This window comes from Bufo bufo, chromosome 1 (genome assembly GCF_905171765.1).
Source record: "Bufo bufo chromosome 1, aBufBuf1.1, whole genome shotgun sequence".
Lineage (NCBI taxonomy): Eukaryota > Metazoa > Chordata > Amphibia > Anura > Bufonidae > Bufo > Bufo bufo.
Genome location: NC_053389.1, coordinates 187,294,848 through 187,583,205, shown reverse-complemented (window position 1 = coordinate 187,583,205; position 288,358 = coordinate 187,294,848). Strand labels below are relative to the sequence as shown.

The 288,358-nt window shown below is 43.9% G+C and overlaps 2 protein-coding genes across 5 annotated transcripts; one reads left to right on the top strand and one right to left on the bottom strand.

Annotated features, from left to right (window-relative positions):
- The first annotated feature begins 54,883 nt into the window (after positions 1–54,883).
- Positions 54,884–185,205, top strand: PPFIA3 (PTPRF interacting protein alpha 3). 4 transcript variants are annotated; one of them, XM_040433485.1, is made up of 29 exons: positions 54,884–55,158; positions 79,439–80,020; positions 102,530–102,631; positions 112,809–112,973; positions 118,458–118,532; positions 118,620–118,691; positions 119,374–119,595; positions 119,733–119,879; positions 121,810–121,944; positions 124,667–124,750; positions 125,341–125,472; positions 128,683–128,745; positions 133,301–133,380; positions 136,271–136,418; positions 141,396–141,616; positions 141,692–141,914; positions 143,448–143,605; positions 147,371–147,528; positions 150,554–150,647; positions 154,680–154,761; positions 155,382–155,582; positions 155,677–155,739; positions 157,783–157,958; positions 159,147–159,244; positions 161,747–161,922; positions 163,723–163,791; positions 170,034–170,205; positions 171,149–171,219; positions 182,782–185,205. In XM_040433485.1, the coding sequence occupies exons 2-28, from the start codon at positions 79,787–79,789 to the stop codon at positions 171,202–171,204; spliced, it is 3,606 nt and encodes a 1,201-aa protein (XP_040289419.1). In that variant the 5' UTR covers positions 54,884–55,158; positions 79,439–79,786; the 3' UTR covers positions 171,205–171,219; positions 182,782–185,205. The 4 variants fall into 4 exon arrangements, with proteins under 4 accessions (XP_040289419.1, XP_040289429.1, XP_040289415.1 ...); XM_040433495.1 differs by having other exon boundaries at positions 54,884–55,438; positions 141,417–141,616; XM_040433481.1 differs by having other exon boundaries at positions 54,884–55,438.
- A 23,349-nt stretch (positions 185,206–208,554) lies between these two features.
- On the bottom strand, positions 208,555–214,216 carry LOC121002136 (G1/S-specific cyclin-D1-like). Its single transcript, XM_040433469.1, has 5 exons — positions 214,009–214,216; positions 210,929–211,144; positions 209,844–210,003; positions 209,589–209,737; positions 208,555–208,704 (listed from the first exon to the last, which is right to left on the bottom strand). The coding sequence occupies exons 1-5, from the start codon at positions 214,204–214,206 to the stop codon at positions 208,555–208,557; spliced, it is 873 nt and encodes a 290-aa protein (XP_040289403.1). The 5' UTR covers positions 214,207–214,216.
- Positions 214,217–288,358: the final 74,142 nt, after the last annotated feature.

The window sequence follows — 288,358 nt, the reverse complement described above, 5'->3', positions numbered from 1 at the left end:
ATTCCTTTCCTTCTGCGCCCTGCCGTGTGCCTGTACAGCTGTTTACGACCACATATGGGGTGTTTCTGTAAACTACAGAATCAGGGCCATAAATAATGAGTTTTGTTTGGCTGTTAACCCTTGCTTTGTAACTGGAAAAAAAATATTAAAATGGAAAATCTGCCAAAAATTTGAAATTTTGAAATTGTGTCTCTATTTTCCATTAAATCTTGTGCAACACCTAAAGGGTTAACAACGTTTGTAAAATCAGTTTTGAATACCTTGAAGGGTGTAGTTTCTTAGATGGGGTCACTTTTATGGAGTTTCTACTCTAGGGGTGCATCAGGGGGGCTTCAAATGGGACATGGTGTCAAAAAAACAGTCCAGCAAAATCAGCCTTCCAAAAACCAAACGGCGCACCTTTCACTCTACGCCCTACTGTGTGCCCGTACAGTAGTTTACGGCCACATATGGGGTGTTTCTGTAAACAGCAGAGTCAGGGCAATAAAGATACAGTCTTGTTTGGCTGTTAACCCTTGCTTTGTTAGTGGAAAAAATGGGTTAAAATTGAAAATTAGGCAAAAAAATGAAATTCTCAAATTTCATCCCCATTTGCCAATAACTCTTGTGCAACACCTAAAGGGTTAACGACGTATTTAAAATCATTTTTGAATACCTTGAGGGGTGTAGTTTCTTAGATGGGGTCACTTTTAGGGAGTTTCTCCTCTAGGGGTGCATCAGGGGGCTTCAAATGGGACATGGTGTCAAAAACCAGTCCATAAAAATCAGCCTTCCAAAAACCATACGGCGCACCTTTCACTCTACGCCCCGCTGTGTGGCCGTACAGTAGTTTACGGCCACATATTGGGTGTTTCTGTAAACGGCAGAGTCAGGGCAATAAAGATACAATCTTGTTTGGCTGTTAACCCTTGCTTTGTTAGTGGAAAAAATGGGTTAAAATGAAAAATTAGACAAAAAAATTAAATTCTCAAATTTCCTCCCCATTTGCCAATAACTCTTGTGCAACACCTAAAGGGTTAATAATGTATGCAAAATCAGTTTTGAATACCTTGAGGGGTGTAGTTTCTTAGATGGGGTCATTTTTGGGTGGTTTCTATTATGTAAGCCTCGCAAATCGACTTCAGACCTGAACTGGTCCCTAAAAATTTAGTTTTTGTAAATTTCTGAAAAATTTCAAGATTTGCTTCTAAACTTCTAAGCCTTATAACATCCCCAAAAAATAAAATATCATTCCCAAAACAATTCACACATGAAGTAGACATATGGGGAATGTAAAGTCATCACAATTTTTTGGGGTATTACTATGTATTACAGAAGTAGAGAAACTGAAACTTTGAAATTTGCAAATTTTTCAAAATTTTTGGTAAATTAAGTATTTTTTTTGTGCAAAAAAAATAATTTTTTTGACTTCATTTTACCAGTGTCATGAAGTACAATATGTGACGAAAAAACAATCTCAGAATGGCCTGGATAAGTCAAAGCGTTTTAAAGTTATTAGCACTTAAAGTGACACTGGTCAGATTTCCAAAAAATGGCCTGGTCCTTAAGGTGAAAATGAGCCCGGTCCTTAAGGGGTTAAAGAGGACCTGTCACCGCTCCTAACATGCCTGTTTTTTAATGGCTTCATGCATTCCGCATGTAATAACAATTCTGAAGCATCCATTCTTATGGTTCTATGTTGTGCTGTTCCTTTATTATTTCTACTAGAAGTTATGAATGAATTGCAGTCTGCAGTAAGGGTACAGAGGGTGGTAACCAGTTGGGGGCATGTACCTGCACAGGTTGAAAATAGCAGCGCTGATTGGATAGAGTGAGACAAACCCCCACCTGGTTACCAACCCTGATTAATATTCAGTGTTTACTGTCACATTACCTGCAAGAGATTGCAGGCAAGGACAGCAATGATATGCATATTGTAAGGTGCTACACAGCCATTAACAATGAAGAAGGAATATACCGTGTGGTCTTATTAAATGAAAAGCAGCTGCGGGCTAATTGGCCATGCGGTTCTTCACCGCAGTATGGCTGCAACCTGCCCAAAGCATGGCTGCTCCGCTTGGCCATACCGTAAGGCAAAGTGGTCTGGGTATACCTGTTTTATAGCGATTTGTTATGAATTCATTTGTAACAAATCACATTTCTTGGCTAACTTCGGAAAAGATGCCAAATTGAAATTTTAAAAACTTTGCTCATCTCAAACTTGGATCATAAGAAGAAATAATTCTGTCAAAAGTTGAAGACTATAAAAGAACTAAATTTTTTGCAATTGTGAAAGTCCACATGGGTCATATCTTCAACAAGGACAGGAAATTTGTGAAATACTTTAAATCAGGGAGACACAACCTGTGGCTCTCCAGCTGTTGCAAAACTACCCACCATGCCCTGCTGTAGGCTGATAGCTGTAGGCTGTCCAAGCATGCTGGGAGTTGTAGTTTTGCAATAGCTGGAGGGCCGCAGGTTGGGCATCCCTGCCTTAAAGGGTTTCTACCACCAGAAATACTGTTATGTAGCTGACTGACATTAGTGAAGCGCTAATGTCCGCACTACATAACAGTATGTTTCCAACATTAGTCCCTGCAGCCGTTTTTGTAAAAAGATGCACTTTTATTATATACTAATGAGCCTCTAGGTGCTATGTGGGCGTAAAATCCACTCACCCATTATCCCGCCCAGGTCCCCCCGCTCCTCTTGATTGATGCCACGGTCCACCGCATCGTTGACGAAATCCCTGCGCCGTTCACTTCTGTCTTCGGCGCAGGCGCAGTGAGTGAAGGCCGCTCTCCTGATGCCGGCTTCCTCACTGTAATGTAGTCGGCGCAGGCGCAGTGAGGAATCCGGAGCCAGGAGCGCATCATTCACTCACTGCGCCTGCGCTGAAGACAGAAGTGAACGGCGCAGGCGCGGGATTTCGTCAATGATGCGGTGGACCGTGGCATCAATCAAGAGGAGCGGGGCGGGCAAAACAGGGGACCTGGGCGGGATAATGGGTGAGTGGACGGAGCCTCTAGGTGCTGATTTTACGCCCACATAGCACCTAGAGGCTCATTAGCATATAATAAAAGTGCATTTTTTACAAAAACGGCTGCATCGCTAATGTCAGTCAGCTACATAACAGTATTTCTGGTGGTAGAAAGTGATGATATCTACTACTGGGCCCTATGGGTCATGTTGTTGATGTTAGAATCTGAGCCCTCCTCAGCATTTTCTGCTCCTATAATAGGCCAATCCAGTATTATTGGTTGTCTTTATCTATAGTTAGGAAATTACATTTTTGTTATCCATATTATGGCTAATATTTTTACTCCTTTATTTCATGTTCAGGCTTCATTTTATCAAGCGTCCTTGAAAGCAGCAATGACTAGGCTTATGAAAGGGGATACGAAACAAGAACTGAAGATTAGTTCATATTGTCTTTTTTGTTGCTGTGGAAATGTTATTTTTTACAGTATGCGTGATCAACATTATAGCTATATGCAGTGCACCAGAGGACCACTGAAAGGATTAATAACATTTGGGTTATTCAGCTATTTACCATCTTGCAGTTTGCTATTCCATATTCAGCTTTGAAAAGATTCTATATCTATTCTGGAGAGCGTGAACTTAATGCTACCAGTCTCTCTGTTTATGAACTGCTAAACTACCTCAGTGAAGAACACTGGAACTGTTTCTCCGACACTGGCCTGATTTTATTGCCTTGCACCAACATTGCACTGCTGCCATTATCCGGCCCTGCACCTAGCCACTTACCTTGCACCCTGCAACCATTCAGAATCAAGGGCTCCCCAACAACCACCAGATAGGGTCCCCAAAAGGCCTGAGGGAAAGTTTGCACCATTCATTCACTGCTTCATGGCTCCAGGGAGTGCCAGAGTGAGGTCAACCACTGTAAACCACTACTACTTCTGTCTGTGATACCGCTACCACTCCTATCCCCCTCTCTGCTCTCCCGTGCAAGCTGCCTGCTGCATATACAGAGACAGTAGTGTCAAAACTGGGTTATTACCAAAACTCTGCTTCAGGCCTTCAAGGTTTAGGCTTCAGGCTAAGCTAAAAGGTTGCCAATTCCTAGACCAGGTCGCCTTGATATGTTCATTATTTCCTATCATGCAAAGTTCTACAGCCAGGTTACATGTGCCTCTTAAACAGGGACATAGCATACTGCTACTCTATCTGCAATTTGTTATATGGTTTTATTGTTCATAGGGACATATTGCAGCTGGTACCAGGAGTGCTTCCAACCATAGATAGATTGGGGAATGGTCCTTCCTCCATTGTCTATTTTCATATATGTTACACTTTTTATTCTGATATAATTTTCCTTTTATATGGCAGTGTCTTTCCTTTTAACAATATTTTTTTCATATTCTTGTCCCTTGTCTGCCATGCGTATGGGATGTCCATGTTGGTCGCAGTAGTGGTGAACAAATGTGAAAATAGTTGCCAGGGCACTCTACTGGGCAGTTCTAAGTTGATAAAAGGGCACTAATATAACCATTCAGGGGTCTTGCCATAAGAGAGATCCTCTGCAACATACCTGTCAGATCTGAGGCCCAAGGTATTGCTAGTGTGAGAACAGTCAGCAAAAGAGAGATAACATGTCAGGCAGGGTTGAGAAGGAGACCACAGGAGATTGTGACGGTTCAACGGAGATAGAGAGGTGTCAACAACACTCATATTGGTAAAAAATGATCTGTATGTAGCAGCTATCTGTATATAGGACCATTGTGCCACTCTGACCAGAGATGAGCTGTTTTGAAGCTGTTAACCCTTTTGTGGCTAACCAGGCCTATCTTGCAACGTTTAATTATGTGTGTCCTCCTATGGAGCAATTCTGCCAATGAGAGTTCAGGTGCACAGAATTTGTGCCTTAGTGTGGACTTCCTGGGGGAAAACCCTGATGTGGTGTAGAGTGCCACCACATCTGGCTACTACCTTACAATACCCTGCACAATGGGCGCATGTCACATCTCTGAGTACCACAGATTAGTAAAGGTACCGCAATCTTTTAGCCCCATCTAGAAACATTGGTGGTAGAAACAAAATCTATTTGTACATTTAGCAGTTTCATAAACATTATCTACAGCCACTTTGCAAGAACTTTTTTCCACATTTCTTTTTCATAAGGATTTTTGTATTGCAGTTCCCTGCTGCTTTCCTGTTCTGGTGAAGCCAGTCACATTTTAAGCTCTAGGGGCATGCTTGGGCAACAATCTACGCAGCCAATGGGGTGAAGAAATTGAAAAGTTTTGGCCATTAGAAACCATTGGTCATTGACTGTTTTGACTTGGAGGGTTGGGGAACGACACAGGAACTTTCCCTTTTGGTGTGGACTACATCAAACACAATTTACAGTCTGTTGATGGGGCGAAGAAAACCACAGACAATTTGTATGGAATACCCTATGGCTAATTTCACATCAGCAGATTCCCATTTCTATACCCACGGTGCTTTAATAGCAGAGGTATACAAACCGGATTCCAAAAATGAATGCAATGATGTGGAGGTGCCAACTTCTAATATTTTATTCAGAATAGAACATAAATCACGGAACAAAAGTTTAAACTGAGAAAATGTACCATTTTAAGGGAAAAATATGTTGAATCAGAATTTCATGGTGTCAACAAATCCCCAAAAAGTTGGGACAAGGCCATTTTCACCACTGTGTGGCATCTCCCCTTCTTCTTACAACACTCAACAGACGTCTGGGGACCGAGGAGACCAGTTTCTCAAGTTTAGAAATAGGAATGCTCTCCCATTCTTGTCTAATACAGGCCTCTAACTGTTCAATCATCTTGGGCCTTCTTTGTTGCACCTTCCTCTTTATGATGCGCCAAATGTTCTCTATAGGTGAAAGATCTGGACTGCAGACTGGCCATTTCAGTACCCGGATCCTTCTCCTACGCAGCCATGATGTTGTGATTGATGCAGAATGTGGTCTGGCATTATCTTGTTGAAAAATGCAGGGTGTTCCCTGAAAGAGATGACGTCTGGATGGGAGCATATGTTGTTCTAGAACCTGAATATATTTTTCTGCATTGATGGTGCCTTTCCAGACATGCAAGCTGCCCATGCCACACGCACTCATGCAACCCCATACCATCAGAGATGCAGGCTTCTGAACTGAGCGTTGATAACAACTTGGGTTGTCCTTGTCCTCTTTGGTCCGGATGACATGGCGTCCCAGATTTCCAAAAAGAACTTCGAATCGTGACTCGTCTGACCACAGAACAGTCTTCCATTTTGCCACACTCCATTTTAAATGATCCCTGGCCCAGTGAAAACGCTTGGGATCTTGCTTAGAAATGGCTTCTTCTTTGCACTGTAGAGTTTCAGCTGGCAACGGCGGATGGCACGGAGGATTGTGTTCACTGACAATGGTTTCTGGAAGTATTCCTGAGCCCATTCTGTGATTTCCTTTACAGTAGCATTCCTGTTTGTGGTGCAGTGTCGTTTAAAGGCCCGGAGATCACGGGCATCCAGTATGGTTTTACGGCCTTGACCCTTACGCACAGAGATTGTTCCAGATTCTCTGAATCTTCGGATGATGTTATGCAAAGTTGATGATGATAGATGCAAAGTCTTTGCAATTTTTCACTGGGTAACACCTTTCTGATATTGCTCCACTATCTTTCTGCGCAACATTGTGGGAATTGGTGATCCTCTACCCATCTTGGCTTCTGAGAGACACTGCCACTCTGAGAAGTTCTTTTTATACCCAATCATGTTGCCAATTGACCTAATTAGTGTTAATTGGTCTTCCAGCTCTTCATTATGCTCAAATTTACTTTTTCCAGCCTCCTATTGATGATACTTGTCCCAACTTTTTTGGGATTTGTTGACACCGTGAAATTTTGAATCAACGTATTTTTCCTTTAAAATGATACATTTAAAGATCAAACGTTTAGTTTGATCTGTCATCTACGTTCTATTACAAATAAAATATTGACATTTGCCATCTCCACATCATTGCATTTAGTTTTTATTCACAATTTGTTTAGTGTCCCAACTTTTTTGGAATTCGGTTTGTACATTAAAAGGTATCACTCATATGTGTACTAATACTGAAAACTGGTCTATCTATCCAATGATAAAATCCAAAGCTGATCTAATCAATGTATGTGCCATTAATCATACCCATGCTGTTAGATGGTTGCATCTTATTGCACTATTGGCTGTAATTCAGCTTTTTATTGATTATTTTATTGAGTTAGTAGTTCTATATTTATTACTTCAAGGCTCTGGAGTCTAGAGTGCATTCTAGAAAGAATCTGTATCTTCCACTCAAGCAGAGGAGACATGTCTTGGGTTAAATATGTTTCCTTTCCAATCAATTAGTTCTGTTGTTTCTGCAAACACATGAACTACAGAGGAAATGTTACACTAATTGGAGACATAAACTGAGCTTCCTGTGACAAGGCAGACCCTCAAATGTTAAAAATAGACATGTCATGCTATAAAAAGTACAGAGCAGAAATATCACTTCTATCTTTAGACACCACTGAAGGTTGGATTGTCAACTAGATAGGACAATGGTCCACAGGCTCTACCAAATGTAAGCAGTGGAGGCCAACGAGGAGTCCAGCATGGGCTCAGGACGATGAGGGCCAGTACAGCTAGAGTCAGTTGTCATCACAACTCATTAACAATAGGTTAAGATTTTGATGAACCATCAATTAAAATTGTAAAACATGTCAACGTTTTCTAATTCAAAGGATTTCAACCAATGCAATGGTATATCTATTGTAGAGGTCGACATTTCAACTGAAATGGAGCCCTTGGAGAGACTCAGTTTGGGACTAACCTTTTCAAAAGAATTATGGGGCACATTTATTAAGACTGACGTTTTAGACATCGGTCTTAATAAACCCCTAAACTGGTGGTGGATCCGCCGGAGTTATGAAGAGGCACATGCCTCTTCATAACTTTGGCAGATCCTCCGCCAGTTCTAAATATAAGACAGTTTCCGAGCTGTCTTACATTTAGACCTTTTTCTGTGCCTGAAACAGGCGTAGAAAATGATAAATTAAATGGGCCTCCCGGCCTGTCCCCTTCCCCTCCCACACCAAGTCCACTTTTTTAGACCTAGTGTGAACGGAGAGAAGTCACAGATTTCAGCTTAATAAACCCCCTATATCATTAGCAAACAGTGGGGTGGGAATCACCCATGACATAGAGGAGGTGTAAGGTGTGGAAAGGGTTCCCCCTTCTCAAGTATGGATTCATTTCAGGCTGCAGCTTTAAAATATTATGTTTGCCTGCTGCTATAGGAAAGAATGTTACTTGGGCAGTTTTTGTTATATTTGATGATATTTTGTAATATTCTTGCATTGTGTTGTATGCAGGTAGGACCTGTGGTCACATGTCCATTCTGTGCAGGTCCTCAAGTCAGCGACATACAAGATACCATCATGTTCATGGGTCTAATAGTCTTCAGCTACATCGATAATTTTGGCTCTGGGCACTCTTGTTTGGATGGGACCTATGAATTTAGGGCTTTCCATAAGAACCACTATACTACACATAAAGAGTGGAGATGTTGTACCTAAGTGTCACATGGGTGGAGACCCTAAGCCATTAGAAGGAAGTGTCCTTGGTCTAGGGAGTTGGCTGACAAAAGAAGATTTTCTGCTTTCCTGGCTATGGTAGTGTAAGGAGCATGACTTCATCCAGGAGTAAGATGCTGTCTAAATGCTGAGTGCTGTGGCTGTATCTGGTACTACAAGGAGTATGCAATAACGGTTTCCAAATAACTGATGGTAGGTGGAGAGCATAGTCTCCAGGTAATAAAGACTGTCAGAGATCTGAGGAGGTACTGTGCCATAGAGAAAGTCACCATTCCCCTCAAGATCCATGAGAGAGGGGAAAACACTTCCACAGCCAATCACTGTAAATAGTTGTTTGCAAGAGACTATAATAACTAAGAATTGTGCCCCAAATGGAACCAGCAAATGTATTGCGCCCAGTGAATAAATCCCAGCGAATTGAGTTGTTGTGCTTCTGTCTTATTTCCTGCTCCACCCCTCCTGTTGGCATGTACCACACCCTGGTACAGTACATTACAGGGGTACAGTACTAGGCACAGTTTACTTTTTTAGCTATGTATACCATTGGTGCCATAGACAGTATGCTTTTGTAATTGTGAGGGATGACTTTATGTTTCAAATATTCTATTAAGAAAACTGAGCTAATAAGGGGAGGGTGGGCTTTTCAAGGACATGCCATGTCCATGGATTATATAAACAGCTCATTAATTTCACCAAGAACTGTGTAATTATTATTTTCCCCTGTGGTGGCGCTGTTGGGGTAATCTAACACTTACTGCTAGGTTTTACTGCATCTAATATTTGAGGGTTCTAGCAGCCAGACTGGATGGTTCAAAGCCCCTTTAAAACTGTATCACCATTTTATGAGGAATTTGGCTAGTATATTGTGCCAAGTATCTCCAAGAACTTTTCAGAGTTATTTGGGGATTTTATAATATAATTTGCTTCTGTCTGCAGGTAACGCCACACAGTCTCGATATGACATGTTGAGATGACCGTTCTGTGGAGCTCTTCTTGTTATCAATGTAAATAGGAGGGAACTACTTTAATGCAACAGAAAGCTAAAATAGCATTTATGAAAACTTCCAGCATTTTACTTTGATGGACCATCCCTAGGATATTTCTTCTACCCTTTTTGCCTTGCTGAACAATAGAGGTCTCAGGGGACAGACCCCAGTGATCATACATTAATGGCCTACCCTCATAATGAGCCAACAATATACAATTCTTTAATAAAAACTCCTTAAAAGAAGTTGCATCTTGGACCATCTTTAAAGAGTGTATTATGGAATAAATGGCAATGTCATAGTATAATGTATTGGATATGGAAGATTGTTCTGATAAGCACTTGCGGGTCTGTGAGCAACTTTAAAGGGATTTTCCAGGTTTCTGATATTGATGACCCTTCCTCAGGATGTGTCATTAATATCTAGTCGGTGAAGGTCCAACACTCTGCGCCCCCACTGTTCAGCTGTTCCCTGAAGCCTCCTGCATTGGTATTAGAACTGTGAATGAAGATGGAACCAAAGCTCCATTGAAAGTGTAGTGGCCTTACTGGGTTCCTGCAGCTCAGATCTCATTAAAGTGAATGCTTGTTCCAGCACTAGAGGCTTCAGTAAACAGCCGATTGGTGGCGGTGTGGGGCGTTGGATCTTCACCAATTGTAGATTATTGACATATCCTGAGGATAGGTCATGAATATATAAAATCCCTTTAAGGCACTGCAGGCACAAACACAGAAAATTAAAAAATTACCCATTGTCTCTACAAGAATATGTCAATACATTCCTGTGCTAAAGGGAGCCATTTCACCCAGGTTAAAGTGAGAATTTGGTTTTAGGTTACAGCCACACATTCAAGTTTTTTATGCATTTTTTTATGCCAAAATCAGGTGCGGATCATAAAACAAGAGAAAGAAGGACACATATGACTTCTACTCTTTTTTTTAATCTACGTGTGATCTGGCTTCAAAAACTGCAATAAGAAACCTGCATGTGCGGCCATACCCTTACTGTAAAAATCGAATGCCTTTTATGAAGTCATTGCACTACCCTTTATACATTCACCGTGGTAACTCAAGGAACGGTCTAAGGGTACGCTAGGACTTCTGACAGTGCCCTAAGATACACACAGCCAACACTTCATCTCCGTTATTACAGTTTTACAGTTCTGTTGTTGTGGCTTCAGAGGGGAACGTGGAGTACAGGGGCTTTTCTGTAGGCAATTTGGTGTTATGATGATAATTTTTTACAGTTTATAACAGTTTTTTTCTTTATGTTAAGTGAGGGTGGAACCAAACAGAACCGTTATTTGTCCCCATATACAGGTGAAACTCAAAAAATTGGACTATCGTGCAAAGTTAATTTATTTCTGTAATCCAACTTAAAAGGTGAAACTAACATATGAGATAGACTCATTACATGCAAAGCGAGATATTTCAAGCCTTTATTTGTTATAATTTGGATGATTATGGCTTACAGCTTATGAAGCCCCAAAGTCACAATTTTGAGGTTCCCTTTGCTCAGGGGATATGTATTAATTAGCTGACTAGAGTGTGGCACTTTGAGCCTAGAAAATTTAACCTTTTCACAAAATTCTAATTTTAAGCTGCATTAATGCAATTCCTTTTAATTTGCATTACTGAAATAAATGGACTTTTGCACGATATTCAAATTTTTCGAGCTTCACCTGTATATGTATTAGGACGGAGCAAAACAGAACGCCTCTTAAAGGCTTCTGTTTTGCATTCCATCCTAAAATTCCTTTATATTCTGTTATAATGGAACCTATAATTCCACAACATGAATGCCAAACCCGCCCTAATACACAAGGTGGGCTGAACCTATAATCCCATAACGCAAATGCGAACCTGCCCTAATACACAAGGCGGGCTCTAATGCGAACCCGCCGCAATACACAAGGCGGGCTCTAATATAAATATAGGAACCAGACAAACACTTTCTGGATCAATATGTTAATAGTTATAATGTTAATCTATACCTCAGATCAAAATGAGGGACATTTAACAGACAGAGGGACAGAGGAACTTGGGTCAAAAATGGGGACTGTCCCTCCAAAAGAAGGCCACTTGGGAGCTCTTCCCTAGCCTTAGGCCGCAAGCTCATTTCAGGAGGAGAGTCAAGCATTAACACCTGCCATAGCAGGGAGGGACGCCCCCTTTCTCAACCATGTGTAGTGCATTGACGTTCGGTGAAGGTTTACCTCTGGGTGTGTTGTTACTCAGTGTCATACTGTTACACTGAATTTTGTGAAAAAGAGGAGAAGTCAAAAAGAGAGCAAGATGGAGAAAGCAGAGATATCAAGCAGGGACTATGCTATAAAGCCTGAGTGACTTTGTGACACAACGACTAAAGTGCAAAATTGGCTTTTGTAACTCTTAGCTACTATCTGGACTAGAAGAATACGAATATATTAACTATAAAGGATATAAAATTGCCTATAAAAGGAATAAAACACAGGACATAGTGATACATAAAGAAGTGCTCTCAGCACTGATTTGTCTTTAGCTGGCCCAGTTGGCATATAAAAATTAGGAGCAGTAAATAAAACTTGCAGATATTGGTTCATGTTTCTATCTGTCTGAACAGGAGCCACAATCCATAGCCAAATGCATTTACAGTCTGTGGGTGTTTATCTCAATGCAATCATTTTGATGATTCTCTATGTAGGAGGTTTCCTGTGGTCAGAAGCTTATGACAAATAAGGGCGGATTATACAGTGGTAACCTAATCTTTAAAGTGATTTAATTGCATTGCATTTTAGTCTTAAAGAGTTTTATAGCACATGCAGAAGGTAATAGATGCCTTTCTAGTAAAGGGGCCAGGACAGCACAGTGAAGCAAGACAAGTGTGAGCAGACAAGAAAGAAGGAAAAGTCTATTCATATAACACAATACTGGTCTGGCATTTTTGCTTCTGGATTATTTTGCCTGGATTCGTGCAATGATGGGAACTAGAGCAGTTCAGACATGATCAGTGGTGCAATGTTGTATTGTGTAGCAGGGCAGGTAATGCAGGTATTTCACCTTATCTCTTAATGATGCAGACTGTGATATGTCCCATAATATTCAAACTTGTTCAGGCAAGAAAAGATAGTAGACATCTTAAAAGGGCTTTCCAGTTTTATATAAATAAAGATTAATGTGAATTTCCACCTTTTACCACATCATTTTAAGGTCTAGCTGCTTCTGTGCTGCTTTGAAGATACATTTTTCAGGTACAGAGCTCCAAAGCCCACAATTGGACATTAGCCATCACTAGAAGAAGAGTAGAGGCTTACGAAAATAATTAATAGAGACATCATCAATGCATCATAAATGTTATAGCAGCGGCCCATGCTCACTGCTTTCTGGTTCTCTGGTAGTCTGGTCCCATTGCCTCCCCTTTTCTGCTGCCGGCACGTCTGACCGCCAGAGCTACACTGATCACCTCTTTTGCTTGCTGCAGACTGCTCCTTGCCAGCACTTCCTCTCTCAGCCTGTAGAGTGCTCTTAAAGGACTAGCGTGGGCACCATGATCCGTTGTCAATGACTTGTCACACTGGGGTACTTAAGGCACCTCCTGCTGGGAGAAGGTACCTTAGCAATGGGTTCTATTTCATTAATGTCCATTAGAGTCCTGCAGAGGTTTGCTGTTTCTACATTCATCTGCCCATGTACAACTTTGCTTCTTTCATCTCCATTCTGACCTTGAGCAACCTGGCCTGACCATGGACTGTGTATCGGATTGCACAAACTCTGCCTGCCTAACGTTGGCATGTCACCGACTACAATTTTGGCTGTGCAGTGAACTTGTTTGGGGAGGCCCCAACGCTATGCTGTCTCCCCTAGATATCATTGAGGTGTCACCATGTGTTGCTGCTCTCCGAAAGGGATGGTTAGGTTGAATGGGAAATAAGTCCAGAGAGTCAGGGTTTGCAGTAAACCAGAGTGCTTCTTTACTGGAGAAACTCAGGCGCAAAACAATACAGATGAGGCATAGGGCTGGCTTCTCCAATTCCTCTCTGGCAGAAGAAGGGTTTGATGCTTGCTCTCTCAGAAAGCCGGTACTCTGGCCAAAGACTGGTGGCCCAGGTTCTGTGGCAGAGTATTCCCGTCTCAGCATTCTTCTGGTCACTCATGCAGTCTGGCAGAGTCTCCTCTTCTAAGCACTGTTCCCTAACTGCAGAACACTAGGGGCTCTGACTGCTCTCCTTATATACCATTTCTAGCTGAACTAGAACCTTCTAGTGCGAGGGGTGGAGTGGGGAAACTCAATGATTCCCAATGGCAATGTCACAACAGTTTTTCCAGACACAAACAAGTTTCCATACATAACAACAGGGCTAAACCAGACATTCAAAAGGTCTGTCTGTCTGGTTTTAGTGGTAAACAAGTCTGGCTTTTACCGGGCCACTTTTCACCTTAAATCCCAGGCAGATTTTTGCAAATCTGACAAGTCACTTTATGTGGTAATAACTTTGAAACGCTTTTACTTATCCAAGCCATTCTGAGACTGTTTTCTCATAACACATTGTACTTCATGACAGTGGTAAATTTGAGTCGATATATTTCACCTTTATTTATAAAATAATCAAAAATGTACCTAAAATTTTGGAAAATTCTCAATTTTCTAAATTTCTATTTCTCAAATTTTAAGGCAGATAGTAATACCTCATAAAATAGTTATCATTCAACATTCCCCATATGTCTGCTATATGTTGGCATAATTTAGTAAATGTTATTTTATTAAGGAGGCTTAGAAGTTTAGAAGCTATTTTTCAAATTTTCAAACAAAATTTCCCAAACCATTTTTTTAAGCACCAATTCAGTTATAAAGTGATTTTGAGGGGCTTACGTAATGTAAATCACCCATAAATGACCCCATTTTAGAAACTACACCCCTCAAATTACTCAAAACTGATGTTACAAACTTTGTTAACCCTTGAGGTGTTCCACAAGAATTAAAGGAAAATGGAGGTGAAATTTCCAAATTTCACTTTTTTGGTAGATTTTTTATGTTAATCAATTTTTTCTTGCAACACACCAAGGGTTAACAGCATATATATTACTCTGATTCTGCAGTCTACAGAAATACCCCATATGTGGCCGTAAACTGCTCTATGGGCACAAAGCAGTGGTCAGAAGAAAAGAAGCGCCATATGGATTTTGGAGACAGATTTTGCTAGAATGGTTTTTAGGCACCATTTTGTATTTGAAGAGACCCTGAGGTACCCCTACAGTGGAAATCCTCAAAAAGTGATCCAATTTTGGAAACTGCACCCCTTAAAGAATATATTAAGGGGGGTACTGAGCACTTTGACCCCCTAAGCGTTTGACCCCCATTGACCCCCATGGGTAAAAATGAAAAGTTTTGTTTCTTCCAATAAAATGTTGCTTTAGCCCCAAATTTTTCATTTTCATAAAGGGTAACAGGAGAAAAAGCACCCCATAATTTGTTACCCATTTTCTCCTGAATACGGCAACACCCCATATGTGGTGGTAAACTGCTGTGGGGGCACATGGCAGGACTCAGAACGGAAGGAGCGCCATATGGCTTTTGCAGCGCAGATTTTGATGGATAGGTTTATGGGTGCCATTGGTTTTTATTTTTTAAGTGATTGTCTTATGTGGGGGCTAATTTTTTGCGGGATGAGATGACGGTTTGATTGGTACCATTTTGGGGTACATAAGACTCTTTGATCACTTGGTATTACACTTTTTGTGAGGCAAGGTTACCAGAAAATGGCTTTTTTGACACTGTTTTTATTTTTATGGCGTTCACCTGACTGGGTGAATCATGTAATATTTTTATAGAGCTGGATACCGACGTGGCGATACCTAATATGTGTACTTTTCTTTTTTTTTACTTGAAACTTTTAATTTTTTGTAAAACTTTATTTTTTTAACTTCTTTTTTAACTTTATTTTTTGTCCCACTCTGGGACTTCAACTTTTGGGGGTCTGATCCCCTTTACAATGCATTTCAATACTTCTGTATTGTAATGCATTGACTGTAAGTATATTACTCACTGTAATCCACTTGCAGCTTCCTGCCTGTGAGATCCAGGGGGCTGGATCTTACAGGCTCTCATGGAAGGCAGCCACGATGCATAAGGAAGCCATCGGACTGCCTTCCCTGCCATCGTGTCCCCGTCACAGCAGCGCGGGGACCCGAAGGCCCCCCCCGCACCCGGCTGGATACCACACGTGCCGCGGTCAGCACTGACCATGGCAGTGTAAGGATTAATGCACCGGCATCTGTGTTTAAGGCTGTCAGTGAGTGCCGGACCCCTGCAGCTGATCAGGCGGGCGCAGCTTCTGCACCTGCCCAGAGCGTCGTAGCTGTACGGCGCTAGGATTTCTGTCCCAGTTTCCAGCGCCGCACATGGTATCCTACGGGTTAAACCCTATGGCAGCTGTGGAAAATTACCAGCTTCTCATTCAAAGTCCCAAAAATCTCTCAGTTTTCATTAACCCTTTTTACAGTGGTGTGCAAACACAGTGAAAATGAACAGGACATATATCATAACACACATATAAAATACAATTACACAATATTAAACAGTATAAGTTAACCATTTCAAGTGAAATAAAGTAAGAAGTTCATTAAGTAGCATCAGCCAGCAGGATTCTCTATACAGCTCTGGGCTATAAACCATGTTGTAACTCAGGACCAGTGCAAGATAAAATGCATAATCAGAAAATGAACAGTAATGAATGTCTGATGTTACTCCGCAGCCTGAGATAAAGCCGTGCATGCAGTCATGGAGCAGAGAAAAACACAATGCATGGAAGAAATGTCCAGCACTCGGCGTCTCACCTTAAAAATTCATAGTTTACTGAAATCTATTAAAAACAATTCCATGAAAAAATTAGAAAAGTAGTCTTTAACGAGGGTTGGAGGGAAACTCAGTTCCGATTAATGCACAAAGCAATATACGGCTTTCGCTTCTCCGCTCAGTCTCAAAAGCAGGACAGATTGACATGCTGCCCAAAATGTCACTTAGATGGATCAGATATGGTACACGGGATCTGGTCTTGTCCCAAGACAGTGAGATTCTGGGAATCCGTGAAACAACAAATTAAAAATTACTTGCAAGTGAATATTCCTATTATTCCTGAGTTTATTTTGTTTCATGCTCTCCCAGAACATAGACACGTACAGCCAATTATACATGTCATTGTCCTAGCAGCTAAGAGATGTATATTAAACAACTGGCTTCGACCACAAATGCCTACTATGAACGAAGTGCTTCAGCATGTCAAAAAATGCTTTGATATGGAGAGAATAGAGGCGAACTCCCTCAGAGGAAAACGCATCGAGGTCTTTTTCAAAAGATGGGAAAGTTTTATGCTGGTTGTCTACTCCAATTTGGAGCTGAAGGAATTAATGTCACCTTATGTGTCCTCTGAATGGTAAATAAAACGCAGGGTAGCGGGAACCCTGGGGAGGTTGCTAGCTGATTAAAAAAAAAATATATATATATAATGCTTAATGTAATCCGGTATGCTGGGGGGAACCATTCTAGGTGGGCGGGTAGGGAGGGGGGGGGGGGGGGGGGACAAGGTGTTTGATTTGTCTCAGGGTTTTAGACGTCACAATTTGAATGTACTGAGCATTTTATTGGTATGAAAATAATTCCTATTGCTTTACAATTACATGCACATTTATATTTATGTCTATCTGCCCTCAGATGTAATGTACCTCATGTATTAACACCTGTCAAATTGCCATATTATTGTGACATGTTGTTGTTGTTACTGGAAAGAAAATTATAAAATCTAATAAAAATTATATTTAAAAAAAAAAAAAAACAATTCCATGTACCCAATACCACATAAGGTCTATGCGTTTCAAACCGGAGGGTTCTTATTCATAACCTGAATACGAAAATCCTATACTGTATACATGATAATTGCGTATAGAAAAAGGTCTAGCCCTCAAATATAGCAAAAAATCCTTAGAAAAAAAACCTAGGCTGAATACATTAAAGCAGAATACATTTAAAACATAGCTTTTACTCCTAATAATTAAAAGGATAGTGCTCAAATAAACGGTGAGAAAATGTGTATCAAAAACATGACACAAAAGGACGTATTAAAAATACAATTGGACAAAAGCTATAAATAAATGGAAAGGTCTTACCAACTTTCTTTGTATGTTTTAAGTCGACAGTATGTCCGTCACTTGATATGATATGAATAAGCACATAACTTTGCAAAACGTGTAAGTGAATCTTGAAAAACGGAAATTACTAGTAGTGATGTAAGATCACATTAGTTGAGATTGTACTCAGATCAATGTCTATTTTCAACCGTCCTTAATAATCAAATGACGGGGTCCGTATAATTGCTGTAATTCTTCCGAGTACATAAAACTACATAGCCCCTAAGTAAATGCCCTAGACATTGTTTGGGATAGGGGCTAAAACGTCCCTACCTAGCAATACGGAGCACCCGCCCCAATAGGGACGACCCCGTCTGGAACCTTTCCCTTATAGGGGCCCAGTCCCTAAACATATCCCTCAATCTCATTTCCCATCATGACATGTTTCGTCCCTCTCCGGGACTCATCAGGGGATGGGTATACAAATAGAGGGTAAACGGTTTGAAGATCAGAGGCGTCCAGATAAATAGATTGTTCCTCAGCTAACAGGCATGAAGAATGACAGTGGTCGATGCCTGTGTGGGATGGGGGAAGTTTCACCCAGCCCACGTCTCACCGCCATCTATTGCTAGGTAGGGACGGTTTAGCCCCTATCCCAACCAATGTCTAGGGCATTTACTAAGGGGCTATGTAGTTTTATGTCCCCGGAAGAATTACAGCAATTATACGGACGCCGTCATTTGATTATCTAGGACGGTTGAAAGGTAGACATTGATCTGAGTACAATCTCAACTAATGTGATCTTACATCACTGCTAGTAATTTTCGTTTTTCAAGATTCGCTTACACGTTTTGCACAGTTATGTGCTTATTCATATCCTATCAAGTGACGGACATACTGTCGACTTAAAACATACAAAGGACCAAACAAAACAAACTAGAAGTGACGACAGAACGATAAATCAATATGAAACAACTGTATATGAAGCCAAGATAAATAATACGTAAATGAAATGAGCAGAACAACAAAACAAAGGGAGTGCTGGATTCGGCACATAACTGACACGGACTGAGCTGAACAGACTCCATTGACTACGGTGGAGTCCATTCAGTTTCCGTTCAGGATTCAGTTTTTTTTTTAGCATGCCACAGGGGAGGAGAACAGAGGAGGAGAGGAGTGGTAGTAGCCAGAAGGGTGGTCATAGTATTACTCACTCCCCTGGGCCGTGCAGTGATTGGAAAGGCATATCCGTTGTTCTCTTTGGGGTACACCCTGGTTCTGGGGCTCCTGCCTGATGTAGGTTGAGGTGCCCTTGGTGTAGTTTTGAGGTGCAAGCTGCGGATGTTGGTGCAATGTAGCAGTGCAGGGAATAATGAAGCCAGGTTAACAGCAAAGAATTCTTTGCTGAAGGATTAAGTTGAAGCACATTAGTTACAGTTCTCAGCTTGCAATGGACAGGCAGGTGTTGCATAAATGCACAGTGCTTTCAGGTGACACGGATGCACAGGTAGCTAAAAAGCCAAAGTGCCTGTTTAGAGCAATCTCCCTTAGACTGCACTTGTCTAGATGACTTGTATCCAGGTATGGGGTGTAATTATTCTCTTTAAGCAATGCAACCACAAGGCAGACCCTAAACATCAGACTAAGCTCTGCACCTTTTTTGAACAGGTTGCAAGTTCATAATGTCCATGGCGGGGTGTGGATATTTTACTTATATATGTCTAGTCAACAGAAGAAAACTCCTTAACACATAGAGATTTAATAGTTCATGTACAACAGCAATTCTCTAAAGAATTTGGGAGAAATTTATCAAATCTGGTGAAAAGGAAAACTGGCTTAGTGGTCCATAGCAACCAATCAGATTCCACCTTTCATTTTTCAGAGCTCCTTTGGAAAATAAAAGATGGAATCTGATTGGATGCTATAAACAACTAAAGCCGGTTTTCCTTTGCACTCATTTTGATAAATCTCCCCCTTTGGCTCCACCATCCCTCTTTTCATCTGGCTCGTTCTTTGGCCTAGCTATGGCTGGTTCCATTTCCAGGCTGGCTCCATATTCAGCTGCTCCTTACATGTGCACACTCCTCTCACTTACTCCGAGCTCGTCTGAACTACTCTCAGAACTGGTCTAACCTCTCTTCTCCATTAAGACAGGGTGACACCATGCCCATCTAGTAGTGACTAAGAATATGACCTATTAACACTTTGCGCATAAGACAGGCAATATACAGATCAAGTGAAAATGCACTTTTTAATTCTTCCTTTGCAGTTTTGCAGAGTACCGGTACTCTGCAGTGAGATGCTGCACATGCAGGACATTTTTGTCCAGTCTTTTTGACAGAATCTGGGATGGAGGCCCAAATGGAGCGTCCAATGGAGATGTGTACAAGTCCTTATAAAGCTGGAGGTAGATAACTCAAGATCCACCACTGAAAATAGGTGATATGGGACAGTTCACTTCCTTTCTTCCTACCTGCAGAGTGGTTTCTGCACAGCTCACAGAGCATGCCCATAATATTCTGCATTATAATGTTTTACATAGTAACATAGTTTATAAGGCTGAAAAAAAAAACATCTGTCCATCCAGTTCAGCCTGTTATCCTGCAAGCTGACGTTGCAGGATGTTTTAAATGCCACTTGCGTAAAAATTTTGCTCAAATGGAATTTTTCCGCTAACTTCGACAATTTCCATATTGCTTTGTGTGGGCAGCCACCATATTTATTATCATGTATGCCAGTTTCCAGGCATAAATGATGACTGAATGATGGCACTGTTTAGGGGAGGGGGATCTGTGGATGGCACTGTTTAGGGGGGGATCTGTGGATGGAACTGTTTAGGGGGGATCTGTGGATGGCACTGTTTAGGGGGGAGATCTGTGGATGGCACTGTTTAGGGGGGAGATCTGTGGATGGCACTGTTTAGGGGAGGGGGGATCTGTGGATGGCACTGTAGGCGGATCTGTGGATGGCACTGCCATCCACAGATCCCCCTACAGTGCCATCCACAGATCTCCCTCCCCGACGCTCACAGCAGTATATTTATAAACTAATCAGTAACTACTTTAACTTTAATCATTGCTCATTGCTGAGCTCTTTACTTGGATTATAATTTATTTGGATATGGGATATCTTACTTTGTCTTAGCTCCGGTAATAGCAGGCAGTGCAGGGGGCGGCGCTCACTCACTGACGTCGCGGCGCTCACTCAATGTCTTTTTTTTTCAAAACTATAGCTCTTTATTCTTTAACCCCTTCGAAGACCGTGGAATTTTCCTTTTTTTGCATTTTTGATTTTCACTCTGTATTTCTGGAGCCATAATTTTTTTATTTTTTTTATTAAATAGCTGGGGGTTTGTTTTTTGTGGAACAAGTTGTACTTTCTAATGGTACTATTTAATATTGCATACAATGTAGTGCGAAGCTGGAAAAAAAATTCGAATGGGATGGAATTGGAAAAAAACACAATTCCAACACAGTTTTATGTTTTGTTTTTTTACAGCAGTAAAACTGACCCATGCCCAGTACGATTACAATACCACATTTATTTAGTTTTCCTTGTGTTTTAATACTGAAAAAAATAAAAACTTCTTTTTTTATTTTTATCACCATATTCTGATCCATATAACCTTTTTATAGTTATGTCTACAGAGCAGTTTGTTCCGCTATAAATGAGCCCCCAATCTGTAGGTTGTATTGTTATCCATTTGGAGTCTGTATGACTTCTTATGACTTGACTTTTTATAAATTTTTTCTAGGGAAGTAAAGCAATGCCGTTCGCAGTATGGGATAAATATTTTCATATTTTAATAGTACTGGCATTTTGGGATGTGGTGATTCCTATGATGTTTATTTTTTTTAAAACTTTTTTAAAGTCTTTTTTTTAAGCTCCCAAGGTCCTAACAACATGCACCCGTCAGAGTGCCATTTCTATTTAATAATGGGATGGACATTGCTAAATGGAAAAGTCAGCATATTTCAATGCTGCTACCTGCTTGCCTACTTTGGAATATACATGTGAAAGGCCTGGTAGCAGACTCAGGTCTTTTACAACAAATGAATGGCTCCCCAGATCGCCTCGTGGGGGAGCAGTTCCAGGCCTGCTCTCAGATATCGTGGACACATTTCATCACAGCATTTTTGGGCTTAAATGTCTGCAATTTGCGTTAAAACAGCTGAAACCTGGTGGCTATGGTGCCAGCTGCACTCATGAGTGAGTTTAATTTTTAAAGACCTGACTTCTGCTGTACATGTACGGCAGAGGTCAGTAAAGGGTTAAATATACAAAGTGATGCCAAAATAAATTATTAAAATAGATCTCCTGTATCGGTCATTTTGACTTATAATATGTATAGTTTTTCATCAACAGGGAGACTATGGTGACAGTTTCAGTTGGCATTGCTTTTTTCATTCATTTTTCTCTTTTTTTGTATTTTTTTTCTTTTCTTTTTCTTTTCCTCTGGAGGACATTTAAAAAACAGCTTCATGGGGGCATTTTTACACATGTTCAGCTTTTTACTGCAAATGGGTTAAAATGTACTTTTGTGTGGTATATGCATTCACTGTTTTAATTGTATGCAAGCTCTTAATAAGCCGTATTCACATCCACTACTAGATGGGGCTGGTGTCTCCCTTTCTATATAGAGAGGAGGGGTGTAGACCATATCGGACTAATCCAGACCAGTCCGGTGTCAGAGAAGAGTGGATAGAGCATACTGTATCTCCATTGAGAAAGCTGAAAGAGAAGCCAGCTCTGGATTAGGTACCAACCAGAGTAAGGTCCAAAAAGAACTTTGCATACTTAGAAAGCTGGTCAGATGTAAAATAGGAGGTGAACAGAGAAGTTCTTTGGAGAACTGCTGTCTGAAAAGGACCACTGAGTCTCCATTACCACATGTTGAGGAGTTTTAAGGGAATTCGTCATGTTGCACATGGTGTCTGAGCTGAAGGCAGTATGTTATACAGCAGGAGATGCTGAGTAGATTGATATATAGTTTTATGGGAAAAGATTCAGTATAATGGTACTTTCACACTAGCGTTTTTCTTTTCCGGCATAGAGTTCCGTCCTAGGGGCTCTATACCATAAAAGAACTGATCAGTTTTATCCTAATGCATTCTGAATGGAGAGTAAGGGCTCTTTCACACCTGCGTTATTGTCTTCCGGCATAGAGTTCCGTCGTCGGGGCTCTATGCCGGAAGAATCCTGATCAGGATTATCCTAATGCATTCTGAATGGAGAGTAATCCGTTCAGGATGCATCAGGATGTCTTCAGTTCCGGTACGGAACGTTTGTTGGCCGGAGAAAATACCGCAGCATGCTGCGCTTTTTGCTCCGGCCAAAAATCCGGAACACTTGCCGCAAGGCCGGATCCGGAATTAATGCCCATTGGAAGGCATTGATCCGGATCCGGCCTTAAGCTAAACGTCGTTTCGGCGCATTGCCGGAGCCGACATTTAGCTTTTTCAGAGTGGTTACCATGGCTGCCGGGACGCTAAAGTCCTGACAGCCATGGTAAGTGTAGCGGGGAGCGGGGGAGCAGTGTACTTACCGTCCGTGCGGCTCCCCGGGCGCTCCAGAGTGACGTCAGGGCGCCCCAAGCGCATGGATCATGTGATCACATGGATCACGTCATCCATGCGCATGGGGCGCTCTGACGTCATTCTGGAGCGCCCGGGGAGCCGCACGGACTGTAAGTATACCGCTCCCCCGCTCCCCGCTCCTACTATGGCAACCAGGACTTTAATAGCGTCCTGGGTGCCATAGTAACACTGAAAGCATTTGGAAGACGGTTCCGTCTTCAAATGCTTTCAGTACACTTGCGTTTTTCCGGATCCGGAGTGTAATTCCGGCAAGTGGAGTACACGCCGGATCCGGACAACGCAAGTGTGAAAGAGGCCTAATCCGTTCAGGATGTCTTCAGTTCAGTCGTTTTGACTGATCAGGCAAAAGATAAAACCGTAGCATGCTACGGTTTTATCTCCGGCAAAGAAAACTGAAGACTTGCCTGAATGCAGGATCCGGCTTTTTTCCCCATAGGAATGTATTAGTGCCATTCAAAATACCGGAATGCCGGATCCGTCCTTCCGGTCTGCACATGTGCAGACCGGTAAAAATGTGAATAAAAATACAAGACGGATACGTTTGTCCGCATGACAAGCGGAGAGACGGATCCGTTCTTGCAATGCATTTGTGAGACGGATCCGCATCCAGATTCGTCTCACAAATGCTTTCAGTCACATCAAAATCGGCGGATCCGGCGGGCAGTTCCGACGACGGAACTGCCCGCCGGATCACACTGCCGCAAGTGTGAAAGTAGCCTAACTTGTAATTTATACTTTTAAATTCCTGCTTATTCTGGGCTTTGAAGTCAAGGAGCCGGTCCTATCAGTGATTGACAGTCTTCCCTCTATTGCTGTGTATACACAGATATCTGTCAGTCACTGATAGGACCGAATCCTTGACTTCAAAGCCCAGAATGAACAGCATCTTAAATTAGCCACTTCCAGACTGGGCCATTTACCCCCTTCCTGACCAGGCCTAATTTTACAAATCTGACATGTGTCACTTTATATGGTAATAGCTTTGGAACACTTTTATTTATCCAAGCCATTCTGAGATTGTTTTCTCGTGACACATTGTACTTCATAAGTCAATGGTGTGTAATTTGAGTAAATATATTTCACCTTTTTTTATGAAAAAAATCCCAAATTTACCAAAAATTTTTAAAATTAGCCATTTTCAAAATCTCTATTTCTCTGCTTTTAAAACAGAAAGTGATACCTCATTAAATATTTATTACTTAACCACCTCCCGTCCACCCATAGACTAAAAACGTCCGGGAGGTGGTTCTATATCTCCGAATGGACGTTCCTGAACGTCCATTCAGAGACTGCAGCTGCACGCTAATCGTGCAGCTGCAGATCGGGTTGCCCACTGTCAGTAAAAGCAGGGCAACCCTTAGAGAAGGCAGGGAGAGTGCCTTCTAGATCGCTGTATACACAGCGCTCACCGAGCACTGTGTATACAGTGCAAGGAAGTGCTATGCGCTTCCTGTTCCGGCCTGGCGGTCATGTGACAGCCGGAGCCAGGTGAGTGCAGGAGCTGTGAGGTCTTCTACAGACCTCGATCAGCCCTGCACTGAGGCTGTACAGCACAGTATAGTGCTGTACAGCCTCTCTGGGGGAGTATTTCTTCTGTAACTGGGGCTACTATGTCAGCGCCAGTTACAGGAGAAATCAACAGTGAAAAATAAATAAATATGTTAAGTTAAATGTCCCCCAGAAGTCTTGTATGACCTTATGGGGGACGAAAAGTGTAAAATAAAAATAAAAAAATAAAGTGTAAAAAAATAAAAATAAAAAAAATCCCCAAGTAAGGAATAAAAAAATGTTAAAAATTGAAAAAAATTAATAAAATAGACATATTTGGTATTGCCGCGTCCGTGACGGTCGGCTCTATAAATATATCACATGATCGATCCAGTCCGATAAACACCATAAAATTTTTTTTATTTTTGTCACCTTACATCACAAAAAGTGCAACACCAAGTGATCAAAAAGGTGTATGTCCCACAAAATGGTACCAATCTGTCACCGCATCCCGCAAAAAATGAGCCTGTACATAAGAAAATCGCTCAAAAAAAATACATCATTAACGTCATTTTATTTTTTAGGACGTTAGAACGCTTAGAATTCTTTAAAGAAAATTTTCAAAACCCCCTTTTTAAGAACCAGTTCAGGTCTGAAGTCCCTTTGTGGGGCTTACATAGTGGAAACCCCCCATAAATGACCCCATTGTAGAAACTACACCCCTCAAGTAACTCAAAACTGATTTTACAAACTTTTTTTTAACCCTTTAGGTGTGCCACAAGAATTAAAGGAAAAGAGATAACATTTCTAAATTTCACTTTTTTGGCAGATTTTCCATTTTAATCCATTTTTTTCTTTAGCACATCAAGGGTTAACAGACAAACAAAACTCAATATTTATTACGCTGATTCTGTGGTTTACAGAAACACCCCACATGTGGTCGTAAACTGATGTAAGGGCACAAGGCAGGGCGCAGAAGAAAAGGAGCGCCATATGGTTTTTGGAAGGCAGATTTTGCTCAACTGGTTTTACAATAGAAACTCCCAAAAAGTGACCCCATTTTGGAAACTAGGGGATAAGGTGCCAGTTTTATTGGTACTATTTTGGGGTACATATGATTTTTAATTGCTCTATATTACTGTTTTGTGAGGCAAGGTAACCAAAAAATGACACTGTTTTGACACTGTTTTTATTTTTTACGACATTCATCTGACAGGGTAGATAATGTGCTATTTTTATAGAGCAGGTTGTTACAGATGCAATGATATCAAATATGTCTACTTTCTTTGTTTGTTTCAGTTTTACATAATAAAGTATTTAAAAAAAAAGACAATTTTTGTGTCTCCGTTTTCTGAACGCCATTTTTTTTATTTTGCTGCCGATCGTCTTGTGCAGGGGTTTGTTTTTTGCAGGAAGAGTTGACGTTTTTATTGGTACCATTTTTGGGTACATATGATTTTTTGATCCTTCATTATTACACATTATGGGGCAAGGTTCTTATTTATTTATTTTTACAGAGTTCACCTGAGGTCATGTGACATTTTTATAGAGAAGATCGTTACGGACGTGGCATTACCTATTATGTATACTTTTTCTTATTTATTTTAGTTTTACACAATAATAGCATTTTTAAAACAAAAAAAATTATGTTTTAGTGTCTCCATAGTCTGAGAGCCATAGCTTTTTTATTTCTTAACCGATTGTCTTAGTTAGGATCTCATTTTTTGAGGGATGAGGTGACAGTTTGATTGCTACTATTTTGGGGGGCATATGCCTTTTTGATCGATTGGTGTTGCACTTTATGTCATGTTAGGTGACAAAAAAATGGCTTTTTTTGGCATAGTTTTTATTTAACATTTTTTACGGTGTTCACCTGAGGGGTTAGGTCATGTTATACATTTATAGAGCAGGTTGTTATGGATGCGGCAATACCTAATATGTCTACTTTTCTTTATTATTTCACTTTAACACAATAATAGCAGTTTTGAAGCAAAAAAAAATCATATTTTAGTGTCTCCATTGTCTGAGAGTCATATTTATTTTATTTTTTGACCGATTGTCTTAGCAAGGGTCTAATTTTTTGTGGGATGAGGTGACGGTTTGATTGGTAATATTTTTGGGGGGCATATGTCTTTTTGATCAATTGGTGTTGCAATTTTTGTGATGTAAGGTGACAAAAAATTGCTTTTTTGGCACTGTTTCTATTTTTTTTTTTTTACGGTGTTCACCTGAGGGGTTAGGTCATGTGATATTTTTATAGAGCAGGTTATTATTGTTATGGACGCGGCGATACCTAACATGTATACTTTTTTTTTTTATTTCACTTGAACACAATAATAGCATTTGTGAAGCAAAAAAATGATGTTTTAATGTCTCCATGTTCTGAGAGCTATAGTTTTTTTTTGAGCGATTTTCTTATGTAGGGTCTAATTTTTTGTGGGATGAGGTGACAGTTTTATTGGTACCATTTTGTGTCCCCCATAAGGTCATACAAGACTTCTGGGGGACATTTAACTTATTTTTTTCCCACTATTGATTTCTCCTGTAACTGGGGCTTACATAGTAGCCCCAGTTACAGGGGAAATACACCCCCCCAGAGAGGCTGTACAGCAGAATACTGCGCTGTACAGCCTCAGTGCAGGGCTGATAGAGGTCTATGGAAGACCCAACAGCTCCTGCACTCACCCGGCCCCGGCGATTACATGACCACCGGGCTGGGACAGGAAGCGCATAGCGCTTCCTGATCTGTATACACAGCACTCGTTGAGCGCTGTGTATACAGCGATCTGGAAGGCAGGGACACCTGGGCACTGTCCCTGCCTTCTCTCTGGGGTACCCTGCTGTCACTGACAGCGGGCCCGCCGCTTTGCAGCTGCACGATTAGTGTGCAGCTGCCATCTCTGAATGGACATTCTAAAACGTCCTTCCAGAGATAAACAACCACCCACAGGACGTTTATAGTCTATGGGTGGTCATGAAGTGGTTCATGAAATATAAGTTTTACTGAATCTTTTCCCACAACACTACATATCAATCTGCTCAGCAAATCCTGTTTTATAACATGTGGCTTGCACATTCATTCAAACTTTCATAGCGACAGGTTTCCTTTTAAAGATTGTGCCTAGATACATTTGAGGAATAGATTGATCAACTGCATAAGAGAAACTATCCACCTCCCATAGAAGAAATTGTGGAAGTGTACATTGTAAGTACAGCAACCTGTCCAAAAAAGATGCAGACATAGTCTGACATTACGGTCAGCCCTGAGGTTGCATTGCTGAAGGAGAAGTGTTACAGTGCTCCAGACTAAATAAAATACCTAGTAGCCATTGGCTCTTGAACTGAAAAATTTAGGAGCCAAATAAAATTTTTAGTCGCCAAATCGAAACCGAATCCAAATTTTGGTATCGTGACAACGCTACGCCGATCAGATTGGCGTAGGGTTGTTTCGATACCAAAATTTTGATTCGCTTTCGTCACCATAAAAAATTATTGCGATACTCAATACCACGCAGAAAAAAAAACACACCAAAAAAAGCCGCGTGCATTCCGCATTTTATGAAACGTTCGGCCCATAATAGAACAGCCCTATCCTATTTTTTGGGGTGACAAGGTGACTAAAAAATGGCGATTCGCATGGTTTTTATTTATTTATTTCTGTTACGGCGCTCACCGCATAGGAGATATTTTTTAATAATTTAATAGTTTGGACTTTTCGGATGCAGCGCTATGTAATATGTTTATTTATTTATTGTTTATATATATTTTATATGTAAAATTGGGAAAGGGGGGATTTAAACTTAATATTTTAGTGTTTGTGTTTTTATTTTATTTTTAATTACTATTATCCCCCTTAGGGGCTAGAACCCTTGTCCTAATCACCCTCATAGAGCTCTATCAGGGTGAATAGGACTTCACACTGTCCCTGCTGCCCTGGGCTTTGTGCACACGGCAGATGGAGCTTACTATAGCAGCCAGGGCTTCAGGAGCGTCCTGGCTGCCATGGTAACCGATTGGAGCCTCGTAATTACACTGCTGGGGCTCCGATCGGAACTGCCACTGAACCACCAATGATTTTAATACTGAGGCGTTGGGGGGGTGCACTGCATCATCAATGTTTATTATACTGCGGTGTTTGGGGGGGCGCACTGCGCCACCAATGTTTATTATATTGGGGTGTTGCGGGGGGGCGCACTGTGCCACCAATGAAGATAACTGACCTGTTAATACAAATACAGGAGGCGGGTGTCGGAATCAAATAGCCGGCACCTGACCTCTATGACAGGGAGCTGCGATACGCTGCAGTTAACCCCTCAGGTGCCGCACCTGAGGGGTTAACTGCAGCGGATCGTAGCTCCCTGTCATAGAGGTCGGATGCCAGTGTTTGATTCCGGCACCCGCCTCCTGTATTTGTATTAACAGGTCAGTTATCTTCATTGGTGGCACAGTGGCCACAGCCCCTCCTCCTCCTGTCTCACTTCTTATTGGCGGCGGCAGCAGCACAGGGGGGAAGGAGAGACTCCTTCTCCACTGCACTGCTGAGCAGAATATTGGCGCCGGGACAGAGAACTATCATCTCCTGTGCCCCACCGCTGTATTCAACTGCAGAGCTAAAAAGTCTTGTAGCCATTTGTAAATTCTAAGTCGCATTGGCGACCATTTTGGTCGCCATGTGGAGCCCTGTGTTACACATCATGCCTGGATGTTTGTGAAAGATTCAGCTAGAGAAGTGCAGTGCAAGGTGTATTGCTTTAAACTAATAACTACCTTTGCAAATATGTAAGAACTGTGGAAAGTGCATTTGTGTAACATCTGTCAGTCAGTGGATACGGAGAACTGTTGTGATCACTGATCTCATTAAACTTAAATCTTCAGTAAAGAACTGTTCTACTGCAAAACTGCCTCCTCCGCAGCTTCTCAGGACCCTGCCTCGCACCTCACAATTCATCACCATCAAGGGCACCCTGAACTACCATCAAGCAGGAGAACCCCAAAACCAGGGTGTGTCCCGAAGGAAAGAAAGGTGCGTCCTTGCCATCATGGCCCAGGGAAGCATCAGATTGAGTTCCAACTACAACCACCATTCTTGCTACTAGCACTCCTATCCTCTGCTGCTGGGTCGCTTCACATGCCTAGCTGATCTGGGTTTCTTAAGACACCTGGCGATCACATTATTGCTGACTCCAGCTGCGTCCTCTGTTCACTCTTTAGCGTTCATTGTTATGACCGTTATGGACCTGATTTATCAAGACAGGTGTGTGCTACATTGGTCTTGATGGGCCCTGCCCCACCGGAGGAGGCATTTAATTTATAACGAGGAGCAGTCCTAGTCATAAATTAAATACCTTCTCCAGCAGTCCATGCATCAGACCAAAATCTACATTAGCTCATAGCTGGCGTACATTTCAATCATAATTTATGCCAGCTTCTGGCGTAGATGATGGTAAATGTGCCATGGCTGATGGCCCTTCCTACACTCTGCCTTCGCCATACTCCTTTTTCTAAAACTGGTGCTTGCGACTACTGTGCTTAAAATTTATATAGTTTAATTCGTTGAACCATTCATATATTCTATATTTGGTCATATGCTCCCATCTAGTGGTCGTTTTTGGTATTGCATTTGTTTTTCTGTTCATGATATGTCATTCATTTCATTGCTCCACCCCTTCTTCTGTGTACCTCACTTCCTGTGTCTCCATACTGCTTAAGGCATTGAACAGGTACACATGTATTCTCATGTAAGCTTACAAAAGCATCATCTTTTGACCGCACAATACCAGAATCCATCTGTTCTGCTGTACTCTGTTATCTGGCTTACAGAATAAAGCAACTTACACGGATAAACTCGGTGTTGGTGAGTTCAAGCTATCTGATAAGGATTGTCCGCAGTGATTATATCTGCTTATACAGGCCAGGCATAGAGGTTTCACTAGGGATAAATCGCTATTACAACAATCTGAGTCAGAATAGTCAAAAGATGCATAGAATTCCTACAGACTGCTGTGTATATGTGTGTGCCTAGTCTGCAATCAAGCTCAGTGCCATCCGCCATCTTGTGAAAGCACATGGTCGCACAAGCTTACTGCACTTCAAGTGAATGTTGAAAACTGTTTCTCTACATTGCACTGTTACCTCACCTGTCTAAGCTGCTGTTTGTCTTCTTAAAGAGACAGTACAATTTTTTCGCAAAACCGTAAAAAATGTCTAGACAAGGCTCTGAACACTCTTTTATGGCTGAACCAATGCAGATACATCATGCCTCTGAACCCGCAGACGTACAGGGAGCAGATTCTGCAGATATTACCAAACAGAGTGTAAGACCCAAAACGTACAATAAAACCAACACAGAAACTAAGAGAAAACTATGAAGCCACTAGAGATGAGTTCTCCAGTAATCTGTCAGACCTCTGGGAAAGAACCTCACACCGCATGTCAGTTTTTTTACACACTAATGATCAACCAGCTGAAATAAGAGACTCTATAAATCACCTATTTGTTGTGTATGTACGCTACCAGCAGCTGTCTGCAAAATACTCAGCCTTCTTGCAGGACTCTAATATAGAGGATTCTTCAGCAGAACTGACCAGGACTGATGCACTAAACCAACAAAGGGATTTCGCAGTGCAACATGCTAAGCTTAAGGCAGAATTCCGCATTACTCAACTCTAGGAGACCAGATCTCACAGATCTACCACAACCAAGTGCACTGCACTTTCTTCCAGATCCTCTCTTCCTCCAGAAGATCAACATTAAGCGACAAGTTAATAGAGGCCCATGCTAATGCCGAATCAAAAAATGTGCAAAGCTCCTTTACCAGAAAGCAAGCAGAGATGGAAGCTCAAAGGGCAGCTCAACAAGCAGAGATGGCAGCTCAACAAGCAGAGATGGCAGCTCGTCAAGCCAAGATGGAAGCTCAGAGCAAAGCTCTCCAAGCAGACGCAGATTCACAAATAAAGATTCTGCAAATGGAAGGGGAGGAAGCAGCTTCCCTAGCAAGGCTGACAGTCCTTGAACAAGCAATGGGACAAAGTACTAATTCAGACTGCCTTATCCAAGTAGAACTGGAAGCTTCAGCTGAACGCACCAGTGAATACTTTCTAAGGAATAACATCTACAAAGATACAGAGTCATCTCCTGTACCTCCTACTAACAACACTGTTCTGACTCCCAACGCAAAGACCTCTCAGCTCTATATGTCTGAGCCTCTTCAATTCTACAATGCAAGTACATCTATGCAGCAAACCGGATCAACTCATGTCAACAACAAGGTGACTTCCAGTGATAAGCCGCAGCTCAAACCAAAGCCAGCACAAGCCTTAGAGACTACACCACAGTTAAACACTCGTGCAACATTGTTTTACCCTGGTAAACCTCACCCTACATCACCAGAGAACTTTCACACACAAGGGGTTCCACAAGTTACTTTGACACCAAGGAGTGAGAGACCAGACATTAATGACTTTGCCAGATACATGATATCACAGAGTTATATAGCTACCTATTAAAAAATAACTTTTAATCATTAATAATAAAAGAGCATCATTCCAATTATTTCTATGATATTGGTTAGTATGCCAGATTTAATTACAGGCAGACCTATCCTGAACATTAAGGTGAAGGAGGTTCAATTGATATAAGAGAAGGTAGAGCCTCAGCACTTACGTTTTGATGATATATGCAAGTGTGGAGGGTTCAATATCCTGGAGGATATGTGATGACTAACCCTTTACTTACCCCTAACATGACCCTAATGCTTTCTCAAGTTCCTCAGGTAGGTTGCTGGTAAGTAGGACAAGAGGGATTGTCCTGTTGATGGTGAATTCCGATATGGAATGTCCAAAAAGAAGTGTCCCGACGCGTTTCCCCAAGTACAAAAGCTTGGTTCGTCAGGGGACTATGTTGATAATCCGTAGCCGAAGGATGGTGGCTATACGTTCTGGCGGTAACAGAGGCTGATGATACGCAACCTCTACTGCCTTCTGGCAGAGTTTAAATAGCAGGCCTTTTGGCGCCATCTGTATAGTAACGCCCCCCATCGGTGGGTGTGTTGGTGTGCCGGTATCCTTATTGGTGCATGAGCGCTGTCCCTCACGCAGTATAACACACCTCTAGCCGGCCTCGCTATCCTCTGTCTCTCCGATGCTCTGCGTCATGTCCGGTCACATGATCGGGAGCCCTAGTCGTCACATGGTCATGGTTTCCTGTCTGTGGAACGCATATGCGTGCCATTGATTTTTTTCTCATGACACGCACAGCCCACCACTGATCCTCCTTCTTCACACAGACGCTTGGGTATCGGAATATTATTATCTTATCTTAACTATAAGTAGAGACTCTGCAACTAGAGGCCAGTACAGAGAATTGTATTGGAATCACAATATTTACTCGATAATTTGGAAATTGATAATTAGTAGTAAGATGTCTTTAGACTATTTGAGCCTATTCTGGCTCTGATAATAGCTGGATTCATAGTCATATCTAATTTATTAGTGGATCCTATGTCTATGGTACAGAGAACATAGAGGCATAACTGAAAAGAAAGGGGGGGGGGAAATTGATTTAGATAAAGCATGTGTATGAGATTTGTTCATTCAATCCCAAGGGATGGGTGGTTTTAAGTCTATAGATCCACTGGGCTTCCTTTCTTAAGATTCTGTTGTCCCAATCTCCACCCCTAGGTGATTGCCTTACCACCTCCACCACTTGAAATTTCAAGGTTTTTGCATCCCCATTATGGTATTCATTTACATGACGTGCTATTGGTTTTTCACGTTTATTCCTGATATCCCCCAGATGTTCACATACTCTTCTTCTAAATTCGCGCTTGGTTTTTGCCAGATACATGGTACACCGTGAGCTCATTAACACCAGCCTTTCAAAGTTTTTACGACTGTCCAGAGAGCTACAGGGCCTGGAGATCAACCTTCAAGGCTACTGTTGCCGATCTCAACCTTACTGCTAAGGAAGAACTTTATTTGCTCATAAAGTGGCTGGGACCAGAATCTGCAGGCCGTGTTAAAAGACTCAGAACAGTACATGTTGACCACCCAGATGCAGGTCTTGTTGCTACATGGGCAAGACTTGAGCAAGCCTATGGTAGCTCTGAAGCCATAGAAAGCGCTCTATTCAAGAGACTACAAAACTTCCCAAAAGTAGGGAACAAAGACTATCGCAAGCTCCAAGATCTAAGTGACCTCCTCATGGAGCTAGAGTTGGCAAAGACTGACCCACGTCTACCTGGACTAAGCTTCCTGGACACCGCTCATGGTGTCAACCCAGTGGTGTCTAAACTGCCATACGGCCTACAAGAGAAATGGGTGCAACAGGGCTCAAGATACAAAATAGACTATAATGTATCCTTTCCTCCATTCTCATACTTCTGCAGGTTCATTAGTGATCAAGCCTGGATCAGAAATGATCCCAGCTTCAGCCTCAGTGAACCCAACCTGCCTGCTTCATCCTCACCATCATCAAGGTATGATAATACAGCAGCTAAACGTAGAGACTTAAATAGAGCTATATCTGTTAAAAGGACAGACATCTCACCCTCCACAACCTCACCTACTGATCAGGGCATTGTGGATGACAGAGATAAAGACCCTAATCGTCAGTGTCCTATTCATAAGAAGCCTCAGCCTCTTAATAAATGTCGTGGGCTTAGGGCAAAGACTTTACAAGAGCGCAGGGAGATTCTCCATAAACTTGGCAGTGCTGTGCTTCTTTTAGCCATTTTGCTAAAGACTGTAAAGTTGTCATCAAGTGCACAGAATGCGGTAGCGACAGACATGTTACAGCTATGCATCCTACTCCACTTCCAGACAACCCACAGCAGCTTCATACATCCACTCCCGTCTCAAATCATGGCGGGGAGCAACAAGGTCATGCTCTAACCAAGGATAATGTCTCTTCTTCATGTACAGAAGTCTGTGGAGAAGGTAAGGACCACAAATGCTCTGCCAAGATATGCCTAGTCAAGATATACCCAAGGGATCATCTTGAAAAAGCTGCTAGGATGTATGCCATAATAGATGAGCAGAGCAACAGATCCCTGGTTAAGCCTAAATTCTTTGAGATATTTGGCATAGAGGGTCACGCAACACCGTATACTCTCAGAACCTGTTCTGGTCGTGTAGAGACCTTTGGCAGAAGGGTTGATGGATTCATGGTCTCTCATATCAACGAGGGAGAGGGCATACCCCTACCAACGTTAGTCGAGTGCGACCAGATACCAGACGAAAGGGAAGAGATTCCCACTCCAGAAGCTGCGTATCAACATCCACATTTAAGGCACCTTGTTGATGAGATTCCTGCAATGGACAAGAGGGCTGAAATCTTAGTCCTGTTAGGAAGGGACTACAGAATAACTACATTTAGGCTACTTTCACACTAGCGTTTTAGTTTTCCACTATTATTTCCGTCATAGGAGCTCAATACCGGAAAAAAACGCTTCTGTTTTGTCCCCATTCATTGTCAATGGGGACAAAACTGAACAGAACAGAACGGAATGCTCCGTTCCGTTTAGTTGTGTTCCCATACCAGAGAGCAAACCGCAACATGTTGTAGTTTGCTTTCCGTCCTGGGATGCGGAGCAAGACGGAACCGGCATGACCCCCAATGCAAGTCAAGGGGGACGGATCCATTTTCTCTGCCACAATCTGCCACAATAGAAAACGTTACAGATAATACAAGCGGATCCGTTCATAACGGATGTAGACGGTTATATTATCAGTAACGGAAGCATTTTTTATGAACCCTGCCGAGTCCAGCAAAAACGCTAGTGTGAAAGTAGCCTTAGTCGCAATGTTGTTTAGAACATCAAAAAATCTGGTTTTAATGCCCTGGCATTCGCTGACAGCTGAGGATCAGACCTGCTGCTAAAACTGAATGTATACAAACAACATCTCTTAGCAACCATCCGTTAAAAATGCATCACATCCGCACTTGCTTGCGGATGCGATTTTCACACAGCTCCATTCACTTCAATGCGGCCAGCGTTGCGTGGAAATCGCAGAATATAGAACATGCTGCGATTTTCACGCAAGTAATGCGTGAAAACCAACGCACATGTACACAGCCCCATTTAAATGAATAGGTCCGGATTCCGTGCGGGCGCAATGGGTTCGCATCATGCATTGCACCCGCGTGGAATACTCACTCGTCTGCAAGGGGCCTTATGTCTGTGGAGGCTCCAATCCTGGTTTTGGCTCACAACCACTGATGGAGATCACTGACCAAACACTGACGTGTGAATGAGGCCTAAGTATCTGCCCAGTTCATAAGCACTGCTGCTATTCAGTTGTCTCACAGCTCAGTCCTCGGAAGAATTTTAAGTGTGGTCATTAGCAGTTTTCTGTTGTCACGGAAACCAAGCAAATGTCCTGAAAACCGATTGCATGCAAATGATGTAAATAAGTCTTAAAAGACGACTACTGTTCCAAGAAATCAAATACTGAATGTTTCCCGCTGCTTGTCAAAAATATAATTCTAAATAAAAGTACAGGATTGTAAATGGGGCCAAGCAAACCCGGAAACCTAGAAATTTTTATAATAACAAGCACAAGGGGTGAGGGGAGGAAGACTTGTCCATACCAGCCAATCAGATTGCTAATTTCATTTGCAAAAGAGCCTCTGAAAAATGAGAGCTGTGCTCTGATTGGTTGCTGTGAACAACTGCATCGCTTTTCCTTTCTACAACTGAAAAGCCTTCACCCTATGGGACACAGCTAGGAATGCTGTGTGTCTGTTGTACATTTAGAATATAGAAAACTGTTTTACATGGTGAACAAACATTTGAAGAGTGTATACAGAATTCAATAAAAACATGGCTACTTTCTTCCAAAAACAGCACCACACCTGTCCACAGGTGGTATGTGGTATTACAGCTCAGGACCATTTACTTCAAATTTCCTATTCTGCACATCCCCTTTGGGGCTCGTTCACACAAACGTGAGCTCTGCCCGTTGCAGTATTGCGGACCGCATTTGCGGATCCGCAATACACAGGCACCATTCCGTGTGCATTACGCATGTGCATTACGGATGCGGATCCATTCACTTCAATGGGTCCGCAAATCTGAAGATGCGGAACGGAACACTACGGAGTGCGATCCCCATGCAGCTGCCCCACGGACGGTGCCCGTGCATTTGCGGTCCACAGCACGGGTACGGGCTTCACACGTTCGTGTGAACGAGCCCTTAATGTGTAATTATGCTATTCCCTGGGGTGGGAATAAGATTACTCAGTTTTTTTTAAAATAACCAGTTTTTAAAATGTACCTTTTTCCTCTTCTGACCCAAATATTTTAGGAGCTTACACACAGTTGGTGGAAAAATCATGACTAGGGATGAGCGAATTTAATATTTTGAAGTTCGGGTTCGGGTATAATCTGAACTGTGTTATGGATTCCTTTACCACGGACCATAACGCAATTCCATGACGGTATGCATAACGGAATGCCTTTAGAGGCATTCCGTTATTCATGGTGTCATATGAGCATAGTTCTTATCTAAAACTTAACTAAAATAAAGACCAAACCCAAATATGGTGCAAAATGTCTGCGGTCCTTTATTAAGGGTTAAAATTCATAATAAACCAAATTTTATAAATAATTAATCAATTCATAAATTAATCAAACACCATTAAAACGTCAGTAAAACCACAAATGTCCCCCCAGCGAAGCTGGGTGACTAACCTACCAGACATGCGGGTATTAACCCGCATGTCCCTGCCTTAAAACCGCGGCTTTATCAATCATGTCTTGCACATCAGAATTGAAAATGTCCAAACCAATATCGGACAAATGCACTAAATCGTCCCGATATAGGCCCCGAATAAAAACTTCCAATTCAGTGTTTCTAAATGACCAACCATTGAGGCTTGGAAGATATTTCTCTATGCTTCTGTTTACTCTTTTCCTAACCTTGTCTATGAAACTAAATTGATCCCTCTTCCAAACCATACGAGGAATGATTTCTGAAAAAAATCAACGTAACTTCGGGCAACAAGGATTTAATAGCTTTCAAATCTAATCTCATTTGGTCAATCAGCTCTAGCGTCTTAATTTTTCCTAAATCATTCCCCCCAGCATGAATAATTAAAACATCAGGCCGGGGTAACGACCGAAGCTCTCCTCTCAAAATTGGAAGGATTTGTTTCCATCTAAGGCCCCCAAAACCTAACCAAATAATTGTAGTAAATAATGAACCAATCCCCACATTTAGAGAATAATTACGCTCTGCAGCCCTTCTTTCAGCCCAAAAGACAAAAGAATAACCCAGAATCCAAACGATCAACTGGCTTGAACCTAAAAAAGATTGATATCAATTATAAAACTAAATTAGGCCGAACGTAACTTTTATATCGATTTGATTGCCAACGCCCAATTTTCTTAATTATGGCCTCATTCAACCCCAGATTGGCTGTGACAGTAGCCGCCCCAATACGAAATGAATGAGATGAGTACTGATCTGCTGGCAAATCTAAGCATGCTAAACATTTCTTCAGTATTGCATTAAATTGGTATATTGTCATTGCTGACCCATCTTCATGAATCAGGAAGGACACACCCACTTTTGGTCTAACTTCCAAAAATTCTTTCACTGTCCTAACTAGGCACAAAACTGATTCCGCAAACGCTGCTAACTTAACCCATGACCCTTTTGCCAACTGATCTGTTTTAGATTTCCTAATAAAAATGAATACTGCCTTATTGATCAACTTAACGTCCTCAAACCTCAAAGGTGGAATTGACCTCTTATTGGCTGCTACCAATTCACCTATGCGAAGAGCTCCGAAAAAGGCAAAAACGAAAGCCACTTTAAATAACATTGCTTCATATACTGTAAATGTTGAAAATTTTAAAACTGACACTATGCTGCCCAACAGCTCAAACGTAATTGGCCATCTCTTATCACCCTGGCTAAGCGATCTTCTAACGTCCTTCAGAAATTGTTTTACTACGAACTGATTCGAAAAAGATTGATAACTTGCTAATTTAAAAAAGAAGGAAACACCTGAAACAGTTTTAGTCAACACCGAATAACCCAACCCTAACTCTAACAGCGAACACAAGAACTGAAAAAACAAATTTAAATCAAACAAAAGACAAGAAACATTCCTAACTATACAAAATTGATACCACCTCTTCCATGCTAATGAATATCCATCCCATGTTCGAGGAGCAACAGACTTCTGAATGAACCAGCTGATTACTCCCGGATGAGATTCTAAACCTGTTCCGGACATGGAATTCCCACTTTCTCCGCTTGAGGCACTAAGGAAAAGAATCTTTCCCACTGAGCGCGGGAAAGAGAATCAGCTATATCATTGTCCTTACTGGCAATGTACTTCGCTTTAATCCAAACATTCAAACCTAAACAACAATGCACTAAATAACGTAATTATCAAACTACTATTTCACTATGCGATGACAAACAATTAACAGCGAAAAGAACTCCTTTATTGTCCGAAAAAAATCAGCACTCTCTTATTCTTAAAAACCTCACCCCAAATTATCAACAAAACCACTACAGGGAATAATTCTAAAAGAACCAAGTTTTTGTTCAACCCTTGCTCCTTCCACCAATCTGGCCATGGCTTTGCTGACCATTGACCGTTTAAAAAAGCTCCATAACCCGATGCACCTGAAGCATCTGTATGTAAGCCCAGGGCAACAGCTTCTACAAAATCTTCCTGCCAAGCACTGCGGCCATTAAAATGTAATAAAAATTCCTCCCTTACTGCTAAGTCATCTTTTAAACTCTTTGTTATTCTAACATGCGCGTAAGGAGACTTCAATCCTTTCGTCGCCATGTATAACCTTCTAAAAAAACCTCGGCCAACTGGTATAATTCTTGATGCAAATGCTAATAAACCCAACAAACTTTGTATATCCTTTAACTGGGAGCTATCCCTGTCTTCTCCACTTTGTCAATAGGAAGTCTAAATTACATGTTAACAGAATCAATCATAACACCTAAAAACTCAATCTCTTGACAAGGCCAAACTGTTTTCTCCCAAGCTAACGGAACACCGAAATACTGACAAACCTTAATAAAACCATCTAACAAACGTGAACAATTAACAAGTGAACCTATAAACAAAAAATCGTCCAAATAATGTAAAATACTACCTAAACCTTACTCTTCAGTAACAACCCAATTTAAAAAAGAGGAAAATGTTTCAAAATAGAAGCAAGACCAAGACAAACCCATTGGCATACATTTATCGAAAAAAAAACTGATCATTAAAATGAAAACCTAAAGAATTAAAACCGTCTGGGTATACTGGTAACAAGCGAAAAGACGCCTTAATGTCAGCTTTTGCCATAAAACACCCTTTACCTGCTGAACGCAATAAAGAAACGGCATCATCAAACGATGCATTTGAAACTGATGCCGTTTCCGTATCCAATGAGTCATTAAGTGAATCATTTAAAAGGTACGACAAATGATGTATCAATCTGAATTCGGTAGGATTCTTCTTAGGCACTAGGCCTAAAGGAGATATCCTAAAGTCAGCAAAAGGTGGAGCATCAAAAGGGCCTGCAATTCTACCCTCGCTTAATTCCTTGGCAATTTTTTCCTCAACTATAACCAAATGTTTTCTGACTGACGGTAAATTATCAAATATCTTACAGCCTTTACCTGTAAATCTAGGGACATAAAAGCCTTCCGCAAAACCTTTAGAATTATTTCCGCCATCTGACGATCTGGAACAATTCTAGCCAAGGTAACATTCTTTCCCATTTCACTGGGAAAATTCCCTACTACTCTGACTTTGGACAGGTGACTGATTTGTTTTTTTTAAAACATCGAAAATTTGGATGTGCTCCTGCACAAAAGGAACATTCATGACGATATTTACAATTACCATTTGCAAGCTGATTCCTTATACGCAAAACAAATCCTTCTCTTTATGTTTGTGCCAGACGCCGGTGAAAAATTTGGCTTAGCCTGAAAACTCGCTCGTTGTGGCAACATCAAGTTAAGCCAAAGGCCAACATCCTTAGATCCCCATTTCATATTAGCATGTACTGCCAATTTCTGGCGGTAAGTCTCATCATATAAAAACCATGCGAGGCCTCCGAAATTACGATAAGCCTCTAGGATGGAATCCATATGTTGAAACAAACCAACGCAAAGTTGCGGATGTTTTGCGCATAAAACTGAGGAGTAGATACAGAAGGCCTGCAGCCAGTTATTGAAAGACCTTGGTGCAGACCTTCTCCTATCCTCCTCTTTGTCATCTACTTTTTTATCATTCTTGAAAGATTCTTTGGCAGAAGGGAGAAGAGACAAAATATCTACATATTCACTTCTCCAAATTTTCGCTTTAACTGATTGAGATAAATGAAACCCCAAAGGAGAACCATCACAAGTAGAGTTGAGCGAACACCTGGATGTTCGGGTTCGAGAAGTTCGGCCGAACTTCCCGGAAATGTTCGGGTTCGGGATCCGAACCTGACCCGAACTTCGTCCCGAACCCGAACCCCATTGAAGTCAATGGGGACCCGAACTTTTCGGCACTAAAAAGGCTGTAAAACAGCCCAGGAAAGGGCTAGAGGGCTGCAAAAGGTAGCAAAATGTAGTTAAATCCCCTGCAAACAAATGTGGATAGGGAAATGAATAAAAATAAAATAAATAAAAATTAACCAATATCAATTGGAGAGAGGTCCCATAGCAGAGAATCAGGCTTCATGTCAGCAGAGAATCAGTCTTCATGTCATAGCAGAGAATCAGGCTTCACGTCACCCACCACTGGAACAGTCCATTGTCACATATTTAGGCCCAGGCACCCAGGCAGAGGAGAGAGGTCCCATAGCAGAGAATCTGGCTTCATGTCAGCAGAGAATCAGTCTTCATGTCATAGCAGAGAATCAGGCTTCACGTCACCCACCACTGGAACAGGCCACTGTCAGATATTTTTAGGCCCCGGCACCCAGACAGAGGAGAGAGGTCCCATAACATAGAATCTGGCTTCATGTCAGCAGAGAATCAGTCTTCATGTCATAGCAGAGAATCATGCTTCACGTCACCCAACATTGGAACAGTCCATTGTCATATAATTTAGGCCCCGGCACCCAGACAGAGGAGAGAGGTCCATAACAGAGATTCAGGCTTCATGTCAGCAACTCAGCAGAGAATCAGTCTTCATGTCATAGCAGAGAATCAGGCTTCATGTCATAGCAGAGAATCAGGCTTCACGTCACCCACCACTGGAACAGTCCATTGTCAGATATTTAGGCCAAGGCACCCAGGCAGAGGAGAGAGGTCCCATAGCAGAGAATCTGGCTTCATGTCAGCAGAGAATCAGTCTTCATGACATAGCAGAGAATCATGCTTCACGTCACCCACCACTGGAACAGTCCATTGTCAGATATTTAGGCCCCGGTGCCCAGGCAGAGGAGAGAGGTCCCATAACAGAGATTCAGGCTTCATGTCAGCGACTCAGCAGAGAATCAGTCTTCATGTCATAGCAGAGAATCAGGCTTCATGTCACCCACCACTGGAACAGGCCACTGTCAGATATTTTTAGGCCCCGGCACCCAGACAGAGGAGAAGTTCATTTAACTTTGAGTTGCCCCGCAATATAATGGTAAAATGAAAATAAAAATAGGATTGAATGAGGAAGTGCCCTGGAGTACAATAATATATGGTTAAGGGGAGGTAGTTAATGTCTAATCTGCACAAGGGATGGACAGGTCCTGTGGGATCCATGCCTGGTTCATTTTTATGAACGTCAGCTTGTCCACATTGGCTGTAGACATTCAGCTGCGTTTGTCTGTAATGACGCCCCCTGCCGTGCTGAATACACGTTCAGACAAAACGCTGGCCGCCGGGCAGGCCAGCACCTCCAAGGCATAAAAGGCTAGCTCTGGCCACGTGGACAATTTGGAGACCCAGAAGTTGAATGGGGCCGAACCATCAGTCAGTACGTGGAGGGGTGTGCACACGTACTGTTCCACCATGTTAGTGAAATGTTGCCTCCTGCTAACACGTTCCGTATCAGGTGGTGGTGCAGTTAGCTGTGGCGTGGTGACAAAATTTTTCCACATCTCTGCCATGCTAACCCTGCCCTCAGAGGAGCTGGCCGTGACACAGCTGCGTTGGCGACCTCTTGCTCCTCCTCTGCCTTCGCCTTGGGCTTCCACTTGTTCCCCTGTGACATTTGGGAATGCTCTCAGTAGCTCGTCTACCAACATGCGCTTGTACTTGCGCATCTTCCTATCACACTCCAGTGCAGGAAGTAAGGTGGGCACATTGTCTTTGTACCGTGGATCCAGCAGGGTGGCAACCCAGTAGTCCGCACACGTTAAAATGTGGGCAACTCTGCTGTCGTTGCGCAGCCACTGCAGCATGTAGTCGCTCATGTGTGCCAGGCTGCCCAGAGGTAAGGAAAAGCTGTCCTCTGTGGGAGGCGTATCGCCATCGTCCTGCGTTTCCCCCCAGCCACGCACCAGTGATGGGCCCGAGCTGCGTTGGGTGCCACCCCGCTGTGAACATGCTTCATCCTCATCCTACTCCACCTCCTCCTCATCCTCGTCCTCCAGTAATGGGCCCTGTCTGGCCACATTTGTACCTGGCCTCTGCTGTTGCAAAAAACCTCCCTCTGAGTCACTTCGAAGAGACTGGCCTGAAAGTGCTAAAAATGACCCCTCTTCCTCCTCCTCCTCCTGGGCCACCTCCTCTTCCATCCTCGCCCTAAGTGTTTTCTCAAGGAGACATAGAAGTGTTATTGTAACGCTGATAACGGCGTCATCGCCACTGGCCATGTTGGTGGAGTACTCGAAACAGCGCAACAGGGCACACAGGTCTCGCATGGAGGCCCAGTCATTGGTGGTGAAGTGGGGCTGTTCCGCAGTGCGACTGACCCGTGCGTGCTGCAGCTGAAACTCCACTATGGCCTGCTGCTGCTCGCACAGTCTGTCCAGCATATGCAAGGTGGAGTTTCACCTGGTGGGCACGTCGCATATGAGGCGGTGAGCGGGAAGGCCGAAGTTACGCTGTAGCGCAGACAGGCGAGCAGCGGCAGGATGTGAACGCCGAGAGCGCGAACAGACGGCCCGCACTTTATGCAGCAGCTCTGACATGTCGGGGTAGTTGTGAATGAACTTCTGCACCAGCAAATTCAGCACATGCGCCAGGCAAGGGATGTGCGTCAAACCGGCTAGTCCCAGAGCTGCAACGAGATTTCGCCCATTATCGCACACCACCAGGCCGGGCTTGAGGCTCACCGGCAGCAACCACTCGTCTGTCTGTTGTTCTATACCCCGCCACAACTCCTGTGCGGTGTGGGGCCTGTCCCCCAAACATATAAGTTTCAGAATGGCCTGCTGACGTTTACCCCGGGCTGTGCTGAAGTTGGTGGTGAAGGTGTGTGGCTGACTGGATGAGCAGGTGGAAGAAGAGGAGGAGGAAGCCGAGTAGGAGGAGGAGGCGACAGGAGGCAAAGAATGTTGCCCTGCGATCCTTGGCGGCGGAAGGACGTGCGCCAAACAGCTCTTCGCCTGGGGCCCAGCCGCCACTACATTTACCCAGTGTGCAGTTAGGGAGATATAGCGTCGCTGGCCGTGCTTACTGGTCCACGTATCTGTGGTTAGGTGGACCTTGCCACAGATGGCGTTGCGCAGTGCACACTTGATTTTATCGGATACTTGGTTGTGCAGGGAAGGCACGGCTCTCTTGGAGAAGTAGTGCCAGCTGGGAACAACATACTGTGGGACAGCAAGCGACATGAGCTGTTTGCAGCTGTCTGTGTCCACCAGCCTAAATGACAGCATTTGATAGGCCAGTAGTTTAGAAATGCTGGCATTCAGGGCCAGGGATCGAGGGTGGCTAGGTGGGAATTTACGCTTTCTCTCAAATGTTTGTGAGATGGAGAGCTGAACGCTGCCGTGTGACATGGTTGAGATGCTTGGTGACGGAGGTGGTGGTGGTGTTGGTGGTACATCCTCTGTTTGCTGGGCGGCAGGTGCCAACATTCCTCCAGAGGCTGAGGAAGAGGCCGAGGCGGCAGCAGCAGAAGAGGTAGCAGGGGGAGCCTGAGTGAGTTCCTTGTTTTTAAGGTGTTTACTCCACTGCAGTTCATGCTTTGCATGCAGGTGCCTGGTCATGCAGGTTGTGCTAAGGTTCAGAACGTTAATGCCTCGCTTCAGGCTCTGACGGCACAGCGTGCAAACCACTCGGGTCTTGTCGTCAGCACATTGTTTGAAGAACTGCCACGCCAGGGAACTCCTTGAAGCTGCCTTTGGCCAGTAGCAGACGGACTCTCTTGACGGCGGGTGTTCTGCTTTTGCCCACTGCTCCCTCTTTTGCTACGCTGTTGGCTCGGTCTCACCACTGCCTCTTCCTCCGAATTCTGAAAGTCAGTGGCACGACCTTCATTCCATGTGGGGTCTAGGATCTCATCATCCCCTGCATCGTCTTCCACCCAGTCTTCCTCCCTGACCTCCTGTTCAGTCTGCACACTGCAGAAAGACGCAGCAGTTGGCACCTGTGTTTCGTCATCATCATCAGAGACGTGCTGAGGTGGTATTCCCATGTCCTCATCATTAGGAAACATAAGTGGTTGTGCGTTAGTGCATTCTATCTCTTCCATCCCTGGGGAAGGGCTAGGTGGATGCCCTTGGGAAACCCTGCCAGCAGAGTTTTCAAACAGCATAAAAGACTGCTGCATAACTTGAGGCTCAGACAGTTTCCCTGATATGCATGGGGGTGATGTGACAGACTGATGGGCTTGGTTTTCATGCGCCATCTGTGCGCTTTCTGCAGAAGACTGGGTGGGAGATAATGTGAACGTGCTAGATCCACTGTCGGCCACCCAATTGACTAATGCCTGTACCTGCTCAGGCCTTACCATCCTTAGAACGGCATTGGGCCCCACGAAATATTGCTGTAAATTCTGCTGGCTACTGGGACCTGAGGTAGTTGGTTCACTTGGACGTGTGGCTGTGGCAGAACGGCCACGTCCTCTCCCAGCACCAGAGGGTCCACTAACACCACCACGACCATGTCCGCGTCCCTTACTAGATGTTTTCCTCATTGTTACCGTTCACCACAATAAGAAAAAAATTATTTGGCCCAATGTATTGAATTCAAATTCAGGCCTTTTTTTACAGGCACCTAACACTATCTGGCTATCTATTTAGGTACCGTATTACACTAATACAGGCACAACAGTAAGGACAGATTTAGCTGAATATAAATTGTAGGCCTAGTATTTAGGCGCTGGGTGACAGGTATACGTTTACGGACGGAATTATTTCAACTTGGAAATGCACGGTAGCGTGTGTAGTTATTGAGGATGACACTATCCGCACCTTCAATCTAATATACCCTTTTATGGATCAATTTAAACTTGGCCTGATACAGCAGAAAAAATATATTTAGGGGATTGCTAAGTTGGGAATTGTATTCAACCCAGAACAAAAACTGTGCTTTGGCGGACACTAAATAAATTGACCAGCCTCAGCAATAAACACAGATTGAGCTGAATATAAATGTGAGGCCTATTATTTAGGCGCTGGGTGACAGGTATACGTTTACAGACAGAATTAGACTTCGATATGCACAGTAGAGTGTGTGTGAAGTTATTGAGAATGACCCTATCAGCACCTTGAATCTAATATACCCTTTTAGGGATAGATTTAAATAACCACACTATTGATGGTTAAATGGACTTGGCAGCTTGCCCCTGATGTAGGATATAGCCAAAAAATAACCACACTATTGATGGTTAAATGGACTTGGTGGCAGCTTGCCCCTGATGTAGGATATAGCCAAAAAATAACCACACTATTGATGGTTAAATGGACTTGGTGGCAGCTTGCCCCTGATGTAGGATATAGCCAAAAAATAACCACAATATTGATGGTTAAATGGACTTGGTGACAGCTTGCCCCTGATGTAGGATATAGCAAAAAATAACCACACTATTGATGGTTAAATGGACTTGGTGGCAGCTTGTGCTGGCGCACCACAAGCCACAAAATGGCAGCCGATCACCCCAGAAAAAAGTGACTGAAAAACGCTCTGGGCAGCCTAAAAACAGTGAGCAATTGAATAGCAGCAGTTCAATGATCCACAGCTGTAGATCGATCACTGTCTTAAGTGTTTTGGAGGAGTCAATCACTGCCTAATCTCGCCCTAACGTCGCAGCTGCAACCTCTCCCTACACTTGTAACAGCAGAGTGACGTGCAGCGCTACGTGACCCAAGCTTATATAGAGGCTGGGTCACATGCTGCACTGGCCAATCACAGCAATGCCAATAGTAGGCATGGCTGTGACGGCCTCTTGGGGCAAGTAGTATGACGCTTGTTGATTGGCTGCTTTGCAGCCTTTCAAAAAGCGCCAAGAAAGCGCCGAACACCGAACCCGAACCCGGACTTTTACGAAAATGTTCGGGTTCGGGTCCGTGTCACGGACACCCCAAAATTCGGTACGAACCCGAACTTTCGGGTTCGCTCATCCCTAATCACAAGTCATAGCCTCCTTCAGGCAAGTTTCAGATACCCCAATCCTCAAATCTCATTCTGGCCATTATCAGCCACTGCAGCAGCAGGTGATTCACACCACGCTGCTGCAGGCTGATTAACCTGTGATGGCACAGAAGCTGAAGCCCATTGAGTGAATAGCTTAGCAAGGCTAAGCAGCAGGTTATTATCATTAGTCCTTATGTTGGTAGGCAAAGCAAAGCTCTGCCCACATGTCCTCTCACCTGGATCCTGAGCTGAGTCCAATTCGCTGAGTTGGAGGCCGGCTGCGGCGCTCGACTCAATACCCCAGACTGCGATGCAGACCGTCTGGGGGAGGAGCGCCTGCTGCCACCTCGTCCACCTGTAGTTTTTGAAGGAGAGTAAGATCTTCTCGGCTTCTTTGCTCTCCTGGACACCCGGCTCGGTTCTTTAGTGCTCCGGGCTGCGCCTACTGCTCCTCCAGATGCCAGTGTCGCACTCCCGATGACGTCAGTAGAAAGAGCCACGTCACGTGACCCCGCCTCTTCATCTTCAGCTGACGGGCTGTCAGCCAAACAGCGCCGAAGGCACGCCTCTCCACCTCTTGCCTTGGCGCGCAGGATCAGTTTCCTCAGCAGCTCCTCCATAGCAGGTAAGCGGTCTTCTTCCTCCCCTTCAGCCGGCGCCAATCTTCTCCAACTGTAGAACCGGACCTTCAGATCTTCTTCTTGGCTGGAGCCCAGTCCTTTCTGCTCCGGTCTTCAAACTTCGTTCGCCGCCGCCGCTCACTTCAGCGCTGACCAGCGCTACAGCCGCCGCTCCTCCTTCTGCCCAGTAATGCCGGCGAAGGTAATAAGCTCTTTTGCAGCTACGCCGGCAATAGACTGGGGCTTCAGACGACGTCTTCTCCTCTTCACAGGTTCGGCGACTGACAGCTCTGAACCCACATGACAGCTTCTATAAATATTCCAAATTCCCGCCACAGAGAACAGCTGGCCAATCATGGGAGGGGCAGAAAACAGGTACCCCAGATACAGGTAAGCAACCATCATCCAATCAGAATCCGTAAATAAATTTACCTCAGGTTAGCTGAAAAATAAATGGCAGAAAGAAAGCACATAGCAGGGAAAAAAGGACAGAACCTAATATAATAAAAGAGAGCACGTAAAATACAGTTACACCCATCATGCTCAATGACACAATAGTGGGACTCCGGCATCCGCCTCTGTGCCCACTGTCATTCCGTCATAATAGAAGTCTATGGGCTGCAAAACGGATTAGTCCAGTTTCCGTTATGCAGAAGAGGACTCCAGCATAACGGAAACCGGACGGATCCTTTATGCAGGCCATAGACTTCCGTGGTAACGGAATCCATGATGCAATTCAGATTATACCACAACCCGAACTCGAAGGTCAAAATATGAAATTCGCTCATCCCTAATCATGACGTGTTTTGGGTAGAAAGTCATGGCAAAAACTGGGACATGACTACAACATGTGAAAAAAATATTAAACTGTTTGTAGCAGCATAGTTTCATGAAAATAGGTGGCTGAAAAGAAACCTTGGACTGCCTAAGGGTATGTTCACACTGCGGACTTTCCACGTGGATTTCGGCACAGATTTTGTGTCAAAGTCTGAAGGAAAACCATGTGCATACCACCTCTAATGGAAATACTGCATTTTTCTGCATGTGACATCTGTATCATGGAAAAAAAATAAGTATCATGTCAATTCTTGCCACGGTTACTGTATGGAAATTGGGGCGGGTGACAACTAACAGATTAGCCACGAGGAATGGAGCTACATCCGTGTGCAGATCTGTGGAGTGTACAACTGCAAATCGGTGGTAAAAATCCAATGGTCCGCCTCAGATTTTTATCACCGATTCCACTGCAGATTTTTCTACGGAAACTCACTCGAAGAGCTCATGCACACGAACGTATTTTGTTTCCGATTCCGTTACGATTTTTTTTACAGGTCCGTATGCGGAACCATTCACTTCAATGGGGCCATAAAAATCGGAAATTACTCTGTGTGCATTCCGTCTCCGTATGTCCGCTCCACAGAAAAAATACATGTTCTGTTAGTGTCCGTGTTGCGGACAAGAAAAAGAATTGTTACAATGGATCCGCCCAAAAAACTGATGCAATATGGATGTCATGCAGATGTCATGCTTTTTATTTTGCGGGTCCATGTTTTCCGGACCGCAAAATATGTACGGTTGTGTGCATGAGCCCTAATAAGCGTGAAAAATACCTTTACACTCCCTGATAGGCAGATGCAATTGCACCCTTGGGTTAGGTTTATTAAGATATCTAACCAAATCATTAAAGGGGTTGTCTCATCTGAGACGGTGGCATATCACAAGGATATCTGGCTCAGAAGGTGATATCCAGCATTCCAGGGCATATTGCAGGAGTCTTGAAAAACAAGGTTCAACACTGGAAATATTGAGTCTTTGCATACACTTGATGGATTTGTTGCTAAAAGTTAAAAAAGTATGAAATGCCTATACTTTACTTCAGTATACTATAGCAACATCTGACAAGAAGATCTAAAAACTCAGCAAACTTTGTGAAAGACAAAATTGGTGTCAGTCTCAAAACTTTTGGCCATGACTGTATACTCTTCAACATTACAAAGGAAAAATTGTGGAACCATGGAAATCAAAGGATCAGTAGACATGTTAAAGAGGACCTGTCACCTTTCCTGATATGTCACTTCTAGTAACTACTTGCATTCCCCATGTAATAAGAGTTCTGGAGCATCTATTCTTATGACGCTATGTAGTGCCATTCCTGTATTATTCCTGCTAGAAGTGTACAAATAATTTGCCAGCAGTCTGCAGTAAAGGTACTGCTGGGTGTTACCAGTAGAAGATATGTCTGACTCTGTCTAATCGTGCTGCTTGTGTCAGATTGTGCAGAAATGCGCCTCCTACTGGTAACACCCAGCTGTACCTTTACTGCAAGCTGCTGCCAATTCATTCATACGGTAACTTCTAGTAGAAATAATAAAGAAATAGCACATCATAGAGCCATAAGAATAGATTCTCCAGAATTGTTATCACATAGGGAATGTAAGTAGTTACCACAACAGACATGTCTGGAGAGGTGTCAGGTCCTCTTAATGATATGTAAATGATAAAAAATAGAAATGATACAAAACAACAATTTATTCAGTATCAAGTTTGATGAGTGAATTTCTTAAAAGTCAGATTCGGCTGATTCGACGAAATTTACAAAAAAAATTCGCTTTGTGATGAATTACTTCTGCATTTTTTGTAAGTAGCGAATGCAATGACAGGGAGCTGCGATAGCGCCGCCCCCGTCATTGTACCCCTCAGATACCGCGTTCATACATGATTGCGGCATCTGAGTGTAAAATTAACAATATAAAAAAAATTTCAATCAAACTTACCGTCTCCATTTGCTCGCGACGGGCCGGCCGTCGCAATCTTGCTTGAAGATCTCGGCCGAAATCCTGTGCGGCGCAAGATTCTGTCACCACGCCGGCTGGCGTGGTGACCTATGACGTCATCACGCCGGCCGGTGTGATGATGTAATCTCGCGCCAAACGGGATTTCGGCCGAGATCTTCAAACAAGATGGTAACTGGCGGCCCTTCGAGAGCAAATGGAGGAGGTAAGTTTGAATTTTTTTGTTTTTTATACTATTTCAGGTTAAATCGATTCGCTGACACGATGCACGAGGAAATTCGCCTTCTAGGCGAATCTAATTTATCCTGAAATTCGGATCAAATTCTGCTTCGTGGGATACGATTCGTCCATCTTTAGTTATTAATGGTTGCCTGAAAATATTCTGCCATGCTGAATGCACCTGGTCACTAGGGATGAGCGAATCGACTTCGGATGAAACATCTGAAGTCGATTCGCATAAAACTTCGTTCTAATACTGTACGGAGCAGGAGCTCCCTACAGTATTAGAATGTATTGGCTCCGAGGAGCCGAAGTTATTGCTTCCCGAAGCAATAACTTCAGAAATTAATTTGTACTGTAAAAAAACATTTCCCAAACTCTCTCTACCCTAACACTGTAAGAATGTCACCTTAGAGCCCCTCAGAATGTAATGATCCACTCAGTTCCCTGACACAGTATAATGCCCATTTAGTACCCCTGACATAGTACAATGCCCCCTTAGTGACTCTCCACAAAGTGTGATGCCCCTTTAATGCCCCACAGGCAGTATGATGCCCCACAGAATAGAATGCTCCCACACAGTTAAATGCTCCCATAAGTGAAGTCCACTTAAAGGGGTTGTCTGGGTTCAGTGACATCACCAGCACTGATGGGCGGGCTTTAGCACTACTCTAGGCGTTTTACAGGCTAGGGCAGCACTAAAGCCCGCCCATTAGTGCCGGTGACGTCACTGGACTAACTGCTGGGCGGAAACCTCCACCTAGCTTACCTATGGAGAGCCCAGTGCGTCATCGGATCACCAAAAGAAGCCTTTGCACAGCGATATTTAGCACAGGGCAAAAGACAGCATATCAGGGAGGCTGCCTGGGTGAAAATGGAGATATGTCCGGGTTCAACAACACAAAGTGATGTCCCTTTACACCCCCCCCCCCCCCCCAAACTCTATGATGTCCCTTTAATTGCTCCAACAGTGATGTCCTCTTTAATGCCCCCCCTACAGTATGAAGCCCCCTTAAGTGCCCCCATATAGAGTGATGCCCCCACACAGTATTCAGGCTCCCTTATGGCATCCAAATCGAATACTCATGAATCCCATTTCCACAACAAATGGTGCACAGGTCTGCTCTGGTCTCCGGCTTGGTGCATAAGGCGCGATGACATCACTGCATCGCACTCCCCTGCGCCAGTGATGGAGCAGGGGGCTGATGGCGCCCACTGGGTCCAGGATGGTTGGAAGGCATGGCACTCATTTCTATATCTGTGCTACTTGCTAAGCATGGGCTGTGTATGTTTAGGTTGTTGCACATGCAGGTGACACTGCTAGGTTCTCATGCCACTGGAGACTAATGTAGGGCCCCCCAGAGCTTATAGCTTGGGGGACTCATGGGTACCCAGTCACTGGGGCTTGGTGTGGTTTTAATGTTGTGGCTACTTGGTGGGTTGTATGTTCCCCCCCCCCCCCACCCCCTCATGTTTGTGTTTTGTGTTCACAAGTCTTACCTGAGGTGAATCCAGTTCCAGCCGGTCTCGGTTCTTCTGCCCTTTGATGGTTCCAGATGTTCCAGCTGTCCATTGGTCCAGATGTTTTGAGGCGGGAGAATTCTTATCAGCTGATTGGCTGGATCCTCTGGCGGCGGGAAACCTAGGGATTTATAAGAAGGGACATCACCATTAGTAACTATCAGTTGAAGAAGGTCAGGACCAGCGCCCCACCCTCCCTCCCTTGTTCGTCGTGTTGCCTTTATTTTGGGGGTTTAGTCACCCATCTAATGCTGGGTGGACTTTTGGCCAGGATTTATTGGTTATTGATGAGATTAATATTATCTATTTATGGTTATTTATTCTTGATGGATTATTTAAATAAATATGTATTGGTGCAATTTATTGGTAACCCCAAAATAAAGCAACACGGCCTTGTTTATCCAAATATGTGTTTGGGTGTCTTCTTATTTATTTAGAGTATTATGTGACTTGTGTCTCCATGGTACCTCTCTGCCACCAGCGGTGGAAGAGGCCATGAGTGAAAGATGTCCGCCAGTCCTTAATCCTAGAACGTAGACTTTACAAAGAGGGAAGCCCTGATAAATGAAATCTCCTCCTGTAGATGATTCATAATGGAGCAATTAGAAATACATTTTAATGACATTTTTAGAAAAATTTATAAAGTAACATTCTAAAATCTTACGTATTAGGCTACTTTCACACGTTAGGTGCGGATCCGTCTGGTATCTGCACAGACGGATCCGCACCTATAAATGAAAACGCTTGTATCCGTTCAGTGCGGATCCGTCTGCATTATTCTGTCCAAAAAAATCTAAGTCTAAGTGTAAGTCAAACGGATCCGTCCTGACTTACTTCAATGGACGGATCCGTTTACAATTGCACCATATTTGTGTCAATGTAAATCCGTTTGGGGCCGCTTGTGAGAGCCTTGAAACGGATCTCACAGGCGGACCCAGAAACGGCAGTGTGAAAGTAGCCTAAGACGTATACATTTGGGGAAAGAGAAAAAAATTGAAGAAAATAAGGCTACTTTCACACTTGCGTCAGAGTGATCCAGCAAGCAGTTTAGTCTCCAGAACTGCCTGCCGGATCCGTCTGCCAGCTGATGTCATTTGTAAGATGGATCAGGATCCTGATCCGTCTTACAAATGCATTGAAATGCCGGATGCCGGTGTCATCCGGAAAAACAGATCCGCCATTTTTTTTTCATTTTTTTTTTTCGGTCTGCGCAGAATAACGGATCCGGCATTCCGGTATTTTGAATGCCGGATCCGGCACTAATACATTCCTATGGAAAAAAATGCCAGATCCGGCATTCAGGCAAGTGTTCAGTTTTTTTGGCCGGAGATAAAACCGTAGCATGCTGCGCAGGGGCGTAGCTAATGGCTCATGGGCCCTGGTGCAAGAGTTCAGCTTGGGGCCCCCTTCCCTCAGTGCTTTGTGGCCAAGGGCAGGAAGCGCCTAGCTTTCGTGCTGCAATTGAAACGGCACCCCTGCCCCCATGCCAAATTCTTGATTTAACCCCCTTCCCTTGAGCCAGAGGTGTAACTTGACCAGCATGGACTTTCTATAATACTGGTGTCTTCTTATGCACCACAAGGGTCTTCGGGCCCCCTCAGGCTCCTGGGCCCGGTAGCGACTGCTACCTCTGCACCCCCTATAGCTACGCCCCTGATGCTGCAGTATTATCTCCGTCCTGAAAAGTCAAAACGACTGAACGGAAGACATCCTGATGCATCCTGAACGGATTTCTCTCCATTCAGAATGCATGGGGATGAAACTGATCAGTTCTTTTCCTGTATTGAGCCCCTAGGACGGAACTCAGTGCCGGAAAAAGAATAACGCTAGTGTGAAAGTACCCTTAGTGTTCACAATGATTTTCAGTCACGGAAAATTTCTGCAACTAAATCTGCGGCGTGTGAAAGCACCCTTATGAAGTTTCCTTGGTGACCATCGAAAACTGCTGGGCCTGACGAAGATCATGAGGTGCTTTGAAGCAGGATTATTGAAAATGATATTATGATGAGAAAAAAATGGAAATAACAAACTATTGGCATTTTATTTTTCAATTTATTATTAGTAGAAATAACACTAAATCTACATTTTATACAAATGAATAGGAGCACGGCACGGCAGGACTGAAAATGAGCCAATATCCATGGGACATACAGGTATTGCAGACATAGGTTCCGTTTACATTTAGCCTACTAAGTCATGAAAACTTGAGGTGCCTTCCCTGCCTTCGCAGTGCCCACCTGCTAATCCCCCCGTCTGCCTGGCATCACCCCCCACCCACTGATACACCTTCCCTTTAAGCAACCTCACCACGCTCGGGATGACATCATCCCTTAAATTTCATCCCGCCTCTCCTGGCCTCTGATTGGCTCATCGGCACTCCCTACACACCTCTCTAGCGATTGGTCATTGAAACCCCGTAGCCACGCCTTTATAGGTGTTTGAGGCAGCGTCTGGTCTCTCTAGAGGCGGTGATTGGCTGCGTCAGATGTCTATCAACTCTCAGAGGGCGGGGCCTGGGTGGCAGGGAGGCGCTGCTGCTGGGCTGGTGTTAGGGGTGATTTTCTGTGCACCCCGTTGTTGGAGCGATGTGGGAGGAGCGGGGTGTCAGCTGGAAGGGATGATGGAGCTGGAAGACACCGGCTTTCCTTCCCTTGTCGCCGGCTAGCAGAGCTGCTGCAGCGGGGCACCTGCATCTCCGCTCCACAGTCTGCAGCGGAGAGGAAGACAGGAGCCCATCATTGATGTACCCGGGGAGGAGACAGCTCGGTCTAGGGGGGCATCCAAGACACAGGTGGGGCACTGTGGCATCGCCAGCCTCAGGGGCAAGGGGGTGATGAGCTGTAATATAAGGGGCTGGGGGAGATACACTGCAATACAGGGTTCTAGGCTGACACATTGTAACGAAGAGGATGTCATCAGAGCTTTACCATGTAATGCAGGGGAGAAAGGGTGTAGTATTGGGTTCAGTCATATAGAAGGGTAATGGGGGGTCCAGGGGGTCTCTAAGGAAGAAATCCATAACCACAGGCATCGCCAGAGACCACGAGAGAGGCCCACCCGGTGGAGAACAGGTAAGTTAAGGGTGGTGGGTGGGTGATTGACAGCACCTGACTTGCACCTGTGCCCTGGAGCGGGTACCACTCTGGGTGACATCTCTCTGTCTAATGCCTGATTTGCAGAATAAGAAGCGTCTGCCCTAACAAGCCGCCATGATGTTGTTAACCCCATCTTTGCTGGCAGCTCCTTTAAATGCTTAGAGCTCCCCCTCCCCCTAATATCATTTTTATGTATTGGCATCTTTAAGGGAATTCGTCTGGTCCGATCTCATTCAGAAGCTTTGACATCATCCCCTGCCCCATCCCGCACCTGCCCTCCTTTTTGGATCAGCCCACCCATTTGCAGTTTGCCTGTCTCCATTCCCTTGAGTGGTTTGCAGGCCCTTCCAGCAGTGAAGGGATTAATGGAGCATTATCAGCTGCCCTCTCCCATTTCTGCATATCTTGCCTCGCTACTGCCTGATCCCATCCTTCTCTGCCTTCCCTGACAACCAGTGTTGCAGCCCTCCCCCATTTATGCCATTGTATCCCATCCTTTTTTATGTCTGCATCATCCTCTTCCTCCCAGTTGCCTTTCCAATCATGACTGGTCTTGTAATGGCATTGTGCCATTTCTTGGCTTGTGATGCTTCTTCGATCTTCTATAATATTCATACACTCTATATATCTATATATATATATATATATATATATATATATACACACACACACAGTACCTTATCTGCTACAATGTGTCCCCACAGCCACATGTTTCTTCCAATGCCATCTCTTCTTCTACAATTTGCTAGCCATTTTCGTATCATGGGAGTTTCGCCATGTGCACAATCCTTGTAATATCTCCATATTGGTTTCCTGTGATTTATATAGCGCCAACCTATTCTGCAGCAATGTCCATAGGTTCTAATCACCGAGGGGCTTCCATAAGGCTCACTATTCATTTTCATTGAATTAGTTTATATATATATATTTTATATTTTGGAGGGGGAACTGAAGAACCTCCTCCCCAAACATGGTCACCTCCATGCAGACATTGCCCTGCTCAGATTTGAACTCAGGACCACCCTATACCCTATATCAGTGATGGCTAACCTCCGGCACTCCAGCTGTGGTGAAACTACAACTCCCAGCATGCTCCAATCATTACTATGGAGTTCTGAGAACAGCCAACCAAGTGTACATCTTGGGAGTTGTAGTTTTGCCACAGCTGGAGTGCCGGAGGTTAGCCATCGCAGCCTTATATCATATGCCAGTCAGATGCGCTCTATTCGTAGTTACTCCCATGAAATGAGACCATTTTGCCCTGTAACCTGCACCTAATATTTTGGTATGCCCGAATCCTGCCCGGAACCAGGGAATAGACATATGGCTTGATCCTATACTGTAGTGAATGCATAAGGCCCAGTTGGTTCCCTATTGCATCAGTAGGCGATACCCGAGAACCCCCTCATCCCTAAGACTGCCTGTTCCTCCCCATCATGTAAGCAGAAATCCATGGCTGCCATTTATTTAGCGTGGATCACGCTCTGATTTAATTCTGCTCTTCTTCCACGGATGCTGGGATTACCTACAATGACCCTGTGTTCTTCTCTCCTGCCGCGAGCACTTGTATTTTATGTAACATTACTACGCAGCAGATTAGTGCTTCAGTGCTGTCCTTACCCGCATTTACTATGTCCACGGGATAGAGGATCTGATCTGGATGAACCCAGACACCCACAGAGGCAAGCTGTGAAGACCAGGCCACATCTAATGTGACTGGAATCAGTCATCTGTCTCTGAAAAAGTTGGGTATTGCTGTCATGGAGGTTTGTCACCCGACTGGATGACCAGTCATGATAGGTAGGCTTACTGGACTGCAAGCTGGGCGACTACCCCTTGTGGGGAGGTGTAATGCTGCCCAAATGACTGGCCAGACTGGCAACCCCTGTGGGAGCTGTCATGGCCGCCATAACAGAAATGGCCTAATCTGTTTGTGGGCAGAAGTTGTCATTAAAAATGATATTTTAGGGAATTACACTTTAAGCAACCCTTTTATATATAAGGTGAATGCACCAGTACAGTGACTTCCACTGCTTTTTGGGGGACACATGTCATTCAGAGTGACGAAGTGAGTCTTTAGAACAAAATAACTCCAATAACATTACTGTATATTGTGCTGCTCTGTTAGGAATGAGGGCTGTCTCTATACTTCTAGGCTGGAAACAATCCCAGGTATGGCAGTGCCTCTATAAAGCACCACAGTGCCCCTATAACAGTCTGACCGCAGCAGTGCCACCATAACAAAGCCAATCACAGTGCCCCTATGACAGTCTGACTGCAGCAGTGACACCATAACAAAGCCGATCACAGTGCCCCTAGAACAGAGAGACACTGTAGCAGTGCCACCATAACAAAGCTATTCACAGTGCCCCTATAACAGAAAGACACTGTAGCAGTGCTACCATAACAAAGCCGATCACAGTGCCCCTATAACAGAGAGACACTGTAGCAGTGCCACCATAACAAAGCCGATCACAGTGCCCCTATAACAGTCTGACTGCAGCAGTGACACCATAACAAAGCCGATCACAGTGCCCCTATAACAGTCAGTTCAGTAAAATGACAGACTTTATCACGGAAATCTGACCGACTCCATTAGAGTCAGTGGGGTCTGTTGGGCACCATTGGCGTCCTTCATGACGAGGTTCTGTCTTTGGCTTGCATTTGGTTTTCCTGTCCCTTTTGTGGAATAGAAGAATGGAATTCCTGACGGAAATATGAACCAAGCCTTAGACTTCAACAGTGCCCCTTTAGGGTCCAGTCATATTGCCCAGCAAGCCCATGCCTCTGTAAGCACACAGGCTTTAGTGCCCCTATAACGGAACCAGTCTGCAGCAGGGGTCTTTTAACAGGGTTAAGCATCATATACACAACCGTATCCATTTTGTGGTCCGCAAATCGCAGATCCGCACAATACAAATGTGGTCCATGTGTCATCTGCGTTTTTTGTTTTTTTTGCAGACCTATTGATTTAAATGGGTCCGTGGTCCGCATTTTGCAGACAATCTATCTTGTTGCCGAACGGACATACGGATGCGGAAAGCACACGGACGATCCATGTGCTTTCTCCATCCGTATGTCCGCTCAACAAAAAGATAGAACTTGTCCTTTACCTGGCCGCGGACCATGGACCCATTGAAGTTAATGGTTGCAACACGGACGTTATCTGCTATTTGCGGATCTGCAAAATGCCTACGGTTGTGTGTATGAGACCTTAAACTGTCCGTAAAACAGATCCAGACTGCAACATTGCCCACATAACTGATCCATGTAGAATGACCCCAAACAAGACCCAGCCACCCTGCCGAGCCCCATAACAGTGCCAGCAGGAGTCAGTGAATGTGGGAGACCCGGGTGCACAGGTGACTAGTAGTGTGCCCACAGACCCTTGGCAGAGGCAGTCCTTCTCTAGGAAAGCTGCTTCTTGATACTCTATTGCACATGGTTTTTACCATCTATAGCTAAAATTATACACCAAGCAACTAAAATCTTCAAAGTAAGTCCAGCTTCTACATTTCTGAATGTTTAAAGGGGTCCTCCGGAAATACCAGGGCACATAAGACCTGCTGTAATGTTCAGTAAGAATTTGGTGCGGAAATGCTGATCGTGTCCTGCAGCTGCAGAACTGGATTACTTGCTGGTTTTCTTCACATTAAGAAACTGCTCCTACAAACTCTTCACCTGTGGACAATTCCCCAAATATTCCGTAAATTTGTAAGTGCCGCCCTTTAGGACACATTGTCGGGTTGATTAACAATGTGGGCGGATGATTCTCCATTTCTGGTCCGTCTGTAAAACGGTGATTGGAGCAAAACAGTTTCTACTACAGGCTGACAAAAATGGAAGACTTGCACTTATGTAGAGAATCCCTTAAAGGGGTTGTCTCACTTCAGCAAATAGCATTTATCCAGTAGAGAAAGTTAAAGGGGTTGTCTGCTTTGATTTATCCTGAGCGTAGGTCATCAATAGCAGATCGGTGGGGGGCCGACTCCTGGCACCCTTGCCGATCAGTGCTCGTACGAGCGGTGCCTTCTCTTCTCTGTTTACCTGCTCGCCATCGCAACTGCACCGGTGAGCAGTTATATCTCAACCCTCCCATTCACTTCTACGGGATAGCTCCTTCCAGCCCCCCCCGTCGATCGGATATTGATGACCTATCCTGAGGATAGGTCATCAATCTAAAAAAAAGCAGACGGCCCCTTTAATACAAGGCACTTACTAATGTATTGTGATTATCTATATTGCTTCCTTTGTTGGCTGGATTCATTTTATGCACTGCTCGTATACAGTGGTTACGGCCACCCTCCAATCCATCAGTGGTGGCCGTGCTTGCAAATTATATGTAGAAGTGCCGGCCTCTCTGGTTCTCGGGACCGAGAAAGTGCGCATAGGCACGCTCCCATCGCGCCCACCTCGTATCTGCGCTGCACTGGTGGCCGTAATCCCTGGATGCGAGCAGTGTATAACGTGATGGAAAAATGAATCCAGCCAGCAAAGGAAGCAATATGGAGAATCACAATACATTAGTAAGTGGCTTGTATTAACTTTCTCTACGTGATAAATGCCATTTTCCGAAGGGAGACAACCCCTTTAATGAGTCGGGTAATTGGGATAGATAAGAATCATGTAAATTAGGTGACATGAATGCTGGCCGCATGGCGTCCATGATGGACATTACGTAGATGCGATGGAAGGGGCGGATAGATGCTGTGATCTCGCGTTGAACAGCAGAACTGATGCATTTGGCTGCACGTTAGAAGATAATGTAACCATTCTGGCTGGGATATTTTTCCCTGCATGCTTGCAAATCTGCCACTGGCTGCAGAAGGGTTAACGAGCTGGCGTAAGGATGTACCTTGGCTGCTTAGCCCTTCTTTATAGTGGTGTGCACTGCCACCATTCCCTTTACACCTCCCCAACCCCCAATGGAAACCCCCAGTGCACAGCTCCTTCCTTCCCTGGGCTATGGCTGGAAAAGGGGGGGGGGGGATGGGAAAGAAAAGCGCTAGCCATACATCACACTTGAGATGTGAGCAGCAGAATGTGGTGGGGTCACCGATGGAAGCGCTGCCTGCATTGCTTTCTTTAGGTTTCCTCCACCCCCCCCCCCCCTTCCCCGTCCCTATGATGTTGGGATGAATCCATATGCTGAATCTGCTTGTGGGGGTCAGTTTTTAACCCTTTACCTGCTTTCCAACATGGCTGCTCTCCATAGGAATGGTGGTATCCCTGTAAGATGAAAGGTGGCGTGATGTCATCATGGTTATGGGGCTTCTATAAGACGGCGGTGACATCGTGCACACCGGGCGCATCACTAGTTGTAATGGGGGATCTGTATGTAATTGCATTTCTTTGATGGTAAGTGAGCATTTATTGGGAGAAGCAAATGACTCCTGGTTTTATGGCAGGAATTACAAGCTTGATGGGTGTTTTTATAGAAGGGTTTGTGGATGCGGTTATCGGAGAGCAGATGGCTCCACATCCACATTGTAATATTCCCCGCGTTTTATCTTGTGCTAATAAACTTCACCTGGATGCATTCAAAAGAGAGTCTTTAAAAATCATCTCTCTCTGGAAAAAGTGGGTGACAACTGAGAGGGTCACCGTTCTGCTTCTCATAGGGTTGTCACCCTTCTTTCTGGGAGGTCTGAATACAAACCCCAAAGGTGCCTATAGGAGCAGCTTCAGGGAAGACATTGCTTGCCACCAAGCAAATATAACGAAAAAAAGGAGGCGATCAGAGTTCTCTTTTAGGCTGCTCAATGCACACGGCAGTAGTTGTTTTTGCGGTCCATAAATTGCAAAACATGGATACCGGCTGCGTGCATTCCGCATTTTGCGAAACGGAACGTCCTGCCCTCCATAGAACTGTCCAATCCTTGACCATAAAATGGACGTGTTCTATTTTTTTGCAGGGCTGCGGAACGGACAAACGTATAGCACACGCGTGCTCTCCGCATCTTTTGCGGCCCCGTTGTAGTGAATGGGTGTGCATCCGACCGGCAAAAAATGCGGAACGGATGCGGACAAAAAAACACGGTCATGTGCCTGAGGCCTTAGTGAGAAATGTCCTTTAATGTTGCAACCGCATTTATTGTTCCAGATTTGTACTCCTTTTGGATTTTTAAATAGTCTTTCAAAAAAGTTTGCTTGTGGAAGTGGTAGAAGGGGGAATTTGCCATGCAAATGCTTTCCCATCAGGACAACCAACTTTATTTAATAGGGCTGTCAGGGATTTTTGTATAAATGGCCTATCTTCAGATGGGTCATCAATATCAGATTTATGGAGATCTGACTCCCGGCACCCCCGCCATTCAGCTGTTTGAAGCCAGTGATGTCACTTCATCAGTCACATGATCACATGGCCTAGGGGCAGCTCAGTCCCATTCAAGTGAATGGGACTAGGTTGCAGTACCAAGCACAGCCACTATACAATGTATGGCGGTGTGCTGTGAGGAGGCCGCGGCGGGCAGGAAGTCTGACCACCATCAAACAGATATTGATGGCCTATCATGAGGTTAGGAAATCAATATTGTACTCCTGGAAAACCACTTTAATAGCTCCCCCCTATGCTGTGGCCTGGCTGCCAGTGCCTACACATTTCCCTTGCAGCTATGCTACTCTATGATGTTCATCTGCCCTGGCATTGCGTATGGATAGGGATTGTCTTGATGGGACACCCATTGGGAAGAGAATACTTGAGAGTTTGGTGGAGCTGATTCAGCCATGCATGGTGATGGCATTGGTCTGATGGCTTGGCTATAGAGCATGCTGCATTGTGACCCCTCTGGCACATGAGAGGGTATGGTGGCAATAGTGTATCAAGAATCTTTCATTATTAGCAGGGCCCCCACCCACAGATCGTTTACACAGTATCCTGCTGCTGGAACCCCAACTATAGCTTACTGGGGAACCCGGAAGCAAGTGATCAATTCCCCTGCAGACGCATTACACAATTCTCAATGACCTCAATGGGCTGTCTGTGTAATGCACAAATGTAGAGACGCTCTAGCTGATAGACGGGGGAGATGCATCTTTACTCATTCACAATTCCTTAATGGAGCACTTGAGATCAACATTCAGCTGAGATCAGCTACAAAAAGCTTTTCTGGTGGACCCAACCCATCCATTCATTACATGGACAGTGCATTGCTATCAATGGGTACATTGTAATACTTCTTTTTCCCTGTGGTGGCGCTGCAGGAGAAATGAACATTGGCTGCCTCAATTCCCCACAGATTGCAACTGACTGCTGGCGACCGCAACCTTTCATTGTTTTTTTTTGTTTTTTTCTGGGGGCCCTTGTACTGAAGACCAAGCTCTCTTGGTAAATGTTGTGAACCAAGTAATGGGTCTATAGATTTATTTCTAGACCTGGAAATGCGACACTACTTTTGCATTGTGGCTTAACCAATCTATGTTACTAGTAAATGTAGAACATTGTAGGGAATCTGTTACTTTGGGATTGTTAAAGGGGTATTCCCATCTAGGACATTGATGGCATATAGCTAGGATATGCTATCAATGTCAAACATGTGCAGGTCCTACCCTCTCTGATCTCCAGAAGGGTCATCCAAGGTGAAGGAGAGCACACCGTACATTAGCAGCTTGCTCACTATTCACAGCTAGGAGACTTTTTTCCAAAATAGTTAAGGGCACGTGCTTGGCTATTTTCGTAAGTGCCATAGCACTTGGAGTGTGGTCGCAATCTGCTCTCCTTACACTTCAGGGGCCCTGTTCTGATCGGGGTGGGTTGGACCCGCAATATCTATATGCCATTAATGTTTCAGATGGGAATACCCCTACATTGAATCTAGAACCTTGCCCTTCTCACCAATAGGATTGTGCCATTATCTTCTTAAATCTTGAAAATTGACACCATAATCAGATATAGTCTGGGTAATCTCGAATGTAGTATGAGCTTTAACCACCACAGGTCAACTTTTCTTTGTGGTGTTGGACTGGGCTTGGGATTTTTCAGATTTCTTTTCGTTTGGTTCTTATATATGGCATGTTACCTCGGGTCACTACTGGGCCAGACCAACTCTGGCCCCTTTTAATGGGATTTCTAAGGAATGAGAACAGAACCTTCATACAACGCTGAGGGATGTAGACGTTCTGGACTTACAAGGCTCTATAAGGCTGGGTTCACACGAGCGTGTCCGGATTAGTTCCGGATGCGTCCCGGTGTGTTGCGGCAAACCCGCGCGAGTAGGAATGCAATTGCAGTCAGTTTTGACTGCGATTGCGTTCCGATGTTCAGTTTTTATCGTGCGTGTGCAATGTGTTTTGCACGCGCGTGATAAAAAACCGACTGTGGTACCCAGACCCGAACTTCTTCACAGAAGTTCAGGTTTGGGTTCGGTGTTGTGTAGATGTTATTATTTTCCCTTATAACATGGTTATAAGGGAAAATAATAGCATTCTGAAAACAGAATGCATAGTAGGTGATCAGTTGAGGGTTAAAAAAAATAAAAAAAATTAACTCACCTTCTCCGTTTGTTCGCGTAAGTCCCGGTCTCTTCTTTACTTCTCAAAAGATGAACTATGGGCTAAAGGACCTTTGGTGACGTCAGATCACATGCTCCAATCACATGGTCCATCACCGCGGTGATGGAGCATGTGATCTTACGTCATCAAAGGTCCTTTAGCCCATAGTTCATCTTTTTAAAGAACTAAAGACCGGGAGAACTACGCGAACAAGAGGACAAGGTGAGTTAATTTTTTTTATTTTTTAACCCTCAATTGACCTTCTACTAAGCATTCTGTATTCAGAATGCTATTATTTTCCCTTATAACCATGTTATAAGGGAAAATAATACAGTGTATAGACAGTCACCTAGCAACCGTGCGTGAAAATCGCACCGCATCCGCACTTGCTTGCGGATGCATGCGATTTTCACGCAACCCCATTCACTTCTATGGGGCCTGCGTTGCGTGAAAAACGCAGAATATAGAGCATGCTGCGATTTTCACGCAACGCATAAGTGATGCGTGAAAATCATCGCTCATCTGAACAGCCCCATTGAAATGAATGGGTCCAGATTCAGTGCGGGTGCAATGCGTTCACCTACCGCATTGCACCCGCGCGATAAAAACTGAACATCGGAACGCAATCGCAGTCAAAACTGACTGCAATTGCATTCCTACTCGCGCGGGTTTGCCGCAACACACCGGGACGCATCCGGAACTAATCCGGACACGCTCGTGTGAACCCAGCCTAATACTCACTAGCTGGATCACCAAAAGGAGAGCCAGTACCTCCCAAGGGCTTACATGAGCAAGACAAGAGTATATAGACTGATTTGGATATTGAACAGATAGGGGGATTTTCCATCTATTCAGTTCACTAATACTGCTTCTAGTCTGGAGGTTGTTTTAAGATTTATTTTATGAAGCATATGACTATAATCTGCTTTTCATATCAATATTCCATGCATCAATTTGTCATGCTGCTTACTTTAGATGGAGACTTTGAGAATATTGATTGCAAAGTTCCCCTGTAATCAGAAATATCAACCAATGGTTCCTTTTTGATCATAATTAAAGGACTCTGACTAGTCCTGATGGTTCAAGCCCTTTAAAGGGGGCTGTCCTTGTGGCAGGCATACATGACGATCAGGGAATCTGAGGCCTGACCTCCGAAATCCCAGGATCCTTAAAAAAGCACTTGCAATTTATATTATCACTGTGTTTAGGGGCAATAGGAGTTGTACCTCTGTTGGATTTCCAAATGTTGGCTTGTATGAGTACCCCAACTAGTGTGCGCCATTGACATTCCTGCTCTCAGCTATACACGTTTTGTGTCCCTTCGATAATATGTCTAAGGCTACTTTCACACTAGCGTTTTGGCTTTCCGTGTGTGAGATCCGTTCAGGGCTCTCACAAGCGGTCCAAAACGGATCAGTTTTGCCCTAATGCATTCTGAATGGAAAAGGATCCGCTCAGAATTCATCAGTTTGCCTCCATTCATTTACCATTCCGCTCTGGAGGCGGACACCAAAACGCTGTAAGTCAATGGGGATGGATCCGTTTTCTCTGACACAATAGAAAACGGATCCGTCCCCTATTGACTTTCAATGGTGTTCAAGACGGATCCGTCATGGCTATAGAAGACATAATGCAACCGGCTCCGTTCATGGCTGATGCATGCGGTTGTATTATTGTAACGGAAGCGTTTTTGCAGATCCATGACAGATCCGCAAAAAACGCTAGTGTGAAAGTAGCCTTAGTCAGAATATAATGATTCAGCATTTAAAAGGAATCTGTCACGCCAATATTGGACTAATATCTACAATATTACATGCATGGTACTGCAGATAAGGAGTCCAGATGAATATTTTTATTTTATTTTCCTACTGCCCCGCATTACCCCCACTGTCAGCACTCAAAGCTGTGCTGAAATACCCAGTCCGAACTGCTGTGCCATGCTGACATAATGGAGAGGACTGTGCATGCACAGCAGTTCTGACAATGTATTTCAATGCAGCTCTGACTGCTGACAGCGGAGTAATGGGGGGTGGGCTAGTAGGAAAATAAAAGTGATCTGAAATCGTTATCTGCAGTACTACTCATGGATTACCGTAGATAATGGTCCAAAATCGGGGTGACAGATTCCCTTTAAATAAAACAGACCCCATGTATATTAGGGAGAAGATAGCCCTAAAATGATGCTGACAGCCTGTAATTTCACAAAAATGTCCTAGACAATTAATTTAATGTAAGTATTGGACCTACTTGATATCACTATGAGCAGCATCGACAGACGGGTCATCTGTCCAAGATTTTCTGCAGCACCTGCACCATTTTCTGCATTGCATCGTGGGCCGGTTTGTCTACTAATCAAATCACATCAGCCTCAGAAGCGGGCGCCTTCCTCCAATCTAGGCCAAGCAGCCTTTGACAAGATGACTATTGAATTGTCTAATCGTGACACGTTGAATTGTAATTCACGGTATTTGGTTGTTCCCCCCTCTTTTGCAATGTACGCTGCAGTGCATTACATCACAACCTCGTCCGACGGTCCGTATGGAAGACTTGGCCTACCCCCGTGGGCTTCATCTTCTCGTTTGATAGATGCCGTTCCTAAATGATTCCATTGTATTTTTCACTTCTGCTTTAAAGCAGGTGGGAAATGTAAGGCACAGATGAGGGAAGAGGCAAGACAGGGCTGAGAGCTGGCAGCTCTTTCCGAGGGCGTATGAAATACTGCCCTGATTCCCTCTATGTGTGGTAAGAAAAGAACTTTGAGCATCTCTAATTAACAATTACAGTAATTAGAACGGCTGCATTGGTGAGGAGGTAATTATATTGGAGAAGGCTGTGCCATTCCCTTGTAAATAAACGCCTGCAAAAAGCCGATCTGTTCCATTTGTATTCTGATATCACCGATATAGTCACACTTTTTTTTTTGTCATTAGGGGTTAGTGTCAATTAATAAAGCCAAGGACTGAGAATGTAATAAAATAGATGCCCATTACATTTTCCATTCAGTCGTGCAAAACGACATTTTCTTAGGCCGAGTTCACACGAACGTGTGTGACCCGTGCCCGTGCTGCGGCCCTCAAATTGCGGGCCGCAATGCACGATCGCCAGCCGTAGGTCAGCCACATCGGATCGCGGACCCATTCACTTTGATGTGTCCGCGATCCGCCCGTTCCGCAAAAAGATAGGACATGTTCTATCTTTTTGCGGAACGGAAGTACGGGACGCAACCCCACGGAAGCACTCCATAGTGCTTCCGAGGGGTCCCGTTCCGTGAGGCCGTTCCGCAATTCCGGATTTGCGGACCCATTGAAGTGAATGGGTCCGCATCCGTGATGCGGAATGCACACGGAACTGTGGCCGTGTATTGTGGGCCGCAATACGGCCACGGATCACACACGTTCGTGTGAACTAGGCCTTACACGGAGGGAAGGTCTCCTTTAAGAAAATACAATGGTCCTTTGCTCTGGAGCCGGTGTACAACTTTACTCTCCCTTCCCATCTTTGGTAGAAGAGAGAATGCGTGTATCTTACGCTGGTCTTCCCATTCCTGTAATGTCCTTAAGGGTCCATTCACACGTCCGTTGTTTCTTTCCTGATCTGTTCCGTTTTTTTGTGGAACAGATCTGGACCAGATCTGGACCCATTCATTTTCAATGGGTCCTGAAAAAAAATCAGACATTGAGCTGTCCGATTTTTTTCAGGACCCATTGAAAATGAATGGGTCCAGATCTAGTCCAGATCTGTTCCGCAAAAAACGGAACAGATCAGGAAAGAAACAACGGACGTGTGAATGGACCCTTAGGAAGGTGTGAGGAACAACTGGAATTGGAGCCCTCAATGTGTTGCATGGCAAGGGCCTGTACAGTATGTTTTCTTGTTGTTGGTATGAAAGGCATCTTGGCCTCTAAATCATCTGTAGGCCATAGGTATTCTCTGACCTATTAGACAGGTACTTGATGTAAACTGTAGTGAAGGTAATTTTCTTACTAATGAATGTATTTGTTAGGTATAACCTCCCTGCTGATCCTCAGCTGTGTCATGTGACCAACACTCTGATCTCCAACTGACACAGGACAGGAAGCCAGATACTCTATCTATTTCTATGTCAGTCTCATAGGAATGAATAGAGAAGTAACTGACTTCCTGTCCTGTGTCAGTTGGAGATCAGAGTGTTGGTCACATGACACAGCTGAGGATCAGAAGAGATCAAAATTTACATCATGTACCTCTATAACAGTTCAGAGAGTAAACATTTTTGTGGGGGTGCTTCTTTAACCAAAACTCATAAGCATTACACAGGATTGCTGGCAGCCAAGCTTTTGTCATTGCAGAAGAAGTAAATCATAGATAATTTTTACATGAAGAGAAGGCCTGGGGCTTTCTCACAACATCACCTTCCCTTCTTATCTCTGGTAGCGTACAGGGTTCACTGTGGACTTATCTACCAGTCCCTTTTGATGTCTGTGGAGAACGGGAACATTGCACAGGTTGTGACTACCCATTAGAAAATTTTGGGTACCAAACTGCTCTCTCCAGGGTCTCTTTAGCCTTCTCAGGCTAGGCCCCCATAGTATGTATGCTATTGTTGGTATTATTGTCAGGCTGTGCTGTTCGGCACTGGAAGAAGTTACTTGCCCATGGCCGTTGATTGGGTGCACCTAATAAAGTTGAGGGGGGTATCGGTGTGGAACAACAAAGTTATTACTGTGGCCGACACCACAAAAGTGTGAAGTGTAGTTGTGACATGTTTACTGGATTCAGGTAGTGTATCTGTGGTGGAAAATACAACGAGATGCTAAAAAAAATCCCTGCCTAAGGGTTTATGCACACGAACGTAAGGGCTCGATGCCCGTGCTGCGGACCGCTATCTGCACAGGCATCAGCTGTGTGAATCCCATATTGCAGTGCGGATCCATTGACTTGAATGGGTCCGCGATCTGCAGGATACGGCAAAAGATAGGACATGTCCTATCTTTTGCGGTGCAGAGGCATGGCCGCGAAAGCCCACAGAAGAACTTCAGAGTCCTATCTTTTGCCCTATCTTGTGGATCGCTGATCCATTCAAGTCAATGGGTCCGCATCCGCTGCACAGAGTGCACATGGCCCGTATATTGCGCATCTGCCTCTTGCGGTCCATAATACAGGCACGGAACCCTTACGTTCGTGTACATGAGGCCTTAATGAGAGACTATAATAGACTGAGGCAGCGAAAGAACCGAATATCTTTGTGTACATTTTTACATGAGTCGCAAACATAATGAGACGTGGAACATGGCACACGCCCTGTGTTATTGCCTTATCTGTACCTTGTCTCACATATTAGAAGAACTCTACAAATGTGTCTCCGCAGGGACGTGTAGGTGTGGCACGTTAACCCCTTAATGACCGTCCATTTTGCACCTTCGTGACCAGACTGATTTTAGCAAATCTAACATGTCACTTTATGTGGTAATAACTTTAGAACACTTTTACTTATCCAAGCCATTCAGAGATTGTTTTCTCGTGACACAATGTACTTCATGTTAATGGTAAATTTGAGTCAATATGTTTCACCTTTATTTACCAAAAAATCCCAAATTTACCGAAAATTTTAAAAAATTTATAATTTCAAAATTTTTATGTCTCTGCTTTTAAGGCCTCATGCACACGACAGTGTTTTTTCACTGTCAGTGATTTGGCTTCAGTGGTCCGTGTCCGATTTTGCTTCAGTTGTGTTTCCTTGTGTCTCCTTTTTTTTTTTTTGTCTGACAGGGGAAAAAAAAGGAAGGTTAATGAAAAGTGTAATTTTATTGCACCAAGGTCTTGTAGAAAAAAAACGGACGCGGACACGGATGACATACCAGTTGTTCATCCTTTTTTTTGACGGACCCATTGACTTGAATGGGTCCGTCCTCCGTTTTCCACTGACAAGAATAGGACAGGTTATATTTTTTTGACGGACTGGAATCACGGACGTGGAGAAAAAGATCCCACACTATTTTACCTGCCACATTGAGGGAAGGGAGGCATTCAGGAGGGCAAAACTGGGTATCTTTGCTATCATACACTCTAAGTTTATAGGTGTAGCCAGATCCGCTCTCGCATAGCTTATACATTTTTAGCCCTGATCGTGCCCTCTTCCTTGGAAAATATTGGTTAAATTGAACCTTCAACCAAAAGAATAGAACGAGGCGGCACTGCCTAAACTTTAGGCTTTTAAATACATAGGCAATCCTGTGATACGTGCAACACATCCATGTGGTGCTCTGCCCATAGTAAGTTCTCAGTAAATCTCAAATGTAGTGTATAGAAGTAAGTCGGCACTCACCATTAGTCGTAAAAAAAATCCTTTATTCGTCTAAACAGACATATACAAGTGTGGCAGGGGCGGACAAACTTCCATGCGGTCAAAGGCGACGGCCGTGGTTTGCGCTTCCTCTGGCCATTGACGTCAATGGCCAGAGGAAGCGCAATCGTGCGAAATGGCCGTCGCCTTTGACTGCATGAAGTTTGTCCGCCCCTGCCACACATGTACATGTCTGTTTAGACGAACAAAGGATTTTTTTACGATTATTTGTGAAATTGAAGCCTGCCTTTAAAAAGGACAAGTGACTCGTCTACGGCAATATTTTTTTCTGGGGTGTAGGCCTCTTTAAGGGGCCTAATTTTATAAAGCCTGTCATGGCTGGGGTCATCATGTGGGGGGCACTGTGTGTTGTGATCGAAATGAAGAAATCGCAGGATTCTCTCAAATCGCTGTCTTGTCATTACTTCCCTGTACATGGGGGTATCATACAACACATCAGATGACCAATAAGATGTCATAGTAACATAGTAACATAGTACATAAGGCCGAAAAAAGACATTTGTCCATCCAGTTCGGCCTGTCATCCTACAAGTTGATCCAGAGGAAGGCAAAAAAAAAACCCTGTGAGGTAGAAGCCAATTTTCCTCACTTTAGGGGAATAAAAAATTCCTTCCCGACTCCAATCAGGCAATCAGAATAACTCCCTGGATCAACGACCCCTCTCTAGTAGCTATAGCCTGTAATATTATTACACTCCAGAAATACTTCCAGGCCCCTCTTGAATTCCTTTATTGTACTCACCATCACCACCTCCTCAGGCAGAGAGTTCCATAGTCTCACTGCTCTTACCGTAAAGAACCCTTTTCTATGTTTGTGTACAAACCTTCTTTCCTCCAAACGCAGAGGATGTCCCCTCGTCACAGTCACAGTCCTGGGGATAAATAGATGATGGGATAGATCTCTGTACTGCCCCCTGATATATTTATACATAGTAATTAGATCTCCCCTCAGTCGTCTTTTTTCTAGTGTTTTTTTTTTTATGAGACCCATATTTTGAAGGTGGCCCCAAAATTTTTAAATGACCACTACAACAACAGGGCACCATACGCCATTCTTGGCGTAATATGAGGTGGAATGACTAGCGACGAATTGAGCAGCGTATAAATTGGTCTGCTCAACCATCAAATTTAGCAGTTCTTCTGATAAGAATATTTTTAAAAGTTCCACCCCCCTAAACCCAATAACACCCTGATTTGGAGTGCTGCCTTATTTTTTTTGGAAATATATATAATTTTGTATATTTTTATTTTTAAATTTCAAAGCTCTTACCCTAGCACTACTATTTCTATCTAACTGCCAGTACACAGGCTTACTAACTATGGCTAATCACCAATAATTTTATACATATTATTTTTGTGTATTTTTCTTCTTTTTTTTTTTCAAACGCCTAAACTATTTCTAGCTAACTGCAAGTACTCTGGCGAACTAACTAAAGTAAAATTATCTAATTATGGTATATAATTATATATTTTTTTTTTTTTTACAAATGCCTAACTCTAACACTAACCTCAACTATTTCAAGCTACCTGGCTAGCTATAGTACACGAATGGTCCATGTGCTAAGCACTGGGCTGTGGGCCGGGGGAGACTGATGTGTTCAGCAGAGCAGTGTTTTCTTGGCTGATGTATGGACGCCAGCTAGGGCCCCCGCGCAAGACGCAGATTTATTGGCTTGGCGTGGATGCTTTTGTTAAGAGAACAATATAACGAAAGGAACGTGTGTTTGTTGTCTCTAGTGCGCCTGATCAGCCGCTGGAGATAATGATGTTGTCCTGTAAATAAACATGCATGAGGATCATAGTAACTTTATCTGGCATTGATCACTGAGCAAGGCTGGATAAAGTTCGCTCCAGTGGTTAATAGGATACATGTGTTTGTTAGCTGGCTATGTTATTCTAAATGATGGTGTCTTGTCTTCCTATGTCATCACTTCCTGTATGTCATCACTTCCTGTATGTCATCACTTCCTGTATGTCATCACTTCCTGTATGTCATCACTTCCTGTATGTCATCACTTCCTGCATCCTTGTTATGGACCAGCCCCTTTTACACCTTTTGTGAGTAAATAAAAGTGAACAGACTGAGCAGGGGGAGGGGCAGTTGCTCAGCAGTACTTAACATGAAAACACCTTTGACTGCGGTTGAGATTTTTACCTTTCCTTACACAAAGACATTGGAGAGCAGATTTCTAATTTTAATATTTCTACAACAGATAATATTTCTACAACACAGCGATCGGGAAACAGGGACCGCTGTGATTGGTCCCCTAACGGGTGCGCGGACAGCTCTGCTGTCTGTGAGACCCGTTAAGATGCCAGTGTCTGCGGTGACACTTTCATTTTATGACGTACTGTGCACGTCATGATGCGGTAACTAACACCACATCATGGCGTACATAATATGTCATTCATCACTAAGGGGTTAAATGAAATAATTTTGAATGCATGCCAGTCCTTTCTATTGGTTGAAAATTTATTGGACAGACTTCGCATTTTGCCACCTAATGGCCATTAACTGATGGCTAATTTGTGAAGAAAGGGGATCTTCAGGATTAGAAAAATAGATAAAATTTGGCTGCTTTCTTCCAAAAACAGTGCCAGGTTTCTATGTGTGTCATATTGCATTAAAGAGGTTATCCAACCCCTAAAATGCCTCCCCTACTGCCCACCCCCCAGCACATACAATGTACTTACCTTGCTCCCCGGCACCCGCTGCACCTCCCCGTCGTGTGGATGAAAGCATCCGGAGGGGGGGGCAGGCAATAGCAGACCGCAACGGGAACGAGCCTCCCTAGCATCGCGGGTGATGCAAAGGAGGCTCGTTCCCGTCACAATCTGCTGTTGGCTGCTCCCCCCGTCACCGGATGTTTATATGCAGCTGCATAACTCCCCTATGCATCAAAGTCAAAGTTGGCCTTTAGCAACGGCATCGCATCATATGCCCATTATCTCCCGCTTGAGCTGACAAGCCTGGAAATTGTAATGAGCCCTACTTTCTCAGTATGCCCTGGCATCTGTTTTTGTTTGCTTGGTGTTGATATCTCCAATAGATGTCTCCCAGTACTGGATCTCTGCAACTTCCAGAGAAAACTGGTGGTTCTGCCCAAGCTATTTCTGAACTCCATGGTGTCTGGGATACTTTGCACCATGTTAACTTCCAGGGTCAGACTGTGGTTCCTTGTGCCCACTAGAAGAAATTATTCTCGAGTCCCAACCCCCATGTCATCAATTAAGTCTAATAGGTTTTGATTCATAGAAATAGACCCTAGGGGTAAGTTATTGACTCCAAAGGCAGCTCCAAATGCTTTTTTTTCCTGGACCTTTGAGGCCCATTATGGTATCAGAGCCTGGGCCACCGGAGGATCCTCTGGTGGGCCAGTCTGATGCTGATCGTGACATTCCATGGAAACTTGTCATAATGCTTGACCTTTTTCCAATTTTTACCACAGCATGGTGAAGTGTCTCCCCCCCCCCCCCCCCCCCCCCCTTCCCTAAACTGAACTGGGTGATGGACAAATTGACCATGTATGGTGGACAAACCTGTTATCAGACATCTTTGGGCTTCCTAAATGGCAGATTCCAGCTTCAGACAGGAATCTAAGGTATGGGAACTTGGAACATGTCCACTGGATAGACATGGTTTATGTCTGTGAGATTGGTTTGCGGGTTGTCCACTTCTCCTTCCTTCCCGTACAGTCCTTACAGATTGGACGCCCACCAGACATCATGTGCTGCTGGTTTGTGCACTGTGAAGAGACTTGAATAATTTCCATTCAATTCTTAATCTTTTTTCCTGTGGGATATATCTACTGATAAACATACAGGACATCCCAAAACCATCACTGAGTACATGAAAAGGAAACCAGTGGAGATATCAGCCATAGCTTACCCAGCATGATGGTCGGAGAACATTTCCACTACAATAAGAGAAACATATCTAGAAATATACATATTGAGGGGAGTCTCATCCTCTGTTCTGTCTGTGTTCTTACAGAAATTCCGCTGCGGATTTGCTATTGATTTTATCCTATGCATTGCAAAGGGTGAAACCCGCGGTAGATATCCATTGATATGCTGTGGATTTAAAATTCATGCTGCAGGTCAAATTGCGCTGCAGAATTATTATTTTTTAAGCTCATTCATTTTGATGGTACTGGAAAATGCTGATTTGCCCAGTGTGTGCCCATACCAAAAGATCATATGAGTGCAGGACAATAGTTCTGCGGGCAGCCCGACGTGCACAGCATCATTGTAATCTATGATGCTGTGCGCTCCCGTGCGCATGATCAATGGCGCTCCGGGACATATGGCCCGCTCACGGACCGTATGTCTCGGAGGGCATGCGGTCATGTGCACGGGCCCTTAGAACAAGGATAGGAACCAGAAGCAGTGTTATTGGTCCATCCCCTACAGGGCGGTGGTGCAGTGCATGGGACTGCAATCTGTGGGGTCCTCTTAGGACATAGGCTCTTCATATTACTGTAGGTGATTGTAGAGAGGGATTCCCTGATGCCATATACATGAACATAAAGATGGGAGGATTTATTGTCCCGCCTAGTACACAGTATATAATACTTATCACCACTTTTACGTTGTGTTACTGCAGTGTAGCATTGCAGTAATATCTTTATGAGGCAAATAACTGAATGTGTGAAAGGACTCGCTCCATGACCACCGTTATTCACCTGTCTACCACTAAATGGCTGATAACAGGGAATAATAGAATGCATTTAGTTCAGTGGTCCCCTACCTGTGGCTCTCCACCTTTTTGAAAACCTACAACTCCCAGCAGGCATGGTATAGAGTACCGCGCTGTTCTGTCCAGCAAAATAGATGGAAGCGAAGGGAAAGCGGGTCAAATGGATTTCAAAGCCGTATCTGTATTAAAGGGGTTGTGTCACTTCAGGAAATGGCATTTATCATGTAGAGAAAGTTAATACAAGCCACTTACTAATATATTGTAATTGTCCATATTGCTTCCTTTGCTTGCTGGATTTATTTTTCCATCACATTATACACTGCTTGTTTCCATGGTTACGACCACCTTGCAATCCAGCAGCGGTGGCCGTGCTTGCACAGTACAGGGAGTGCAGAATTATTAGGCAAGTTGTATTTTTGAGGATTAATTTTATTATTGAACAACAACCATGTTCTCAATGAACCCAAAAAACTCATTAATATCAAAGCTGAATATTTTTGGAAGTAGTTTTTAGTTTGTTTTTAGTTTTAGCTATTTTAGAGGGATATCTGTGTGTGCAGGTGACTATTACTGTGCATAATTATTAGGCAACTTAACAAAAAACAAATATATACCCATTTCAATTATTTATTTTTACCAGTGAAACCAATATAACATCTCAACATTCACAAATATACATTTCTGACATTCAAAAACAAAACAAAAACAAATCAGTGACCAATATAGCCACCTTTCTTTGCAAGGACACTCAAAAGCCTGCCATCCATGGATTCTGTCAGTGTTTTGATCTGTTCACCATCAACATTGCGTGCAGCAGCAACCACAGCCTCCCAGACACTGTTCAGAGAGGTGTACTGTTTTCCCTCCTTGTAAATCTCACATTTGATGATGGACCACAGGTTCTCAATGGGGTTCAGATCAGGTGAACAAGGAGGTCATGTCATTAGATTTTCTTCTTTTATACCCTTTCTTGCCAGCCACGCTGTGGAGTACTTGGACGCGTGTGATGGAGCATTGTCCTGCATGAAAATCATGTTTTTCTTGAAGGATGCAGACTTCTTCCTGTACCACTGCTTGAAGAAGGTGTCTTCCAGAAACTGGCAGTAGGACTGGGAGTTGAGCTTGACTCCATCCTCAACCCGAAAAGGCCCCACAAGCTCATCTTTGATGATACCAGCCCAAACCAGTACTCCACCTCCACCTTGCTGGCGTCTGAGTCGGACTGGAGCTCTCTGCCCTTTACCAATCCAGCCACGGGCCCATCCATCTGGCCCATCAAGACTCACTCTCATTTCATCAGTCCATAAAACCTTAGAAAAATCAGTCTTGAGATATTTCTTGGCCCAGTCTTGACGTTTCAGCTTGTGTGTCTTGTTCAGTGGTGGTCGTCTTTCAGCCTTTCTTACCTTGGCCATGTCTCTGAGTATTGCACACCTTGTGCTTTTGGGCACTCCAGTGATGTTGCAGCTCTGAAATATGGCCAAACTGGTGGCAAGTGGCATCTTGGCAGCTGCACGCTTGACTTTTCTCAGTTCATGGGCAGTTATTTTGCGCCTTGGTTTTTCCACACGCTTCTTGCGACCCTGTTGACTATTTTGAATGAAACGCTTGATTGTTCGATGATCACGCTTCAGAAGCTTTGCAATTTTAAGAGTGCTGCATCCCTCTGCAAGATATCTCACTATTTTTGACTTTTCTGAGCCTGTCAAGTCCTTCTTTTGACCCATTTTGCCAAAGGAAAGGAAGTTGCCTAATAATTATGCACACCTAATATAGGGTGTTGATGTCATTAGACCACACCCCTTCTCATTACAGAGATGCACATCACCTAATATGCTTAATTGGTAGTAGGCTTTCGAGCCTATACAGCTTGGAGTAAGACAACATGCATAAAGAGGATGATGTGGTCAAAATACTCATTTGCCTAATAATTCTGCACGCAGTGTATAGGAAAAGCACCAGCCTATGTGTGCTCCCGCGGTCTTGGCCACCAGAGAGCCGTGCACTTTTTCATGTAGTGTGCAAGCACGACCACCACTGATGGATTGCAGGGTGGTCATAACCACCGAGCAGTGTATAATGTGATGGACAAATGAATTCAGCCAGCAAAGGAGGCAATATGGATAATCGCAATACATTAGTAAGTGGCTTGTGTTTACTTTATCTACATGATAAATGCCATTTGCTGAAGTGAGACAACCCCTTTAAATCTTTTAGATATTGATGACCTATCCTCTGATGGGGGTCGGACATTTGGGACCTCCAGGAATCAGCTGTTTTTGTCTGCCATTAGAAGGAGCCGGAAGCAGAAGTGAATGGAAGCTGAGATGCAGTGCACTGGCATGGCCAGAACACAATGGATGGAGCCTTCCGTTTCCAGCTCCGTCCACTGTTTAGTTTGGTGAAAACAGTTGATCGTGGCGGTCTCAGACCCCCACCAATCTGATATTGATTACTTATCCTTTAGATTCCATTTGCCTAATTAAATCAAATGGATACATCACGGTATACATTTGAATACCGTTTTAGTTGTTCAAACATGTCTGCCCCCGACGGAAAGCCCAGCCGAGTGTTAAACGTGGCGTGAACGCCGTTGGAGAAAGGTACATCTTGTTGTGAGGGAGGATGGGAGTGTGGAAACCTTTGGGGATACCTTCTGCACTACTACAGGGCTTTGTCTTTTATCAAACTGGTAAAGCTTTAGCACAGTTTGACCTCGGACTGGCATTACAGATGTACACTGTGCAGTCTGATGGCTTCTCCTTATTGTGCGTTCTCTTTCTTGACTGCTTTCTAGTTGTGCTACTTAAACTTTTCAAACCAGCACCTGGATATAAATACTTTTGTAATCCTATGTAATTGAGTAATAAAAAGGTTTCAGTATAGCGCCACCTGCTGTTTGTTCTTTTCCGCATTTTTTGTTCATGCTTTCTGGCTTGGCAAATAGATCGAGACCCCACCATCAGTGGTATTCATATACCATGTGATAGAGGGAGCAAAGCTGAGCTCTGAGGTCTGCGATATATAGGTTCATATGATTCGGAGCAAGGTTTCGAAGTTTCTGACAGTATTTTTCTCATCCCATCAATAGGACTGTTCTTGTCTGCAATATGGTCCAGAATAGAACATGTTCTATAATTTGTGGATCCCTAAAAAATACAGATGTTATGTACAGTACTATAGAAATGAATGGGTCAGTGTGCCATCCAGAAAAGTCTCGGCATAGACGTTCAGTAATACTTCTCCATGATGTCATTTTAATATAAAGGGCAAAAGTTTATTTTATTAGACATTCAGAATAATCGGTAAATAATTAGTATTCTGCGGAGCTCGCCCTGTCGTTCTGCTTTTACTGCCAATACGAAATTCGTGTTGTTTTTGTATTCTGACCCACTGAGTAAGACTCCAAGGGAGTGTTGTGAAAGCCTCGCATCTCCTCGCCTTAAACAGAGAGAAGAAACTTGGGGTGAGGCAAGGTGGAACCCTCCCGTCAGCCGGCTACGCAGAATCAGGGTGGGGTTCTAATTGCAGCAATTCCCAGGCCTCACTATCACTCTGGTGATGAAACACAAGCAGCCAAATAACAAGAGCCTCAAAAGTCACATTTTTCCCAAGCAAGAAAGAATTGGCTGCGAGAATTATGCAGTATGCGCCTTCCAACTATTTTTCAACACATTATGACAGGCCTTTTTTTTACATTTCTTTTAACACTTCACGTTATGTACCACTCTTCAAAAGCCATTTCATTATCACATTAGCACCAAAAAAATGGCCAGTCCTAGGAATAATTGCTAAGGTAAGGCTGTGTGATCCTGTACTGTGCAGCACACAAAGTCTCTGTGGATCCATAGGACAGACCTGTTCGCACTGCGTGTACTTTCCTAGAAGCAATGCTTCTACGTAATATGACATTTATATTTCTAGGCATATGAGTCCTTGAGGAGAACTTCAATGGCTCTCCAACTTAAAGGGTATATTGTTGGTCTATAACAGGCTATGGGTGCCATATTTATGACCCGTAAGTGATCAGATCTGTAAGGTCATAAAATGGTCTGACCTGTCGTTGGGCTGATCTCCCCTCCAAAAAACTAAAAAGTTAGGGTTTTCACAGAGGGGGCATGCATTGCTGCCACAGTGTTGCAGCTGTAATGTGTCCATCTGATGTTGACCAAAAATTATAACTTCTCAAGTCCTCAAGCACTGCATCCCATGATGTACCTAAATGATGCCATTCTGAAGATGACCTACTGGTCTCATCGTTGTTCAAAACTTGTGCACCGCCTAAAAGCAACATGTCCGTTTTCTGTCTCATGAGTTACTATGTGTTTTCTACACATTTCAGTATATTACACGAGAGTTGAGTTGATAAATTTTGTTTTCGGCACCTTGCAGTACACCATGTTTATGTTTGTGCAGGTTTCTAACATGTCTGTCTTTTATTCTAGGTGGTGTCACATACTTGCGTGGACGTTCTTAATGGTTGGTGACTGCTTTGAAGAAAGTCCTGACTTCTTGACCTGCTCCATACATTTCCATGTAGTGACTTGATTGGGAAACCTCTTCCTGGCTGTGATAAAGATGCTTCAAGCTGGACATTACACGTAGTCTTCATGCATATGGTTACCCTCCCATTTTCATTTTTGATGTAAACTCGTGGATCCACTCCTGTGCAGTCTCTTTGCCCCCCCCCCCCCCCCCCCCAGCTGTTTGCCTTGGTTGGATTTGTCAGCATTTATAGCCCTCCCTGGTGCCTTCTTTTCCTGGTGTATATTTTGTGACATAAAGCTGCCAAGATGATGTGCGAAGTGATGCCCACCATTAACGAGGACAACCGTCGGGGTTCAACCTACAGCTCCGACGATGCCAACTTTGAGCAGCTTATGGTAAACATGTTAAATGAGAGGGAGAGGTTGCTTGAGACTCTGCGAGAGACTCAGGAGAGCCTGGCCACTGCACAGCTACGTCTGAGAGAATTGGGTCATGAGAAGGAATCTCTTCAAAGGCAGCTTAACATCGCCCTTCCACAGGTGAGAGCAGAAGGATCTCAGATCACGTCCCAAGGTCTTCTGTTGCATGAGTACAGCCTTTCAATATTCTTTCTAGTGTTGCTTGTCATTTTGGGTACTTTTTTCTTCATCTGTAGAAGAGACGTACAGCTATGGTCCTTGAGATCTGGATTCAGGTCTGAATGGAAACCTATTCTAGTACGTAAACTGTAATAAAAGTACAGAAAAATTGTAGAGAACAAGATGACAAGATGTTTTTTAGGTTGTGCAGAGGTTGTCCAGTATTAGAAAAACATGGCTGTCTTTTTCCAGAATCACTACCACACGTGTCTGTAGGTTCTGTATGGTATTTCAGCTCGTCCCATTCACTTCAGTGGAGCTGAGCTACAATAGCAGACACAACCCATGGGCAGGTGTGGCACTGTCTTTGGAAGAAAGCAGCCTTGATTTTCTAATCCTGTACAACCCAGATTATTTAAAGAGGTATTTCCAATTCAGACATTTATGGATTGATAGATGTGTGCTCCACCTCTGAGACATGTGTACAACAAGAGTTCCCTGACCTTATCATGGAGTTGTAACTGTTTACATGATATTTTAATGGATGTCTAATAATTGAGAAAGAAGATTTTATATCCAGATGCCAGAATCCTTCAGTCTTTGTTTCTTTGACCCGTGTCTGGTTGGGAATAGCCCTTGAAGGGTGCGGCTACACGGTGATACTGGTTGCGTGACAGCTGTCGCGGCGATCCCATAGGAATGCAGGTTTTGGATTTTCAGAGTTGCAGCAAACATGCAACTCCCGATAAGATCCCATTAATTTCTATGGGATCACCACTACACTGCGATGCCCCTTTGAACCTGGCTGCAACAGCTTTTGCGCGACCAGTGTCTCCATGTAGTCATAGCCTAAAGGGGGTAGTCAATCCTTTACTACAGTGATGCTCAACCTGCGGCCCTCCAGCTTTTGTAAAACTACAACTCCCACCATGCCCTTCTGTAGGCTGATAGCTGTAGGCTGTCTGGGAATGATGGGAGTTGTAGTTTTGCAACAGCTGGAGGGCCACAGGTTGAGCATGCCTGCTTTACTAAGTAATGGTTTATCCACCCCAGCGGAAGTCGGCACCAGAACTACACAACTCCATCAACCTTGTAGTGGAGGGAGCTCATCACTACAGCGCTGCTGCTATTGTTGGGCCTGCTGCTCCCATTATGCCTAGTGTCAGACCCCTTTTGATCAGCTAGTGATCAACTAAAGTAAAGGCTGGACAACCCCTTTAAGTACAAGTTCACCTTTGCATTTTACTTTGTAGTTTATACATGAAAGATTGGGTAAATTTGTAAATCCATTACTTATCTGGTATTGATCCTGAATGCAAATCACATCAGAATACTCTGCAGACACTGAACAAGCAGGGGCTCTAGATTATAATAATAATATTTATTTATTTATTCATATAGCATCACCATATTCCGCAGCGCTTTACAAACTCAGATTGTTCATGTACAAAACAAAAGACATCACAACACAACTGGCTAATATACAACTGAAACACTAGGAGGAATTGGGAGTGACCCAAAAGGTAGTTGATTGTGATATGTAGTAGTCAAGCCATTATTGTACTGAAAGCAGTGGTGTAGGCCGATCTGCTTCGGGTGTGGGGCTGTTAGAAGATTGAGTTCAGGCCTGAGGAGTTGGTGGGGGCGGGTTACTCGGGGAACAATTATTTTAGGAAGTTTGATAATCCTGCCTAAAAAGATGTGTTTTTAATGCATATTTGAAGGTAGGGAAGTTGGGAAGTTGATATTCCGGGGCAGGGCATTCCAGAGAGTAGGTGCAGCCCGAGAGAAGTCTTGAAGATGGAAGTTGGAGGTACGAATTATGGAGGTTTGTAATCTTAGGTCGCTAACAGAACGGAGAGCACGAATAGGGTGGTAGAAGGAAATGAGGGAGGAGATGTATGGAGGTGCAGCCCTGGGGAGAGCTCTATATGAATTGATCACAGGGGTTAGATGACTTGTATATGCTATATAGACTGAGGATCGATGCATGTCTATGTGTATACAGTGTACATTTTGGTTTGTATTGTGTGCATATAGATGGAGAGATCAGCCAAAGCTTCATGCGAACAGGGGTATTTTACCCTCATTACATATTTATATGACAAGTGTGCTATGTAAACTGATGGATAGAGAGAAGCGAGCGTGTGGCAGGATGCCTGGCAGCTGAGAGTGCAGTTTATGTATTGATCCACATCAGTGATTCGGGATGTAGGCTGGATTTTCAAAGAAATATGATAGCGTGCTGTCTCTGGTGAAGAGACTTTAGCAGTCCTAAATTCTCGCAGATTGCATCTTTCCATCTGTGATCGTCAAACCGATCTGACCTTTTTGTTTTTCCCTCTTTCTGCTTTTTGTAAAGTGATCAGGGGTGTAGCTGTTGGGGGGTAGGAGGGCTAGATTACTAAGGTCCTTGTATCCGAACACCCCCACCACCCCTCTGATGCCTAGGAAGATAGGGCATTATAGTATACTCCACTACATGTATGTATAGTCTATACAGTGTGAAACCATTGAATATGACATTGAGGGGTGGGCACAAGTTTTGCAACAGGGGCCAGGAGCCTCTACATAAACAGCTTTTATGAACCGTTTTTGTAAAAGGATCCAGCAGTATCCAGCAGTTACCTACCTGCACAGGATCAGTTCATCTATATCTTCCTGGGTTTTCGAATAGTCATCTGGCCTCCTCTGAAATGTATAATCCCAGATCAAGGTCTCTGGGCAAAACTACCTGAAGAAAAACCGTCAGAACGTGCCCTTATAATACCACCATACTCTGCCTAAATAACAGCGCTATACAGTGCCCTGATAACAATGCTCCGGTCTAAGATTTTCAAGCAAAACATCAGGGCCAGGTAACTAGCCGCTGCTGTGAATTCGGGTGGAGGAGTAGGAAGCCAGCGCTATGGTGAGGACTGATGTAGGAGGTATGAATTCAGGGGCTGTGTTGACTATTTGGATTATCAAATACTATTAAAAGAAATGTCACAGTATGTACAAGAAGAAATGCTGCTGATGTGTATTAATATGCTCTATTATCTCTTGTGTTGGATTATAGTGATTTCCTCATCTGCATGGAAATCCAACAAACCGGTCCAAAAGTCTGTGCTATTTAATTTTTTTAATCTTTGTATTGGCTGAAGCTTGAAATATAAAGATAACATTTGATAGACATTGAGATACATAAAAAAGAGGGAGTTTAGGAGCCTACTGCATATAGTTCTACATGTCATTTATATATACATCAGTATATTTTCTTTTTTAAGCCATTTTACCAGTTAAAGAACCAGAAAGTGTGCATCCAACATATTTCAGTTGGAAAAGATGGATCAGAAAGATATGACAAGTGGATACCACCATTTCACTATCAGATGCAAATAGGATTACAGATTATGTCAAATTGATATTATGGATTTTCGTCTCCATCGAAGAATAAACTAATGATCTCTGTTATGTTGTAGAACTAGAACTTAAAGGGGTTTTCCGAGACTTTAATACTGATGACCTATCCTCTGCACAGGTCATCAGTATTTGATCGGTGGCGATCCAACACCCAGGACCCCCACCGTTCAGCTGTTTGAGAAGGCTCGCAGTAGTGCCACGGGCTTCTCTCCGCTTTCATCGGTCACGTGGCCTAAGTGCAGCGCAGCCCCATTCAAGTGAATGGGGCTGAGCTGCAATACCATACTATGTATGCGGGGCTCACAGGAGCGTCGGTGCCTTCTCAAACAGCTGATCGGTGAGGGTCCCAGGTGTCAGACCCCCACCGATCAGATACTGATTACCTATCACAGGATAGGTCATCAGTATTAAAATCTCAGAAACCCCTTTTAAAGCATACTCACACTTTTGTTCTCCCATGCGATCTGACGTGATGCTTCTACACGCTGGGTGCTAATATTGCAGTGACAACCATTCTAGATTGCCCAAAGACCTTTAAGGACCTTTGCACATTTTATAGGAGACCAGATGAATATTTTTGGAGCTTCGATGCAGCCTGGTGAGGTAGATCGATTCTGATTTGCATCCTGGTGTAGATGGTTGTTGGTACATTTTTATACCAGTTCTTGAGATGTGCTGCCACTTATACTGTGGCCTTAAGTGGCAATACTTAGTATCAGCAGCCTGCAGAGAGAGGCCTGATTGTCCCATTTGCACCATAATAGAATTATAATCTATGTAGCGAACGTGTTTCCACCAGGCGGATCGGTTTGATGGTCTGAGTTCCCGGACCGGAGTGCAGGTACACGACAGACTAAAAATAGTCCTGTAGGCACAGCCTCCATTGTGTCCTCCCCAGACCTGAATATGGAGTACGTGGGAAGATTAGGTTAGCAGCCTGTGTGCTCGGAATGGTAATGACTCTGCTTACAGTTTGCTGTTCCGGCCAGGGAGATTGGATTGCCTTATCCTGCAACAGCTATTTAAATGGTGAATGAATGGCTGAGTTAGAAGAAATCCAAGTTCTTTCACAGCTTTTATAGCAGTTCCTTAGTACAGTATTGAAATTATTTCACCGAGATTCGTCCTTGCGTCATTCGCTGCGTGCAAATATATGCGGCCAATTTAGATAACCTGCAATTTTTATTCTGTGTGGGCTATCTCCCTCCTAACCCAGCCTGCACATCTGTGAAATGGTGTGTGGTATGTAATTGCTTTTTGACTCGAGAAGCAGGAACAGACCTACCTTGTGTGTGCCAGCCCAGAAGCATTGAGAGCTAAGTGTACCTGAGTTTGCAAAATGGCTGTGCTTCTTTGTACAATCAGAAGTGTGAATGAAATGTCTTTTTTTTTTTTTTTTTTTTCTTCAGCCTAATTATTTCCCTGTTCAGCTGCACAGCTAGATGCATTTCTCTCAAGGGGTGCCTCCCCTCTCTGGAATCTGCCAGCAGTGTACTGCTATGACATCCTTTCCCTTACTTCCCACTATGTTTGTTTGTTTGTTTTCAACTTTGGAGCTCACAGAGCAGATAATGAGGGGGAAGTCAGATTTAGAAAGGCAGGCCACTCCTGTTATCTAAGCAGTGTAGAAGCAGTTCTTTTATAGTGCTCAGGATCTCAGCTAGCTCTGACCGGGCCCAATTCCTCTCTGCCATGTTCTGTGTCTCTATTACTAGGGGCAGATCTTACCTGACAACAGGCAGTGGAATGTAAATTAGGTGGAAGTGAGACCCCTAGTGGTCATGACGTTACAGCTTGCATTATTGCTGCATTATTGTCCTGGTTTCGAAAAGGAATGATGGACCTAAAGCTAAACTAGATGAAAGGCTCCACTATTTTTCTTCATATTCATGAGCCAGGAAGATCGGGATGACCCATGCTATAAGTCTTCCCAGTGTGGACATAGTGTTTGTGTGTGTGTGTGGGGGGGGTCTGTGCAAATGCAGCTAAAACAACAAAAAGCATGTATTTTTCAATAAAAAAAGCGATTTATAACCAGTGAGCCATGTTGCAGCAGTGAATTCCAAGAATAGAGGAGAAAGTGTGCATGCTGAAAGTTGTCGTTTCACAGCAGCTGGTGGTCTGGAGGTTGCTGACCCCCGCTGTAGCTTGCTAAGAATCATTGATAATATTGAAGATACAGTGATGACTTGTATATTCAGCAGCAGAGCTCTGAGTCATTACCGCTGATGCCTGTAACGGAAAAAGGATTGCCCATCTTGTAGCAGAAGTTACCCAGCAGGGGTTCAGTCTGTAAAACAGCCAGGCTTACTGCAAACCATTCTCTGCTAGAGCAAAGGTTTCTTTAATCAAAATGTTCTCTATAATCTTCATACTCCAGTGATCTGCAGGCGGTTGTGTGACTACAACTCCCAGCATGGCATGAAAGTCAGAGGCTTAAGAGTCCAAGGTTGCAGCAGACGTGTGTGTGTGTAATACAAAAACATTAAAAATGGGCTTATTGTATTTTAGTATAGCCATATGTACTTTATGGCGGCACATGAATTAGGGTCCCATACACTTTGATGGGTGATGTAGTACAGCTCTATGTAACTGGGAGCTTGTGCGGAGCCATAATACTGCCATGTCCATGACCCTGGGTGGCTCTGGTATCTGTAGTGCTGCTCCTACTCACGTCAGTGGGAGCAGTGCTGCAGTTACCAGCTCCATCCACTAAACAATGGATAGAGCCTTGTAGTTCTGCCACTGGAGCTCCAACGAAACAGCTGATCTGCGAGGGTGCAGAGTTTCAGACCCCCACCGATTCATCAATATCAAAATACTGGACAATCCCTTTACAGGGAGTGCAGAATTATTAGGCAAGTTGTATTTTTGAGGATTAATTTTATTATTGAACAACAACCATGTTCTCAATGAACCCAAAAAACTCATTAATATCAAAGCTGAATATTTTTGGAAGTAGTTTTTAGTTTGTTTTTAGTTTTAGCTATTTTAGGGGGATATCTGTGTGTGCAGGTGACTATTACTGTGCATAATTATTAGGTAACTTAACAAAAAACAAATATATACCCATTTCAATTATTTATTTTTACCAGTGAAACCAATATAACATCTCAACATTCACAAATATACATTTCTGACATTCAAAAACAAAACAAAAACAAATCAGTGACCAATATAGCCACCTTTCTTTGCAAGGACACTCAAAAGCCTGCCATCCATGGATTCTGTCAGTGTTTTGATCTGTTCACCATCAACATTGCGTGCAGCAGCAACCACAGCCTCCCAGACACTGTTCTGAGAGGTGTACTGTTTTCCCTCCTTGTAAATCTCACATTTGATGATGGACCACAGGTTCTCAATGGGGTTCAGATCAGGTGAACAAGGAGGCCATGTCATTAGATTTTCTTCTTTTCTACCCTTTCTTGCCAGCCACGCTGTGGAGTACTTGGACGCGTGTGATGGAGCATTGTCCTGCATGAAAATCATGTTTTTCTTGAAGGATGCAGACTTCTTCCTGTACCACTGCTTGAAGAAGGTGTCTTCCAGAAACTGGCAGTAGGACTGGGAGTTGAGCTTGACTCCATCCTCAACCTGAAAAGGCCCCACAAGCTCATCTTTGATGATACCAGCCCAAACCAGTACTCCACCTCCACCTTGCTGGCGTCTGAGTCGGACTGGAGCTCTCTGCCCTTTACCAATCCAGCCACGGGCCCATCCATCTGGCCCATCAAGACTCACTCTCATTTCATCAGTCCATAAAACCTTAGAAAAATCAGTCTTGAGATATTTCTTGGCCCAGTCTTGACGTTTCAGCTTGTGTGTCTTGTTCAGTGGTGGTCGTCTTTCAGCCTTTCTTACCTTGGCCATGTCTCTGAGTATTGCACACCTTGTGCTTTTGGGCACTCCAGTGATGTTGCAGCTCTGAAATATGGCCAAACTGGTGGCAAGTGGCATCTTGGCAGCTGCACGCTTGACTTTTCTCAGTTCATGGGCAGTTATTTTGCTCCTTGGTTTTTCCACACACTTCTTGCGACCCTGTTGACTATTTTGAATGAAACGCTTGATTGTTCGATGATCACGCTTCAGAAGCTTTGCAATTTTAAGAGTGCTGCATCCCTCTGCAAGATATCTCACTATTTTTGACTTTTCTGAGCCTGTCAAGTCCTTCTTTTGACCCATTTTGCCAAAGGAAAGGAAGTTGCCTAATAATTATGCACACCTAATATAGGGTGTTGATGTCATTAGACCACACCCCTTCTCATTACAGAGATGCACATCACCTAATATGCTTAATTGGTAGTAGGCTTTCGAGCCTATACAGCTTGGAGTAAGACAACATGCATAAAGAGGATGATGTGGTCAAAATACTCATTTGCCTAATAATTCTGCACGCAGTGTAAAGTGGTTGTGCAGCCTGTTTATATTGATGACCTATCCTCGGGATAGGTCATCAATATCCAATAAGCGGGGGTCCGACACCCGGGACGCCTGCTGATCAGCTGTTTGGAGAGGAGGAGGCGCTCCATGTGAGCACTGCTTCCTCTTCATTACACTACGGGTCGTCTCCCCTGTAGAGGTGACGTAGTGTAATTACAAGTACTCACTCTATTCGAGTGAATGGAGCGAGTACTTGTAATTACAGTGCCCTTTCAAGAAGATAGTGCCACCAGTGAAGAGCCGCCTCCTCTTAAAACAGATGATCGGCAGCGGTGTCGGGTTTCCTACCTCAGCCGATCAGATATTGATGACCTATCCTGAGCAACCCCTTTAAGCCCTAATTAGCATATTAACATTCTCCTAAATGCCGCGACCTTGTGTGGTTACAAAGGTGGGGTTTTAATCATCTGGGCAGCCCTTCTAAGAATTATACCTGCTTTGTTAGTTTTGATCCTGCTGAAATATGCCCTTTTTTGTACCATTTAGTAATGCAGACCCCAAATCCTATTACAAAAATGTTTTTATCCAAGATAAATGTAAAGCAATAATACAGAAAATGTCTCTGAAGGTGTCAATTTTACTTTACATGATGCTTTCTTCTATGAATATACACTTGTTTCCAGTCGTGAGGAACTCAGATCGAAAGCAGTTAGGTCACATGCCTGACCCCAATTTCAGATAAGCTGGTGTCTGTTTCCAATGACAACCAGGAAAATTTTGAAAGTAGCTACAAAAAATGGTTTGAAATAACTGAAACCCCTTTCAAAAACTGTGAAGCAAAGTATTTGTAAGTTGAATCTTTAATATAGATTCAGAATGTGAAATGGTGAAAAAGGAAATATGCTTTCAAGCCTTGAAATCAAAGTGGAGGCTGTCGAATGCTATGTGTAAGGGTGCCTTTACACGCTTCAGTAAAGGGCACGATTTGGTGATTTGTTGCTGGTGTGACTATTCACTACTGACTTGGTGATCCCTCAATATTGCAATAAAATTGTAATCCCAGTGATACAGAGACGAGGCAACAAAATCTAGATGGGTGTTTTAACTGCTAGACCATTGCATGCACACACAGTGATTTTCAGATGAAATTTTTAGCACGCCTGAATATTTAGGAATGCGATTTAGGCTTTATGTTGTTCTTTTGTATGAGTATTTTTACAGTGATGGAATTGAATGTAATACTAAATTGTGTAGAGCCATTGAACCTTCTCATCTTAAAAGGGTTGCCCGGTTTAGAAACCCCATTTTCATTTCCCATTTTAGGGAATCCTGAGTTGGTTTTCCTGTTCCAGATCCTCATCTCTTGACCATAGGGAAGAGCAGTTACAAAGAGCATCATTCGCCCTGGAGATCCTGTCCAGCCCTGCATTACACAGGCAATCCAATGGGATGTCTGAGATAATAAAAAATCTGAATGGAGTCAAATAAAAAATTATGACCTACACTACTTCTTCTTTCTCCAGCTTCATTCTTTGCACCACCAGTCCTCCGGCCGCTACTTGTTTCCAAGCTGCTGCGGTGATATGCAGGTATACAGCATATGATCACTGCAGTCTGTAAGTAGACCGGAGGACTGGACCGATGCCACAGAGAATAGAGCCTAAGAGGCAAGTATAACATCATTCTACACTGCTCAAAAAAATAAAGGGAACACAAAAATAACACATCCTAGATCTGAATTAATTAAATATTCTTCTGAAATACTTTGTTCTTTACATAGTTGAATGTGCTGACAACAAAATCACACAAAAAAAAAAAAAATGGAAATCAAATTTTTCAACCCATGGAGGTCTGGATTTGGAGTCACACTCAAAATTAAAGTGGAAAAACACACTACAGGCTGATCCAACTTTGATGTAATGTCCTTAAAACAAGTCAAAATGAGGCTCAGTAGTGTGTGTGTGGCCTCCACGTGCCTGTATGACCTCCCTACAATGCCTGTGCATGCTCCTGATGAGATGGCGGACGGTCTCCTGAGGGATCTCCTCCCAGACCTGGACTAAAGCATCTGCCAACTCCTGGACAGTCTGTGGTGCAACGTGACGTTGGTGGATAGAGCGAGACATGATGTCCCAGATGTGCTCAATTGGATTCAGGTCTGGGGTACGGGCGGGCCAGTCCATAGCATCAATGCCTTCGTCTTGCAGGAACTGCTGACACACTCCAGCCACATGAGGTCTAGCATTGTCTTGCATTAGGAGGAACCCAGGGCCAAACGCACCAGCATATGGTCTCACAAAGGGTCTGAGGATCTCATCTCGGTACCTAATGGCAGTCAGGCTACCTCTGGCGAGCACATGGAGGGCTGTGCGGCCCTCCAAAGAAATGCCACCCCACACCATTACTGACCCAATGCCAAACCGGTCATGCTGGAGGATGTTGCAGGCAGCAGAACGTTCTCCACGGCGTCTCCAGACTCTGTCAGGTCTGTCACATGTGCTCAGTGTGAACCTGCTTTCATCTGTGAAGAGCACAGGGCGCCAGTGGCGAATTTGCCAATCTTTGTGTTCTCTGGCAAATGCCAAACGTCCTGCACGGTGTTGGGCTGTAAGCACAACCCACACCTGTGGACGTCGGGCCCTCATATCACCCTCATGGAGTCTGTTTCTGACCGTTTGAGCAGACACATGCACATTTGTGGCCTGCTGGTGGTCATTTTGCAGGGCTCTGGCAGTGCTCCTCCTGTTCCTCCTTGCACAAAGGCGGAGGTAGCGGTCCTGCTGCTGGGTTGTTGCCCTCCTATAGCCTCCTCCACGTCTCCTGATGTACTGGCCTGTCTCCTGGTAGCGCCTCCTTGCTCTGGACACTACGCTGACAGACACAGCAAACCTTCTTGCCACAGCTCGCATTGATGTGCCATCCTGGATGAGCTGCACTACCTGAGCCACTTGTGTGGGTTGTAGACTCCGTCTCATGCTACCACTAGAGTGAAAGCACCGCCAGCATTCAAAACATCAGCCAGGAAGCATAGGAACTGCGAAGTGGTCTGTGATCACCACCTGCAGAACCACTCGTTTATTGGGGGTGTCTTGCTAATTGCCTATAATTTCCACCTGTTGTCTATGCCATTTGCACAACAGCATGTGAAATTGATTGTCACTCAGTGTTGCTTCCTAAGTGGACAGTTTGATTTCACAGAAGTGTGATTGACTTGGAGTTACATTGTGTTGTTTAAGTGTTCCCTTTATTTTTTTGAGCAGTGTATATGTTACACCAGTCTGAGTCATGTCCAAGATTTTTAAAGAGGTTTTCCAAGTGTTTTTTACTGACAACTTATCTTCTGGATAGGTCATCAGCATCTATTAGTGATGATTGAGCATGCTCGGCCGAACACCTGTTCGGCTCGAGCATCTCGATTCTCGGCACATGGCGGTACTCGGCCGATTACCACATGTGTTCGGGCACCATGCTAGAGTCTCCTTCCCGCACGTTTCGCGGCTGCTACGCAGCCAGTAAAGGGGCAGGTAAGTACTGCCCTCACTGGAATGCCAATAGCCATGTTGGCTACTGGCATTACAGTGATTGGCCGGGCCGGAACGCATGTTCGGCTCATTTGTAGTCAGGGAGAGCATAGGAAGGGACAGAGAGTGTAGGGAGTGTAATTGAATATTTTTTTTGGTACCAAAAAGTTTCAAAGACCCAAAAGTCCTTGTATGACTATTGTGTGTGTGACAGCAGCAATATATGTTTGTAGTGCAGCCTATGCTAAATTGCTCAGTGTTAGGGAGAGCTGTGCATAGAGAGGGACAGACATTGTAGGGAGTGTAATAGGAAGATTTTTATACAAAAAACTTTTCAGAGACCCAAAAGTCATTTTAAGGACTATTGTGTGTGACAGCAGCAATATATATTTTTAGCGCATCCTGCGCTAAATACCGTGTAATAGACCGCTGCGGACAGTTAAATTATTTGCGCCACATCTCCTGTTTAGGCTGCGTTCACACGGGCGAGATTTCCGCGCGGGTGCAATGCGGTAGGTGAACGCATTGCACCCGCACTGAATCTGGACCCATTCATTTCTATGGGGCTGTTCAGATGAGCGATGATTTTCACGCATCACTTATGCGTTGCGTGAAAATCGCAGCATGCTCTATATTCTGCGTTTTTCACGCAACGCAGGCCCCATAGAAGTGAATGGGGTTGCGTGAAAATCGCAAGCATCCGCAAGCAAGTGCGGATGCGGTGCGATTTTCACGCATGGTTGCTAGGTGACAGTCTATAAACTGTATTACTTTCCCTTATAACATGGTTATAAGGGAAAATAATAGCATTCTGAATACAGAATGCATAGTACAATAGGGCTGGAGGGGTTTAAAAAAATAAACTCATTAACTCACCTTCTCCTCTTGATCTCGAAGTTCCCGGTCTCTTCTTTACTTGAGTTGTGGGCTAAAGGACCTTTGAGTTGAGTTTACTGATGAGTTGTGGGCTAAAGGACCTTTGGTGACGTCAGATCTCATGCTCCAATCACATGGTACATCACCACGGTGATGGACCATGTGATTGGAGCATGAGATCTGACGTCACCAAAGGTCCTTTAGCCCTATTGTACTATGCATTCTGTATTCAGAATGCTATTATTTTCCCTTATAACCATGTTATAAGGGAAAGTAATACAATCTACACTACAACTAACCCAAACCTGAACTTCTGTGAAGAAGTTCGGGTCTGGGTAACAGTGTCGGTTTTTTATCTCGCGCGTGCAAAAAACATTGCACCCGCGCGATAAAAACTGAACATCGGAACGCAATTGCAGTCAAAACTGACTGCAATTGCATTCCTACTCGCGCGGTTTTGCCGCAACACACCGGGACGCATCCGGACCTAATCTCGTGTGAACCCAGCCTTAAAGTGTGCGCATCCCTAAAATATCAGTGACATCCAGTGCACTTTTTCCGTAGACAGTGTCTGCTGCGGACAGTTAAACTATCTGCGCCATATCTGCAGTGTAATGTGTGCGCTGAAAAAATGTATCAGTGACATACAGTGTACTTTTTCAATAGACGGTGTCCACTTCTGACCGTGACATTACCAGTGCCACATCTCCAGTGTAACGTGTGCCCGCCTTACACCAACATCTGTCCCGTAACATCACACGTGCCCTGACCAATGCAGTTAAAGGATTTAATGGGGTACTCATTCCTATAACAGGGCCTCTTAAGAGTCCTATATTGTTATTTATCGTCACTACCTCCCCGAGAGTGTAATTGGTGCATCTGCTGCCTTCCTTGCATGTGGTAGCCATTTCTCAGGCTCCCTCACCGGAATCACCATGGTAGGTGCAGAAAGTACCATAAAAGTTGATAGGGCAGACATCCAAATGGATCGTCGACATCACGGGGACGTACGATCAGCCAGAAGTTATCTAGAGTCAACAAAGCGGCAGCAGGCCCTCGCCCATAATGTTTTCGATGGTCAGCTCACCTGCAGGCCCGTGCATATAATGTTTTACAGGGTCATCTCACCAGCAGGCTCTCACCTACAATCTTTATAGGGTCAGCTCACCTGCAGGCCCACACATATAATGTTTTACAGAGTCAGCTCACCTGCAGGCCCTCCCCAACAAGTCCAGTCTCACTATCCTAGAGTCTGGTCAACACAATCCTCACCGCTGGGGGTCACGTAACTAGTTACACGGAGGGGTCTCGTTCGTTATGTGAATTAACCAGACAAATCGCTCCACCAACTAAAAACGGCCATGCACCACCACCTACAGAATCGAGAAAGGGCTATCAATCTGTCAATCCTTTCCGTGTCCGGGCCGGGTGAGGTTTCCTGTGTTGAGTCAAATTAAGCTGCAGGCTCCACTCCTGGTAGTGCCTGTCTGTCAATTCTTTAAATTTCAGCTTTGCAACCATACTGCCCCCGGAACCCAAAGACTTTGGTTTCCCGGAAGCTGCTCGGCGGGTCATGGGAATAACGCCGCCGTATCGCCGGTCGGCATAGTTTATGGTCGGAACTATGACTGTATCTGATCGTCTTCAAACCTCCGACTTTCGTTCTTGATTAATGAAAATATTCTTTGCAAATGCTTTCGCTGTGGTTCGTCTTGCGCCGCCACCTCTAGCGGCGCAATACGGATGCCCCCGGCCATTCCTCTTAATCATGGCCCCAGTTCCGAAAACCAACAAAATTTTGGGCAGCACTTGCACTTTATATACAAGTAAATACACAGGAAAGAATGTTTCCTAACAATTTTTCCTCTAAAAACGATTTTATCTTTGGTTTTGTGCGTATTATTGTCAGTCTGTAAAAGTGGCTACTCGGACAACATGGTTCCCAGCAGCGACCTGGGAGTCCAAGATGCATCCAGACATCCTCCCTATGCTGTTCCCGAACCATTTTGGTGGTGTTTCCATCAATTTCTGAACTTTTCCTATGAACCAGGCACCCTCCTCTCTTCAGAGCAGGGGGTGCCTGGTTTAATGATCCGGTTCTCGCTTTGACTTTCATTGTGCTCGGTAGAGCACCCGAGCATCCCGATGTGTTCGGCCCAAACCCCCGAGCACTATGATGCTCGATCAACACTAGTGGGGGTCCGACAGAGGATAGGTCATCAGTAGAAACTCTTGGAAAACCCCTTTTAATTATCTCAGTCAACTCCTTTTTTAATTTCCAGTTTATTGGTGGAGGATCCAGCAGGGGGACATTTTGTGATCAGCTTATTGTCTAGGGACCCTTCTTACAAGCAGGGATTGTCCAGATCAGACAACAGCTTTAATAGCCATATGCTATAGGAAAACTTTCCACAGATCACATCACTAGAAACGTTGTAACTATTCTTGAACCTGCCCAGATGTCTAAGGTCAATTAAAAGGGTTTTCTCGGTTTCTTCAGGATAGGTTATCAGTATCAGGTTGGTGGGGTTCTTGCACCCCCAAAGATTAGCTGTTCCCTGCAGTGGCCGGCTTTGGAACCAACACTTTGGATCCAGAAGGACAGCTCCATTCAAAGCTTAGTGGTTGCAACTTGCACTGGATTACTGCAACTCAGCTCCCATTGACTTATGCAAAGTGTTTGTTCCAGCGATGATGGCTTCAGAGAATAGCTTATCGGTGGTGGTGCTGGTTGTTGGTCTGCCAAAGATTTGGTTATTGATGACCTATCCTGAGCATTTACTGTAGATGAAAGGCTCCTTCACACTTCCTGATGATCAGCCAGATTATCGTGTACGAATGTTTGTATGAACGCTCATTCACGCTAATCAGCCAGGTTAAAGGTGCTTCCAAGCACCCGGTGAACAAGCAAAATGCTTGCCCATCAGGTGAATCAGTCATTAATGCAGTAAAGTAAATGATAATTTCTGGGCAGCAGATCGTGCTGTCTAAACAGCGATCTGCTACCCAGTAACAATGATTCTGTATAGGGACGAGCGATAGCAGTAGGATGTAAATGTAGCGCTTTGCCTCTACTGAACGAACAACCAATTGTCAGCAAGGAATGTTCCTTCCTGATAACTGGCTGCAGGTCGGACTATATAAATCAGCCATAACACACATGTCAGTGTTCAGCTTGTGCTATTTACAGAGGGGCAGAATTAGCAGTCATCTCATTATCATCACAAGGTAGCATTAAGGTGGGTTCACACGATTTTGCTATGGTGATGTGAATGGATACGTTGTAAAAATAGAGTATGAAAGTACAGCATACCACGATTTTGTATCCTGCAGAGTCTGGTTATTGTATACGTTAATGTATACATTTTATTTTGGCATCTGCTCACCATAGAGTTCTATTGTCACTGTATGGCATCTGTCTGAGGCATCCGTTAACATATTAGTTCCTTGTACACGTTAAACGGATGGCAAAAACGTGGTGTGAACTCAGCCTTACAGTAAGGGCTGTTTTACACGAGCGGATGCCGTGCGTGACATCCGCTCCGTGAATGACAGCCAAGACCCGATGCAGACTGCAGAAGCACTGAGCATTAACATGATTGATAATGCTCTGTGCCTCTCTGTGATCTCTTTACTACGAAATCACAGTGACAACTTTATCTCACTGTGATTTCGTAGTAAAGAGATCACAGAGAGGCACGGAGCATTATCAATCATGTTAATGCTCCGTGCTTCTGCAGTCTGCATCGGGTCTTGGCTGTCATTCACGGAGCGGATGTCACGCACGGCATCTGCTCGTGTGAAACAGCCCTAAGGCTACTTTCACACTTGCGTTTGGAGCGGATCCGTCTGGTGTCTGCACAGACGGATCCGCTCCTATAATGCAAACGCTTGCATTCGTTCAGAACGGATCCGTCTGCATAACTGGTTTTTACAGATCTCATTTTTCACTTCGTGAAAACTCAGATCCGACAGTGTATTCTAACACAGAGGCGTTCCCATGGTGATGGGGACGCTTCAAGTTAGAATATACTAAAATAACTGTGTACATGACTGCCCCCTGCTGCCTGGCAGCACCCGATCTCTTACAGGGGGCTGTGATCCGTACAAATATTGTGCGAATCATAGCCCCCTGTAAGAGATCAGGTGCTGCCAGGCAGGAGGGGGCAGACCCCCTCCCTCCCCTGTATTAAATGTGACCAGTGCGGCCCCCCTCCCTCTATATTCATTGGTGGCCAGTGCGGCCCCCCCTCCCTCCCTCCCTCCCCAGTATTAAATGTGACCAGTGCGGCCCCCCTCCCTCTATATTCATTGGTGGCCAGTGCGGCCCCCCCTCCCTCCCCCCCCAGTATTAAATGTGACCAGTGCGGCCCCCCTCCCTCTATATTCATTGGTGGCCAGTGCGGATTCCCAGTATTAAATGTGACCAGTGCGGCCTCCCCTCTTCCCCCCCCCCTCCTAATTAAAATCACCCCCCCCCCCATCATTGGTGGCAGCGGAGAGTTCCGATCGGAGTCCCAGTTTAATCGCTGGGGCTCCGATCAGTTACCATGGCAGCCAAGACGCTATTGCAGTCTTGGCTGCCATGGTTACTTAGCAATAAATAGAAGCATTATACTTACCTGCGAGCTGCGTTGTCTGTGACCGGCCGGGAGCTCCTCCTACTGGTAAGTGACAGGTCTGTGCTATAAGCAATGTGCTGCACAGACCTTTCACTTACCAGTAGGAGGAGCTCCCGGCCGGTCACAGACATCGCAGCTCGCAGGTAAGTATAATGCTTCTATTTATTGCTAAGTGCGGGGCAGTGATACTGACCATTTTTGTAATATACTTTAATTACTGAGATTGTACATTTCTAATAGAAAAATAAAGTGGCCCATTTTGTGCCTTAGCAACGCTCCTCTGTCTTCTGTTTACATAACAGTCAGTGTGGAGCAAATGTCCACAGTTATGCAAACAGAAGACAGAGGAGCGTTGCTAAGGCACAAAATGGGCCACTTTAGAGCTATTTTTCTAATAGAAATGTACAATTTCAATAATTAAAATATATTACAAAAATGGTCAGTATCACTGCCCCTACACATTAGAAAAAAAAAAAAAAAAAATGACAGTTACACTTTAAGCATGCCTACAAAGCAATTCCATAAAGGCTAATCCCTTTTTATTTTACTTGGTTTTCTTATGTTTTGTTTCCTGCTGTTAAAGGGGTTGCCTCACTTCAGCAAATGGCATTGATTACATATAGGGCTGCAGTAAACGATTATTTTAGTAATCGAGTATTCTGCCGACTATTTTTACGATTAATTGAGTACTCTAATAAGAAAAAATGAATAGACTGTTTTCCTTTATAAAAACTCATCAGGCCCCCTGCCATCAGTCCCCAACACCATTCGTTCCCTCCTGTGCGATCAGCCCAAGTGCATCAGTTCCTCCTAGTGCCATCAGCTCCACTATCCCCCAGTGCCATCAGCTCTGTTCCCCTAGTGCCTTCAGCTCTCCCCCACCCCAGCCCCATCAGCTCCACTCCCCCAGTGCCTTCAGCTCTCCCCCACCCAGTGCCATCAGCTCCTCCCCCAATGCCACCAGCTCTCCCCTCCAAGCCATCGGGGCCCAGCCGCAGCGCCAGTGAACTAAAATGTCCTGACGATGTGTGTACGTCAGGATCCAAAGCAGCGTTGTGCGAGCAGGCGGATGACCACGGAGCGTGAGTAATAGCAAGCTCTTCACTCACACTGTGGTCATATGGCACAAACGAATCATCGATTCCATTCGAGTTTTTTTTGTGTCAAGTTAATTGATTAATTCGAGTAATCGTTTCAGCCCTAATTACATAGACAATGGTAAAGGAGTTGCCCCCCAAAATGCCCGGGCACCTCATACAGGTTATACTTACCCACTTCCCGGCACCTGTGTCGCTCCTGATACCCGCACGGCCACCGCTGCATCTCCCTGTTGCGTGGATCAAAACATCAAGCGACGCCTGCGATGCTAGCGTTACCCACGATGCTAGGAAGGCTCATCCATCACGGCCTGTTATTAGCTGCTCCCCCCCAGTTGATGAAGTGAGACAACTCCTTTAAGCAAGTTACAACTGATCTTGCAGCAACTTGGGCAAGATGGCTGCCCCCACGATCTTGTAAAGAAAATAGAATAAAAAATATACAAAGAACAAGTATTACTATGTAGCTATCCGTTTTATTACACAGGCACATCCGTCATTGGCTTTTTCATCTTGCAGTTTTCTCTGCTTTCTAACCAATGACACACAATTCTGCTTGCTGTTAAATGGTGGCCTTTACTCCTCTACCCTCCCCATATCTCCAGTTTTAATTATTAAGCATTAATAATTGCTCTGGTCAAAAACTCAAACCTATGGCCTCAGCATGGCTAAGAAATGATATTACGAAAAACAGGAAATAAATAATAAAAAAATACAGAAGACATGACTTCCCTGTGTAAAAATGTGCCATAGCTACAACATAACCTGAAAACTGAAGGAATCTTCTTTCCTAAAATCAATAACCAAACTGTCTGGAAGGAAGCTTTTAATAAAGTCTTGTGGTCTGCTCCATGCATCCATGTCATTGGATATGGCCTGTTGGATTACACCTGGGAACCCTACTCCAGTTGAGTAAAAATGTCCCTTTTATGCAAATATGCAATTGTTGCAATATAATAATAATATTTATTTATATAGCGCCACCATATTCCGCAGCGCTTTACAAATTCATAGGGTTCATGTACAAAACAAAAGTAACTGGCTAATATATACAACTGAAACACTAGGAGTCAGGGCCCTGCTCGCAAGCGCTTACAATCTATGAGTAATTGGGTTGACATATAAGGTTTGATTGTGATAAGTAGGATTCGAGCCATTATTGAACTGACAGGAGTGGTGCCAGCCGATCTGCTTTGGGTTTGGGACTGTACGACTTGAGGATGTTAATCTTAGGTCGCTAACAGAACGGAGAGCACGAGTAGGGTGGTAGATGGAGATGAGGGAAGAGATGTATGGAGGTGCAGCCCTGTGGAGAGCTTTGTGGGTGAGGGTGAGAAGTTTGAACTGTATTCTCTGGTGGATGGGCGACCAGTGAAGTAACTGGCAAAGACTAGTAGCATCAGTGTAGCGTTGGATGGATAGATGAGCCTGGCTGCAGCATTTAGGACAGACTGAAGGGGGGAGAGTTTAGTGAGAGGGAGACCGATTAGTAATGCGTTGCAGTAGTCAAGACAAGAATCAATCAAGGCGTTTTTGCCGTTTCCATTTGTTCTTGAGATATAGGATTAGTTTTAAATTTTATCGGGTGGTACTGATTAGATGCCATGATCCCAGCAAGTTATTAGCTATGGTAGAAATATATGAACAATATTTGAAAAGGTAGGAACCATTTTATATGGAAAATCAACCCAATCATTACAAGTATCTTGTCCTTAGTCCTTTTCTCCTTCCAGGCTGCAGCTCCCGCTCCCTCTTCTGGTTAGTCTTCTTTCACTTCGGTTTCAGCAACTCCTTCTGTCTGGCTGCTCATTTCCTGTTCTCTGGGTATTGTTCTTCCTGTTTTATTTTTTCTAGATGGCTTTTCCTATTTTCACACTTCTTACTGGCTATGGCATTTTTTCTTATCCATCCTTCTTGCTCCAGCTTCACCTCTTAAGTTCGCCATACATATTAGATCTCTGTTGGCTAAACCCATCGATTTCAGCCATACATCTAATGTGTATAGGGTCTCCCAACTCTCCTCCCACAGCAGATGTACAGGGAAATAGGAACAAGGAAGTTGGATTTCAGCTGCCCGATGCTTTTGGCTTTCACAACTCTACCTATTCACTACGTATACATGCTTTACCAATCTTGCCATGCATATGCATGCTCAATCAAGATGGCTGTTGGGTGAACAAGCACTTGACCAACAGTAATATCATGTGTATGGCTATCTTTATCTTTCTTTCTGGCTCCATTTCCTTCTGTTCTCTGTCTTCTTTCTGTCTCTAGCACATCCTATACTCTGGCTCATCATCTCCTACTTTCTAGCTGCAGCTCCATATCTCCTCTACCTCTTTTGTTGGCTTCGGCTCCTTATTCACCCATTCTTTTTGGTTTCAGCTTCTCCTCTTCTCCCCTCTTATCTGTCTCAAACTTTTCCTACGGTTCTCCTTTCTGGCTCTATCTCCTCCTCCCTCCCATACTTTTTTGGCTCCAGCCTCTCCTTCTTTCCTCCCTTCTGCCTTTAGCTTCTCCTCATCACCTCCTTCTGTGCTCTGGCTCCTCTTTTCTGGCTCTATCTTCTACTCCTGCTCCCTGGCTTTTGCTCCTCTTTTACCCTCCTTTCTGATTCTGGCTCCTTTTCTTACCTCCTTTCTGGCGTCCGCTCCTCTACTTCTCTCCTTTTGCTCTGGCTCCTCCTACTCTTCTTTTTTGTTCCAGCTCCTTTCCTACCTCTTCTTTTTGGCTCCAGCTTCTCCCTTCTGACTCCAGCTTCTTCTCTTCTGCTCCTTCCATACTCTGGCCTTGGTTCTGCCTCTCATACTTATTGCTCCAGCTCCTCTTCTCTTTCCTGGCTCTGGCTCCTTATTATCCTCCTTGTTTCTTGCTTCAGCTCCGCAGCTGCTTATTCTTTCCAGCTCCATTTTCTCCATCTTCCAGGCTGCTGCTTCTCGTTTGCTCCTCATCCTCTTTAAAGACCCAATGTTCTATCCACTGAAAAGTAGTGAATGATATGAAGCTTCTCTTCTTCATTTGCAGCAATGTACATTGTAATCAACGTGCCGGATGTTTCAGAATCATATTTAAAAAAAGTAGTTTCATGAAAATCACCGCTGCTGCCCTTCTGCCCCACAAAAACATCCTTTCTCAGAATTGTAGAAAAAATTTACTTGGTATTTCAGAGCTGAGCTGCTGCAGAACCTCTTCCATAATCACCTTTTCACACCAAATATATTTAGGGTATGCTCGGTTGGGATGGAGATCCTCAACGTTTTCTGCCATAGAATTGCAGGCGGAATCTGCAGCATATACAGTAGCATGTTAATTTATGCTGGAGATTTCAATGCATAGGGTGAAATGTGCAGCAATTATTCATCAAAATCATGGAGATTTTGCCACAGATCTACAGCAAAATCTGCTGTGGATTGTGGTCTGCAATATATGTACTGGGGAAACATACACTTATGGCATTATGATAGTGTTCCTTAAAGGGATTCTGCCACCTCGTTTTAGCTTATAGAGCTGCGGACATGCACGGCTAGATCGCCGCTAGCATGTCCGCAATATACCTGTCCCATAAAGCGGTGTCCTTTTATTGTGTTTAAAAATTGATTTTAGAGATATGTAAATGAGCCTGGTAAAGTGCCCAGTGGTGAGCATGCGCAGTGCCGGTATAGTGTTCCTTCCCTGTGCTGGTATCAGCCTCAGGGAAGGAACTGCGCATGCGCGAGCTCGCGCATCACGAGATTACGACAATCTAACTGTGAAGAAAGGAGGAGATTCGGAGGACGCAGGCGGTGCTGGGCTCCTTCACAGGGGGGCGTGGCTGGGCACCAGGAAGGTTCATACAGCCCCTTGGGAACCTTACCAGGCTCATTTACATATCTCTAAAATCATTTTTTAAACGCAATAAAAGGACACCACTTTATGGGACAGGTATATTACGGACATGCTAGCGGCGATCTAGCCGTGCATGTCCGCAGCTCTTTAAGCTAAAACGAGGTGACAGAATCCCTTTAAGGTGTTTTTAAGGGTTTCAGATTTCCATGGCCTACAGTTATGTTCTATGGTGGAGGACAAGTGAAGGGTTACTAACACTGCATAATAATACTGCATAGCATTTGGTGATTGTCCATATAAAAGGTGGTAGAAAATAAATAACCTAAAATACCATAGAAAAGGTCTAGTGAGGTGCCCAGTAACACAAAGCAGGCAGTGTGCTAAAGGGGGTCTGTGTAGGACTCATTCCCCTGGGAGCGTTCGGAGACCAGAGCTACACAAAGCAGCCAGTGTGATCTTACTGCTGCTCTCACATCTCTTCCTCACCTTCGTGCAATTGGCAGAAAATTCACTTTTTTTTCTTCCCTCATAAGACATTTTAAACCGTGTCCGCTGCATGTGGAGACATTTTCACAGTAATTCAGGATAGCGTACAAAATTATCTCCTAAATAACATAGAAACTGTTGGAAGGAATGAGATGGGTGTCCCTGAAATCTTCACCTTTGTAAGCATTTTTTTTTTAAAAGAACATGCATTTTTTTTCCTGCTTTTGATTTTTCATGAATTGCATTTTTTTTTCCTAGGAATTCGCAGCCCTCACTAAGGAGTTGAACTTGTGTCGCGAGCAACTTCTGGAGAGAGAAGAAGAGATTGCGGAACTGAAAGCAGAAAGAAACAACACTCGGGTGAGTTGGGAGATGACAGTGGGAGTGTTCGGCACTGGTTTTAGAGAGGGGGTATTGGAAGGCCAGGCTGCCCATAAAGGGGTTGGCACTTCCCTCTCCTCCTATTTCAGCACCATCAAGTTCTGGTGCAGCCAGCAGATGGAGGAAACAGGATATCTACCAAATGATAGAGTGTTTAAGTAAAGATATCATCATGCGTATTATTAGTATTTGTGTTCATAGATAGACAGATAGATGCTGTGCCTGGATCTGTCTATCTCACTGAGACATTATGAAAATATTTTTTTGTGCTGTACTTCTTGAAGAACCTATATTATGTGCATTACAGGCATAGCCCATAAAGATGATTGGGACTAAGCTTTTAACCATTTTGAGCTACAAATGTTTTGGAGCATGGACCTTCTTCAATGTCTCATTGATGGACCTCCTGCAATTGGGTGGTTGCATTTAAGCTTCTCAAATGTTGTTTCCCTTGATAACGAACTTCATGATTAAAGTTTTCTGAAATTGTGGGATTACCAATGATCTTTTGTGTATGGAGGCAACCAGTAGGATAGGGCAGGTAGGATTTCAACATGCCCGCTTCTTTTTTCTCATGAGCGAAAAGCCACAGCCAAAGAAGTATGACAGTGACTTAGTCTGTATTCCTCTCTCTCTACTGAAGTAGACATGGACGGAGAAGTCCTTCAGTAGTGACAACATAGCCTTTTATTATCATTGTCGGCAGCACATAATGCTTGGCTGAGCTGTTTGCTGTGAACATGAATGCCATCTCTTGTTCCCTGTTATCAGCCATGACAGGTAGGGCATAGGATTACTAGAATATTCTTCGATAGGATGACTGACCACAAACCCAGAAAGTCCTTGCCCCCATGGCTTTCCTTTATCTCACATATCAACAGTTGAGAAGATCTATAGACTTTTACATAGGTGTGAATATCTGACATCTTTGGACTTTGGGTTTTGTGCTCCATTAAATGTCCTGGACACAAAGAAAACTGTTTCACCACTAATATTTAATCAGTAGTAGAACGCTGCGGCCCTTTCCGCCCAAATAAATGTGTCATTTGTGATTTAGTGTTGGTATTGCCCTCTGGGCTGATTGTGCCCTTGTCTCAGATCTTTACAAGGTATTGAAAGGTAGGCTTTAAAATCTCCAGTGCAGATACGTTGCTGACTTCCGGAGCTTACATTATTTTGTTCACCCGGCCCATAAAACCATGCATGCCTATTTAATTGTCAGGTATGTCAGCGGAGTGGTTAACACCCTTATGTGAGCAGTTGAGTGGGTGTTCATAGCAAAACACAAGATCATATAAGGAGCCTGTATATTCAGATTCCTTTCTTTTCCTCAGCTGCGTTGTTTGGGGCATATTTGCCCTCGAGGCTTTAGTTCAGAAGCTGAAGATGAGCTGATATATAATTTTTTATGTTTTGTCTGAAAAGCCTGAATCCAGGATGATTTTATGAGGAATGCCAAATAGCTACAACACTATTCCAGTTTTGTCTCAAATTATCATCTCTTCATTTACCGGAAGCCATACAAAGGAGTCTCCTGTTTTAGATGGCTAATGATCAATCACTGACCCTCAGTGATCCTCAGTCCTAGCACTGAATTTAAAGGTGTAGCATCCTGCTGTGCTCTCTTCTACAGTGCAATTCATGAGCAATCTGAAAACAAAATCACTTTTTTTTTGTACTTCTCTAGTGCAAAGGTCATCTCCTCTGTGCCGATATTGCATAATTAGGAACCTCCATACTTACCAACATTTAAAGAAGTTTTATGGTACTTGGAAATTGATGATCTATCCTGAGGATGGGTCATCAATATCATATTTGTGGGGGACCACTACCGATTGGCTGCAGTACCCAGGCACCGCCACTACACACTGGATGAAACCTTGACCTTCTGGCCCCATCCACTGTATAGTTTCTAGTAGCAGCAGCTGCCTGATGTAGCTGATTGGTGGCTGTGTGAGGTGTCGGACCTCCACCGAGCTGATATTGATGATCTATGCGGAGGATAGGCCATAAATATCCAAGTACTTAAAAACCCCTGTAAACAGTCAAAATTGGGACATTTAATCCCCATCCTGGTAAGATGCCCAAAAACCCAGGAACACCCTTAAAACAACTTTTTGGATGGGTTTTGCATATGCCTTCCCCCGTTTGAAGCCCAGTCCATGTAGCATTGGCACCAGTGTCTTGCTTTGTCTGCTTCTATGCAACAGAACTATTACAATAAGGGGTGGTGGTGGGGTGGGGTGGGGACCTTATACAGGAATAGAAAATCATGGCTGCTTTCTGTCATAAACAACACCATACTTCTTCCCTAATGTTGTGTGGTATAGCAGTTCAGTCTCACATCTTCAAGATATTTAGGGATCTCCTTTTTCTTCCAAAATCTTTTTGTGGCTCTTAATGCAATGTGTAACTGTACTTTTCATCTTGGGTTACATAGTTGCCAGTAGTAATGGGAAGAGGTTGGGGCTTACCACAAAGGAGGTGGGATATGTGCAAATTTACACCAAAGTGGGTGTTTCTTGTATGTTTCCAGAGCAGTCCAGAGCCTAGGGCTTAAAGGGGTATTCTGGTTAGTTAAAGTTATAACTATCAGATTAGAGGAAGTCCTACCACTGGTACCCTCGCTGATCACGAAAACTGGGACCCGGTACCCTGCAGCTCCCCTGAAGTAACGAGAGAGGCCGGTTGCACGTGTGTATGTGGACAAGTCTGGGGAACGTGGTGGCCATAACCCCTTGCTCACAGTTCACTCCTCCGTAAACAGTTCATGAACCCGTGCCAGTGAGTTCTGGGAGGTGCGGCATGTTGCCCCATCTGGTTGGAAAAAGCAGGACATTTTTTCTTCTGCAGCATCACTGTTGAAGAGCTGCAAGCAGTATCAGCCAACATAATCCAGCGTGCCCAAAGATGCATAGACGGGGACCACTTTCAGCATCTTTTGTGATTTGCGGGTAATTAAAAAAACAATCCACTTACTCGTTCATCTTGTCATAGTAATGCTGGAGGTGGGCTACTTTTTCATGGGTCACCCTCTATTTTAATGTTGAAGCTGGAGTTGGAACTGGTACATTTTTACCAATTCTACCCAAAACTGAGTCTGAGCCTGCAGTCAATCTTAATAGGCAATGTTAATATTTTGAAATTGGCAGACTCGCCCTTTAAGAGGCCAATCCTGTACTACAAGAAGAGCTTGGAGGCAGAGAGGATGGGGAGTTGTCCACAAGGGGGCAGTGGTTTCCCTATGGGGTAAAAAGTTGTGAGACAGTCTCACAAATTCTGACCAGATTGCGCGTGCCCTTTTCTATTTTATGAAGACATTCAGGTCACATATGAGTTAATTACTCAATTTTACCGTGATCCATGGACGGACAAATTTATCCTGGAACCCAAGCATTTTCATAACTAAATCAATGTCATGTCTTTTTTATGGAAAAATTTATTTTGAACAGTGGCCAACACCAGTAGGTTACACTTCCCACTTTTAGGATCTTTCAGATCCCTTTGCAATGGACGCAACATGTATTGGGACGTGTCATGTATTGGGAATTATGCAAAGCTGCCGCTTCTAGCTAAATAATTGCAACAGCAGGGACACGCCAATAATTCTGTCAACTCTCATGCTGTGCAAGAAGCCGAGGAACCTGACACGACTGGAGGAAGCGTGCACTTGGCCTCAGTAACGACTGGTACCAGTAACCTCCTAATTTTTCGCTGGCTGCTTGCTACTTCTCTTATTCATTAATGAGACAAACGGGGGTAGCTATGAACACGTTTGGGAGATGGTATATTGGGAGCAGTGGAAGATGTCACAATCCTTTGTGTTCGGTGAGCGACTGCGCGGTAGTGATTGCCACTCATCTCCAACAGCAGTGTAAGGAGTTAACGACCCATATGATATAGGCTGCCCTCTTTTCTGTTAGGTTGGAAAGTCGCTATAAATAAACACACTTCACGGTGCGTTTTCATACCATGGCATAGTGCCGCATCAAAGTCGAGGACACGTAGGAAGTGCCTGTCACAGTAAATGTGGATGACAGCGTGCCACAGGCTAAATAAGACGGCTGGAAGGAGCTTTGTGTGTTTTCACTGTGAAATTACCTCAGTGAAGACTTATCAAAGAACAAGACAGGGGGATTACACCCAGTGATCCGGCAGCAACGTGGATGCCAATAGTGGGATGGGACGGTGGTTTCAGATAAACTGGATCTAGTGGGATCTGTGTAATGTAGAGTGGATGTGAGATAAGCATGAAACCATCCAATTTGCAGCTAAGACAAGCAGCAAATATCTTTCACACTTGTGTATGGAACTGGAGGTATGTGAGAGAGTAGATCATAGAGAGGAGATCAAAACTGTCAATAATCCTACTGAAAAATATGACAGTCAGCATAATCAATGGCTAATAGCAGAAAACAATAGATTTTCTTCTACTGCACAGCAAATATAAATAAATTTGATGTTACACAGGAAGACAATGGCGATAGCTATTTGATTTTTTGCTGCTTCAAATAGCTGTGTAGCCCATGCCTAACAGGGCTGTGGAGTTGGGGTCGAAACTAGTTTTAGGTGGAGTCAGAGTCGGTAGAAATGTTCTGACTCCAGCTTAAAAAATATCTGTTATTAATATTGTGTAATAAATTTATTAACTTTCATATAAACTTGAAATGTTATTCATACATATATTTATGTTCTATAAATCTAAGGCCCTGATTTATAAAAAAAACAGTGATAAGTAGAGTGTTCTAGTGGTGATAGATAATCAGTTCTCACCACTCCGGTGATAGATAATCAGTTCTCACCTCTCCTGTGTTCTCTCCTGTACTTATACTATAAACAGTGATAAGCAGAGTTTTCTAGTGGTAATAGATAATCAGTTCTCACCTCTGCAGTGTTCTCTTCTGCCCCTTACACTATAAACTGTGATATGATTGGTGTTCAATTGGTGATAGGTATCAGTTCTCACCTCTACTGTGTTCTCTCTTGTCCTCATACTATAAACAGTGATAAGCAGGGTGTTCAAGTGGTGATAGATAATCCGTTCTCACCTCTCCTGTGTTCCCCCCTGTCTTTATACTATTTACAGTGATAAGGAGGGTATTCTAGTGGTCATAGATAATCAGTTCTCACCTCCCTTGTGTTCTTCCCTGTCCTTATACTATAAACAGTGATAGACTGGATGTTCTAGTGGTGACAAAAATTCAGTTCCTACCTCTCCTGTGTTCCCCCTGTCCTTATTCTATTAACAGTGATAAGCAGGGTGTTCAAGTAGTGATAGATAATCAGTTCTCATCTCCCCTGTGTTCTGTCTGGGTCCCTTATAAACAGTGATGAACAAGGTGCTCTAGTGGTGATAGAAAATCAGTTCTAACCTGTCCTGTGTTCTCTCCTGTACCTTATAGTAGTGATAAGCAGGATCTTCTAATGGTAATAGACAATCAGTTCTCATCTCACCTGTGTTTCCCTATGTCCTTATACTATAAACAGTGATAAGCAGGTTATTCTGGTGGTAATAGAAAATCAGTTATCACATCTCCTGTGATCTCTCCTCTCTTTATACAATAAATAATAAGTAGGGTGTCCTAGTGGTGATAGAAAATCAGTTCTCACCTCTCCTTTGTTCTCCCTTTTCCCTTATACTAGTCCCTTAGTTACAATGCCTGAAACTGTGCTTCACATGCTCAGTAGTGAAGACCAGAGGTGGGACTTTACTACTGGGCATGCCTGTAGTCATCTCAGAACTGCTAGACAGAACAGGAAGACAGTATTAAAGGGGTTGTCTGGGAATAACTAACCTTTCACAGGTGCCCGCAGCATGCCCTTGCTATGGAAAGAATCATGCATACCTATTCCCCGCCACCTTGGTCCTGCGTGACGGGTCCCTTGTGTCCATCTTCCAGTCCACGACTTGTTTACTTCCTCTCTAGCATGGGTATGGTCATCTGCTCCTTGACAGCCAAAGGTTTCAGCTATGATGTGTCTCTTGTGGAGTCATTGGCTGCAGTGGAGCAGATGATCATGCTCATGCTAGGGAGGAAGTAAACAAGCCGAGCACTGGAAGATGGACACATCATGGCCAGTGCACAGAATTGGAGCTGCAGGTAAATATGAATCTTCCCATAGCAGAGGCAGGCTGCGGGCACCTGTGAAAAGTTATTTATTCCCAGACAACCCTTTTATGACCAGTACTGAATATAATTGTTCCACTTTTTAAATTTTTCTTTTATTCCCATTTGGACTAGCACATGATTCAGCGCATTTCCAGTACTTACATATAGAGCTTTTATAACATTTTCTGAGGACATATTCATAGATTTCTTACAATTATTAAGTGTTGTGTTTTCCAGTTATTAAATGCATAGTGCATTGCAGATTAACTTACAGAAATTTATAAAATTACAGGAATTTCAGAAATAGTATTTCAATAATTATGGTAGTAATAAAAAGTCTGATGTTAGCATTTTAATGCAGGAAATTTGTTATTACTAAATTATTTGCCATTCATGAAGGAGCCGGAGTCGGTGTTGATAAAATGCAGGAGTCAGAGTCAGAACTTTGGCTTACTGACTCCACAGCCCTGATGCCTGAAAGGGGTATTCTAGGATTTCACTATTGATGACCTCACCGATCAGCTGTTTTGTTGTAGCTTTAGTGCCAGAAATTGACACTGGACCTAGACAGCTCCATCCCCTGTGCAGTGGATGCCACTGGTTACTGCAGCATTCAATTCAATGGGAGCAGTGCTGCAGTCAGCAGCTCCATTCATTATACAACTGACAGAGCTGTGTAGTACCGGCATGAGGGCGCAGGGTCTCAGACCCACTCCAATATAGATATGAATAGGTTATCCTGTGGATTGGCCATCTGTAGTAAAGTCCTGGAATACTGTACCCCTTTAAGACTTACTGCAAAGGTGCATTATGTTTCATTTTAGATGTACTCCAACAATAAAAAGAATTTGGTTGCACTAGTTTATATTACCTTTAACCCTATTGCAGGCAGTGGTTTTTGGAAATTTTGCTCATCTGGTAGCCAACACAATTTTCACACTTTTGACATGTACAAATGAAAACGAAATTACAAAATAAAAAAATCCCTCCATACCAGTATAAATAGTTACTACAGTTGAAAAAGACATAAGTCCATCAAGTTCAACCAAGGGATAGGAGGTGTTATAGGTGTGTGTATGTATATATAATAAATAAATAAATATATATATAATTACATATTACATAAAGCTGAGTGTATGTGTGAGTGTATATGTGTATTTCCGGTAAAGGAATCCACACCGTCGCATTTACAATCATGAAATTTGGCACACAGGTACATTAGGTGTCCTGGAAGGTTTTAGACTGGGTCTCAGAGATATTCCCAAAAAATGCATTAGCCAATAGAAGTCTGGTCACATGTCCCTTATCAGCCAATAGAAGCTCGCAGGCACTTAGTCTTCACATGCACACAGTTTTACACCAGGTTTTCATAACAACCCAGCCATTTTTCTTCACTGCTGTAGGTCAACTTTAAAGGGGCAGGGCACTGTGGATGACACTGTTAAGGGAGCAGAGTGCTGTGGATGTTACAGTTAAGGGGGCAGGTAGGGTGGCCATTTAGGCACCCTCAAAAGACTAACTTAAAAACCCTGCACCCAGGTCCCGCTAAGCCGTTCCCCTGACCCAGTTACACCACGCCCCCTCCCACTCCGCAGCTGCCGGGGATTGAAAAAATGAAGGTAAAAATCAACGTCTGTCAGCTGCAGGGGTGGAGGGAGGGTGAATTTCTCTGTGCAGCTCACACTAAGACAGCACAGTGCTGCTGTCTGAGAGTGAGCTGTTTAAAATGACATCCCTGTGTCCGTCCAGGCCCTGCGCCGGACGGAGGACAGAAAGTCTGAAAGCCAGACTATCCAGCCTAAAACCGGACCTCTAGCCACCCTAGGGGCAGGCTGCTGTGGAGGTCACAGTTAAGGGGACGGTCCCCTATGGAGGTCAGTGTAAAGGGGAAGATTGCTGTAGAGGCCACTGTTAAGGGGGAGGGGTGTTGTGGAAATCACTGTTAAGGAGACTGGGTACTGTGGAGGTCACTGTTAAAGGGGCATTGAATGGTAGAGGTCACAGTTAAGGGCTGTACAGGTTACTTAATAAGGGGACGGGGTGTTGTGGAGATCGCATTTTAAGGGAACGGAGTTCTGTTGAGGTCACTGTTAAGGGGGCGGGTTATTGTGGAAATCACTGTTAAGGAGACTGGTACTGTGGAGGTCACTAATAAAGGGGTGGCCGCTGTGGAGGTCACTGTTAAAGGGTAGGGCACTGTAGAGGTCACTGTTAAGGGAGGAGGGGACTCTGAAGGCCGCTATTAAAGGGGCAGTGGGGTACTGTGAGGTCACTGTTAAGGCAGTGGGGTACTGTGAGGTCACTGTTAAGGGAGCGGGGTACAGTGGAGGTCACTGTTAAGGGAGCGGGGTACAGTGGAGGTCACTGTTAAGGGAGCGGGGTACTGTGGCAGTCACTGTTAAAGGGGCAGTCGCTGTGGAGGTCTCTGTTAAGGGGGCCGGGAATGGTGGAGGTCAGTTAAGGGGACTGTAACCTATGGTTAGTGTTAAGGGGCGGGCCCCTGTGGAGGTCACTGTCAAGGAGGTGGGGTGCTGTGGAACTCACTGTTAAAGGGGCATACTGCTGTAAAGGTCAAAGTTAAGTGGGGGGGGCTGCTGTGGAGATCCCATATTAAGGGGACAGGGCACTGTGGGGGGGTCAGTCTTAAGCGGTGGGGGGCTGTGGGAGGTCACTTTTTAAGGGGGTGGGGTACTGTAGATGTCACTGTTATAGTGGATACTGTCGATATCTTAACGAAACACACAAACATTAAATTAAATATACCCGTGCCAAACGGGGTCCCTCAGCTAGTGTGTGTGTATATGTGTGTATATATATATATATATATATATATATAAATAAAAAATTCTGACATCACACCCTCAGCACACTCCTCTAACTGCAGCCTGTCAGCACATTTCCTTCCCCATCATTCCTTCCCTAGACTGGCTGAGATCACCGCCAGCTGAAAGGTGAAGCTGCTTCAACCAGATCTATCTCAGACTGTATAGCAGCTACAGGTATGAGCCAGGTCTTCTCATATAGCCTCTAAGAATCTAAGCTTTAAAACAAAAGTGGGATCAACATAGCCTCCAACTTTTATAAACCGGATTGAACAGGAGTGAAAGCTGCAAGTCTATGCAGCTCCTACGTCACCTGGCTCTATCTCCAGCTGTAATGTAGCTGGAACTGACATATTTTGAAGCTTATATTCTAAGCTTTAAAACAAGAGCTGGCTTATATTTCTAGCTGCTACACAGCCTGAGATAGAGTTGTTAGTACAGTAGAAAGGATACATTCTTGGCTACTTAAGTGCCATGAGTTTCTTCCTTGGCAGTGAAAGGACTGCTTACCGTATATGACCTCACTCAATTGCAAAATCATATGAGATAAATGATTTGCAATGATTCAGGGGAGGTGCCTTTTTTTTATATAAGAAGCTCCCCAAAAACTGTGATATTGCATAATATCAGTGAGACACTATGGGGGAATATGATATATGCAATGCAATACCATGCTATGTGAACACGCTTGTCCAAAAATCACCTGCCATATAGTCCCCATGGAGCCCTGGTCTAAAGGAAGAAAAGCCTGGTTGGAATTCACAAAATGAAGAAAAACGCTAGAAAATCCCAGTGACCTGAATGGCAGTAGCACCTGTGGGGGTTGCAAAAGTAGCTTCATGTTAAATATTGTCATCTTTGTTAGCAGTCCCTTGTGGCGCAGTCCTCAGGAAGCCATTAATTTTAATCCCTCGGTGCATTGTGAAGCTGTTAGTCTTTGATATCAGACATGCAGGAGGTTAATAAAAAAGTGTTTGGTCTACTGAGATTATATTTTCTTCGAGTACAAGTAAGTACAGAACAGACTGTTCACTCATAGAATCTGTTATTCCAGTGCCAGGCTGCTGGCATACTAGATATATCCACTGTAAGATATTGTGGCATGGCAATCGCTTGCCATTATGATAATGTCTTCAGCACAAAGGCACAAAGGCAATAGCTTTTTTGTGTTCTGCTTTGCTTCTGTCTTCATCTAACTCATAATTTTCTCCATCTCCATTCCAGCTGCTGTTGGAACACTTGGAATGCTTGGTGTCCAGACACGAGCGCTCACTGAGGATGACTGTGGTGAAGAGGCAGGCACAATCACCAGCCGGTGTCTCCAGTGAGGTAGAAGTGTTGAAAGCTCTAAAGTCCCTCTTTGAGCATCACAAGGCTCTTGATGAAAAGGTAATGGTGTCTACAGTTTCTGGAGTTCTTCCAGCTTACCCATTTATTAGGCTGTAATTTTAGTGATAACCATTGCACCTACATAAAGAGCCCACATATTTTTTGCTTCAAGGGAAATTCCACCCACACATTGTTGCTCTCACTCTCTTAGATATCAATTTATATATAGAATGAAGGGACTCTACAGGGAGTGCAGAATTATTAGGCAAGTTGTATTTTTGAGGATTAATTTTATTATTGAACAACAACCATGTTCTCAATGAACCCAAAAAACTCATTAATATCAAAGCTGAATATTTTTGGAAGTAGTTTTTAGTTTGTTTTTAGTTTTAGCTATTTTAGGGGGATATCTGTGTGTGCAGGTGACTATTACTGTGCATAATTATTAGGCAACTTAACAAAAAACAAATATATACCCATTTCAATTATTTATTTTTACCAGTGAAACCAATATAACATCTCACAAATATACATTTCTGACATTCAAAAACAAAACAAAAACAAATCAGTGACCAATATAGCCACCTTTCTTTGCAAGGAGACTCAAAAGCCTGCCATCCATGGATTCTGTCAGTGTTTTGATCTGTTCGCCATCAACATTGCGTGCAGCAGCAACCACAGCCTCCCAGACACTGTTCAGAGAGGTGTACTGTTTTCCCTCCTTGTAAATCTCACATTTGATGATGGACCACAGGTTCTCAATGGGGTTCAGATCAGGTGAACAAGGAGGCCATGTCATTAGATTTTCTTCTTTTATACCCTTTCTTGCCAGCCACGCTGTGGAGTACTTGGACGCGTGTGATGGAGCATTGTCCTGCATGAAAATCATGTTTTTCTTGAAGGATGCAGACTTCTTCCTGTACCACTGCTTGAAGAAGGTGTCTTCCAGAAACTGGCAGTAGGACTGGGAGTTGAGCTTGACTCCATCCTCAACCCGAAAAGGCCCCACAAGCTCATCTTTGATGATACCAGCCCAAACCAGTACTCCACCTCCACCTTGCTGGCGTCTGAGTCGGACTGGAGCTCTCTGCCCTTTACCAATCCAGCCACGGGCCCATCCATCTGGCCCATCAAGACTCACTCTCATTTCATCAGTCCATAAAACCTTAGAAAAATCAGTCTTGAGATATTTCTTGGCCCAGTCTTTACGTTTCAGCTTGTGTGTCTTGTTCAGTGGTGGTCGTCTCTTTAGCCTTTCTTACCTTGGCCATGTCTCTGAGTATTGCACACCTTGTGCTTTTGGGCACTCCAGTGATGTTGCAGCTCTGAAATATGGCCAAACTGTTGGCAAGTGGCATCTTGGCAGCTGCACGCTTGACTTTTCTCAGTTCATGGGCAGTTATTTTGCGCCTTGGTTTTTCCACACGCTTCTTGCGACCCTGTTGACTATTTTGAATGAAACGCTTGATTGTTCGATGATCACGCTTCAGAAGCTTTGCAATTTTAAGAGTGCTGCATCCCTCTGCAAGATATCTCACTATTTTTGACTTTTCTGAGCCTGTCAAGTCCTTCTTTTGACCCATTTTGCCAAAGGAAAGGAAGTTGCCTAATAATTATGCACACCTAATATAGGGTGTTGATGTCATTAGACCACACCCCTTCTCATTACAGAGATGCACATCACCTAATATGCTTAATTGGTAGTAGGCTTTCGAGCCTATACAGCTTGGAGTAAGACAACATGCATAAAGAGGATGATGTGGTCAAAATACTAATTTGCCTAATAATTCTGCACTCCCTGTATAAAGCAAATGTGTGGTCCTATTTGGACTTCCCCTTCTTAGAATGAAGCCTGATCACAGTGGTCCAGGTTTCTTCAACCCCTAACAATCAATTGTTATCTTCTGGGGAACCTCGTTGTGACCACTCATGGAAAGATCTCAAGAAATGTAGTATTAGATGCTCTTGCTCAAAGTAGGGACTTCGTAGCAGGTGACTCCCTTTTTATCACGTTCATATGTCCTGTTGTGGGGTTGTTCAGGTGAGGCATCCCCTTTAAACTCCACTGAATTATAGATTTATGAAAATCTGTAAGAAGATTCTAAGTTGGTGGCCTCTCAGACCGATGACATTGTGATTGCCTTTTTTATAACTTCAGGAAAAATATAACAGACTCAAACAAAAGTGAACTTCTCATATGTATTAAAAGGATTGTCCAGTTTAGAAACCTAATTTTCATATACCCTATCAGGGGATTCTGAATTAATAGAGCTAGGTCCTCTGTTTAGGATGCTTATCTTTTGGTCAAAGAGGAGAGTGTTTATAAAGGGCGCCTCATGATTAGGAGATCCCGTTTTGTCTCGCATCACATGGACAGACCATTGATTTGAGTTGAGAATGTGTAATGCTTCATTTTTCCTGTGGCAGCGCTGCAAGGAAATGTAACACTCAATACCAGGTTTCCTCACAGATGATAACTGGCGGTTTACAACCCAAAGTTGATTGCACTGGATTAAATTTTTTTATAGCTTTATGATAAGGGTCCAAGGTCCAACTTTTCACTTAACATTTTCCCTATCCATAATTTATCCCCTCTAATTCAACCACACCATATACCACTAGAAATAAATGGGCCCCAAAAGATCCTGAGTGACTACTCCATACTCTTGGGGACATCTGAATGAATTATTTGTCAGCACATATTGAAAGCTCCACCAGCACCTCTCCTCCAGCTTCAGAGACAGGCAGCAAGATGGCCATGACTTACCAGTGCTGGAGAAAGCATAGCAAAGAGAAAAGACGTATCTCCACTGCTGCTTATCTCTCACAGCTTCATTCTTTTACTTCATAAAATGAATTTTCCAGGATTCATATATTAATAAGTTATCCTCAGGAGAAGTCATCAATGTCTGATCGGTGGGAGTCCAGCTTCCGGCACAACCTTCAATCAGCGGTTTGAAAAGGCCATGGCGCCTTGGTAAACTCTGTGGCCTCTTCCTAGGAGAGTGACATCACATTTGTTGGCACATGGCATAGTTGCAGCTCAGTCCCATTCAAGTCATTGGGCCATGGCTGGAATAACCAACACAGCCGCGTTACAATGTACGGCATCATACTTGGTAAGCTGTGAGGAGGCTGTGGCCTCTTCAAACAGCTAATCGGCTGGGGTACCGATAGTCTGACCCCCACTGATCAGATATTGATGACCTATCCTGGGGATAGGCCATCAATATAGGGGTCACAGAACCCGCTTTTTAAGATGGGTCACCCTCTGTTTTCGTTTTGACTACAGTACTGACAAAGTTTCAGTTACAGGACAAGGCAGAGTTTACCCAAACTCTGCCCAATTGTATCCAAAATTTGGTCCTCTATTCCCAGAAACTCAACTTTGTAAGTTCCCTGATTTTCTGAGTTAAGGGCCTCAACTTTTTGGAAAATGGAATGTTTTAATCACAATGAAAAGCATATTGGACTTTACTCTATAGAGACAGTTTTTTTTTTCAGTTCTGCAGCTGAATAAGCTGCATTTAGATTGACGGCAAATGGATTGGTTCTTGCCCGGTGTAGGATACAGAGTACATAACAGCACCCTTTGATGTCTACTGCCTACCTTGCTCCTAGCACCTAGAGGCATGGGACGAAGGAACAAATTAATAGCGATATCAATTCATATGTCACTGGTGACAGCTCTCAGCCACTTCATAGATGGCAGGTCCCTAGTCAAACATAAGGCCTCATTGTCATGACGTTTGGCTCAGAGCCTCAGGTGTAGAGCTAGTTTTCATGAATATTGGCTCAGGGCATAAAATGCTCGTTTCCGCTGTGTGTGAATGCCACTCATGCAAAATCAAATACAGGAATTGTCAGCAACTGGGTAGGAAAGTGTTCTTTATTTTCCAGCATTTAATGTTACCTAGCTGGTTGATTTTCATTTAGACAAGTTTAAGTTGACATTTTTTAAGCTTTTGTCTTAAATTGGAAGAACGTTGCCAAAAAAGAACAATTTCCTAATGCATTGTTTTCAACTGTATTGCTCCTGCGGAAAAATTCTGCATGGAAAAACAACCATGCCATGGATTTTCTAATATGTAGCTGTGATGTATTTGTCACAAATTTTGATGCAGATTTCACCCTATCAGTGTATAAAACTGCAATCTTCAGTGAATCTGTAGCACTATCTGTAATACCTGTGCATTTTGTTTTGGGGTCGCAACAGGTTCACTGCAGATTTGTGGTGACAGCCATGGTGGAAAAAAGTCTGCCACGTGTGGGCTCAGCACAGAACCTGAATTCCCCTTCCTGCACTTTTCTGTTGTAGAAAATGTTGTTCTGCAAGGAGTCATTTCATTATGGAATTATTATGCAGTTTTCTAATGTTTTGTGTAAAGCACCTCCATGAAATATTGTGTGTGAGCAATACTATATCTAATGGGATATGCTTACCTTACATTATTCTTTGTTATTGTATTTTTGCTCTTGATCAAGATTGATGGGGTCCCTGGGCAAAAAATTGGTGGTGTCCTCCTTCCTAGTACAGTTTCATATAACTAGTGGATAAGTTCCATGTCTAACTGCATAAAAAGGCTGGAATCATACTCCCTATCAAAAAACATGACACACCCAGATAGAAATGTCAGATTGCTGCAACTCTCAGCACGTGTTTATGTCCCAGGTAAATGATTACAGGTGTGGTCTGATTAGACACTGGGTCTTGCCACAACAGGGAATAAAGTGCTCACCCTCCTGCCCTATAAAAAGGCTCTCAGGGGCTACTTTTGGATAGTGTACCTTTTGTCGAAAGATTCTTGACTGCTAGACATGCCGCTTTAACGCACTGGAAACCATTTCACCCAGTTGACAGACTTTGACAGGGGGTGCATCACTGGACTGAGAGAAGCAGGATGGTCTTTTCGGCTAATTGCCCACGATCTAGGCTATTCTGACCTAGCTGTTAGGAGGTGTTGGGAGCAGTGACTATGTGAGGGCACATACACACAGTGAACAGGCTCTGGATGGCCCAGACAGACCACCAGTAGAGAGGATCGTTTGATTCACCAACAAACACAAGCAGCTCCCACAGTTTCGTTGTCCAGCATCCAGACACAGGTGTTGCCTTCATTACACGTCCTGTCCCTGCCCAGACTATTTCCAGGCATTTAGCAGAAGGAAATTTGGTGTCATGGTGCCCATTACATATCCTGCCATTGTCAGCCAGCCACTGTTACCTACGTTTGCAGTGGTGTCGTGAACGAAAATCCTGGACTGTTGTGGTCTTGAACCATATTCTGCTTGGTGCGTTATTATTTTGTGAATGTATGTACTTGAGGGAAGTAGTTGGAGGATCCTGGGCTTATTTACCCTTTTGCTCTCCATCTGGCCCACATTACACATTATGATTGTAAATCCATCTTCATAAAATGTAACAACGTGAAAACCAAGGAGATTCCATATGACATTTTTGTCACTATATTTCATAACCCCAAAGTATATTTCCTCTCTAATTACTACTTCATTTTCTCCTTTTTTTTTTTTCAACTACAACAGGTTCGAGAGCGCCTTCGCGTGGCCCTTGAAAGGGTAGCAGTGCTGGAGGAAGAGCTGGAAATGTCCAGTCAGGAGGTAAGCATCTTGAGTTTGTTAGTCATCGCAGCATTATGGTGTAGTGTGTAGGAGATGTAATGTCTGCCTCTCATCCTCTTCTTCCAGTCTCTTTCACTACGAGAACAGCTTGCAAGGAGGAGGTCAGGAATCGATGATGGCAGTAAAGATGGAGACTCTGTAAGCATTCCATAGTAATGTTTTTATTTATTTTTTATTAGAAGGAAATGAGAATTTGCTGGATGGTACCGGCTTAGAAGGTTATTACCCCAGTACCTGTCTTTCTCTGAATAACAAATTAGTAGCTCTGATGGGACAATTTTATTTTTCATTTTTGTTAAGGTAAAAAAAATAAAAATTCATAGAGGATTCCATATTCCTCCATAAACAGATATTCAGAGGGACTGGTTATCTCATTTGAGGGCCCCATCTAACAGTATTCCAGATCACACTATCTTGGACCTGATATTTTGGATTAAGTGACAGTACAGGGTTTTAAGATTTGGGCCATCTGAACAACCCCTTTCCAATAGCCCAATTAGGACATCTGTGAATAATAGAAGGGGATCTATCATCATTATGTGATCATTAGATGTTTTATCAACCGGACCTGCAGTGATCAGGTAATTCTCAGGGGGTTGCTTTATGAGCGTGATGTCCTATTGCCCTGATATAAAGCATTCAGATATTTATTTGAAAAGGAAGAACCCTGCTTTTACCTTCCTAGTGCAGGCTGAGCTCCTATGGCCGAAATATGTTTTCCTGTACTATCCTTGTTTGTTCATTTATGTGGATATCACAAAACCATAGCCATATTCCATGGAGGTAACTCATTGACGTATTTTTGTTTTTATGATTTCAGACCATCCTGAATGGCTCCACGCACCATGAGCTTAGAGTGGGGCGGGAAACTGAGCTGGAAGAGATGTTGGAGAAACAAAGGTTAGAACTATGTCAACTGAAGGAACGCTTGACCATGATGTGCCGCCAAATGGCCGAACTGGAGGAAGAGTTAAACACTGCACAAAAAGATCTTATAAAATCCGAGGAAGTCAGCGCCAAGCTACAGCGTGACGTTAAAGAGGTAGGAAGACAAAGTTCATGGTGTGTGTCCTCACTCATGGTGTCTACATGCTTCTGCATTTCTTCATACTACCAATTGATTTCATGTTACATCTGACCATTCTAAATGACTCCTTGAGCTCTATTTTATTTCATCAGGCTCTGGCACAAAGGGAAGATATGGAAGAACGGATCACTACCTTAGAGAAACGCTACCTGAGTGCACAGAGAGAAGCCACTTCACTCCATGATGTCAATGACAAGTTAGAGAATGAACTTGCCAGTAAAGAATCCCTCTATAGACAGGTAATATATAGCGGACGTTACCTAGATTAGTCATAAAAACTATATTTTCATAATGATCATGGCGGGCATTATCGAGTCACAGTGAACCCCTTGTCTACTTCAGAACAATCCACTGACCTACTTCACATTTGTTAGAAGTGTCCCCCTAAAATAAGCCGATCATTGACTATTGGGACACCCAGCAACCAGTTGTAATTTCAACAGGAACATAGTAGTAAGAATTCAGTTTCCCTGTAGCGCCATCACAGGGAAAATGAAGTATTATATGGTGCCTGCTGAAATCAGTGGGCTGTCTGAGTCATGCAGGGATGAGCCAGGTCCTCCTAAGAGATACACTCTTCATAGCTAGTCTCTGCCCCAAATAAGAGACTCCCCTGTATTTACTAAGAATTCCTTAATATGGTATATATATATATAGGTTTCCTAAGCCAAATTTAGGTCAGCCAAAATTTTCAGAAGCCTGGTTTGGCTCAGCAAATAATAAGTGTCTGATTGGCAGGGGTCCAACCTCTGGGGCCTCCATTGATCATGAGGGCCTGTGTTCCTGGTTGTAGGCCCACTGATTAGGCACTTATCCTCTATTTATCACCCAAAGGCTTTAATGGCATCCGTTTAACATATACCATATTGTAGCTGCCCATTCCCAATCAGACCCCCCAATGTTAAGTAGACCTCAGCTCAGAGCCCCAATCAGACCTCAGCTCAGACCTCCATTGTTAATAAGGCCCCAATCAGTCCTCAGATCAGGCCCCCAATGTTAATAGAACCTACATTAAGACCCCATGTCAGACTCCCAATGTTTTTAAGACCCCAAATCAGACCTCAGATCAGACCCCCATGTTAATCCGACCTCAGATCAGAGGGAAAATAAATAAATCCCAATTACATTTCCTGCTCCAGACACCGCCGCCTCCGCTCCTGAGATCCAGCGCTCTTTCTGCCATGCTGTGCTGTGACCCAATGGCGCACAGCGTGAGGTCAGGGCGCGCCAACGTCTTCATGCTGTTCAATGGTCACAGCACAGAGTACGGAGCCTGCAGGAGAAGTCCAGGAGGCGGTGAGTACAGAGCCTGGGAAGAGCTGCATTCACCGCTCACTGGTCCTCCTGTACTAATGAATGCTTTCATAATGGAAGCACTCATTAGTATTCATCCCATAAGATGCACTGACATTTTCCCCTCACTTTGGGTGGAGGAAAAGTGCGTCTTATAGAGCGAAACATGAAAAGCTATTGAAAATCTGACGTTTAGGACACCTGTGATGGATGAACCTTACATAAGTATACTTTTAATATATACATTTTTTTCTACTGGACTCTGCAATATGGAATCTACTACGCTATTCCATACCTTTTTTCTGGGTTATACCAGCCAGATTGAGGCCAAAAATACATTTCATGGCATCTGTCTGGCAGTTGAAGAACAGAGACACTTTAACGACTTACCTGCCATTTTCCTTTGGCTTCCTAACATATGGAGGGCAAGATGAGTATATATTTTTATTCAATCACATGTCACTTCTGAGTGTCGATCAGTAAGACTTTCCCTATTTCTTGTATTTGCAGTTTCATAGTCTTTGCTTCCCACCTGCTGCTGACCTATATTTCCCATTATGCTTGTTCCTTATCTGTCAGGCAAGCATCAGGGGGATGCAGTTTAGAAGACTATAGTTTTTCCGCTGCTGGTCAGTGGACTTTGTAATAACTGCATTGGACTGTGACCTTAGATTAGATAAATTACCAGGTCACTGGCCAGAGAGTTTGACCTTTGCCGGTCTTCACTGTGCTATTGAAATTCCAGACATGGTAGATGAGAAATGATTACATAGGGTCTCTTCCAAGTAGCGTAGATTTATGGGGCTGACAGTCCCACATCTTTGCCTTACTGTGTTTGGAACATTCACCTTTAACTCTTCTGACTTCTCTCTGCAGAGCGAAGAGAAGAACCGGCAGCTGCAGGAGTGGCTGGAAGATGCCAAGCAGAAATTGCAGCAGACCCTTCAGAAGGCGGAAACTTTACCAGAGATTGAGGCTCAGCTGGCGCAGCGAGTGGCGGCTCTCAGCAAGGTATCTATACTTACATGCTGCCTAATCAGAGCAAACAGTGGGGGTGAGCGGTAAGGGGGCCACATAGCTTTCCTATTCAGTCCCAGATTCTCTTTCAGTAATAGATTAGAATTCGGGATTGTGGATGAAATGGTAAATTGGTATAAATGACACATAAATACAGATTAATTTTCTAGGAACAAAGACCTATTGTGTATGATAAATGCTTAATGGTAGGTTTACTGCACACCTCCTAGGGGCCCCGGCAATGTCTCACCCCCTAGCCCATTGTAGGAAATGACTGCTCTGTGTAGGAGCTGTATATATTAGTATTTATTTGGGCAGTGAGATAGCTCCGTCTATCATCATATGTTTTCTTCCCTCTGCATAGCCCATGTATAAGCCTGCTGATCTCCCCTGTGGCAGAGCGGCTTTTGGGCCCCCAAGCCCTATTGCCTTGTCACCGATCCTTCCATTCATAAGAGAGGGCATGTACCCCGTTCTATTCTAGACATTTTAAAGAGAATTCATCTTTGGTCTGTTAAAGGGTTACAACATTGTGGGAAGTTGAAGACCTAACCTTGAAGTATTAATACTAAGAGAAGAGATGTATACAAATTGGATGATTGACACGTAGGAACATTGCTTGTGATGCTAACAATGTGAAAAAGGTTCTTTGGGAATATCTGCAGTAATTATAGCTCAACGTTCAGTACTGTTCTGTCTCCAAGAGCTCATCTCGGGGACAATGTCTGCAGAATGGGGGACGCAATTTTAATACATCTCATTCATATCTAACAGGTGCACAGATAGATCCTTATTACTTTACCTCTATGGAAGAAGCCTTTCATTTCCTACAATCTCCAAAATATGTTCTTGCACCATATACATTATATAGGTGGCTACTTCAAAGGCTGGCCATGCACATTAGATAGCTTTTGGCTGAACAGCTATCATTCCCGAATTCCCACATGCACATGCAGGCCTTGGCTCGGCCCAGCATGCACTTGTTCTCAGTGCGGAAACGGAAGTTCAAGGTGTTTTCTGCGACGTGGATATTGATCACCTATCCTCAGGATAGGTCAGCACTTGGCAGCCCCACCGATCAGCTGGATGGGAACTAAGCTACAGTACCTAGGCACAGCCACAACACAGCGGACAAAGCCGTCAGCTTCGGGCTCCGTCAACTGTTTAGTTTCCATCATTAGGCTTGCCCAATAACAGCTTGAGGGTAGAGGGTGTTGGAACCCCACTGATTTGATACTACCCTGAAGATAGGTCATCAGTATCTAAATCCCAGACAACCTCTTTAAAGTCCTCTCAGCAGCTTATCTCCCCTGAGAACAAAGGACCAGGCTTGATAATCTCCAGTATGCCTTATCCTGCTGTTTCCCTCAACATCTGTCATCGGATGTCATCCTGTCCCACCAAAATTGGCAAGTTCAATCAACAGTTATCTATCATCTGTGGCCAGCTTAACAACTTACCACTCCTCCCATAAACATGTAGGCCTGGATCGGCAGAGTTTGCATGTTATTTCATTAGAAATAGAGATGAGCAAATTTCTAGAAATTCAATTTGGGTCCAGTTTGTCTGAATGGGGTCTGATTCGATTTGGATTCAAAATGATACTACCCGAATCAAAAGTGCTTCTCCCTGAAAAGCTGTGAATGACATTCTGGTGTTCTTTCGCTCTCATTCTCTCTCTCTGGCCCTCTTACTCACTGTCTCCTCATTGAATCAAATGAAATCCTGATTATGGAGAACTTGAATGTTTGGAAAATTTCTGCTCAAATACTATAGAATTGATCCGCTCATCTCTAGTGCGGAGACATCTCTTTAAGGGAACAAAGGGTTGAAACTCAACCTGCCACATTATTCCCACCTCCAGTGTCTACACTGAGGAACTGTCAGTCTTCCCCAGTACATATTTCATCAAAATCAATGGTCTTATCTGACTTTGCATCAAAGTGTATAGCCAGCTTAAAAAGCTTGATTACCCCCTGGTTCTTGGGAGTCATGTTAGCCAATGATTTCTAACATCTGGCCCTCCAGTTGATGTGAAGGAGTTGTTTTCCAAAAGTTGTAGACCACAAGAGGTTAGACATGTATGAAATGTAAAATTTTTTTAAGAGGAGTTTGCCTTTTAATATATTTGCCGCAGATCGTGTTAATTATCTTCTTTATGAATTGCAGATTTACACCGCACACGTTACAACGAATGCTCGCTCCCGATAATCTACCCATGTAAATGTGCTGCCAGTCACCTGATGAATAAACAAAATGCTCGGGTTAAATGATCTTTCTTGCAGCACATTAAATCAATGTTTCTGGGCAGCAGATCGCACTGTGTAAACAGGGATCTGCTGCCCAGGAACAATGAATCTGTATGTGGACAAGCAGTAGCAGCAGCCATCGCTTGTCCCCATACAGTGGAGGTGATTGCTTCATTTAAGTGCAGGTCTTACCTCCACTGACGAGCCGGCAGTTATCAGGAAGGAATGGTTGCTTCCTGATAATTGCCTGTTTCGTCAGCGCATGTAGTTGCGCATAAGATATACCAATCAGTGGCTGGATTTGAATAGTCTTGTTTGCTCATTGTCATTGAGCCTCTACATTTCTGTGATAGTCACAGATGAACAACTCTTTCACACATAACTCTTAAAACTCTCATAACTCTTATAGTCAAGTTTTGTCTATCAAATAGCCAACTTTTACCATTTTCATACCTTTGTGTAACCAGGCAGAGGAGAGACATGGGAATTTTGAAGAGAGGCTTCGTCAACTTGAAGCCCAGCTGGAGGAGAAGAACCAGGAACTACAAAGGGTAGGTGGTACGCTATGACTTAATATCTTACCCCAGGTCCGTTAAAACCTGCTCTTTGTGGACTGATATTCCACATTGTACTCCATTTTTACTGATTCTGCGGTCTAGCCTGTGCATGGTTTTAGAACAGGCAAATGATCAGGAATGAACGTTCCTGGCAATGCTCATTGTACTGAACATTGGCCTGTTTCAACAGCCCACATTTAGCCAGCGAACTAGTTTGTTTGTCAACCTATTGGTTCTTTTCTGTAACAACAAAAATCATTGTCAGCAGCTCATCACGTAACCAGGGCATGTGCTGCCAACCATATGCAAACTGTATTGGACCAACTATTGTACCACCAATTGTTTATCTCCCATGCCGTTTGCAAGCGCCAATCAATTTGTTATGTCGTTGATCGCGACCTGCTATGGCACCCTTTAGCCCATGTGTAAGGACCCTTATACAATGCACAATGTATATTATTGGGTTAACTGAGGCAAGTATCACTGTATATCCACACATTGTAAACAGTGTGGGTTTGTGTTCATATTGTCACGGTAGGCCACTCTCCTGCTTGTGCATGCTGAATGTCTACTGTCTCCTGCAGGCCCGTCAAAGGGAGAAAATGAACGATGAACACAATAAGCGTCTGTCGGACACTGTCGATAAACTCCTGTCTGAATCAAACGAAAGACTGCAGTTGCATCTTAAGGAGAGGATGGGAGCCCTGGAGGAGAAGGTATGCGTCCAGGCCCATAAGTTGACCGATGGCTCCTTTCAATATGTTCTGTTTTCTTGGCTTTGTCTCTGACAAAAAGGAGCCTTTGGAAAGGCTGAGAGGCTCCAGATGCAGCGAGACAGTTTGTAATGTTGCACCTTGTGATTTGTATTCATGTTCTAGGGCCTTAGTTTATGGTAACTGATCTAGAAAGTGCCTGAGCTTTAGTCTTTTTTTTGTTTCAATATACCCCCTTTAAAAGACAGATTTCACTGTGTTTAGTATTTTGATGACTCAATTGAATGGAGCTGAGATGCAATGCAGACAACACCCATGGGCAAGAGGGGCACTGTGCCTCGCAAAAAGCAGACCCTTTACTAATCTTTGGCAATCCATTTAAAATATTTGTATCCATGGACTGCAGCATGAAAGGGCCTTTAATGAATGGGCTGCCTGATCTGTGTGTCCATGTCAATGATATCCTATAAAATGTGACCTGTGCTTTAAAAAGTGAGACCTTTAACCCTTAAAGAGAACCTGTCACTAAATAATGCAGTGCAATCTGCCAGCAGCAGGTTATAGAGCATGAGGAGCTGAGCAGATTGATGTGTAGTTTTGTGTAAAAAAAATTAAACTTGTAATTAATATATTTAAATCTCTGGTTTTTCTGATTTCAGTTGTACATGGGGGAGGTTTTTATCAGTGATTGATAGCATTCTCTGTGTAAGTGTGTATACATAGATAGCTGTCAGTCACTGATAACTGTACACAGGGGAGGTGTTATCAGTGATTTCTAGCATTCTCTGTGTAAGTGTGTATACACAGATAGCTGTCAGTCACTGATAGTTGTACACGGAGGAGATGTTATCAGTGATTGATAGTATTCTCTGTGTAAGTGTGTATACACAGATAGCTGTCAGTCACTGATAGTTGTACATGGAGGAGATGTTATCAGTGATTGATAGTATTCTCTGTGTAAGTGTGTATACAGAGATAGATGTCAGTCACTTATAGCTGTACAAGGGGCGGTCTACAGAAGGAGTATAGATTTAAATGTATAAAATACAAGTTTTAGTGAACCTTTTCCCACAAAAATATATCAGTCCGCTGAGCTCCTCCTGCTCTATAACATGCTGCCTCCAGATTGTGTTTCATGGTGACAAGTTCTCTTTAATGACCAGGCCTGCTTGAACCATAATGACCAAGCTTTTTTTAATTTTCTTTTTTCTTAATTGTATTACAAGAGCCCTAACCTTTTAATTTCAATGTAGAAGTAGGTGCAAGAGGGCTTGTTTTTTTGCGGATTGAGTTTTTTTCAATTACACCCCTTTAGGCTACATATAACTTATTGCAAAAAAATGTAATGCTAGAAAACAAACATCAATTCTAACCTTGTTTTTGTGCTCTAAGTTCTGTGCCATTCACCATGCAGCTTAAATAAAATATTTTCTTAGTTCTGCGGGTTGTTACAGTTACTGCAATGCCCAGTATGTACAGTTTTTAAAAAAAATTTTTTTAGCACTTTTGCAAAATTTAATGTTCTGAGAGTTACAACTTTTTTATTTTCCCATTGATATAACTGTGTTATGTCTGTTTGCAGGATAAGTTAATGTTTTTATTGGTATCATCTTTTTCTTATTGCATTTTTGGAAGGGTTGATCAAAAACCAGCAATCCTGTGTGTTTTTTTCTAAGAGCCGTCATGAGGGTTTGCTTTTTCCAACATGAGCTGCAGGGTACACTAGACTTACTAACTGTCTCTGGCAGGGCCAAATAGACATGAACAGATAGCAGACCTGGGTCTTATTCAGGCCCCCCAGCTGCCATAAAAGTCCATCAGCTCCCAACAGTTTATGCCCTGATTGCTGTTGACGGCAGTATCTGATAGGTTAAATGACCAGGACTGGGTTTATAGCTGTGCTATACAGCTGACGCCCACTGCGGAAGTTGCAGTTACAGCTCCATAAATTTACAGTAATAAACAGCACCAGCCCAGCTCTCCGGAAGGCACTTGGAAGCACAGAGTGGCCTGGATCAGGATAAGGCATATGATGACATGTAAACGAGAGGAACTCCAGCTCCCATAAAGCTGTGCTTTATTTTGCCAAGGATGTAAAAGCCTAATATAGAAGACAAGCAGCACTTATGCGTTTCGGGTCACCACATCAGACCCTTACTCATGAGTATAGTGTGCTCCTTTCTACATCTAGCACTCTCTTCAGCTTGTCTTTTGCCACTCAATGGGTGTCCTGCTCTCATGGTAAGGTGGTTCCCTAAAATAAATATAATGTAAAAAATATATAAAAGGATATAAACATGTAAATATGCATGATTTATATAAGTGCTCATGGTTTATGTACTCATATGTACATTTCCATTCAGCAGGTACCCTTCCCCATTAAATCCTTAGGCAAAGGCCTACTGTGCCTATGTGCAAATCTGGCTATGACTAGATGAATAGCTATGCCTTGTATTTCGATGTGGTTCCCTAGGAATGTATTGATTTTACTACATTTAGCGGTGTTGAAACGCGCTTTTGTTGTGGTGTTGGTGTTCATAGGGCAAGTCTCTAACGCCAGGATATTTATGATAATTCCATAAAGAAATATGGCAGCATACATTGAGCCACCTATAAATATAGGGGTTATCCCATGATAAATGTAAAAAAGATAGTCAGGCATCATATACTGTAGTACATGATGAACTCTTTCTATCAAAGCTGGAACCAGCCCTGTACCTCAAATGGATCCAGAGGTCACCATTCTTTGCTCCAATTGCTCTGATAGGTTTTCTTCAGGATCGCAGCTCAGTGTGTCTTGTCTGTGTTGCTGCAGTTCAGGGGATGTGTCCTTTCTGCTGCAGCTATCTCCCTATCCAGCTAATAGTGAATATAAGTAGATATGGGTGTTGGCATTTAAAGGGTGGAACTGTGCATGTGCAACCACCTCAGCGAGGTGAACAGAGAAATATGCAAAAGAACAAATAGCAGGTGGAGCTAAACAGATACATGTTATTAAATAGCTCACTGGCTATACTAAATTTACAAAAATATTCAGATTTAGGTGTTGATTTAAAAAATGTAGAATATTTTTCATAGGACAACCCCTGCTAGCTGATTTGCAACTGACCATTTTTCCTTCTCAATAACACGGCCATCCTCTCTATGCTTTTCCTCTGTTAACTACATACTCACTGTACTGTCTTTTCCTTTTGCTTGCTTCCTCTCTCTCAGAACACTCTCTCAGAGGAGATAGCTAACATGAAAAAGCTGCAGGAGGAGCTTCTTCTCAATAAGGTTTGTATCAGGGTTTCCCTGAGAGTGGCTTACGATAGTCTTGTAGAACATATGGCTTCTTCTGTATTGTGACCACTATCCTGGTTCTCAAGGACACCAACTGTAGTAATCCTCTTTAAAGAGGACCTTTCACCACTCCTGACATGTCTTTTTTAATAGCTTCATGCATTCCCCATATAATAACAATTCTGGAGCATCTATTCTTATGGCTCTATGATGTGCCATTCCTTTATTATTTCTACTAGAAGTTATGAATGAATTTCTGTTAGCCTTCAGTAAGGGTACAGAGGGGAGGTAACCAGTTGGGGGTGTGTACCTGCACAGACTCGCTCTATCCAATCAGTGCGGCCATTGTCAGACTGTGCAGGTACACCATCCCCCCCCAAACTGGTTACCTCCCCTCTGTACCCTTACTGCAGACTGCTAGAAATTCATACATAACTTCTAGTAGAAATAATAAAGGTCCTCTTTAACAACAGAAATTCACATTGAATGATATTTTAATGTTTATCTGTTGTTTCTCCAGTTGTTTGAAGTCTACCTATCAGTGCCCTTATCTATACTCTGCCCTCGCACATAACAAACAAGTGTGAAACAAGTGAAAATATGTCATATTCTAGGTTCTTCAAAGTAACCACCTTTTGCTTTGAATACTGCTTTGCACACTCTTGGCATTCTCTTGATGAGCTTCAAGAGGTAGTCCCCTGAAATGGTTTTCACTTCACAGGTGTGCCCTGTCAGGTTTAATAAGTGGGATTTCCTGCCTTATAAATGGGGTTGGGACAATCAGTTGCATTGAGGAGAAGTCAGGTGGATACACAGCTGATAGTCCTACTGAATAGACTGTTAGAATTTGTATTATGGCAAGAAAAAAGCAGCTAAGTAAAGAAAAACGAGTGGCCATCATTACTTTAAGAAATGAAGGTCAGTCAGTCAGCCGAAAAATTGGGAAAACTTTGAAAGTAAGGGCTATTTGACCATGAAGGAGAGTGATGGGGTGCTGCGCCAGATGACCTGGCCTCCACAGTCACCGGACCTGAACCCAATCGAGATGGTTTGGGGTGAGCTGGACCGCAGAGTGAAGGCAAAAGGGCCAACAAGATGCCTTCATAGTCATGAAAATAAAGAAAACTCTTTGAATGAGAAGGTGTGTCCAAACTTTTGGTCTGTACTGTAGCTGGTGATAAAGAGCAGCACATCCAGTATGAACTTTGACGTAACCTTTAGTGTAGTACCATGAAACACTTTACTCTGATGTAAGGTTAGGTCTTGAATATAAGATCGAATGAATGAATGTAGGAATGCTTGGCATTACATAAAGATCTTATTGTTGCATGGAGCAGTGTGAGAGTGGGGCAGAAGTCTGGGCGCTGGTATCTATGTCCTGTAGTGAAGATCGCTCTTAAATCAAATTTTTCCTTTTTTCTCTAAAATAAATACAGTAAGTTATTAATTCGGGTCACTCAGGACATATATAACAAACTTGCACTATCTTCACCTCCTGGCACCCAAAAATTTGTGAGTCCTCTAGAACCTTATTTGATTGAAAAAATAATAAAATTAGGGACTGTATGTTAAAGTGGTTGATCAATAACTGAATAGTTTAATAAAATAAGTCATACTCAATCTTCCGATTCCCGCCACTCTCGTTCTGACGCTTCCCTAGTGCCCCACCATTGTGTACTTCTTGGTTCCACTGGCTGAGGTCGGTCATCGCCACAGCCAGTGATTGACAGAGTGGTCAAGAAGGACCAGGCAATACAGACCAAGGAAGCATCAGAACGGGAGGAGGAATTAGTACGGTGAGTATGATTTTTTTTTTAGATCGTTTTATACCCAAGGAGAAGGAAACCGCAGGTTATAAGCCAGTAAAACACTATGGTGTCTTAAGTTAAGGCACAGTAGAAGTGGAGATGATCTGGGTGCTATGGTCCTAGTACAGCTGTATTATGGTTGTCTGTTAGTTACAATTTGTCTGCTGGCAATTAATACCCTTACTCTTCAACCCACAACCTATAACTTTTACCCAATAAGAACTCAGAGAGAAAATATTAAAGTGTAACTGTCATTCTCTGTTTTATTTTTGTAATGTAACGGGGCAGTGATACTGACCATTTTTGTAAATAGTTACATAGTTAATACGGTTGAAAAAAGGAATAAGTCCATGAAGTTCAACCAAGAGATGGGGACGCGAATCCCAGAAGGAAGTGAGACTCGGATTTCTACACGCTTTCATAAGCATTAATGTTGTTTACTTTTAAGAATTCATCTAAACCCTTTTTAAAACTGTCCACTGTCCCTGCTGTGACCACGTCCTGAGGAAGTCTATTCCACAGATTTACAGTTCTTACAGTAAAGAAGCTTTGACGCTTCTGGAGACTGAACTTTTTCTTCTCCAGTCGGAGGCAGTGCCCCCTTGTCTTTTGAGCACATTTTACATGGAACAGTTTTTCACCGTATTTTTTGTATGGCCCATTTATATATTTGTATAGGTTAATCATGTCCCCCCTTAGACGTCTCTTCTCAAGACTAAATAAATACAATTCTTTTAATCTTTCTTCATAACTAAGACCCTCCATGCCCCTTATCAGTTTAGTCGCTCTCCTCTGTACTTTTCCAGCTGCAGTGCGTCCTTTCTATGGACTGGTGCCCAGAACTGAACTGCATATTGTAATATACTTTCATTACTGAAATCGTGCATTTCTATTAGAAAAATAGCTCTAAAGTGGCCCATTTTGAGCCTTAGCAACGCTCCTCTGTCTTCTGTTTACATAACTGTGGAGACCTGCTCAACACTGACTGTGTTATGTAAACAGAAGACAGAGGAGCGTTGCTAAGGCTCAAAATGGGCCACTTTAGAGCTATTTTTCTAATAGAAATGTGCAATTTCAGTAATTAAAGTATATTGCAAAAATGATCAATATCACTGCCCCTACATTACACGAATAAAAAAAAAAGAATGACAGTTACACTTTATAATCACAAATGTTCACCCTGGATAAATCCCAGTGACATACAGAGCAGTACTTGTGATTTTAGTGTTCTCGTTTTCTTATAGATATTATTTATCAGTACGAATAAAAGTTACGTTTTAGATTGTTGGAAAGAATAAGGGCATCAAAGTAGCTATCTGCATGACAGGATGAGGGGAAGGACCTTTTCTTTAATTTAATGTCATTCTGACATTTGTTAATAGAAAAAAAAATAATTTCAAATTGTAAATCACAGATACAAGCTGTTACGGCCCAGGAGGGTAATGTTTTCCTTTTGTTGTTATTTGTAGCTGTCTGACAAGAGCGTGGTAGTAGCATCATTTATGTTAGCGTGGTCATTTGGGTTTTCTACTTAAATATTGTTTGGAGGTTTTATATATATTTCCATAAGCGACCCAAACCACCCAGATTTTGAGCTCTCTTCCACAGTCCCACTTTCAACTGTATGTGTGTTCTCAGGAAACAGTTACAGTTGAATACAGTGGTAAAACAGGGAGCCATCAGCTACCTTCTCACCCACCCTGCGACCACTACGGTTGGAGGCTTAATGCAGGTGTGATGTACAGTAGTGACATCATCATGTGTGCTGCAACCCGTACGGGCCAGAAGAATCCTACACTAAGTGGTGAGCTTCGTTCATTGTGTGAACACGAGGGCTAGATGACTATTAGATTTGGAGGCACTAAAAGGGCATTATGCTTCATGAGGGGCACTAAGGGGGATAATACAGTTGAAGAGGCACTCAGGGCACATCATACTACATGGGGGCCCTAAGGGGCCTTATGCTGCATTGGGATACTGAGGGTTCATGATACTTCATGGAGCTCTAAGGGAACATAATTCCTCATGTGGGACAACTATAGGGGCATAATACTCCATGAGAGGCAGGCTCTAACCAAGCATCATACCTCATGGGGGCACTATGGGAGCATAATACAGAGGGAAGAGGCACTAAGCGGGGGCACATACTGCATAAGGGCACTAAGAGGGTATTATACTGAAGGGGAAGGCACTAGGGGCCATCATACTGAAGGGGAAGGCACTAGGGGCCATCATACTGAAGGGGAAGGCACTAGGGGCCATCATACTGAAGGGGAAGGCACTAGGGGCCATCATACTATGTTGGGGGCTTTAAGGGGCATCATACTATGTGGGGGAAATAACAAGGCATCATACATTGTGAGGGCACTAAGGGGGCGTTGTTACTGATTTGGGGCACCTTCACTATGTGGGGGGGCTTTCTTACTTTGTGTTGGGCACAAAGAGTCACTGTTACTTTGTGGAGATACAAAGGGGACTCTGTTAGAATGGGTGACTATGTATTGGACGTGGGTGGGGTTAGAGGCATAGCTTAATGTATAAACCTCTGCTGCGGCATTCTTCATGTGCCACTGCTGTAGTCCCTCTTTGGAAATTATCAAAGTTGGTATGATTTCTATGATTTTTTATAATGAATATTTGATAATCCAGCCCACTGATGCCAGTATGAAGTTTTCAGTGCTGAAGTTTTCTGAATGGTGCCTGGTACATTTTATAAATGTTCTCCTGTCTTCTTCCTCTAGGAGCAGCTAGTGGCTGAGATTGACCGTATGCAGCTAGAGATAGACCAGCTGAGAGGGCGACCTTCGTCCACATACTCCAGGTGAATCATTTTGTCATTTGGATGGTTCTACGAGCCCAATGTTAATGTCCATGCCCAAATCTGCACTACTTACAAGTATATGATAAAAGCAGTGCAGAGATATGGTCACTACAATGCACTTCCCAGTTCAACCATGTGGGAAGTGATTTGACCACTAAGTTTCTTCATATGAGTCAAGATATGTAATTTTAGAATCGAGTATTCTGCCTACCATTTCATGGTAGGTTAGGGCTTCACAATCTTTGTCTACTGGTACCTCACCAATCAGAACATGGTGATTCCTTGGCCTCATTGTTGGTAGTAATCCACAGCAAAATCTTTTAAAGGGACCCTGTCATCAACTTTATGCAAGACAGATGAGTTGATTTCAGTCGTCTGTCATTTATAAGTTGAAAGTAAGTGGTTGCCGAGAACCAACATCACAAGCATTGCAGACCGGGCCTGGAAAAGAGTCACGGCCACCTGAGAAGAGTCATGGTTATTCATGAATTCCTGCTCTCCTGCCCACCTGCTGATGACTGACCGTCTTCTACCTAGTTTTCTCCCTTTCTCTCTAGTTGAGAACTTCCAACCATCAGCAGATGGGTGAGAGAGCAGGAGATTATGAATAACCAGGACTCTTCTCAGGTAGATTTGACTCTTTTTCAAGGCCTGGGCTGCAATGATTATGATGCTGGTTCTCGACAACCACTGACTTTTATCTCATGAGTAACACACCACTGAAATCAGCATTTCTCTCACTATTTTATGCTGCCCTCAGTGAGGTCAGCATAAAGTTGATGACAGGTTCCCTTCAAAGCATCTCTGTTTATCATAAAACTTGTCTCCTAAAGGCTGTGAAAAATTTAAAATTTTAATATGTACAAAAATAGTAAGTCATGTTGCTAAACCAGAAATTGGTACAACCATAAAAATGTTGTAAAAACTGCCAAGGCTACTTGGCTGTACTTCACCAACCATTGAAAGGACGTTACTAGTGAGGCCTGCTTTACAGTTTGAGAATCGCCATTTTAAGGTAAATCTGTAAGTTGTATGTGACACCCAATTTTTAATTTTTAGAGTGTTCCTTTAAAGAGTAACCATCGTTAACATTTTTGCCATAAATCAGTATTATAAACTAAGCTATGAAATTTTGTAATATATCTCAATGCAGAAAAATTCTTGTTTCTCCACTTGTCAGACTTCTCTCCTCCTCTTACCTGCCTCCTGCACTGATCACTCACTCTCAATTTACTTGTAAAATCTTACAGCTACAGCTATGCCCATAAGCGTGACAGATCAGGTTACAGCTACAGCTATGCCCATAAGCGTGTTTGGGGAGTGGAGGGGATGGAAGGAGCAGCTGCAGAAAGAGGCACAGAGTTGCTGCTGCTGGCTGTAGTAAGCTATAAGATGCCCAAAGCTGGATTCACAGCTACACTGCCCATTATTGCTGTATAATGTCCCCCATGCTGTGTATGTGTGATAGAGAAAGAAGGAAACATTATGTCTTCTTCTTTGTGAAATGTATGCGAGACATTATAGAGCTAATCTCTGCCCACTAACTCATGAAATACTGACTATTAGAAATGGAGCCTGCAGAGGGAAGAATGCCATCATATAATGGCCAGAAATAGCGTTATTCCTCATGTACCTACACAACAAATTATTCTTAAAAATTCACCCAGAATTGGTCACACAAGCTCTTCTGACTTAACCTTGGTCATCATTTCTCACTTGGTCTGGATTTTTAGTATAGGGAAGTGACATCATACAGCGCTGTGACCTTCAGTCAAGACCAAAAGAGAGGTGCAGGGTTTATTAAGGAGATCCTGAGCACCTGCTGAGCTTAGGACTGTCCACAGGGCACTTACAAACTAATTTGTATATCAGAGAAAGCTTCATTTGATAGTGATTGGGTCTCAGGTACGCAAAGGTATGCTTGCACAACTGCTTTAATGCGCTGGAATTAGGCAAAAAGAAGCTGACACGCTGTGTTTAGCTATAAAGAGTAGACTAGGGAATAGATAGTAGGGAGTAATGCATGACTGCAGGAGCAGACTACATCAATGGTTTGTTTGTAGTCTGTAACCATGGAGACAGATAACTCTGCATGGAAGCCAAGACTATTTGGAGAGTTGCTTCATTTTTATTTTAAATGCTTGCAAAGATGGACATACCCTCTAAGTCATTTTAATGACTAATAATGTCATATCTTTGCTTTATTATGTCTTTTATATACCCTTCTATTTATTGCTACACTCTATCTTTTCCCTTATACCACCGCACTCCACAAGTATCTGCTTCAACTATGCATTTTGTAAGTGTGTACTCGACAAAAAACAATTTTGCTTGTTCAATTATGTGACCAGTTCAAGGGAATCTATGTAGACCGGAGCTCAGATGTTGTCGTTCGTCGCTTGTTTGTTTCAGTGTCTATGTCTTTTATGTGTAGCACATACTAAAGGCCTTCCGTCACTGAACCGAGAACACTGGTGCCTTTTTAAAAGGACAAATCTTATGTCACACATATTCCCAGAATGCTCTGCATCCTACTGTCTTCACTGTCAGCCATCTTGTTCCGGCAGCTTCACACAGGTCCAATTCTCATTACAGTCAATTGTCAATTTTAGCAAATTTTTTCTTATGCAGTTTTATACTTGACAATTGACGATGTGATAGTGTGAGACTGCAGGAACAGGGCCCAAAAGTAGAGGCCCTAATGCCGTACTTCTTGTCTGTCGTTTCAGTCACTGTGTCAGTTCTACAGTTATGCACTGATTGAAGCATGTGCATCACGTTTTGCATGTATCATACATGTCCGTAAAACCAGGACAGAAGTTACAAATGACAGTTCATCGTGTAATTATGGCTATGCTCAATATTGCATTATATCATCTTCCATCTACAGATCTCTCCCTGGCAGTGCCCTAGAGCTCCGCTACTCCCAGGCACCAACTCTACCCATGGGCAGCCACATGGATCACTACAGCAGCACAGCCGTGATTAGGCGGCCGAAAAAGGGTCGTTGGGCGGCATTAAAAGACGATCCCACAAAGGTACTGTGCATAGGCTTGATACCCCTTACACATTTGAGACATATCTGCAGCATACACTTAAAATATCTAATGGGGGGTCTATCAGCTACAGATAGAATGAGGTCCCTCATCCCTTCTGCTGCAGATGAGGCTTCAGCATCCAGGAGAAGATTAAGTAGAGAGGTGGCCACATATGTTTGACTCTCTCAGTTTAACTCTATGCAAGCTAAAATGGAGACATCCATAGACTTGAATAGAAGAGGAGAACCTGTGTGGACACCTCTCAGACTCCCCCTGATGCAAAGGCAAAGCTGGAACCTCCACATATCAGATATATCCAGCCTATCATGGGGCTACTACTATCTTTTTTATTACTCCTATGCTTCTAATCCTGGTAATGATAGGAGATTACATTGTTTTGCTTCTTGTCACATCTGTAAAATCTTTATCACCTTAAAGGGAATCTGTCAGCCTCAAATCATCTCCCAAACTAGAATAAGTAGTGTATAGTGTAAGCCATGATGAGTCCGGTTACGTAATATTTATGTTCACACTCACTTGCATACTGATACTATGCTTCCCCAAACCAGCAGCAAAATGCATTAAGAGGACTCCAGCATAACGTAAACCGGACGGATCCGTTATGCAGGCCATTATGACAGAATGAAGAACGGAATGCCTCTAAAGGGATTCTTTTATGCATACCGTCATGGAATTGTCTCATGGTCCGTGGTAACGGAATCCATAACGCAATTTAGTAAATACCACAACACGAACCCGCACACGAACTTCCATATATTAAATTTGCTTATCCCTAGTTGCTGCAATTGCTTGGTCTCATAGAGATTTAGGGTTTCGGGGCAGCACATCCCTGTTTACACAGTACAAACTACTGCCCAGAAGGGATGATTTAATGTGCCGCATAAATGATGAATTCACCTGATGAGCGAGCATACCAACTGTTGTTCCCGCTAATTGGCCTGTAAATGCGCCTTTATGCAAAATGGGGCTAAACACAATACTACCCTCCCTTAGGCTACTTTCACACTTGCGGCAGAGTGATCCGGCAAGCGGTTCCGTCGCCGGAACTGCCTGCCGGATCAGGCAAAACAGATGCCAACTGATGGCATTAGTAAGACTGATCAGGATCATGAAAATGCCTGATCAGTCAAAAAAATGCATTGAAATGCCAGATCCATCTTTCCGGTGTCATCCGGCAAATTGGATCCGGCATTTACTTTTTTCACCTTTTTTCCCGGTATTTTGAATGCCGGATCCGGCACTAACACATTCCTATGGGAAAAAATGCCGGCATTCAGGCAAGTCTCCATTTTTTTTCGCCGTTTTATCTTTTGCCTGATCAGTCAAAAAGACTGAACTGAAGACATCCTGATGCATCCTGAACGGATTACTCTCCATTCAGAATGCATGGGGATATACCTGATCAGTTCTTTTCCGGTATTGAGCCCCTGTGACGGAACTCTATGCCGGAAAAGAAAAACGCTAGTGTGAAAGTACCCTTAGAATGATTATTTTACCTAATTTGTCCCCTTACACAGTTACATAACATTTTCTGTGTTTGTTAAGAGGTAGTCATTTTGTCTTCCTCGCCTGCAGATAATACAGGAGGTTTATGACACGGAGAGGGGCTTAGACAACTGTCTGTTGCTGAGAGGCACCTTGCTTTAATAGAAATCTTCCACCTCTGCTCTAAACATGGGGGGAGGCGCCGAGTAGACGATTTTCAGGAAGAAAGCTCTCCTTCCCGACAACCACCTATTCGGCAGTGGAGGTGTAGATCTGCATGTACATGCGGTGATCTCCTCCACAATATGGGGACAAGTGACGGCTACTGGTATCGTTCCTCCTCATAACAGCTGCATTTATCCTGTTTACACCACGCGATCTGCTGCCCAGTAATGATAATTTAGGTGCCCTCAATAAGAATAGTTTCACCCAATGAACGAGCATTTCGCTCATTCATCGGATGCTCTGCGGCACCTTTAGGCAGGCTGATTATTGGGAACAATCAGCCCGATTATCGGCCCATGTAAATCCACCTTAAAGGGGTTGTGTCATCTCAGACAATGGGGGTATATTGCTAGGATATGCCCCCATTGTGTGATAGGTGAGGGTTCCACCGCTGGGACCTGCACCTATCTCGTAAACGGAGCCTTGAAAGTCACGGAGGGCGCACCGCACTTGTGCGGCCAGCGCTCCCATTTTTTTCTATGGGGCCGACGGAAGAAAGCGCTCCTCCCCGACGTCTATTTTCGACGGCCCCATAGAAATGAATGGAGGGCGGCCGCGCATGTGCAGTGCGCCCTCCATAACTTTCGGGGCTCCGTTCTCTGTGTAGGTGCGGGTCCCGCATCTATCAGACAATGGGGGCATATCCGAGCAATATGCCACCATTGTCTGAGATGACACAATCCCTTTAACTGTACAGGAGAATAGGTTATCTATGTCCTGCCTCTTCAGATAAGGCTACATTCACAGTAGTGTTTCTATTTTCTGGTATTGAGATCCGTCATAGGATCTCAGTACCGGAGAAAAACGCTTCCGTTTTGTCCCCATTCATTGTCAATGGAGACAAAACGTAACTGAACAGAACAGAATGCTCCAAAATGAATTCCGTTCGTTTGGTTGCGTTGACCCACAATACAAGTCAATCCGGATGGATCTGTTTTCTTTGACACAATAGAAAACGGATCCGTCCCCCATTGACTTTCAATGGAGTTCATGACGGATCCGTCTTGGCAATGTTACAGATAATACAACCGGATCCGTTCATTACGGATGCAGACGGTTGTATTATCAGTAACAGAAGTGTTTTTTTGCTGAGCCCTGCCGGATCTAGTAAAAACGCTAGTGTGAAAGTAGCCTAAGCCCTATTCCACAGTCAGTCTTCAGCAGACATTTTTTCCTTTGAGTATTTAATCCATTTGTAGGAATATTGCGCCTTTAAGAATGACTTAGTGGCCATAGACTAAAAGTATCTGTGTTAAGTGAGCGCTATTTCTGCCTCAATGTAAATCGTTCTCTCTCTTTGTTTTTATGCTGTCTTCCTGGACTCGCTGTCATGTAAGTATCCTTGTCTTCTTCCTGCCGCATGTCGACAGTAGAATTGTACCCTAAATACACATATCCCAATAGCAGTGCGTGGAATTGGAGTAGTAAATCGCCCATTCTCTTATGTATAATATTCCATATTACTATTCAGAGACTATGGGAGGCATTGATGTTACCATGTATTTAGGGCTATAAACCTCAGCTGTTTGTATGAGCTGGATACAGATGAAATGAACCTAGAGGAAGCAAGGACAACAGAAGGACAGGAAAATGTCCGTCAGTGTTTCAGCCAAGCCAGGAATTCATTCTCTAATACTGTTCTCAATAAGGTTTATGGCTGACAGACATATCCTGTCCTGCTGGTGGCCCCAGATTCTCATCTTTTTAGAGGAAGCAGCTGTACTGAGGTGGGTCACAGTTTTTTTTTATTTTTCCCATAGGAAATAATATAAAGTCTGTTCAAACTAATTGACTACATTAGATCCTTTGCAGTATCTTATAAGTATTAAGCACCTATGTGATAATTGCATGAACCCAACACTCTGGAAACTGTTATATTGCTGTGGTGTTGTACCTGTAATGCAGGCACTTTTCTTAGGAAATTTGTTACCCGCAGCTGCCACTGGAGGGAGCTCACTGCACACAATTACATAGCACCCAGTGGGTTCAGTGGGAGCTTTGAATACTTTTATATGCACTAAACCTCACCTGGTGGTGGCCGCAGGCAGCTAGGATTTTATTGTTTACCTGTCATGCTATGATGATATGCAGGAGGTTTGGAACTTTGTGTCAGAAAAAAAGAGCTCCGATCCCTGAATGTGTAACAAAACCACCCAGGGCAGACTTTTCAACTTGGCTATTTATACCATATTGTCATATATGCCTGTTCTCTGACTACTGTTGATTTGATTGAGTAGCATAGTAGGTTACGATTTAGTCATAACGGGAGGTGTGATTAGTTATAGGTTCAGAGTGGGCCACTAGACCCTCAACTGGACCCTATTCTATCACTCCAATGGAGCCCAGCCTTAAAGTGCATATCTGACCTTTAGAGAAAAAAAACAGCAGCAAATGTTACCAAATAACAAAAATAATAATAATAATACTTCTCCAACCCCATTTAGCATCTTAATTTAGTGTGCACATTAAGGGTATGCCGATGTGACCGTAGCCTTAAAGGAGTTCTCCGGGAATACCGAGTTCTTACCAAGTGCCTGCAGTCTGCCCCGTCAATAGAAGATTCATACTTGCCTTCTCCCCGCCGTTCAGATCCTCCACGTTGCCTCCGCTTTTTTCATTTTTCCGATCCCTGGCTTGTTTTCTTCTGGCACTGCATGGGCATGGTCACATGCTCTGCTGCAGCCAGTGGGTGATATGGCCGCAAGCAACACATCACCGCTGAAGCCAGTCATTGGCTGCAGCAGAGCATGTGATCATGCCCATGCAGTACCGGAAGAAAACAAGACGTGGAGGTAGCGTGGAGGACCGTAGCGACAGGGAGCAGGTAGGTATTGTTTTTCTATTAATGGATGCAGGCTGCGGGCACTTGGTAAGAACTCTGTTTTCCCGGAGAATGCCTTTACTGTCGAACAGCTGACAACCCTATGTGAATGTGTGAAATCTAGTAATATCTCCACTCCACTCAAAATAAAGGCTCTGATAGGATGCAGTTTCTGGCTCAGAATGCTTCGGAGATTGCTCTAGGTACTGTAAAGCTAGCCCCGCAGGATAACAAATGGCTTCCTCTTCCTCTGCTCTTATTATTTAGAGGGGTGATTTGCTGCTCCTGTCATTCGTCTTCCCAAGCAATTATTTCTTCCAGTAAAAATGACATCCCAGTTGTCAGAATTCAAGCCCTGCCAAGATCAGACAGTTTCTCATGACGGAAGTGCCTTTGATTCTTAACCATTAACCCTTTTCTTGCAGATTCGAACACTGGACGAGCAGGACTGGGAGCGGGCACAGCAAGCCAATGTACTGGCCAATGTGGCACAAGCATTTGAAAGTGACATGGACTGCTCAGATGAAGACGATAGGGAAACCATCTTTAGCTCCGCGGACTTGCTGTCTCCTAGCGGCCAGACGGATGTGCAGACACTGGCTATCATGTTACAGGAGCAGCTAGAAGCCATCAACAAAGAGATCAAGTAAGCAGTGCCCTGCTGCTAATGTTTTACCGAGTCCCTCAATGCGGTCCTGCTGACACTGCTTACTCTTGGTAGGTTAATACAGGAGGAGAAGGAGACCACTGAGCTACGAGCTGAGGAGATAGAGAGCCGAGTCAATACTGGTACTCTTGATGGATCCCTTGGACGTTATCGCTCAGCCAGTTCCATCCCAACATCAGTAACCACTTCTACACTGGCCAGTCCTTCCCCGCCCAGTAGTGGGCACTCCACCCCACGCATCACCCCTCACAGCCCGGCCAGAGAGGGAGAGAAATTTGTAAGTAATTGTACTTCCCTTTCTGACTTGTTGAAACCAGATGATGTATTTACAGTACACATCTTATGTCATTGACAGCTTAGTAGGTCACTGTTCCCATCTAGTAGCCTGTATGTGCATGTAATGCTTCTGACTGTACATCTTCCTATTTGTATGGTGCCATTTTGAGCCTTACAACACATGGCTGCCAGTTTTGGGCACCACATTGTGAAAAATATAGACACAGAAGATTTGGACAGCATCCTATGTGTGTGGTGAAATTGCATTGTAATATGGACCTATAAACTTTGCTCTATGCATTGACACTTAAAGGTTACGTACTCCTTCAGGGGCAATTTTCTTTTATTATTGCATTTTACTAATTTTGTGCTAAAATATATTTTTTTATTGGTCTTTATTTAAAAAATATTGAGCCGTTCTGTCACAAAGGGTTAACTGTTTGTCTAGCTGTGTGACTGGTACTTTCACTTTGTGCCTGTCATCTAACAAACCTTATCTATATATTTCTAAAAAGTCATAAACTCTTATTTAAGCCACATTCTTATCAGTAAGATAAGAATTGTGCTATGATGAGTGTTTAAGAGATCAGAGATAAGGAGCCATCAGCTGAGCTGCTTGACGGTACAGAGTGAAAATTCAGAGCCTGCTATGGAGAAACTCAAGGCTGCACAGAGACAGGGGTTAAATTTTTTTCATAAAGAACAATTGAAAAAATGATTTTAGCTCAAAATGAGAAGCCCCCAAAGGTGTACATAACCTTTAAGCTGGCCCTACACATTAGATCTATGTCGATCGAATCCTCCAACCATGTAATGTGTATGGGACCTCCTGTCTCTCCCCCAACATTGGATGCTTTCAACTGCCTGATCCTTTTATTCTCAGGACATAAGTTACTGCAAGAGATGTCTGGCAGTGGACTACCCCCTCCTCCCTACTACATATTCATATTCGGCCAAGTTGAGCATGTATATGTATAGGAGCATAAGGAGAGATATCTGTCAGCTGAACGTTTGGAGAAAGTTTTGTGACTAAAAACGAGTTCTTATCATCTGAATAGGGTTATCTTGGCAGCAAACACATGGATTTCAGCAAGCCCCATGGAGATGAAAGGGACAGTTGTAGAAATTTGTGAATTGCCCATATTCATCCAGATGCTTTTATTTCTTCTTGTTAACAAGTTACCTGAAATTATTAACAGTATTCTATGAAGCAGACAAAAAATATTCACTAAACTTAATGGACATCAGCAGGTAACCTCAGGATATATAGTAGAGGCTTCTACAATATACAGTAGTTCTTTTAGCTTGTCTCTACAGCACAGGACATAGTGAACATCATGTGAATATAAGCTATATGCAGTATGTTTGTGGCCACCTAGTGTTCATACTTGGAACGACAACTTTAGTTCCGTCTCGGAAAGCTTTCACATGCACCAGTGTTGTATAGCCTTGAAATTTGCCTGTAATTGTTCTGTGGTGCTGTATTCTGCAAAATGCCAGTTTTTTTTTAATTTTGTACATTTTAACTCCTTAGAATCATGTCCCTAAAGAAGACAGCAGAGATGAAAAGTCATTGATGCAATGTGAGACAACCCCTCCCTTGACCCCTCGCGCTGTACGACTGGAAAGAATGACCCAGGCACTTGCTCTACAATCCAGCTCCTTGGAGGATGGAAGAGAATCCAGAGGAAGGTAGAAATTTACATAGATATGATCGAATGATTTAAAGAGGTTGTCCAAGATTAATAAAGACCTCTCATAGTGGCGACCCATGGTAGTGATCATACCTACCTGGTTGCCACTGCTGGATTCGGTCTCTATTGCTCCTTGGCCAGCTCTTCCTCTCCATGCAGAGCTGAAATCAACATCTGTTGACAGGGGGACACGTAACCGCTGCAACCATTCACAGGCTGCAGTAGTGACCTGCTACCCTTGCATCAGGGGAGCAGGTCACTGCTGAAGCCTGGGATTGGCTGCAGCAGTCATGTGTGCCCCATCGACAGGTGTTTTTTTCCAGGGCTGCAGGGAGAGGAAAAGCCGCTCGAGAACATGAGACACTGAACCCAGCAGCTGGGACCAGGTAAGTATGATCTCCACTGCAGGTTGGACAATCTGGGAGGTCTGCATTAGTCTTGGTAAACCCCTTTAATACTTAGGGTCCTTTCTATATATAGTACATGGTGCCGTAGCTCTCGATACATTTAAACGGGTTGTCCAGGTAATAAAAAAATAATAATTGCTTTAAAAAAAATGATACTGACCTCACCGATTCCCCACTGCTTTCACTTTCTTCCTGGGTCCCCACCAGGTTCTACTTCCTGGTTCCTTTTGACATGGAAATGTGACTACTCAGCTAATCACTGGCTCAGGCGAGTCATTGCATTATCACAGTATGACTATTTTTTAAGCCATTCTGACTATCTTCCAAAAAATGTTACTAACCGGATATCCGCTTTAGAGACTGGGCATATTTTCATTTTTGAATTTCTTTATTTTTCCTACCCACATTCAGACAAGATGCGTTTTTAAGGCCACCATTTAATTTACGATGTCTTGGAGACTGGAAAATAATTCTTTGTGGGGTAGAAAAAAAAAAAAAATTAGGCCAAGGTGTTTGGGGTTTTGACATCACGGCATTCACCATGCGCTAAAAATGACAACGTTCTTATTCTGCGGCTCAATGTGATTGCGGGGATACCAAACTGGTATAGTTTTTATTTTAATTACTTAAAAAATAAATAAAAACCTTTGAAAAAATCTAAATTTTCTTTTGTATCGCCATATTCACTTTTTTATATTTCAGTCTACAAAGCTGTATGAGGGCTTTTTTTTGTGTAATGAACTGTAGTTTTTATTTGTACCATTTTTGTGGTATGTATGACTTTTTGATCACTGTTATTCAATTTTTTGGGGGGGGGGGGCACAAGATGACAAAAATTGGGAATCGCATGTTTCTCATCCTTTTCCCGTTACAGCATTCACCGGAAACTTTTTCAAATATTTCAATAGTTTTGACATTTTTGGACGCTTCAATAACTAATATGTTTATTTTTTTATTGTTTATATATTTTTATATTTAAAATTGAGAAAGGGTAGTTGTTTAAACTTTTAATATTTTGGTGGTTTGTTTTATTTATTTTTTTACTTTGTATTTAATAACTATTTAATAACAATCTTTTGATCCCTTGTCCTATTCACCCTAATAGAGGTCTATTAGGGTGAATAGGATTCTGACACTGTCCCTGCTGAGCTATGCCTCGTGCATAGTCTAGCAGGGAGCTTACCATGGCAGGCCTGAAAGGTGTCAGAAGCGTCCAGGCTGCCATTGTAATCGATCAGAGCTCTGCGATTTCACTGCGGGGGCTTAGATCGGAAGGCAGAGGGAGCCGCATCCCAGAAGCCGCAATCAGAGTTGACTATAGCATCTGAAGGGTTAAATGGCGGGGTTTGGCCTGATCGCTGTTCCACCCTATTTGCGGCTGGGTGCCTGCTGTATTATACAGCCGACACCCACCGCGTATGAAACGTGCTTACCGCAGCAGCCCGCTCTATTCAAATGCAGGCGCATAATGCGGTACATTTACGGCATTATGCGTTAAGGGGTTAAGTCATTTCTCTACCCTCTTTCTCTACCCTGCTGATAAGCAATGGCCTCCTGGAACATGCCGTATTCCCAGCAGCAGTAGCAGACCAGTATTTACTCTGTGGGAAAGATGGACTGGTCCAGAGCATTGAAATGGGGTACAAAGCTATACTGGTGCAATCTATATGAGTGGTCTTCAAGTTGTGGCTCTCTAGCTGTTACAGAACTACAACTCCCAGCATGTCAGTCACCTTGGAACTCTCAGGGTGTGCAGGGAGCATCTGGAGACTACTAATCTGTTAAATGCTAAATCAGTGATATACAACTCATCAACGTGTATATACCATATAGAATTCCTATTGTTAAAGGCTTGCCTTGTGTATCTCATTGAAATTACCATCCAGGTTTCTGAACTTTTTGAATGGCAAATCTGCCTAGACACGCAGCAATAACATCTTTTTAATATATTACGCATAATCCTGGATAACCAGATGGATCTGTAGGTCAGGAGGGCAGGTAATTTGGGTAACCACCCCATTGGATGATCTAATGGCAGCCACCCAGCTTTCTTGCAGTAGAGTAGACTAAGTAACAGCTGGATAGAATTTTTACCATCATGCCCGATGCAGCCACTGGCAGTAGTTTTCCCATTCAGCCTTCCATTTGTATGATTGTGAAAGGCTAAAAGGTGCACTCGTGGTTGAGTGGAGAGATAAAATGGGCTTATTGAGTGGGGAGGCCTGAAGCCAGTGTGCCACCCTCTGCTCATATTCATCACCCGTGCATGTATTGTAGGGACTCATCAAGCAGAAGTAAAGCTGTTTGTACAATTTGTGTCATTTATGTCATTATCATGGTTACTTGGTCACGGAGCTGCTTTTAGAGCACAGGCTGTGTTTTCCTTCAGGAAACCTCTTAAAGGGAACCTGTCACCGGGATTTTGGGTATAGAGCTGAGGACATGGGCTGCTAGATGGCCGCTAGCACATCCTGAATACCCAGTCCCCATAGCTCTGTGTGCTTTTATTGTATAAAAAACCAATTTGATACATATGCAAATTAACAAAAAAGAGTCATATCTTACTTGTGTGACCAGAGAAGAGTCATATTTTCAAGCTCTGACTCATCTCAGGTTAATTTGCATATGTATCAAATAGTTTTTTTTACACAATAAAAGCACACAGAGCTATGGGGACTGGGTATTGCGGATGTGGTAGCGGCCTTCTAGCAACCCATGTCCTCAGCTCTATACCCAAAATCCCGGTGACAGGTTCCCTTTAAAGTTAAAGTTCTTAACCTTCTTCCACAAGGGAGACAGATTAAGGATCCTATCTGACATCCGCAATGTAATTCCTCCTCCATTCTCCTCACACTGAAATGCTCTCTGAAAATCATGATGGACAGTTTCGTCAAATCGGGGACAGTTGGCAGCTATCCCTTTTTGCTGTGCCTGTCATTTGCCCCCCAACCTTCAGAGCGGGCATGTTCACCCATAGTTGTGGTAGAGAAGTTGGAAATGCTCATGAAGATAACAGCAACATAATGCTACTTTGTGGAGATCATACTGTAAGACTTATAATGGAAAGAGAAGGAAGCCTTTACAATGTACAATTAGACAACATAAGAGGAGATTTATCAAAACTAGTGTAAATGAAACCTGGCTTAGTTGCCCATAGAAGCCAATCAGATTCCACCTTTCATTTTCCAAAAGAGCTCTGAAAAATGTAAAGTGGAATCTGATTAGATGCCATGGACCCAAGGAGGAATAATGAGGATGAAGGAAAAACAAAGACTGAAAGTTACTAGGAAAGGAAAAGGAATGATCGCCCTACATGATGTGAAGGTCAGTCATGCATCTTTTTCTTCTTCCCCCAGCCTGGGCGCGGATGGCCTTGGAGGCACTAATAGCACCAGCCAGGACTCTCTGCATAAAGCTGCTAAAAAGAAAAGCATCAAGTCCTCAATTGGGCGTTTGTTTGGCAAGAAGGAGAAGGGCCGTATGGGACAGATGGGCCGAGAGTCCTCATCTCTTGGTAAGAACATACATTTCTTGGTATCCCATCACTGACTTCATTCGACGCTACACTGCAGTCATGAGATTCGTTTTCTGGTTCCTTTCATGGTGTCCTTTGAATTCTGATGTCAGGCAAAGGGTCTTGCAAATTAGTTCTTTTGAGCTAAGGAATCCTCTTAATCCATGACATTAGTCACTTACTAGTTTTCCCCAGAGGCCTATGCATTAGTTTATAACAAGTAGCCATGGGCATCTTGGTCAAGCAACTCCCTCCCCATGATATTTTCATATGACTAAAGCCAACCATCAACCTTTGTTGGCTGCGTTATGGTTGACCCTTGTCTAGGCTGCATCCCTTACAACAAAGGTGGCCAAAGAGTAGATGGCCATCTGACAGTAGTTCATAGAGTTGGGGGTAGTAGATCTTGAGGTTAGGCCACCAGGCTGGCTTTAAAGAGGACCTGTCACCTCAAAATGAAATGCAAATTGAAAACACCATGTTATAGAGCAGGAGAAGCTGAGCCGATTAATATATCGTTTTGTGGGAAAAGATGCAGTAAAACCTGTAATTTATACATTTATATCTCAGCTTTTTTGAAGCCCAGTGCTACCAATCACTAACAGCCCCTCCCTCCCGTTGCCGTTACACCTTGAGGCTCTGCTCTCTCTGCAATTGCCGCGCCCTCTCTACTCCGATTGACAGGGTCAGGTGTGATGATGTTTTCACTGCCCAGCCCTGTCAATCAAAGTGGAGAGGGCACAACAGTTGCAGAGAGAGCAGAGCCTCTAGGTGTAATGTCTACGCCCCCGTGTCTCCTAGAGGCTCATTTGCCTATATTAAGATATCATTTTTCTCAGCAATCTGAGCCCATATGAACATGGGACCAACACAGATGTCTTCAGCTGCCAAGCGCACATGCAACAGGTCAGCCAGTTTCACAGGTACAAACCTGCTGACAGATGCCCTTTAAAAAAGTATGGCTCATTGTTATTGACCAGCACCCACTATGTGAACATTTCTTTTGATGGCTGGCTGGTGATCTCTATGGCCTGCTGATTCCTGGTATACTCTTAGTGACAATTTCGATAGGATCCTAAAGCTACTGCCGCCAAAAAGTTGCATGTACAGTGTCAAGCAATGGAGTTACAGTGTAGAGGTCTTCAGTGGACTTAGCGACATTTAGGTCCAGTTCAATATTGTACATTCTCCCTATATTTGCATATGTTATATACAGATACTTAAAGGGGTTACGTCATAAGTGATGTAAAAATTCGAATCATACATCATATAGTACCTGTACCTCACGTGGATCCAGAGAGCTCCCCATTCAATGCTCCAATTGTTCTGCTAGATTTATTTCAGGCTGGTAGCTCAGGGAGATTGTTCTTTCTCAAGGGGTGTGTCCTTTCTACTGCAGCTCTCACCCTCTAACTGCCACAGCTATGGCTAAATTTAAACTGAGCGTGTGCGACCACCTGAGTGATGTGGACAGAGAAAAAGGAAAAGAACAAACAGAAGGTGGCGCAATACAGACACATTTTTTGAATAGCTCACTGGCTATCCAGGTGCTGGATTGATAAATGCAGAATATTTTTCATGGCACAACCTCCTTAAACAATGGTCATACAACAGTAGCCCACTTTTACATGGCCCTGGCCTTTATTCCTTGCAAACACTTATCAGCATACAAACTCCACGAAGTAATGTATTACTCAGGTAGGTAGAAAATATATGCATGTAGCCCGTGCAAATAAGGGAAACCACTGTGCCTATGTGCTGCCACAGCAAATGTACCTACCGTACATCCGAAGCGTCCCAAGGCAGTAGGGTAGGAATAATATTATTGAAACGGGATCCTCTGGTTCGGGCAAACTCCTTGTATGTCCTGTTAGAGAATATTGAGCTAATGAAGAAGGATAATCCCATTACATTCAGTGGGGAGCAGCCCTGGATCCACAATGCATCCACTGAGCACAATGTGCATCTTAAAGTATTCACGTACAATGCAATTCCCCTGCTGTTTGTTGTTTACGGTGCTATTCTGGTGAAGGTCACTAGGTGGCGCCTACATGCTTTTCAGAACTCTTTTGCTTTGGTAAACGAATTCCCTGACCATGCACGTATTCCAGTATGCCTGAAACCTGTAAAATTTTTGTATTGAGAATAACCCTGATCTTGCGAATGAGTATTATATGAAGCAAAATCTACTTTTTCTCTTATAGCGCTGCAGTTTAAATTTAGCTGAAATAAGACGTTATTAGTTCAGTATTGAATACTCGCATACTTGGCATGGACCACTGCTATGACTTGGGCAGTCTAAAACCTCCACTCCGAACTCTGCACCTGGAGGATCCTTAGTGATGTTTTCTGTGGAAATAAAGATGTATTTACCCATACATTTTCTTAAAGGGGCTGTCTCACTTCAGCAAGTGGCATTTATCATGTAGAGAAAGTTAATACAAGTCACTAACTAATGTATTGTGATTGTCCATATTGCTTCCTTCGCTGTCTGGATATACACGGCTTGTTTCCGTGGTTACGACCACCACGTAATCCACTCGTGGTGGTCGTGCTTGCACATTATAGAAAAAAGTGCCGACCTCTCGGGTGGACAGGACCATAGGAGCTCACATAGGCTGGTGCTTTTTTCTATAGTGTGCAAGCACAGCCCGGGCTGATGGATTGCAGGGCGGTCGTAACCATGGAAACGAGCAGTGTATAATGTGTTGGAAATATAAATCCAGCCAGCAAAGGAAGCAATATGGACAATCACAATACATTAGGAAGTGCCTTGTATTACTTTCTCTACATGATAAATTCCTTTGTTGAAGTGACACAACCCCTTTAAATTTCGTTAAGGACTAAAAATCAATACAATCTTTTGCCATCCATTGAGAAGTGTACATTAAAGTGGTTGTCCAGTTTCAGAAATTGGACAGTACTGTTTTGATGGTCCTAAGGTGACAGGTGGCTTCAGTGCAGTAGGACTATCCCACTTATGTGATAGCAGTATTTATGATCTCCATGCTGCTTCACTTTCCAGCTGGAACTCCATCTGAGGAGACCTCATCTGGCGATCCTATGGGCTTGTCCAAGCTGGCTGGACCTGTGGACAAAGACCGCAGAAACAAGAAGAAGTAAGTCCTGTCTGATCCTACAATGATAATACATACATTGTGAGAATGTGTACAAGGTAGTCATGACAGGGGTTGTCTCATGAAGACATCCCCTTCTAGATGACTTTTTAGGGTACGTGTGTCAAACTCAAGGTCTGCAAGCCCAATCCACATTATATTATGTGGCTCACGCGAGGTCCAAACAGCAAAGAAGTCAGGACATGCTGTAGCTGCTGCAAGACGCCCCCCTCACACACACTGAAGAACGAACCATCTAGTGAGGACTGCAACTCTCACCAGGCGTCTGTAGACGCACGCTCTGTAATTGGCTCGGTCTCTCAGTAACTACAAAGAGGCGCAGACAAGCTTCAGGCTGGGCTGCCACCGCTTCCGGTTTCTCATGAGAGTCGCACCTCACAGGGGAGTCCTCTCTAGATGGTGTGTTCTCTAGTGCGTGAGGGAAGCGACTTGCAGAGACCATGTCAAGAGAGTGAGCTTCAGGGAGGGCTCATGACTAAGGCCCCTTTCACACGAGCGAGTTTTCCGCGCAGGTGCAATGCATGAGGTGAACGCATTGCACCCGCACTGAATCCGGACCCATTCATTTCTATGGGGCTGTGCACATGAGCGGTGATTTTCACGCATCACTTGTGCGTTGCGTGAAAATCGCAGCATGTTCTATATTCTGCGTTTTTCACGCAACGCAGGCCCCATAGAAGTCAATGGGGCTGTGTGAAAATCGCAAGCATCCGCAAGCAAGTGCGGATGCGGTGCGATTTTCACGCATGGTTGCTAGGAGACGATCGGGTTGGGGACCCGATCATTATTATTTTCCCTTATAGCATGGTTATAGGGGAAATAATAGCATTCTGAATACAGAATGCATAGTACAATAGGGCTGGAGGGGTTAAAAAAATAAAAATAAAATTTAACTCACCTTAATCCACTTGTTCGCGCAGCCGACATCTCTTCTGTCTTCTTCTTTGAGGAATAGGACCTTTGATGACGTCACTGCGCTCATCACTTGGTCCGTCACATGATCCATTACCATGGTGATGGACCATGTGATGAGCGCAGTGACGTCATCAAAGGTCCTATTCCTCAAAGAAGAAGACAGAAGAGATGCCGGGCTGCGCGAACAAGTGGATTAAGGTGAGTTAAATTATTTTTATTTATTTTTTTAACCCCTCCAGCCCTATTGTACTATGCATTCTGTATTCAGAATGCTATTATTTTCCCTTATAACCATGTTATAAAGGGAAATAATACAATCTACACAACCTTGAACCCAAACCTGAACTTCTGTGAAGAAGTTCAGGTCTGGGTACCACATTCAGTTTTTTTTATCACGCGCGTGCAAAACACATTGCACCCGCGCGATAAAAACTGAACAACGGAATGCAATCGCAGTCGAAACTGACTGCAATTGGGTACCTACTCGCGCGGGTTTGCCGCAACGCATCCGGACCTTATCCGGACCTAATCCGGACACGCTCATGTGAAAGAGGCCTAAAGGATTATAAAGTGAACCGCTGGCATAAGGGCTCTTCAAGGATGGAGCAGGTTCTGGTAGTAAAATTTACTGGGTAAACTAGAAGACAGCCAGTGCTTGGTAGAGGGGGCGGCACAGCACAGGGTTAACTCCGATGCTAAATGGTCCTCTGAAGGCTACCATAATGCTGATGTGGCCCTTGGTGAGAAATAGATTGACACTCATGGGGAGTCCCACATGTTACAGGACAGAGAGCTCTCAGTTATGTGTACTCAAACCATCCTTGTATTATATCTGAATGTCTGCCATCTAATACTACAGGAGAAATGTCTGGCTGGCCCCTGGCAAGGTCTGCTTTTCAGAGGAGATGCCAGGAGCGGCATTTTGAAAGGGGTTGTCTCATCAGAGTAGTGATTAGATAAAAAAGGACCTGTTGGTAAATAAATAGCACCCATGAAATAACTATTCTGGTGCATCTTGCATTATACCATCCTCAGTTATTCCTTCTGGAAATCAATTCACAATAATAGAAGTGGTGTATGTTAGTCTGCACTTAGAAGAACACTTACCGTACTGCACAAGGTTACTAATCAAGAGCTCCCTGTTACCTGCCCATGATCCGTGCCCATAGGTTGATTCGGGATGAGGTGTATATCGGAAGGTTGCCCCGGACCGTTTATTGTATATCACCCGTGCGGTTGAGTGTCGCTTCCGTTTCGGATCTCTCCCCCAGTGCAGTTTTCTCCTTTCTAACTAGGTCTCTGTTCTATTTGTGGCACAGACACATTTGATCAGAAATTCATGCATTGTGAACAGGTGTAACTTGCGTCAGTGAGTCACTGCTTGTCATCTACTGAAATATCATCTTGTTTATACCTGCGTTCACAAATGTGTGTGAGATGTTAAGCAGTTTATATGCTGAATGGATCATCACGAGTGGTACCACCGCAATGTAAGCGTCAGGAAGCCTGTGGGTAGCTCAACGCGCACATCGTGCTGGTGGGGTCCTCCATGTCTGGCTTTTAAAAGCCACCCATTAAGTGAAACCTCCATTTTTAATAGACTTTTAAGGAAATTCTGGACCAGGACAATTTTTGTTTTTGCATTTTCGTTTTATCTCTCTGACTGCATGATTGGAGTCGGGAAGGAATTTTTTATTCCCCTAAAGTGGAGAAAATTGGCTTCTACCTCACAGGGTTTTTGCCTTCCCCTGGATCAACTTGCTGGATAACAGGCCGAACTGGATGGACAAATGTCTTTTTTCGGCCTTATGTACTATGTTACTATGTTACTATGCTTTCCAAGAGCCATAACTTTTTTACTTTTCTATTCACGTAGCCATATGAGGGCTTAGTTTTTTTTTTTGTTTTTTTTTAATGGCATCATTTTATACTGTATCTTGTATTGAAAAAACAGTAAAAAAAATATGTTGTGGGTTGAAATTGAAAAACAATGCAATTCCACTATAGATTTTTGCTTACTGTGCACTAAAAATGAAACCGCAATCTACAGGTCAGTAAACTTGGGGAAAGTGGGAGGGGATTATTTGAACTTTTAATTATTTTGTTTAATATTTTAATATTTTTATATTTTAATCCCACCTACGGGGTACATACAATCATTCGATCGCCTATACCAGGAATGCGCAACCTGTGGCCCTCCAGCTGTTGCAAAACTACAACTCCCAGCATGCCCAGAAAGCCTACAGCCGAGCATAATGGGAGTTGTAGTTTCACAGCAGCTGGAGGGCCGCAGGTTGAGCATCCCTGGCCTATACCATAGTCTACAATAGGATACTTGTATTTACTGGATTCCTATTATAGGGATTGGCCAGGTTCCTATATAGATGACCTACAGTATCCTCAGGATGATGTGTTCTCTTTAATCAGCTGATTGACTGGGGCGCCGGGAGTCGAACCCCATCCGATCTGATAATGATGACCTACCCTGAGTATAGGTCATCAATATAGGAAACTGACCAACCCCTTTAAGTTCTGCAACATGCAGAGCTTAAAGGGGTATTCTGAATATGCCAGATTCGGCACTAAAACCATTGTAAGTCAATGGGCACCGGATCTGTTTTTTCTTCTGGCACCATTGACTTGAAAAAACATGGTTTTAGTGCCAGATCTGGTGTATTCATTTTCGATATTATACAACCGGATCTGTTCTGAATGGCTTATTCAGTCTCCCATGCGGGACACAAAAATGCTGCCTGCAGGGGATTTGTGTCCGGCATGGGAACACAACAAACCGGAACGGAATACATTCTGGTGCACTCCATTCCGGTTTGTTTGGTTTTGTCCCCATTGACAATGAGTGGGGATAAAACTAAAGCGTTGTGCTGCGGTTTTGAGACCCTGTGCCGGATCCCAAAACCAGACAGCACAACACAGATCTGAAAGTAGCCTAACCCATGCCTAGGTACAATAAATATGTATTCGTTTTTTTTTTTTGTTTGTTTGTTTTTGTAGAGAGTGAACTTAATTTTTTAGATGCTGGTTTCATTACAGTAAAGTTAAAGAATAATGTTTATGCTTGTGATTTTTTTTTTTTTCCAGGCATGAGCTTCTGGAAGAAGCTTGTAGACAAGGACTTCCATTTGCTGCTTGGGATGGGCCCACTGTTGTTTCTTGGCTGGAGGTATAGTACAAAAGCACATGACAGTTTAATAGTCATCCTTAAAGGGAGTCTCCACCTTTTGGCATCAGATCATATTTAGGTCCTACATTCTGTGCTCAATAAAATTTTTTAAAGGTCACTAACTTTTCAAAAAACTTCTCCTATGTCATTCATTGTCATTACAGCAGTCAGAATTTTTGCTATCTGTAACTATCACTAGAGGGAGCTATCCTCCTGGCTGCCTGTAATCATCACTAGAGTCAGCTATCCTCTTTGCTGCCTGTAAACACCACTAGAGGGGGCTATCACCAGAGAGAGTTCACCACTAGAGGGAGTTCAATGTATAACAGTATGCAGCAAACTCCCTCTAGTGGCAGCTGCGGGAGGCCAGCATGTTATATACTATGTATATTGCAGAGGATTTGGGTCTCTTGATGACCAAAATGGAGCTACAGACAGTATAAAGAAAAACTAAATGGTGTTTAATATGGACATTAACATTAAGGTCTGGGAGAAACAAAGGCATCGTGGCTGTCCTCACACCTTCATTACAAATAAAACCTGCAAGCATCAGGTCACTAGCACTTTAGGATGCCACCATGCCTGCTGTTGACCAAAACACATTTTTCCTGCTTTCACAGTTGTGGGTTGGTATGCCAGCCTGGTACGTGGCTGCATGCCGTGCCAATGTGAAGAGTGGGGCCATCATGGCTAACTTGTCTGATACAGAAATCCAGCGTGAGATTGGTATCAGCAACCCTCTACATCGCCTGAAGCTACGCCTTGCCATCCAGGAGATGGTCTCTCTTACGAGTCCTTCGGCACCCGCCACGTCACGCACGGTGAGACCTCTAATGCAGCGGAAATAAACTGACTGTACTACATTAGACCATTTGTTTAGTCCATTAACCCTTCCACCCATCCTCTTTCCGTCAGTCAACAGGAAATGTATGGATGACCCATGAAGAAATGGAAACTTTAACTGCCACTACTAAACCCGTGAGTATCATAAAACAAACACGTGCCATCAACGTACAACTGGCATAACTGGATACTCAAACCCTTTTGGCATCAGACTTATCTTTAAGCGGCCTGCTTTGTCGCGTAGCATGCTTCCGACTCCATTGGCGCAAAAGAATATCCCTTTATGTAAATAAGATGTGCTTTGATTCCCCACCGTTTTCAAGATCTCAGCCAGTGAAAGAAAACATTCAGAACCTGTTTGTGTTCAACTACATCTTCTAAAAGGGATACTCCCATGTTACACATTTATGACATACCCACAGGATATGCTGTAATTACCGTATGGGTGTGGGTCCCACTACTGGAAACTTCACCACCTATAAAAATAAGGGGAAAAGAATGTTTTAAATTGCCAAAAAGGGTCTTGGAACCCCTGTTCTTCTGATAGGTGATGTTCCCAGTGGTGGACCCATCAGATATTAAATATGTACAAAGTATGTTAAAAGATTGCAGTACTTTTCCTATCTACAGTGATTGGAAACCTAAACAAGCCATCAATGTTTTTCTCTGGAAATTACAGTTTTTACATAGTGTCCCTGCAATATTAGATAGAAATCTCCTGCTTTATGTTTTCTATAAAAGAGAAAAGGACAGAGGTGGCCACTAGTGTTGAGAGAACGTGTGTTTTAAGTTCGGCGTCTAAAGTTTGGGTTCGGGTTATCAAAGAATCGCGTTATGGATTCTAAATTCCGCTATGGTCCGTGGTAGCGGAATCCATAACGCGATTCTTTGATAACCCGAACTTTAGACGCCGAACTTAAAACACAAGTTCGCTCAACACTAGTGGCCACTCATGTGTAATATCGTCAGGATGCATTTTACAGTGAGATAAGTAATGTACTTACCTTCTGTTGTTGTGACAGTCACAACGACTTATTGGCGTGTCGTTAGGAGTCCACGCGGCCAGCGGCTGCTAAGGACTGCAGCCTCGGTTTATAGATGGCTATGCTACACAAGCAATAAGCCTGGAAAACGAATGGGAGAGCTTGCTCAACAATGAGCCTTAATTCAGGCGCCGTCACCAGAGCAGCCTCATCCGGGCAATGGACTTGAAGGCAGGAACGATTAAGATGGAAATCTTTTATTTGGCAACATGCTTCAATGGTGAACAGCCCTCTTCATCAGGCACAATGACATCTAATCACATGTTTTTGTGCCTGATGAAGAGGGCTGCTCGCCCTTGAAACGCATTGACAAATGAAGGAATTGTACCTTAGTCGTTCCTGCCTTCATGTCCATTGCCCGGACAAAGCTACTCTGGTGACAGCACCTGAATTGGGCTCCCGTTCGCTACGTATGGTTGATTTTACTAGTCTCTTGGTACTAACTGATGGAGCCTGCTGTCCTTATTCACACTGCATGTGTCTCTATAGAGATGTGTCTGCATACCAGTATATATTTGCTTCAGGTCTACCCTGTCACTCTTCTCACCTCTTCACTTTCTTCTTTCTCTTTTTCTAACACTAACCCTTGTCAGGAGACTAAGGAGATCAGTTGGGAACAGGTAGGTTGTTGTGTAGGACTGTGTTTTTCATAAGGGAGAAAAAGGTATGCATGTCAAATAAAAGCTGGTCCTCCTCCTTCTGCCAAATTCTCCTTTATTGGGGTCCCTCATTTATAAGATCAAGGGGTATAGTCCAATATGTGTAGCTTATACCAGTGTAGGCTGATCGCCATGATGACACCTTCTGCAGCCCTGCTCAGTGCATAATAAAATAGCCACTGACTCAAGCAGATATTTGTCATACATGGTGCCGGGCTGAAGGCAGCTTGGCTGTGAGACACAGTCTGAGCAGCACTGCACAGGTAGAGATGTATTACACAGTTCTCAAGAGGTAGAATGGACATGGTGGGTCTTTTTCATTGGCACTTTATGCTCCCTTAAAGGTAAATGGGGTTTCCTTCTTAGACTACCTGTTTAATGGGATTTCCTCTGATGTTTTGATGTTAACTTTACTTCAGTATAACCTTCCTCGGTGTACAGTAGACTGGCATCTTATAATGTTCTTCTGTTGACAGATCCTGGCATATGGGGACATGAATCACGAGTGGGTTGGTAATGACTGGCTGCCTAGTCTTGGTTTGCCCCAGTATCGTAGCTACTTCATGGAGTCCTTAGTCGATGCTAGAATGTTAGACCACCTGAACAAAAAGGAGCTTCGAGGACAACTGAAAATGGTAGATAGTTTCCATAGGTGAGTATGATATTTCCTTAAAGGGCATCTATCAGCAGATTTGTACCTATGAAACTGACTGACTTGTTGCATGTGAGCTTGGCAATGGAAGGCATCTGTGTTGGTTGCATGTTCGTATGTGCCCGCATTGCTCAGAAAAATTTAGTTTTAATATATGCAAATGAGCCTCTAGGAGCAATGGGGGGCGTTGCTGTTACACCTAGAGGCTCTGCTCTCTCCACAACTGCTGCTCCCTCTCCATTTTAATTGACAGGGTCAGGCATAATGATGGTTTCACTGCCTGGCTTTGTCAAAGTGCAGAGGGCGCAGCAGTTGCAGAGCCTCTAGGTGTAATGGTAACGCCCCTGTTGCTCCTAGAGGCTCATTTGCATATATTGTCCAGTTTTCTTTTTTCATTTATATCAATGTCTGGGAAAGCTGAGTAACACTGAATATGGCTACCAGTCCAGGTCCCACAGGGATTGATACTTAGGTTTCTCAGACGTCTCAATGACAAATATAAACCTTAACCTGACCAAGCGTACAAGGTTGTGCGGAGTCTACCAGAGTGAGAGCTGCTAATTGTGGTGGCTCTGCTCTCACATTAATAGATGGGGTCCTGATCGGTGGAACTCCCACTTATGATATCCATAGAACATATGGGCAGAGCTTGCCCTGAGCACACACCCCTTTTAAGGGTATTTTCACACTAGCGTTTTTCTTTTCCGGCATAGAGTTCCGTCACAGGGGCTCTATACCGGAAAAGAACTGATCAGGCATATTCCCACGCATTCTGAATGGAGAGTAATCTGTTCAGGATGCATCAGGATGTGTTCAGTTCAGTCATTTTGACTGATCAGGCTACGGTTTTATCTCCGGCAAAGAAAACTGAAGACTTGCCTGAATGTTGGATCCGGCATTTTTCCCCATAGGAATGTATTAGTGCATTCAAAATACCGGAATGCCGAATCCGTGAGAAAAGATACAAGACTGATCCGTCTGTTCGCATGACAAGCGGAGAGAGGAGCCGTCCTTGCAATGCATCTCACAAATGCTTTCAGTCACATCCAGATCGGCGGATCCGGCGGCCAGTTCCGACGACTGAACTGCTTGCCGGATCACACTGCCGCAAGTGTGAAAGTAGCCTAAGCTGAACTCTTTTTTTTCACTAGGTAATATAGAACTTTGGTTTTTCCTTTGTGTTGTTAGGGTTAGCCTTCATTATGGTATCATGTGCCTGAAGAGATTAAACTATGACCGTAAAGAACTGGAGAGAAGACGAGAAGAAAGCCAAAACCAACTTAAAGGTATGGGCACCATTGTGAAAAAATATTTCAATATACTTGTTTCTAGCACCATGGCACAATGCTTGCCCGCTGCCGAGGCTTCTCGGCAGTCATATCCATAGATGTCATATCGCAGGACCACAGCAGCCAGTCATGGCACAGCCCTGTGACGTTGCATCCATAGGGCTTCATTGTGATTAGCTGATGGGATCATGTGATATTATGTCTTAGTGGACATGACATCACTACATAGACTAAACTGATAAGGGGCATGGAGGGTCTTAGTTATGAAGAAAGATTAAAATAATTACATTTATTTAGTCTTGAGAAGAGACGTCTAAGGGGGGACATGATTAACCTATACAAATATATAAATGGGCCATGCAAAAAATACAGAGAAAAACTGTTCCATGTAAAATGCCCTCAAAAGACAAGGGGGATAAGAAAAAGTTCAGTCTCCAGGAGCGTCAAAACTTCTTTACTGTAAGAACAGTGAATTTGTGGAATAGACTTCCTCAGGACGTGGTCACTGCAGGAACAGTGGACAGTTTTAAAAAGGGTTTAGATGAATTCTTAAAAGTAAACGACATTAATGCTTATGAAAACCTGTAGAAATCTGAGTCTCACTTCCTTCTGGGCTTCGCATCCCCACCTATCCCTTGGTTAAAACTTGATGGTCTTATGTCTTTTTTTCAACCGTATTAACTATGTAAAGGGATTTTCTAATATTCACCTAAATGCCTGAAAAATCCTTTAAAAGGAGTCTTTCAGCATTTCCCATTCCTTCTCCTCCCTGTTCTAAGTGGCAGCTCTAGGGGTCTCCTGGTTGGATACTAGAGCCATTACTCGGAGCAGAAGGGATGAGGTTGGGCAATCATGGCGCTGAATACATTAAAATGTTTCCTCCTTGGTCATGCCAGAAGAATGAGCCCTATCTTGCTCCGTCAGTAGCTTTCAGTAGTCAGAACTGCCGACTGATTCCCTTTAAACTTATACCTTTCAATTAACCAGATACTGTATAAAGCAACTTCATACATGGAGCCTTTCAAATTTCCCAAAATAGAGTTCAGTCTTGTCAGTCGTCAAGTCCCATTTATCCACTCATGGTGTGGGACTGGGCTATGATTATGTCCTATCTTATTTTGGTTGAGTGGTATTATGGTGGTATGTGCGAATTTCTCCACTTGAGGGCTCGTTCACACGACCGTGCCGTTTGTTGCGGTCCGCAAATTGCGGATCCGCAAAACACGGATGCCGCCCGTGTGCCTTCCGCAATTTGCGGAACGGAACAGGAGGCCCATTATAGAAATGCTTATTCTTGTCCGCAAAACGGACAAGAATAGGACAGGACTCATAATTTTTGCGGGGCCACGGAACGGAGCATCTTTTGCGGACCCATTGAAATGAATGGTTCTGTATACGGAACGCAAAATACGTTCGTGTGAACGAGTCGTAAGACTGGAACTATGGAAATCTCAGGCATTTACCACACACTGAGACCCTCAACAGTTTTTGAATATCGGTAAAAAATAAAAATTGAGATACAAGTGAGTATATCACATATATCACCTCATAAGGAGTAAGAAGGAGATTTATCCTCACCCTACTAAGTAATAAATCATGCACTATAAGCACAAGTAGCGTTTCTACGCCTCCCTGGACACAGGCATGGCAGGGTGGGGTGTGGACCGGTCTTGATAAATGACTCCCTAATTCATTTGTCTACATCGATGACCTACCTGAGATAGACCACAAATCTCAATGCTTAAAGAAGAATGACCAGAAAATGGTCAATGCCAGTGGATCAGTGATCTTGTCTCTATGATAACTCTTGGTGGTAATATCTCCATACCACTACAGTAAACCTTCTGTTTGAGATCTTATGCTATCACAAAGAAACACTACTGGCTGAGACGTAAATTGAAGCTCCTGGGTTCAAATTCTAAAGGCCTCTTTACACTGGCTGAGGATCGGCGAGGTAATCACTAACAAGCATTTGTAGGAACACTCATTAGCGAGGATCTGGCGGTGTAAAGGTGCCGCAGATTACCTCATGAATGGCAAGGTCATCACTTGCGGGCAGCAGATCATGCCATCTGCTCTGCTGTCAGCAAACAATGATTCTGTATGGGAATGAGCGATGACATTAGCGATCACTACTCCCCATACTGTGGAGGAGATCATTGCATGTAATAGCAGATGTCTCCTTCATTGTGCTTTTCCTTCAATCATCTACTAAGTCTAGCAGTGTAAAGGGACCTTTAATCTGAAAGACCAGGGTCCCCCCAACTACCATGAGTTATTTATGATACTGGTGTCTCCTTACGGGACAGGAGGGCCTTTAGGCTCCCTCACACACCAGGACTGCTGTCTCTGCACCCCTTTTGTCCATAATCGCTGGTATCTAGACCTGTCATGTTCTAGTACTTATCAGTGTGGGCTTCTTATCTGTTACAGGTTTCATTCCTAGTGGCTGCTAATGGTACGCTTACATCATGTGTATATTTCCCTGCTCTTTTATAGATGTCATGGTGTGGTCCAATGAACGGGTAATGTGCTGGGTGCAGTCTCTGGGGCTGAAGGAGTATGCCAATAACTTGCATGAAAGTGGAGTCCATGGAGCCCTCGTTGCATTAGATGACACATTCGACTGTAATGACCTGGCACTGCTGCTACAGATCCCAACGCAGAACACGCAGGTCAGTGTGTAATAAGGAAGAACGCCGCGTATTAATCCCTGCCATTTTATTTCTTCCTTTTCAAGTGTATGACTATTGAATTTAAAGGGAATGTTAAAGTGACTTTGGGTTTAATTTTCATGGGGCAGAGGTTAGTTTGTCAACTTAGATCCATGGAAATTTCTATATTCCAAAGCACATAGAAGGAGAAAGGGGTGGCACTCGCCCATCCACAGCAATGTGCATTCAAAGCATTTGGGCATACAGGATGTGGATTAGAAAAGGCGATGGCCTGCACTTCATCTGACCTCGTCAGTACATGTAACCGCACTCCTTAATGTACATCTGCACACCTGCAGTCATATAAGAAACATATACAAGAACTTGTTTGTTGGTGCTGAGTACCACCAAGTTGTAATGGGTCATCTGTGGGTAACATCCGTGCCAGCTGTGTGTTCTTTATTGGAGTCTATTGATTATAGAAGAGGCGGTAATGCACAGAGATCCAGTTTACAGACCATCACGATTGTCCTCTTCTATTAAAGGATTTATCCCATATCTAAAATATTCCCCCCAACGCTGGAACCCCTCCTATACATTATACTTACCTGCTCCCCGGCACCCGCGTCGCTCTGGTTCCCTGCACGACTGCCGCTCCATCTCCCCGTCACTCGGATCAAAACATCCGGCGACAGGGGGGAGAAGCCAATAGCGGGCCGTGACGGGGACGAGCACCCTTGATGTTTTAATCCAAGTGATGGGGAGATGCAGCAGCGGCTGTGCAGGGATCCGGTGCTATGGGAAGCCAGGGAGCAGGTAAGTATTATCCATAAAAGGGGCCCGGGCATTGGGGGGGTGGGATATTTTAGATATCAGATAACCCCTTTAAAGAGGTTGCCTCATTACCCCTTTGCATATGCCCTATAATTGTCATAGGGGAGCGGTGCCCTCCTCAGGACCCTTGTCTATGAGACCGGAAAATGAATAGCCCACAGCGACTTCCTCTGCCAAAGTCATCTGTTTGTGGGGGCTCTCAGTAGCTGCAGCCAGAGATGGCCCTCATAGTGACTGGCATTTCCTATGCTAGTCTTAATCAGAAGTGTCCAAAAACTAGAATGAGCCTGGATCGCACCTCCTCATGCTATGCTTTGATCTAATAACTGCTTCTCAGCGCCATAAATATATATAAGTATACATGTAGCATGCTTATACGAGGCATTAGTGTACATTTTGATCAAAAAGCATAAGCCCAATCACCAGGACAAGGTTGCCTTCTTGAGTAGGAACCTATTCTAAATTTGGCGCGGCACTGCGTGGTGACCACCGGCGCGCCACAGCACCACACTAGCAGACAGAGAGACCCAGCAGCCAAACACCACCCCTGCTGTTTGGCAATGCCACCCTGGCACTGAGCCCCACTAACCCACCAGCACAGCACCAGATCAGAAGAGTGCTGGAGTAAGATGCACCACATTTTTTAAGTGCCGCAGGCTGTCAATAATTTTGCCGCATCTTCCGTCAGCATGTACACCAGAAAAGCAAATCTACTCCAGCTATGTTCTAATACACGCCAGTAAATGTGCCTGGTCCTCCTGCTTAGCCCTGTCCACTTTAAAAAAAAAGTTTGCACCCGAAAAAAAAATTCTATACTAGAAGACTGGTGTAGCTGGCATAATACATTTCCCCAATGTGTGCATTTTCTACTCTTCACTTTGTATAGCATCGCTATGTATATCATTTATGGGGGGAAGCATACCAGATCTGCTGTCAGCTCTTCCTTCCTTTGGGCAGCACCATTGATGCATTGTCTTTTATCATTAGGCTCGGCAAGTGCTGGAAAAGGAGTACAGCAATCTTATTACCATGGGGACGGAGCGGAGACTCGATGAGGTCAGCTACTACATACACGCTCCAGATAGCATGTCAAATGTAACGCAAAGCTAGCAGCTAATATATATCTACTTGTAGATAGCCTGTCCCAGGATGGTGACTTTAATAGAAGATGCATGACCCAATGTTCGGGTAGTGCAAGCACCGGTAGATGATAACGCATCCATCGGCGCTCGGTTGCATTGGCCTGATTATACAGCGCAATGCAAGCTTAATGTGGGAGGAGCAATTCTTACCATAGTCGTTCCTCCCTCATTCAGTTCTGTTGATTATCGGCAGCACATCGATATGTGCTGCCGATAATCAGACATCTTTCATCCTATTGAAGGACGCCCATCAGCTGAGAAATGTGCTTGTTCATCTGCTGATTGGCTGCCGTTCCTGTGAAGGCCTCTTTCCGATATTTGGCCTGAAAATCGAGCCCTAAGCAGATACAATGGGGCAGATTTACAAATCCTGTATAATATATAGACAGTGTAAACTTGGACTGGACAGCCTTTCAGATTTATCATACTGGTTCACACTGGATGGTAAATTTGCACTTTTCTCTAACTCTACACCTCTTAGTTGGCTCATTCTGTGCCAAAAGTTTAGTACAATTTTGGTGTATTTTGGCGCATCTTAAAGGGGTTGTGCCAAGTCTGAAAGTTATCGTCTATCCACAATATGAGGGATAACTTACTGATTGGTGGGGGCCCAACCACTGGGACTTCCACCCATCCTAGGAACCGGGGCCCCATGTTCTGGTCCTGATTGAGCGGAAGGCCAAGCATGCACCCTGCTGCTTCATTTATTCTCTATGAGACTGCCAGAATAGCCTTGTACAGGGCTTACCTGTTTCCGGCAGTCCTTTAGAGAATGAAGGCAGCTGGAGTGTGCGTGCTCAAATCCATCAGGACAGGAACATGGGGGGCCCATTCTCAAGACCAGCGATCATATCTTGCGGATAGATAACTTTCATACTTGGCACAACCACTTTAAACCATGCCCATTTTTTCACTAAGCCGCATCCCTTGTTGACCGAGGCGCAAAAGTGTCTAAAACACTTAATTAGGGCTCATGCACACGACAGTATTTTGCGTTCAGTATACTGGCCGTTTTTTTTGTTCAGTATGCGGTACATATACTGAGCCATTCATTTCAATGGTTCAGCAAAAAAAACTGAAGTGTCTCCGTGTGCATTCCGTTTCAGTATTTCCGTATTTCCGTACCGTGAAAAGATAGAACATGTCCTATTCTTGTCCGCAAATCACGGTGCTTGGCTCCATTCAAGTCAATGGGTCCGCAAAAAAAACGGAACACATACGGAAATGCATCCTAAATGTGGTGTAAAGCATGTACACTGTTTTTTATTTTTATTTTATTAAAGTGGTTGTCTCATCTAGCCATTACTAAGGGTTAGGGTTAGCGCTCTGCTGTTTCCAGGCCGGGAGGTGGTCGGGACTGTATCTCATCTCACCTTAGTAACGACAAGATGAGATAACCTCTTTAAGAAAGAATTCTGTTGCGTTTAGTTTAGTAAATCTCTCCCAATGTATGCTGGAAATGACTTGAAAAAGCAATACAACAGAAGGAGGATGAGGCAGAATGATTCTCTGTGCCAGGCCCTCTGCACGGTGGCGGTGCTGCCCGCAGGGGATACACTTCGAGTCACTTTCACGGCTGGCTGAGCCCACTTTCAACAGTGACCCATTGCGTGTAACTTGAGTGAGCAGAATGGAGATTATGCCCTGCAGACATTGCCCTGACTGTCGCTGGAGAACTGGATTAAGGATTAACCCCTTACCTCCAGAAGAAGTTTATTGTCATTTTGCCCATTAACTGTATTAATCTTGGGAAAAATTACTTAACACTTTGTCTTAAACTACTGCGACATGACAAGTGATTATGGACAACGGTCTTATTAAATCACAATATAAGGCTGGGTTCGCATCAGCGTTATTGAATTCCGTTATTGGTTTCATTATAACAGAGTTCTAACAGAATATAATGGAATTCTAGGACGGAATGCAAAACAGAAACCTTTGAGAGGCGTTCCGTTTTGCTCCGTCCTAATACATGTCTATGGGGCCAAATAACGGTTCAGTTTGTTTCGGTTATACATGACTGAAGAAATAGTCCTGTCGACAGGACTTCCATTTCTGTTTTCTCCCTTTTGCATTCCGTCCTAGAATTCCGTTATATTCCGTTATAACTCTGTTATAATGGAACCGATAATGGAATTCTATAACGCCGAAGCGAACCAGCCCTAAGGAATATGTTAGGGAATAGCTAACATAGCCATTCCATAAGCTTTTTTATTGGAATAGTTTTAGATATGCAGCCTGTAGACATGCAACAGGCTGCCTTAGGGCTGTTTCACACGAGCGGATGCCGTGCGTGGCATCCGCTCCGTGAAAGAGTTCCAAGACCCGATGCAGACTGCAGAGGCACGGAGCATTAACATGACTGATAATGCTCCATGCCACGCACGGCATCCGCTCGTGTGAAACAGCCCTTAAACAGCAGACTGGTCACTTCCATGCACGGCACTGCAGCACAGTCTAATTCACTTGAATAGAACTGTATTGTAATTACCAGCCCTATGCAGGCAAAAAGGTGCGCTGCTGTCAGAAAGGGATCTTTGTAAACTTGGTATTCACAGCACATTTTGGCAGCAGTATTCTGTGAATAGTTACAGTTGCAAGAAAAAGTATGTGAACCCTTTGGAATGATATGGATTTCTGCACAAATTGGTCATAAAATGTGATCTGATCTTCATCTAAGTCACAACAATAGACAATCACAGTCTGCTTAAACTAATAACACACAAAGAATGAAATGTTACCATGTTTTTATTGAACACACCATGTAAACATTCACAGTGCAGGTGGAAAAAGTATGTGAACCCCTAGACTAATGACATCTCCAAGAGCTAATTAGAGTGAGGTGTCAGCCAACTGGAGTCCAATCAATGAGATGAGATTGGAAGTGTTGGTTACAGCTGCCCTGCCCTATAAAAAACACACACCAGTTCTGGGTTTGCTTTTCACAAGAAGCATTGCCTGATGTGAATGATGCCTCACACACAAGAGCTCTCAGAAGACCTACGATTTAAGAATTGTTGACTTGCATAAAGCTGGAAAGAGTTATTAAAGTATCTCCAAAAGCCTTGCTGTTCATCAGTCCACGGTAAGACAAATTGTCTATAAATGGAGAAAGTTCAGCACTGCTGCTACTCTCCCTAGGAGTGGCCATCCTGTAAAGATGACTGCAAGAGCACAGCACAGACTGCTCAATGAGGTGAAGAAGAATCCTAGAGTGTCAACTAAAGACTTACAAAAGTCTCTGGCATATGCTAACATCCCTGTTATCGAATCTACGATACAGAAAACACTAAACAAGAATGGATTTCATGGGAGGATACCACAGAGGAAGCCACTGCTGTCCAAAAAAAACATTGCTGCACGTTTACAGTTTGCACAAGAGCACCTGGATGTTCCACAGCAGTACTGGCAAAATATTCTGTGGGCAGATGAAACCAAAGATGAGTTGTTTGGAAGAAACACACAACACTATGTGTGGAGAAAAAGAGGCACAGCACACACATCAAAACCTCATCCCAACTGTGACGTATGGTGGTGGGGGCATCATGGTTTGGGGCTGCTTTGCTGCGTCAGAGCCTGGACGGATTGCTATCATCGAATGAAAAATTCATTCCCAAGTTTATCAAGACATTTTGCAGGAGAACTTAAGGCCATCTGTCCACCAGCTGAAGCTCAACAGAAGATGGGTGTTGCAACAGGACAACGACCCAAAGCATAGAAGTAAATTAACAACAGAATGGCTTAAACAAAAGAAAATACCCCTTCTGGAGTGGCCCAGTCAGAGTCCTGACCTCAACCATATTGAGATGCTGTGGCATGACCTCAAGAAAGCGATTCACACCAGACATCCCAAGAATATTGCTGAACTGAAACAGTTCTGTAAAGAGGAATGGTCAAGAATTACTCTTGACGTCTGATCTGCAACTACAGGAAACGTTTGGTTGAAGTTATTGCTGCCAAAGGAGGTTCAACCAGTTATTAAATCCAAGTGTTCACATACTTTTTCCACCTGCACTGTGAATGTTTACATGGTGTGTTCAATAAAAACATGGTAACATTTAATTCTTTGTGTGTTATTAGTTTAAGCAGACTGTGATTGTCTATTGTTGTGACTTAGATGAAGATCACATTTATGACCAATTTGTGCAGAAATCCATATCATTCCAAAGGGTTCACATACTTTTTCTTGCAACTGTACATTTGAATTATTGCACTTCTATAAGCAGTAAAGTTTTCAAACTCTGGACTGGCAGGCTGAACTCCACGTGTTAGTATAGTGCTGCTGCAAGGTATTCTCAAATTCATAGTAGGTGGAGGATAGGAATGACAGAATGATGGCATTATTGTCCATTTGATAGGCCTAGAATTCAGTCATGGTTAACCTCCGGTACACCAGCTGTGGTGAAACTACGACTCCGAGCATGCTCCATTCACTTCTATGGAGTTCTGAGAACAGCCAAGAAAGTGTACATCTTGGGAGTCATAGTTTTACCACAGCTGGAGTGCCAGAGGTTAGCCATCACAGGCCTAGATAAACATGAGACAGAGGGGAAAATACAATTTACACTTACTATATACCGTTAGATGGAATTTTCATCTGCCACGCTTTTGCCCATACCACATAAAAATGTATAGTAACCGAGCCGAGCTTAAAGGGTTTCTGTCACCCCACTAAAGTGATTTTTTTTTTTTTGGGCTAGTTAAATTAGTTATATAGCGATATATTAAAATATAATAGTGTTCCTTACTTTGATCCAGCAGTTTAGTCAAAAAACGAAGTTTTATCATATGCAAATTCGGTCTCTACCAGCAAGTAGGGCGGCTACTTGCTGGTAGCTGCTGCAGAAATCCGCCCCCTCCTCTTGTTGATTGACAGGGCCAGCCGGGATCTCCTCCTCCGGCCAGCCCTGTCGGCGTTTCAAAAATCGTGCGCCCGTGTTGAATCTGCACAGGCGCTCTGAGATGAGGAGGCTCGTCTCCTCAGAACTCCCTCAGTGCGCCTGCGCCGATGACGTCTTCTATTTCGATGATGTCATCGGCGCAGGCGCACTGAGGGAGCTCTGAGGAGACGAGCCGCCTCATCTCAGAGCGCCTGCGCAGATTCAACACGGGCGCGCGATTTTTGAAACGCCGACAGGGCTGGCCGGAGGAGGAGATCCCGGCTGGCCCTGTCAATCAACAAGAGGAGGGGGCGGATTTCTGCAGCAGCTACCAGCAAGTAGACGCCCTACTTGCTGGTAGAGACCGAATTTGCATATGATAAAACTTCGTTTTTTGACTAAACTGCTGGATCAAAGTAAGGAACACTATTATATTTTAATATATCGCTATATAACTAATTTAACTAGCCCAAAAAAAAAAAAGCACTTTAGTGGGGTGACAGAAACCCTTTAACATGCATGTGGGGGAAATGAGAGGAGTAGTTTTCGGTCATCAGTTATTTTAGGTTGTATCGCTACCTTTACTTCAGGCATGGGTGTAGCTATAGGGGTAGCGGGGAAGTGTCTGCTTTGGGGCCTGATCTCAGAAGGGTCCCACCCAGGAGGAGGACTAAAAGATTTCATTGTCTGGGTCCCCTCAACAGTATTATGTACTGACATTATATACAGAGACACTGTAGGAAACAGACGGAGCAGCTGCTGGGCCTAGTCTGAGAGACTGATCTTGACTAGACACAGAAGTGGGGGTTGCATGGGAGGAGGGGGTTTCCAAGTTTCTGGAGGGGGTGGGGAAGGCCCAATCAAACATTTGTAGTTATGCCACTGAGATGGTCAGGGGCTGAGAGGTTGAACCCCCTCTCATCATGAAGGGATTGCATATCCTTGCAATGTGCCGTCACTTGTTATGATGGGAATAATCCTGACCATACACATTAGATATTTATCAGCCAATTTTGCAGCTCAATTATCCTCCACCCTCTCCTACTGGGAGAGAAAAATGGTTGTATGTGCTTTATTTTAACCGCTCCAATCCTTTGTTTGCTTGCGATATCAGTAGACATGCTTATGGGACAGCTTTCATGTAAGATTTAGGTAACTACAATATAATTATAGTCGAGAAACCATTTTACAGTTCTGTGGTTTCTGGCATCAATTACAGAATCTTCATAAATTGTCATAATAAATCAGTTTTCTCATGGTTTCCCATCAATTTTAGGACAGTGCCAAGACATTCAGCCGGTCTCCCTCTTGGAGAAAGATGTTCCGTGAAAAGGATCTACGAGGAGTTAGTCCGGATTCAGCCGAAATGTTGCCGGCAAACTTCCGGACTGCCGCTGTCTCCTCCATTACTTCACCTGCCGTGCAACTACGGAAGATGCAGTCTGAAGGTAGACTTATGATGACTTACTGTATGTCTCCCATATGCATTAACAGAGTTTTCTCCTCATACACTTTTAAGACATGTCAAATATATCTGGACTCTACTGGGTTAATGAGAAGGTCCTGGTCATCTTTTTGCTTTAGACGTATGATCATTCCTTTGAAATGTATGATTTTATGCAGAAACATCTAAGCAAAATCTTGCTCTGTGGATTGATGAGGTTCTCAGCAGTTGGACCCACATCGATCTCACTATTACAACATGCCTAATGGACACCGTGGGAACTGGCCTTAAGCTTGCCATACACAATAACTATCTGTAGGGCAACAGATATCTGGCTAGATTTTTCCATGAACATTCACGCTCAGCTGTGTGGGCATGGGGCAGTGTGATAGTTCTTCCGTGTCTTGTACTTGTGGAAAGAAGGATCAGGTATGTTCAACATGCCCGATACTTTGTTCCCCAGGATATTACCCTCTCTCAGCTGAGCGTGCATGTTTATAGGGGGATGGCTAAACAAAGACATGGTTCTCTGCTGTATTTAAAAAGGCATGCCTTAGATCAAGAATACGGAACAGCTGCCCTGCTACTGGGCGATAAGGATGCTTGAAATAAAGGGCTGTACGTATCATATGCGAAAGGTCAGAGTCCAGCATCCATGGAAATCGGTAACATTTCAAGCTTTATTAGATATCCAAATAAAATCCATTGCAATGGATTTTATTTGTATTTTGAAATTGATATTGTCCTATGAAACAAAATAAAAAATCTAGATATGTATATGTTGCACAGATGTAAATTCCAGTTCATAAAAAAAAAAAGACTGAATTTGAAGCTGGAGAATTTCCTGGTCACTTCTGCACTAAAGCTCCAGTTTGCAGGACTTATAATAGAGTTGTTTTGGCGTACATCATGTGGTACCTTAAAATAAATTTCATCTACATTTTCAGGAAGTCCCTCCAGCAGCCAGCGAGCAGACGTCTCAGTCAGAACCTATTCCTGTTAATGCCGTCTTAATGCGGTGAGTGGGGAACTAGGGAGGATGGTGTCTCAGGAGGTGTTAAAACATCCTAACTTAGAACCGTGATGCAGAAGAGCTTGTACAGAGCGTAGCGTCATAGACTGCATCTCAAATACAGGTCATAAGAATTTACCAACTTTCCTGTAATACCTGAGCAGTCTGAAGAGAAGCATCTAAGGGTACTTTCACACTTGCGTTTTTGGATTCCGGCAATCTGTATGCAAATGGATACCATTTGTAGACGGATACAGATCCGTCTCACAAATGCATTGCAATACCGGATCCGTCTATCCGGTTGTCATCCGGAAAAATGGATCTCAGAACGAACGGAACTCAATACCGGAAAAGTTTAACGCAAGTGTGAAAGTACCCTAACCTTGTTAGAAAATGGCATACATAACAAATAAGAGTGTAACTATAATGTATAGTATATAAAAGGATAGAGGGTTTGATTTTCTGGAGGTTGCCCTGCAGGTCTGCTGTTGTCATGGACCTCTTGCCATGCTACAGGCTGCTTTAAATTGCAGAGCATCATGTTAATAGGGTAATTTTTCAATGCTTGTGATCCTAATGCTATACATATCTAGTCAGGGAATCTGCTTATCATATGTCTTATTCTGGTATATGATGTAATGGAGCATCTTCTGCTCTGACACCCTACTATTACTCAGAGTGTCGTGCCACTATAGAAAGCAGCTCCCATGCTGGAGGACTTAACATTATATCATTCAACATTGAAACGTGAGGTAGCCCACAGCTTTTGCTCATAAGGATTAGTTAAGAAGCTATCCTCATGGGTCTATCCCTATAAGCAATTTCCTGTTTTAATTCTTTAAAGGATAACTGTCGTATATATATTTTTTGGAGTATTGGATTGTGGTGATTAATATCACCTTGGTGGCCCTATTTCAACTTTTCACTGTGTATTTAATTACCCCTTAATTCCACATTTCTGTTCCCTTTACTGCCTACTTTTACCTGTGCTTAACCACCTCAGCCCCCCTACCGTAAAACACCCTTAATGACCAGGCCACTTTTTACACTTCTGACCTACACTACTTTAACCGTTTATTGCTCAGTCATGCAACTTAACACCCAAATGAATTTTACCTCCTTTTCTTCTCACTAATAGAGCTTTCATTTGGTGGTATTTCATTGCTGCTGACATTTTTACTTTTTTTTGTTATTAATCAAAATTTAACGATTTTTTTGCAAAAAAATGCCATTTTTCACTTTCAGTTGTAAAATTTTGCAAAAAAAACGACATCCATATATAAATTTTTCTTAAAATTTATTGTTCTACATGTATTTGATAAAAAAAAAAAAAATGGTTTGGGTAAAAGTTATAGCGTTTACAAACTATGGTACAAAAATGTGAATTTCCGCTTTTTGAAGCAGCTCTGACTTTCTGAGCACCTGTCATGTTTCCTGAGGTTCTACAATGGCCAGACAGTACAAACACCCCACAAATGACCCCATTTCGGAAAGTAGACACCCTAAGGTATTCGCTGATGGGCATAGTGAGTTCATAGAACTTTTTATTTTTTGTCACAAGTTAGCAGAAAATGATGATTTTTTTTTTCTTACAAAGTCTCATATTCCACTAACTTGTGACAAAAAATAAAAACTTCTATGAACTCACTATGCCCATCAGCGAATACCTTGGGGTGTCTTCTTTCCAAAATCGGGTCACTTGTGGGGTAGTTATACTGCCCTGGCATTCTAGGGGCCCAAATGTGAGGTAAGTAGTTTGAAATCAAAATCTGTAAAAAATGGCCGGTGAAATCCGAAAGGTGCTCTTTGGAATGTGGGCCCCTTTGCCCACCTAGGCTGCAAAAAAGCGTCACACATGTGGTATCTCCGTACTCAGGAGAAGTTGGGCAATGTGTTTTGGGGTGTCATTTTACATATACCCATGCTGGGTGAGATAAATATCTTGGTCAAATGCCAACTTTGTATAAAAAAAATGGGAAAGTTGTCTTTTGCGTTTAACTGCCTGAATATACGCTTAAAAGCAATTTTATTAGTAGTATCTTAAAAATCGTGCCGAGTCTGCCACATAATGAATTCGTCAGGCTAAACCTGGACAGGTGGCTGACTCCACAATTATAAGGGTATAGCCACTCAGTCCACGTTTTCAAAACGTGCAAAACTGGAATTATCAGTGTTGCCTGCTTTGTATGCTTCTCCTGATAATTAACCAGATGCACCAACAATTGCTCACTCTGTGTGCTGGAGTTGTTTATGGTTTATCAAAAACACCAGCTATAACATTAGTAGCAGCTAGGCTGCAACAATGTATCACAAGTAGTGAGAAAAGACCGATAGTAGATGGGATAGATAAGTTGCGGGTGAGAGCTTTATATTTGAGCTCTGCTTACAACCCTGCTGCTCTTTATCTCTATTATCCCATCACTAGCTTGCAAAAGGACAGTCTCTGCCTATTAGTGCGTCTGCTCGACGCGTTTCTATGTCACCATATAAATAGTAGCATGTCCTCAGGAGCAGAGTTACAGTGGCATCAGTGCAGTTTTATTTAATCTAAGATAACGTGCGCTGTGTCCACTGGTAGAGAGATTGTCTTTTGCCAAGATATTTCTCTCACCCAGCATGGGTATATGTAAAAAGACACCCCAAAACACATTGCCCAACTTCTCCTGAGTACGGGGATACCAGATGTGTGACACTTTTTTGCAGCCTAGGTGGGTAAAGGGGCCCACATTCCAAAGAGCACCTTTCGGATTTCACCGGCCATTTTGTACAGATTTTGATTTCAAACCACTTCTCACGCATTCGGCCCCTAAAATGCCAGGGCAGTATAACTTCCCCACAAGTGACCCCATTTTGGAAAGAAGACACCCCAAGGTATTTCGTGATGGGCATAGTGAGTTCATGGAAGTTTTTATTTTTGGTCACAAGTTAGTGGAATATGAGACTTTGTAAGAAAAAAATAAATTTAAAAAAAATCATCATTTTCCACTAACTTGTGACAAAAAATAAAAAATTCTAGGAACTCGCCATGCCCCTCACGGAATACCTTGGGGTGTCTTCTTTCCAAAATGGGGTCACTTGTGGGGTAGTTATACTGCCCTGGCATTCTAGGGGCCCTAATGTGTGGTAAGTAGGTAAATGACCTGTGAAATCCGAAAGGTGCTCTTTGGAATGTGGGCCCCTTTGCCCACCTAGGCTGCAAAAAAGTGTCACACATGTGGTATCGCCGTATTCAGGAGAAGTTGGGCAATGTGTTTTGGGGTGTCTTTTTACATATACTCATGCTGGGTGAGAGAAATATCTCGGCAAAAGACAACTTTTCCCATTTTTTATACAAAGTTGGCATTTGACCAAGATATTTATCTCACCCAGCATGGGTATATGTAAAATTACACCCCAAAACACATTGCCCAACTTCTCCTGAGTACGGCGATACCAGATGTGTGACACTTTTTTGCAGCCTAGATGCGCAAAGGGGCCCACATTCCTTTTATGAGGGCATTTTTAGACATTTGGATCCCAGACTTCTTCTCACGCTTTAGGGCCCCTAAAATGCCAGGGCAGTATAAATACCCCACATGTGACCCCATTTTGGAAAGAAGACACCCCAAGGTATTCAATGAGGGGCATGGCGAGTTCATAGAATTTTTTTTTTTTTGGCACAAGTTAGCGGAAATTGATATATATTTTTTTTTTCTCACAAAGTCTCCCTTTCCGCTAACTTGGGACAAAAATTTCAATCTTTCATGGACTCAATATGCCCCTCAGCGAATACCTTGGGGTGTCTTCTTTCCAAAATGGGGTCACATGTGGGGTATTTATACTGCCCTGGCATTCTAGGGGCCCTAAAGCGTGAGAAGAAGTCTGGAATATAAATGTCTAAAAATTTTTACACATTTGGATTCCGTGAGGGGTATGGGGAGTTCATGTGAGATTTTATTTTTTGACACAAGTTAGTGGAATATGAGACTTTGTAAGAAAAAAAATATATATTTCCGCTAACTTGGGCCAAAAAAATGTCTGAATGGAGCCTTACAGGGGGGTGATCAATGACAGGGGGGTGATCAATGACAGGGGGGTAATCAATGACAGGGGGGTGATCAAGGAGTCTATATGGGGTGATCACCCCCCTGTCATTGATCACCCCCCTATAAGGCTCCATTCAGATGTCCGTATGTGTTTTGCGAATCCGATCCATGTATCCGTGGATCCGTAAAAAACATACGGACATCTGAATGCAGCCTGACAGGGGGGTGATCAATGACAGGGGGGTGATCAGGGAGTCTATATGGGGTGATCACCCCCCTGTCATTGATCACCCCCCTATAAGGCTCCATTCAGATGTCCGTATGTGTTTTGCGGATCCGATCCATGTATCCGTGGATCCGTAAAAAACATACGGACATCTGAATGCAGCCTGACAGGGGGGGGATCAATGACAGGGGGGTGATCAGGGAGTCTATATGGGGTGATCACCCCCGTCATTGATCACCCCCCTGTAAGGCTCCATTCAGACGTCCGTATGTGTTTTGCGGATCCGATCCATGTATCAGTGGATCCGTACAAATCATACGGACGTCTGAATGGAGCCTTACAGGGGGGTGATCAATGACAGGGGGGTGATCAATGACAGGGGGGTGATCAGGGAGTCTATATGGGGTGATCAGGGGTGAATAAGGGGTTAATAAGTGACGGGGGGGGGTGTAGTGTAGTGTGGTGCTTGGTGCTACATATTGCTGAGCTACCTGTGTCCTCTGGTGGTCGATCCAAACAAAAGGGACCACCAGAGGACCAGGTAGCAGGTATATTAGACGCTGTTATCAAAACAGCGTCTAATAAACCTGTTAGGGGTTAAAAAAAATCGCATCTCCAGCCTGCCAGCGAACGATCGCCGCTGGCAGGCTGGAGATCCACTCGCTTACCTTCCGATCCTGTGAACGCGCGCGCCTGTGTGTGCGCGTTCACAGGAAATCTTGCGCCTCGCGAGATGACGCATATATGCGTGACTGTGTGCAGGGCTGCCGCCTCCGGAACGCGATCCTGCGTTAGGCGGACCGGAGGCGGTTAAAATAGGGTTGCTAGGCATGGTCCGTCTATCTGTTGAAGGACAGAGGACGCAGAAGCAGGCTGCATGCAGGCTCACATTACTGACAGCCAGGGACTGTAAGTAAATTATTAAAGCCAGGTCCTCCCCAGCAGCTGATAACAGTGCCTGGGCTGTGTGCACTTCTCCCTGTCCCTGCGCTTGGCAGACGCTCCCTCACTCAGCAGAGCTGGAGAATGCAGAGTTGGAGCAGCGCAGACCAGGGAAGGGAGATCTGCCATCTGCTCAGTGTATAAATGAAAGCAACATGTGGTAAGAGGACCCCTTTGTGCTGCAGGAGATTAACCCTTTAGGGGGAGGGCTCTGGTTACTGACACTTTTGGGGGGCTATTGTTACTGGCTAGTGAGGGCAGGCGGGATTAGCCTCAGGGTGAGGGCAGTGGCTGCCATCTTAACTGAATAGTGAAATTGCAGTTTTATGCAGACTGGTTGCTAAGGGCTGAATCTTATTAAATATGGGGTTAGTCCGTCTAATAGTAACTGATTCTGGAATATCATGTTATTAGTAACTACATATATGAAAATTGAAATTGGGGTCTAAATGTGACAGTTATCCTTTAAAGGGAATCTGTCACCTGCTTTTACCATTTTAAGCTGGCACCATCGCTATGTGGACTAAAGTACCTTTTTTCCCAGCAGTCTTCTTTTTACTTGATTTCGTTTTGTAGTTTTGATATAAAAGCGCTTTTTCTGTTATGCTAATTAGGGTCCAAGGAGCCCAGAGGGGCGTTTTTTTCCCTCTCTGGAGCCCAGTGACGCCCCCCTGCAGTGCCCAGCCCGCCTTAATTTGAATTCCAAGAATGCCTCCTGATCATCAAATAACCTCCCACAGCCCGGCAAATGGTTCCGCCCCCTCCCCACGTCATAGTCTACCTTATAGAAATGGCCCGTCCTTCTTCCTGTCTGCGGCCAGAAAACTCGCGCAGGCGCAGTACCGCCTGCGGCCTGCGCCTGTGCGATCATCAACCTCCTGAGGGCAACAGCCTCAAAAGTCTCACTGGGCATGCGCCGAGCCCAGTGATGTGACCTGAGCGCTGTTGCCCTCAGGACGTTGATGATCGCGCAGGCCGCAGGCGGTACTGCGCCTGCGCGAGTTTTCTGGCCGCAGACAGGAAGAAGGACGGGGCATTTCTATAAGGTAGACTATGACGTGGGGAGGGGGCGGAACCATTTGCCGGGCTGTGGGAGGTTATTTGATGATCAGGAGGCGTTCTTGGAATTCAAATTAAGGCGGGCTGGGCACTGCAGGGGGGCGTCACTGGGCTCCGGAGAGGGAAAAAAACGCCCCTCTGGGCTCCTTGGACCCTAATTAGCATAACATAAAAAGCGCTTTTATATCAAAACTACAAAACAAAATCAAGTAAAAAGAAGACTGCTGGAAATAAGGTACTTTAGTCCACATAGCGATGGTGCCAGCTTAAAAATGGTTAAAGCAGGTGACAGATTCCCTTTAAAAGCGTTGACTTAGCATCTTAACCAAAGTTCTCTGTTGTGGTCATTAGCCATTGAATATTCAGAGCCAGCTTCTGTAGCCACCAGCCATTAACTGTTATTGGATGGGAAGGTGCTGCTGGGCAAATACAGTCAGGTCCATAAATATTGGGACATTGACACAATTCAAAAATTTTTGGCTCTATTCACCACCACAATGGATTTAAAATGAAACAAACAAGATGTGCTTTAACTTCAGACATTTAGCTTTGATTTGAGGATATTTACATCCAAATCAGGTGAACGGTGAAGGAATTACAACAGTTTGCATATGTGCCTCCCACTTGTTAAGGGACCAAAAGTAATGGGACAGAATAATAATCATATATCAAACTTACACTTTTTAATACTTGGTTGCAAATCCTTTGCAGTTAATTACAGCCTGAAGTCTGGAACGCATAGACATCACCAGACGCTGGGTTTCATTCCTGGTGGTGCTCTGCCAGGCCTCTACTGCAACTGTCTTCAGTTCCTGCTTGTTCTTGGGGCATTTTCCCTTCAGTTTTGTCTTCATCAAGTGAAATGCATGCTCAATAGGATTCAGGTCAGGTGATTGACTTGGCCATTGCATAACATTCCACTTCTTTACCTTAAAAAACTCTTTGGTTGCTTTTGCAGTATGCTTTGGGTCATTGTCCATCTGCACTGTGAAGCGCCGTCCAATGAGTTCTGAAGCATTTGGCTGAATATGAGCACATAATATTGCCTGAAACACTTCAGAATTCATCCTGCTGCTTTTGTCAGCAGTCACATCATCAATAAATACAAGAGAACCAGTTCCATTGGCAGCCATACATGCCCACGCCATGACACTACCACCACCATGCTTCACTGATGAGGTGGTATGCTTAGGATCATGAGCAGTTCCTTTTCTTCTCCATACTCTTCTCTTCCCATCACTCTGGTACAAGTTGATCTTGGTCTAATCTGTCCATAGGATGTTGTTCCAGAACTGTGAAGGCTTTTTTAGATGTCATTTGGCAAACTCTAATCTGGCCTTTCTGTTTTTGAGGCTCACCAATGGTTTACATCTTGTGGTGAACCTTCTGTATTCACTCTGGTGAAGTCTTCTCTTGATTGTTGACTTTGACACACATACACCTACCTCCTGGAGAGTGTTCTTAATCTGGCCAACTGTTGTGAAGGGTGTTTTCTTCACCAGGGAAATAATTCTTCGGTCATCAACCACAGTTGTTTTCCGTGGTCTTCCGGGTCTTTTGGTGTTGCTGAGCTCACCGGTGCGTTCCTTCTTTTTAAGAATGTTCCAAACAGTTGTTTTGGCCACGCCTAATGTTTTTGCTATTTATCTAAAGGGTTTGTTATGTTTTTTTCAGCCTAATGATGGCTTGCTTCACTGATAGTGACAGCTCTTTGGATCTCATCTTGAGAGTTGACAGCAACAGATTCCAAATGCAAATAGCAGACTTGAAATGAACTCTGGACCTTTTATCTGCTCATTGTAATTGGGAAAATGAGGGAATAACACACACCTGGCCATGGAACAGCTGAGAAGCAAATTGCCCCATTACTTTTGGTCCCTTAACAAGTGGGAGGCACATATGCAAACTGTTGTAATTCCTACACCGTTCACTTGATTTGGATGTAAATACCCTCAAATTAAAGCTGACAGTCTGCAGTTAGAGCACATCTTGTTCGTTTGATTTCCAATCCATTGTGGTGGTGTATAGAGCCAAAAATGTTAGAATTGTGTCGATGTCCCAATATTTATGGACCTGACTGTATATAGTAATACATGCTGGCCTGTTAAATAGATAGCTGACCATGTAAAGCATGGGCAGGCCAGGTCCACCAAAAATTATATGTGATTTGCCTGCAATTTGCTGTGATGTAACTATTTTAGGCTGCCATTTGGCTGGGAGCCATACAATTTAGCATTTGACGCTGGAAAAAAAAAACAACAGTCATGTTGCACTTGAACATTTAAAGTCTGTCCTGGCAGATTTTGTCTTTTCCATCAAGTTTTGTTATTTTGGGACCTTCATGTCATGGTTGCATTATGTGCATGTTACCATACTCACAGTCATTACTTGTGATACCACAGTGCAACATGGTGATATTTATGACCTAAGTTGCTGTGTAGCTTTAAATTCCAGGTTCAGATTAGGTGAACCTACAATTACAGTATATGTCAGAGAATCTCATAATTAGCGACTGTCTAATATTACACACACAATGCATTCGGAAACTCTTCAGACCCTTTCACTTTTTTTCACATTTTGTTATGTTGCGGCCTTGTGCTAAAATAAAAAAAATTAAAATCAGGTTTTCCCCCATCATTCGGAACTCAATAGCCCATAATGACAAAGTGAAAACAGAACTTTATGACAATTGAAATTTATCTCTGGGGGCCTCCCATTTCTCTTGATTATCTTTGAGATGTTTGTACACCTTGATTGGAGTCTACCTGCGGTAAATTCAGCTGATTGGACATGATTTGGAAAGCCACACCTCTGTCTATATAAGGTCTCACAGCTGACAATGCATATCAGAGCAGAAACCAAACCATGAGGATGGAAGAACTGCCTGTAGAGCTCAGTGACAGGACTGTGTGGATGCACAGATCTAGAGAAGCAAACACAAAATTCTGCTGCACTGAAAGTTTCCAGGAGCACAGTAGCCTTCATAATTCTTAAATGAGAGACGTTTGGAACAACCAGGACTCTTCCTAAAGCTACCCCTCCCACCAAACTTAGTCATCAGGGAAAAAGGGCCTTGGTAGGTGAGGTGATAAAGAACCCAAGGTTCATTCTGTCTGAGCTCCAAATATCCTGTGTAATGATGAGCGAATCGAGCTTTGGATCCTAGATCCGAAGTTGATTCGCTCCAAACTTCGTTTTAATGCTGTATGGAGACCGATCTCCTTACAGCATTAAAATGTATGGGCTTCGGCGAGTCAAAGTGAGTTATGAGACTTCGGTGAATAACTTCGGCCCTCGATTTTAAAACTTTAAAACCATTTTAAAACATGGATCCGAATTTGGCTTTGGTACAGACTGGTACTTCAGTAACGTAGCCGACTTTGGATCAATGTTTTAAAATGGTTTTAAAGTTTTCAAATTCCGAAGTTATGTGAGTCTTTGGTGATAACTAACTTCGCCTCGCCAGAGCCCATATATTTGATTGCTGTACAGAGATGAATCTCCGTACATGGGACTGTATATTGGGGAGACTGGAGGAAGGGCAGTGATGTTATTTACATGGGACTGTATGTTGGAGAAGATGACGAGAGGGGAGAATTGTTATTTAGACTAGTAATGGTTCCCCTGCATAAATACCAACCTCTTAGTCCATGTTCACACATGTAGTTCCGGATAAGGAGATGATCAGAGCTGAGCAGCCTCCATGACTACACACTATGATGGGGTCCGTTCAGTTTCTGTGTGGGATCCTGTCTTTTTACCAGACAAAGAAGTCCTGCATGGAAGGATTTTTTGGTCCAGTCTTTTTAACAGAATCTGTGACAGATTCCCCAAGTGCAGCCTTCAACGCCCTTAACATAGGCCTACTTATTATTTATTTGCATTACTGCAACTTACGTACTCCTCTAAAATGGTAAGAGGAGTATTTTTATTCTTCTGGAAAAAATATAGTGCGACCTTTGGGCTTTTCTCTGGCCTGGCGTTGATTGGTTGCTTCTGCGGTCCATCCCCACCCTCTATAGCAAAGAACCTCCCTATCTGACTTCTCCTTTAACACTGCCATCCTGTAGCTTCCACCAATACTGTGTCCGCTTCTGCCCCTTGTGCCCACATTACTGTGCCAACAGTGCTGCCTAGTGCCCCCCTAGAGCCAAAGGAAACTGCTACAGAACTAGAAAATTCCCCAAAGAAAACTTTAGGCATCAAACCCCAGACCAGACCCCAAAATTAATACAGACTTCCTGACAGCCCTGAACATTAATATACACCACAGATTAGCCCCAAATTCATACGAAACTCAGAAAAGACCCCACATTTTTACAGACTACAAATTCGTACAGAATCCAGGATCAGACCCTAAATTCATGTGGCCTCCTATAACCTCATTCCCTTAATTGCAGACCTCTGATCAGACCCCAGTATTCATGTGCCGACCCTCCCCCACTCAGATCCCTGCAGACCCCCCCATCTCCCTACAGATGTCAGGTCAGACCTCCTAGTTCCCTGCAGACATCAGATCCCTGCAGACCTCAGATCAGACCCTCCCCCACTCAGATACCTGCAGACCTCAGATCAGACCCTCCCTCACTCAGATCCCTGCAGACCTCAGATCAGACCCTCCCCCACTCAGATCCCTGCAGACCTCAGATCAGACTTCCCCCACTCAGATCCCTGCAGATATCAGATTAGACAAAATAAATAAAACTTACCTCTCCAACTCTGCATCTTGGCTCTTCTTGCCTTCCTGTACTGTGACATGACGTCAGGTCATAGGGCACCTCTGCATGCACTATGAGATGACTATGATGTACTATGTCAGGATACAGTGCTTGGGGCAGCCGGAAAAAGAGCAGGGAGAGGTGAGTGATGGCAGTAATACACTCACAGCATTCTGGCTCGCAGGTAACTTTGTAACGATTACAAAGTAATTTTTATTTTTTTTACTGACAAAATTGAGCCCCCTTCTGCTGGTAGCAAGGTGGAGACCTAAGTGGGCGCCTACCTTTACATGCCTCTTGTACAAGCCCTGGCCACAACATAACAAAATGTGAAAAAAGTAAAAGGGACTTTCCAAATGCACTGTATATGTACACTATATACTTAATATAAAGCTGCTTTCATCACAAGTGTGAGGAAGATATGAAGGTAGAGCAGGGTAATCAGGCTTTCCTCTCTTGTCCTCAAAATCATAGTATAGCTAGTTGCAATATTTACTATTAGGCAACCTACATAAGTCAGCATTTATACATTATTATTACGTTATTCACCTAAAATGCTGTTTTATGACCGTTTTTGCTTCTGTATTTTCTTCCACAGGTAACATTATTAGGGCAATAAGTTCACTGAGGGCACTTTTTTGACATTCACTCACTTCGCCAAAGGGGCTTGGCCAATCTGAATATCATACCCCTCCAACCAAGGCACTTTCTGCACACCTAGACACTGCTCGCTGTGTCATATAGGGGAATACAGATGTGAACTGAACAGAGAAAAGCCCTGCAGAACATTTAAGACATTTTACATCCTCATGTTCTGTCTGTGGATCCAGGAAATAATCCGTCGTACAGGTGGAATGAAGGGAGCATGCACTGGAAACTCATCTTCATTATTTCAATTCTTTTCCAGTCCATTGAGTGCTGGTGGGTTGTTGCAGACCCTTTCAACATTGAGGAGGTTTTGGTCAAGAAGAAACTCTCTAAAATATAAAACCTTGGGTGGGACCAAAGGGGAATTGGTGAATAGTTAATATGTGACTTAGACTTTGTGTTTTGTTTTATGTTGGGTTCATCTTGAGCTATGCAGATTGCAGTCCATTCCCGCTCAAAAAAAATCTAATTTGACTGAAGACTCAGTACAAAGCCATGTTATACTCGATGTGTTGGATTAAAAAAAAAAAAAAGTCCTAGATGAGATGAGACTTTCCCTGGATGGACGTGGTGCAGAAGAACCTTTAACTGATACCACCAGAACATCACTAGGCTCTTTCCATTTATTCAAGTCCCACCAACTTCTCGTGGCCATGACAATGCCAATACAGCATGGCAACAATTTTGATCGTACTGTCATAAATATTTTTTTTTAATTTATTATTATTTATTTGTCATTTTACTTTTCACTGCCAGTCAACATAGCACTGCACAAGGTAGACGATGTGCACACAAGCGTCTCGTGTTCTAAATAGCTCGGCAGTTTTTCTTTTGGTACTCGGAACAAACTCAAGAACGTGCGTTCTACAAGCTGGGACTCCCGCTTCCGTAAAACAACTAGAAGTTGGTAACCTTACTAGTTTTACAACTTTTATTTTCTTTTGTAGGGTCTACAGATTCTTGTTTACAGGTGAAAAAAAGAGCCAGTTACATTGAGTGTTTTTTTTCATCTTGTATGCTATCTTGTGGGTCTGTAAGTGCTCGATATATTTGCGACATTACAGGTTTATGTGAAACTAATATGCCCTCCTTATTTCTGTGCCATTTCCAAACGGGTCAGTAAAACGGCTGTTTCACCGTAGAGCACACTACAAAAACTTTGGCTCTCCAGCTGTTGTCGCAAGGGGTTTTACAACAGCTGGAGACCCATAGGCTGCTGCTAACCCTTTCCCCTATTGTGTAAAACATATCAGTTGAAATATCTCAGACTGCTCTGTTGGATAACTCTTGAAGTGGACAAATGCCTTAAGTCATTAATCAGTTCTTAGGAGGACATTTACAAAAGTTACATTACAGTTTATTTATTTCATACCAGGTATGTCATATTGTTCTACTGTCTCCGGTATTTTATGTATCAAATCAGAAGACCTACTCCCATAGGGGGACAAGAGGCAGAATATTTGGCCCATGTCCCATTATATAAGTAGATAGTTCATGGTTACTTCATAAAGTTGTGTCTTTTTTTGTGTTATGACTGTGCCAAATAGGGATGAAATTATGATGGCAAATGAGGTTGCACCTCATCACTTCTCTGTGGTGGACATATTAACAGTATATTATGAATTACAAGCTATAGCCTACAACCATGGAAGAAGAGATTATACATTTTAGAAAAGCTCCAGGCAGATGTGAGATACCTTTGAGATGCCCCAAGGTTCATTGTGTTCAGTGGCAGTAATAATGGCAGCTAAAGAGGAAAGCCACAGATCGGCCGTTCGGCCCATCACTTGAGTAAGAGTACTTATGTATCATAGCAGTGCCTGGATGATGTTATACAGAAGCTTTTTACTTTACAGAGGAATATATTCTATAGGGAAGTGCCTTGATGACCCATTAAATGTTCTAGAAAGGCAGCTGCTTGTCAATGAGATGTCGGGGCCTTTCCTGTTTTTTTTTTTTTTTTTAAAAAGGTTGCTCTCTGGTCGTGAAAAGGTTAAAGTTCTGCTTTGACCATCGGGTTGTAGCTACTGATCTGTGCTGGTTGTCTGCATGATGTGATTCAACATGGTACATGTGCTTGACGGGGAAGTCCATCTAAAATCCATATTCTAGACATGTCAGAAGATGATGTGAATAGACATCCATGGTCTCAGACCCCCCATCCACCCAGACACAGCATCTGGCACTGAGCGCTGCAGAATTCATGTTGCGTTAGGGATTTTGAGTTCTAGAAAGAGGTTACCATGCCCAACTCCTTTGTTTTAGAAAATTTTAAGGCTCTTGGGATCCCACTGTTTTTAGGTGAATTTGGATGGATTTCTTATTCATAACATTTAGCTTCAGATCGATAAGATCATTTTCATCTTTTTGGAAGCCCTCTGGTAAAAAAACAAATTAAAAAAAAAAATATGTGGAGAAGCTAAATATATTTAAAGGGATACCAGTCGGAGACCTTAAATGGGTTGTCCAGGATTTTCTAAAGTTAGATAGATGGCTGGAAATGTGATATAATAACAGGTAAGCATTGCTTGTTTTTTTTTTTTAACAGCCCATTCACATCTGCATTGAGCTTTATGTTCTTCTGATCGGTCAGAAGAACAAAAAACTAAAAGTAGCATCCGTCTTATTCGCTCCTGTCAAAAGTAACTAATGTCTGACTGATCTTTACATTTTTCTGTTCTTCTGATAGATCAGAAAAACTGAAAGCTCAATACAGATGTGAACTCCCTCACCGGTCCAGCTCCAGTGTTCCACTGGTCTTTTCTTACATTGCTGATGAGCCATACATGCACATGACCACTGCAGCCAGTCACTAACATCAGTGCAAAGCTTGCAAGTACAACATGAGACCGCTAAATCCAGTGATTGGCTGTAGCAGTCACCTGGATGTGATGGGGAGCACTGGAGCATTGGTGTTGGAGTGGTAGGGGATTGAACAGGTAAGGCTACTTTCACACTGGCGTTTTGAATGCCGTTTGTGAGATCCGTTTCAGGGATCTCACAAACGGTTCAAAACGGATCAGTTCAGCCCAAATGCATTCTAAATGGATAAGGATCCGCTCAGAATGCATCAATTTGGCTGCGTTCCACCTCCATTCCGCTCTGGAGGCGGACACCAAAACGCTGCTTGCAGCGTTTTGGTGTCCGCCTGACGATGCGGAGCCAAACGGATCCGTCCTGACTTACAATGTAAGTCAATGGGAGCGGATCCGTTTTCACTGACACAATATGGTGCAATTGAAAACGGATCCGTCCCCCATTGACTTTCAATGTAAGTCAGGATGGATCCATTTTGACTTTGTTCTTCATAATGCAAACGGATCCGTTCTGAACGGATACAAGCGTTTGCATTATAGGTGCGGATCAGTCTGTGCAGATACCAGGCGGATCCGCACCTAACGCAAGTGTGAAAGTAGCCCAAGTATGCATAGTTGCCAACAGTCCCAGGAAACAGACGGAAAGGGTTTGGGGCCAGAACGGTCAGAGATTGTACCAGATTTACCCCAAAAGTTGCAGTATGCAGGTGTTTTCTGACCTGGACAGGGCTTAAAAGTCCCTAATTTTGTTGACAATTACTGTATGGTTATGGTTATTTGTATTTGATCACAATTGCAGCTGTATTATTATTATTTTTTTAAATACCAGAAATTCCCTTTTTAAATGTATCATTCTGGGCTTATCAAGTTAATTGATCGGTGGGGGTATTATATGTCACCTCCTTATTATTAAAATAGGGACCAAGGGGCAATGTTTTCAAATTTGATGGGACCCCAATTATTTGCATAGGACAAGTCTGATTGAGCTGTACAATGTCAATTTTGGAAAAATCCCTCAACATATATTTTATACCAGGGGGGTATCAGACAGAAGGGCAGAAATCATTCATTTACTAGTTAAAGCATTTTTATTTCAGATTTTTCTTACATTTTTTTTTTTCTTACTATAGTGCAAAAAAGTTAAGAAAAAAAAAAAAGCCATAGATATGTATTTATTTTTTTCTGGAATGCTGGTATAAAAATTATTTTATTATATGTTGTACATGATATGTTTTTATTTCTGTTGCTTTTTTTATTATGCATATTTGTTTGAGATGTAAATTAATTTTTAGCTCTTCTGTTGCACTGGTTGTACTGGTTGTACTGGTTGTTCACTCGTCCCTGTGTACTGAGTATTAAACTGGTCTGGTTTGCATTACTTTTCATTTGAGCAGTGCTAGGTTTACTTTCCACATTGGTCAAAAACCATTTACAGAGTAGGCCTCATCATATCTAAATATCTAAAATTTGGAAATTAAAATCACATCTCAATCACAGCATTATCGTAAAAACGTCTTTAATGGCACTACATCTTATTGCCCATGTGATATACAAAACCAGTGAAATCCATAGCGTTTTTTTGCTCTTCTTACATTATGTCTGAGCCATAAATCAGATGTACACATCTGGAGACGAGAGACTACGCCACAGTATATGCATATGTCGCCTGTTGACTCTCATTGTAAAAACGTACACTATATAGAATACATTTGTTTTCCGGGTGATTCCACTGCTTGGAATATACCAGCTGTCAGAGGTCAAGAGGATACCCTTTTGGCCTCCATCTGGGTGCATGCAGCCCTATAGATACATGTAGAGTACACGCTGGGAGCTTTTCTGGTGTATATGCCAAACATAGCACTTAAACACAATGTGGACATAGGCGTAGCCCTTAAAATCATCCTGTGGCCATATCATCCTAAGGATCAGTGGGGTCACCACTATTATGTTCTGACTTTTATTAAGGCTGTTTCACTGACATCAGGAACAGCAAGCAATGAAAAAGTTTTACCAAAATACCAGTTTTATTGTGAATTTACCCCCATAGAGCTTTCTCCTGTGCTCATCGTCGCCCCCTGCTGTGTAGCACACTTTGTTTTTACCACCTGCCAGAAAGTCCAAGGCCCCTTGCAGACGAGCTTTACTCCCGCAGCGAGTCCGCAACACAGCACCCGGCCAGCACTGATGGGATTCACATAGCATTATATTGATTTATGATGCTATGTAACCCTTACAGTTCTGGAATGTATTGGATAACACGGACAGCATTATATCAGTGTTATCCAATGCAGTCCAGAACTGTAAGGGTTACATAGCATCATAAATCAGTATAATGCTATGTGACCCCCGGCAGCGCTGGGAGCTGCGTTGCGAACTCGCTGCGGGAGGAACGCTCGTCTGCAAGGGGCCTAAGACCTCTGTATCCGATCCACATGGACGCATTAATTTATATGGGTCAGCGAAAAATGCTGTCCGCATCCATGTCCATCCCACAAATTCTAGAACATGTCCTATTCTTGACTATTTTGTGGACAACAATAGCCATTTCTATAACAGGACTGAGGAAAATGCGGCTTATACACAGAAGGCATCCGTATTGTGGTTTGTGATTTGCGGACCTCAAAACTGATATGGCCAGGTATCAGCAACGTTCAGCACACTTGCTTGCCTTTCTTGGAACTCCCACAGAAGTGAATGGAGCATGCTGGGAGTTGTGGTTTCACAACAGCTGGTGTATAGGAGGATGCTTACTCTTGGTCTAAGCAGTGAGATCCAACCATGGCTTGGTGTAGCCAGCTCCACCCAAAATCTGAAATTGAAAGTGCAACTACAGTTAAAAGTTTTGTAAGATTTTTTTACTGATGACCTATTCTCAGGATAGGTCATCAGTATCTGATCAGTGGGGGTCCGACACCTGGGACCCTCACTGATAAGCTGTTTGAGAAGGCAGCGACACTCTTGTGAGGGACGCTGCCTTCTCTCAGGTCACCAAGCTCAGTGCCGTACATAGTTTAGAGGCTGTGCTTAGTATCGCAGCTCAGCCCCATTCACTTGGGACTGAGATGCTCCTAGGCCACGTGACACATAAACGTGTCATCACTGGCCAAGGAAAAGCAGAGAGAATGCTGTGGCGCTCACAGCCTTTTCAAACAGATGATTGGTGGGTGTCTGATGACCTATCTAGAGGATAGGTAATCGGTAAAAAAAAAAAAATCTCGGGAAACCCCATATAACTCCTGTAACCCTCTTCTTTGTCGTCCAGGAAGCTAAGATTTGGAGAGATGTTTGACAGCTGATGATCTTTCCCTAATTTACAAAATGCTGTAAAAAGGAGTATTTTAGGAAAATAAACTTACATGTGACCACCATTATATTAGCCTTAAATAGCTGTTACAAATGTATCTAGAGTAGGTGCAGAATTGGGGTGTATGCATGTGGCCCTATTACATCTCTGTAATAACTGCCTACAATGGCATCCTGTTCCTGCCCTGTAAAATCAGGAAAGCCTTTCCTAAAGGACGGCGTATGATCTGAGCCCTGTTTCTAGATACTGTATACAGATCACGCACAGATCTAGACATGTGCGTGAGTCCTAACATTGACCCGTGCTAGCTGGTTGCTTCAATTTGGAGTGTTGCCAAAGTGAACCATGGTCCATGTTCAGGACCTGATCTGGAATTATGAAAGTAGTATTTTGGTGCAGGTTTTCTCTTTAACATCTGTCAGCAGATTTGATATAAAGCTGGTTGACCTGCTGCATGTGCACTTGGCAGCTGAAGGCATCTGTGTTGGTCCCATGTTCATATGTGCCTGCATTGCTGAAAAATATGATGTTTTAATATATGCAAATGAGCCTCTAGGAGCAACGGGGGAGTTGCTGTTACACCTGGAGGCTCTGCCCTCCATGCAACTGCCATACCTCCTGCTCTCTAATAGACAGGGGCAGATGTGATGACGTTTTCACTGCCTGGCCCTGTCAATCAAAGTACAGAGGGCAGAACCTCTAGGAGTAATGGCAACGCCCCCGTTGCTCCTAGAGGCTCATTTGCATATATTAAAACTTCCCTTTTCTCAGAAGTGTGGACACATATGAACATGGGGCCAACACAGATGCCTTCAGTTGTCAAGCGCACATGCAACAGGGGAAATATCCTTAATGTTTGGATTTTGCGGGTACGTCAGGTCAAGTTTCAGTATATCCACATATACATTGCATAGAGCAGCCTTTTGTGTACTGCACAGGATTTGTCCACAGGAGCTTAGCCAATGCTGATGCTACAAAATACATTTCTGTCCTTGGGTCTATAGAGCAGGATTTAATTTTTAATATAATGTCAGTGATAATGTCCCTAATGGGTGCGTTACACTACAGACAGTAGTACTGTGATATGAAATTGCTGCTATTATCTTCAGATCGCAGACAATCCAGATGTATTAACTATGCTATTGAGTACAATAAGGACTTAACCGGAGCTATCATTTTATTTCTATACAGATTTGTCAGATGTATTAGAGCTGTTTCCCATAGGACTGTAGGTTACATTACATTAAAGGGGTATTCCCATCTTGTAAATTGGTGGCATATCGCTAGGTTATTCCATCACTTCATGATCGGTGGAGGTCCAACCTCAGATCTTTAAAGTCAATACAAAATGATGGTAGAAAATGTGAGCAGCACCCAAGCATCACATTGTAGAACCGCCTCCCAGTTTGGCCACCACATAAGGAGGATAAATCTTTAGACTGTTTTCTTACAGTTGCAGTCGTCGGGCGCACGGCAAGGGGTCCCTTAAAGTACATGTTTTTCGTGATGCCCGTTGCAACGCAGCAACAATGGGACACAGTCCCTTAAAGAAATGGTGTTGGTGGTACCCAGGTCTAGGAATGCCAGAGTGGTATAGGGCGGCCTACAATGTCCCTTAATGTTTCGTGCACGTGTCACGGTGCTCTTACCTGGATACGCTGGACCCCAGGCGTTGCCTTTCGAAAGCAGAAAAAATAGGTTGAAAAATTGAGGGATTTGAAGAAATAACTTGAGCCCAGACCTTGGGATGAAGTTCAACAACAGCTTTACTTGAATAAACGTTTCTCCAACAGTTCACAGACTTTATCTCGGTTCCAGCAGGTGTCAGCATCAATTGTAGCAGGCAGACTCCTCTCTGCTATATCTGTTGCTCTCGGACTCTGCTGTGCTGACAGGGTAACTGTATAATTTAGCTTTCTCTGGGTGCTGCAACTTCTCTCTGTAGTCTGACTCCATACTGGTCAAGGGAACTCTTTTTTCCTCCTGGCTCCAGAGGCTCCAAGCTGTGGCCTCCACATCCAGCAGAGCTGAAGGTGCTATGCTGGCTTGGGCAAGGCACATCCAACAGGAACATGCACCTGCTTCCTTCCTCTAGCATGGGGTAAACTAGACCATCCCCTAGAAGGGAGTAAGCTAGACTAACTCTCACTGGTCCCCACCCTTCCTGCAGGAAATGGGACCCGCCCACTCCTCCGCAGAGGGGGGTTTAGAATGGCATGGAAGGCTCCATTCTATCTACCTGTAACTCTGCCATGTTTGCTGTCACCTGCTGGTGAACCAGGCACATTACATTTGAACACAACAGTTGCAAAATAGGAAATGCACATTGTGAAGGACCTGCAATAAATACACAGATGGCATGATATTAGCCCATTAGAAATAGTAGCAGGGCGCAGAAGTGTTAATGCCACTCTGGGGCGTTACACAGTCTTAAAACCTCATATAGAATAGTTGAGAAAAAAAACACACTCTTTTTAGATGAGTCTTTGAGCACATGAGCAGTAAGGTGCTGTTGGTCTTTTTAAAATAATGCTTTTGTGGAAATACTAAATTAGACCTCTGTCGGGGGTGTACATTGGGAGGATGTTTGGATGTATAGACCCAACAAATACTACTGTATAGAAGTGGGATCCATCACCCATTAGCTGCCATTGTAAAAAACGTATACCGTGCCTCTGTACATAATAAGCGTAGGCTGCTGTGCTATTCCATACAGCAACAAAAAAGGTATACTGAAGTATACCAACAAGATGGAAGCCAAAAGGACCCTAGTCTAGTGAATAGGGCCTGTACATACAGTTGATGTCAAATTAGACCTACAAGGCTAGTTCAGTACCAGGACCATGGCACAATTGGACCCTCCCCATCTTTATATTGTGCTGGTCTCTGAGGTGTGCCTGCCAAATGCAAAGATCTTTGTAAGGCCTCTTGCACATGACCGCGTCCATATTGTGGTCCGCAAAACATGGATCTGTAATATATGGACACCTTCAGTGTGCAATCAGTATTTTTCTCACTCTGGCTACTAGAAATTGCTATTCATGTCCGCTATACGAACAGACACGCTGATGGGGACAACATGTCATCCATGTGCTGTCCGTTTCTTTTGGTGACCCATAGAAACATGGATGCAAAACACGGTTGTGTACATGAGGCCTGAGAACTAGTTTACCTTTACTAATGGGCCAAGTTCTTGTGACGGCAGGGCTAAAACATGGGCAAAGATGACAATGGACAGTGATGTGTCCTTATAGGCTATGTAGACCTTTGGGGCATTATTTTCATGCATTGTACTTGTTTTTAGCTGGCTTATATTTAGACCATTTTGTACGCCTGAAACAGGCATAGAAAGTCGTGAATTGGACGGGCCTGCCAGCTCGTCCCTTTCCCTGTCCACGCCACACCTGCTTTTTTTTAGACCTTGCGTGAGCGGAGAAAAGTCGCCATCTGCGCTTGAAATATAGGCGTGTTTCAGGATAATAAATGACCCCCAAGGTTTATTAGATGACCTGCACAAAGTATGATTCACACAGCTACACAGTTAACACTTTAAATATTTTTAATAAAGACCAATTGGAAAACCTGGTTTTTAGCCCAAAATGAGTTAAATGCAGTCACAAAGAAATTGCCCCGAAGGTGTACATAGCCTTTTAAGGGGGTTTCCTATTTTATCTAAATCATGCTTATTCAAGGCTTTATGAAAATTCTGCACCTTTCTACAAAAGTGTATGTTTCAGTTCCTTACTAGATCTCTGCTTGCTGTTAGGGACTAGTAACACTCTTCTTTACATCCAGAGGCTGCAATTTGTTTGTGTCCAACAGGCAATACAGTAGGTGTATTGTAACAGACACTCCTTTGGATGTGAACAGTGATTGTTTCTATTCACTTACTGCAAGCAGAGATCTTTAGGAAGTGAAGCACAGAGTAGAAAGTTGCCTAGCTTTTCATTATACATTATTATATTTTTCCACCAGAAACAGTGCCACACTTGTCTGGGGTTATGTCTGGTATTGCATTAGGCCTACTCAGTTGAGCGTGGTTGCAATACCAGACACAGTCCACGGACAGGAGTGGTGCTGTTAGTGGGGGGGGGGGGAGACTCTTCTAATCCTGAACTACTGTAGTTCCTACAGCCACCATCATGTCTTTTTGCATGTCCTCCATTTGTTACATCATCATTTTTATTTCTTTGTCCCTTAAGGGTACTTTCACACTAGCGGCAGGACGGATCAGACAGGCTGTTCACCTTGTCGGATCCGTCCTGCAGCTATTTCGCCTGACCGCCGCTCCACCCCCATTCACTATAATGGGGATGGGAGCGGAGCTCCGGCGCGGCACGGCAGTGCACAGCGAAAGGGCTCCGGACTAAAAGTACTGCATGTCCGACTTTTTAGTCCGGCGGCCTCTTACCGCGAACTGCCGTGCTGCGCCGGAGCTCCTCCCCCGTTCCCATTATAGTGGATGGGGACGGAGCAGCGGTCCGGCAGCACGGTGAAATAGCGGCAGGACGGATCCGACAGGGTGAACAGCCTGTCAGATCCATCCTGCCGCTAGTGTGAAAGTAGCCTTAACATATTTTATTCTCAGGTCCCCAAACGTGATCCAAAATAATCCATTGATATACATTATGCTCTGACAAATATCAGTCAGTTGTTCAGTACTAGGGATATCCAATGGTGGACGGCTCATTTCCTATTTTGTAAGGTTGCCCCCCCACCCTTCCAGGATCTGCTTTTCTTCCCCCCCAGAAGCAGCGTCACTCTTGTCACCATAAGATGTCTGGCATTGCATCTCAGCCTCTTTGACTTAGGCCACAAAAATGGCTACCTCCATTGCCTGCAGACAGCCAAGATACACATAAAAACCAATAAGGGCTTTGGACAGAGGGGCCTAATCTAAATTTATATTCTCGAGAGGTCGTTTAGTAAAACTGCCAAAGGTTTTGGGGCGGGTGGCTTAAAAAAGTCAGAAACTTGTGTATTCTCTTCAGATGATTGTATCTTCACGAACAAGTGTTGAAATGCCTTACATTGGTCGGGTGTCTGTGTACCATTATGTTGTGTTTAGATACGGCAGTGTTAAAAGGACAGTTACACCTACCTGTATAATGAATATATTCCAGTTTAGTACATAATGGTTTTGCCTTGAAATGGGAAAATACTATATGAAAACATAATTTTTTTATTTTCATTTTGAATGTGGAAATAATTTCCTGAGGAAAAAAATGCCATAGGATTACCATGGTCTGTGACGCCTTCTCCTGTCAGTGGAAGTTTCAGTCATTTCCTATGATAATCCTTCCTGTCCTGTTTTATCGTGTTTTTATGTAATTAATGGAGGTGGTTTATCTGATGCCCACTCGTTTTCTGCTTCAGGATAAATTAGCTCAGTCTTCACAGTAGAGAGAGCTCATTTTCAAAGGAAATATTCTAAGCTGAACTCCAGTTTTTGGGCATACAAAAGAATTTTGAAAAAGTAGTATTTTGCCCAAAAAATGTGATGATACTTAGGATTTAGGCCTCTTGCACATGGACGTATTTTTATTCCGTGTCCGTTCATTTTTTTTGGAAGGAAGGTACTCCGTGTGCATTCCGTTTCCGTATTTCCATTTCGCTAAAAAAAAAAGAACATGTCCTGAAGAAGAAGGATAGTACTGTTCTATTAGGGGCCAGTTGTTCCGTTCCGCAAAATACGGAATGCACACGGATGTCGTATTTTTTGCGGATCCATTTTTTGCGGACCGCAAAGTACATACGGTCATGTGCCAGAGGCCTTACTGTAGCTCACATCACTTTTCCAAAAAGTGGCGTAAGGAAAAAAAAATCACTAATGTCCACAATGTACCTATGTTCTAGGCAGGCACAGGGAATGCTAACAGTTCTGCAGTGTGGGGACCTCAGCAAACCACCTCCCATATGTGAGCTTTCTGGACCCGAATTACACTGAATTGGGGGGAGTTTTTTGGTTTCGAGTTGGTGGGACTCTAACTTGTCTATTTGTACCTCTTTCTACTGTGAATAAACGTCATACGCTAAAGGGGCTGTTTGAAATGAGAAGAAAATAGTCTTCTGTTTTTCCCCCCCAAAGCAGCTCCAATTTTGTTCAAGGACCGCATCTTTTACAGCAGCTCAGATCCATTCATTTGAATAAGACTGAGCTGCAATACTGAACACAGCCACTAGACAAGAGTGGCACTGTTTCTTTTTCTAATTTCATACAACCCCCTTTAAACTTGCTAAAAATGTGAATTAAAAGGGTTTTCCAGGACTTGGCTATTGATGGCCTATCGTCGGTATCAGATTTGTGGGCATATGACATCTGTCACCCCCACCGATCAGCTGTTTCGGGCAGCCGCCAGTTCCAGAAACTGTACAGTGGGTGGAAGGCTCCATCCACTGCATAGGTTCTGGCACCGGTGTACTGCAGCTCATCTACCTGAATGGTGCCTGAGCTTCGGTACCTTGGCACGGTCACTACACAGTGGACAGAGCCTCGTGCCTGTATAGAGCGGATCGGCGGGGGGGGGGCTGGGTGTTGTGGATCCCCCACCAATTTGATATTGATATAGGCCATCAATATTTGGCTCCCAGAAAATCCCCTTCACTAAGTTCAAGTTCTTTTTAATGTGCAGTCACTTCATTGGTAATTACATGCTGTCGAATAATATTTAACCATTTACATGTCGTATGTGTCATTGTCCCTTTAGTGAGTCCTCTACTACAAAAATATATAGGTTTACGTTAAACTATAAAAAAATAAAAGTGATTTGCAATAGCTCAAGCCTGGCAGCGTCAAAGCCACAACTGTTAATGGCATTGGATTAATGTACAGAAGCATAACAACCTCCCTTGTCATCACTATATCAAATACCTCCTCTTATGCTTGCTGCCGTCACAACTCACGCAATAAAGGTTTGGTACAGTGATGCAATGCTGTTGTATAGGTGCTGGCTTCTCACATTCCTCCCTTAGATTTTGGCACCTGCCCCTAAGTCTTATTGTAAAATAACAAAAAACAAAAACTTGCCTCCTAAATTCTAGGAGCCTCCATTCATTCATTTTTTTCATGGACCCGGAAAATATGGGGTGGGGGTGGGGGGGGGGGAGATGTGGGGATTCTGTATAATTACAGTCGAGTTATTCTTGTGGAATGTTGCCCCTTACCGCAGGGCTTGGGGGTGCCGCCAGTTGTATAATAAATGCTGTATTTATTTGTATATCTTACGTTGTGTTGATATGTGTAAATGATCTTGGAATGTTTTTTCCTTTTTTTTTGTGCATGGTTAAAATATTTCTAAAAAACAAAAGAAAAAAAAGAACAGACGTTGCAAGGCAAGATTGTGACAGAGTTTTTTTTTAAAGTTTATTTTTTATTATATTTTTTTGTGGAAGAAGGTTAATTTATTATTTTCTTTTTTTTTTGTCGTTTTTATTCTATCAAGGTCTTGCAACGAGGAAATATTAAACTCTGTATGAATGATGTGCTGGGAAAAAAAATGTTTAACAAAACGTGAAAAATTTATCATGGTCTGGTTTATTTTTTTGGTTTTTTTTTTTCTTTTATCTCGTAATTCTAAAATTTCAGTTGCAATAAAGCATTCTCAGTGGATTCTGGGTGATTAAACTTTTACTTCCGTTATAATAAAGAATTTATTTTTTGAACTAGTGAAAAGAAGAAGCTAGTTCTATAAAATACTGCACATATTAAATCTTTTCTTGCCTTTTTTCCTTCAAGGTGTTAACAGATCAACTTAAAGGGGTTGGCCACCATAAGTATAAAAACAAATAAAGTGCCCCAGACAATAACTAAAGCCAAGAGGAATTTGTATCATGACAGATATACTATATATATATCATTTTTCTACTGCATTTAGCATAGTATGCTCCCATTAATGAGAGGCTGTGTGGGCGGAGCAGCTGCAAAGTGAAAGTAAAAATCCCAGCATGCATCACAGCAAGCATATTCAGAGGAGCGGTCACATGACATCCCTGGCCAACTGTGATACCAAAGTTACAACAGCACCTTAGGTATCATTTCATCAGTGCTTTAGCATACCTCCACAATATACAGGCACCAGCCGTGTGCGCACCGTATCAAGTGAATGGGTCTGAAATCCGAAAGATACGGTGTGGTGCAGAATGGAAGCACAGATCGGAAACCTATGGAGGGCATCCATGGGTTTTCTGTCCCTGCCTCCGCATCGGGAAAAAGTACTGTCGGATGCAGATTGCAGACCCCATTTAAGTGAATAGGTTCATGTCTGCAGACAGTGGACACCCTGTCGGTGCCCATGCATTGCAATGTATATACAAACATATATATATATATATATATATATATATATATAAAAAATAGAGCAGCACTCCGGTATGGTGAAAAAAGAAAACTATTTATTCACCCAGTAGTGACGCGACGTTTCGGCTCCAACATGAAGCCTTTCTCAAGAGAAAGGCTTCATGTTGGAGCCGAAACGTTGCGTCACTACTGGGTGAATAAATAGTTTTCTTTTTTCACCATACCGGAGTGCTGCTCTATTTTTTATTTTTATTATCCTTGGACGCTTTTCCCACTGGAGCTTGCACCCAATTTTCAAATCAAAAGGTTGGTGCTGCCATGCTGCCATTCATTGCATCTAAATATATATATATATAGGAAAAAAATGGCAGCACCGTCACAGTAGAAAAAATGGATGAAGGGTGCAAAAGCCCAATGTGGATATAAGCCAATCCAATTGAATACGAATTGTGAAAAAGGGGCAGCACTCCAATAGATAAAAATGAAAAATAACTTTATTTACCCATAAGGCTGTTGCGACGTTTCGGCTCTTACACAGGAGCCTTCCTGCTTGAGGAAGGCTCCTGTGTAAGAGCCGAAACGTCGCAACAGCCTTATGGGTAAATAAAGTTATTTTTCATTTTTATCTATTGGAGTGCTGCCCCTTTTTCACAATTTATATATATATATATATACATACATACATACATACATACAGAGGTTTGGCAGCACTACTGAACCCAAAAATAGGGACAACCATGAATAAATACCTTACAGGTAGTGGTGGTGCAAGCAGATGGGGATCTTGGCAGATGGTCCCGACGTCAAATCAATGTAAAGAAATCTGCAGCTCTCGCCAGTATGAAAAAAAAAATAGTGGTTGTATTCCAAAAACATCAGGATAATGCAACGTTTCGACCTTCCTTGCAATTGCTTGAAAAAGACCAAGGAAGGTCGAAACGTTGAATTAACCTGATGTTTTTGGAATAAAACCACTATTGGATTTTTCATACTGGCGAGTGCTGCAGATTTCTTTACATTTATATATATACACATGTGTGTGTAAATATATGTATATAAATATGTATATATACATATGTGTATGTATATTCATGTATAAATAAATACACTGCCTGTCCAAAAAAAAGTCGCCACCTGGATTTAACTAAGCAAATAGGTATGAGCCTCCTATTGGACAATTACTGCATGGGCGATTATCCTTCAGCTGGTTAAATAACTATTTAACCCCAAATGGTGCAATGAGTTGCTTCTCATTTCTTAAACAACCAGGTCCAAAGACACATCTCGTGGTCGTGGAAAAGATGTTAGTCTGTTTGAGAAGGGTCAAATCATTGGCATGCATCAAGCAGAGAAAACATCTAAGGAGATTGCAGAAACTACTACAAATGGGTTAAGAACTGTCTAACCCATTATTAAAAACTGGAAGGATAGTGGGGACCCATCGTATTCGAGGAAGAAATGTGACGGGAAAAAAAATACTGAATGATCGTGATTGGCAATCACTTAAACGTTTGGTGAAATCAAATCGAAGAAAAACAACAGTAGAACTCAGGGCTATGTATAATAGTGAAAGTAAGAGCATTTCCACAAGCACAATGCGAAGGGAACTCAAGGGATTGGGACTGAACAGCTGTGTAGCCGTAAGAAAACCACTAATCAGTGAGGCAAACCAGAAAAAAAGGCTTAAATTTGCTAGGGAGCATAAAGATTGGACTCTGTGATGGGCGCATCAGGGTAAGAAGAGAGGCAGATGAAGTGATGCACCCATCATGCCTAGTGCCTACTGTACAAGCCTGTGGGAGCAGTGATATAATCTGGGGGTTGCTGCAGTTGGTCAGGTCTAGGTTCAGCAACAGTATGTGCTCCAAGAATGAGGTCGGCTGACTACCTGAACATACTGAATTGCCAGGTTATTCCATCAATGGATTTTTTTCTTCCCTGATGGCACGGACATATTCCAAGATGACAATGTCAGGATTCATCGGGCTCAAATTGTGAAAGAGTGGTTCAGGGAGCATGAGACATCGTTTTCACACATGGATTGGCCACCACAGAGTCCAGACCTTTACCCCATTGAGAATCTTTGGGATGTGCTGGAGAAGGCTTTGCGCAGCAGTCAGACTCTACCATCATCAATGCAAGATATTGGTGAAAAATTTATGCAACACTGGATAGAAATAAATCTTGTAACATTGCAGAAGCTTATCGAAACAATGCTACAGCGAATGCGTGCCGTAATCAAAGCTAAAGGTGGTACAACAAAATATTTTTGGTTGGCGTCTTTTTTTTTTTTTTGGACGGGCAGTGTATATATACAGTGGATATAAAAAGTCTACATACCCCTGTTAAAATGTCAGGTTTCTGTGATGTAAAAAAATGAGACAAAGATAAATCATTTCAGAACTTTTTCCACCTTTAATGTGACCTATAAACTGTACAACTCAATTGAAAAACAAACTGAAATCTTTTAGGTAAAGGGAAGAAAAAAATATAAAAATAAAATAATATGGTTGCATAAGTGTGCACACCCTTAAACTAACACTTTGTTGAAGCACCTTTTGATTTTATTACAGCACTCAGTCTTTTTGGGTATGAGTCTATCAGCATGGCACATTTTGACTTCTATACAAAATGAAAAGAATGGCTTGGTATTAAACAGGCAGGAAGTGCTCAAATCCATATGCAGTTGTGCATATATATATAGGGGAGCAAATCCTGCACTTGTGGCCCGTTGCTAATGACGATCCCCAGCAAAAATGCATAAAGTGGAGGATGCCCGCAGCGAACCACAAGTACTTTTCAGTTTGTATATATAGAGATGCCTGGAGGTGTATAAACTCCAATTTAAATGTGCCTGCTTTCCATCTACAGACTACATTTAGGTGCACCTGTGAGGCCTGGGTCATATCAGCCAGTCTTGAGTGGGACTCGCAGACTCCTCCCTCCTCCCATTGCTAGCATGGGTACATGCTGGAGGTAACTGGTGAGTTGTTTGTGAGTCAGCCTCATGCTCCTGTAATTTGCCCACTGGCTCCTGGTATTGCCCACATGGCACAGGTAGGTGAGTGTTAGGTCCCGAGCTACTTGAGAAACCTTGGCGCAGTGCTCGGGCTCAGACATGTCCTACACCGTAGGACATGTTGGCTAATCTCTCAATTTTAAAATCAGTTTGAGGGTTTAGTAGGACCGCAGAGTGCACCTGTCTTTGCTATTATTTTGTTATATTGTCACATTTTGACTTGGCAAGATTTGTCCACTCTTCTTTGCAAAAACACTCCAAATCTGTCAGATTGCAAGGGCATCTCCTGTGCACAGCCCTTTTCAGATCACCCCACAGATTTTCAATCGGATTCAGGTCTGGGCCATTCCAAAACTTTAATCTTCTTCTGGTGAAGCCATTCCTTTGTTGATTTGGATGTATGCTTTGGGTCGTTGTCCTGCTGAAAGATGAAGTTCCTCTTCATGTTCAGCTTTCTAGCAGAAGCCTGAAGGTTTTGTGCCAATATTGACGGGTATTTGGAACTGTTCATAATTCCCTCTAGCTTAACTAAGGCCCCAGTTCCAGCTGAAGAAAAACAGCCCCTTGGCATGATGCTGCCACCACCATGCTTCACTGTGGGTATTGTGTTCTTTTGGTGATGTGCAGTGTTGTTTTTGCACCAAACATATCTTTTGGAATTATGGCCAAAAAGTTCAACCTTGGTTTCATCAGACCAGAACACCTTTTCCCACATGCTTTTGGGAGACTTCAGATGTGTTTTTGCAAAATGTAGCCTGGCTTGGATGAATTATTTTTGTAAGAAAAGGCTTTCGTCTTGCCACTCTACCCCATAGCCCAGACATATGAAGAATACGGGAGATTGTTGTCACATGTACCACACAGCCAGTATTTGCCAGATATTCCTGCAGCTCCTTTAATGTTGCTGTAGGCCTCTTGGTAGCCTCCCAGACCAGTTTTCTTCTCGTCTTTTCATCAATTTTGGAGGGACGTCGAGTTCTTGGTAATGTCACTGTTGTGCCATATTTTCTCCACTTGATGATGACTGTCTTCACTGTGTTCCATGGTATATCTAATGCCTTGGAAATTCTTTTGTACCCTTCTCCTGACTGATACCTTTTCACAATGAGATCCCTCTGATGCTTTGGAAGCTCTCTGTGGACCATGGTTTTTATTGTGGGACGCGACTAAGAAAATTTCAGGAAAGACCACCTAGAGCAGCTGAACTTTATTTGGGGTTAATTAGAGGCACTTTACATGATGGCAGGTGTATGCGGACTCCTATTTGACATGATTTTGAATGTGATTGCTTAATTCTGAACACAACTACATCCCCAGTTATAAGAGGGTGTGCACACTTATGCAACCACATTATTTATTTTTTTGTTTTGTTTTCTTCCCTCCACCTAAAAGATTTCAGTTTGTTTTTCAAATGATTTGTACAGTTTATAGGTCACATTAAAGGTGGAAAAAGTTCTGAAATTATTTATCTTTGTCTCATTTTTTTTTACATCACAGAGACCTGACATTTTAACAGGGGTGTGTAGACTTTTTATATCCACTGTATATATACACACACACATTATACATATGTATGTATAATATATAATATGTATTTAGACATAAAAACATACACACACACACACACACACATATACACTCACCTAAAGAATTATTAGGAACACCATACTAATACGGTGTTGGACCCCCTTTTGCCTTCAGAACTGCCTTAATTCTACGTGGCATTGATTCAACAAGGTGCTGATAGCATTCTTTAGAAATGTTGGCCCATATTGATAGGATAGCATCTTGCAGTTGATGGAGATTTGAGGGATGCACATCCAGGGCACGAAGCTCCCGTTCCACCACATCCCAAAGATGCTCTATTGGGTTGAGATCTGGTGCCTGTGGGGGCCATTTTAGTACAGTGAACTCATTGTCATGTTCAAGAAACCAATTTGAAATGATTCGAGCTTTGTGACATGGTGCATTATCCTGCTGGAAGTAGCCATCAGAGGATGGATACATGTTCTCATTCTGTTTACGCCAAATTCGGACTCTACCATTTGAATGTCTCAACAGAAATCGAGACTCATCAGACCAGGCAACATTTTTCCAGTCTTCAACAGTCCAATTTTGGTGAGCTCATGCAAATTGTAGCCTCTTTTTCCTATTTGTAGTGGAGATAAGTGGTACCCGGTGGGGTCTTCTGCTGTTGTAGCCCATCCGCCTCAAGTTTGTGCGTGTTGTGGCTTCACAAATGCTTTGCTGCATACCTCGGTTGTAACGAGTGGTTATTTCAGTCAACGTTGCTCTTCTATCAGCTTGAATCAGTCGGCCCATTCTCCTCTGACCTCTAGCATCCACAAGGCATTTTTGCCCACAGGACTGCCGCATACTGGATGTTTTTCCCTTTTCACACCATTCTTTGTAAACCCTAGAAATGGTTGTGCGTGAAAATCCCAGTAACTGAGCAGATTGTGAAATACTCCGGCCGGCCCGTCTGGCACCAACAACCATGCCACGCTCTAAATTGCTTAAATCACCTTTCTTTCCCATTCTGACATTCAGTTTGGAGTTCAGGAGATTGTCTTGACCAGGACCACCCACCTAAATGCATTGAAGCAACTGCCATGTGATTGGTTGACTAGATAATTGCATTAATGAGAAATAGAACAGGTGTTCCTAATAATTCTTTAGGTGAGTGTATGTATATATATATCCACATACATATACACTTATATACACACACATACATATACATACACACATATATACATATATATACACATATGGTCAGTGCCCATGCATTGCAGACTGCAATGTATATACACATATAAATATATTAACCCTTAGGCTACCAGCACAGTACATGTACGGCGCTGGTGCGATGTGTAAACATGACGCCCGCTCGGCGGGCGTCATGGCCGGCAGATCTCTGCCTTTTTATACAATAATGCTGATCGGGGTAATTAAATGCTTTAGATGCCGTGATCAAGTGAGATCTTTTAGACTGAACACGCCCATCTACCTGGGACTTCTGAGCAGAGCACGTATGTAGCTGGTTCCTACACTGCCCTGAATATTGTAAGCTTAGGTAAGTCCAAAGAAAGGCAGTATACTATAGTGTTAGGGACCCATCTACAGAAGCCACCTTGACACCTGGTAGATGGGCCTGACACACGTTTGATCAAATATGTGCGCTAAGAGCTTCCATTGACTCATTTATAGTAGGTATTGTACCACTTTTATTTAGAATGATCCCCATTTCTTAGCTCTATTGTTTGTATGTATAATGGTGTGCAGCCATTTTCTTTTTTATAATCATGTTTGCTTCATGGATATGCACCTGTGATTTTTTGTAGAAGCTCATATATGAGGCACATAATGATCACAATTTTTTTTTTTAAATATATAAAAAATATATAAAAGTTTAAATCGCCCCCTTTCCGTAGAATTAAAAAATAAATACCTAAATAACAATAAATATATTTTCACCGTGACTGAAAATGCCCATACTATTATATTTTTTTTTAAATACGGCGAATGATGTAATGGAAAAAAGGGGTCAAAATGGCCGATTTGCCATTTTTTTTTAATTGCTTCTCTTACCCCAAAAAATTTAATAAAATGTGATCAAAAAGTCACGCATACTCCAAAATAATATCAATTAAAAGTACAGATTGTTCCGCAAAAAATGAGCCCTAAAACAGCTCAGTAGACACAAGTATAAAAAAGTTATGGTGGTCAGAATATGGTGATATAAAAAAAATAAGTTTTCTCAAAGTTTAAATTTATTTTTACACTATTTAGACATAAAGAACCTATACATATGGGGTATCATTGTAATCGTACTGACCCAGAGAATGAAGGGCATGGGTCAGTTTTGCCGTAAACAAAACTCGTAAAACTGTGGAGGGATTGAGTTATTTTTTTCCAATTCCACCCCATTCGGAATTTATTTACAGCTTACCACAACAGTTAATGCAATAATTAATGGTGGCATTAGAAAGTACAACTTGTCCTGCAAAAAAATAAGCCCTCATACAGCTGTGTGACCGGAAAAATAAAAAAGTTATGGCTCAGAAAAATGAAAACGCAAAAAAGAAAGAACCTCCGGTAGCCAAAGGGTTAAACACGTGTGTATATAAATATGTATGTATATATACACACACGTGTGTGTATGTGTTATTTGAAGCAAAACAACAGCACTCTCATTAGATGAAAATAGAAAAAAGATTATTCACCCATGTGGACGCGATGTTTATATATCATAGTTCCTGGATGTCCTGCTTTCCCTGTTGGTTGCAGGGGACGTCGTCTAACGGGACCGGTGGGCGTGGCTTAGTGGGTCGGCTGTGTGGTGGGGACTGACTAAGTAGCTACTGCAGTAGGGACTCTGAAGGGTTTTATCACAGCCAGCTTCTGACAGGAATCAGCTGTTTGTAGAGAGGGAACAAGCAGCTGATTCCTGTCACAGTTGGAGCGGGCAGCAGGGAACCCACCACTGACAGGAGCAGACTGCACATGCGCATGGATCAGTTTGCTCTCAAGCTCCTCCATGTCGCGTGCAGCCATGGACAAACTCCGCAGCAAGGTAGAGCAGGACTAAGGGGACGTGGCTTATGATTGAAAGAAAAGCAGGCAGAGGTGTTTAATGAAGTATATTAGGAACTTCATTTTTTCCCTGCCTGCCACACAGTAGTGGAAAGTACTTAAAGAGTGGCCAACTCCTTTAATGACCAATTAAAAATATATAGTATTAATGTAAAAAATTAGGTATAGTTCATGAAAGGGCAAAACCAACCAACTCCAACTACTGTACATTGCTTTTCAACCACTTTTCTGAGAATAAAGCTGGCCATGCACTAGAGATATGATGTCGAAAAGGCAGATTTAGATCATTCTGTCAGTTACCTGCACCCTTTTGGTGACAATTAAAGGGGTTATCAACACCTATAATCCCCCCCCCCCCCCCCCCTCCATCCATACAGGTTTTACTTATCCCACAGTTTTTTTGTTTTTTTTTCTTCTTTCTTAGTCAGTTGTGGTTGAAAAGTCATTCATGCCAGATTTGCATCCCATCAATGACAGCCCAGATCCGGCCAGAGTAAAGGCCCTTTTACAGTGTCCGATGTCTGGGGCAGATTATCGCAAACAAGTGCTCTGTTGTAAAAGCGCCGCTGATTACGCAAAATGCTCATTCATTTGGTAAAAGAATCATTGGTACGGACACCTAAATCATAGTTTGTCGGCTGCAGATCGTGCCGTCTAAACAGCACTCCGCTGCCAGCAAATGATTCAGTATGGGGACGAGCGATAGCATTAACGGTCACTGCTCCCCATACTGTGGAGGAGATCGCTGCATGCAAATGCATGGCGATTTTCAATCATCTGCTCCATTGAGCAGTTTAAAGGGGCCTTTAGACTGGCCCACTAAAGGCGCTTCCTGTGGTCCCCAAATCTGACACAATAATGGGCCCCAATGGTCTGGCAGATGACAACCTAATTTGGTCTCCTTACAGCCAATACCTCACTACTAGAGTCGGTTTCTAGAAGATGTCATTGAAGGCATGTTCTTTGTGTACAATGATAACAGACTACAATTAAAAATGGATGTGTACATGTTCTGTAAAGATGGAGGGTGGCCTTCAGAATCATAGGTGGCCCAAGGTTTCTTTGATGCTGGACCAGGAAGGAATTTGACTGTTTAACTTATGACATTGTTATAAGAAACTACAAACGTTACAGACCAACCAGTAATGGCAAGTAGTTTGGAAAACGGCTGACTGAAATCTCTTACGTATAGCAAGATTAAGTGGTGTTGTAGTGGTCGATAGGTCATTGTGTGGAATGGATACAGGCATGATAAAAAGTAATGGTGACCAGCCACTACTCAATCAAAGCCATGGGCTAAGTAGTTTTAAACGCCCCCCAGATTGGTGACTAATTAAAAGGTTCCCATTGTTTGATGGCACCAATTTCGCTTTTGAGTGCACTCTGCTCTATTCTTGACCTGGACCTTCTATCTAGGCAGAATATTGAGCAATTTGTATTATTCTGGTCAGACAGTCAAAGTGTGTGACAACAATATTCTTCACCAGCTCTGCAACACCCACTTTCCCTTCTGGGAAGCCACCAAGTCATTCAGCCTTACAGGATTCTTAGATGGCAAACACCAGGATCCATGTGCCACCCTCAGTGTTGGAGGATAATGGTCCTTGACCCTTGCAAGTGAATCAAATACATGAGGATATATCGTAAGTGAAAAAGATAACAGAATAAACCTTTAATTTCCAACATTGTACTGTTTATTAATAAAAGATTTAGAACAATGAAAAAACCTCCATTTTACTTTTTTTTTTTTAAACAGTTCCACAACATTTTTAAAATACTTCCTCCTATAAAGTGCAAAAAAATATTCCCCCTTTCATTAGACTAGGAGCAGAAAATAACTGGAAACCAACAGACCAAAATAAATATAAAAGTTGAATACAACAAAAATAAAAAAAAAAGTGAAAAAAAAAATAATTTTATAAATATGAAGCATTCACTACAGATCATTTTAGTTCATCTGCGCATGGAAAAAGATTATCGTTTCCATCCATCTAAAAATTTTGGCTTTCTACTAAAACGACAATATAAAGTTTGATCCTCAATGTATATTTTTATCCTTTCACGCTGTAGCTCTACATATTTTTGATTGTTGCAGTAATCCTTTTCATATAGGATCAATTTGTCATTTAGGTTTTGCTACCATTTAAAAGAGTCATCCCATCTCTATAGTTTTATTACTTTTACATACTTGTTTTGGCACCCCCTGTCGTTCTTTTGATTACCTCTCAGAACGTCCTCCTAATGTTACAGTGCTGGTAGTCACACGTGCCTAGTAGCTCATTCCCGCCACCCGGATCCTCTTGTACACGAGCAGCACTGGGATTCCCGTCATCTTGCAGTCAGCTAATAAGAATCAGTGCACTAGAAGTGCCTTCTTCTGAGCGACAGCAGACACATTTTTTAAACAGACAGCAGGGGGCGCCATAAGTAGTATGCAACAGCAATATCTAGACACCGGAAGGTATCTTTAAATTGATTCCAATGGAAAAACTGTTTTGCATGGTCAAAGAAATGTAAGATCATAGAACAACCCCTTTAATATTGTATTGCATAGCGCATACCTACAAGTGTCACTAAGTCAAGCACATTAAGTGTACGTTCACTTGTGACAAATTTGATGCAGACAATTCTGTGACTGCCTCATTCATTTAAGAGGGATTTGCACAAATCCATGCGCATGCTGCAAAAAAAAAAAAAATTTTTTTTATAGAGTTCTGTTTGAATACATCCCTATACAATCCCTCCACCAAGCATTTTATTTAATCAGAAATACATATATTAGGTGTAGTGCAGCTTCTGCAAAAAAATAAATAATTCAAAAAAATTCATAAATAACTCAGCACACATTTAAATAAAAATGTCAAAACCATATGAATAACAAATAAATATTAAATAACATAAATTAACAACCAAAATAATATGAAAAGCAACAAAAAAAGAACGGTTCTATTCTCCCCAGTAAAGATATGGAGGTCTGGGGAAGTCTTGTTTGGCGTATAGAAGCACCTTTTGAATACGAAATACAGAATGTACATAGAAAAAAGTGCTTTGTTCCTTGCTCAAAGAGTACCATCTTCCTACAGCTTTAACTGAAGAGCCTGCTAGAACCTGCCGTTCAAGACTCAAGAAAAGCTGGATGACAAAAGAACTTGAATTTAGTGGCCTTTGCAAGTCACTGTGATATCCTGTCTCTTGCCGATTGGCGGGGGTCTGACTGCAGGGGTCCCAGTGTTGATCAGAAAGGAGGGACTGAAGCCCTTTGGTATTTTCAGTGCATATCACAGCTATAGTCTGGGTGTTGTGCAGGAAACGGACTCCACTCCATCCATGTGAATGAGGTTGAGTTGCAGTCCCTGCACAGGTTTTCATATGCCTAACTCTAGCAGTCTAGATTTCCAAGTACGGCACTTGATGGTCCAACCTTTCAAGCCTGGAACTTCCACTTGAAAGCATGACCCACAGTACCGCCAGACCATGACATGCACTGTGGACCCCAGACATAACTACTGGATAATGTATCTCCCTATTAAAACCTATGACTTACAAATAAGTTATGGGCTCCTTTGTCAATTCTGGTTGTTTTAGAAATTTTGCACAGCAATCATAAAGGACCTTAGGCTCAAAAAACCCTGACCCTGTTCATACAAAGTATGAGTCACTAGTAAATGACAATAGGCAAGTGTGGCTACAAGTTACAGATCAAAGTCCAGGACATCAGTGGGAGTGCTGGCCCGCTCAATCTCCTCCACGGTCTTGGAATCTGGGATTCTGTCACTTCCAGCATGTCGGAGGTTGGATTCCAAAGACAGTTCGATTTGCTCTTGACACATTCTCAGGATATTCTAAAATGAGGGAAATCGGGTTATTATATGCATGCAGAAAATTGACTGCACATACAGCAAAAAGCTATTGCAGGAACATCAGGTATTTCTGGGTAATTAGTGTGACAATTTTTTACCCAAATATATTATTTTGCCTTCTGCACAGGCAGTCATATTTTTCATCGATGTTATCAGGAATCCACTAGAGGGCACTCTGCCCTTTCATATAAGAGATTCTCTTGTGAATTCACAAGTGGCATGTGTGTTGCTGAAGTTTCTGCCACCAAAACATCCAAAGGATTTCTGCAAGCCCTAATCAGATGAATGGGGCAGTTGCAGACATTTCTGTCACCTGGGAACATACGGGTAAGGCCTCATGCACATGGCTGTTGCCCGGCTGTACCCTTATTGCAGGTCCGGTGCGTAGTGCTTCCGTGGGGTTCGTCTCCGTGCATGTTCTATTTTTTTGCGGTGCGGATGGATCAGAGACAAATTTAAGATGAATGGGTCTGGAGCCGCACGGATGGTCCCCAATGCTTGGAACGGTCGGGCAACAGCAGTGTGGATGAGGCCTAAAGGATTTTTACAGGCTAGTGATATTGATCACTTATTCTCAGGATAGGTCCTCAATATTCTACTGGTGGGAATCCAGCACTGCCACAGATCAGCCGTTACCTGCAGCCGCCAGAACTACTGAGAACAGCTGGAGGCACAGCTCCATTCAAAGGGAGGTAGATGGAAGTAAAAGCTGATCGTTGAGGGTGCCATATTGATGATCGATACGGAGGATAACTTATCAATATTTTTTGCTGGGAAACCCCTTTAATATGCACTCACATACCAGGGAGTGACAGGTAATGAAACAGTATTACACAATAGAATGTTATATAGGTTATTAAGCTTACCGGATCACAACGAATGGCTCTGGCGAGGTAGGTTGTCGCTGCTATACTGGAGCAGGACATGCCCAGGTTCTCAGGCCGCAAGCCTGTAACTGCAGCTGCCACGCTAGCGGCGGCCACCATAGAGGCTGGTAGAGCGATGAAAGAACAGTCTAGGAGGCAAAAAGGAAAATGTAATTACAGGACATGTGATAAAGCACAGGCGATGAAAGCTATTGCTATTACATATGGGCAAAAAATATCTGGGATGCAACCTACCTGTAGTGCAGAGAGCAATGAAGGTTTCAGCATGCTTCCTGACCTTCTGCATCTTGTCTGGTGACATGCTGAGCAGCTCCAAGAAGTGTGGGAGAAAGTCTCTGGGTGTCACTGCTTCTAGGTCCCATTTTAACTTGTTCAAGATGAGCAGCTCCATGGCCTACACAAAAGCAGAGAAGGTCAGATACAATGCATCAAAGGATGGACCTCTAAAGCCTCCTCCACACGTCAATGAATCAGGGACGTGTCCTGTGTTCTCCATGGACAGCACACGTATAAAAGGTGTTTATTCACACATCAGTGATTTAACACTTAGGCCCCACTCACACAACCGTATTTTTTGGTCTGCATCCAATCTGCATTTTTTGTGGATCCCACATGGTCCCATTCATTTCCGAATAAAACGGACAGCACATCGTGTGCTGTCCGCATCTGTATGTCTGTTCCTCAGTCCCGCAAAAAAGATGGAACATTTCCTATTCTTGTCCATTTTGTGGACAAGAATAGGCATTGTTACAGTGGGTCCTCAAAAAAAAATGATGCAACACGGACGTCATCTGTATTTTCTGCAGATCTGTGTTTTGCGGACCGCAATATACATAAGGTTATATGAATGCACCCTAGTACTTTGGTCCATGATGCTTATCAAACATGCCCATTGAAGACTACAGGTCCATGAAAACCACTGACAACACAGATGGCACCAAGGTAGCAAATTTCCCTTTTAGCCATGCTCGCCACTTTCCTTACAGTGGGCATGACATAGCTGGCGTAGATTAGACTTTCTAGCACACAGAGCGCCAGAGATGCATTTCATTTATTAATCAGGGGTATCTCACATTAGTACAAAGTAGATCAAGACCAGGATATGAAACGTGATAAATCCCCCCCTTATGCTTCATACACTGCTCCTGACCTACACCTTCGGTATACATAGTACATCCAGTATCCCTGAGTCCTACATCAGTTATTTTATCAGCTGTTTACCCTCAGACGTACCACAGCTCTGCTCAGCCTACTGGACACAGCCATACCCATGTATTACATGAGAAAGCATGGGTGCTATAAGACCATGAGGTACTCACCCGCATTTCATTGTCCGTGAAGGAGAAGTCCGAATACATGCAGAGGTTCTCAATGGTTACTGGTTTGGACTCCTTTAGCTTGGAGGCAAGAAGAAGACAGGTGGCACCCACAAGCTGAAGCCTCCTCTTCTCTACAGGCACCACAGACAGGAACCTGTCCAAGCAGTTGACGGCCTGGGGGAACACCTCTTCTCCACATCGCTGGTCTTCACATACCTGAAAAAACATACCATAGGTGGGGTCATTTATAAAATACTTTGGCTTAGACGTGGTGCAGGGAATGGTGCTGTATATTCTATATGTCTGCTAGTGGGTGTTTGGTAATATACAGCATCTACCCAAAACTCATATAGGCCCACGTGTCATATCTGTGAAGGTGGTACCAGTCTGATAAAATCTGGGCCATAGTTGAGGGCGGGAAGCATCATTTCCCAGATTATTTATTCTTACTTTCTTCAAAAATAATGAGGGAGGGATATTTCTAATGGGATATCAGCAGGTTATTGCACTGCACTGACAGAGTAAGGGTTTATGACAGCATACATAACGGTAAAGGAAAAAAAATAAAGGCCTCTTATCGAAAATGAAAGGTCTGACTACCCACAGGACCAATCACAGCACAGCTTTCATTTTTTCCCCAGCACTTTAAAAAAAGAAAGCAGAGTTCTGATTGGTGGCTTTGGACAACAAGGCCAGTTTTCTGCCACAGAGCAATAGGTGAGGCACAAAGTACATGTGTTTTCTGATTTCCCAGTAGATGTATTACCTTTAAAGGGGTTGTCCAGGAATAAATAACTACAGTGATGCCCGCTGCCTGCCTCCACTATGGAGAGAATCATACCTACCTGCTCCATGCTATTCCGGTCCTGTGCGTCCATCCTCCGGTCCACCTCTTGTTTACTTCCAGCCGGCCATGGTCACCTGCTCCGCTGCAGCCAACTACTGGCTTCCGCAGTGATGTGTCACCTGTGGACACTGCTGAAGCTAGTGGTTGGCTGCAGCAGAGCAGGTGACCATGCCCGGCTGGAAGTAAACAAGAGGTGGACCGGAGGATGGACACACAGGAGCCAGTGCGCAGGACCGGAGTGACGGGAAGTAGGTTTGATTCTTTCAACCCCTTTAAGGGTGCCATTTGGGCTGGACAACTGTTGCACGACCAAAGGGGGCTGTGCAGAAGTGCAGCCACTGAACTGAATATGGTCGCAGCACACCTTGCGTGAGCCCAGAACTGCACTACTGGATTTTTTGTGATTCAGAGGTCCTGGTAACTTGCAAATTGCGCTGAGACCCCATTCAGTTCATTGGCTGTATTGCTGCATACAGATCTTTGGTCGAATGATGGGTTACGCAACTAAGGCTACTTTCACACTCCCATTTGGTGCGGATCCGTCATGGATCTGCACAGATGGATCCAATCAGATAATACAACCATCTGCATCCGTTCAGAACGGATCCGTTTGTATTATCTTTAACATAGCCAGGACGGATCAGTCTTGAACACCATTGAAAGTCAATGGAGGACGGATCCGTTTTCTATTGTGCCAGATGGTGTCATAGAAAACGGATCCATCCCCATTGACTTACATTGTGTGTCAGAACGGATCCGTTTGGCTCAGTTTCGTCAGACGCTGCAGGCTGCGTTTTGGTGTCCGTCTCCAAAGCGGAATGGTGACTGATCGGAGGCAAACTGATGCATTCTGAGCGGATCCTTATCCATTCAGAATGCATTAGGGCAAAACTGATCCGTTTTGGACCGTTTGTGAGAGCCCTGAACGGATCTCGCAAGCGGAAAGCCAAAACGCCAGTGTGAAAGTAGCCTAAGATTGTTGTGTAGCCCCAACCTTAGGGTATCTTCATTGTGTTGCAAATCTGCTGCAAAATCCAGATTTTACTAGGTATGCTGCAGATTTAGGAATGTGCAATGTGTAAAAGGGTTTGTAACACCCCATTCAGGAACATTGGGGGAGATTTATAAAACTGGTGTAAAATAGAACTGCCCATAGCAACCAATCAGATTCCGCCTTTCATTTTCCAAAGGAGCTGTGAAAAATGAAAGGTGGAATCTGATTAGTTGCTATGGGCAACTACGCCAGTTCTACTTTACACCAGTTTCATAAATCTCCCTCATTGTTTACAGTACAATGCAGAATCTGCACCAAAAAAATCTGTTCTGTCTGAACACACCCAGACTTCCAGAATTTTTTTATGGGAAAAATAGCACAGTCTGCAATCTTTTTCATGCCATCCAAAATCCCAGTTCCCCTGACAGACCCCATTCAATGGGGTTTGTCAGTATTTACAGTGAACTAATGGCTGTAATGGCTCAACAATAAGTGAAAGCCACGCCAGTCAGTGTGAACAGCGCTATAGGATGCATTCACACGTGGCAGAACATTTCTGAGGCTGAAATTTAGTTCTTGGCCCCTACAAGTGGCTTACAGAAATCCACGTGCTTGCCACAAAAGCATCCTCATTCAGATTAATGAAAGTCTTGGTCAGCAAAATCTGACTTGTGTGAACGCGCCCGTGCACACGGCAGTGCAGTTCATGCAGATTTTCATGTGCATTTCACTACGTTTCTACGTGTTACTTGTGGATTTGGATTTGGATTTTCACAAGGATTTGCCCGGATCCCACCTTTTACACTGTAACTGGTGAAATCTGCACAAACATGATGCGGAATTAAAAAATCTGCAGCGCGGGTCTATTTTTTTCTGTATCTGGGAGTTTGACAATCTCATCTACTATAATGTGCGCGTGATACACAATGTGCACAGAGACTTACGCTGCAAGCTCCACAGTACAAGGCAGAGCCATATAAATGCTACCGGCTCCTCTACTGTGGAGGAACTATCATGCCCAGCATATCATGCAGAAGGCAGGGCATGCTGAGAGTTGTAGTTAGTCACAAAATCTGGAGATCACATGAATAGGTTCAAATTTAGCCAGAATAGGGCAGACTAGTTTCCAACAGCAAGCTGATAGCACCCCCCTAATATACTGATAGAGCCATGGTATAGGCAGTCAGCTCAGCATGTAAAACCATAGAGAATTAACTCTGGGTGTGCCAGGTGTCTTACCTCCAGCATCCAGCTTGTCAGCATCTTCCTCATGTATGGGTAGATCTCCTTCTGTACACACTGGAAGTATGTGGGGGAGGCCATGTATCTGTCCTGAGATGCCAGGAGCCTCTCCAGCACCCGGCTCTGGAGCAGGACAGGATCAGCCTGGGCCCTCAGCTCCTTCTCGGGCTCCCAGCACAGCAGACTGCCCTCCATTCTGACCTCTGTGTGTACAGCTCAGGCTGCTTCTCAAATAGGCAGTGTCCCTTTAAACTTTCTCTGCTTGTCCCTTTAAACCGCAGCCTCATATAGTCCCTGGGCTCGTCAGGCCCCGCCCCCTGGCCTTAGCCCCGCCCCCTGAGCTGTCAGTCACAGGGGAGCACATATGGCAGAAGCTGGGGCTGCTCACCATCACAGATATTGTTACTGATCAAATCCAGAACATGAAAATCATAAAGGGTTAAACATCTTTTATAAGGCCAGGGCACAAGGTGAAAATTGCGACATTGCATCTAAAGATTGTCAGCGGTGTCGCTGTTCAACACACGACATGCCGAGCGTGCGACGGCACAATCACAGAAAATCGAACAATGTTGGATTTTCAGTCGCAAGTCGCAGTTGACTTTCACAAAAAAAATTGACTTTGTGACGAATTACTTCACGAAGTGCATTTTTTTGTAAGTAGCGAGTGGAATGACAGGGAGCTGCGATAGCGCCACCCCCGTTATTGTATCCATCAGATGCCGCGGTCATACATGATTGCGGCATCTGAGTGTCAAATTAACAAAATTGACCGCCGCCATCTTGCTTGAAGATCTCGGACGAAATCCTGTGCGGCACGAGATTACGTCATCACGCCGGCTGGCGTGGTGACGTATGATGTCATCATGCCGGCCGGCACGATGATGTAATCTCACGCCGCACGGGATTTCGGCCGAGATCTTCAAGCGAGATGGAGGCTGGCGGCCCATCGCGAGCAAATGGAGGAGGTAAGTTTGAATTTTTTTGTTTTTTATACTATTTCAGGTTAAATCGATTCGCTGACACGAAGCACGACGAAATTCGGCTTCTAGGTGAATCGGATTTATCCTGAAATTCAGATCGAATTCCACTTCGTGGGATTCGATTCGCTCATCTCTAATCATAGGCCACAATGCTCGTTGCGACTTTTCTGCGATTTGGCTGTTTTTACAGCCAGGTCACAAGTTGTAGACGAGTTGCCCCAATGTTTTTTCTCGTGTGACTTTTCTGGGACTTTGCTGTCCTGCGACACATGTCATCATGTAGCCCCAGCCTAAGGTCTCATTCGCATTTCTGTGTCCATTTGACGTCCGTGGAAAACCGGTCCGTGTTTGATCTGTGAAGTTTATCATCTCCCTTGTGTCTGAAAAGTGGCGTTAAAAAGCCGCAAATTAGGGTTTGCAACTTAACTGCAAATAGTTAAAAAATTGTCGCATCTTTCCCTTTTTACCCCACATTTGCCACTTTCCTTAAAGAGAGAGTGGCAAGGGCAGGAAGGGGGCGTGACCAGCCTCCCCGACAAATTTAGCTTCATTTACGCCAGTTTTCTGGAGCAAGTGAAGCCAGAAAGTTACTGCAGCTCTGAGCTGCCGTAGATTTCTGTTTAGGCGCACGGACAGAGGATGCTCTTACTTTATGATGAGGGGATATCAATACCGGTGCATAAATCTCCTCCTGTGTTTCCGTTTTTTGTTTTTTTTTGCTGTCCGTCATCCTTATTCCGAGCTCCAAATTATTTCCAGAGCATCTCCTACCAATGGTCCGTGAAACACTGACCGAACACTGATGGTTTTTCACTGACCCGTTGATTTCGATGGGTGTCTTAGCTCCAGTTAAAAAAGAAAATCATCTTTTCGACTTTTTCAATGACCCATGTGTAGTGGAAAACCACTGATGTGTGAACAAACAATGAGTACGCGTGCTGTCCGTGCAAAATGCGGATAGCACACATTCGTGAAAAACATAAATGTGAACAAGGCCTAAGGATGAGATCACCGCTACTTATTTCCGTTGTTCTGCTCCATAAGAGGAGCAGAACAGTGAAAATAACGGAAGTGCTGGATACTGCACATAACGGACGGAGGCAATCAGATACCATTGACCATAATGAGAAAACTGTGTGGGATCCCACTTTTTTAGCGGAGAAAATATATCCTGCATGCAGAGCTTTTCTCTCTGCTGTTTTTGAAGAATCTGCGACAATGCAGATGTGAACAAGGCCTAACATAAAAGGCCAGGGCAACACAGCGATATTAGTTGTGCAACATTGCATTTAATGATTGTCAATGGTGTTGCAGTGTGATATGCAACTCTGTGACCCGACCATTACAGAAAATCCATTTTTTGGTCGCGGGGTGCAAGTTGCACAAGACTTTGCTATCATAGACCGCAATGCAAGTCTCGTGAGACTGTCCTGCGACTTTTCTGTGATTTGGTTGTGTCTTTATCCTGGGGCTATACGGCGCCGTGTTCTACGACAGCAGATTACAATGACTATTTTACAGCTGGGATTTGGCTGTAACTAAATCGCAGAAAAGTCGCAGGCATGTTTTAGTCGCACGCAACTTGCACTGTGGTCTATGAGAACAAGTCTCAGGTGACTTGTGCCCTGCAAATAAATCTCAGTGGGCCCCCTTGTGGCATTTTTTTTACATGTCCCCCTGTGGCTCCCACACCATATAATGACCCCCAGTGCCCCCCAGAAAGTATAGTGACCCCCCAATGCCCTCCCAAACAGTATAACGACTCTCCAGTGCCCCCACACACAATATAATGACCCCCAGTGGCCCTCTATTCAGAATAATGACCCCCAGTAGCCCCTTATTCAGAATAATGTCCCCCACACAGTATAATGACCTCCTGTGGCCCCCCACACAGTATAATGTCCCTCAGTAGACCCTCACTGGGGAACATACTGTATGGAAGGGGCACTGGGGGTCATTATACTGAATGGGGGCACTGGGGATCATTATACTGAATGAGGGGGCACTGGAGGTCATTATATTGTGTGGGGGGCACTGGTGGGCACTCACACAGTACAATGACTTCCCGTTGGCCCCCTCACATACCTATCATTGCTGGAGTGCAGGGGAGCTGGCGGTCCTTTCATTCACTAACCGCAGCTCATCTCCCTGTTCTCCTTCTCTCCTCCAGGCCTGAAGGCTGGCGGTTAATGACCGAAAGGATCGCCGGCTCCCCTGCGCTCCAGCAATGAGCGCTTCCATCTGTACAACAACAACGAAACATTTGTAAAGCGCTTTTCTCCCATAGGACTCTGTATTGATGGAAGCGCTCGTAGCAGCTGGCCCGGCACCCCCCTGAGTGCTGGACCGTCCCCCTTGGCACGCCACTGCACAGTGGGCCCCCCCAGGAGCAGTGGGCCCGGCACTTGCTCGGGTATGCCGGATGCTGACGCCAGCCCTGCCTGCAAAGAAAAATCCAACAGTGCTGCATTTGTACCGCACCGCAGTTGTAGCATGTCGAGTGTTGCACGTCAATACCATTGACAACTATTAGATGCAATGTCGCACAATTTTTATAGAACATGGTTCTATGTGGCGACAGCAAGTTGCAAACAAGTCACACACTGTCACTGTATTGCCCCAGCCTTAGGCCCCATGCACATGTCCGTATGTGTTTTGCGGTCCACAAACACGGAGACCAGACATTTTATTTTCACCTCCTGTAGAAATGTTTTATCCTTGTCCGCAAAACAGACAAGAATAGGACATGTTCTATCTTTTCCTGCAAGACTGCAGAACAGACATACAATGCGGACAGCACACGGTCTGCTGTCTGCATTTTTTGAGGCCCCATTGACATAAATGGGTCTGCCCCCGCCCGCAAACAATGTGGATCAGTTGAGGACCAAAAATATGGTTGTGTCAAAATCCTGGCCACAAAGCACTGAGGGAAGGGGGGCCCAAGCTGAACTCTTGCTCCGGGGCCCAAGCTGAACTCTTGCTCCGGGGCCCAAGCTGAACTCTTGCTCCGGGGCCCATGAGCCTTTAGCTACGCCCCTGCTGCTGATGTCTTGTGGTGGTGAATGGCTGCCTGTGACTACAACATGGCGAGACATTACATGGTTGCCACGTCTTTCCGTTCCATTTATAGACAAGAAGGGCTATGATCAGCAGGAAGGGGATGGTGCTAAATCAGGGAAGTTACGGTATTACTTTGGATGAGCAATAAATGAATACCATACAACAATAATAAATGAAGACACTACAATGAAAAATTGTAAAATAAGGGTTAACTTAAACAGCACATGTTAATAAATTAAATTCATCACCAAACTAATAATATTTAAATAAATAAACCATGAAAATCAGCAGATAATAAATAACTGTCCCCTGGGTGACTATTCCCCCTCTAATACAGGGAAGACTGGACGGATCGATGTCTTCTTCCTCCAGGTGATCAGTGGCGTACAAGCTCCGGACCCGAGGACTGCCGCTGCCAACAATAGGGAAAATTCCCATTTAGGGCTCATGCACACAAACGTATTTTCTTTCCGCGTCCATTCTGTTTTTTTTTTTGCTGATCCGTTTTTTGCAGACCGCAAAATACATACAGTCGTGTGCATGAGCCCTTATATTGAGACTTTTTCCAGAGGTTTGGGGGTCTGTCTAAGAAGATTCAATATCAGGGTCCGACCCTCCCTCGCTTTTTAGGAACTGTCACAATGTTTACTAGTGGGGGTTTTGTGGGACTGGTTGATATGGCATCTGATGGACTATTTTATGGTTTTAATTCATTTATTACCTTAAATTTATTATGCTAATTTATTGAAGCATTTATTCATGTTACCCTTAATAAACATGGCGGCCAATATGCTTTGCGTCTGTGGTCATTCATTTTCAGTAAGTTATTGATCAGCTACATATTTGGTGTTGTGACGAATGTGACTTGAGCCACCATGGACGTAGGCTTGTTTGGAAATTTGTGTAGTGTTTTCTAAACTGGGAAAGACCCTTTAGTTAGAGCATCAAATCCCCAAAAACGCTAAAACTGTGCCAATGATCCTAGAGGGCTGTGCCATTTAGATACAGTCTGCTCCCATTTGTGGGGCGGCATTACAGCCAATGGTTGTGTTTCTGTCTTTCACTGTGTATGGAAGAAAATATTTGGAAAGTAAATTTGGAAAATGCACCCAAACATGCACATAAGCAAATGTTATTTAAAAAGGCTTATGTTTTCCACTTGACATGCAAGACTTCCAGGGAATACAGGCCTGGCAGTGGTGTTCAGCCCCTGCCTCCCAAAATCCCTCAGTGATGCACATCCTCAGAATCCAAGCCCATCAGCCGCTCCAGAAAACAAGCGAAAAGAAAACTCATCACTGACAGATGATTGGTTTACATAGAAATGCCAAATTCCTCCATGTAACGTCGCTTCCAGTAATAGATATAAAGGGCTTTTCAGCATCAGGCAGCTTACTGACATCTTGTCTAGACCTCTCCTAACAACTGACAAGTATTACTAGGCAGAGGACCGATCCACCATAATCTCAATGGTTAAAATATCAAACGTAATATATATATTTTTATTCTAATGCATTTAACAGATAGATAGATAGATAGATAGATAGATAGATAGATAGATATGAGATAGATAGATAGATATGGGATAGATAGATAGATAGATAGATAGATAGATAGATAGATAGATATGAGATAGATAGATAGATAGATAGATAGATAGATAGATAGATAGATATTAGAGAGATAGATATTAGAGAGATAGATAGAGAGATAGATATTAGAGAGACAGATAGATAGATAGATAATGGATAGATAGATATTAGAGAGATAGATAGATATTAGAGAGAGAGATAGATAATAGATAGATATTAGAGAGATAGATAGATATATAGATAGATAGAGAGATAGATAGAGAGATAGATATGAGATAGATAGATATGAGATAGATAGATAGATAGATAGATATTAGAGAGATAGATAGATAGATATGGCATAATCACCATTTTTATATTTAATAAATATCATAATATTTTATGCTAAACAACCCTTTTAAAAAGTGAATCGGTATTTCAAAATCTGTTAGATGTGGATTTCATATCTATCTATCTAGAAAAGCAGAAAAATGGCAGCACTAGAGCAAAATTGAATCAAGAAACAAAATGGTTGCACGCCTGAGGGGACTAGACTATTGCCCAATACACAAAATGGCAAAAAGGCAGCACTCTGAAAAAAAATCTAAAAAATCCAAAACGTTTATTCACCCATGTGGATACGTGACGTTTCGGCTCAACCCTAGAGAAAGGCTCGCGTATCCACATGGGTGAATAAACTTTTTGCATCTATCTATCGTTGCTGTGCTTAGCATAGCAGTGACTGTCCATCCGCCGCCTCCCGGAAGTGTAGCAGTGCATGCACAGTTGCTATTCCAGTACTGGAAACAGAGCCTCTCTGTTTGCACTGCTACTCAGTAGTGTTCAGCACGAATATTCGAATAGCGAGTTTTTAGCGCAAATATTGCCACTTTGAGAATTCGCGAATATTTAGAATATAGTATTATATATTCGTTATATCTAATATTCCGCATTTTTTTTCCATCTGAACACATGATTCCTCTCTGCTTCTTGCTTGTGGGCCAATGAGAAGGAAGTAATGTCAAGTTCACAACAATACTTAGTGCAACAATCAGTAATCTGTAGTCAGACCTGCTAAAATGTGAAGCTGCACGTAGTGCGAAAAAATATTCTAATTACTGCCGATTAGCGCAATCGTAAATATATTGGAGCACTTGACTCTATCTGCATATAAAGCTATTCTAATGTTCTGCCGTGCCAACCATTTTATCCAGTCTCAGGAAACTTATACCAGCTTGAAAAATGCAGCCAAAGTGACCCACGCCTGTATTATTTTACATTACGAATTCGCATTGCGTGATTTTTACATTGCCGATTTTTCGCATTCGATAAAATAATCTCGAATTCTCAAAATTCGCAAATATATTACGAATATTCTACAAAATTGCAAATTCGAATATAGCCCCTGACGCTCATCACTACTACTCAGAGCAGCGACGCAGGAGCAAAATTGTCAGGGCCGGGTGAGAAGTGTCACTCAAGCAGCAGGGGGAGCTTTATCAGTTACGGGGACAGCCCCTCGCAGGTAAAGGACCAGTTATGATGAACAAATTGATTTGCTCATCTCGATCCAAGGGGTGTGACCAGGGGCGTCGTTAGGTCAAAACATTTGAGCCCCGGATGTTTTGACCAGTGCCCCGAATGTTATGCTGGCAGGGCCGGCCGCTCTGACTCTCCTGCGCTGCGCAGAGCTACTCTACACCGGCCCCGCCATCCTAATCCGTATCCTGCAGTAACTGAACTTTAAATCAGCGTTCATCTAAATACTATCTTACACACTCAGCTCCAGAAACATGCAGTGCGGGCGGCGCTCGCTCACTGACGTCACGCGCCTGCTCCTCCCACTAGGCGGCGCAGGCGCATGACATCAGTGAGTGAGCGCCGCCCGCACTGCATGTTACTGGAGCTGAGTGTGTAAGTCAAGATAGTAATGAGATGAGCGCTGATTTAAAGTTAAGTTACTGCAGGATACGGATTACTGAGGGGATGATCTGTGGAGTTGCCCAGACGGCTAGGCCCTTTACAGTAGTTATTAACCCCTTTCAGCAGTCCTCCATTCACTGAAGAAGGGACTGCTAAAAGGGGTTAATAACTACTGTGAAGGGGGGACTGCTGAAAAGGTTTAATAACTACTGTGAAGGGGGGGCTTTTGAAAGGGGTTAATAACTACCGTGAAGGCCCCCCCAGGTGATGGGGGCATGGCTTCATGGGATGGGGCGTGGCTTCACAGGGGCGTGATACAGTGGTCTTGTGCCCCGGATGTTTTCAGACCCTAGCAACGCCCCTGGGTGCAACTAAGAAATATTTATAGATAGACATGAAATGGATAGATAAATAGACTAATAGATAGATAGATAGATAGATAGATAGATAGATAGATAGATAGATAGATAGATAGTAGCAAAAGTAGCAAAAAGGCAGCACTCAAAAAGCAGTAAAAAATGAAGAAAGTGTTTTTATTCACCCATGTGGATACGCGACGTTTCGGCTGAACACTAGAGCCTTTCTCAAGCGGTTATACATGTGAACAGATCAGATATATATATACAAAGTGGATGTGTAATGGAATCATGAATCAATATACATAATTAAACATAAAAAACTAAAGTAAAGTGCTAAAAGTGCCATAAAAAGTGCATAGTGCCATAGTACATCCTAATGTATTCATACAATTGTGCACATAATTACCATATCCCAATACATAATACAGTGAGTACACTAAATCACATAATACCATGATTAATATGCATTACAAAACATGATTGCGCCTGTATACTTCATATGAAAATGATTATTCAATGAACAGATCAACAGATTAGTCTCACCAGGGGACAAACATCATGTGTGCACGTCGATGACGGCGTTCACCTGGCGCCAATGCTCAGACATGCTCAATACACTTTTGGTTTTCCTCCGCCTCCTCTATTTTTAACTTGACATGCGCATGTTATGTGCACAATTGTATGAATACATTAGGATGTACTACCCTGTTTCCCCGAAAATAAGACATCGCCCGAAAATAAGACCTACTTCTAGTTTTGCCTATCGCTGTAATATAAGGCATCCCCCCGAAAATAAGGCCTCCCCGATAATAAAGCATCCCCGATTATAAAGCAAGCCACCCCAGAATGTAAGGCGCTTACTGATTGGCCGCAGCCGCCGCCAGGACAAGCTGTCGCCTTCTTCTGCCCGCTGCTCGCTCTGCCCTGATGAAGTCTCACAACTTGGCTGGCACGGACACACAGGGGATGGAGTGACAGGTAGGGGGGGAATATCTGATGGAAGGTGGGGGATGTCTGGTGAAGATGGGGGGGGGAGACTAAAAACGGTAATTAAAATGACACAGGGTGATATCAAAATGACACAGGGTGATCAGGGTGGGGAGGGGGATCACTTAAAATGACACAGGGGGATCAGGGTGGGGAGGGGGATCATTTAAAATGACACAGGGGGATCAGAGGGGGGAATCAAAATGACACAGGAGGATCAGAAGGGGGTACTAAAATGCTATAGTAATCCCACCCCTCTGATTCTCCTGTACCATTTAGATTCCCCCTTCTGATCCCCCTGTGTCATTTTAAGTGATCCCCCTCCCCACCCTGATCCCCCTGTGTCATTTTAAGTGATCCCCCTCCCCACCCTGATACCCCTGTGTCATTTTGATTCCCTTCTCTGATCACCCTGTGCCATTTTAAGTGATCCCCCTCCCCACCCTGATTTCCTTTTTATTTGTTCAACAATAAATGTGTACTGTATTTTTCTTCATGGAAAAATAAGACATCCCCTGAAAATAAGACCTAGCGAATCTTTGGGAGCAAAAATTAATATAAGACACTGTCTTATTTTCGGGGAAACAGGGTATGGCACTATGCACTTTTTATGGCACTTTTAGCACTTTACTTTTGTTTTTTATGTTTAATTATGTATATTGATTCATGATTCCATTACACATCCACTTTGTATATATATAAGTTGGACGTAGAGCTGCCAGACTTTTGCTCTATATAGATAGATATGTATATAGACGGTAGATGTCAATCATCTATCTAATATATCTATCCACCTATCTATCTATCTATCTATCTATCTATCTATCTATCTATCTATCTATCTATCTATCTACAGTATCTATCTATCTATCTATCTATCTATCTATCTATCTATCTATCTATCTATCTATCTATCTATCTACAGTATCTATCTATCTATCTATCTATCTATCTATCTATCTATCTATCTATCTATCTATCTATCTATCTATCTATCTATCTATCTATCTGTATGTCTGTTTATCTGTCTATCTATGCCAGCAAAATATAAGCAGCATAGAACAAACAAATATTGGGTGCAGATCCAAGAGGTGTGGCTGAGACCCCCCACATAAATCCAGCTGCACTCCAAAGTTGGTGAAATGTGTCCCATTTAATTACCCGTGTCCACCCTTGAGAAAGGCTGAAAATCTATCTATTTCAAAGATGCATATAACACTAATTAGGGTTCCCTAGGAAATCTGCTTGACATGCCCCTATGACATTGATACAAAACAGCCAGATATGCACTTTAATCCCTAAGGGGAAGACCTGCCAATCACACATGACATCTGTTATACAGAAAATTCCTTTACATTTCCAATGGTGAACTTCTGTTCAGGGAAGTCTTGGGAATGCAAAGTATTCTGGTACCCAGGGACCAGCTGGTCCAGTGGAACCAGGAATTCATCAAGGTTCTGCTCTTTCATTTTGACAGCAGAAGGTTTTTGTTTTGATGGAGGAAGGAATTGGAAAAATGATGTGAGGACTTGGTGAGGGCCAGTTTGATGTGCTGCTGGTGACAGCTAGAAGAAGGGACACAATGTAGGGCTTTCTTACTGCATTGTTCTGGTGTCCTGCCCTTGTCCCTTTCGGATACATTGTCTCCACATAGTTCACACCAGGGTTTTTTTTGTATTGAAAAAACTCTTGGTCCTTTCCCTCTATTCAGTGGACATATTATTGCAGGGTGTAAATAAAAGAGGGACGGACTTCTAAATTGCTGCCTAATTGCCCATTTGGAAATGAATACTAAAACAGATAGATAGCAGAGGGATACCATAAGGCAATGTATAAGATTTATTTCTCTAGACAATGGCTTAGGAAATGTTGTGGTGGATCTTCTTCTCCTGAGCCCTGATACAAAATCTGTAAAAGACCCCCTGCCTACAGTCTTCCAGTCATAATACTGGTGTATTCTTATGTGACAGAGGGACCTTTATGCCCTCTCAGATACCATGGTTGTGGTACAGCTACCTCTGCACTGTAAGTCTATATACACTGACGAGCAAAATGGTAACAATATTTTGAACTTTTGACTTTCAGGCTCCATATCTCACCATCCACAACAGTTTCAAAAGTGAGACTACGATCATTTTATAGACAATCAACTTGGCTACCTCATAGGTAAATTGGACTTGTAAGTATTAAGCATATGATTTGTTATGCAGATTCTTGTCATGTAACTGCATTGTTATTGTTTTGCTTCTAAAATTCTAAATTTAAATTTTTATTATTTTGTTAATCCACCTTTGGTTTTCAACGTTTCCTGAATCCTTCTGGGTATGCTCTTGACCAGATTCAAGCATGTCTCGACCAAAATCTGTTCCCAAGTCTCTTCTACATGTTCCCAATGTTGGTACATACTGGTCAACTCACTTGTGTACGAATACAGCTTTTTCTTTAACTCTACCCACAAGTGTTCGATTGTGTTGAGGTCTGGGGACTGTGGGGACCAATCCAGCACCTCTACTTCATTGTCATTGAACCATTTCTTCGCCAATCTCGATGTATGCTTCGGGCCATTGTCCTGCTGGAACACTATGTTGTCCTTTTTATACCCATAGTACTTGAGTGTACGAAGTAACCCATCTTGTAGGATACTCACATATAGCTCAGCATTGAGACCACCATCAATCCTAGTCACGAATCCAACACCTTTGGCTGTGAAACAACCCCATATCATCAGGCTTTCTCCACCGAACTTGACAGTTCCTTCCTCGATCATTTAGTTCCCTTTTCTCTTGTGTCTTCCAGACCCATTTGCACCCATCAAAACCCAGTCTATTGACTTTCATTTTATCACTCCAAATCACCCGTTTCCAATCTTCTACTGTACACTGTTCGTACTGTTTGTAAACTTGAGCTGACGCTTCGTTTGATGATATTGAAGTCGAGGCTTCTTCACCTTTTTTCAGGCCACCATTTCAGACTTGTGTAATGCACGTCGCACGTTGCTTGCATGGACATCTGTGATCTCACTATTACAAAGCATACGAGCTACCTCCACTGCCGTGTTTGTTGCACTAAAACTGATAGACCTTGTGATAAGCTGACTTGCCTGGACGTCCACCTCTTGGCTTTGGAATGGATGGATGGACTTCATTTCGTACTCTTCCAATTGTCATGGCACTGACATGATGCAGTTTGGCAATTTTTTGGGCCGAGATACCGCTATCAATGAGCTGGATGATGCTGTTTCTCTTTTCTTTGGAAATCTTCATCATGGCTGCTCCTGGATTCAAACCAGTGACCTTTTGCTTGGGAATGAACCTAATAACACACTGAGCTATTAGGGAATGTGATAACAAGTTGTAATTTGTAGTATATAAGAAGACAAAGATTGTTCCACCACCAGGAGCAAAACAGTAACAAACAATGCAGTTACATGACTGCATAACTAATCATATGCTAAATAGTTGCAAGTCCAATTTATGTATGAGATAGCCAAGATGATTGTCTATTAAATGATGGTAGTCTCACGTTCGAAGCCGTAGTGGATGGTGAGATATGGAGCCTAAAAGTCAAAAGTTCAAAACATTGTTACCCTTTTGCTCGTCAGTGTATATACCGGTTCCATGTACCACTTGTTGTACTTTGTGCAAACTTGAGGCGACTCACCACTTTGTCACATAAAAATACTGAATAGAAGAATCCAAGGCTCCAAAGATTCCCTTAAAATATCAATGTTTATTTATGTCATCATCCGGTGCCTTGGATTCTTCTATTCTCAGTACTTCTGTACTTTTTTTTTTAGGTACACCCTTGATGGTGTAGTCATTTGGAATTGTTTAATTAAAAAGCTCTAGAAATGTGTTACAAAAAGTTAGGCTACTTTCACACATGCTGTAACATATGGCAACAGTCTGCTGGAGTTCACCATATCCAGCATAGCTGCTTAGGGCCATGCACCACCGGAGCCCATTCACTATAATGGGATCTAGCAGGGATTAAGCTGGTTTCTGGCATGAGCCCTAGTTTTGGTTGGACAAAAACTGGTGTGTGCAAAAACTGGTGTCTGAAACCTGGAGCTCATGTTGGAAAATGGATGGATCCCCACCAGCTCTCATTATAGTCAAAATGGTCTGGTGGTGAATGGCATTTTCCATCTAGGCCAGATCCAGTCAACTCTGATAGGCTGTTCTTCTGCCAGATCAGACTGCCAAATAGGTTTGCTAAAACTTGAAACTAGCCTTAGTAGTGCAGAAAGATAATTTGATCTGTGGGTCTCTAAAGCAGTAGGACAGGTCATTAGGGTTTTCTTCTGGCCTGGTTTTAGAATTTTAAAACCTTAAGCCGGGTCTGATGTGTAGGTGGAGAGGAGGTGTGGGAGCCTCTTTAGTCAGTTTTGTTATGTCTTGTGAGAGTGCTTGACCAAAGAGGTTCTCATGATTACTCTAAGCATCTGGACTTGATGTAATACTTGTAATAGTTGATACCATATCCACCCCTAGCACAGCATGTTTACCCACTGGGCACGATACTGCTGTTAGTAGGCCTAGTCTACTTAGGTCTAAGTTTTATAATCCGAACAAATCATCAGGAAAATTTCTAGATTAAAGAGGACCTTTCACCTGTATAAACGATGTTAACTGAGTATGCTGCCATATAGAGCGGCGCCCGGGGATCTCACTGCACTTACTATTATCCCTGGGCGCCGCTCCGTTCTCCCGTTATAGGCTCCGGTACCTTTGCTTCTTAAGTTATAGTAGGCGGGTCTTCTCTTGTCCTGTGGGCGTCTCCTTCTCCTACGCTGCAGCGCTGGCCAATCGCAGCGCACAGCTCACAGCCTGGGAGTTTTTTTTCTCCCAGGCTGTGAGCTGTGCGCTGCGATTGGCCAGCGCTGCAGCCTAGGAGAAGGAGACGCCCACAGGACAAGAGAAGACCCGCCTACTATAACTTAAGAAGCAAAGGTACCGGAGCCTATAACGGGAGAACGGAGCGGCACCCGGGGATAATAGTAAGTGCAGTGAGATCCCCGGGCGCCGCTCTATATGGCAGCATACTCAGTTAACATCGTTTATACAGGTGAAAGGTCCTCTTTAAGCTCTAACACTGTTTTCACATTGCTTGGTGACTGACACCGTATGCACAAGGAAATCTCCTAGAGCAGTGATGGAGAACCTTTTAGAGGCCGAGTGCCCAAACTGCAACCCAAAACCCACTTGTTTATGGCAAAGTGCCAACACGGCAAGTTAACCTGAATACTACAGTCCAATATAGTATATCTGCCATGTACTTTATCATTTAGCTATAATACCTGACTACATTCAAGCGCTGCCTGCGCTGTTCATAGTGCGCACTGTGCTGGTGAATGGCAGGAAAAGTCTAAGGCATATTGGTACACCTTACACTTTTTCCAGGGCGTGGGTGCCCCCAGAGAGGGCTCTGAGTGCCGCCTCTGGCACCCGTGCCATAGGTTCGCCACCACTGTCCTAGAGCATCCGATAAAAGGACCCAATAAGCAACCATTAAGAACAAAATGGATACCAGGCAGTGTATGTTTTCGGCTGGATGCCTCAGCATAGAATAACGCAGTCTGCTGTGCTAATGCATGCAACTAAAAATGCAAACCTGACCATATTCCACTGAATTATGGCCAGACTCTTTTAGCAGCCTATGGGTCCATTTAATGGAACATTAGAATTGCCTCGCAGCATATGTTTGGCCGACACTATAGGTTGCATCTGATGCCCCAGATAGAGCATGAATTGCTGGCATTATAGGTGACACCTGGCACTATGGGGGCTCTGTGATAGACACTGTGATATCTGCAATTTGTACATGTATATCTGCAGCCCTGTGAAGTACTATCGGTACAGGAGGGAGGTGTTATTAGTGACTGACTTATACACACTTATACAGCTGTCAATCACTGATAATACCTCCTCCATGTACCGATAGCTCTTCACAGGAGGTGAAAAAAATAAATAAGATATAAATGTATAAAATGTTGTACCCCCTATTCTTTTAGAGGACAGCACTAGGATGAAACCAGAGGCTTTGAACTACTAACGTAACTAGTAAGTTTATAATAGTTTGAGCCATTACCACGACACTAATGATAAGGAAGCATAGACCATTCCCATAGAGGAAACTATATTAAATTAATTTCTTAAAAACAAAATCTTTAGACTAATTCAGTTCTAATTCAATTCCAATACCCAACTCCTTCAAGATGACTCTCACAACTACAGAAAGCTGAAACTGAAATATAGGGACTTGCTTGATAGAGCCCCCACACAAGATCTCATCTTCCTGGACTCATGGCATTCCCATTCACACATTTACTCATGTAGCTACAACTTTTTTTTTTCTAGGTACCATTAACCTCACTTCTATCACTAGTCTGCACATGACTCATGCCCTGTGCCTTTCAGAAACCCAATACAAGCGGTGGCCCTTGCAGATTAGTCCATCTTTTGTTGTTGAGTTTGCTGTATTCACTTGCTATTACCATTTTTACTAGTGAATGGTGGTACTTTAGGATGAAGTGTATGGGAAGAGGTGGCGAGCACGCTGATGACATAAACACAATCTCGTCTTTGTTTAAATAGGAGAATTGTCTGACAAAGTGGCCATTCTTTTACTGCTCGAAGGCCAATTCATTATTGAGTTATTTTTAAGCCTTTTTTTATTGAACTAACCTCATTTATTCAATCTAAGAACAATAATCCAAATACTTACAGCTACTTTCTGATGAACATAGAAACAAAGCCACTATAGTGTATTTGACTATGATACACAGAGATAGAGTCCATCCAATGCACATATTTTAGACAGTTTTTCACACTTTCTTACAACCTAAGAGAAAGTATTGATGAATAATTGAAAGTGGTTGTCCTGGACAAGAAAACCAGTCAGTTTTTTCCCCCCAGCAATAGTGCCCCTCGTGTCCATGGACTGTCAGGTAATGCAGCTCAGCTCAACTCACCCAAAATGGGATTAATCTGCAATACTAGACTTGTCCCATTAGCAAGAGTGGCACTGTTGCTGAAAAAAATAAAATAAAACTTTTTCTATTATAGATAACCCCTTTAACCATTTCTGCTTATCTCCATGTGCTGAATTCTATTACTGCATATTCAATTGTCTTCAGAAGGAAGTGGCACTCGTGTCCTGGTTCGGGTGCCCTAGTCATGGGGTCAAGTATATAAAGGAAAAAGACTTAGGCACTCCTGGAGATGCCAGAATAGCATATAGCGTTAATACATCTCTCCATAACTCCTATAATCTACATTCTTCTTCTGCTTGGCAACTAATGTTTGAAAAAGGTCCGTGTGGGACCGAAACGTCACATGTACACATTAAAGTTGCCTTGCATAAGAAAACCAAATACAAATAAGCACAGTATATCAAATAAATCTCCAGGAGTGCCTAAGTCTATTTCCTTTATTTGCATATTTAAATGTAATACTTAAAGGCATCAAAAGATTTCACCTGCCCTATTTTGTCTTCTCCAACAGAATCAGTGCAGAAACAATAAGCTACATATGACTTCATTAGGTGTAGTAGGGAGCTAAGCTTTTATTGCATGACGCTGCGGAGGACGTGCTTATTCCAGGCGTGCTTATTCCAGGGAGTTTGGCTGAGCTGGGAATTTGAGAAGAACTCAGTGTTCTGTCTCTCTTAACGTGACCCTCCGATTCAGAAAAATAATTAAAATTACCTGTGGGAAAACAGAACACTTACAGGATGACCTAAGTTTCATCTTTTTGGCTGCAGATCCACCAATTCCTGGGCTTCTCAGACTACTTGATGCATACTGTGCATTTGGTAGCCCAAGACACTTCCTGATTATTTGGCCTTACCCTTGGATTGGCCAGCACTGCTCATGTGATCAGTGCTGGCCAATCCAAGGGCAGCAGGAAGTGTTATGAAATACCACATGCACAGTATGCATCAGGTAGTCTGACAAGTGGTGCAGCTATCTTGATTTGCAGAAGAGGAGCCCGGGAGTTGATGGATCTGCAGTTGAAAAGATGAAAATGAGGCCACCAGTTAAATATTCTATGCAGACCCCAGTAAATGTGATTTGTTTTTTTTTCTCTTGAATTAGAGGGTTACTTTTTGCTCTAATACCTAATGAAACTTCACTACACATGTTGATGTTACCTAAAATATTCTCATTTGCTCGGTTCTTCCCTTATAGCCACTGATTATGCAGACTCCGATCAAGCATATGGATACTTTCAGATGAAGAATACTTCATACTCCCAAAAATTCAAGAGCCTGTTCATAAAGGGATGGTTTCTGAGGTCATTGTGATTACTTCAGTGACTTGCACAGTCCATAATTGTCGTAGCATGGATGCTGCCTGCATAGTAAGGCTTGGTGGTAATCACCAAGGTTGGATTGACTAATCAATGTATCAGAACATTCTCTGGTGGGCTAAGGCTATGAAACAATAAAGGTCCAGCTGAAGCCAACCCCGATGACTTGCCACAATGGTCTTTTTGTTTGGGTTAAATCTCCAATAACCTGTCCACCCAAAGCAATGCTGATTTGATGCAGTTGATAATTCAGTAATGATTCCTATTCGGCAAAAGTGAATAAATGGGGATGGCTACAGGTTCCAAACACTGCAAAGACTGGATGATTTATGGTCCAGTCCATGGTATATGCCTGATAACAATATTATATACATCATACAATGTACCAGTAGCCAGGGGTACTCATGGGTGCATGGCTGTCTAAAATTCACAGTCAGAAAGTTGGTCTGGCACAGATAATGCATATCCCTCCCCATAGCTCCTGCAACAACTAGGTTGTAGAAGTTTGAAGTTTTCTCTAGTCGAGCAATAATGAATGAAGTGTTACTCAGAGCCGCAGTCAATGTTACTGGATATTATACCAAAATGTGTCTTGGCTGCAAACCAACATAGCAGTGCCAGCCTGGCTGCATGCGTGAGCACATTCTAGCCCAATTAGTATGCTTAAAGGGGAGGCTACTACTAATGGATGGAACACAAAACAACCTTGTAAACCATCTTAATGAGTTTTAATTGTAACACACACATTTTCTTTCTTTTCTATCTGTTGTATCTGTTATCTGTGACATTTCTACCTAATAAATAATTTGACATAGTAATTATATATGTGCATGTAATTGTGTATATCTGCAATGTAAGTAAACAGGATTGCAGGCAGCAGGTTATAGAGCAGAAGAAGTTGAGCACATGGCTTTACCCTAACGGCTCATTTAGACATGCAGTTAATTGCTTAAGTGACACAATTAAATTTGGCGATTTAAAGGGGTTGTGGAGACCTACAAAGGGAACGTACTTACCTGCTTCCAGGTGCTGGCTTCCCACTCTTTCTCGTGTGGTCTTGGCTGCTGAAGCCAATCGCTGGCCAAAGTGGTAAAATGCTCCCCTTGCGTCATGGCGAATGGTCCATCCAACACCCACACCAATCAGCTGTTCGGACATGGCTAAGGTGCCAAAAGTCAGCGCCGAAACTAAACAGCACTGTCAACTGTGTAGTGGGGGGACTCATGACTACACTGAAGTCAGATGATGGAACTGGGTAGTTCCAGCACTGTAAGTTGAGCTACACCTAAAAAGCTAATTGGCAGGGGTGTTTGGTGTTGGACCCACGCCATTCAGCATAGTAAAAGCTGGACAATACATTTAACTTTTTGATGGCAGACTTGGGATCTGTCTACAATCTACTATGTTTTGGTGCAGCCCAATGACACTAGTTTAGTCTCAGGGCAAAAGAGGACTGAAGATGTATGGTGATGGAACCATTGGCCAGCCACTTATTCTTCTACCCTCCGAAGAAATAACTTGCATATTTCACCAAGCGTTATCTTATCTTTAGCGCTATATAATTTAGTAGACACATGGAGGAGATTTTTTATTACTGTGGAATATTTCAACCAAGTCATCATCATGAATCCTAGTATCCAGTAGATAAAAACCTGCTAGAAACAAAACCATAACTTCATGGGCATGGAACAAGTTAGAGCCCCATAAGGACGTAAGTCAGCTCTCATTATAAAGTAGTTAAACACTCGCAACCTGTGGAACATACGGTTGACCTCCTCACATTCCTCTATGAACATATGCTTGGGAGTACCAGAAACTCCAGAGACGTATGACCTAGTCAACCCATCACAGTTGGACACAGCTCAGTGCCCTCATTGTTTAGTCCAGTCTTATTGGTTACTGGTATTCATGAGCACAATTTAGTCAAAGGGCTCTTTACTTAAACTGTCATTGTGTAGACTATAGAAGACTGGAGATGGGTTACGGCCAGAGAGGGAGGGCGGAGAAGTCCACCAGCCATGAATACTGAGGAGCTCAGCTTTGCCAGGTCCTCGTTCTGCCCCTTTCCATTCACTCATTATTTCAGCCTACTGAACTTGAAGTAAGGAGACCCATGGAGCGCTGTCACTAGGGTCCCAAGTTTTCATCCTTGCCTGAATGCAAATTAATAAAAGATCAACATGTGTATGTGGATGGAGGGGGATACAACCCCGCTCTCTGTGTCCTCATACTACAGACTTTGGAAAATGGAAAACAAACACAAACCAGTCAGTAACCCTTTGTGTAATTTTTCTGGCGTGCGGGCAGCTGTTGAGTATAGTGCGGCATTGCATTCGCATGAAAGTTAAGATGGGCAAGGATCCCTGGAGCAGACGAGGCCAAGAGACAAATGCAGCAGGTGGTATCATTGTTCATCTCCTGACAATTATCATTTTTCATTGTCAAGTTTTCTGTGTTTTTGTTCTTCTTCTCTTTTCCCTTCTTTTTACCACTTGCAGTCACAGGAATCACTAATGGAGGAAAAAAGACCATTACATTCAACTCTAAGAGTCTGTTTATAGTCATTACTCCCCAGATGCTACTTAGAACCATATTGCTCACTAGTCATTACACCCACTTGGCTCAAGTTGGGCTTTTTTACTGTGACTAGTCCCAATTTTAACAAGTATCCACTATTGTAAATGATACCAAATAAAGGGCCTTACCTTATTAAGGGTGAAGATATTTATGTATTTGGGCAATTTCCAGTTTGTAGACTTTGTAGAAAGAGGAAATATCCACTTTGGATTTAATAGTTTCCTAACCTGAGCAACTTTTGGGTGTAGTTTCTAAAACAGAAAAGAAGGACCCTTACAATGAAACATGGCAAATCTCAACCAAAGATCATATTTATCTTATCAAAGTGTAAAGACATGGAGAAGCTGGGGTAGATGCAGATTCAAACGTTACTTAGTTTTAATCCCAATCAGCTATGGCTCCTCAGCAAAGTAATAGTTGAAAATGGGAATACAGTTCTCATATCTCAGGCTTTCTGAGAGGCGCTTAACTTTTACAATGTTCGCACCACAGGGTGGGACCAGACTAGTGGGTTTGGGCCGTCTGAGAGGCGTTTAAATATTACAATGTTCGCACCACAGGGAAGGGACCTGACTGGCGGGTTTGGGCGGAGACAAATAACATTCTCTCAAGCAGTCTATCCACACTTCTTACCCTGCTTTCACATGGTTCTTCCCTCAGCTGTCCTGAGCCCAGCTTACCAGCCTTATTGGGACAGTCAACCACACTCTGCCAACACCCTGCAATGTACTGGTCTGACGGTAAACCCCCCCATCCTATTTAACTGTCACGGAAGTACCAAGATATACGGACGTCCCGGCGACAGTGAATGGCAGGAGATCTGTGAGACTGGCAACACGTTGTTTGATCTGACAGGTTTTCCTTGTGGATCAATAGGTGTCTGTGTTGTTTCTGGTAATGGCCACACCCCTTGCCTCCAGGTGTTGCTTATGTGGTCATTTTAACTTCCTTATTTATAGTTGCTTCTCCCACTATGCTGTGCAGTTTATAGCTTCTGTGCCTGTGGATTGTTTGTGGTTGGATCTCGGCTGAGTTCCTGGTGCTTCCATAGCCTCTTTGAAGTTAGGTCTTTCCTTTCCCTTTTGTATTTTGTTTGTGTTCTCTGTGTTGCATTTCCCTATTGTTTGTTTTAGGCCTGAAGTAGACTCCTGTTCGGCCTTTCTTTTGGAGGAACAGGTAGTCTCGTCCCTGCCATTAGTACCAGGGTCCTATAGGGCTAGATAGGACTTTAGGTATTCCTGTGTGTGAACTCACCTACCTTTGGGGTCTGTTCATACTGAATATGGCCAGGGACATCCGCACATTTTTTTTATCATACCATGCAGGATGTTTTTATCTTTGTTTTTTCTGTGATTTTTTTGTTTATGTAGTATATGCTTGAGGGAGTGGCACCTTCAAGTGTGAATGCGCTCCTATTTTATCTTGGGAGTAGCATTCCTTTCCCTTTTGCCGTTCCTATCTCATAGACCGCCTTGATTAGGTGGTACATATAGGTGTGCTTGCTCTTCCTCCCATTGGTTGCTTGATGCACATGGAGGTGATTAAAAGCAGCACACCATATGTGCGGGGTCTGCGCTCCTGAACATAGAAGCCCAATGGCTTATGTAGGTTTAGCGTAGGACCCGCCTGCCCTGAGACGACCTTGGCGCTTGGCAGGCGGGCACAGATGTGTTTTGATCAAAATATATTGGCTAAGTGTCTCAGATTTTATCATATCAGAGTGAGGACTTTGTCCATATCTAATGCTTGCATCTATTTTATTAAGTGCATTATTACCTTATTTCTGTGATTTTTTTTTTCTTACTGGTAGTCAGTCAGGATTTTGGTTAGGGTTTTCACTAGGAGGTGTCCATCTTCCTTCCCTAGTTCTCAGGCCTGATTCCCTGTTTCCCCCTTTCCTCCTATGCTCGATGTGGTGTTTCCCTCCGACACCGAAGCGTGACAATAACTTTGCCCCAGCCCATGTGGGTGATCCAACTCCTTTGTGTGTCAGCATCCCCATTATGTGTAATGTAGAAAATCATCACCTTTACCTGTCAATAATGGCAGCTGGGACCAACAATCCCCAGTGCCATATTGATGTGGTGCACCCCTACTCCACTAAACCACCACATCCAAAGCCACCTCATGTACACAACATAACATTACGATTAAACATAGCACGAACAACATGTAGCAGCATTTAGCCTGATGGCAACTTAACTACACTCCTCCCACCACCTTACAAAATTAGATGAAAAACTGTCTCAGAATCCTTTAGGAGACTAGGGAGATCTCAATTATACAACTTAGCAATGCCTAGTTTCATCAGAAATGAATTCTATAACCGAATCTATAAATGAATTCTATAACAGATCAGTCAAAAATAAGTAAGAGTAAGAATATACAGAATTACAAAAGTAAGATACTGGAAGACAAGACACAATAAAACTCAAACTCAAGAAACATTTGCTGTATTTTTCACCCTATAAGATGCATCGGGCCATAAGACAGGCCCCAAAAATTAGGCATTCACCTGACAGAAAAGAACATGCGATGAGGTGGCTGGAGGTACATTAGGCGGTCACCGGATAAAAATTTTACTGTAGGCCAGTACAGGCCCCAAAAATTAGGCATTCACTTGACAGAAAAGAACTTGCGATGATGTGGCTGGAGGTACATTAGGCGGTCACCGGATAAAATTTTTACTGTAGGCCAGTACAGGCCCTACAAATTAGGCATTCACCTGACAGAAAATAACTTGTGATGATGTGGCTGGAAGTACATTAGGCGGTCACTGCATAAAAACTTTACTGTAGGCCACTGGAGTACAGGCCCCAAAAATTAGGCATTCAACTGACAGAAAAGAACTTGTGATTATGTGGCTGGAGGTACATTAGGCGGTCACTGGATACAAATTTTACTGTAGGCCACTGGAATACAGGCCCCAAAAATTAGGCATTCACCTAACAGAAAAGAACTTGTGATTATGTGGCTGGAGGTACATTAGGCTGTCACTGGATAACATTTTTACTGTAGGCCACTGCAGTAGAGGCAGGCTGCATTACCGCAGTGTTCTGCTCCAGACTCAATGTGCCCGATATGGAAACTGAGAGCAGACGGGTGCGGGCGGCATGTGCAGCAAATTTTGTAATAATTTATTGTGGGCTTTACAAACTTAAAATATCTTTGGAAAAAAAAAATTGCCAAAGGAAAATATTGCATTTAGACGAAGAACCTGCTGCTGTCAGATGTGTCTAAGTTTATTTTTGGTGTTGCCCTGGTCTGGTGGGGGCCCATTCCTGGGAACACATTTCTGCTGCAAACAAAGAACCTGCTGCTTTTGGTTCCTGCTAAGTTAGGCCGAGCTATGTGTAGTACTCGACCGTTACCATGTACCTGCTGCTGCTGCTGTCTGTCCTGATCCTGAGGAGTTTGCCCTGGACTAAAGGGGCCTTACTGCACCTCCCGTCCGCCCATATGATATAAACGTCCGGGAGGTGGATCTCTATTTCTGAATGGACGTTCCAGAATGTCCGTTCAGAAACTGCAGCTGCACGATTAGCGTGCAGCTGCTGATCGGGTTGCCCGCTGTCAGTGACAGCAGGGCAACCCAGAGAGAAGGCAGGGACAGTGCCCAGGTGTCCCTGCCTTCTGGATCGCTGCATACACAGCGCTCACCGAGCGCTGTGTTTGCAGAGCAGGAAGCGCTATGCGCTTCCTGTTCCAGCCCGGCGGTCATGTGACCACCGGGACCGGAGGGTGCAGGAGCTGTGTGAGGTCTTTCAGAGACCTCGATCAGCCCTGCACTGAGGCTGTACAGCGCAGTATTATGCTGTACAGCCTCTCTGGGGGGTGTATTTCTCCTGTAACTGGGGCTACTATGTCAGCCCCAGTTACAGGAGAAATCAACAGTGAAAAAAAAAAGAAAAAGTGAAGTAAAATGTCCCCCAGAGGTCTTGTATGACCTTATGGGGGACGAAAAGTGTAAAATAAAAAAATAAAAAATAAAGGGTTGAAAAAATAAAATAAAAAAAAAGGTTTCACATGTAAAAAAAATAATTCCCCAAGTAAGGAATAAAAATTTTTTTTTTTAAATAGAAAAAATAAAATAGACATATTTGGTATTTCCGCGTCCGTAAAAACCAGGCTCTATAAAAATATCACATGACCTAACCCCTCGGGTGAACACCGTAAAAAAAAACAAAAAAAAACTGTGTCAAAACAAGCAATTTTTGTCACCTTTCATCACAAAAGGTGCAACACCAAGTGATCAAAAAACGCGTATGTCCCACAAAATGGTACCAATAAAACCGTCACCTCATCCCGCAAAAAATGAGCCCCTACATAAGAAAATCTCTCAAAAAATAAAAAAACTATGGCTCTTAGAACATGGAGACACTAAAACATCATTTTTTTGGTTTCAAAAATGCTATTATTGTGTTAAAGTGAAACAAATAAAAAAAATTATACATATTAGGTATTGCCGCGTCCGTAAAAACCAGCTCTATAAAAATATCACATGAACTAACTCCTCAGATGAACACCGTAAAAAAAAACAAAAAAAAACGGTGTCAAAACAAGCAATTTTTGTCACCTTACATCACAAAAGGTGCAACACCAAGTGATCAAAAATGCGTATGTCCCACAAAATGGTACTAATAAAACCGTCACCTCATCCCGCAAAAAATGAGCCCCTACATAAGAAAATCTCTCAAAAAATAAAAAAAACTATAGCTCTCAGAGCATGGACACATTAAAACATAATTTTTTTGTTTCAAAAATGCTATTATTGTGTAAAACTTTAATAAATAAGAAAAAGTATACATATTAGGTATCGCCACGTCCGTAACAATCTTCTCTATAAAAATGTCACTTGACTGAACCCCTCAGGTGAACGCTGTAAAAATAAATAAATAGAAACTGTGCTAAAACAACCAATTTTTTGGTCACCTTGCCCCATAAAGTGTTATAACGAATGATCAAAAAATCATATGTACCCAAAAATAGTAGCAATTAAACTGGCACCTTATCCCCTAGTTTCCAAAATGGGATCACTTCTTGGGAGTTTCTACTGTAAGGGTGCATCAGGGGGCTTCAAATGGGACATGGCATCTAAAAACCATGTGGAGTTCCTTTTCTTCTGTGCCCTGCTGTGTGCCCATACAGCAGTTTATGACCACATGTGGGGTGTTTCTGTAAACCTCAGAATCTGGGAAATAAATATTGAGTTTTGTTTGGCTGTTAACCATCGATGTGTTAAAGAAAAAATTTGATTAAAATGGAAAATCTGCCAAAAAAGTGAAATTTAAAAATTTGATCTCCATTTTCCTTTAATTCTTGTGGAACGCCTAAAGGGTTAACAAAGTTTGTAAAATCGGTTTTGAATACCTTGAGGGGTGTAGTTTCTACAATGGGGTCATTTATGGGGGTATCCACTATGTAGGCCCCACAAAGTGACTTCAGACCTGAACTGGTCCTTAAAAAGTGGGTTTTGGCAATTTTCTTAAAAATTTGAAGAATTGCTTCTAAACTTCTAAGCCTTCTAACGTCCTAAAAAAATAAAATGGCATTTCCCAAATGATGCCAACATAAAGTAGACATATGGGGAATGTTAAGTAATAAATATTTTATGAGGTATCACTTTCTGTTTTAAAAGCAGAGAAATTGAAATTTAGAAAATTGCGAATTTTTAATTTTTTTTGGTAAATTTGGGATTTTTTCATAAATAAAGGTGAAATATTTTGACTCAAATTTATGACTATCATAAAGTACAATGTGTCACGAGAAAACAATCTCTGAATGACTCGGATAAGTAAAGGCGTTCCAAAGTTATTACCACATAAAGTGAGATATGTCAGTTTTGCAAAATTAGGCCTGGTCAGGAAGGGGGCAAATGGCCCAGATGACAAGTGGTTAATATTACACAAAAACATAATTTAAAAAACTAAAGCACACGTTAGAAATGAACAAAATATTTATTTACAATTTGGGAAACAAATATGCCTCTATGGCAATTTCTTAAGTTTGTCTTGAAGGTCTAAAAGCTCCTGGATTCTCTGACGGTGCTGCTCCTCTATTTACTGCACCTTTCTGTCAAAAATCAGCTGCTGCTTCCTCTGCTGGTCCCGGAGTTCCTGCATTGATTTTAGGTGCTCCTGTTGCAACAGCCTAATTTGTTTTTTTAATTGAATTTATACTGTTAGGATTTAAAAAAAAAGAATGAAAATTACTTGCAATTTAGATTAAGAGGCAATTAGTGCATTGTGTGGAGTATTTGTTAAAGCACTTCCGATTTACATCTCAATTCGTTAGTTTATGATATTTATGATGATTATATAGTTGGTTAATTAGTGATAGTTCAGTAGAGTATATATTTGGGGTGTTTCCTGAATGGGGAGAAAATGGGGAACATATACTGGGGTGCATTTTTTCCTGTTACCCCTTGTGAAAGTGAAAAATTGGGGACTGCTAGTAATTTTACATTTTTACAAATGTGTGCTTTGAAATGCTTTCACTATTGTTTCGGCCTTCTGTGAGAAACCTGTTTGCTGAAAAATACCCTTTCCACCACTTAAAATGTTCATATGGAGGTGCTGTTTCCGAAAAGGGGTCACTTGTTGGGGTTTTTAATTTCTGAGGACCTCAGGAATTTATTTAATGCTATATGGTACCTAATATAAATGTCTGCCAATTCAGGTCAGCCAAATCCATATTTTGCTGTTTGACTCTAGAGCCCTGCTGTGCGCCCATACATCATTTTTTGATCACATATGGGGTGTTGACGTATTTGGGGAGAAATGGGTAACAAAATGTGGGGTGCATTTTGTCCTGTTACCCCATGTGAAAGTGAAAATTTTTGTTGTAAAGCAACTTTTCCTGGAAAAAATTTTCATTTTTCATTTTCACAGCCAAGTGTTTCCAAATTCTGGGAAACGCCTGATCGGTCAAAATGCTCACTACACACCTTAAAATATTTAATATACATGTTATGGATACAGAATTATATTGCTGTGTGCACATCAGTGGCGTTGCTAGGGCTGGTGTCACCCGGTGCAGTAGAAAATGGTGTCACCCCCCAAACGCCCCTCCCCCCCTAGTAGTTATTTACCACTTTCAGCAGTCCCCTCTTCACAGCAGTTATTAACCCCTTTCAACAGTCCTCCCTTTAGTGAAGGGGGGACTGCTGGGGTTAATAAATATTGTGAAGGGGGGACTGCTGAAAGGGGTTAATTATAACTACTGTGGGAGCAAAGGAGGGAATAAATAACTACACTGAAGAGGGGACTGAAAGGGGTAAATAAATACTGTTAAGGCCTCCTGCACACGACCGTATGGCTTTTTCAGTGTTTTGCGGTCCGTTTTTCACGTTGTTCCGTTTTTTGTTTATGTTGTGTTTCCGTTTCTGTTCTTTTTTTCCGTATGGCATATACAGTATACAGTAATTACATAGATAAAATTGGGCTGGGCATAACATTTTCAATAGATGGTTCCGCAAAAAACGGAACGGAAACGGAAGACATACGGATGCATTTCCGTATGCGTTCCTTTTTTTGTAGACCCATTGACTTGAATGCAGCCACGGAACGTGATTTGCGGGCAATAATAGGACATGTTCTATCTTTAAGCGGAACGGAAATACGGAAACGGAATGCATACGGAGTACATTCCGTTTTTTTTGCGGAACCATTGAAATGAATGGTACCGTATACGCAACGCAAAAAACGGCCAGTAAACGGGGGGAAAAAACGGTCGTGTGCAGGGGGCCTTAGGAGGGACTGCTGAAAGAGGTTAATAACTACTGTAAAGGCCCTTTCAGCAGTCCCCTCTTCATAGTTATTTCCCCCTTTCAGCAGTCCCCCCTTAACAGTAGTTATTAACCCCTTTCAGCAGTCCCCCCCTTAACACGAGTTATTAACCCCTTTCAGTAGTCCCCCTTAACAATAGTTATTAACCCCTTTCAGCAGTCCCCCTTTCACAGTATTTATTAACTCCAGCAGTCCCCCCTTCACTGAAGGGGGACTGCTGGGCTTAATAAATACTGTGAAGACTGCTGAAAGGGGTTAATAACTAATGTGAAGGTCCTTCACAGTAGTTATTAACCCCTTTTTCAGCAGTCCCCCATTCACAGTATTTATTAACCCCTTTGAGTCCCCTCTTCAGTGTAGTTAATTATTCCCCCCTTTGCTCCCACAGTAGTTATAATTAACCCCTTTCAGCAGCGCCAGCCCAGTAGCCATTCACAGACGGTCTTTTCCCCCTTTCAAGTTTCACAATCACAGCAGACTTGTTCCTTGACCTTCTCCCCTTTCAGTTTCAGCAATAAATTCATTTCCTCCCCTAGTCCCTGGCCCGGCCACAGCAACAGCACAGTCTTGGCCAGCTAGTACAACGAGCGAGTCGACTACTACCAGTACCTGCTCATTCGGCACTTGGCAGCGCTCCTCAGAGTCTCTCTTCCTCTCCGCCGCGAATGTGCAGGGCAGCGCTGCGTGTGACGTCAGTGCACTGACGCTGCTGAGCCGCCTGAGTGCTCTGCGCTTTTGTAGACTGGTGTCACCCGGTGCGGCCCGCACCCGCCGCACCCCCCTTGCAACGCCACTGGTGCACATATTTACCCTCCTGGCAGGGGCTGGTGACATCCTCCTCCTCCTCCTCTTCAGGACATGGGGGAAGGGGAGAAACCGGGTCCTGGGAGGGTCCAGCTTCTTCAGCATTCACCTCCACCACTTTGCCCACATCAGGTGGGGGTGGCGCATCCTGCTGCTGGGATGGTCCTGCCTGCTGTCCCTCCTCCTCCGTGGACACCACCACTACCTCCAGATCATCTGTGGAAGGCCTGCGGCGAACGGAGGGAATGGGAACACCTGTAATTACACAATGTTCAGAATTTAAACAAACAACTCAGAGCTCATATAAAAATCCAAATTAAGTGGGGGATGTATGTAATGTAATGATGGACGGGGCCTTTTTGCTGGAATACAGAATGATGATTGCAGTTTATGTATATATTGTGAGGGGTAGCTTTCTTTCAGGGTATCATCCTCACAGATTCAGCATCAGGACACCAGGTTTAAGGTCCAAACAGTGCATTTATTGTGGCACACCAGCAAAAGCGGAACAACAAAACAATAAACACTCGCCCGTCCAGGCTCTAACTAATACATTAACGTCCCTGACTCACCTATTAGGTACAGTTCACACCCTGTAAACCGATGCGGCTTTCCCAGTCAATGTCCCACAGCCTCCTGGCTGTACAGAGCACCGTTCATGACGTGATGACGTGGCACAGTAGGGCACAGTGATGTTTTTGTGGATGCCTGCTCTGGGACACCCGAACACAGGCTACATGAGGTGATGGCGAGGTAAGCATTATTATTATTTTTTAATAGGCAGGCCATAATGGGGGCACTATGAAGGGGGGGGGGCATTATACAAAGGAGGCCATTATTACTACTATAATATAGAGGGGGCCATTATTACTACTATAATACAGAGGGGGCCATAATTACTATTATAATACAGAGGAGGGCCATAATTATTACTATAATATAGAGGGGGGGGGGGCCATAATTATTACTATAATATAGAGGGAGCCATAATTATTACAATAAAACTACAGAGGGGGCCATTATTACAATAATACTACAGAGGGGGCCATTATAATGTTAATAATAATAATAATAATAATAATAATAATAATAATAATACAGAGGGGCCATTATATATTATAATTATACAGAGGGCATTATACTTATGGGCACAACGGGGGAGGGAAGGTCTGTTATCTGACAATGATAGTAAAGTGAGGAATCTAAAAAAAAAATTGTGAAACTCTGCAGAGACGCGGCTGAAAGAAGGTGTCATGGCGGTCTTATCTCTGAATGAAGACGCTGAGGAAAGTCTACATCACAGGAGATGTCACTGGATGTAAGAGGTATGGTGCTGTATTCTCCTATATATTTCATAGCAATGTATGTAACGTCCATCCAAATATCTGTTTTGGGGGGGAGGGGGTGGATATAGAATTTGGCCCACACTGAAGCAGCCTGGCCCCAGACTTCAGGTCATACTGTGCATGTTCTGGATTCTGGGGCCTCACACCCATCAGAGAGTTCTCACTGTGTTATCTGTGGTGTTACATAGGACTGCAGGTGACATCTACTACATTATCTATACTCAGTTATCACTGTGTTATCTGTTGTGTTACATAGGACTGCAGGGAACATCTACTACATTATCTGTACTCAGAGAGTCATCACTGTGTTATCTATGGTGTTACATAGGACTGCAGGTGACATCTACTACATTATCCGTACTCAGAGAGTTCTCACTGTGTTATCTGTGGTGTTACATAGGACTGCAGGTGACATCTACTACATTATCTATACTCAGTTATCACTGTGTTATCTGTGGTGTTACATAGGACTGCAGGGAACATCTACTACATTATCTGTACTCAGTTATCACTGTGTTATCTGTTGTGTTACATAGGACTGCAGGGGACATCTACTACATTATCTGTACTCAGAGAGTTATCACTGTGTTATCTGTGGTGTTACATAGGACTGCAGGTGACATCTACTACAATATCCGTACTCAGAGAGTTATCACTGTGTTATCTGTGGTGTTACTTAGGACTGCAGGTGACAGCACAATACTTGGCTTGCCCCAGGTGCTGGCAACCCACGCTACGCCACTGCATTCACAGCGAGGTTGAGATGTATGATGTAACCGGCTGATTTGCTACGTGTCACACCAGGTACTAAGTAATCATTTGTAAAGGGATGAAATACTTATTTGCATAACTATATATATACATTACAGAGTGTAGGCGAATTATATAAAAGTAATGCTTTTTCTCTTCTTGGAAAAATGACCCGGGTCCGGTCATAGCCACGCTCCAACATGCGCTGCAGGATAAAGATGCAAGCATATAATCCCAATTTTTTTTAACTAAAAGTATTTAAAATAATGTTCTCAACAACACAGCTAAAAGTTTTTAAGTCTTTGAAGGGCAAATATTAGATTTAAAGGGTTTCTGTCACCCTGCAAAACTCTTTTTTTTTTTTGTTGGATAGTTAGATTGCTCATAGTGCGATATAGCAGAATATAATGCTCTTACTTACTTTCATGCGGCCGATTCTTTATAAAACTAACTTTTATAATATGTAAATGAGGGCTCTACCAGCAAGTAGGGCGTCTACTTGCTGGTAGCTGCTGCAGAAATCCGCCCCCTCGCCGTGTTGATTTCTGCAGCAGCAGCTACCAGCAAGTAGACGCCCTACTTGCTGGTAGAGCCCTCATTTACATATTATAAAAGTTCGTTTTATAAAGAATCGGCCGCATGAAAGTAAGTAAGAGCATTATATTCTGCTATATCGCACTATGAGCAATCTAATTATCCCAAAAAAAAAAAATGAGTTTTGCAGGGTGACAGAAACCCTTTCATGTATTGCAATTGTATGTTGCCACACTTGCGGTTGCCTGCAGCAACGTGTTTCTGTGAGAGCATGCGGTGGCAGTGTCTCAGCCTTCTGGGTGATTGCCATGACATGGTTACCACACATGCTGTTGCCGGTGGTAACGTGTGGTTTAGTATGCTTGTGTGTGCACTTCCCCTTTAAGTTGTAGCCTCCCTCTGTCTGGTGCTGTAAGGGTTAACTCCCTGACTGGGTGTGGTCACTTGGCTTTTATCTTCTGTGGTTTCCTGGCTGGAGTCAGTTGTACTTCAGCTGTTGTTAGTGCTGGAGCTCTGCTCCAGTCCAGGGTGTTCCATCTGTCCAGTGAGGGCCACCCTTGTGGTCATCAATGTTATCCCGGTGTCTCCTTCCCTTCCTGTCCCTATTTGTATGGAGTGGGTTATGTTCAGGGAGTTGGTATGTCTTGTTTGGTGTTACATGTCTGGTGGTGTTTGGTGTCCAGCATGTTTTATAGACATTACCCTGTCTCATGTTATTGCAGCTATGGTGTCCTGGGTTCCTGTGTGGTTTGTGGTGTGTGCTGTGTCCTTTAATATTGGTGTGGACAGCAGCACTTGTGCACGGGTTCCAGTCAGTGTGTCTGTGGCAGGTAAGTGTGTTATTGGTTTCCCTTACCTGCCATCTCCTTAAGCTGTATGTGTTTCCCTTTCCCTGCTTCTAAGCCTTTAGAGACTCCTGTTCCTCCGTGTTGTGGATGAACAGGTCTTCTCTCCCCTGCTCCTAAGTGAGGGATTTCCAGGGCGACTCTGGATATTAGGCATCCAGGGTATGAGCCGTCCCACCATCAGGGTCTGCTCATACGGTTATGAGTTAGGGAGAGGATTAGGGATGCAATAGGAGGTGACCTGCTCCCTGATCCCGGCGTCCTGGCCTAGTTGCTACCATTATCCTTCTTACACCTCACGGTGGGGGGTTTCCCCCACTCCCCATCGTGACAGGGATTTGAGCAATCGGATATTGGCCAGCAAAGCAGAGATGTACCTGTCTAGTGAAGTGACGGTACGGTATGGGGTGTACAGCTGGTTCACCTCCCCGTGGTGCACCCTGGGTAACGCTAAATGAACCAGCGAATACTGGCGGTCAGACAAAGAAAGCTTCTCCTGAGTCCTGACCAACAGGACACAAAATCAAATCTATAGATTTTGTGTGTGTGTGTGTTAGGGTGGCCACTTGCAGAGCCCCAAAAAGGAGAACAGCGTAGCGGGGACAGTGGTGCACAATAGGTGATGCCCAGGTTATACCAGCATGGTCCATATTATTATATATAAGAAGATGTATAACATATACCAGCTGTACATATATAATTATACACAGGAGATACCCAGGTTATAACAGCATGATCTAATTAAATAATTATAATTAATACCAACTGTACATTTATAATGATATACAGATTATGCCCAAGTTATTCCAGCTTAGTCCATATATAATTTATACTCAGATATATAGTCCTGTATGTACCTGGGGCAGTGGGATCTGTGCTAACCTTGTGCCCAGTGGGCTGAGTGCTGATTCTGCTGGCTCCTCAAGCACTGGACGGCCTGGACCAGTGTAGAATCATAGATGGCATGCAGTGCCAGTGAGCATTGATCAGACCCGCGCTCCACAGCTGCTCCCGCCTGAACTAAAGGTACACGTCGGATGTGCCACGCACGCAGCAGCGCTGATGACGTTGTGACGTCGCGTCATACAGCGCACTGTGCGGTACGGACATGCTGCCAGGCCTTGCTCCCAGTGATGGGGATACGTAAAGCCATCCTGACCCGTGCCAACTGCCAACACTCGTGTAACCACAAAAAAAGGAGACCTTCCAGCCGGCCGTCCTGGCCTTGCGCCGTACGGAGAACCGGGAGCCTGAAAACTGGACTGTCCCGCCACCCTAGTGTGTGTGTGTGTTATATACTGTGTGGCAGGAAAATGTATGTGCAATGTACATGTGAGAGATATTTCTCTGCTGTCTATACATACATGCTACAGACATAGTGGTGTGATGTCACAACAATACTTAGTGCACCAATCAGTAATATCTACTTAGACCTAATAACATTTGAAGTTGCATGTATTGCGATTGTGCGTCATTAATGCCGATATGCGCAATCCCGAATATATTGGAACACTCTATCTGCATATAAAGCTATTGTTCAAACAGTGCTGTAATGTAAAATTACTTAGTGATCAGGAGTTCTTCCTCACATTCGCGAAAGTTGCTGCCAACCATCTTCTCCAGTCCCAGGAAACTTCTGGCAGTATGACAACTAGCAAAACTAGGCCACGCCTGTATCGCGCATGCGCATACTGCATTGCCGATTTCGCAAACAAGAAAATACACTTGAATTCTTGAATATATGACGAATATTCTACAGAATATTCATTAAATATCGCAAATTCGAATGTTGCCCCTGCGGCTCCTCACTAGTCGTCGCTGAACGTCAGCAAGGCGAGCCATGGCCGTGTAAGATCTTCTAAAATGGCACACGATTTTCCTGGCCTGCCGCAAGACGTCCTGGACCCCGGGGTATTTGGCAACGAATCGCTGCACAACTAAGTTCAAGATGTATGCCATGCACGGCACGTGAGTCATTTTTCCCTGTTTCAGCTCGCTCAGTAGTTTGGCACCGTTGTCGCACACTACTTTACCAACTGTCAAATTGAGCGGGGTTAGCCACTGATCGACCTGTGACCGCAGAGCTGAAAGCAGTGCAGGACCGGTGTGGCTCTTGGCTTCCAGGCACAACAGTCGCAGCACAGCATGGCAACGTCTTACCTGGCACGTCAAATAGGTTCTGAGGAGCTTGGGATGCAGGAATATTGCAGCCCTCAATCAGTATTTTGTGGAAGCAGGTATATTGCAGGCCTCAATCAGTATTTGGTGGAAACAGGTATATAGAACCCCTTAATCAGTATTTTGTGGAATCAGGTATATCGCAGGCCTCAATCAATATTTGGTGGAAGCAGGTATATCAATCCCCTTAATTAGTATTTTGTGGAAGCAGGTATATCGCAGGCCTCAATCAATATTTGGTGGAAGCAGGTATATCAATCCCCTTAATTAGTATTTTGTGGAATCAGGTATATCGCAGGCCTCAATCAATATTTGGTGGAAGCAGGTATATCAATCCCCTTAATTAGTATTTTGTGGAAGCAGGTATATCGCAGGCCTCAATCAATATTTGGTGGAAGCAGGTATATCACACCCCTCAATCAGTTATTTTTTTTCGAGGCAACAGGTATATAACACCCGTTGCAAATAGTTGTTCCAATAGCGCTTGTCCCTATATATAGCTGCGGTATCGCAGCAGAATCGCACACAACTGCTGTACCATACAAATGCACTATATTAAACTTTCTAGGTTAGAAAGTATATTATAAGTACAGGTGAAACTCGAAAAATTTTTAATATTGTGCAAAGTTCATTTATTTCAGTAATGCAACTTAAAAGGTGAAACTTACATTTGTGGTCAGGACCTAAACGAGTGGAAGATGCCCAACCACCACCCCCCTACCTAATTGGCCTGAGGTGTGCCTTGGCCTCACTAGGTCGGTATGCCTGAAAAAGGGGGCATACCATGAATGTGATGGTTGAATGACTGAATGAAGAATGGGAATGGGTGGGCAGGGGACGTCCGAATGCCGACGTGCTGCCTGGGAGAGCCAGACTGCTTAAGACAGGTACCGGCCCCTCCCACAAATCCAGGCTGCCTGGGAGAGCCAGACTGCTTAAGACAGGTACCGGCCCCTCCCACAAATCCAGGCTAGCCTGCGGCCAGCCTTAACACTTGTGGTCAGGACCTAAACGAGTGGAAGATGCCCAACCACCACCCCCCTACCTAATTGGCCTGAGGTGTGCCTTGGCCTCACTAGGTCGGTATGCCTGAAAAAGGGGGCAAAACCCACCAGTGAGGGAAGGATAGGCCTGAGGTGCTAGGTGCTGAATGCTTGGACCAGCTCCGCTTGTGGCTCCGGGATATACCGTACAAAGCACCCCGAGCGCCAGCGCCCCAATTGTTTAATGATATGCACAGGGACTCCATGCTTGGACGCTGCGGATGCCGCACCGATGCGGAAAGAATGCCCCGAGAATTGAGCCGGATTCAATCCTACACTGGTCAACAGGATGCGAATATGTTTGATGAACTGGCTGGACGTCAGTGGACCAACAGGGAATGGAAGTAATGGGTCGGTGGGGCTGTGAAGACTAAGGGCCAGCAAGAGGTTGTCCAAGACTGTCACTGGACACCATGCGTTTGTGGTCTGGAAGAACTTAACTACATGGCCGGGACCTACCTGCCTTGTTTTGTTGTGAGGCAACTGCAATGAGTTACTGCCCATCCTGACTAAATCTCCCTTGCGGAGAGCCACCGCCCCTTGTCTGGCCTGTGTCACTTCACCTGGTCTTAAAACCCGTAAAACGCCAAGTACATCGCCGCCTTGATCACCAGGCTGGGAAGGACTCTGAATGGTGAGAATGTGAGAACTTCCGACAGGCTAAGAAACGTGTCCCCCTTAATAGGTCGACGGACCGACTTGACCGTGACCTGGCTCTTTTGAACGCCTCTGAGGATGGCCTTGATCGGGTGAGCTGAAAATATAGAGGGTCTGTCTGGCTCTTGAAGTGCCAAAAAATGCAGCACCCCAGCCAAATATAGCCTAATGGTGTTGTAGGATAAAGCCAATACCGAATGACAATAAGGCACGAAAGCCACCATATACTTGACCTGACCTGTGTCACCTCTAGGATATGCCAACTTAAAGTTCGAAAAAACCACCCACGCTCGGCGGTACGACCGCAACGTACTGGCCGACAAAGACTTGGTAATGAGTGAACTGGCGACCCCAATCAGAGAGTCTAATCCAAGACCAGCAGCCGCCAGTCCGGTACCGGGGTGCCCACTGAGTCTGCTTCTGGGTTCTGTAAGAAAAAGCGAGAAAATCAAAACGAGATAAAGCATCAGCTGCAACGTTGCTGACCTCGTCCAAAAACAGGGCATGAAAATGAAACCCCTGTTCCAGAGCTATCCAGGTCAATCTACGCATGAAAGACCTGATGAGTAACGATTTAGATCTGCCCTTGTTAATGATCTCTGCGGTCGCCATGTTGTCAGTGTGGAAAACCACCGTGTGACCCGACCACCTATGCCCCCAGACTATAGCAGCTGCTACGATAGGATAGATCTCGAACAATGCCGACATCTGAGAAAACCCCGGCAACTGTAGCACGTGTGTGGGCCATGAGCCGGCGCACCAATGTGAGCCAAATATGGCCGCGAAACTTACCGAGGCAGCCGCGTCTGAAAATACGTGTGGAGAATCAGAAGTGGCCCTCGGAATAACCATGGAAATGCCGTTCCACCCACTGAGAAATCTGTCCCACATGAACAGATCTACTCGGGCGTTCGCATTAAGATGCACTGATGCGTCCAAATCACTGGTCTGTTGTAATAAGACTAGCAATCTTGAAATGAATGATCTACCCTGAGGAATGATCCTCATGGCAAAGTATAACATGCCCAACAGAGACTGCAATTCTCTCTTGGTGCAAACCTGAGACATGAGCAAGGAACGGACACCTGATTTGATTCTGTCGAGTCTGTCTTGTGGCAGACTGGCTGACATGGCGCGTGAATCCAGAGAGATCCCCAAGAACGTGACAACCTGCGCAGGCCCTTCTGTTTTGTGTTCGGCCACTGGAATGTTTAACTCCTTGAAGACCTGCAAGAGAACCTGCAAGTCAACAGGTGCCTGTGAGGGTTCTTCGATCAACAGAAAATCATCCAGGTAGTGAATGACACTCTGGCAACCCTGTTCCAACAAAATCCATTCCAGTGCCTGCGCTAACCTGTCAAACAGACTGGGGCTGCTCTAGGAACCAAACGTCAACTTGGTGGTGAAATAGTACGCATCTCTCTATTTGAAGCCATGCCACTGCCAGAGATATGGGCTAATGGGCAGCAGTTTGAACGCATCAGAGACATCTGCTTTGGACAGCCAAGCCCCCATGCCTGTCTTGAAGAATGACCTGGATAGCCTGGTCTACGGAAGTATACTTCAAGGAAAATTCCTCGGACAGAATCAACGAGTTGAGACTAGGAACGTGGGAAGAATGTGGAGCAGACAAATCATAAATCAAACGAAATTTATTGGAATATTTTCCCTGCACCACCAGGGCCGTCTTTTCGAATGGGCACGCTGGGCAGTTGCCCGGGGGCCCCACGTGCCTGGGGGCCCGCCTGCCCAGTGAACCCACCAGCCAACTTCCCAACCGTCATTTAGCAGCGTTGCCGCCAGGGCCGTCTTTACCAAGGGGCAAAAGGGGCAGCTGCCCCGGGCCCAGTTGCTCCTGGGGGGGCCCAAGGCAGCTGCCTCCTGAGCCCTGCCAGCCACTGCCCCGGGTGTCAGGCTGTCGGCTACACAGGCATCATGATCGTACTGTGTTAATGATCTTAATTCTAGGACCTAAAAAAAAACAACCTGTTAACCCTACGACCTGCTGCCCGTAAGCTGACAAACAAGATGACGGAATCTAAACCCCTCCCCTTCCCCCCCCCAGCAGCGTGAAACGATTGAACGAAAAGCCTTCGAGGCTGACAGGGAGTATGATAGTCGTTTCCACTGACGTATGAAGCGAGCCCGAGTTTGTGTGAATCTGTGACGTGGCAGATTAATTAAAAACGAATACTGCGGGCTAAAGAACCTACAGACGTGGTAGGTGATGTATGTAAGTATAGGATTTGTGGAAAACAGACCGTATGACGTATGACACTAGTCTACGAGATGAAACGGGGTGTGTATGTCGTGCGAGCGTGTAGCTGTATTGGCGGATGAACCTGTGCTAGAGGTGTATGGATGAAGCTTGGTGGATAAAGTTATTTTTTTTTTTTTTCTTTATTTGAACAACCCACTTTTTTTTTTTTTTTTTTTTACTTTATTTAACAATCCACTTGTACCCTTTTTTTCTTTTTTTTTTTCGTCAAACTGCCTGATGTGCGAACTATGTGTCTAAGGTATGTATGTAGTGTATGATGAGTGTCAAACATGTGCACAAGCAGCAACCTTGTAAGTAATCAACTCAGTAATGGCACCAGGACCCAGCTGACGGAATCTAAGCCCCTCCCCCCCCCCCCCCCCCCCCCCCCAGCAGCGTGAAACGATTGAACGAAAAGCCTTCGAGGCTGACAGGGAGTATGATAGTCGTTTCCACTGACGTATGAAGCGAGCCCGAGTTTGTGTGAATCTGTGACGTGGCAGATTAATTAAAAACGAATACTGCGGGCTAAAGAACCTACAGACGTGGTAGGTGATGTATGTAAGTATAGGATTTGTGGAAAACAGACCGTATGACGTATGACACTAGTCTACGAGATGAAACGGGGTGTGTATGTCGTGCGAGCGTGTAGCTGTATTGGCGGATGCACCTGTGCTAGAGGTGTATGGATGCAGCTTGGTGGATAAAGTTTTTTTTTTTTTTTTTTTTTCCGTCAAACTGCCTGATGTGCGAACTATGTGTCTAAGGTATGTATGTAGTGTATGTGATGAGTGTCAAACATGTGCACAAGCAGCAACCTTGTAAGTAACCAACTCAGTAATGGCACCAGCACCCAGCTGCCAGAGTTTAACCTGCTGAGCCCAGATGACTCGCAGCCCCTGTATGAACTTAGATACAGGTTATGCTGAGACAGGCAATGAGCTCCAACTATGTGACAATGCTGCCCATTGGTGCCAAAACTTGAATTGCATGTGCCTGAACGCAGTGAGGAGAAGCGATCCTCCGGCACACTTCCCCCTCTCTACACACCCTCCTACCCTCCTCCACGTTGCCACGCTCCCCAAACAAAGCAGTTATCATGGAAAACGACCTGAACAGCTTGCAGACTGAAGTGAAAGGTACACCCGGCTTCTCTGAGATCCGACTCGTGCAGGACGCTTGCTGATGACGTCACACCCGGAAGTAGCAGACGTCCGAATGCCGACGTGCTGCCTGGGAGAGCCAGACTGCTTAAGACAGGTACCGGCCCCTCCCACAAATCCAGGCTGCCTGGGAGAGCCAGACTGCTTAAGACAGGTACCGGCCCCTCCCACAAATCCAGGCTAGCCTGCGGCCAGCCTTAACACATGAGATAGACTCATTACATGCAAAGTGAGATATTTCAAGCCTTTATTTGTTATAATTTGGATGAATATGGCTTACAGCTTATGAAACCCCAAAGTCACAATTTTGAGGTTCCCTTTGCTCAGGGGATATGGATTAATTAGCTGACTAGAGTGTGACACTTTGAGCCTAGAATATTGAACCTTTTCACAAAATTCTAATTTTAAGCTGCATGAATGCAATAAATGGACTTTTGCACAATATTCAAATTTTCAGAGTTTCACCTTATATCACACCCTCAGTATATCACACCTATAGATAGCACACCTATACCAGTCCTTAAAAGGACTTTTGTGGCCCTATTAGCTAATTGGCTGTCCTGTCCCACCCGATGGATGTGTCATGGGTCAAAGTTTCGGGGCAATGCAAAAGAATATGGCGCCGGTGGACATCGCCATATTTTTGCATGTTAGGCGAATCGCGAACACGCAAAGTTCGCCGTGAAGCAAATGCCGTGAAGCGAATCCCTGAGATTTCAGTTGGCAGTGATGATACAGGGGAATAGGGTGCATCTGAGCATTTCTCACATTTTACAAGAAAGGTTTGGTTATGTTTCTGGTGCCTACCCTACATGGTGGTATACTTGGTTTTGAAAGGTGACAGACTTCCTTTAAGACATGTAGTAGTGGTGTTTTCACATTCTGTTTATGCTTGGGTGGCCACTGTATAGGAGAGGGAGGCTGCTTCTTAACCCTCTCATGGCTGGTATTTTGGACCTTTAGGACAAAGCTTTTTATTTTTGTTTTTCCATCATCGCATTCTAAGAGCTTTCATTTTTCATTGACATAAATGAATGTTTTTGTGGGATAAATTGGATTTTTTAATAGCATCATGTTGGGAAACATATAACAATGATTAACCTTTGTGTTATACATTTGAAATTTTTTGAGTTATAAATTTTGCAGAATTCACATAAATACCATACCATACCATAAATAACATGTGACCTTTATTTTGTGGGCCGGTACAATTAAGTGAATACCAGATTTATATAGTTTTTTATGCTTGCACAAGAAAACCAATCATTTGCTTTTGTGTCACCATATTCTGAGCGCCATCACATTTGAATTATTTGTATCAATGAAGCTGTATGATGACTTGATTTTTTATTTATTTTTGCTGCTGGACAAGCTGTAGTTTTCATTGGCACCATTTTGAGGTGCATAAGTCTTTTGTATCATTTTTTATTCCACTTTGAGGGAGGCAGGATGAAAAAACACTACAATGCTGGAAAGATTTTTTTTAAGTCTTCACTTTTTTCAGGTTTTTCATATTATTTGCAGATCACATGCGGACCCATTCATATAAAAGGGGCTGAATTTTTTTTTGACAGCACACAGATATCCTCCATGTGCTGTTCGCATCTGTATGTGTATTCTGCAAAAAAAAGAAAATGTCCTATTCTTATCCGAGGAGAATATGCATTTTGACAATGGGGCCGTGTGCATGAGGCCATAGTAGCCTTAATCCGCCCCTGTGTCCATCCTAAAACTTTTCATATCAGTGGTGGAACACTTTAAAGGGAACCTGTCAAGGGATTCAGGCTGCCCAGACCACATGAAGCATTAAACATGAGACAGGCTTCCTTGTTAGTCTGAAAAGCTGCAACGTTTCAGAGAAAACATAGTTTACAAAATGAGCCAAACACAAATAGAGAGAGAGTTGTCAATCTAGTTAATCTGGTTGGGGGGAAGCCGGCAGAACTGCTCCTGTGACTCTTCTCAACATTCCCAGCTCATTTTAAAAACTATGGTTTCACAGAAGAACTGCAACAGTTTAGATTAAAACATAGTTGTGGGTAACCAGGGAGCCTGTCAGGATTTCATGCTCCCTGTAGTTCAGGCATCATGTATCTACTGACGGGTATCCTTCAATAGTTTTCTAATATATTTTGTTGTGCAACCCCAATTCTATATACTGTTCAGCATTGATAGTGCCTTTGCAGATGTGTAAACTGCCTATGTCATAGGCACTAATGCAACCCCATACCATCAGAGAAGCAGGCTTTTGAACTGTGTGCTGATAACAAGCTGGATGGTCCCTCTCCTCTTGAGTCAGCAGCACGCTGCATCTGTGCCGGGCGTTTTTAACGTGGGGCAAAAGGGGCAGCTGCCCCGGGGCCTAGTTGCTCCTGGGGGCCCAAGGCAGCTGCCTCTTGAGCCCCGCTGGCCACTGGTGACATGGGGGGCAGTGGCAGGGCACAGGGAGATGAGCGCTTCCATTGTGGAAGCGCTCATCTCCATAGTCATCTGTATTGCCGTCCTCAGGACAGCGATACAGATGGAAGTGCTGCGGCGGGGCAGGGGAGGGAGAGGTGTCTCCCTTCCCTGTTCCTCCGATAGGCTGCAGACCTAGTGCCTGTAGCCTATCAGAGTCCGATGCAGGCGTCATCTCACCGCCTGAGCCGTACAGCGCGGGACACAGGCCGGAAGAGTCCTGCATCGCTGCCAGCCTGATGGAGGTAAGTATAAGTGTTTATTTTTTTTATATGGTACTACTACTGGCACATAATTGGGGGGCATCTATGGGGGCACCTGTTACTGGCACATTATTGGGGGGCATCTATGGAGGCACATCTTACTGGCACATTATTGGGGGGCATTGTGGGGGCATCTATGGGGGCACTTCTTACTGGCACATTATTGGGGGCATCTAATGATGCCACAAAGAAGGAGTATTTTATATGGGGGAAGGGGAGAGAGGAACACTATGGGGGCTTCTACTGAGGCCACAAAAAAGGGTTATTTAATATGGGGGGCTCAGTATAGGGGCATATTATGGTGGGTACTATGGGGAAGGGGAGAGAGGAGTACTATGGGCTCATCTATGGGGGGCACTACGAAGGGGTATTTTATACTTGCAAATTATGGTGGACACTGAGGGCATCTATTGGGGCACTATATATATGGGGCATTTTATACTGGTACATTATGGCGGGCACTAGAAAGAAGGGGGGAGAGGAGCACTATGAGGCATTTACTGGGAGCAGTATATAGGGGTATTTTATACTGGCACATTATGGGGGCACTATTTGGACATTAGCTCAACTGGGGGCATTAAAAGGGTGTATTTTGTGCACTGGCACATTATAAGGAGAATTATTACTACTGGGGGGGCATTATGATGGGCATTATTACTACTGGGGGGTCTATGGAGAACATGATTACTAGTATGGGAGCATTATTACTTCTGGGGCACAGTGGGGACATGTTGGGGGCACTGTAGGTACACTATTACTACCATGTGTGCTCTAGCAGAGAATTATTCATATTGGTGGGACTTTTGGGAGCCCTATTACTGTGGGGGCACCTTGGCACAGTATCAGCTTACCGCAATTACTTTTGGGGGACGTTATGTTTACACTATTTTCAGAAAAAAGGCAGTATTTACATTACTGCCAAGGAACACCTCTAGTGGCCACTCGTCATTATTAAGGTTTACTACTCTACGAGGTGTGTGGATTTTTTGTGTGTGTTGTGGTGGAGGGCGTGATTGCATGCTAGGGTGTGAGAAGGCGGGATCCAGGGGGCCCAAGTAAATTCTTGCCCAGGGTCCAATCAATATTAACCTCTTAAGCACACAAGGCTTACAGGTACGCCCTGATGTCCTGGTACGGTGGGCGGTGATCGGAACTGGGTGCCTGCCGAAATCAATCAGCAGGCACCCTGGGACCATGCTGAAGGGGCTCCTGTGACCCCCCCCCCGTATCGGCGATCGCTGCAAACCGAAGGTCAATTCAGACCTGTGGTTTGCAGCGCTTTCGGAAGTTTCTGATCCCCGCGGTCTGTGACCGCGGGGATCAGAAACTTCAAAATGACCAAAATTTTAATTTAGGTGCTGGCGGTGGGGGGCGCGTGATCAAAAGGCACATTGCTGACACTCTGCTTGAAACGGCTGACATCTGTGTTGTGATGTCAGACGTTTAACCCCTTCCATGCCGCGGTCCGTAGGGACCGCTGTATAGAAGGAGTTAACAGGGAGGGAGCTCCATCCCTCTCCCATTGGGGGCTTCTGTGCCTTTTCAGCCCCCGATTCTTGCTGCCCATTTCCCCTGAAGAAGCCAGAATACTGGCGAAACATGTCGGGGGGCAGTTGTAGTTTTTAATACGCAGCCTCCTACTCCACAGTAAATAAGCTGTGGTTAGTCCGGTCGGACTACATTTTAACTTTGTGAACACTTAGGTTAGACTAGGTATCAATCTGTGTCTACCAAAAGTTTGTAGTGCTTCCAGCCTGTTGGCCTCTAGCTGATCTGCTGTATGTATGGGTGCTAATTGCATCCCTTTGACAGTGGGGTGACGCTTTCAGGCTCCCACTGCTTTACACTGTCAAACTGATAGCAGTATACAGCTAGCAATAGCCCTACAAACAGTGACACTGTAGCATCTTGCATTCAAAGTGAGAGGGTGGGAGTAGTGCACTCTCCCGTGCCCTTCTCACTGTCCATTACTATCACTCACTAATGGAGTGGGGACTGTATTTTTAACTTAGGTATTTTGGTTTGTAGGAATAATTAATAAAGATAAGCAATATGTTCACGCATCTAGAACATTCAGGTTTTAATACATGTGGAAGGCTGAAAAGTCAGCCTGAATTTGTGGGAGGGGCATATTACCTTTTTAAGCTCCAGCCCCCAGCTCCTCAGGGCGCTTCTGTTCACAGTCTGGATAAGGAGTCGCTTGCTGTGGTACTGCATCGTGCACGTCGTGAGTTACTTTCATCTGGTTCGTCCGTTCGTTTTCATACACTGCCGTCACGTCTTCAGGAGAGGTAATTCTGTGCAAAACAAACGTGCCACAAGGGCCCAATCAGCGACGGCACATACCTCCGGCCCCCTGAGTCGGCGTGCGTTCCAGCGTGGAACGCACGCCGATACACATTTTCTGCCCAAAAAATGATTTTTTATTTTTTTTTGCCTTTCCCCCCTCTCCCTATCTGTCCCCTGTCTTTTTCCATTTATCCCCTCCCGAGACAACAGGGGGGGCAGGGTCTCAACCACGGGTACCCCCCTCCACACGGCCTCCCCCGTCCTTACTTGGGCTTCGCTGCGGGCCGGCGTGCGTTCCAGCATGGAGCGCACGCCGGAAGTCCCTCAGCCAGGCAGGGGCCTGGTCACGGAATCGGCGTGCGTTCCAGCGTGGAGCGCACGCCGGAGTGCCTCGTCGGGCCTGGCCTGGGTCACATGTTCGGCGTGCGTTCCAGGGTGGAGCGCACGCCGGAAGTCCGCCGCCGGCCATGAGCGTGAGCTTGGAGCGCACGCCGGAGTCTTTCAGCCGGGCCTGGCCCTGGTCGCGGGGTCGGCGCGCGTTCCGGGCTGGGGCGCACGCCGAAATCGCCATTCAGGCCCGGCTGATGAATGCCATGATGGCTCCGGTGCCTGGCTCCTACCTAGGTCTTCCCTGTCCCCTCCGGATCCCTCCCCTTCTTCCAGGACAAACTGATTCTGGCCTCACTATTAGGCCTACGGCCCCCAGACCGGCACCCCCGTCCTAACTGGCCACACGCGACAATCTCTCTCTGGATTGTATATATGTGCGGGTGTTTATGTGCATATATATGTACATGTGTATGTGTATATATGTATATATATATATGTATGTGTATGTGTCTATATATGTGTACAGTCGTGGCCAAAAGTTTTGAGAATTACATAAATATTGGAAATTGGAAAAGTTGCTTCTTAAGTTTTTATAATAGCAATTTGCATATACTCCAGAATGTTATGAAGAGTGATCAGATGAATTGCATAGTCCTTCTTTGCCATGAAAATTAACTTAATCCCCAAAAAAACTTTCCACTGCATTTCATTGCTGTCATTAAAGGACATGCTGAGATCATTTCAGTAATCGTCTTGTTAACTCAGGTGAGAATGTTGACGAGCACAAGGCTGGAGATCATTATGTCAGGCTGATTGGGTTAAAATGGCAGACTTGACATGTTAAAAGGAGGGTGATGCTTGAAATCATTGTTCTTCCATTGTTAACCATGGTGACCTGCAAAGAAACGCGTGCAGCCATCATTGCGTTGCATAAAAATGGCTTCACAGGCAAGGATATTGTGGCTACTAAGATTGCACCTCAATCAACAATTTATAGGATCATCAAGAACTACAAGGAAAGAGGTTCAATTCTTGTTAAGAAGGCTTCAGGGCGTCCTAGAAAGTCCAGCAAGCGCCAGGATCGTCTCCTAAAGAGGATTCAGCTGCGGGATCGAAGTGCCACCAGTGCAGAGCTTGCTCAGGAATGGCAGCAGGCAGGTGTGAGCGCCTCTGCACGCACAGTGAGGCGAAGACTTTTGGAAGATGGCCTGGTGTCAAGAAGGGCAGCAAAGAAGCCACTTCTCTCCAAAAAAAACATCAGGGACAGAGTGATCTTCTGCAGAAAGTATGGTGAATGGACTGCTGAGGACTGGGGCAAAGTCATATTCTCCGATGAAGCCTCTTTCCGATTGTTTGGGGCATCTGGAAAAAGGCTTGTCCGGAGAAGAAAAGGTGAGCGCTACCATCAGTCCTGTGTCATGCCAACAGTAAAACATCCTGAGACCATTCATGTGTGGGGTTGCTTCTCACCCAAGGGAGTGGGCTCACTCACAATTTTGCCCAAAAACACAGCCATGAATAAAGAATGGTACCAAAACACCCTCCAACAGCAACTTCTTCCAACAATCCAACAACAGTTTGGTGAAGAACAATGCATTTTCCAGCACGATGGAGCACCGTGCCATAAGGCAAAAGTGATAACTAAGTGGCTCGGGGACCAAAACGTTGACATTTTGGGTCCATGGCCTGGAAACTCCCCAGATCTTAATCCTATTGAGAACCTGTGGTCAATCCTCAAGAGGCGGGTGGACAAACAAAAACCCACTAATTCTGACAAACTCCAAGAAGTGATTATGAAAGAATGGGTTGCTATCAGTCAGGAATTGGCCCAGAAGTTGATTGAGAGCATGCCCAGTCGAATTGCAGAGGTCCTGAAAAAGAAGGGCCAACACTGCAAATACTGACTCTTTGCATAAATGTCATGTAATTGTCGATAAAAGCCTTTGAAACATATGAAGTGCGTGTAATTATATTTCACTACATCACAGAAACAACTGAAACAAAGATCTAAAAGCAGTTTAGCAGCAAACTTTGTGAAAACTAATATTTGTGTCATTCTCAAAACTTTTGGCCACGACTGTATATATGTGTATACAGGGCCGGCGTCATAACCCGGCATCCCCGGGCAAGTGCCGGGGCCCAATGCTCCTGGGGGGGCCCACTGAGCTGCTATGAGCACTTCCATCAATACAGATGGGAGCTCTCACTGCTGTCATTTCACATACGCAGTACCCCTCTGGTGGGCCCTCTGAGCTGCAGAGACTCAGGACACGCCCCCTCTACACAGGACACACGCTGCCTGAGGAGAGAGACCGCAGGGCTGGAGCTGGAGCAGAGAAGTGTGGAGACAGTCTGTGAGTGAGTCTGCACTGTGACTGTCTCTTCTCTGTGGGATAGAAGGAAAGGAAGGGGGACTCTTCGATCTGCTGCTTCATTCTATTTAGTGGTTTTACTGTTTCATTAAGCTGTTTGTCTCCATGACACCTGCCCCCCCCCCATATCCTGTCCTATCTCATCCTCACTGAGCCCCTGCTGTCTCCTTTCCTCCCTCATGTATCCAGAGCTCCTGTTCCACCTTCCTATTTCTGCCCTGCACAGACCTCCTGCCCCTACTTCTTGTATGAATCCCCCTCAGAGCCCCTTCCACCTACTTGCTGTGTCCACCCCTCCTGTCCATTCAGGGCCCCTGTCTCACTCCTCTGCCTCTCATTATGGTGGCATCTGAACCGCATTCACCATAAGGACCTTCTAACGTCACAGGGTCAAGTGACTGTGCCCCCCACCCTGTACAGTGCCCCCCACCCAGTACTGTGCCCCTCACCCCGTACGGTGCCCCCTTATACCCTGCCTTGTGCCCTCCTACCACACCCTGTGCAGTGCCCATAGTCATTCCCTGTACTGTGCCCTCTTATACCCTTTTATCCGGTCACTATATGGCGGTGTTATCACTATATGGCGGTGGTATCCAATAACTGAATGGCCATAACTGTATCCTTTCCCTGCCCACACCACTTTTTTTAGACCTGGCATGAGCGGGAAAAGATGCAGATTGCAGTGCTAAGGACCTTTGCGCCACAATCTGTGTCAGAAATACGCCTAACATAGACGTATTTCTATGTAATAAATGACCCCCTAATTGTATTGTTATTCGGGGGTAGGGCTAATATCTTTATAGTATATATATTCTAGTGTATTATACTGCGCCCTGTATTTCCCAGTAGAAAATGATCCTTGGGAAGCACAGTCCTCACCCCTGACCACCAGGACCAGGTAGCGCTCTGTCAGTACATGGCGGCCTCCCTGAGTTCCGTCACAGGGGCTCTATACCGGAAAATAACTGATCAGTTTTATCCCCATGCATTCTGAATGGAGAGTAATCCGTTCAGTTTGCATCAGGATGTCTTCAGTTCAGTCGTTTTGACTGATCAGGCAAAAGAGAAAACCGCAGCATGCTACGGTTTTATTTCCGGCTAAAAAAACTGAAGACTTGCCTGAATACATTTTCCCATAGGTATGTATTAGTGCCGGATCCGTCCTTCCGGTATGCGCATGCGCAGACTGAAAAAAAGGTGAAAAAATAAATGCCGGATCCGTTTTTGCCGGATGACACCGGAAAGACGGATCCGGCATTTCAATGCATTTTTTCGACTGATCAGGCATTTTTAAGACTGATCAGGATCCTGATCAGTCTTACTAATGCCATCAGTTAGCATACGTTTTGCCTGATCCGGCAGGCAGTTACGGCGACGGAACTGCCTGCCGGATCTCTCTGCCGCAAGTGTGAAAGTAGCCTTATTCTGACACTAGGGCTGGGTTCACATCCTATTTTTTCCATCCATTTAACGAATACCAAAAATGTATGCGTTAACAGATGCCTCAGACTGATGCCGTACAGTGGCGTCCATTCACCATACAGTTCCATGGTAGAAAAAACATATACGTTAACGTATGCATTTTTTACTTGACTCTGCAGGATACAAAAACATGGAGTGCTGCACATTTGTATACATCAAACCGATAGGAAAAACGTAATGTGAACACACATTGGGGGGGGAGGGGGGCGTACTTAATTTCGCTGTGGGGCCCAGTCAGTTCTAGCTACATCACTGCACATCTCCTTCTCTCCTCCAGGCCTGTCTCACTGCTGCAGCGGGCCGCCGTAGAGAAGGAGCGCAGGGAGCTGCGGTTAGTGAATGACAGGACCACCAGCTCCCCTGCAATGATAGGTATGTGAGGGGGCCACTGGGGGGTCATTCATCACACTGTGAGGGCCCCTTACACAGTATAATGACTCCCAGTGCCCCCCATTTAGTATAATGATCCCCATTGACCCTCCATTTAGCATAATGACCACCAGAGCCCCCATTAAATATAATAACCCCTTGTGCCCCCTCCATACAGTATAACCCCCAGTGTGGGGGCGACTGGGGGTCATTATTCTGAATGGAGGGTCACTGTGGGGTCATTATACTGTGAGGGCCCTTTACATAGTATAATGACCCTCAGTGTCCCCCATTTAGTATAATGATCACCAATGACCCTCCATTCAGTATAATGACCCCCAGAGCCCCCACCATACAGTATTCCCCCAGTGTGGGGGCTGCTGGGGGTCATTATTCTAAATGGGGGCGACTGGGGGTTATTATTCTGAATGCAGGGCCACAGGTGGTCATTATACAGTGGGGGGGGGGGGGATTGGGGGTTCATTATACTGTGTGAAGGGCCACTAGTAGTCATTATACTGTATGAAGGGCCACTAGTAGTCATTATACTGTATAGGGGCCACTGGGGGTCATTATACCGTGTAGGAGCCACAGGGGGACATGTCAATGTAAAAAAATGCCTCATGGGGGCCCACTGGGATTTATCGCCCAAGGGCCCACATGAACCTGGAGCCGGCCCTGTGTGTATATATATGTATATATATATGTGTATGCAGCTGAATCGGTATTCTTGTCATACTCTCTCCCGCCATGCCGCAGCGGGGGGAAGGCAAGTCATCCTCGGTTTTCCTCATTCAGGGGGAGGGCTCCCGGGGTCTCTACTGGGTGGAAGGGACCTAGTTTTCTGCACGGTGTTCAGGGAGACCGGGGTCTCACCACGAGTAGGCCAGGTCATCAGTGTACGCCATACCCACTCAGCGGTCACTAAAGCGCTCGCCACAAGTCACCTTGCATACACGGACGAAGCAGATCGTTAGAAAGTCCAATTGCCATGAGCTCGACCCACCGGGTTGGAAACTCGCAGCTTTGGACCTAACTCCATACGCAGTCATTGCTCACTGATCATTTGCCTGCCGTTACCTGTACCGATTTGTAGGGGCGGCAGGACCGTGCGGTATGTGTATGTGCTTTTATTCATGTGCCGCTGTTTTCCGCTGGATCGCCCAGGCTCATACCTGGGCCTGTCTCCTGGTTCGCCCAGGCTCATGCCTGGCCCTGTCTCCTGGTTCGCCCAGGCTCATTTCTGGCCCTGTCCCCTGGTTCGCCCAGGCTCATACCTGGCCCTGTCTCCTGGTTCGCCCAGGCTCATACCTGCCTCTGTCTCCTGGTTCGACCAGGCTCATATCTGCCTCTGTCTCCTGGTTCGCCCAGGCTCGTACCTGCCTCTGTCTCCTGGTTCGCCCAGGCTCGTACCTGCCTCTGTCTCCTGGTTCGCCTAGGCTCATACCTGCCTCTGTCTCCTGGTTCGCCCAGGCTCATACCTGCCTCTGTCTCCTGGTTCGCCCAGGCTCATACCTGCCTCTGTCTCCTGGTTCGCCCAGGCTCATACCTGCCTCTGTCTCCTGGTTCGTCCAGGCTCATACCTGCCTCTGTCTCCTGGTTCGCCCAGGCTCATACCTGCCTCTGTCTCCTGGTTCGCCCAGGCTCATACCTGCCTCTGTCTCCTGGTTCGCCCAGGCTCATACCTGCCTCTGTCTCCTGGTTCGCCCAGGCTCATACCTGCCTCTGTCTCCTGGTTCGCCCAGGCTCATACCTGCCTCTGTCGCCTGGTTCGCCCAGGCTCATTCCTGCCTCTGTCTCCTGGTTCGCCCAGGCTCATATCTACTTCTGCCTCCTGGATCGCCCAGGCACGCCCCTACCTCTGCCTCCTGGATCGCCCAGGCACGCACCTACCTCTGCCTCCTGGATCGCCCAGGCACGCACCTACCTCTGCCTCCTGGATCGCCCAGGCACGCACCTACCTCTGCCTCCTGGATCGCCCAGGCACGCACCTACCTCTGCCTCCTGGATCGCCCAGGCACGCACCTACCTCTGCCTCCTGGATCGCCCAGGCACGCACCTACCTCTGCCTCCTGGATCGCCCAGGCACGCACCTACCTCTGCCTCCTGGATCGCCCAGGCACGCACCTACCTCTGCCTCCTGGATCGCCCAGGCACGCACCTTCTTCTGTCTCCTGGTTCGCCAGGCTCACACCTACTTCTGTCTCCTGGATCACCCAGGCTCACACCTACTTCTGTCTCCTGGATCACCCAGGCTCACACCTACTTCTGTCTCCTGGATCACCCAGGCTCACACCTACTTCTGTCTCCTGGATCACCCAGGCTCATACCCACCTCTATCTCCTGGTTCACCCAGTCCCGTCACCCTCCTCAGTTATGTTCTCTTTTTCCTTCCGAACCTTAAGATTTGCCCTCTCAGGAACGTGTCCTGATCGTTCATTTATGCGACTTTTGGATCAAGGTCAGGTGACCCAACACATCGATACAGGTAGTAACCTCTTAGCCAGGTACGTTGCCCGGACCGACTCAAGCCTTCTCGTAAGCACCAGTCGTACTACGCTCCGATCTCATATCCCTCCTTGCTCACGCCAGGAACCTGGTTCAGCACTCCCTCTCCCCCAATACCATCAGGAACTACCAAGCCGGTGTCAGGGTTTACAAAGGTTTTGCCAGGTCCCATCCGCAGGTGGCTTGGACGATGTCTCCTACACCCTGGCGGTTATAGCCCACTGTCACCGCAATCTCAGGCTGTCATTCAACTCCATCAAGCTGTACCTAGCGGGGAGACAGCACTGCGCAATGCTTCATAACCCGAATGGAGGTTCCATTTTTTCAGCGCAGGCGGTAAAAGCTGCCCTTAGGGGGATCCAGAAGTGCGGGGACGTCCCTCCCGCCCGTAGGCAGCCTGTCTCCGGCGAGATGTTTAGGCGACTCTCGTCCGCGCTGGATGGATTTCCTTTTTGGCCACTCTCCTAGTTTGATTATTAAGGCAGCCATGTATCTCGGGTTTTACGGGTTCCTCAGGCCAGGTGAGTTCACCAGCACCTCCCCTAAACGTCAGGGGTCGCAGGTGCGACAGTTGTTCCGGGCCCATGTCCATTTCGTCCTCTGGCTCCCTTCCACGAAGGCCAATCAGCATGGACCTCCCTCGGAGGCCAGGTTTTAAAACCTCCAACGATTGGTGGCCAGTCATGGTCCCCCGTCAATTGCTGGCCCTGTTGCAAGATGCCTTCCCAGAGGCCCCGCTGCTTCCTTTGCGTGGGGAGGCCCCTGTCGTCAATCCAGTTTGTGTCCCACATCAGAACGCTGGCCTCAGGTCTCGGTTATAACCCGCTGGCCATCACAGGACACTTGCTCCGAGCCAGAACCGCGTCCTCAGCATCAAAAACGGGGCCCGGCGCACGTGATTAAATGCATGGGTAGGTGGCGCTCTTCTTGCTTCACGAGATACACCCCGAACCCGCATGTTGAGATTTCCCAGGCATTTTGTAATCTTGCTCTCTGGGTGGTGTTAAAGGCTTTTGGTCACTACTCTGCTCTCCTCGTTTATTTTTGCCCACTACTAGGCTTACCCTCGCTCCTGGCTTCCGGCACAACACAGCCAGCTAGGTCAGGGGAAGCGCTTCACCCTCTCATCACAGTTAAGCCTCTCCCATAAGTGGAAGGCTGAAAAGTCAGCCTGAATTTGTGGGAGGGGCATATTACCTTTTTAAGCTCCAGCCCCCAGCTCCTCAGGGCGCTTCTGTTCACACCCACCCACCCCCCCTGTTCTCAAACACTCCCTTTTAGGGTATGCCCACTACTAGGCTTACCCTCGCTCCTGGCTTCCGGCACAACACAGCCAGCTAGGTCAGGGGAAGCGCTTCACCCTCTCATCACAGTTAAGCCTCTCCCATGAGTGGAAGGCTGAAAAGTCAGCCTGAATTTGTGGGAGGGGCATATTACCTTTTTAAGCTCCAGCCCCCAGCTCCTCAGGGCGCTTCTGTTCACACCCACCCACCCCCCCTGTTCTCAAACACTCCCTTTTAGGGTATGCCCACTACTAGGCTTACCCTCGCTCCTGGCTTCCGGCACAACACAGCCAGCTAGGTCAGGGGAAGCGCTTCACCCTCTCATCACAGTTAAGCCTCTCCCATAAATAGTAATAAAAGTGAAGTATTAAATTGACCTGGGTCAAGATAGGTTTCACTGCCTAGTTAGGCATTAGTTAATAATGTTTTTATTGAACACACCATGTAAATATTCACAGTGCATGTGGAAAAAGTATGTGAACCCTTGGATTTAATAACTGGTTGAACCTCCTTTGGCAGCAATAACTTCAACCAAACGTTTCCTGTAGTTGCAGATCAGACGGGCACAACGGTCAAGAGTAATTCTTGACCATTCCTCTTTAAAGAACTGTTTCAGTTCAGCAATATTCTTGGTATGTCTGGTGTGAATCGCTTTCTTGAGGTCATGCCACAGCATCTTAATCGAGTTGAGGTCAGGACTCTGACTGGGCCACTCCAGAAGGCGTATTTTCCTCTGTTTAAGCCATTCTGTTGTTGATTTACTTTTATGCTTTGGGTCGTTGTCCTGTTGCAACACCCATCTTCTGTTGAGCTTCAGCTGGTGGACAGATGGCCTTAAGTTCTCCTGCAAAATATCTTGATAAACTTGGGAATTAATTTTACCTTTGATGATAGCAATCCGTCCAGGCCCTGACGCAGCAAAGCAGCCCCAAACCATGATGCCCCTACCACCATACCACCAACAGTTGGGATGAGGTTTTGATGTTGGTGTGCTGTGCCTCTTTTTCTCCACACATAGTGTTGTGTGTTTCTTCCAAACTCCACTTTGGTTTCATCTGTCCACAGAATATTTTGCCAGTACTCCTGTGGAACATCCAGGTGCTCTTGTGCAAACTGTAAACGTGCAGCAATGTTTTTTTTGGACAGCAGTGGCTTCCTCTATGGTATCCTCCCATGAAATCCATTCTTGTTTAGTGTTTTACGTATTGTAGATTCGCTAACAGGGATGTTAGCATATGCCAGAGACTTTTGTAAGTCTTTAGCTGACACTCTAGGATTCTTCTTCACCTCATTGAACAGTCTGCGCTGTGCTTTTGCAGTTATCTTTACAGGACAGCCACTCCTAGGGAGAGTAGCAGCAGTGCTGAACTTTCTCCATTTATAGACAATTTGTCTTACCGTGGACTGATGAACAGCAAGGCCTTTGGAGATACTTTTATAACCCTTTCCAGCTTTATGCAAGTCAACAATTCTTAATCATAGGTCTTCTGAGAGCTCTTTTGTGTGAGGCATCATTCTCATCAGGCAATGCTTCTTGTGAAAAGCAAACCCCGAACTGGTGTGTGTTTTTTATAGGGCAGGGCAGCTGTAACCAACACCTCCAATCTCATCTCATTGATTGGACTCCAGTTGGCTGACACCTCACTCCAATTAGCTATTGGAGATGTCATTAGTCTAGGGGGTTCACATACTTTTTCCACCTGCACTTTAAATGTTTTCAATAAAAACATGGTAACATTTAAATATTTGTGTGTTATTAGTTTAAGCAGACTGTGATTGTCTACTGTTGTGACTTAGATGAAGATCAGATCACATTTTATGACCAATTTGTGCAGAAATCCATATCATTCCAAAGGGTTCACATACTTTTTCTTGCAACTGTATGGGGAATGTAACAATATAACAAAATAATAGCAAAGACAGGTGCACGCTGCAATCTTACTAAACCCTCAAACTGATTTTAAAATTGAGAGATTAGTCAACATATCCTACGGTGTAGGACATGTCTAAGCCCGGGCACCACGCCAAGGTTTCTCAAGTAGCCCGGGACCTAACACTCTCCTAACTGAGCCGTATGGGCAATACCAGGAGCCAGTGGGCAAATTACAGGAGCATGAGGCCGACTCACAAACAACTCACCAGTTACCTCCAGCATAAAACCATGCTTGCAGTGGGAGGAGGGAGGAGTCTGCGAGTCCCACTCAAGACTGGCTGATATAGCCCAGGCTTCACAGGTGCACCTAAATGTGACCTGTAGATGGAAAACAGTCACATTTAAATTGGAGTTTATACACCTCCAGGAATCTCTATATATACAAACTGAAAAGACTAGCGTGGTATTAGCAGGAGGTGCTCAAACGCACATGCAGTCGTGCATATATATAGGGGAGCAAATCCTGCACTTGTGGCCCGTTGCTAATGGCGATCCCCAGCAAAAATGCATACGGTGGAGGATGCCCGCAGCGAACCACAAGTACCACAATAGACATCCTACACAAGGTAGCAATTGTGTGGATGTAATAATCAATATAACAATATAACAAAATAATAGCAAAGACAGGTGCACGCTGCAATCTTACTAAACCCTCAAACTGATTTTAAAATTGAGAGATTAGTCAACATATCTTACGGTGTAGGACATGTATAAGCCCAGGCACCACGCCAAGGTTTTTCAAGTAGCCCGGGACCTAACACTCTCCTAACTGAGCCGTATGGGCAATACCAGGAGCCAGTGGGCAAATTACAGGAGCATGAGGCCGACTCACAAACAACTCACCAGTTACCTCCAGCATAAAACCATGCTTGCAGTGGGAGGAGGGAGGAGTCTGCGAGTCCCACTCAAGACTGGCTGATATAGCCCAGGCTTCACAGGTGCACCTAAATGTGACCTGTAGATGGAAAACAGGCACATTTAAATTGGAGTTTATACACCTCCAGGAATCTCTATATATACAAACTGAAAAGACTAGCGTGGTATTAGCAGGAGGTGCTCAAACCCACATGCAGTCGTGCATATATATAGGGGAGCAAATCCTGCACTTCTGGCCCGTTGCTAATGGCGATCCCTTCAAAAATGCTTACTGTGGAGGATGCCCGCAGCGAACCACAAGTACCACAATAGACATCCTACACAAGGTAGCAATTGTGTGGATGTAATAATCAATATAACAATATAACAAAATAATAGCAAAGACTGCATGTGGGTTTGAGCACCTCCTGCTAATACCACGCTAGTCTTTTCAGTTTGTATATATAGAGATTCCTGGAGGTGTATAAACTCCAATTTAAATGTGCCTGTTTTCCATCTACAGGTCACATTTAGGTGCACCTGTGAAGCCTGGGCTATATCAGCCAGTCTTGAGGGGGACTCGCACACTCCTCCCTCCTCCCACTGCAAGCATGGTTTTATGCTGGAGGTAACTGGTGAGTTGTTTGTGAGTCGGCCTCATGCTCCTGTAATTTGCCCACTGGCTCCTGGTATTGCCCATACGGCTCAGTTAGGAGAGTGTTAGGTCCCGGGCTACTTGAGAAACCTTGGCGTGGTGCCCGGGCTTAGACATGTCCTACACCGTAGGATATGTTGACTAATCTCTCAATTTTAAAATCAGTTTGAGGGTTTAGTAAGATTGCAGCGTGCACCTGTCTTTGCTATTATTTTGTTATATTGTTATATTGATTATTGCATCCACACAATTGCTACCTTGTGTAGGATGTCTATTGTGGTACTTGTGGTTCGCTGCGGGCATCCTCCACCGTATGCATTTTTGCTGGGGATCGCCATTAGCAACGGGCCACAAGTGCAGGACTTGCTCCCCTATATATATGCACGACTGCATGTGGGTTTGAGCACCTCCTGCTAATACCACGCTAGTGTAGTGTCCCACTAGATTGGCGTGGGCACTACACAAGGGTCAATTGGTGTGTGCGTTACTCCTACTCACAAGGGACAGAAATGTTATATTTAAGTGTGCATTTTATGTATTTTCTAATGTGTTTTTTATATGCAATGTTCCCCTGTATGATGCAATAGCAGGCCTAGTTGGGTGTAGTTAGACATCCCAGACACTAGAGGGAGATAGGGAGCCCCTAGTATAAATGTTCATGCCCAGACAGGGAGAGGGAGTTCAGAGTCAGGAGTCTGCAGAGACAAGTTAGAAGGCACCAGCCAGTGATAGGCTGAGGGCCTCCTCCTGACATGCAGCTAGACAGCCCAGGCTTCTAGTTGTTACCAGGAGGCTAGTAGAGGGATCCTAGCCTACCTGCGGACCAAGAGAGCCTTAGTTAGCTCTGAAGACACCCCAGTTGCAGGACAGAGCCTCCTGGGAGAAACCACAGCCCTTCAGCAGTAAAGCAAGTATACTACAGGCAAAGATAAGTAACCCTGATAGGCAGATGCTTTAAGAAGAAAAGCAAGGGTTTAATACAAGAGGAAGATATATATTACCAAGGATTTAAGCCACCATTTAGGCATTCGGGCCTTGGGATTATAACCAGACAGGAGTTCTAGAAAAGGACAGTGTACACTATTTCTGAGGAAAGGTACAACCTGATTCTGAGTATATTGTGGATTTACCCTCTGAGTATCTTGCATAACTTATACCTGCCATCTTGTGGAATAAGCCTGCTTGCAAGCTGTAATACAAAGGACTGTATAACTACCTTACTGTATAAAGTTGGTCTGTTCAGTAAAGAAACGTTTGGTTCACTATACCATCTGTGTACCTCAATTATTCCCACTACAACTCGGTGTGCCACCGTTACAGGCACTGGCGTCACGAATCCAAAAGGGACCTTGCCCCAGGCACTCAAAATACCTGTAACATCCAGGGCACCTCATCCACCATCAGGCCTGGTCCCTACATACAGAGTGTGCCCCAGAGGAACTGTGTCTACCTCTCCTTCACTGCCGCATGCCTGCCCAGGGTTCTCCTATACAGTGAGTAACCCTCGATTGCCCAAAACCGTGACCTCACATCGCAATACCCTGCAGGTCTGGCGTGCTGCACTAGTCTTTTCAGTTTGTATGTATGGGGAATGTAAATTAATAACAATTTTTGGAGGTATTACTATGTATTATAGAAGTAGAGAAATTGAAACTTGGAAATTTGCTAATTTTTCCAAATTTTGTAAATTTTGTATTTTTTTTTTACTCCATTTTACCAGTGTCATGAAGTACAATATGTGATGAAAAAACAATCTGAGAATGGCCTGGATAAGTCAAAGCGTTTTAAAGTTATTCACACATAATGTGACACTGGTCAGATTTGCAAAAATGGCCTGGTCCTTAGAGGGATATTCCCATCACAATGATCACTGTTAAATCTGTTAATGATTTGACAGTGATCATTTTTGTAAATACATTTTATTACCCAATTCCCACCTTTTTGAGAAAATAAGTCCCCTCTTACCTGATTGTTGTCTTTTGTCTCCCCTGGTTACGGCCACCTCTCCTGTCGAATCCGGCTGGGCCGCGCTTGCTCAGAAGACTGAAGATTTTCTCCCGGCCAGGCCTCGCAATGTCCTGAACGCGCACGCTGCCGTGCATGCGCCATGATGACTTCTTCCTGGCCAGTATAGTACAGAGCCGCGAACGCGCTCGCCAGAACATTCTTTCAGCCACATCTCGTCTATACAGAGTGTAACACAGACACGTTAGATTTCTCAGTTTTTCCATCAACCTCCCCATCCTGGTGTCCCCACAGTGTCATCCTGCTGCCACTCCCAATACTGTGCCTGTTGTGCCCCCCAATGCCCCAGGTACTATACTGCTGAAAAAGTAGTGACCCAAATAGACATAATTGGAGTCCTTTATCAAACTGGTGTAAAGTAGAACTGGATTTCCAAAAGAGCTGTCAAATATGAAAGGTGGAATCTGATTGGCTGCTATGGGCAACTAAGCCAGTTCTACTTTACACCAGTTTGATAAATGACCCCAAATGTTTCTATAGTGTCTACAGCAGCTATAATGTCCCTTAGAGTGCCCCCAGTAATAATAACACCCAATACTGTGCTCCAGGTAATAATCCCTGTATAGTGTCCCCAGAAATAATAGACTGGCCCCTACAGTGCCTCCCCAATAGAAAGGCCCCCATGCTGCCCCCCACACAGAAAATTTCCCCCACACAGAAAATTTCCCCACACAGTAGTTTCCCCCACACAGTAGTGTCCCCCACACAGTAATTTCCCCCACACAGTAGTGTCCCCCACGCTGCCCCCCACACAGTAGTGTCCCCCACGCTGCCCCCCACACAGTAGTGTCCCCCACGCTGCCCCCCACACAGTAGTGTCCCCCACGCTGCCCCCCACACAGTAGTGTCCCCCACGTTGCCCCCCACACAGTAGTGTCCCCCACGTTGCCCCCACACAGTAGTGTCCCCCACGTTGCCCCCACACAGTAGTGTCCCCCACGTTGCCCCCACACAGTAGTGTCCCCCACGTTGCCCCCACACAGTAGTGTCCCCCACGCTGCCCCCCACACAGTAGTGTCCCCCACATTGCCATCCCTCCCATAATAAATTGCCCCCCACTGTGCCACACAGTATCCCACCATATTCCCCCTACGTCCTCCTGTGTGCACCCCTCTCATGTCCCCCAAAGTTGGCACATTTTAAAATAAAATAAAAGTTTGCCCCCACACGTCCTCTGTCCTGTGTGCACCCCGGCCCCCTCATGTCCCCCAAAGTTGGCACATAAAAGAAAAAGAAAAAAAGCTAAATACTTACCTGCGCTTGCTCGCAGAGTCCCAGCACTGTGCTGCTGAGTCCCTGCACAGGCGCGTGCAATGACGTCATCACGCGCGCCTGCGCCAGGATTTCACTACCGCATAGGCTTCAGGCCTACTAGGCCTGAAGCCTATGGCGGTAATCGGCGGCGGGGCAGGGAACTATGCGCTCCGCCGCAGTATGTGGGACTGGGTCACGGGTGTCAGCGCTTCAGCAATGAGCGCTTCCATCTGTATTGATGGAAGTGCTTATTGCTTCTGGGCCTGCTGGCACCCCCGTCAGAGCCGGCACCCGGGGCGCACCGCCCCCCTTCCCCCCCCCCCCCTGGGCACGCCACTGTGCATAACACACTGAGACAATTTTTTTTTACAATAAGCCAAGCCTCAAATCCAATCCCCTTTGTGCCCCCCACATAGTAATTGTGCCCAAACACAATAAAAATGTCCCCTTAGTGCCACCTATATGTGCCTTCCCACACAGTATGATCTCTCTTTAGTACCCCTCCACATAGTAGGATGTTCCGAAATGTATGTCCACTAGGATGTCCATTAAGCATAGACGTTGCTACAGGGGGGCAATTGCTGTGGCCGCCTTATCTGAATGTCATCATGTTACAGTATTGTCCCATCAGGAGGGTAACTTTGGCTTCCATCTGGTCTGGATTAATCCCATGATCCATCCTCCCAGATCAACAGTAAATACGATAATGGTGTATTGGTGGGAAATTGCCAAGGGATTGCTGAAACTGAAAGGGGGGAAGTTTGTTAATGGAGGAACCTGTCACTGTAATAACTAGGGGGAAAATTAGGTATTAACTGGTCTGTGCTGTGAGCCACCGGGAATTGCTGAAAGGGGTTAATTAAATATGGGGGATTGCTAAGGGGTTAATAACTATTTATTAACCCCTCAGGGGACTGTTAGGGGGACTGGCTGGCTCCAGTACACCCTCTGGCCCCCCACAAGTTCTTCTCTTTCCTCCCTCTGTTACCCCCCCCCATAACAATGCCATCCACAGATGCCCATGCCTCACACACAAGTGTACACAAGGGAAAGCACCCCAATACCTCTGTGAAAAAATAAAGCACTACACCCCAGGTCGCCTCCAGAATCTCCTCCATATCCCCAAGACACGCTACAAATTAAAAGGCGAACGAAGGTTCGCAGTCCTAGGACCCCGGCTATGGAACACTCTACCCGCGGAGATCCGCTCAGAAGAAAACCATCTGGCCTTCAGGAAGAAGCTCAAGCCCCACCTCTTCTGAAGGCACAGGCGGTCAATGGCTGCAAAAAAGCGCCTTGAGGCGATTTATTTCGCAATTGTTGCGCTATACAAGTTATTCATTCATTTATTCAGTGTGTCATCCACAGATCCACCATAACAGTGCGTCCTCCACAGATGCCCATAACAATGTGTCATCCACAGACGCCCATACCATTGTGTCATCCACAGACACCCCATACCAGTGTATCATCCACGGACACCCCATAACAGTGTGTCATCCACGGACACCCCATAACAGTGTGTCACCCACGGACACCCCATAACAGTGTGTCACCCACGGACACCCCATAACAGTGTGTCACCCACGGACACCCCATAACAGTGTGTCACCCACGGACACCCCATAACAGTGTGTCACCCACGGACACCCCATAACAGTGTGTCACCCACGGACACCCCATAACAGTGTGTCACCCACGGACACCCCATAACAGTGTGTCACCCACGGACACCCCATAACAGTGTGTCACCCACGGACACCCCATAACAGTGTGTCACCCACGGACACCCCATAACAGTGTGTCACCCACGGACACCCCATAACAGTGTGTCACCCACGGACACCCCATAACAGTGTGTCACCCACGGACACCCCATAACAGTGTGTCACCCACGGACACCCCATAACAGTGTGTCACCCACGGACACCCCATAACAGTGTGTCACCCACGGACACCCCATAACAGTGTGTCACCCACGGACACCCCATAACAGTGTGTCACCCACGGACACCCCATAACAGTGTGTCACCCACGGACACCCCATAACAGTGTGTCACCCACGGACACCCCATAACAGTGTGTCACCCACGGACACCCCATAACAGTGTGTCACCCACGGACACCCCATAACAGTGTGTCACCCACGGACACCCCATAACAGTGTGTCACCCACGGACACCCCATAACAGTGTGTCACCCACGGACACCCCATAACAGTGTGTCACCCACGGACACCCCATAACAGTGTGTCATCCACAGATCCCCTTAACAGTGTGTCATCCACAGATCCCCCTTAACAGTGTGTCATCCACAGATCCCCCTTAACAGTGTGTCATCCACAGATCCCCCATAACAGTGTGTCATCCACAGATCCCCCATAACAGTGTGTCATCCAAAGATCCCCATAACAGTGGGTCATCCATACACAGATCCCCCATAACAGTGTGTCATCTACAGATCCCCCATAACAGTGTGTCATCCACAGATCCCCCATAACAGTGGGCCTGCGCACTGAGGAGAGACAGAAAGGAGGGGAAAGAATCCGCAGAAGCAAGCAGAGGACGGCACAGCAGACGACTGAATAGCTTCTTCTGTAAGTAAATTGTTTTATTATAAATGTAGTTTAATGTCTGTTTTTGTCTTTTATTATATTCTGGCTTTTGCTTAAAGGGACAGTAAAAAATGTTTATTTTATTTTTTTAGTTATGTATGATGCTTTTTGATAATAAATAAATGTAAATGTAGTGGTGCTATAATGTGGACTCCAGGCCTCTGTGATGTCCTGCAGGCTGGGCTGGTGCTGTGACAGCATACGGTTATTAGTGCCTTCCCCCCCCCCCCCCATTTTGGACTGTGGTATCTTATGTGCCCCCCTATATATTGTTCCTAGAGTCGCCACTGCCATTAAGTGTACCCCACACAGTGATGACCCCTTAAATGGCCCCTCAACAAATTAATGTCTTCTTAAGTTAATGCCCCTCAAGTACCCCCACACTGAGTAGCATCCTTTAAGTGTCCCCACACAGAGGGATGCCCTCTTAAATGCCCCCCACAGTATAATGTTCCCTTAAGTGGCCCAACACAGCTGTGATGCCCCATATTACCTCTAGTTTAAATACTTATCTACCCCACGTTTCCCAACTGTCAGCTCCCCCCGCCCCGCTTCTCCAATACTCATTGGTTGTTCAGAACTGGCTGGCGAGATTAAATTACGTCATCGTGCCTGCTGCAATGAGCTACAACACTTCCTCTTCTAAATATGCCCTTATTGGTACCTTCCTTCGCAGCAACTGCAATTACATCATACCTTATACTTGCCAACTCTCTAGGAATGTCTAGGAGGCTCCCAGAAAAAAAGAAAGACCTCCTGGACTCCGGAAGAAAGTAATTCCTTGTAAGATCTAACTGTAGGTGGCGCCGGGATGCTCCGTCATTATGCAATACCCCTGAATAGGGTCACTGTTAAGTGTAAATTGTTGCAATGTTATGTTGTTAAGTAAAATGTTCTAAATTTACTGTGTTTGTATACCTAATAGTACCTGTGATGAATACCACCCCTCGTTCCCGCTGACGTCAACCACGTCGAGCTCACGAGACCTGGTATGATCACAGGGTTTACCAAAAATGTGAAGTTACGCCCTCCAGGGGAGCACGTAAGGTCAGGTTGGTATAGCTTACACACACCTTCTGTCCACGCGGGCACAGAGAGGCAACAAGCTGAGAGAGCCTGGTCACTGCCGCAGTGAAACAGCGACTCCTCAGCCTGGGTATCTGCCACCAGTTCTAGTTTGATATAAGCCCGGTCTGCTAACGGGATTATATAGGGTCAGAAACCAACCCGCGGTAGCTTATAACTAGGCCAAAACACGACGTGGGGATTCGTGATCGAGATACAAGATAGCACAAGATTAAATTATAGATTTAATCGCCGTATGGGCACACTAGATAATACACAATATACACAGACAATATATACAGTGGTCTGAGGTTACAGATTACAGGTTATATGGTTACAACAGGGTTAAGCAGGGTACAAGTCAGTTACCAAGTATGATGAAAGTTCCTTGTAGATGTTCTTTGCTGCAGTCCACATGAAGGACCATGAACTCAGCTATTTCCTGGGTCCCTCTAAACACATGTGTAGGATGTGACCCCTCTTCAGAGAAAGACGCGCCTACTTGCTGGCACCAGACTTTTAACCTGTAGCCGGCCCCTCCACTCCCGGCCTCAGGGAGGGGTCCACTCCCCCTCTTCTGGGCTGGCAGCAAATGACCCACAAAACACTTTAGGGTTCATAGCTCCAGACCAGAGGGTCATAGGGAGATGGTTCTGGGACCAATGGACCTGCCTGGGTTCCGGCTACAAGTAGAGCCCAAACCTGGTACCGTTATGTGGTTTCTATGGGGAGATATGGATATCTCTCTACCCTGACCTAGTCTCAATAAACAAAGACCATGGGAACGTACCTCATGGCCACCGGGACACAAATATGTATCCGGTTTGCGCCTGTGACGGCCAGGCGGTTCATAATTCCTTATGAACGGTAGGTGCCAACATGTCTGGGAGGTCTCATTGATCCTGGGCAAAGGCAGATACCCCCTGCTGGGGGTTTTCCTGCAATATTCCTTTGGCTCCAAACTGGTGGAGGTGAGGTGTGACCTTCTCCTTGAAGCCTGGACCCCCTGGGGGGAGGGGGGGTGGAAACTAATTTTGCATGTACACTGAGTATGCCAAGAGGCCTGGGGCTTTGAAGCAGGGAAGCAGGGCCCTCCTGTGGAGTTCACTACCTCTGCTATCTGTCAGCACATGGGGGTGTGAGGACATGGCTGACAGTAAATATTAATCCATATTCCTCACAGTACCTTATGGACAAGCAAGGGTTAACATATTGGCTCATCCTCTTAGGTTGCCAGGAGATGGACCTGACTCTGCTCCCTGGTAAGTTGAATCAAAATGAGAGTTGAGAGTCTGGCTGAGGAAGAGAGATGACCTACTTGTGCAAGCTCCTCAGGGCTAGGCCCGAGCTCCGAGAACCTTTAAGACATCTACAGCCAAGAAATGCTTTTTTATAATCCTAAGTGCTCCATAGAAAGATAGGAAGTTAGAAGGTCCAGATTCTACAAGGTCTCGCATTGAAGTTAGTCAGCAAGGTATTGTGCACATTTATGGCAGACAGAGACTGCTTATATGAGAGGGAATATTGCTAACACACCCTTCCACACTCTGACACAGTTTGGCCAGCCTTAAATCTGTAACCCTCAGCCTGGGAGTTACAGAAACATTCATATTGCATGCCCAAGGTTGTACAGAGAGACTTTAGAGAAGAAGTACTACAAACCTCATCACTGCTGCTATCCATATGTTGCTATTTGGGGAAGAATTGCTCTGATATACTTGGAATTGTGTCTTGTTACTGTCTGATTTACTTCTACTCTTATTCTGCACTTAAAAAACAGAGACTTATTTATTAGTACCAACTGGCCAGGCCTGGTTACTGACTCCTCCATTACCCACCAGCCACTTTATCCACACTCCTACTTTGTACCATGACAAAACACTTAACATCACGGGTACCTGTCACGATCAGTGTGTGGGGAAAACTCCACACTAAACACAGGAGGGAAGGGGAACAGTAACTGGGTCTGCAAACTAGGGAAGGAACAGGTCACCTCCTAACCAACCCTAATCCGGGCCCTGACTACCTATCAATATGAAGGTAGGAATATTATATGCTGGGATATCTAGGCCCTTATATCCCTATAAGGCCCTGTAATGATGTTAGGACCAAAGACAACCCATTCCTCCTCAGATGGACGTCTCTGTCTCAGGCCCAGATACAAACAGGAAATATAACAAAGACAATACAGTAAGAAAAGACAAACTTAGCTGAAAGTAGAAAACTGCCAACTCCAGAAGCACCACAGTATACAACCGACCAGCTATTTAGAAGGCAGGAAGAAAATCTATAAACCGCACCTCCAAGAATGAGAAGCCGCTACTTATGGGAAAAGTGATTTACCAAAAAGCAACACCTGAGGCAAGGGGTGTGGCATTCACCAAAACACAGACACAACAAGATCCACAGGGAACTTGTCAATTTAACACACGAGTTGCCAGTCTCTCCGATCTCCTGGTACTTGCCACGGGAACATCCGTGACAGTACCCCAATCACCACCAGACAGGAGACCAGAGTGTGCCCTCCAGTCACGGCACAGCCCTAGGGACAGCCAAGGGGGTTGAAATGCCACTGTGACTACTACTAAAATGCCTCAGGACCCAAACTACTACTCTCCTCTTCCCCTCCCCTCTCCAGGGTTCGTTGCAATTAGCCACAGCCCTGGCACCCATATGTTCTCTGAAGGAGTGTGATATGTCACGAAAAGGGGCATGATGCATCACAAAAAGGGGTGGAATCTTCTTGGCAGTGGCGTAGCTAGAAATGACTGGGCCCCACAGCAAATTTGTGAATGGGGCCCCCCTCCCCCAGTAATTTTTTTGCAACTTCTTACATTCATGCCACCCCCATTCCCGTGGCTAGTAAAGATCGCTCTCTCAGACCAGGCCCGGCAGCTGTTCCATCCGTTTTCTACACTGTCTATACTGTCACTGTATAAAATTTCATTGTGTAATACTGTTGAGGGGGCCCTGACCAAATCCTTTAGTCCTCCTCCTCCTGGATGGGCCCCCTTCAGCCGCTTCCCCTGCTTCCCCTATAGTTACGCCCCTGCTTCTTGGAAAGGGGTAGGGTATGGAAAAGGGGCAAGTCCAAGCCCCCAAAAATTTCATGCACCGCAATGACTGACCTCCCAGATGCCAACTGGTAAAAGTCTGAAAATATGCTATAGCTCCTGTTGGCCAGCAGTACTAACAAAACTTGGAGGTTCTAAAGTATACAGAGGCTTGCTGGCCTGATACAAGGAGGAAACGCAAGAAAACTGTAAGGTTTGGAGATAAGGGTTACTTCACCTTACATACCTATAAGTCCACAATTCTAAACAGCAGTGCCCATGTTCCTTGTGCCTCAGTGCTTGCAGAAATGCAGCTTGAAGCTCCTGGCTCTACAAACAGTTACAGAGGAGGCAGGAGGTTGCTGAGCTAAATGTCTGTTTTCTAATTATTCCAATTACCAGATGTGATATGCTACATCTGAGCCTATGCAAAAAAAGCAAAGCTCTTACTTGATGCCCACTAGTAATTCCCTGCAGCAAACTCCTATAGAACAATACAGTGGGGGAAATAATTATTTGACCCCTCACTGATTTTGTAAGTTTGTCCAATGACAAAGAAATGAAAAGTCTCAGAACAGTATCATTTCAATGGTAGGTTTATTGTAACAGTGGCAGATAGCACATCAAAAGGAAAATCGAAAAAATAACTTTAAATAAAAGATAGCAACTGATTTGCATTTCATTGAGTGAAATAAGTATTTGAACCCCTACCAACCATTAAGAGTTCTGGCTCCCACAGAGTGGTTAGACACTTCTACTCAATTAGTCACCCTCATTAAGGACACCTGTCTTAACTAGTCACCTGTATAAAAGACACCTGTCCACAGAATCAATCAATCAAGCAGACTCCAAACTCTCCAACATGGGAAAGACCAAAGAGCTGTCCAAGGATGTCAGAGACAAAATTGTAGACCTGCACAAGGCTGGAATGGGCTACAAAACCATTAGCAAGAAGCTGGGAGAGAAGGTGACAACTGTTGGTGCGATTGTTCGAAAATGGAAGGAGCACAAAATGACCATCAATCGACCTCGCTCTGGGGCTCCACGCAAGATCTCACCTCGTGGGGTGTCAATGGTTCTGAGAAAGGTGAAAAAGCATCCTAGAACTACACGGGAGGAGTTAGTTAATGACCTCAAATTAGCAGGGACCACAGTCACCAAGAAAACCATTGGAAACACATTACACCGCAATGGATTAAAATCCTGCAGGGCTCGCAAGGTCCCCCTGCTCAGGAAGGCACATGTGCAGGCCCGTCTGAAGTTTGCCAATGAACACCTGAATGATTCAGAGAGTGACTGGGAGAAGGTGCTGTGGTCTGATGAGACCAAAATAGAGCTCTTTGGCATTAACTCAACTCGCTGTGTTTGGAGGAAGAAAAATGCTGCCTATGACCCCCAAAACACCGTCCCCACCGTCAAGCATGGGGGTGGAAACATTTTGCTTTGGGGGTGTTTTTCTGCTAAGGGCACAGGACAACTTATTCGCATAAACGGGAAAATGGACGGAGCCATGTATCGTGAAATCCTGAGCGACAACCTCCTTCCCTCTGCCAGGAAACTGAAAATGGGTCGTGGATGGGTGTTCCAGCACGACAATGACCCAAAACATACAGCAAAGGCAACAAAGGAGTGGCTCAAGAAGAAGCACATTAAGGTCATGGAGTGGCCTAGTCAGTCTCCGGACCTTAATCCAATCGAAAACCTATGGAGGGAGCTCAAGCTCAGAGTTGCACAGAGACAGCCTCGAAACCTTAGGGATTTAGAGATGATCTGCAAAGAGGAGTGGACCAACATTCCTCCTAAAATGTGCGCAAACTTGGTCATCAATTACAAGAAACGTTTGACCTCTGTGCTTGCAAACAAGGGTTTTTCCACCAAGTATTAAGTCTTTTTTTGTTAGAGGGTTCAAATACTTATTTCACTCAATGAAATGCAAATCAGTTGCTATCTTATATTTAAAGTTATTTTTTCGATTTTCCTTTTGATGTGCTATCTGCCACTGTTACAATAAACCTACCATTGAAATGATACTGTTCTGAGACTTTTCATTTCTTTGTCATTGGACAAACTTACAAAATCAGTGAGGGGTCAAATAATTATTTCCCCCACTGTATATGCACATGACCTTGCTGAGTGCACACTACTTGCATGGAAACACATGTAGCATGCCATTGCATACTGCTTCCATGAGGTACATATTCTCCTAGGGGAGAATACTTCTACAGTGTAAATTATGGGGAAAAAAAACATATTCTTGTGGTTTCTCACAAATGAAATAAAGGAAATAAGGTTCTATATATCCATAATACAGAATCTTCCAGGATTACTATGTTTTTGTCACATGTATGCTCATGTTCTGTATCTCCTTACCTTATACACTGCCTGTCCCCAAAAAAAAGTCGCCAAAAAACAAAAAAAAAAGATTGTCAATGGGGTTAAGGTCTCGACTCTGTGGTGGCCAATCCATGTGTGAAAATGATGTCTCATGCTCCCTGAACCACTCTTTCACAATTTGAGCCCGGTGAATCCTGGCATTGTCAACTTGGAATATGCCCGTGCCATCAGGGAAGAACAAATTCATTGATGGAAAACCCGGTCATTCAGTATGTTCAGGTAGTCAGCCGACCTCATTCTTGGAGCACATACTGTTGCTGAACCTAGACCTGACCAACTTCAGCAACCCCAGATCATAGCACTGCCCCCACAGGCTTGTACAGTAAGCACTAGGCATGATGGGTGCATCACTTCTTCTGCCTCTCTTCTTACCCTGATGCGCCCATCACTCTGGAACATGGTAAATCTGGACTCATGAGACCATATGACCTTCTTCCATTGCTCCAGAGTCCAATCTTTATGCTCTCTAGCAAATTGAAGCCTTTTTTTCTGGTTTGCCTCACTGATTAGTGGTTTTCTTATGGCTACACAGCTGTTTAGTCCCAATCCCTTGAGTTCCCTTTGCATTGTGTGTGTGGAAATGCTCTTACTTTCACTATTAAACATAGCCCTGAGTTCTACTGTTGTTTTTCTTCTATTTGATTTCACCAGACGTTTAAGTGATCGCCAATCACGATCATTCAGGATTTTTTCCCGACACATTTCTTACTCGAATACGATGGGTCCCCACTATCCTTCCAGTTTTTAATAATGCGTTAGACAGTTCTTAACCCAATTGTAGTAGTTTCTGCAATCTCCTTAGATGTTTTCTCTGCTTGATGCATGCCAGTGATTTGACCCTTCTCAAACAGACTAACATCTTTTCCACGACCACGAGATGTGTCTTTCGACATGGTTGTTTAAGAAATTAGAAGCAACTCATTGCACCAGTTGGGGTTAAATAACTTGTTGCCAGCTGAAGCATAATCGCTCATGCAGTAATTATCCAATAGGAGGCTCATAACTATTTGCTTAGTTTTTTGGACAGACAGTGTATATACTGTATCTCTGCAGCGAGTCCCTAAGGAGCTGGTGCAGAGGATGGGAGTGATAGTGGCCCTGATGAGATGTTGTGTCACGGTGTATTCCCTGGGGATTGGTGATTAGTGTTGATAGCGAATATTCTAATTGCGAATTTTTATTGCGAATATCAGCACTTCGATAATTCGAAAAGATGTAGAATATAGTGCTATATATTCGTAATTGCAAATATTCTAGATTTATTTTTTCATCGGTAACCTCCCTTCTTGCTTGTGGGCCAATGAGAAGGCTGCAATATCTTTGTCAGAGCTTAGCAACATCCCTAGCAACCAATAGGAAAGTTGCAGTTTTTGTTGCAGTTCTGAGAGAGAAAGAGAGAGAGATCAGTGTCATTGCTGTGCTTTGTGCTTTCATCTGGATCCTATTCCTTATCCAATTACATTAGATAGTTAGTTAGCTCTTATATATAATACAGATAGTTAGTGGGAGATAGTCAGTGTAGGTTAGATAGTGATATAGTGTAGCTGAGGTTCCAGCGCAGGGTGTTAGGTAGTGTGATAGGAATTACTGTTTCTCTGCTGTCCATACATACATGCTACAGACATAGTGCTGTGATGTCACAACAATACTTAGTGCACCAATCAGTAATATCTACTCAGACCTGATAAAATGTGAAGTTAAATGTAATGCGCAAAAAATATGCGCCTCATTAGTGCCAATTTGCGCAATCGCGAAAATAATGATGAGATCACAAATTCTAGAATTCGCTAATTTATTGCGAACATTATGCAAAAAATTTGCGAAATATCGTGAAAACCGAATATTGCCTATGCCGCTCATCACTGTTAGTGAAGTGGAAGATTAGTTTGAAGAATCAGGCCAGAAGTAAGCGTATAAAAGTCTTTTTTTTACTTAGTACAAAATATAACTTGCAGTACATCCAGTAGCAGCAAATACAAAGTGCACTTTCTGGCACCAGTTGAGGAGGTATGGTGGCAGGTTGGATAACTGTTTATTGGCACTTGTGGGTATTTATATGTTCACTGTATATGTTCAGACTTGAGCTTAAGCTGACCTAGTGGTGGTGTAGGTGATAGTTGTTTGAGCTATAGTCCCTCACCTTGCAGCAGTGTCTGTAACGCAGTGATTTCTCTGCTGTCTTGTATCAAGTGCTTTCTTGAAGCTGACTCTCTGGAGAACCATATATTTCCAGGAGCAGGAGCTCTGGAGCGTGCTTCCTCTCCTCACTCTAGCTCGACAGGAACTCCCCCTCCTGGTAGGAAGCAGGACCAGCCCACTCCTACCAAGAGGGGAGGAATAGGATCGTTAGCCCTGTTCCTGCCAAACGTTGCCATCCACAACTCCTCTTGCTAGTATTCATAGCCAAATAACAAGAATTACATAACATAATACAAAACTATATACAGTTTCATAGGTCTGGGGTATTGCATCTCCCCCATATTTTTTATAATCTGGACTTTTGACCCATTTTCCCCATGTAAACAGACCATTCTGGTTTACACCCTGTATGCAGCACTTCCTTGATGTACTTCTCCTTTCTCTGCCACATCTCGCATCACCCCTAACAACGCCCAACTAGTTTATAGCTCCTCCCACCCAGCTAGTTACATAGACACTCCCCTATCCCTGCCCCTAACACCACCCAGCTAGTTACATAGACACTCCCCTTTTACTGCCCCTGTTGCTTTGACACACCCACTGATATGACATCGCAGGAAATAAGTGATCATAAAAGAGTATTTTAAAGGATGTTGATGCCAACCAGAAAACCCTTTTCAAAACATGTCCGATTAAAAAAAATAATTGAAAATAGGCAGGGAACATGTTAAAACAATAAAATGAACTTATACTCATCAGTTCAAATAATGTCCGCTTCACTGTCACCTATGATTTTCCACGCCCATGCAGCCATGATGTCATGACTGCTGCAGCCAATCACTGACCTCAGTGATATATGGCATGAGACCACAGAGGCCAGTGATTGGCTGCAGTAGTTACGTGTGCTATATGGGCATGTGACTACTGCATTTAAGTAAACAAAGCCTGTCCTGGGGGATTTAAGTGGCGGTGCTGAAGCAGAGAGAATTTGAAACAGTGGGTATATTTTTTAACACCTTCCTTTTTCCACTTTTTTTTAAACCCAGACAAACCCTTTAAAGTCATAAGATTTTAAAGGGGTTGTGCATCCTTTCGGGCAGATCCCTATGACCAGACGTGTGGTGGGAATCATACTTACCTGATCCCTGCCGCTGGGTTCTGGCTCTTTGCTGCCCCCATGCCACTACAGCTCTCAGGTTTCCCCTTGTTAGCATCCGGTTTGACGTGGGTCACGTGGACACTGTATCCATTGACTGGCCGCAGTGGTGACGTGTCCCCTATGCGTTATGTCACTGGGTCATGTGAAGTATGGGGGACATGCCACTGCTGCAGCCAGTTAAACCTGATTTTGACGGGGGGGCGTGGTCTGGCTGCCGAGGCGCGCGGATGTAGTGTGCTGTAGCTCCGGAGTAAGCACTACACCCAGCGACCTAAAAAGCGACTATACCCACGGTGAACACACCAAAACCAGGCAGACAAGGCACCGAGCACTCCCTGAGCATGACCGGGAGGAAAAGAAAGGGACAGAAGTACCCGCAACTGACGAAGTTTTACTTCACCCGAGAGGCGGGAAGGTTCCAAGATGGCGCCGGAGAGGAAAACGCTGCGGACAGCGACAAAGAGGAAGACGCTCAAGCAGTTAATCACCCAAGCTATGTGGAAGAACTTACCACACCGAAATCCCCAGGTCCCGCACCCGGGAACAGAGAGGTACATGCCGGGCAGGAAGGAGCCTGCGACACAGCAGCGGGAGGCTGGCCACATGGGAGAGAAGCGTCTTCTGAAGTAGGGGAATCCCCGCACTCCACTCCTCTGAAAGGCTCTCCTGAAGAAGAGACAGCCGGCGCAGGTACTCTAAGATATAATGGGAACCCACAAGTTATGGGGGAAGCAGAAATTTTAGCACTGCCAGTAGCCAACATAGCCTTGACAGACACCGCCATGAGAGATATGCTTTTAGTACAGAGACGCTCTTTCCTGCATGACATGCGTTTAATAGTGGCTCCCATGAGAAAAGAGGTGGAAGAGCTTGGGGCCAGAACAGACCATATGGAACGCAAATTTGGGGAGTTTGCAGGCTCCCATAACGACCTTATAGATGCTCATTATGCCCTGGAGAAGGAGGTGGAGGCATTAAAAAGCAAAATGGCAGATCTGGAGGATCGCAGCAGACGCAATAATATCAAGCTAAGGGGCATCCCAGAGAACGTGGGGGCCAAAGATATTCCTTTATACGTTAAAGAACTGATCAAATGCGTTCTGCCCCACTGCAAAGAAGGAGATTTAGAGATAGACAGGGCACACAGAGTCCCGCGTCCCAGACATATGGATGAATCAGTGCCAAGGGATGTTCTTGCTAGAGTTCATTTCTACACTGTAAAGGAGCAGCTGATGTCTTCCGCCAGAAAAAATGGTGGTCTACCTGCACCGTATCACAAAATATCTCTATATGCTGACTTATCGGCTACCACGCTCAGGCAAAGAAGGGCCCTGATACCCATTACATCTGCCTTACAAAAAGCCAAAATCCAGTATAGGTGGGGATTCCCTGTACGCCTTCTAATTTATTGTATGGGAGAACTGTCTGCTATTAAAACAGTGGAGGAAGGGAAGAAAATCCTGCAGAGCTGGGACATTCCTATTGACCAGCAGTTGGAACAGCGTCGGGGTCATCCTGAGAAAATCCGGAGAGATTGGGACACTTGAAGAGGTTCACCAAGGGTGGTCTAATCTTTAGTGCAAATGGCCGGAGAGGTGATCTGCCGAACAGGCTATTACCGAGGCTTCAGACGGGACTTAGATACCCCAAGTTATAGGTTCACGTGGAGCCTGTTGGTTCTCACGAATATACCTACAAGTTATGTTTTTGATTACATGTTATTATTATTTCTTTTACCTCTTTTTAGCAGTGATAAGGGAAGATATGTCCACGAATGATGTTAAACTTATGCCTGTATTATGCTCCACCATCTTCGTACTATGGTTGCAGGCGCGCTGGCTGGGAGGCGTCTTGCACCTTCTTTATAGTTTACTGTGCGACTTTCATACCTTGCGTTTTAAATTGCTTTATTATGGTAATAACCTTTGCAAGTATTAATGCTAATGGTTTGAATAGCCCAATGCGCAGATCGCATTTGTGGAGAGAGGTCAGATCCCTTAACTTTGATGTATTGGGAATACAAGAAACCCATTTAATAGAAAAGGATGCACACAGATTACAAAACAATCAATTCCCCTATATTTTTCAAGCTCACTCTAACTCCAAAACTAGGGGAGCGCTAATAGCTATAAAAAATACCCTGGCATTCAAATTGGTAGAACATGTAAGTGACTCAGCGGGTAGATATGTAATGCTGGTATGCACCTTGAACAACTCCCCCTTTACTCTGGTATCGATATACGCACCTAACAAAGGCCAAGCGAGATTTGTGAGGAAAGTATTAAAAATAGTCAACAGGAAAAAGCAGGGACAGTTACTGATATTTGGAGATTTCAATTTGACTGTAGACCCTGAAATAGACTCGACATCCTCCTCTTGCAGACCAGTTCAGACTTTAAGCGATGTTATTTGGAAGGCGGAGTTGTTTGACGTATGGCGTATTAAGCATCCTACAGACAGAGAGTTCACGTTCCACTCAGGGGTACATAATGTATACTCACGTATAGATATGTTCTGGGGAGACAGGATGATATTACCTAAAGTGTTAGAAGCGGAAATAGGGCAGATTAAATGGTCTGACCATGCTGCTATTACAGTGAAAATATCAGAAGATAACAATTATTCCTCAAAGTATCTTTGGAGGAGCAATCCTATTCTTTTGTCTTGTCCACAGCATGGTCAGCGCATTGAATCGGATTTGAAAGAGTT

Excerpts from the sequence above, each read along its gene's own strand:
- PPFIA3 (XM_040433485.1), top strand. The coding sequence starts at position 79,787 with ATGATGTGCGAAGTGATGCCCACCATTAACGAGGACAACCGTCGGGGT. Across the intron at positions 141,617-141,691 it reads GCCATCAACAAAGAGATCAA|GTTAATACAGGAGGAGAAGG; the intron begins GTAAGCAGTGCC and ends TACTCTTGGTAG. Across the intron at positions 170,206-171,148 it reads ACGGAAGATGCAGTCTGAAG|GAAGTCCCTCCAGCAGCCAG; the intron begins GTAGACTTATGA and ends CTACATTTTCAG.
- LOC121002136 (XM_040433469.1), bottom strand. The coding sequence starts at position 214,206 with ATGGAGGGCAGTCTGCTGTGCTGGGAGCCCGAGAAGGAGCTGAGGGCC. Across the intron at positions 210,004-210,928 it reads TCACGGACAATGAAATGCGG|GCCATGGAGCTGCTCATCTT; the intron begins GTGAGTACCTCA and ends GCTTTTGTGTAG. Across the intron at positions 209,738-209,843 it reads CATTGCTCTCTGCACTACAG|ACTGTTCTTTCATCGCTCTA; the intron begins GTAGGTTGCATC and ends TTTGCCTCCTAG.